Source organism: Taurulus bubalis, assembly GCF_910589615.1.
Source record: "Taurulus bubalis genome assembly, chromosome: 7".
NCBI lineage: Eukaryota > Metazoa > Chordata > Actinopteri > Perciformes > Cottidae > Taurulus > Taurulus bubalis.
Genome location: NC_136595.1, coordinates 17,926,141 through 18,214,498, shown reverse-complemented (window position 1 = coordinate 18,214,498; position 288,358 = coordinate 17,926,141). Strand labels below are relative to the sequence as shown.

At 39.8% G+C, this 288,358-nt stretch overlaps 5 protein-coding genes across 6 annotated transcripts; all 5 read left to right on the top strand.

The window, feature by feature from the left end:
- Positions 1–3,044: 3,044 nt before the first annotated feature.
- Positions 3,045–17,146, top strand: adgrl4 (adhesion G protein-coupled receptor L4; the record flags this gene model as incomplete). Its single annotated transcript, XM_079221206.1, has 16 exons — positions 3,045–3,090; positions 3,498–3,647; positions 6,712–6,861; positions 7,545–7,694; positions 8,109–8,179; positions 9,344–9,523; positions 9,952–10,135; positions 10,297–10,410; positions 10,958–11,157; positions 12,651–12,830; positions 13,720–13,923; positions 14,431–14,651; positions 15,202–15,268; positions 15,404–15,495; positions 15,699–15,867; positions 16,384–17,146. The coding sequence occupies 16 exons, from the start codon at positions 3,045–3,047 to the stop codon at positions 16,444–16,446; spliced, it is 2,241 nt and encodes a 746-aa protein (XP_079077332.1). The 3' UTR covers positions 16,447–17,146.
- Positions 17,147–19,794: 2,648 nt separating this feature from the next.
- vtg3 (vitellogenin 3, phosvitinless) lies at positions 19,795–30,055 on the top strand (the record flags this gene model as incomplete). Its single annotated transcript, XM_079220772.1, has 27 exons — positions 19,795–19,834; positions 20,323–20,343; positions 20,446–20,597; positions 21,135–21,386; positions 21,474–21,635; positions 21,727–21,875; positions 21,969–22,119; positions 22,407–22,564; positions 23,397–23,562; positions 23,795–23,920; positions 24,035–24,253; positions 24,700–24,917; positions 25,020–25,117; positions 25,211–25,335; positions 25,412–25,513; positions 25,602–25,721; positions 25,815–26,004; positions 26,126–26,213; positions 26,339–26,524; positions 27,397–27,535; positions 27,630–27,798; positions 28,161–28,270; positions 28,362–28,448; positions 28,736–28,942; positions 29,382–29,527; positions 29,731–29,869; positions 29,969–30,055. 27 exons carry the CDS (start codon positions 19,795–19,797, stop codon positions 30,053–30,055), a joined length of 3,807 nt encoding a protein of 1,268 aa, XP_079076898.1.
- Positions 30,056–67,278: 37,223 nt separating this feature from the next.
- Positions 67,279–197,052, top strand: negr1 (neuronal growth regulator 1; the record flags this gene model as incomplete). Its single annotated transcript, XM_079221033.1, has 8 exons — positions 67,279–67,448; positions 108,534–108,772; positions 131,056–131,181; positions 147,519–147,650; positions 160,001–160,121; positions 163,248–163,396; positions 171,698–171,739; positions 196,952–197,052. 8 exons carry the CDS (start codon positions 67,279–67,281, stop codon positions 197,050–197,052), a joined length of 1,080 nt encoding a protein of 359 aa, XP_079077159.1.
- A 63,681-nt stretch (positions 197,053–260,733) lies between these two features.
- On the top strand, positions 260,734–264,581 carry zranb2 (zinc finger, RAN-binding domain containing 2). 2 transcript variants are annotated; one of them, XM_079221020.1, is made up of 10 exons: positions 260,734–260,853; positions 261,526–261,572; positions 261,673–261,781; positions 261,969–262,051; positions 262,143–262,219; positions 262,396–262,530; positions 262,617–262,780; positions 263,296–263,355; positions 263,887–264,168; positions 264,390–264,581. In XM_079221020.1, exons 1-10 carry the CDS (start codon positions 260,798–260,800, stop codon positions 264,445–264,447), a joined length of 1,071 nt encoding a protein of 356 aa, XP_079077146.1. In that variant the 5' UTR covers positions 260,734–260,797; the 3' UTR covers positions 264,448–264,581. The 2 variants fall into 2 exon arrangements, with proteins under 2 accessions (XP_079077146.1, XP_079077145.1); XM_079221019.1 differs by having other exon boundaries at positions 261,526–261,578.
- A 2,171-nt stretch (positions 264,582–266,752) lies between these two features.
- ptger3 (prostaglandin E receptor 3 (subtype EP3)) lies at positions 266,753–268,685 on the top strand (the record flags this gene model as incomplete). Its single annotated transcript, XM_079221027.1, has 2 exons — positions 266,753–267,607; positions 268,359–268,685. The coding sequence occupies 2 exons, from the start codon at positions 266,753–266,755 to the stop codon at positions 268,683–268,685; spliced, it is 1,182 nt and encodes a 393-aa protein (XP_079077153.1).
- Positions 268,686–288,358: the final 19,673 nt, after the last annotated feature.

The following is a 288,358-nucleotide window of genomic DNA, read 5'->3' as shown; positions in this document are numbered from 1 at the left end:
GCGTTTGCTATTGGCCAACGCCGCAAATTTGGAGTCAAAGTTCACTAAATTGAAGAAAAGAAAAATTATTCCTGCTGCAAGTTCTTATATAATAATTTTGTTTAAAGCTATCGTCATGTTTCAAAGGAATTTATTAAACAACTGAAGTCTTTTTATTCAGCCAAATTGTTTCTTTTTGAAGAAGTGCATTCTATGACATCTCTTATGTCCTAACCGCGTAAACGCTGTTCTTTCAATACCAACACTTATATGTTAGTTTTTGTACGAGATCACAGAGTACAGCTTTGCTTGACACAATAACTTTGGTATTACCATTCACACATTTTGGTCAATTGTATTGTATTGTATATCACTTGTATGATTTATAATGCAGCAGGACTATATGGTATTGTCCTGTTGTATAAAATCAGCCTTTATATGTAAGAGAGAGTTTTTGGTCTCTAAAAGTACAGTTTAAAACATATAAGCTGACTAAAATGCCTGTAAAGTTTCTCTTTTACTGGTCAGCCAAATAGCTTGTAAAACACTCCTGAATGTTTGGTTGATTTGTTGACTTTATAAGAGGATATGCTTGATCCTCGTATCTTCCCCTGACCAAATGCTGACAAAACCGAAGTTACTGCCTTTCACTCTTGTAACACTCGTCAGGTATTATTTGGATGGATATTCCCTCTGAATGAACTGTAGACTGTTTTGTTAAACCAGCGCCATCTATACTTAAGTGTAACGTAAATATTGTAGAGTTCTCCTCTCGCACAGCAGCTGTCATCTCTGAACCCTAACAGAGAGCGTACTTTGTGTCTTCAACCTTGTGTACTGAAATATTCAAGAGCTCCAAGTTTATGAGACAGTTGCTGCCATCTGTGCCCCATCGTTCAGTTCTCCCATCATGGCTGAACATAAAGCCAACATCAGAAAAGATATGTGTGAGAATACTCAATACTCTGTATTGCAAATCTCAATATCGCCTGAATACCATAAACAACACTCTTCAATTGCTCACATACACAGTAACCCACGCAAAACTCTGCTACCGCAGAGTCAAAATTTCCATATCCATGAGAGAGGAAAAGGAAAAGAGGAAACATTTACACAAGACTGCCTCCACATAGTTGAAGAGATCTTTTCTCTTAGGTGTCTTTTTTACAATGTCATTGTGGAGCAAGCAAGCTCCTATGAGCTTTACAAATGTATCATTAAATGAAAGATTTTCTGAGACAAAAACGCAAAGGAAGAAGGGTGCAATCAGTCCAGGTTTGTTCTAGTCAACATCAGTTCCTTCCTTAGCATTAAGAGAGTGTCAGAGCGAGACATTCAGATGTGGTTTTCATCCAGCACTTTCCCAGGACAGTAATGCTGTGCCATTCTAAGGGTGTCATTCAAAGCAGCTGCCTTTCTCAGCAATAAACTGAACGCCTTGCCTAAGCAATTCAAACCGCCTCCACAGATTGCAATACAGTCAACAAAGAACTTATCTTCCAAGTGAAACTATTCATCAATGAATGTGTTTGTGTGCCAAAAGTAGAAGGCAGTGTGAAAAGACCCCAGTTACACCTGAATGGATACTTCGCTTTTTGGACTATTGTCACTGTTTCACATGTGAATTCACCTGTTTCCTAACTGACACTGACAGTTAAATTATACTTTAAAAAGAAAAAGAAGACATTTATGGGTGTGGTGGATTAGCTAAATGCTCCTGTAATTATATGCACTTGCGATGGCTTTGATGCTTTGAAGAAAGATGACAAACTTAAAACTGACATCTGCCATTCGGTAACCCAACACAACTTTGTTGAGTGTGGGTCTGTAACCCACCAGCAAAAAACTAAAAAACCCAGCCCTGCCGGTTTCCTGTACAAAGAATGGGCTCGTTAGTCCATGACAAGTGTCAAAGAAACACAAATTGAATATGTTGTTTATCGTTTATCTTCAAAGGCACACACAGCTCATAACTGCAGTACAAAGGGCCTTAAAATGCTGTTTGTATAACCATATTTTTACAACACCACTGTTACTTCAAACATGCTGATAGAAATATACTTGTCTTTTTAAGACAATGTGCATAGCAATGTGAACAATAGCAAACCGCACAATGTGTCATTAACTTTAAATGGAGCATGATTTCTTCAGTATATCACTGTTGTAGAAGACATGTGTGTATAAAAGAAAGGGTAAAAAATACCGAATCTTTGGATCTAAATATGAGTTTGGCCATTGCTAAGACCAGACATGAAATATTTTCTTTCACTTTTTTTTTCTTCATTTAAACAAAGAGTGACTCATATATCCTGTATATGACCCAATGAGGCAATAATGTAGTTGTTGATAATATTTTAAAAAGCATGCGTAACCCTACACATCAAACGCTATACTAAAGAATCTGCATTACATTATTCAGTATATAAACTGAGATGTGAAGGCCTGTATACCCAGTTTGTTTGACCGGAAGAAATACGGATATATCAACGTCTGTCTGAAGAACACTGATATGGTCCCTGGAAGATAGACAGCACTGGAATGTGTGTGTGTGTGTGTGTGTGTGTGTGTGTGTGTGTGTGTGTGTGTGTGTGTGTGTGTGTGTGTGTGTGTGTGTGTGTGTGTGTGTGTGTGTGTGTGTTTGAATTTGTGTACAGTCCTTTGCGGAAGGGAGGGGGTCGTCCTTCCATAAAGTTAGTCAGTGTTGTTTTGGCCTGTGTTTACACAGCCTGCTGTACGTGTTCAAGTGAGAACAATGGGGAGGAGGCTTCCAAAATGGCGACAAAAGTCACAGTGTCAACCACGCAACGAAAAAGGGACTGAATGTTGCTCAGACTTCTTTTAAATCGCGTGTATAGTGGCACACAACCAGAAAGTGTGTTGGGTTCTGTGTGTTGGAGCACTTTGTTGAAGGGGCCAGGCTGGGTGTTTTTGAAAACAGATTAAAGATCAAGACAGGAAGGGCCAGGTTTAGGGAAACAGGAAAACTGATGCAAGGAAGTGGACTACGTCAGCAGCCAGCCCACCACAGCCTGAGCTAAAAGTAGAAGCGAGAAGGCAGAGCAAGTATGGAGTCCTTGCTCAAGTCACCAATGAAACTTGTACTTTTGACAGGTACGTGAACTTATCTCTCCTCCGGCACGGCAGGCGTCTAACAGTGAGACAGTGTCTGTATTTATGGGGGCTTTGTGTTAGCTATGATGGGGTTGGGCGATGTGATGGGGCAACAATTCAGCTTGATATACGATTGGTTTGTTTGTTTTATGATTGCTGTTGGGATTTTCTCTGCATTAACAAGATTGTTTTGCTTCATAAACTAAACTAAATAAATGTAAAACCTGGATGTACTGTGGTTTAATTGATTATTTCAGAGGATACCATGTGGTTAACTAGATATAAGAATGACATGTTTTACTAGAACCACGCCAGCAGCGTTTGCATCACTAAAGGATTTGGAAAATGTCTTTCATGGTATAAGTAAAACGTACACACTCCTGTGTGTGGTGTTTGTGTGTACGCAGCATGGCTCTCCAGTCTGATGGACCCATGCAGACTCTCTGATATTTGCGATTCTTGTCACCAACTTGCAACGTGCAAGGCCGTGAACGGATCAAAAGATGCCTGCCTCTGCAACAATGGATATACTGGAGATGGACTTACATTTTGCAATGGTGAATATAAACACACAAAGCCACCCATGTGTGAATACGTATTTTTCTATGATGCAATAGTACAACCTTGTGTGTAGCTGTCATGGAAGCCTTGACTATTTTAGGAAGGATTTAACATTTTTAGAACATGGGGGTTGACTGTGCAGTGCAAAATAAATTGAACGTATGCAATTAAAAATAAATCAGGCACTAGTTGTGCTTCTTAAGATGCCTGCTTATGACACAATAACATGTTCTATCACATTGAAAAGGTGATGCACATAAACACCTATAAATTGATAACTGTGGTCATTTGATCAACGCAAATCCGGATGTTTTGTGTTGTGTTGCTCTTCTGCAACTGTTTGTCTAGTATCGAAGCCTCCCAAAAACACACATTGTATTTAACAATGGTAAAGCCAACATGTTGCATCTCTCAGTCCACAGACCTAAAGGGAATTAATCTACTTTTTAACATCAAACTTAATTATTTTTATCGCAAAATGCAGATTATCCATTTCAATACATGAAGGCACCATGTGGATTTCTTTGTCCACCATTCCCTTTTTGAGAGGCTTTTGTAAACTTCCCCAACAGCTAGTTGGTAGCTCACCTCTTTGAGAGTTTATTACCGACAAAACATTGCAATGTGAAAAGACATCCCCACGATAGAGCTCTATTAGTAACATGTTTAAAGGCTAGCGTTGTCTCAGTCAGCATTGTTACTCCTGTTTTGTTTCTGGGCTGTTTAGAATTCCTGGAGCCCTTTTTGTTTCCTGACCCAACCTGATCACAATCACAGTCCAGCTTACATATTTCAAGGGCCAAAAGTAAATCTAACTGTGAGTGACACAAACACTGTGGCAAATGATTTTCAAACAAAATGTACACGGAGGTTCAAGGTTAATGGAGTCCTTGTGCAATAGCAGATTTAAATACAATTTGGTGTGTAAGTTTATTTTATGCAAAACAATCAGGAAATATTGTACCAGTAGTTAGATTGTTAGTAACAGTTTGTGCCATGAATTAGTACATGACTATTGCTATTCAAAGGGATAAATAATGCAAAAAAGGAATTTCTAGATTTGTTAATCTTATGTTTTAAACAAAGTGACAAAAGCACTCTCTACTTTGTACAGATAACACAAAGACATGAAAGAGAATCATAAAATATGTGGCTACAGTGTTTACGCAGCAGTGACAGCTCAAGGGTCCTGTGTGTTATGGAGGTATTTCCCTTTTGAATAGAGTCACCTCTCTCATCAGAGCAGAGGATTTCCTTTTCCCGGACAGCTTTTGTGCAAAAAGTACAGAGGAGAGGAAGAGCCCAGCGTCCATCATAGACAAGTGAAAGCATCAGTGGAATGTCTTCCCAAGTCATTTCCAATAAAGTGAGCGAGCAGAGGCGAAACTTTCTATAATGTGTGGGCCAAAACCGTATCATCAGCAAACTGCTCTGTATCTGGTGCTGTCTGAATCTGGGCAACAATTTGACTTTATCAAAATCAAACATAGGCACATAACTGCTCAGCAATCACAAATGTCAACAATACAAATTGCATAGAAGTCAGCCAAGGCTTTAATCAAGACTAGACCAAGTTAGTGGAGCCTGAGACGAGACCACAACGGAGCCTCTTCAAGTTCAAACCCCTCCAACACATTTGATCAGGATCAAATCAAAGTGTTTTCAATAGTAATCAAATTGAATGAAGGTTGAATGAAGACAATATTTTGTGAACATGCACTCAAAGACCCGGCCGAAAAAAAGATGAAATATGCTGCTATGGTGATTACACAGGGTTAGTTTTCACTCAAATCATAATTTCTTAGTTGATGGCGAAAGGCATCAGAAGTTTCAGTAGTCCCTTCTGTTTTTGGAAAACAGATCTTCATATAAAAAATGCTGTTCCACGCTTGTCATGCAAATTCTGCCGTTTGTAGTGTTATCCTTTTCCTCAAGCAGAGATAATTTACTGCACAATTTTAAGTTAAACATAAAGGATTAACATCAGGTTTTTGCCAGAGCTCTGTGATGGTCCAGCCATTTTGCATAATGTTCCGCAGTCAAAGATGAAAATGAATTGTTGAAGAAGCAGAGCAGAGATTTCTATATTGTTCTGCAATAAGCAAAATGTGAATCTGCCACAAAACGTATAGCTTTTTGTGTAAGGATCGATATAAGAAGAAGAAAAAGAAGAAGAAGAGGAAGAGGAATAAGAAGAAGAGGAAGAAGAAGAAGAAGAAGAAGAAGAAGAAGAAGAAGAAGGAGAAGAAGAAGAAGAAGAGCAAGAGGAAGAAGAAGAAGAAGAGGAAGAGAAAGAAGAAGAAAAAGAAGAAGAAGAAGAAGAAGAAGAAGAAGAAGAAGAAGAAGAAGAAGAAGAAGAAGAAGAAGAAGAAGAAGAAGACGAAGAAGAAGAAGAAGAGCAAGAAGAAGAAGAATATACTCTGTACCTGGTACCGGTTATCCTCCAGCTCCCGAGCCAAGTCCCTACGGACTGAGCTACCGTATTGCTGCCCCCAAGCCACTTTTAATAAACTTGCACTGATGCTTTGTCATTACTCAACTACAATTATCACCAGATATCTCCATCCAAAACTTACAAATGAGTCGATTGCAATGCGTCAGGGCATTTCTCTAGAGTATGTTGAAAAGCCTTCTGGGAAATGTAGCAGAAGGAGGGCCGAGACATGGCAGACTGAACAAAAGCAACACAAAAAACATTACAGTACAATTAATTTAAGAGCAGCCTGTCAATAATGCATTAAACATAAATAAATCCATAATATAGTGTCCAAGGTTGAAAAAATATCGTCCAAATAAGGGTTGGATAAACAGAAGTTTTAACTTCCTGAATTAGTGGATTTTTGTAGATCTAAATAGTATCATACATTTGTATTTGAGCCCAGACTGAGAACATGGCCTGTGGGCATCCGCCTGCTGGCCAGTTACATTTCCTGGTCAAATCGCTGCAACATGAAAGCATTTTATTTTTCTTTGCTCATCCAATTTATTTCTTCAGCCTTTATTTTCATTTTCTCTTGCCACTAACCCAGTTTACCTCCTACCTTGATCTTTTCACCACAGATGACAATGAGTGCAAGAATGTGACTAATATCTGCGGGGACAGGGGGAGCTGCAGCAACACCGTGGGCAGCTACTACTGTACATGTGTCTCTGGATACACTTCCACAGGACTGGCTGAGTTCCAGCCCAACAATGGCACTGAATGCATCGGTAATGTACGATTCACTGTCTCGCTGCTTTAAATGCACGGTATCATATAAAATGCATAGCGAGGTATCATATATACAGTATGTTGGAAAGCAGTTACCACACAGCTGTGAGGGCGTCAGGATTGTGTGAACTGTTTTCTCTCTCGCGCGGTGCTGAGGAGGATGAACGTGTTGGAGGTGCTTTTCCCCTTCGGCCTTTCACTTCCTTCCCATCTGCTATTCTGAGCAACCACCCAAAAGCTTTTGCTCCATTTGCAGAAGAAGAACAACACCTTTATCCTGTGTTGGAGTGCAAAGTATTTATGCAGATATCCAACTGGGTGACGCTCATCATTTAATGCCGTGCAGAAGCATGTCCGATTTTAGAAGCTGATTTATGAATATTCAGATGTGTAATATGCAGGCAAGAATTGCAGTTTATCTTTCCAAGTAAATTATATAGTGTAATAAGTGTAATGCATTGAACTATTTATGCCACAATATTTATTTGTGTGAAGATAGAACATTAACTTGACTTCAATTCCAGCGTCACTTTTACTAATTAAGGTGGACACATATAGACATATATACATGTGTCTGTTGAAGTCTGTATTTATTAGTAGTTTGCATTATGTTATACTATGTTGAGACTTTATATGTGTTTATCTTGTAAGTGGAGCTGAACTCTTTATTTGCACCTTTCAGATGTTGATGAATGCATGGCAGAACAGGCGTGTGGACCAAACTCACACTGCCATAATACGAATGGATCTTTCTATTGCAACTGTCAGCGTGATTACATCCCAACTTCAGGCACTAAGCACTTTCATCCAGAGAGAGGTGTAAGATGTAAAGGTCGGTATGAGGATGGAAGAGCTCACCTGCGCACACACACATACACACACACACACACACACACACACACACACACACACACACACACACACACACTGGTACTTTCATCCAAGGACATACATCTTTCTTCATCTTTTTTTCTTCTTCCCTTACTCCGTCACACATGCACACACAACACACAGTTGAATTACATTTGTGTTGAAGAATCTAGTATGCAATACATCAAGTTAACGGTGCAATCTTAAATTTACTGATGTTTTAGGCTATGTTGAACACAAAGAGAGACATCTGATGTTATTTCTGTGCAGGTTTTATGCAATTCAGACTTTGGTATAACGTGCTTTATCCTGGTGAAACATTGGGAATAAATTCAGCAATCAAAGAGATGCCTAAGGTAACTGTTGTTTTTTTCAGAGCATCCCCAAAAATACTGCCATGACAACACCGGGTGCATCACACAGACTGTCAACAAAACACTTGAATATGTAAGTACCCCTCCTCGGGATTTCAGCCAAATATGGTAAAATAGATATGATGACACTGCCCTCTGTTGGAGAGAAACACGATGAACGCAAAATTAAACAATATTTTAAAGTTACAAGGGTGCAATCCCAATGTCCGCCCTGAGGTCTCAAGCCCCGAGCCCTCAGACTAACTGGTGTCACCTGGTAAAGGGTTGAGTGTGAGAGACTGTACTGACGTACAATTGTGGGTATTTATTTTATACTTTTTACTCCATGATTTGAACGTCTTCCAGTCTCTTTCCTCATGAGGTGAGAGGTAATTTTAAATAATATATTTACTCGTTTTTGACAAAACAGCTTCAATGACAAAATTAAATGTTTGATGAATACATCTGTGTTATAAAATCTCTGCTTGCATTCCTCTGATTTCCTGTGTTTTCATTTTCCAGCTTTAATCATTAATGTTTCTGTGTAAATGTAATATCGGGGTCGGAACACCATCTGCCTTCCTCTTTGTTTATCTTCTTTTTTTTTTACGTCGCCATTTAGGTTTTATATAGAGTATATGATGTTTTCTGAAGAATATGTTTGTGTGTCATCATGCATCCTCTTTTCTCCAGGACGAGCCTCCTGCTTACTGGAGAAGGGAAGAGTTTAAAATAGTAAACTCCCGCTTTAGTGACAACTAACAAACTGAACCAACTGACTATTCACCTCCGTTCATAGATGGTTAGAATGGAAAACAAATATTTAAAAAGTATGATCGCATGTATAAAAAGCACTTTCTAGCTGAATATATTGTGTGAAACTGCTCTGCCACTTTTATGTTATTTAACAGAAACAAACATACACATACAAGAGCAGCAAAAAAAAAAATTGAAAAACTGCACCTTTGATCTATTTGTGGAGAAAATGTGTTCTGAGAATGACCAAACAGCTCCTCCCTGTGGGGAACATTCAACTTGCTCAATATGGATATGCTCTTTATTGAGTTTGAGTGAGCTCGATACCAGTTCCATCTAAAAAAGAAGAAAGCTGTGATCAATGATGGCCATTTCAAAGTCTGTATCCAACAAAAAAAGGCATCAATATGTTTTAATAAACCATGAAGGACTGCGTGTAATATGTTGCAGGAATGTAATATCATGAAATACTCTTACTCATCCACTTTTCCACCTATCCCAGATGAGCAACCTCACGGAGCCCCAGAGTCTACTGAAGGAAATTGCCAAGCAGACGTCCGGCGAGCTCACCTCAGTGGAAGTGATCGCATATGTTGAGGCCTTGTGTCGATCCGCATCAACGCTGGCCGCCGAAGGAAGGGATTACACTGTCAAACCATCCGTCATCAACTCCACTCTTACAGTAATCTTTGTTTGCCATTCTTGCTTCTCAATCAACATTTGGAGTTTTGCTTTGAACTGGTTTCGGGGACAAAGAGGCGCTACAATCCACATCCTTCTTATTGTGCTGTGCAAGTTCTGAGAAAGACAAATTATACACTTCAGTACTTTTGTTTTGAAGGTGCAGGCTGATGTTATTGTGTGCCAATACATAGGATATCTTTAGAATTGTATCTTACTTATTTATTGTCCTCATTAAAAGTTGACCTAACATTCAATAGTGGGGAAATGTCTAATAATAAAAGCCACGCCATATGGAGTAATTATTGAGTCGTCAACAGAGACAAACATAATGTTCTAACCATGATGACAAACACATCGCAGTACAAGCATATGTTACATGCTAAACTACCACACACATGTCACACTAATAAATCTGCTTTTCATCAGAAATTAGTGAAAGCAGTGAACAACTTGGTGGAGAAGGATGAACTGGTGGCTTGGAGCCGAATGAAAGAAGAGCGACGGGAACGCACCATCACCAAGCTTCTGCACAGTGTTGAAGAAAGTGCTCTGACTCTGGCGAGCAACTACAAAACTCCAGCTGAGCTGCAAATCAAAGCCACAGAAATGGGTGAGATAATTATTAACACAGAGCGCTCTCATAGACACTCCAATTATATTAAATTGTCCTGCCATTCATTACCACCTGTGTGCAGTAAAGTGAGGTTTTGGATAATTGTCATTTTCATACTTTTAATTCTTTAATGTCTTTTCTTTTCTCCTCACCCACAGAACTGAAACTCTTTACCTTTGATGCTCGTCACATAAAAGCCAAACTGTCTGCGTCAATGGGCAGCGATCAAATCGATCTAACTCCTAAAGTGAGACCAGAGGAGGACAGGAATGGTAAAGTAGCTTAGTTTACATGTTTAAAGGATGATAAAATGCATGACCATCTGCATGCTCGGGTATACAGGGAGGACTGTTTGGTCGTCACATTATCTTTGTTATGTTTTGCTGATGCCTTCAGGTGCATATGTTTGAATTCGCTCCAATAACATCTGAGCAAATATAATCACCCATCTCAAAATGGTAAACAGGCAACAGTTACACATGCAGCATAACAGAAGCAACGCTTCTTTATCAACTCCAGTTTATATTGAAATCAAATCCAAGATTAATTCCTGTCTCGGTAGCCTGTTACATGCAGAAACAGATCAAACAAGCAAAGACAATTGAACATGTTAAATGATTTTATTGGTTGAATATACACATTGAACTCGACACAGTTGGTCAGATCATAAAACTGATTGCGTATGATTACTGCTCCGCGTGATCTAAAACAACGTTTTAATCGACTGACAAAGTTTGATATTAAAATACAGTAAGTCAGTCTAAGAAGTGTAGTAAGTCTACTCCCTGCTGTCTTTGTTCAACTTTTTGTGTCCATCAGGAAGTGTGTCAGTGGTGTTTGTGCGATACGACAGCATCTGTGACATCCTGAAGCCGAGCAGCGACCCGGGTGTCACCGACTACTCTCGCCATGCAGAGACGGGGGAAATCACTGTCAACTCCCAAGTCATCGCTGCAGCCGTCAAACCCGCTGACGTTTACCAACTTGACCACGTCACCTTCACTCTGAGGCACAGAGAGGTAAAGACTCTAGAGCGCTGAGGCTGCTACACTGCACTCTGAAAGTATACCTTCAAAATGAGTTTCTGTTAAGACTTTTAGGTTATACAGTTGCTGCAAAGTGGATCTTTGTTCTTTCCTATACAGTATATTATTGATTTGATTTATAAAAACAGCATTTTAAAATTGATCAGGAGACCAAAGTAGCATCTTTCTTATAAAAAAGTATGTCTTTCTATTGTTTGACAAATCTGAACACAATCTTTTATGTCATGTATGTTTTATTCATTAACATTACGTGGTAGCTTCCAATTGGATCTTGTTCATTTTGAAACATCCACATCCCATCCTATATATCATTGTCAAACTGGAGCACTTATTGCGTTCTCTTTTGCTGTGAAGAACAGCTACATTATTCCCACACTGACTCTCGCAGGTACTTGATAACTGCCAGAGTTTCCATTAAAGTCAAATTCAAACAAACTCACACGGGAGGAATAGTTAGAGCTTTGTGTTGGGTTTCTATGAAATGTTAATATATTTCTTCCAATGACCTCTCAGTTAAGGGGAAATTGAAGAGGAAAGGTGAATAGATGACAGAGGAAAGCGGAGTAATGAGGGAAATAACCCTAAAAGTTAATGTACTGGTATTTTTTTCTTTTAAGATAATTAAAATGTATGAGAAAGTGAAATCATTATTTTTGTTGGACCCTTGAGGCTTAAGCCTAACAAAGGAGGTGATGATTTATGTGGAGCAATGAAAATCTTCTGTAAATTGCCTTTAAAGAGCAACAATCAATAATTTGGGCTCAATTTTCATACAGATTCTTTCTGCTTGTAAAAAAAAATCTTGCTTCCACCTGTTCTTGTGTGTATTCATTTGATAGAAAAATGTAGTGATTTAAGTACATTACTAATTTCTAAAGAAAAAATATGAATGCTACACAAACTGGTCTAAATACAAATACAATGTAATGTCAACATATTAAAGTGAAAAGTGAAAATAAAACTTAAATGTACAGGTTGTATGGATCATTGTAATTCAATTTACATTGAACATAGCAATTTATGGAAATATGTTGACCTCTGTTTTTAATATTTTCATGTGAATTTAAATTCATTAATTTGGTTTTGATTTGTACTATTGTACATCCCAATGTTGTTTTCCCATAAAAACACAGTGAGCTGCAGCACACATGACTGCACTTAACTACCTGCCCCTGTGTCGTTTTGAGCCAAAGTCATGCATGATAATTATATGAGATTATATTGTTCGAATAATAAGTCGTAAAATTGTGAGACAATAAGAATAGTATAAAAAGCCAATACAAACAAAGCGTTCATTTTTATTTATTTTTTAAACATGAAACATTACACTAAAGTAACCATTTTAAATATCAAGTCTGATGCATTTGAACTTTGGGGTAATTTATTTTAAGGATGAGATCTGTCAACGAAAAGGAATACAAAACAGAACACTTATCAGCGTCTTTGTTGCTCTCTGTCTCCTGAAGCCCGTAGACACTAAAGCGGATGTGACCACGTGTGCTTTCTGGGAGTACGAGCCGGACAGCCTGCGGGGCCACTGGGCCACTCACGGCTGCAAGACCGTCCATGTCAACAGCAACGCAACCTCCTGCTCCTGCAATCACCTCACACACTTTGCCATCCTCATGTCCTCTGGCCGAGCCAATGTGAGTAATCATACATTACAAATACAACTGTGCATGTATGTGTTTTCTTTTTGTTTTATTTATCAAAATGGATCAAGCAGAGGATGATAATGTTCTCAGTTCATAATCTTCAAACTAAACATCTTTGTTGTTTTAGCAAACACTAGATCTCTGTGTGCGCTTATTCTCCACCACTGTCAGCTATTTCTGTTTCATTATAGTTTGTTTTAACTACGTTTTAACTATGTTATTTATTTTACTATGGCTCTGTGTCACTCTGAGATTCTTTTGAATGAAAAGTGCGTCATAAATAATATTATTATTTGTATTATTATTTATTTACCAATACAAGTTTCCGATGGTGCTGATTTTCAACAAAAATGTACCAGCTTTTAATAAAATATAACACCTTATTTCTATTAAGTATTAGGATAACATACTCAGGATAACATTCTTGATAAGTTGCAAGACAGCGTTATATGCACAAAATGTCCAAACCCCAAAAAAATCAAGCTCATAAAGGCAATGTGACTCACTACATTTTGAAAAGTGTAAAAAGAAATGTCAGAGATATCCACCCACACCCTTTATAGATACACTCCCTGTTGTTTTATAGCACTCAATAGTGCCCTCACATTATTACATGTTCTGTAGGGATGTAGTAGCACTGCTTTAACAAAACCAGGGAGTGTAGTTATTAAATTATTTTGTCAAAAAACTAATAAAAAAATTAAGTAAATTAAAATGAACTTTTTTATTACCCTTTTTCTAATGTCTACAACCCAACACATTGGTGTAACCCCAGTCTATATACCACCCATGTTGTATCGAATGACTCGAATGAAAAAATTACAACTTCACATACCATGAAACCGTGAATGAAACGCCTCCTTTTCCATTTGCTTCTCAGCTGGTGGCCCACTACACCATACTGACCAGGATCACCCAGCTGGGGATGATCATCTCCCTCATCTGTCTGTCCATGTGCATCTTCACCTTCTGGTTCTTCAGTGAGATCCAGAGCACCAGAACCACCATCCACAAGAACCTGTGCTGCAGCCTCTTCATGGCCGAGTTTGTTTTCCTGGTGGGGATCAACATGAACACACACAAGGTGAGCTTCTGGATCAATGCGGTGTTAGAGTGTGTGCGAGACACTATTCTGCCATTTCATAGATTAAAATCAGAATCAGAACCATTTATTTGCCAGGTATGTTACACATACGAGGGATTTGTCTTGGCGGGTGGTGCATGCATAAACAAACAACAACAATCAACACAGTGCAGAAATAGAAACATATTAAATGTACAATAGAATATAAAATAAAATGCACAGACAAACTGATAACAGTAATATAAAGAAGTGTACTGTCGGTACAAAAAAAACCCTTCTGAGAAAAATAAGAAAAACCCTTCTCTCATTTGACTTTTACCACTTTCACTGGCTTTTTTTGGTGAACAGAACAACACCAGCATTCTTTTTGGTTCACCTCTTTGATATGAAAATGCTTACATTTTAGCAATACATCTCATGAGGTAAAAAATAACTGTGCTTTTACACATCATCCAAAATAATTAAATCTCTGTCTCTATCTCTCCTCTTTCGTCTGTCTCTCTGCAGCTGTTCTGCTCTGTTATTGCAGGGTTGCTTCACTATTTCTTCCTCGCGGCTTTTGCCTGGATGTGCATCGAGGGCATACATCTGTACTTAATCGTGGTTGGCGTCATCTACAACAAAGGCTTCCTGCACCGCAACTTTTATATCTTCGGCTACGGGAGCCCTGCGGTGGTGGTGGCCATCTCGGCAACACTCGGCTCCAAGTATTACGGCACTGATAAAGTGTACGTGCAAAGAGAGTTGGGAAGAGAACAGTTTTTATACAAACACCTCTTTTTCAATCTCATTCAGCATTTTTCATGGAAGATAAATAAATGACATTAATTATAAATAATGGGGACAGAGATAAAATGTGGCCTGCGGGGACATAAAGGAAGTAGAAGATGCTTGGACTGCCCTGTGAGGTAATAGTTTAAAATAAATTCGGAGAGGTTTTGGGTACCATGGAGAGATTAAATATGAAACCATGAATAGAAGTAAATCTTTTGTTTATTAATGTAAAACATAATTAAAAGATTGAGGTTATGCAAAAAAGAAAGTGCTGATTGTTCATTCCCGTGAGCAGAGGTAGCTTTTTCTAACCAATTGTTTTTGTGCTTGTAAGATAAGAGGGCTATGTATTAGCCCATACAATATTGTCATAATTAAGATTAGGCTAGATTGGACTGAAGTAAAGTGATGCAGGGCATTGCTGCTGCAGGAGGAGAGATTATTTCATCTAACACACACACAGTCAATAAAAGTGTTTGTTGAATTCCACGTTTTGTGTTACAGGTGTTGGCTGAGCACAGAAAACCACTTCATATGGAGCTTCATTGGGCCGGCGTGTTTGATCATCCTGGTAAGATCTAATAATGACTGTTAAAGTATTCATTACAATCATCAAATAGGGATTGTTTCAAAGATTGATATCCATTTGATCCTGCTGGTTTCTCAAGCTTCTTGTCATGTTTGTTTTGGCCGGTCTCCACCAAAGGTTAATCTCTTGGCTTTTGGAGTAATCATCTACAAAGTGTACCGGCACACTGCTGTGAAAAAGCCAGAAATCAGCCACTTTGAAAATATCAGGTAGGATTATCTGTTCTCATGTTGAGAAGGTCAAAAGAATATTGAAAATCAAGTAGTAATTTCAAAATCATGTGGATTAGAATAGTTTCATGTTGTGTCCTCGTAGTATCTTATTCCAAGTACTCGTTTGTTGTCTTAAAACAAATACAAATGAAGATGTATTTTGTGCAATCTCTCAGCTGAAGTCAGTGTAATCCCCTCAGGTCCTGTGCCCGCGGTGGCTTGGCTCTGCTGTTTGTGCTGGGAGCCACCTGGACTTTAGGAGTTCTGCACATCCTCAATGAGACCACCCTCACGGCCTATCTGTTCACCATCGCCAACACCTTCCAGGGCATGTTCATCTTCATCTTCCTCTGCGTCTTGTCTCGAAAGGTAACACTTTGGTCCCTTGAATTTTGTTTTCTAAGATGTATCTATTCAACATGTATTGTGTGGCTATAGTTGGACAGAAAGCAGTTCACATCAACACAATGGAAGGTAAATGAGTTGCTAATGAGCATCATAAACAATATTTTTGTCATTTCAAAAATGAAATTTGAATATTTTATATTAAAGTAGGTGAAAGACAAAGCAAGAAGTTAGAGTATGGTTTGTAAAGTATCAATATCACAAAGAAAAAATACTCCAATACAAGTAAAATTCCTGCCTTAGTATTAGTAAATTACTGATTTTTTTTTAAAGCATTCTTAATGAAAAATTGCCCCATTCAGATTTTTTTTTTTCTGGGCTTTCAGTATTGTTAAATTTTGAGCAGAATAAAGCACAATTCCACAACTAAAATCAAGGTAAAGGAATAAAGACTGATAACATGTCAATACTCAAGTAACTCATGGTATTTAAATTCTAAGTTTTTATCCAGTTCTGACCCTCTTGAATGTATCATTCCAGATTCAGGAGGAGTACTACAGACTTTTCAAAAACGTGCCATGCTGTTTTGAATGCCTGAGATGAAGAACCGCGACCGAAGCCTGATCACTTGCACTGTACAATAATAGTCCACGCTGCAGCTTAGCAATATCTTCTGACTCGTGCTTTCAGTTTTGAAAAACACTATGGGAGGAATTCAGAACAGACGTCTCACAAATGAGCACTTATAATTGTGTAAACATCTTTTACGTTTGTTTTACATACAATGGAAATAGATTTCTGTCTCAACATTTTCACATTATACATACTTCTGTGTGTAAAGCAAAAAGGTGTTCCTGTTTAATTTAACTCATTTGTAGTTTTTGGCATTACACTTCAAATAACAAATAATGAAATTGATTTGTAAATTATAAAAAAAATAATGTGGCAAACTAACGCACCTCTGCTGCTCACTTTTATGTGCAAAATCAATAGTCTTGTTTAATGCATTCTCCACCTCCCCTTTATGAAGACCACACAGTGTACAGTCTATTTGAGTTGAATTGTCAGGATCGTGTCACACAACGGTGTTACAGAAGGTCAACAGCCCCATCTACTGGACACAATGAGGAACCACATATGACACACAAAGCTGGCAACTCTTTGATCATTATATCCACCTGCATCATCTGCACTAGCTCCTCATTGTGTATTTGTTCATGTTTGTAGCATGTTGGTCCATATGAGCCATGGTGTAGCCATTTAAGGCCTTTTAAAACTGGCCTGAACAGAAATAAATATTGTGGTTGAACCTTTATTTTCCTGCAGTGTGTTTGCCTTATTGCTGCAATCACCCAGCAGTTTTCTGGGCTAAATGGTATTGACTTTAGTGTTGAACAGCAAACTAAGTTATAACTCTTGCCATATACAGTAAATGTGTTTGTTACATTGTATTCATAAATTGTCTGAATGCCAAATAATTCAAACCAAACAAAACTACAGCAATCAATTATTATTTTTATGAGAATTTAAGTGATCTCAGTCTGGTTCAAAGATCTTTACCTGGTCATAGTATAATTAAATAGTCTAGTTTTCCTGTGGACCAATTTCTCACATGTCTGTACACAGACAATAGGAGTAAATGATGTGCAAAAATGTTGTCCTTGCAAATACTATAGGCCTATTTTTATTTATGTATTAAACACACACAAGACATATATAGCTTCTTCAATGTGTTCTGTTGAGTATAGAGTTTAGTGTCGTAGTAGCTTTGAATGTCACAAACACAACACAGGAATACAGAGTTCACGAGTGTAGCCTGTGGTATGGCGACAACACATGACAGTGAAACAGTAAATGCAGTTACATCTAGTTCTGAATAAACAGCAGTCAAAATAACCAGTTCAAGCGCTGTGACAAGAAGTTTTATTCAAATTGACAAAAACTATCTGCTGGTCCTCCTCAAGCAGAGCCTGAAGGGAGAGAGGACAGTTATGCAGCACAAGGTGGCACCAAAGATATACAAACAAAAAAAAGCATTATCACTACAACCAAAATACACCCACCTAACAGAAGGCGACCACACACAAACAACCAGCATGCACCACTCCACTGTGAATGCAGGTGCCACGTCACATGAAACAATCCCCAGTGCACACACCAAGAAACACTACGGAGGGCCCTGCGTTAGTTCCATCTTCCTTTTTTGTTTTTTTTTGTTAAACAGGCATCATTCCAGTTTCACATGGTCTGATTAAAAGACATCAATAAATACCAAGGGGTGTAATATTTAACCTCTGTGGTAAATACAACATATGTGCCTGGCCTTTTCTTACCTCCCACTAACAAGTTTCTCGATTCAATTGAGGGATAACAATGTAGTGTTGGAGACCTCTACTGGCTATTGTTGAAATAAAAAACAGGTGAAGTGAAGCCTGGGGATGCAAGAGGTAGGATGGCTTATGTGAGATTACACCAGGGACTCCTCCTGTGTTGTGCAATCCCAAAAATAGACCCTTTTGGCTGATTGCTGCTCGGTGTCATCACCCTCAAACTGCGCATATAAACAGGGTCGTTTGTGGAGACCTATAGGCTGCGGTGATTGTGTAATTGGCACGAAGAGTAGCGATTCGGCACACTTTGAACTTTGTTGTATCCAGGAGGAAAGTTTTGTGATGCCAGGGAACAGTCTGTATATTTTAATACTGGGAGTTTCTTCAGATATTCAAGGAGTAAAAGAGTAAACCGGCCTGCATCTGCTCTGCCTTCCCTCCACGTGGCTGGGTTTCACTGAGGGAATAGATGCAGAACCCGCTCGGTTTATCCCGTCATTCAGCTGTGAACAACTTGTTTACTTAATTTCCTGACTGATTACAAACTGAGGTCTCAGCTTTGTTATTTCTTTTTATTCAAAACAAGCCAAGTTTTGAGTTCTGTGCAGTGGTGGAATGTGCCAATGCTCATTTACTGAAGTACACACTCAAGGTACTTGTACTTTACTTGAGTATTTCTGTTTTATACAACTTTGTATTTGTACTCCATGTCTTAGTGGCAAATATTTGTCTGACAGCTTTAGTTACTTTTCAGATGACAATGTATCCTCTCCTTACTGTTCAGTGAAAACCCTGTATCTCCAAATGTAGTGGTTTTGAGTTTTCCTGATAAATTGAAGGATGAAGTGTTCCTCTATGTGTTGAGACAATTATCCTGCTGATAAATAAAGTATCTTCTTGGATCAGCTGGAAAATGAAAACAGGGGTGTTTATACATGATAATCTTATAGAATATGATGCATTTCTGTAAAACATAAAGTAGATACAATGACACAACCCTTAAACGTCTACAGCACCAAAATGCAACATACACATTAATATAGTAGTAACATTAATCACCTCATAAAATGCCAAACACTGTCACTGAGCATTTTACTGCACAGTAAGTACATTTACTTTTGATACTTTAAGCTGATTTTACTGATAATACTTGCATACTTTGACTTAAGTAAGGTGTGTTGTAGTTGAGTGTTTTCACATGATATTAGTACTTTTAAAGGATCTGAATACTTCTCCCACCACTGGTTCTGTGTCTATGAAAGGCTGAAGCACGACATACATTTCTCCATTTCAAATCTTTTAAAGCACAATCAAAAAGTTTGAAATTCTGCAGAACTATCACAATAGCTGGTTTATTCTTAGCTTTGGCGATGATGGTGTGTAACACTGATTAATGCAACATAGTCGTCCTTCTACAAATACACTCACCGTTATGTAACACATATTACTCTTAGTGTCACTGTGACAATGTCGCAGGTCAACACGGCTCGATTCCAGCTTCAAACCAAACTCCGGCCTAATCACAAGTTCTCACTGCAACCAGTTCCCTCAACCAAAACCCTCGCTGGTATATATATGCAAGACAACGTGGAAATATTGTCTTCACCTCCTCAGTTTCAACATGAAGGGGCTCCTCCTCTGCTGCCTTGTGGCTCTGGCCAGTAAGTTTGCATTGATTCATTCATCTTAATTTACTTATAGAAGGATTTCACGGTCCAGCCTCGTAATTATGTTACTTCAGATTTTTTTAAATACATTTTTACAATTGTGATTTATTCCACCATTAAATGACAAATACGCTTTTAAAAATGGATATCAGGAAAGGAATTATATGAATTTACTTGCAGTTGGTCAATCATGAATAACTTTTAGAGGTGAGTTATGATCATTTATAGAGTAAGGGGAAGTTTACTTTTGCCGTTTTTGTCATATTTAGATATAATATATATATATATATATATTTTTTTTTTTACAATTATACTGTTGATTTTTTTCTTTCCTGTCTTGCGCCTGTTTTTTTATATCTTCAAATATAGATGTGTAACATGCTGTCTACTGGTTTAGAGTGTTTTGAAAATCATAAATAACAAAAATGTGCTGATATATTCACAAAGTTGGTGATGCCATGTTTTGACTTTTATTCCTTTAGCGAGTCAAAGTCTTCATTATGGTGAGTGTTTTATTAATCAACATAATAGTACAAATAATATTTTCCCAAAACATTCCGTGAGGAAGGAGTGAAGTGACATTTCATGTTGGAAACTTATTCCAGAGCTTGGCCTGAACCCGAAGAAAACATACGAATACAAATATGTGGGAACCGTGAATTTTGGACTCGGCATTGCAAACCTGGCTGAGTCTGGTACGAGAATCTCATGCGGGATCAAGATCATAGGTGTGTCTCAGCAAACGTTCCTCCTCCAGGTGAGAGTGAAACAGAGAGTAATGCAACCTGTTACCGAGTAGCAAAAGCAATGCAAGGCTAATTAGCTTGATTCATGTCTAATTCAAGTTAAATAAATGCATCAATCATTAATTGAGGTCTCATTAATTCTTTGGAGGCCAATTTAATAAACGTCTGTTGGAAGATACCTTTTCATTGTGTAAATAATGTAGAGTTCTTTGTAAACCACTTAATAAGGTTGAACCTTTGTGATTCTTAATGAAAGTGCTGAAAATCAGGTCAGCTACATATTCGACTGTTTGTCATCTTGCGGTACATTTTTGTCAGCTTTCAGTCATAAACAGATACTGCAAACGTTGTTGTAATTTTAGTAAAGTTGGCTTTAACAATTCAGTAGAGCAATTTAGACATATACTAATTAATGTCCTTTTCCAGTGGGTTACAAATGTCGCCTGTGTTTTATCTGACATACAGAATTAGAGAGATTTCCTGTTGCCTCGCTACAAATGTGCTGCATATGAGCAATAAAACTGCCTATTTCCTTTTCTGGTTCAAAGGTTTCGGATTTTTCCTTTGAAGAGTTCAACGGCGTCCAGGGGCAAGACCAATTTAAGGCGTCCCCAAAGCTCACCGAGCGTATTGCTTCCCAGCTCGTCAAACCCTTCATGTTCGACTTTGTCGCTGGACACGTTGACAACATCCGCTCCTCTGCTGAGATTTCTAACACTATTGTCAACCTCGTGAGAGGGATACTGAGTTCGTTCCAAGTGACTGTGAAGACCACACAGACGTTCTATGAGCTTGAAGAGGTCAGTCACTTCTGACAAGTAAGCTTATTTCTGCAGTGAAAATTTAAAAAATGAATAAAATGCAACAATGTTTGATTTTGTTTGTAGGCTGGCATCCATGGCAAGTGTCAGAGTAGTTATGTTACTGAAATCAACGGGGAAACCAAGGTGATGAGCATCACTCAGGTGGTGGATGTCAATAACTGCAGGGACAAAGCAGCCGTGTACAAAGGGCTGGCTACCGCTGTGCTCGACCGATTCTCCAAACAGGTCTGTTTAGCTTCTCTGCATCTGCTCCGACAATTGTAATTGAACCAGACCAAAGTTGGTGCAACTTGCGTTTGTGTGTCCCCCGATCTAGAGAGGGGAATCTGTGGTTTCAACAGTGAGAAGTGTTTACACAGTCAAGCCAACAGCAGAGGGAGGTCTCATCACCAGGGCTCACGGCCTGGAGCAACAGAACTTCAGTCCCTTCAACGTGAAGGGAGGCAACTTCAAGATGGAAGCGACGTAAGACAAGGGAATATCTGCACGTTACGTCTGCTTATCCCCAATGCTTTGTCTGCCATACAAATCATCTGCTTTGCATAATCTCGCCTGCAGGACCGAAATGGTGCTGCTCAGCGTGAATGACACAGCGAAAGCCGCCCCGTATGGCTCAATGGAAAGCAAGGGAAACCTTGTTTTTAAGTTTGTCGATGCCGAGGCCAATGTCCCCATTATAATGCAGAACCTGGACAACCCAATACCAAAGGTAATAAGGATACGCTGCTGCTACATATTTGATCAAATGTATCAAGAAAGCAGCAGGAAGCGCTGTAAAAAACACACAAAGTTAATTCAAAATAAGTATTGGCATAACAGGAAACAATTCAACGAGAGCATTTGTTATGAAAAAAATCCTGATCTGAAATCAACTCAAATAAAAAGCATTAACTATTTTTTAAGATGTTAAGTAAATCAAAAGAAATTTAATAATTTGTGCACAGATAATCTAATTTGAGTGACAAACAAAATCATCATGTCTGTTCCTCTTTCCAGGCTGCTGAGTTGATCAAGCAACTGGCTGAGGCCAATCGTTACCAGGTTGACAGCACAACATCTGAGGACACGATAAAGCTGTATCAACTCCTCCGACTGATACCTTATGAAGGATTTGACGTTTTGTGGAAGCAATTTGCAGGAAATGCAGAGCAAAGGTGAGTACTTAGATAGGGGTTTGCCAATGATGAATAACAAAGACGTAAACAGGGATTAAATAAGCACTTTAAAAATATGGAGAATATAACATAAATTTCAAATGTCGAATGGAAAATCAAAACATATATGAAAAGGCCAATTTCTAGCCATATCATATCCATGTTTTGTCATTGAGTGAGAAATTAAAATATTGAGTTCAGTAAGTGATGTGAAGGTCATACACTACAGCACAAGGTCATGCTGTGGAGGTTGGGCGGTGCATGGAGCTTATAAGTGTCGCCTCAGACGTGTAATTCTTCACTAACCTTGACTAAATTATTACTCAAACGTGGCTTTTCCCAGAAAGGCATTAATTCAAACATGATTTCATTCAGCGTGTCTTTGTACCCAGTGAGAACACTGCAGCGAGGTTTGAAAGGGAAATTCCTTTGTAGATAACCTTTAACCAAACTTCTCATTATAGTATTATAGGAACAAAATAGTCCATGGCCATCTCTCAAATCTGATATTAATCTACTCAACTGAATAGCTAATTGAAGAGCCTCCTCCCACTTAGTTCAGAAGGGATTTAGTCTGGCACATTACCATCGATGAATGATTTATTATCATGTGAGCACGGTGACAGAAAGGTGATGACTGACAGACCGCTTTCCTCACTCGTTAAGATTAGGGTCGTAATCGACACCTTGTATTTCATCCTGTACAAGTGCAATTGAACGTGACGTCTGAACTTGTCCTTCACACTTTTCTTTTTTCTCTCTTTATTCTGGATTTTTTTTAACTTTAGTATTGTCTGACTTATCCATTTTCTCCCTTTCTACTAATAATTAGACGTTGGTTTTTGGACATGATTGTTGAAGTCAACGATGCCAGAATCCTGAAGTTCCTGCAAACGAGGTTCCATGCTGGAGATTTGTCTGCAAATGAAGCTCTGCAAACCCTGATGGTGGCATTTGACCATCTCCAGTCTATTCCTGATCTGATTGAGATGGCTAAAGTGAGTTAATGCTAAAGACAGAGAAATTGCTTGCGTGAGAGACGACGACAAAGAGACACTCAACATAAAAAAAGCTAAACATCTATATAGTCTTTGTGTCTTGCTCCTGTAGGAGAGGTGGTGGGGCCTTTTGTATGTCTGTAACATGGTGCCCATTGTCTCATTGTCTGCGAAAGACAATACCACACAATGATACCAAATCATCTCAAAATATTTGCCTCTTTTTTTATAGATGTTCCTGCACATGCCCTTCAGTAAATCCAATGTCTATTTGTGGCAAACTGTGGTGCTTTCCTATGGCTCTCTGGTTTACAAGCACTGTGCCTATAATACACCTTGTCCTGTGTCTGCTGTTCAGGTAATCAAATCACTTGTCTTTGTCACATAAATGAATTTGGTACGTGATGAAAACAAGAAGGCTGTCTGGTAGCATCAACAAATTATCTGTGTGGAAAATCCTAATCTGTTCTAGCCACTGCTGGACATGGCCGTGGAAAGTCTGAGGTCTGGCAACCACACCGACATGGTCCTCGCTCTGAAAGCTCTGGGGAACACGGGTCATCCAGGCAGCATTAAAACCATCATGCGCTTCCTCCCCGGAGTTGCTGCCACGCCAGTGGATCTGCCACCTCGTGTGCTGAGTGCCGCTGTGCAGTCTATGAGACTCATCGCTGCCAGAGAGCCCCAGAAAGTAACTATATACAACATGCAGCAATAAGACTTGTTTTTACCAGCTATGTACTAGGTTTTTATATAAATTGTGTTTATGGGAATTACATAACGCTGTGCTCCATAGTCAAGTTTAAAATTTAATTTTCTGATAAAATCAGATTCTGATTAATTATCCATTTAGACAAAACATCAGACTATTCTAATCTTGGAAAGCATATAACATTTTCCTTATTGTGGCAGGTAAGATTAGCTTCAACCATCATGTGAAAATGGCAAGTGAGTCATGCTATTGTCACATTATATTTCTCCATATTTTTATCTACAACAATTACAGTCATCAGCCTTTTTAAAGTTCATCGTCGGTTCAGAAAATAATGTGACGAGAATGTGTTGGAACAGAACAGAGATTGGCAGTTGAATGTTAAATGTGAAAAGTCCTAATTATTATAACACGTGTGTTTTCAGGTCCAAGAAATCACCATGAGTCTGTTCCTGCAGAAGAACCTTGCCACTGAGATTCGCATGCTGGCATTCATGATCCTGTTTGACACTAAACCCTCAATGGCTCTGGTGAACGTAGTTACTGTACATCTACAGGACGAAAAAGACCTCCATGTCATTAGTTTTGCATACTCCTACTTGAAAAGCTTTTCCAGATCCAGTACTCCAAACAACCACTTCCTGTGAGTGAAACAATGTAATACACTGGGGTGTGATTGTTTGAGTCACATTATTTCCAATGTTCTCCAGCTTCCAACATTAATTGTTTGTGTTCTCTAAAATAGCTCAACTGCTTGCAATGTAGCCGTGAAAATCCTGGCCCCTCGATTTGGTCGACTCAGCTATCACTACAGCAAAGCAATGCGCATGGACTGGTTCAATGGTATGCTCCAAATATAGACTCTTGGATTTCCCTGAAACCATTACATGTTGTCATATAATAGTCTCCATGGTTTGTTTTTTTCCCACGATACAGATGATTTCCTAATTGGTACAGCCGCAGAAGTCTTCATGCTGAGGACTGCAACGAACATCTTTCCTACGGAAATGATGATGAAAGGGAAATTTTATTTTATTGGTAGAATTCTGCAGCTACTGGAGGTACAGTGTTTTCCATCAAAGATTTCATTGAAGATTAAGTTTCGAACAGAAATCACCTCTTCTTTCTGTGCCGCAGCTGGGTGTCCGTGCTGATGGACTCATAGAGCTGCTTGGTAACGGCATCCCTGGTTTTAAAGGAGATCTCAGCTTCAGTGACTTCCAGGCTGTTCTCAATGTGGTGAGTATAACGGCAGTATCATAACTGTACTTTAATGTGTCAGCTTTATTTGTTTGGGTGACCATTGTGCTATGTGTATTATTTTCAGGTAAAAAACTGGGAAATTCTGCCCTATGATAAGCCCATCCTGACCGCCTATTCACGGGCCTCTGGACAAGAGTGGTTCTTGGCTAATCTCAACAAAGAGACCATCGAGAACATCGTCAGGGTGAGAGAATCAGTCAAAACAGTTCAGTCAACAAAACGGACCATGTGTGTACAAAGCCGGTTACACGCTGTTCTCCTGTGATCCTACTTGTAGATTATAGGTCTTTCTAGGGGGAAAGACAGTGATCTGTGGGCCATGATTGAGAATTTACAGAAAGGAGTGTCATGGCATTGGACAAAGCCTTTCCTAATCATTGAGGTTCGCTACTTCCAAGCTACCATCCTGGGTCTCCCACTGGAGATAAGCAAATATTATCACACTATCAATGGAATCACTGTAAATGGTGAGGAGTCAAATCCTACTGCGTATGACACCTTACAAATCATATTAGTATTGATTAATGACTAAAACAATGTGTGTTTTTTTTATCTTAACCATTATTAAAATCAGTTTTTCTAACATAGCCAAAGTCGGAGCAAATCCACCACTGACTGGACAACTTGGACAACTACTTACTACTGAAATTTCCCTGGAGACTGATGGCTTCATTGGGTAAAATATTGAATGTTCATTTAATTTAAAGAACACACACTTCTACAATGATCATAGGAAGCAAACCAAACTACTTTATTCATTCTGTGCCTTTACAACTACTGAATTAACCTCTTCCTTTTTAGTTTTACAAAGGATTTATGGGTTTACTATGGAATCAACACAGAGCTGTTCCAATGCGGTTCCGAGTTCAAAGCCAAAACACCTCTTGCAATCCCTTGGAAGTTTGATGCCAAGATCAACATCGCAGAAAAGAAGTTTGAACTTGACTTCCCTGCATGCAAAAAAGAGTTTGCTATCTATTCAGTCAGGTATGTCTAATTGCTCCCGGTCTGTCTGAACTTGAATCCAACGTCGGGTCCAAACTCACGCTCAACTCCTTCACTTATCCACTAGTCACTAGTCAAACTGCTGCTATACGATACTACCAAGATGGGATGTGGGACCACATTGCTTCACATTAGATTCATGATTCTGAATTAGTTCACAAATTCCTCAACTCGACTTTCGTACGTCCATAATAATATCATGACTCCTCCGCCCGAACAAAACGGCGGGACAGTTCTGCGTTAGCAAAGAAGAGCACCACATCATCACTAATTGCTTCTACTTCTGAAAACATGAATGAATGATCTGTCTTGCACTGCGCAGGAGTAAAAAATAGTTCTCCTTACCTATGTATTGACTCACAAACCAATGTCGAAATTAAGTTAAACTGAATCCAGTCGTCACACTAAGAATCCAAATCAACAGCACGTAGTACGCATAGTGATTATGTTCTACAATTTAGCTATTAAAGGAGCAGTGTTAAGACTTAGTGGCATCTAGTGATGACTACCCCTCCTCTCACCGCTCCCTTCCAAGCATGTCAAAGGACTATGGTGGCCTTGAGGTAATGTAACAGTGTGGCAGGTCCTTGTGTTTGGTTTGTCCATTCTGGGCTACTGTAGAAACATGCTGGTGTAACACAGTGTACTCCAAATGTAAATATAAATGGCTCATTTAAAGGTAACAAAAACACAATCATTCTTATTTGCAGGTAACTATAGACCAATGAAAACAAAGTTATGAAAATATATTCCATTTCTGCCAATTAATCCCTCTTAATCCTACACACTGCTCCTCTAACTATGCAGCCAGAGTGCCAATTCCAGAAGTTCTTATTTGCCTTTCCAATCAACAGCTCCAATGTGTACGCAGTCACCAGGAACATTGAAGAGCCAGATTTGGCTAAAATGACTCCAATAATAGCAAACCCTATTAACTCCAATGATGAAGTCGTCCACGTGAGCCCCACAGTTGTGAGACCTGATTCAGATCAGGTACAGTCTAAAAACATTTGGCAGATTGAACTAATTAACATTTACAGAACTCAAAGCAGATTGATGTCTTTGTGATTTTCCACCAATCCAACAGACCCCGACAACAAACACCTGGCATCGTATAGCCAAAATGTGTGCTGGGAGTGACATTTACGGAGTTGGTCTGTGTATGGAGTCCGAGTTCAGAAGAGAATTTTATCATGATGAATACCCCTTGTACTATTTCCTGGGATATACCCACATGGCATTGAAAGTAGTACCAGGTATGCACAACAGGTCCAGCATGTTGCATCATACAGTACTCTGATATCCAAAATAACATATTTATTATGGCCACGAGAACATAAAAAATATTTAGCAGTTCAGGCAAACAACTTGTGTACTGTGTACTGACACACCCTGGAGTACATATGTACATCACTTCAGCAAGTTAAACCACTGGAGGTCAGCAAAAACAAGATTTTGAGCGGGTTTTAAGTTGTACTTTAATTGCTGTGATTTATCAATTACTTTGGGGGTTTTGCATTATTATCAAAGTAAAATAATATTTCGCTATGCTATTGTGTCAGCCTGTAAAACCATTTTGCATTACTCTTTGCTATTGTAACCTGTGCACTTTTTTCAGTCCAGACAAAGAAACCTGTTGACAAAATCCACTTTGAGTTTAATGCTAGCCAACGCGGACAGGAAGTCAGCACGCGCCAACTGCTTGAGACTCTGAGGAGGCTTTCCATGGTATTTGGCTACCCTTGCAATGTTATTATCTGTGCACCTGCTTCGATGTTTTATCACTTTAAATTCTCCTCTTACTTCATTTTGTTTACAGGAAGCCACCCAGCGAGTACGTCAGTCCTCTGATTCAGCCTCAAGCGTTGGAGGATCTCATCAAAGCCATTATGACAACTTAATGGAAGTAAGCTAAACCTGCTCCACAGAGAGTGACCCAGAATGTGTTACACTGCAAAACAATATGCATAGTGTGCACTGAGCAGTGTCATCATGCCAAATCTTTCAGCTGTGCTAATGATTCGGGATTTCATCACCCCAAAAATACCGTCCATAAAAATGGTGTTCACCCAAAATATACAGCAGATACAGCTTCTTTAGGCCCACACATGAAATCAATTCTCTGCACATTTTGGACATGCTGCACACAAACCCATAACAGCCAACTGGATTGCTTTCTATCTCATTCAATAGGCCAGGAATGCAACACCCGAAGCCGTGTTCAATGTCAATGCCCTTGCCGTAAGTGGCGACCAGAAGCCCGAGGGTTACAACGCAGTCTTCTACTACACACGAGAGCCAATAATTCAAAACAGCCAGCTGATTGTGTCCCAGGTTGGAGAAAACATCAACTGGAAGATGTGCATCGACGCTACTGTGAAGCCCCGTGTTGAGTCAACGGTAAAGAAAATGAACGAATAACACTATTATCATTATTATACTATTATCAGCAATTGCCCTGAGAAGACTAAAACCAGCCTTATCCATTAAAAAAACATTTAAAAACATGAACATGCCATCTTACATATGTAATGTCTCTTCTCTTTCTGTTTGTTCGGGTTCCTCTTAACTTCCTGTCATGTGGGTACATTTATGCTGACAAACATATTACTAGTGCTTTAAATTATTGCTTTACACAATGTCCTTCTCATGGCAGCATTGTGGGACAGTGTAGCATCTGCATACTGCATATTTAGCCCAGTAAATCAGTTCAGATACACTGTTATAGATACATTAAAAGTCATACTTCTTCTTTTTTGTATATTGCATAGCGAGGCCAAAAACAAGTCTTTTGTTTGTAGAGACTCCCTTCATGATTGATCTCTTGTCTTTGGTCTAGGCAAACATTAGATGGGGAGCTGAATGTCAGTCCTATGAAATGTCAATAAAATCTGAAACTGCACGTTTGCCTGGCGCCAAGCCAAAAATCAAGGCAAGAATTCACTGGACCAGGATCCCAGAGAATTTGGCAGAGGTTTGCACAAGGTGAGCTCAGAGGAATCAAGGTGAAGTGTGTATCAAGGAATATTAAATGTAAAGAGGAAGAGGAGATTAAGCTGAAGAATGACTTTGATTCACTTACTTTGCTTTACAGAGCATGGTGGGAACATTTTCTCTGTTTACAATTATGTCACATACTGTCTGGCATGTGTTGTTTAAGGTGCTTTTTTATTTTGTATCTCTCCCAGATTTGAAAGCTACATCCCAGGTATGGCTCTCCTTCTCAACTTCTACCAGAAACATGAGATCAATGCCAAGCAGGAGATTTCTGCATCTTTTGTTGTCACCTCAGCAGACAGCATTGATGTGATGATTAAATTCCCAGAGGTATTGGAGAAAACATCCACCACCTACATTTATGTTGACAACTTGTATTAACTGCAGTATTTACATGGATGTGTCATTCTTCTTCTGTCTTTTCATTAGTATACAGTCTACCGCCAGGCTATTCCATTTCCACTGCCACCTGCCACTTACCAGAGTTACAACGTGACATCAGAAGCACAACAATAGACGGCTTTGGACGTGCATGAAAACATGTGAGCTACATGAAACCAGTTTGATTAAGCTTAATTGGATGTTCATACTATATGTATGTGTCTTTTTGAATATTCTGGTTGTTGGTGTTTGTGGATTGTTTTGACAGATTTCTATGCAAAGCAGATGCGTAAAAAAAAAAAAGCAAAGAGCTGTGCAATTTTTGATTGCTTTTTTAAAATATGTTTTGTGCAGCAGAAAGACAACTAAGCCCAGATGGGAGCCAGATGCCTCTTTTCACAGTGATAACGCTGCAACCAAAATCCCACCACCGTGATGAAAGTGGGGATCATAAAAGATGCATAAGTAATCCGTCAGATGTCACCGGTTTGGAAATAACCTATAACAGTCCTGATTTATTCATTATGAAGCTTTTTAATATTTGAACACCCTGTTTTGATAGAATATTGTGTAAATTCATGCTTGTGTCCCACAATATTGTATCATCCTAATTGATTCACTAAAATTTGTTTCAGCAAGTTTTGTTGTTTTGCACTGATTCTGTCGCTATAAATCAAAATGTTGTGTTAAATCCCAACGATTACAATGCAGAGCAGCCATAACAACATTTAATGAGTCTCCTCCAAATTCAGTTTCTGCTTATGAATGCATTTCAAAAGATTCTAAAGATCTTTTCATGATATATCCTTTAGAACCAAATGATTGATATACGGTATGATACTAACTGAGGTGTAATCTAATCAATAAATATCACAAAATATTGTTAGACAATGATGAGCAGTACTGATGAAATCCCTGGAAAATCCAGACCAAGGCATACAAAAAATATCTTGTTTTTTTCATTAATTATCAACTGTCTGATGCTGCATAAAATGCTGTACAAAAAAAAGAATAAAAGAAGATGAAAATATTTGCACATTACATTTGCCAATTCAAATGATCCTTACAATATGTAAGAGATGGAGTAGAAACTGCACAAAACACTATCTGAACGGCTGGCGGGTCTTTCTACTCCACCAGCCAATTTGGCAATCAAACGTTCTTTGTTAACTGGTCCTGTTATTCTCTAAATATCCCATTTGATTGTCAAAATGCTGAATGCTGTGGCCGCGCTTTGGATTGGATAAATGACCTTTTTGGAGTGTTGCTCCTGAAAGAGACAGATGTTTACAAGGTCTGTGTGACCTGCTCTGTTTGTTTGGTCAACTCACCCAACAGAACTGTTTGCAGATATCAGCACACAATGTCACAATGCATGCCCTTAAAGTTCACACAAAGCACTGTGTCCTTCGGTGAAACATGTCAGATGCTTATTGGACAGTTGAACTACATTATTTAATATTCAGAGAGTTGAAAGAAGAGGTATTCGTTCAAACACAGATGACCAATTTGATGACCAATAGTAATTCGCGCTCCTGAACCAAAAAAAATAAACTTTGAGTCGCAACAAATAGGATGTGTCGCCAGCCAAAGATAATGATTGCATCCTAACCGGTCGTCCTAACTACTCCTGGCTCCACTTCTCCCGCCTACGCTGATTTAGCCAGATGGTGTTGAATCACAGAGAAAAGACATCGCCATCAAAAGCTGAACAGGATGAGCACAATTATAATGGCACCATTATGTTCCATTTACATCTCTAATATCCTGCGGGTTTTCAAGTGCCGGTTGACAGGCTGATTGTGAATCTGTTTTGCCTACGTCAAGATTCGCATCACCTCCTGTCATCTCGAGGACCAGGACACCCTAACCTTGTGTTGACGGTTGAAATCAGCTGCTTGGAAAGCATTAGTGAATGATTGATCAGGTCATTTTGGAGGAGGAGTGACAGGCCATCCCTTCCTTTTTACTGCTGCTCACTATGTGATTGTGACTTGCCTCATTAGGCAGACTTATACCAGCCCTGCTAAAAAGCCATCGGACGGTAGCTGATAATAAAACCATGGTTACAGACATTTTAATGTAATTGGAGCTATTACTCCATGTTGGAGGCACAAAGAGTTTTATTTATTTTTAAAACACCAATTCAACAAGTAACACTTCCATATAGAAAATGATTGGTGGTAGTTTTTGAACAGAAAGTGTACTTTAATAAAACTTAACATCAGTAATGTTTTCAAAATCTAACTATAACTAAAAAAGTCCTGTTTTTTGGCGTTGACAACAAGTGAGCATAATCCTGTGCCGTGCATGTGTGTTTGTGTGTGTGTGTGTGTGTGTGTGTGTGTGTGTGTGTGTGTGTGTGTGTGTGTGTCTGTGTGTGTGTGTGTGTCTGTGCGTGCGTGCGTGTGTGCGTGCGTGTGTGTGTGTGTGTGTGTGTGTGTGTGTGTGAAGTGTATGTGAGCACTAGAGGACAGTGTTTACCAGACATTCAAAATATGCCTGGCACAGTGCTAAAAGCCTGGCGCCAGTATTGGTTCAGTTCACAGCGAGCTATGCAGTGGATGTTGACACTTTGAGGATAAATAAACATATGTCTTGGCATGGTCAAAGTGCTCCTGGAACCTTTTGGCTTGCAAATAAAGGACACATTTTATATTCAAATAGAAAATAAAATAGGTTCTGACTGTTAATAGTATGTGTATGCTAATGAAGGCAACAGCAAACTTTGTGAACCACATTATTTTAATTATGCTCTTTTGGTTTTAAACAGAGACTTATGGTTGATGTTCAGGGGATTTGCTCTTACAGTTGCATGGGCACTTTCATATAACAGTTTAAACAGATTGGTTATGACCAAGGGGAGCTGATTTGGTGTCAGCTGAAGATGAGCATTAGCGAATGATCAATCGGGTAATTGGGAAGAGCCATAAACTGGATTGCTTTTCCACCAGCACACATAATCTGACATTAAACGGCCCCCCTTCTAATTGAAGGTACACTGAAACAAGGCGTGCAGGGTGAAATGTGAGTGGGCGAGACCCATCACACCACTGACATTATCAAGTGGACACACCTAGTCACGGACACTTCATGAGGCCTCCAGAGGGCTAAGAATTGGAAATCACGCCTGCTGTTTCGACTTCCACTGAGCTCACATCATTTCACCATCACTCTTGCTAAATGAGGTTGTTGCCATGTTCCCTGATGTTATTAAGAAAACGTGTTGCTCTGCAAGTAAGTAGTTGCGCCATGGTTTCAGGGGAGAGCACATTTATTTGTAGTCCTCACTCTTGAGAAGCTTAGTATAGCACAACCCCACATTTGAAAACATTACTGCAATTTTAAGAATATGTTTACGATCAGGATGGTGACTAGACTGTTGTGTAAATATTGTAATAATATGTGAATGCCATGCTGTGTTGTTGCTATCATTTTGGAACAGCAGCAGTAGTTGCAGCCTCTTTGAACAGAATTGCTAACTGAGGTCAGATGGCTGACCTCAGTGTTTTTTTTCCTGCCACGGGCTGTAAGAGCTGCTGTCTGCAACACACAGTTTCTACTGTGGAGCGCAGACACTGATCATTTTAGGAGCTGTAAGCTAACACATGATATATTACCAGCCCCAAGGTTACATACATATTATTCCACTGTAATACTATTCAATTCAAGATATCACATCATTCAGGTTGGTTTTGTTTTCACTCTTCAACTTTACATTTTTTGCAAAACGCACATGGAGCCATTTCTCAAAGTTCTGCAAAAATGAAAAGGCGTTTTCATGTATTCTACTTGACAGATAAAATATATAATTGCTTATTCATAAAAATGTACTAACTGAGTTTATTTATCTGTTTCTAGATAGCATGTGCAAGAAATTACATGGTGAAGTTTTGTTAATTGAGAAAAGAGCCTTTTTGTTACCAGTTAATTAAACTCTGCTTTTTATTGTTAAGTAAAAACTGTGTGGGATTAGTGGTTTGCCCCAAGCTGCCGGAGTTGCAACAACTGCGAGGTTTCTGAAGTGTTTTAATTGCATGCTGAAATGGACTCCGGCCTTGTCCGACCCTGGATAGGACAAGTGGTATAGAAAGTCGATAGATAGAGGATTCATGGTTTATATATTGACATTGGAGCATATTTCTAACCGTGTTCTGTGGAGCCATCAGATAATACTCAAACCGTGGGTCCCGAAAAAGTAATTAGAAATGTTTGAGGCCTCCAGAATTCCACAAGAACTGTTTTTCTGCAGGCTGTGATTCTAAATTTAGGTAATGTAATGTAACCATTATTATAGTCGAGAGGGCTTAATTAGCTAAAGGTTTGGACTGCAGGGAAGACGCACGTGATTTAGAAGAGAAGTAATTTTTATAGTCACTATTCTGCCCCAGAGAGGTTCCTACATTGATGAGCGATCTACTCTTTTGAGTAATTGGTAAAACAGACCACAACAGAAACTAGATCACAGTTTTGTTGGAACAATGTTTCTCAAAAACATAAGTATTTTCAGCGGTTAGTGATAAGCTAAATTCTGAAAGCCTAGTGCATTTATAAGATTTAAGATAAGATCAACCTCTATCTTAATACATTGTGATGTGATTTGTATTGCAGTGTAGTGATGTTATCAGTGTGTACAGGTTGCATAATATGCAGTATAGACAGCAGACAATAGGATGATTTAATGAGGATGATGATTTCGAAACCTAACAGTTCAACAAAGGTATTTCTATGACTGTAAGTGTTTTTAGCTCTGTAGTCAAATCAAATATTCTGTATGTCTTAATGTGTGAATGTCGACTGAATCCTATCTATACACACCAAACCAAGGTAGTTTTACTGTGGCAGCTTTTGCTTCTGTAATATTTTTTTGATTATTCTCAACTATCTAAAAAAGTACATTAAAAATCCATAAACCCTGCCCGTGGCCTATAGCTGCAGTGAAGCTCCTCGCCACCAACCTGAATAAAGCCAGCCGGACCTAAACCCCAACAATAACGGTCTCTAAAGATAATGTGGGAGAGGTGGGCTGCTGTGGGCCCTCAGGTGGGCCCTCAGGACTACACTCTGTCTCTCTCACACACACACACACACACACACACTCACACACACACACACACACACACACACACACACACACACACACACACACACACACACACACACACACACAATGTAGCTGCTGAGCATAGTGGAGTATTTAGTAGCAGATGCATTTGCATTTACTTTCAGGAGTAAGTAGAGAAAAAATCAAAGCTAAAGGGTAATAGTATGTCAGTGTTGTGTTTGCAGTTTATTATTGCAAGTTTAATTGATAAATAAGGATATGGTTTCCAAAAAGACGCTAAAGGCTGAAGTCCATGTGTCAAGAGTCTCATAAACATATCTGAAACATTAATTTGGTTTGGAAGATTGCTGCAGCTGGTCAGGCGATCTCGAGCTCAGATCCTGCATTGACTGAGTCCAAACCTTCAGCTAATTAAGCCCTCTAGACTCAAGAAGTAGGAAGGCCCTGCACACATCACCGACCATAGCATCCTTAAGGCTTAACATTTAATGCACAAACGGGCTCCTGTAATGCAGTTTGAATCACTATCATTAAGTAAATAAAATGTTTGCACACATCTGCTACACAGTATATAACATATTTAGGGTATTCATTATTTTATTTTTGTGTCTTTCTTCCGACTAGTGGTGGGCTGAAAGTCTGCCCCTGCCACTGTAAATGTTAGGAGTTCGGAGGTTTCCGGAATCTGCTTGCCTTGTTTTGGGTCCCATGCTGCGTAACATATTTTCATGAGAGTAACAGGAGCAATTTTCTTCACATTCAGCGCTGATTGGATACACATTAACTTGGTAGGCAAAACATAATCTTTTGATCCTCCAACACCGCAATTCTGTCTGAGAGCACAGCAGGCAAAACACGTCAAAGCTTTAAATGTCCAGAACTCTTGTTGGCATCAGCGTTGTCTGTTTTATGCATTTTAACTGATCAGACACAATCACTATTTTTACAGATGAACACAATGTAACCATTAACCCCCAGTAACCATTTACTGGGGTTAATGGTTACATTGTGTTCATCAGTTGCAGTAGCAGTTTTTAACTGAGGAGACAACATATACAGTGGAACAACCAGAAGGGGGCACTATGGATCCTAACAGTGACCTAAGGAGCTTTTACTTTTGGAGCCTTCCTTTCTATTTTTACTTCTTCTGAAAATGTAATGTCTTCCTGTTCAGATCAGTGATATTCTCCTTTTCCTGTATCATTTGACCTAGAAATTCAGATGCACACAACAAAATGAGTGTCATGTCAAAGCATGATGAAAAATTTAAATCATACTTTACGGTGCACAGCATGCGTGTACGATGGGAAATCTTATGGAACCATCCCTCACATCCCAATATCCGTCTTTTGCACATAGAGCATTCAGAGAACCTGCCAACACAGCTCTTGCATTATTAAGACTTATTTCCCCCCATAGACTTTATAAAAAGGATAAAGAAAGCAATGTCAAAATCTTCTCCACTTTCAAAGTAAGTAACTGAGTTCCCTCCTATTCTGAATCAAAGTGACGATACGAGATGATCACACTGTGAAGGTAACTGTTCAGCAGCCACGGATACACTAATTCTTCATGTGCAGTCTTATAGGCTCTGAATTTATCGCGAAAGAAGGCCACTGATCCTCCCGCCTGTGAAGGGTGGTCGCCATGGCAACCTCACAGTTGATCAAGGTTTTGGGCAATAAAGACAAAGAGAGTCTATACTGCTGTTGCACACACACATGTGGTTTTGAATAATATGCACAGGGACATGTGAGAAAAAATACCCTTATCGGGTGAAATGAGTCCTGGCTCTCAAGTTTTGATCTTTGAACAGCATCACATGTGAAGAGAAAACATGGACATGTGCTCATGCAGTATAAATAATTCTACAGTTTATATATATGGCAGCTTATATTGTAGTTAGTAAACATATGCATACTGAGGTGAGCATATGGCAGGGCAATGCGGTGATTAGAGATTAGCTGCATGACTGGAGGCTTGCAGGTTTGATCAGGTTTGATCCCTGCAAAGACCAGAATTTACACTGTGTAATACACTGATGCTGCGGCTCATTCAACCACACCGTAGCAAGATGCAATTAAGAGTTGCTACAACAGGAATGGTTAACCCATCAGAACTAAATCCTCTTTGGAGCTTATGGAATTAGAGATGGAGCCAAGGATATTTGGTCGAACTTTATAGGCTATCTGGTCTCAGTATAGTGAATATAGTTGGTGGAGCAAAAATATCAAAACAATATTAAAAATGTATGGCTGTGATGCGATTAGGCTCATACTATGAATATGCATACTGGCTTTCTTTGCAGCGAGTTAGACTAGAAGATGCTTCCACTCGAATGTGAGTGTGTGTTATGAATGGAGCTGCAGCCAGCAGCGATGGGGAGGCTGGAAGCAGTGGGAACCTGGACTGCTCAAAGTAAAGAAATAACAAAAAACACCAACCAACACCTGTAATGCTCCCTTATTAAGTAATGTAATCATGTTTGCTCATCCGTGTTCAAACAAAGATGTACTAAAATAAGGAGTCATGGGCTGTAACTATTTCTTGGAGAACAACAGCAACCAGAGAAGACACTGCACAGAGGAAATAGTTACATGTTGTGTCCGGATTAAACAAAGAAGAAACAAAGTGTTAATTAGTGAGCTTTAGTGGTGTTTGTAAGCTTCATTCTTTTTTTACTTTGAACAGAGCCAGGCTCCAGTAACCTGCTTCCAGTCTTTTTGCTATAGCTTAGCTAATCTACTCCTGGCTCAGGCAACATAATTAAAGTCAACTTAAAAATGTAATTGTCTTGTTTTTATATAAATGTAACAGCATCTAATCTTCAGGTTCAGGCTGATGGGTTGGTATTGCCACAAACTAGGGAATGTTTTAGCCCCATGTAGCCTGTGAACATTCATACAAGACATTCCCCCTTTTTTCTGGAACAGTGTTTGGAGCAATTTTAGACGATTGTCTCCTGATGTTTAGGAGGACCCACTGCTAAGCAACTGTGGGTCAGTGGAAGAGCAGGGTTTGATCCTCCATGTAAGACACTTAACTTAACCGCAGGCTGTTCCTGCGGCATGTGAATGGGTATGTATGTTAGCTAGTCCTGGGCAGCTGGTACCTTGCATGGTAGCCCCATCAGTGTATGAATGGGTGTGAATGGGTGAATGATGACTAGTGTTAAACTGAGAATCTCGCCTCCAATGACTGAGGGGTGCTATCAGAGGTGGAAACATGGCATTAAGAAAAGGACCTGGCACCAAAAGAGAGCCCCCAGTCAAGTTGAGTTGAGAAAGGCCGTACTATGCAGTGGAAACACGCCATCATGGTGCAGGAATGTGTTTTAAAACCAGTGTGATAGTAGTTACCTTCTTTCCTGAACGGTTTCCAGACCAAATCACATTTTCCTTTTCTTGGTACTCAGTCTTGCATCAATTACCTATAACATACAATTGAGCTAAACTGGGCTTTGTTGAAGGACTGCAATCTTGCTTTTGATATTGTCATAAGGATAATAGCCGGAAATTACAGCGCATGAGAACATAAGTGCTTCAAATTATTTTTGTTGCTTTCTCTTCGCTAATATGAGCTATTATATTCTTTGTGGAGAGAGTCATTGATGGTGCATGCACCATGTTACTGCATAGGTGGCTAATATCGCCTGGCTTCAGATTGTATATCACCATAATAGTTTCTATGAATATCTCAAATGAAAATTGAAAGAGCAGGCATGATACAATGTGCTTGTCATTTATAAAATGTGAGACTCAATATTGTGATGTGATGAAGCTACAAATGTGTTCTACCAGTCAACTTCATTTGACACACTGTTAATAAGAAGTAGCATAATAAATTATGGTGTCACCACGTAAAATAAATGAGAATTTCAATTTTGCAACTACCAAACATTTCGAGACACCCTGCTAAAATATGTGCCTAATCTGCACCGTGCTTGGCATTTTACTGCACTTCTGCTGCCATGTCTGCTCTCAGTGAAGCAGAATGATTAAAGTAACATTTAACGCAGCACTTTGACAAGTTGACTGTGGCTGCAGAGCCTTAGACATAAATAGGTGTAATCTGAAAAACCCACACCACAGAGGTGTGGGTATATCTGTTGAAAGACAAGACACACAAATGAGCACAGACATGAATATCATAATCTGCCATGATTACCTTGACACAGGTAAAAATGGACCAGCATCGGGTGCCAGAGACCATTTTTCACGGTACAGAGAGCACTTGTTTACCGGTTTTAGCCGACAGGCTGCTTTACTCACCTTACACATTTCACAGCCAGGTTCTCCATCCCTGGAGTGATAAAGCCGAGTAGCAGACTGCATCAATGTGTCGAATAACTGTGTTATATGAGTGTCATGGATTCAGAGAGCTCATATCATCTATCAGCAACTCCTTTTATTGAAATGACTGGAGAATATTCTGTATATGTGTAACCCTGCATTATTTATTGTAGTCCGTAAAATCTAACCGGTTGTTAGCCACGCTAGTTGATCCGCCATTTTGGTCCAGACTGAAATATAAGATATAACATTTTGTGCAGATCTTCATGGTGCCCAGAGGATGAACCCTGACTTTTCCTCTCGCACCACCATCAAAGTTGTCACTTATCTATAGTGAACTATCTCAACATGTACTCAGTCTTTTTAATAAGCATGTATGGTTCCCAGACAATATTAATATAACAATTGATTGCCTTTATGTTGAAAGATGACAGTGTAGACAGAGAGAGGGAGGGGTATGACATGCAAGAAAAGGTCTCAAGGCCAGACACGAATCCCGGACTTAAACAGCATGAGATGTAACCACTCGGCTACCATGATGCTCTGCAGACAATGCTCCCTCATGACTTTGGTGATCACCCGGCTTTTTCTCTAGCGCCACCGTGAAGTTCACATTTGTGGGTTTGAGTGAAATGTTTCAGCAACTATCAGTTGTATTACAAGAAAATGTTGTGTTCCTCACAAAGTTAACAGTATTAACGATGGTGATTCCCAGATACCAAGCCACAACAAAGATTGGATCAAAACGTCAAAGTACTTTGTACAATACTTTGGGTTGACGACCTAATACCTACACAACTAATGACGTTACCATCAGCCTCACTTGTTTGGTGCTAATTAGCTAAACCAACATGATAATCAGGGTAAACAGTAAACCTGCATAACATCAGCATTTTTTTCTATCAGTATTTTGAGCATGTCAGCATTATCGCACTCCCATTAAGCCCAAGTTCAGCCTCAGAGAGCCACGAGTTAAAACAGACCACTTCAGATCTTTTTTTTTCACAGATTGTTTTTTTCAAACGTTGCAACAATAGCAAAGACATTGGCTGCTAAAAGTAACATTGAACATTTCAAGTCACAAACAAGTAAACATACAAACAAAGACGTTTTGTTGGATTACAATGGATTCATTTGTTGGCACAGGACAAAGACATTTATACCAACAAACCAAACATTCGTGATGAGACTAATTTGCTGAACCCCCTCACCTGACTGGTCTTAAGCCTCCAGTTACCAAAGACAGTTGAAGCCTACAGAAATGCACATCAACAGTGCACAAGAAAAAAGGGAAGATATAAAAGTAACTAAATGGCGATAATGATGTTGTGCATTCATGTTCAGGATTAATGGGCCTGCTACTAATAGTATTGGCAATAAAGCTTCTTCTCTGCTTGCCTCCATGTATAGCACCCTAAGGCAAACATAATATGCATGCAATGAATCCTGTAAAATCTTACAGCTAACGTGTGTATGCAAGCCTTTACTGAATAATTGAATGATTACCTTCTAAACCAAGTGCTTCGTGAACTGCATCTATGGTGTGCATAGTTTCAAGCTTTTAGCGCTTGGGTTGCTATCATCAGAATATAAGGCACCTGCTCTTGGGGTGGCATGTAGATGGATCCGTTGTGTTTGCAGATTCTTCTGTACAGTTAAATTGCGAGATGATAAAACAGCCATGAGAAAACAGAGCACTATGAAATCATCACACTTCCAGTCACTTTGCTTTAGTGTTTACATCAGGACACACACTTGAACTTTGGTTCAATTGCAAATTAGTCGAAAGTATGCATATTCTGTGTCTAACTAGTTAACAATTAGGTAGCATCAGATTGTTTTAAATCAAAATCACAGATTTGGCCCCAAAAGGAAAGGGAAATTAAATATGCAATTTGAGAGAAAATGTTATTAGATGCACGTGAAAGATCAACCTCTATATCTTGTAAAACTTTAATGCTGCACGAAATGCCACTGCTGCAAGTAAAGCGCGTCACAAAGCCTGCCGGTTAGGAGGCAGGTAGACTGACATTCACTGAATTCACAGGTAATTATTGTTGCTTATTTATAGATCTTTCCAGGATTTGTCATACAGTTGATCTGACTATTCTCTGACAGAGATTACTTGGCATTGAGTCATCAGCCCAAGCTGTGTTTTGTAACTGATGACAGACTTAGTTTGATGTTATTGCTTCAAAGATTTCTATCTTGCCTCAAAGGAGCTCTCAGGCTGTGTCCTTGGATCTCTTCTTTCCACCGTGTGTATTGTTGATCTATGTCAAAATGTGTCAAATGTTAATCTTTGGTATTAAACTGATGATACAGTTATTTGGTCTTTTTAATGACGCTGATGTCTTTAGAACTCTCTCAGCAGCTTTAAAGACTATTAGTCTCGCATAGACCTTTCTTTAGCTCTGACACAGCACTGCAGAAATAGCTATGGCGACACAATATTCTGATATAAGGTTAAAAAAATGCTCTTGCTTGTTTGTATGTCTTTAAACCAATCACAATTGTCTTTTGCCATGCTAAGCAGGATGCAGTGATGATGCAATTGCAAAACAGAAGAGGAGTGCCGCATGAGACCTATACCCACAGTGTACATCTCGTGAGTCAGACTAATGCTCTATAAAATGGTCGTGTTCAATTCAAACTTATTCTTTGATTTGTCGAATAAAGGTGCTCAATACGGAATTAAGAGCATATCTGTTGCCTCCACATGGCTCTCAAGATGAAGACGGCTGGGCAGGCGGCTTGCAGCTAACAGTGATAACATAGCTGACAAATACGTCAACAGCGCTGACAGAGCTATCGGTGTTTAACTGGGGAAGATCCAAAGGATGGGCGCTACGCTTACGCAACGTGGTCGTTATCAGCGGTAACTGCCGTATGGAATCAAAAGCACAGAGAAGCGCTGATAATAACGGCCACAGGGAGAGAGGCTTCCTTCTCTGCTCATGTTGACATCCACTACATCTTTACATTGCAAATAATTGTTTGTTGCTATATTCATGCTCTGAATTTAGAATTTAGCACCTTTAACCATGGAAGGTAATTGGGAATTTTAACCAGGGGTTGGTTTTCCTTTAAAGCTACTTATTGTACGGTAACTGATACCGGGCTTTTTAAAGGTTATTTCAGGGGGGAAGGTGCAGAATAAAACGTGATTTATTTGGCAAGTAAGTTATTTGTTTTTGGCAGTTAATTTTCTTATGTTACCCCACTCCTTCATAAAACACATTCCTCAGTCCATAGCTACTTTACATAAATACCCTTAAAGATCAAATGTGTTTTTCACAAGCGCTAACCTCCAATAATCTCAGAAGAATATGAAAAGGTGCATCCTTGATAAAGAGAGACTCAAATATGTTTTCATATTTTGAATAACTTTATAAAGCAATAGAAAGATCAATCTTAGGTGAAAGGATTTGTTTATATAAATCTTCTCAGTCCACCCTCAGGGCATTTCTTGTTTACTGCCTTAACCTTTGCTCCTGTTGACCAGAGGTCAGTTGCCTTCAAGGGATGATAACACTGATGCAGGTCAAGCACTGAATCACATTTGTTCCTTAATGCTGCTGAAAATTGATATAATTAAGATGAATTTTCCCTGTGAATGTGCCTGAGTTACTTAGCTGTGCACCTGGCCTTCTACACACTTAATTATGTGTCTTGTACACTCTTGTACAGCACACAACCCCTTTGTTCTCTGTAAATTAATACTTGCTGTTACACTGCTTATCTATGGAGACAGATTTTAAAGAGTTCCTTCCTTTGATCTAATGTTTTCATTATGATGCAACATGGAAATTTTTGTGCAACCTCTGAGATCTGAACAGATTTCATAAGGGGAATCGCCAGAAGGCGGAGAAAAATTTGATTATTTCGACCAATTTCTGGTTTCTCTGTGATGGTATCCAGAACCGCTTGTGGATACAAAAAAAGAGGAAGTTATATTCCAAAAAACTAGATTTGCACATTTTACACATCACAATGAACGAAAAGGTTGAAGCTTAGTTGAAGACTGATGCATAAGGCTAAATCCATCAAACACATCCAATGTTCAAATACTTTGTCTAAGAAGATTATCCTTTCTAGTCTCTTGTAATCTTTTATGCATTTCAGTGTAACTTGATTGATTCATGAGGAAGATTTACATTAAACTGAGCCATGCATAAAAATGTTTGGATGTTTCTCAGTGCATCCCACTGGAACGTTGCAGTTACTGCACATTACCTTTCAGCTCTATCACAACCTCACTCCCTCCTTCCCTCACCACTTGAAGAGAGCAAATAAAAAAGAATAAAATGTGATATACTTGTGTCCTTCAGTGAAAACTCGTCCCTTGAGGCTCAATATTTGGAAGATACAAAAGTAGTGAAAATGTATGAATTCCTGCAGTCACTTTCTCCTTGCCCCCAGGGGGACTCGCCTACGGACAGAAAGATTTGCCTCGTCTCCCACCGCTCCTCCCATCTGCCATGTCACACCTACGGGTCACAGCCAGTGCTACCTGGTTTGGCACAGGATGATTGGAAACTCTGGGGGGAAAAAACAAAGGTGAGGGTTAAGGGTGGAGAGGGTGAGGTTAAAGTGGCTTGACAAGAGCTTTGAAGCCCACCAGTGTGAGTGTGTTAGCTGCTCCCTGTGAAAACACCACAGGGTTTGCTATATATTTGGCAGTAAGCTCCCTACTAGAGAGTGAATGTCAGCGTGGCAATGCAATGTCCTCCTGCCTCTCCGAGGCTTGTCATTCACACAGTGTGCTTCTTCTCTCTGCGATAACACACTACATCCCCCGTTTTTCTCTGGTTCGACAGGAGTTTTTCAACACGTCTCTGTAGTGAGTCAAGCATATTGATGGACATTGAAGCGTTCTCGCACCAATGCCTCCCCGGCGTCCCACATTGGCACTGACCTGAATTGAGAGAACAGAACCTGGCAATGTGACCAATACTGTCACAATTCAGCACATCATCGCCTTGTCATGCTCGACAGCCTCAAAGGGACCCAGTCACTACTTTGTAAAGGATTCCATTTTACAGTAGAGCCTTTAAAAGGGACATTATGTAACTTGTGACGAGACCAACTCTGTATCATATACAGTATGATACCTGATGATTTTGCCTCATGTGTTTTCGGTAATTGATGCATTATGTCACTGTAAGGCCATGTTAGTGTTCTTGTCCTACATCCCACAGGTGAATGGTTGGATATACAAAAAGAAAGGAATCAAACTGCGATGCCCCTTTTAACTAGCATTGCTCCACTTTCTGTGCAATGTGTACTGCCTTTCTATACTGACAGACGAGATAGCTCCAGGTTTGCTTTGTGTTGATTTGATCAGTTACACATTATTGTAGGAATACAGAATGCAACATGTCAGCACACATCTAATGATGGTGTTAAAACTACATGTTTTTGACACAAGGACATCTTCAAGATAGGATTACAGGATCAGAAAATAAAGAAGGACCCACTTAGATAAATAAACAGTTCACACACAGTAAACTATGGTGCCCCTGAAGTTATGTGGCCCTGAAGCTCCAGCACAGTTGGAAATATATATTTTCATTTGCGGCTACGTTTAGGATTTTTACTATGTTTAGGATAGTGAACGCTCAATTGTTAATTTAGAAAAAGTACAGACCATGTTTTGTGTCCACTTTGAATATTTCAACTTTTCACCAAGATGCTAATCAATGCGCTATGAGCTGCCACAAAAAAATGTGACGTTAAACATGCCTTGTATATTAACAAGGAAAAGAAAACGAAATACACTTTGCTGATATAATCAGAATGAACTTGCTGTGACTTTCCAGATATGTAGAAAACATTACAATTATTATATTGATGAAAAAAAAACGAATCCAAGAGTCATGACATGTGCAACAAAACCATATTTTCTGTTGCAAAATTAGCAATAAATAAACATAATGTCGAGGAGACAAAGGCTAAACTTGACTGCAAAAAATTGCAGCATTAAAAACAGGTCTCGGGAAAATACAATCAATAAACGGAAATGAGTTGGCTGTTGAGCAATTAAAATAAATAATGCAATATATTACAAGTGAAAATATTTAAATAATAATAGCATTTGTCTTGCTATGGAAATGACCTGTTCATTGTCGGACTGCCAACTTTCATCCATCAAAAAGAGCAAAAGGTCACGATGTAATTTTTGAAAAGAAGACTGCTTCGTGCCTGAGATGAATCACAACACTATTAATCCCCTACAGATATACTGCTTATAATGGTCATTCTCTCTTGTGGGATGCTAAAAACCTGACTTAATGTACTTTTAACAGCTACAAATACATACAAGCCTGTGTGGGTGGGGGAAATGGAGGAAAGGAATTCTTTGTTTCTTGTTCCAAGGGCAGAAAAGAATGACTTGTAGCAGATCGATATAAACTCTGGCGTAAGTTTCATAGTCTATTACCCATTGCAACGGTAAAAAAAAAAAATTGTATCCTCACTCTGCGTTAAAGTACTCCCTATTTGAGGAAGTCTCAAAATGGAGCCTCCAGGCAGACTTTGTCAATCGAGCGGTTTGAGTATTGCCCTCACCGCAGGCAAAAATCAACTCTCACACACTCTTTGCTTCACACAAATGTTTGTGGCAGATCACTGGGCCATCTCTATCGAGGAAGATACTGCAGTATGGTCTGTAGAAACAAGCTAATGGGATTACTGTACAAAAAACTAAAAAAAGTCCGATGCCTACGACTACACTAGCTATGGAATTATTGATATTTATTTGAAATATATATAATGATCATTCAAATGATTGTTTTGCTCATGAACAAAGCCTCCTGCATGCTGATCTGACGAGATAAATTAAAGATACTCAATGTGAAATTCAGAGCCTATTTGTTTATATACTTATTCATATCTAATCTAATCTAATCTAATATTGATTTTACTCCACACAGCTCTCAACATGATACTGGCTGAGCCTGTGGCTCGCCGCTAACGGTGCTAACAGCTCTATCAGTGCAAATGACGGCCAAAGTGCTGACAGAGCTAACAGTGTTGACCAAATGGGGAACCGGAGGGTGGGCGCTACACTTCTGTGACAACGTAGTCGGTCGGGACGGAGGTAATACCTGTTACCGCCGTAAGAGCACAGTTCCGAGCAGCGGCTGTCAGCTAGCTAGTACGGCACGCCAGTGAGGCCCGGTGGCGTAAACAGAGCTCGGAGAAGCTCAGACGACACACAGAGGAAGAGCAGCTTCTTTCTCTGCTCACAATGAAGCTACATCTTTGCATAGGAAATTGTTGTTTACTGCCATATTAATGCTCTGAATATTGTGTAGAGAACTTTTAGAGGAAAGAAAATACCAAAGCCATAAATGGACTTAAAGCATTTAGCTTCTTTAAACGTGAAGTTAATGTTGATTTACAGTTCATGATTGTTTTAATAGTAGCACAGCCTGCCGGTTTTTGCATGCATTTTGCTCCAACATAGACTCTTAAAAGTTATACCATCGTTACGGTTATTACAACTTCTATTTAGATGATGACCACCATTTTACAATGTCTTAAATATATACATCCAAAGTTTTTAAATGAGGTAACCGCAACATTTAGTCTCTGAGCGAGTCACTACATCTTAAAATGCAAACATATTTTCCCTGCATGAAAGGATTACCTGTTTACATGACAAACTGGTTGGAAACAGTTTGTCATGTAAATACAGGGAAGAGGAAAATTAGATAATTGTGATGCAGGTGGAGGGTAAAATGTTGTGTCATTGTTTCAAAGCTTTAGGAGACTAAACAGAGCTCTGTAAGGTCAACTGATGTTGTTGTGCTATGATGTGATGGAAATTGCACAAATCTATGATTAATAAATAGTTTATTATAATACTGTAATTATTCACATTCATTACAGAAAATATCAACCATGCTTTTTAATGTATTGAAAACAAATAATGTAAGTATGTTTAAATGAACAAAACTAACACATAAACCAGTCGCACAGTCTAATTCCTGCCTCACTGATAATAATCCTAAAGCAGGGAAAATGTGGTAAACGATCTCAAGAGGACACTTGTTTTTGTGGAAGGATTTTGTGAATGCTCTTTTGGGAGAGTAAACATTAACACGTCAATGTCCTTGAGAAAAAAGATACTGATATGTTAATGTGGAGATGTACCTTCCCGGCTTTGAAATGTTGTTCAGCCTCTGAAGACTTGAAAATAGTTTGAGTAATCATGTGGTGATTCAGATAATGCTGGCTCAGCTATCATAAAAATGTGTTGGCCTTGTTGTGGAGTGCACCACAGCATTCATATCAGAGCTCTATTCTCCTAGCACAATAACTCAAATATTATGCAGGCCATATGTTCTCCACCATTATCGTTTACCAACTTCTTCACATTGAATTCCCAGATTCATTCATATCATACTCGACAAGTTAATAATCTTCACCTTCCTTTTTACAAAATGAAACATGAAAGGTACTCCCTAAGATCGTAGTGTACAGATATAGACGTCAAAATACACTTTTCTAAAAAGTTTTAAAAGGACATAGTCATTCCAATTAGTTCATGATGTCCCTTCTTTTTCTTAACTTATTGATGTGTGTGTGTGTGTGTGTGTGTGTGTGTGTGTGTGTGTGTGTGTGTGTGTGTGTGTGTGATATATAATATATATATATATATCTTATATATATATATAAGAATGTTCTATTCCATATATAGTCATTCATGCATTTCTTTATTTATACATAATATATATAATTCTTATATATATATATATTATATATATAAGAATTTTCTATTCCCTATATTGTCTTTCATGCATTCCTTTATTTTGATTGGTTCGCTTTGTTTTCTTCCTCCCCTTTTTTTGTTATTCTTTGTTTGTTCTTTTTCCTTAAGTGGAGGGGAGGTATGCTGTGTAAACCTTTGGCTTCTTTACCTCTCCTGTCACATTTCTTTTTTTTCATTATCTGAATTTCATAAAGTCTTATATGTGAGCCAATAAGACAATAAAAAAAATGCAGCTGAATACAAGTAAAAAGATGTCTCTACATACAGAATATTCATTGCAGTGAAGCATGAAACCATTTCGCTGAGGAGCACTGCGCACTATATTAAATTACAGTTTATACTTCCCATCTCATGCCGCAAATATTGCTTACATCTAAGTGGTTCCACTATAGCCTGCCGGGATGACATGTCGGGGGGGGATCCTGACAGTGAATGCAAACACTTGAGTTAAAAATATCACAAACACTAAATGTGTCTTGTGGAGAAAAGAAAGGGATATATGAGAAAGGGCGAGAGAGAGACACGGAGATAAAAATCCTGTCTGTGGTATAATAACGGTACATACACTGTTAACATCCATATCATCCTTACAGTGAATCCAAAGAGATAAAATGCCATTACAGTAGAAATTTGTTCTGCATACAGAAACGGATGTCAGAATATGCTGCTGTAGCTGTTCTCAGCAGAAACAGTGGGTTGAGCAGTTACAGTCTTCTCAAACGCCTCTGTGTCTGTTGATTTCAGGGAGCAGTGACTTCTTTACGCTGCAGCTGCAAGAAGAAACTGAACCTGCACTTTCCCCATCTCTTCCCTATGGCAGTGTTAAATTCAATGTTTCCGCACTCATACCCTGCCTGGCAGGAGCAGGGTTGCTTTTGAAAGACGGGGTCACGACAGCAGCCGCTTAAGATCTCCTCTGCTTAAACAAGGGGCAGACGCGTTCTTCAGACAGACCCCCGAACCCTGGGTAAATGATCTGTTCCAGCAGTGCTGTGCTGTCTGCATAAACATGGGCCCCTTGTCAGCCATTTTTACAGTTCCAATCTTGCACTTGTCAAGCTCGACACAGTTTGATTAAACTTGTCAACACTCCTCTTCTCCTCAGCTTCCGACGGTCGGTGAAGGCAATCACCCCAGGATGCACCCGTGGCTGCCGATCCCTGCCACTCACCTCGGGTCACTCTCATTGCTCCGTGCTTTGTTCCTCCCCTGCCATACAGCTAACCTCAGCAGAACTGGAAATATAGCATTATCATATTATTTATGAGGGCTGGCCTTCTGGGATGCAGCTGAAGCAGGAATACCAATTGAGCTCTCCTGCCGTCCTGCTCCCAGGCCTGCCTCCTGGGCTAAGCACTTGCACTTCTGCTCCCTGGGTAGTGTTATCTCCAAGTTGAGACTCAGTGGGTGCTATGTATTCTCCATTTAAGCAGCCACTGTGCAAACACTGTAGGTGCCTATAAGAGCCCCACATGTGCAACTCAAAGGGGAACAAGTCGTAAAGCCAATTTGTGTTTTGGGGATTGTCGTGCGCCTGATGATTCTCTGTTAGTTTGCGTTAATATGAGGATTTGATTAATATGCCCACTCAACTGTAGCTCCCCGGTGCTAACACGAGGATATGATCTACTGTCTGTCTTGGCTACAGACATTCTGCCAATCTGTTCACTGGGATGTGAAACACGGAGCTTCTCCCAGTGTTTGGACTGACAGATTAGATTGTTAGCAGGAAGTCATTATTTCCAGAAAGCACACTAATCTGCAGTAGCTGTCCGAAAGCAAGACCTTTACTTACCCTCCAGCCACAGGATATAGTTTCACAATTCACATTATAAATGGAACCAACAAATGTGATTGCAATGCTATCTGAATCTGAATCACATCTATGACTCAGGTATCTCTATTAGTCATCAATGCCTCCTGGCTTTTCGTAGGAGAGGACTGAGAACCACTTTAGATGTGTTTATGCTTTAACAACTGATCAGACCAGATCACAATTTCTCCTCTCCAAAATACTTTAATTTTGAGTTTAATAGGATCTAACACTGCTAATTAATAGTAGAGCTATTGTTTTTATCTTGGATGTGAAAACATTAGAAATGCTTTCACTATAAAATGTCCTCTGTTTCAACTAGATAAGCCGACCGAAATGCACAACAACCTACAGTATTATACAGCAAATCAGAAAAACATCCAGTTTTAAAATACCCAGTGTTTCTTCTGTTTCTTTTGTAAGAAGTCATTTTGGCTCAGACTGTTTCCTTGAATAACTCGTCTGAATTAAATTTCACCTAATAAATCTGCTTGGCACACTCTGTCGGTATCTCTCAGAGTGATTGCACATGCACAGGAAAAAGGCTTTGAGTGTGTTCCTTTGCATGACAAAGAATTGGCCAAATCTGAAACATTTACATGGCTGAATAGTCAAAGTGAAAGGGACTTTTTAGTTTCTCTGTATTATTTGCCAAGTTCTTTGTATGAACTTTTACTGAGTTTAGTCAGGTGAACAATCATTTTTCTGGGAGAACTGAAAAGCACAAACGCTTGCCTTTTGCAGCGATTCAACTCAAACTGGCTTAACTACCACAATGAGGGAAGTATTGGATTGAGGTAAAGATTTTACAATCTCCACTCCCCAATGATCCTCACTCCTGTTGCACAGTGCAATTTTAACAACCGCAAATCATATGGAGGCTGCATGCATGTCACCCAGGACTGATAGTTGCAGTCACATTGCAGAAATTGCCTCATCCTCCTGAGAGCTTTTTCTCCTACTGTCCTCAACTGCAAAATACAGAGAAGCAAAAGGTTGCGGCGTGAGGAGTGGCATCTTGGGAACATGTTGGCCTCAGCAGCATGTCTCCTTTCATGCCTCATTCATTCACTTTATCACCTCATTAGACGAATGTGAAGGTGTAGAGGAGAAGCCTTGTCACCCTGAGACAGAAAGGGAGGATCCGTACTCCATCTTCTCCTCCCTTGGCCCAGCTCTCCCCTCCGCTTGCTAGTTGAATGCGTGGCTAACATTGCTCGGGGGAGGATGCAAGCTGCCATATGAGCCCACTTCATCAGGTGACAAACAGCACACGGGCAGATTCAGGGATGAAGGGGAAAGGAGGAAACAATGAGAAAAGGCAGATTGTTAGCGGATGACACCAAATTTTAATTTTACTACTTTTAATTTCTGTCTAACATGACATATATTGCATGTCTGTCCATCTTGAAAGAGCTTCTCTGTTGCTAATCTAGGCAAATTTGTCAGTTGTGATCTTCGGCTGCATAAAAAACCTGTAATTCCTGCACCATCTAAAGCCTGCAAATCCGGTTTTACTTCCTTTGTATGATTCATTTGTCAAATTGTAATTAGTCCAATACAATGTTGCCTCGTTTTATTTCCTTACCACATTATATTTATTGATTTTATTAAACGGATTCATCCATTTAATTAAAAAGGTACTGTATAGTGTATCCTATAAATTCCCTTATCACCAAGCACCGTCATAAAGGCTTTGTCTCTATCGTATCTGTGTAACACTTCTGTCTGTTTTGAACTGAGAATCAAATGTCAGACACAGGAAAAGCTAAACCATAAAAACAACTCTCCATGCAAACATATACGACATGTCATAAAAGATCGTCTTGAACAAATCTGCTGGGTCCATCTTACAGCTGGTTTGTACTGGTAACAAAAGTGTCTGCTGAGTCAGCTTTGGCCACATTGTGCTGTCACATTTCTGGGTTGAACAAAGAGCAGAAACAAAGTTAAAAAAAGGGCTAGGGCATCAAAAAGTAGGTGGTCATACATCAGTCAGAGAGAAGCAAACAAAATCCAGACAGGTAGTAGACAAAATAATACAAAATAAAAAACAGGGGGCATAGAAACATAGAAAACTAGAATTGTGGAAAGCACTGAGCAAACTGGGTGGAATAAAGACAGACTGGCAGGGGAACAGGGTATCAAAGTGTTAATTCTGCTGTTTGTGCTGACGCTGGTTGGCACAAAACCACTTTGTGTAAACAAAGTAGACTAACGGCAAAATGAGGGGCAGGTGAGTAATTGCGGGCAGGTGTGATAATCAACGAGGCGGGAAACACGCAAAGGTATTTAGTAAAAAACAAAACATGACAGATGAGTAGGGAACCTACAAAATAAAACAGGAAATGGACTAAACATAAATTAATCATATGAGACAAGGAAAAACACAACTAGAAACCCCAAACAAAACCTCTAGATAAATGATAACATACAAACACAGATAGATAACCACTAGAGATTGCAATGCCACGTTACGATCTGCGATATTTTGGTATAAAAATGGTCAAATTGAAAGAGTATTACTCCCAAAGCGATAGCTATAAGCTACTTTAATCAAAAACCATTAAACCCATATTGGTCAAAACTCAGGAAGTACTTGAATATAAGTGGGCATGTAAATATGTGTGTGTCTATTCTGGTTCCACATTGGAAAAGTCCCCCCTGCTGCCAAATCACCTCTGAGCGGAAACCTTAGCAGTTGTGAGGATTCTACCGAGGGGATGAATTGCACCTACATCCTGGTTTACAAGAGAACATCGGTCACACCTGCCCTGGATACATAACCCAGATGAAATCATGAATACACACAAACCCGAAACAGAAAAACCTGCAATTTATCATTATTTTGGGCGAGAACTAAAATAAGTATGTCGCGACCAGATATGACATTAATCACGAGTACCATCCACACTGATTTGGAAAAGGTGAGCGGACAAACCATTGTCCTCACTGTATCAAAGGATCCCTGTGCAGAATACAAATTGAGCTTTTCATTTTGTGTCAGGGAATCACAGTCAGGCGAGACAGCGGTGTAATGTACGAGTTTTTAGGAGCTCCATCATTATGCTCTGACTTTTTATTGATTTCCTCTGGCCTCACGTTGTCTTGAATCCCTCCAGTACAAATTGCTTTCATATTATTGGGATATAGCCACAGCACAGGCCACTCCACAATTGTTTATCAGATTGCTTTTTGCAGAGAATAAACAATAAGTAGCTGTGATGAGAGAAAATCCCCTCTGCTGTTTGAGCTGTAGCCCTTATGTACCTTGAGGTTAATATACAAATAGATACACTAAAATCAAATCCTCCCAGGTAAGGTATAATCCTGTATGACTACATTATGTTTCTTAGTCTTCTCCTGAACAAAAAGTATAAATTATTACTTTGTATGTACAAATATATTAAGATCCAAAGCCAATTTCTTTTTAAGGTTGTTTTTTTTGAAAATTCTAATGCCTTTAATATCGTATTTTCTTAGATGTTCTGTCATAGCTAAGCTAGTGCTTCATAGGGGTATGTTGTTGGAAATCTAAATATTGGAATTGTTGCAACCTATAGTGGCTCCTTTAAGTATCAGAAGACATAACCTTTGACCTCCTGCCCAGCCAGGAAGTAGGGGCACATGCCATGGAAGGTAGCTCTTTTCTGTGTTTCAGGTCATCTGAGTAAAGCAGCAACATCAGCACACAGCTGACGCCTTTGGTTGCATCATCATAATGGGGGTTGGCCTGTGGTACGATTATGTGTTTGGAAGTGTGTGTGTCAAATACTGCTGAACCCATCAGCCTCATATTCTTTTGTGCTCATTTATGACTGTATGCTCAAGGAACTCTGATGATTGTGGTGATTCACCAATTGTGAAAAACCTATTCTGTCATTGACTGCTGACGCCTCTTAAGGGGTTGCAAGTGATCAATTTTCTTTTCAACTACTTCACTAGCAAAAAGGCAATCGGCTAGGCTAAAAACAAGCCTTACTCAGTCTGTTGCAGGCCATATTTTGGCCTTCATTGTGGCTCAAAAGGTTTGGTCTCATTTTGGACCGGAACATCTGCAGATTAATTCCAAACCTGATCAAGTGTGACATCATACAAGCATAATAAATCCTTGGTTTTGTTGTCTTTGCCGCCATCTTGAATGCAATGGAGCTGAGAGCAATTGAGTGAGATTCAACTCTTTTTGGTAAGGACATGACAGATATAGTTTTGTGTTTATTCCATGCTATTTTTCTATCCCATTGATTGTTCATTGTTTCATTCGAGGTGAGAGGGGATTACAACTCATTTCCAAGCTAGTTTGTGAATCTGGCAAATTTAATTTGGTTTCATTCTTACTTAAGTATATCAATTCTTTAAAGCATTTAAATAAAAGGCATGTATATTGCTGCTTTGGCACACAAATATGTATTTACATAAGTTATGAAGGTTGAAGCAATTAATGTTACACCTTTTTATTTAACTATTTTATTACAATTAATTGAATTACTCTTTTTTTGATTACATTGTTGTTTTCTTTATAGTTTCACTCTTTCTTCTTGTCCATAAACCTGTTGGTAATAACATTAGGGTCTCACAGTACGAGTCGTGGTGAGGAAAAGGCGTCTAGCTGCTACAATGGATCACAATTCCTTTTCTCCAAATACCTTAATGCTGACTTTATTAGAATCTAAAATCTCAGCAAGCACATTGAAATTTCCTCTGTCACAGCTAGATAAATCGTCTGGATATGAATATGTTTGCTTTGGGGTTTTGCAGGGTGTACTTTAAAGCAAGAATCTATCCGTCAATGTGTACAGTATAGATTTATGGTGTGTAAAACGCAACCTTATGAACTGCCAAATAGCAATAGAGATGTAGAAATTTGATGATAGGCTTCTTTGAATAAATAAACTGTCAAGGCCAACACATGGCTGTCACAATCTAATGAGTACAATACAACTCTTTCAGTTACTTGATTCAGTGGAATTAGAAGACAGAATCAAGAGTATCAAATGCATACTTAAAAATCATTAACGGTGTTGTACCGTGACAGCTTTTCCTTTAATAGCAATTACACACTGAAGCATAGCTTGACAAAGAAATCATTGAATAATAAGTATACATTTCTAGTTTTGAAAGGTTGACCAGAATGAGAAACTGACATGTATGCGTACTGTTAAGTTCATCTTTCTGCTGCAGTGTACAATCATTGGTGGCTTTAGCGATCTATTTCATTTATTATTTCTTTCGTTATTCTTTTTATGTCTATTTAATCTCTGTAATGAAATGTTGTTCGGTCATTGGTTTTTACTGCCAATCAAATTAAGCTTTTATTTTCCTTGAAGCAAAGCTGCCACTGCTTCGTTTTGCTTTGCTATCATTGAAGTAAATTAACTAAACATTAAAGTGGGGAACAACATCATTGTAGCTAATGAAAGTATTATTATTTACTTGTGTGCGCCCACACTTCCCAGCCGGTGTTTGCGCAATAAAAATGAAAATCTTTTAATTTTTTTATTTTACTTTTTAAAAAAAAACACAAAAGAATGTAGCAGAGAGATGAGATAAAGAGAAGGTCAAAGTTGGATTTCTACTTGCAATTCCTGTTGTAAATTGTCTCTGGGCACCAAGTTGTTGTGGTAAGTGAGGCGAGAAAAGCTCAAGGTTGTTGAGTCCTTACCACCTCTATAGGAGCTATTCTTTATTCTTTAGCTGACCTTTTTGTGAAAAGAACATTATTGTAGAGAGAATCAATAATCTCTACAATGTTTGCTGGACCAGGTTGTTTCATATGATTATTGCACATTTAACGCCACTGACTGATTCTGAATGGACTCTTCAAAACTTTCTTTAAGTGGGTTTTTTTAGCGACAAAAACTAGTTCCAATTGATGGACAAGAAATGTCATAGCCTTATAATTTGTACTCATTAAAATGTGCAGCAACAGATACTTCCATTGAAGCTATTTTTTGTTTCATTATTTAAAAAAATATTTGAGAAAGGTTTGATTATGCCGCTGCCACATTTCCAGGCAGGTGGTCTTTATGTGCCTGAAAGAGTTCAAAAATATTTATTAAAGTGCGAATAATATTATATGATGAGGAAAAGGTGTCCAATTAAACACTGAACAGGTTCAATTAAAGATATAATTGCCTGAGGCAACAAAAAGGCTGACGGTAAGGAGAGAAAGACTTGAAGGAATGGTACCAGAAGCAGCCTGACTGAGCAGTTAGATAAGAACGCTCCTCAATTCTGCAGAAATGTGTGTGGTCAGACTGCAAAACTGTAGCTCTGTAACTGTCCAGTTGAGTAAGGAAATTGGGGCTCTTGACTGAGTAATTGCAATGGGAGAGCTTTAACACACGTTTCTATAAAGCACTATAAAGCAGGGAATGTTAGTCCGTCTGCGTGTTCTTCGCATATCTCAAGAACCGAGAGCTTATTCGATCTACTGCACACTTAGTGGGTGTATTGATGGAGACTTAAGGACCCAACATTATTAAACTAACTAATAAACAAGCTTTAGTGCTCTGTGCAGCAGTGGGGCAGGGGCCTCAAGGCTCTGTAGGGCACTGGTAGTTGGAGTTTTAGCCTCAGTCTTTTTTTTATCGTGATATCATGGATGTAGCCATCTGGTACACACGTAATACCTCTTTTGTCAAGACTCAGAAAATACAGGATTGGACCTAAACACAGAAAACTGAGGCAGATCGGAGCAACTCAAAGATGTCATGCCAAAGTGAGTCTTACTTAGAGGTTCAGGTAAAAGCAGAGTAGATGAGGGATGTAGGAACCGGTGTAGATGGGTCGGGTTGTCACGGTTCAGCGCCACACTTTTCTTTAAGTTATTTTCATCCTGTCTGCCTGTCTGTTTACTAACTGTCCTGTCATTTCAGATCCTGCTGCACGCCCCCTTCATCAGTCACTCCCTCCTCGTCAGTCCTCATTCCTTGCACCTGGCCCATCCCTGTCTCACCTGTAGCACATCCCCTCATTAGTCTTCACTACTTAGGTCCCCTCACTTGCACTTGTCCCCTGCCAGATTGTCTTGTGTTTTTGAACCTAGCTCTCCCTGTGTTTTACCTGTTCAGTAAAATACTTATATTCTTTATCTCTGTCTTCCGGAGTCGTGCTTTTGGGTCCTTGCGTAATCGGACTGTTACACGGGTAGTCAAAAACAATAGGAGCAAAACAGACTTTCCCTTTCAAATCAACGCAGGGCAGTCAGAGCAGCGGCCGTATTTATGAGAGCCGACTTCTGTATACACTCAACAGACTTACGACAAGCTGTGGACTCACTGAAGTGAGGTGTTGCAGTAAAGCCTAAAACGAGCAGTGGACTGTGGTCATGTCACAAAGCAGGAAGCCAGAGTAAGTGAGAAACATTTTACGGCTTCATTCACACACTCTTTTCACCAGCCCAGTGTTGCAGTGTTTTCTGTAACCCCTGAAGGATTAAATCATGGTGGAGCAAGCAATCTGGACAATTAGCAGCCAGGAGGTTAGTTAGCTAGGTTGCTAATTCTGCCATGCTTTAATGCTACATTGGTTACAGAAAATGAGCTGAACATTGGGCTGGTGGCCAGTGGCAGCAAATAACAGTTCTACTGGCAATGAAGGCCCCTGGCGTAGAGAGACAGACTGACATATTTAGAGTACTCATTTCTTTAAAATCAAGTCATCTGGGGTTACGGTCCTATAGCTTTAGTTTAATTAGCTGGTTTACTACAGCGGATAATACAGTATCTGTCAGTGAAATCTGCAGGCAAAATTGATCGTCTTTGGCTAGAAATGTGAAGCCCGCTTTTGTTTGCTGTCGTCTCAAATCAAGGACCCATTGTAAAAAAAAAAAAATCTGCATTTTGATTGGTGAATTTGCCACCATGATCATTATAATGTTAAGTGGTGCTGAGTGGCAAGTTTGACGGGCATAGCAGCAGCAGTAATAGCAACCCTACTGTGTTAGTGCCATGTTACACAGGACCACATTACAGGTCAGATTTTGCAGCACCTGTGACTTAGTGAATACAAATATCTTGAGTCTCTGAACATGAATATTCCAAGTATCAGGTGGGAAAGCTTCGGTTTATCTGATGAGAAAAGAACCCTATTAAAGTGTTTATCACCAGGAGCGATAATTTCAATCATCTGATTACCACATTAAATCACATCGTCTCCCCTCGTGGAGCTTGACATTCATTTTCGGAGCCTGCCAAGCATTGTATGTAGCAAATATGTTCAGGCAGAATGTCTCAGTCACATTCTTCATGGATTAGGCCTCATCTACTATCAGTGATCATGGATTAGCAATCTAATCTGGTGTTCAATCACACAGAAAGACAGATGGAACGATTAGTTAACTACACTTGAGCAGATTTCCCCCCGATCTTTTTCCAGCGCACTGACACAGTTCCACTTCACAGTCAAATGTCCATGTTTTCACACAGGTTTGCCTCACAAATCCGTGTACAGCGCAATGTTATTTCTCCTTGAGTGGTGGGCCACACAGAGCAGGGACCTCCCTCAGGAGATAGAGAGCATTTCATTTCACATTGACACGTTCACCTCTATCCTCACCATCCTGCTGAGGCTTGCTGGGGTTGTCAGCCGTGGGGAAATGAAAAAGAAGAAGTCAAGCTTTTGCCAGAGTCAAAACAACGTGAAAACTACATTTGTGACCAGAGAGCAAAGATGGGAACAAAATCGCTTCGATCTCTCCAGTTGGGAAATTTATTCATGTTGTGTTAGTTTAATGTCCCTGTTCTGTCTCTCTCTCAGTTGTGCTGCAAAATAGCTTGTGAAATTATATCACCATCAAGTAAAGGGTAAACACATGTGGTATAAAGACATGTTTTGCTATACACAGAAGGAATGTAACAGTTGTATTCCCCTTTGTGTTTTGATGCTAGAGGTGAAAAGTGTTTGTCTTTGGTCAAGTCAGGGTCAGCCTTCCAATAAAGCACACATGATGGCTGGTAGCAGTCAAATAAATTGGATTTTATATGCTTGCCGTGAATATAAGGCTCATCCAATCTACGAACTACTAATCTATGCACTTTTCCGAGCATGCATGATACCCTCAGGCTTTTCATCTCCGGCAAAGCTATGGCATATCACTTCTCATTATTTCTTGCTGAATCTTTCAATCTCGCCAATTCGAGGTAAAATACGACCCATCCGTGGTTCTCCTGAGGTTGAATTTGTGACACTGGCCAGGAGGAAACAAATCCAGTCAAAGCATTAGCTGTTTCTTAAGCTATTTATTCACACCATTTGCTACTTCCCTCCCTATTCCCCTCAACATGCATTCCTCTGTTATAAGCAGGAAGCTGATAGTCCTTTGTCATTCACAAGGTGATAGTTTTTTTGCGCAATTATCAACTTTTGTTGATAAGTAAAGTAAACATCTCTGTGCTATATGCGGAGTCTAGTCATACTCATTTTTTTCCTGTTTCCTGTGCTAATTTCCAAATGATTAGCAATTGTTCAGATGCAGACAAGTTCATCCAGTAACCGAATGGACTTGTCTTTAAAGAACACAGATGGACTTCATTGTTTCTCATATTGATAAAAAAAAACAAAATGCCTCTAATGATGTACACAAAGCCACTAATGAGCAACCAGTGTGATGTCCTTTTTGGTATGCATAAGACAACGCAGGTAGTTAGAGTGGAAGCTCTGGAGGTGTGGTAGGTAATCTATTTCTCTCTGCCAGAAGGTCAGACAGATTAAACTCTGCTATGAAGATCCCAGTTTTCCATGACAGCTGTCTGCAGGGGAGCCACACAGCTCTAAAACTGAACTCTCAATGAGATGTAAAATTAACTACCCATCTTCTAGTGTGAAGGTCACGCTATTGGCCCAAAAAGAGCAGTCGCTTAACACACTCTAATTGTAACCAATGCATATTTCGAGGGCCACGTTCAAAGGCTGATGCCACACGGCTTGAAGTGAATTGTGAGACCAATCGTTGGTCACTTCTCTTCATAAACCGTACATTTGCATGTTACAATCATAAAGGATCAGATCGAAATCAAGCCCCTGCTAAACTTAGAGTTTTGGTAATCAACTTGAGCTCTATTATGCAAGAGCTATATTTTGCTGTCTGGTATTGAATGATAATAATCCCCTGTGGTAATATGTTTTCTCTCATTTCACTCAATGCATATGCTGTATTCAAACATAGTCCCTCTTATCACATACATTTTTCTTTGGAATGGTCACAGAAAAAACTCATTACTCAACGCATTATTACCACTATTAATATTATTTTGTTCTGATGGTTTTGAAGGTATAGATTTGGTCCTTTGTATCGTAATAACATTATCTATATATAATGAAGACATTCAAAAGCTTAAGACAAACGTTTTGACTTCAGCTGGTCTCGGCTTGATTTCACCTTAAACGTGATGCCCCCCTAAAAGATGCCAATGTTCAGTGATTATCTTTAATTACCTTGCTTGTTGTTTGGAATACCTTAAAAGGTCACTCTCACTGTTAGGATTAATAGCAAATTCAATTTGCTGGTGACATTTAAGCTATTTTATTTTACGAGACGTTATTTACAACACATACACTCAAATTGTGTTTTTGTAATGTTTAAAGTGAAGAACAAAACTATTTTTTTCCTATTTTTGGGGCATTTGCAGGTTAACGTGCATGCTTGTTTACAAGTTTCTGCCAAGTGGCAACCTCCATTGCTGAGAAATGCTGAGAAAAACAACTGCAGTTCCTCAAATGGCCACTTGGCCTTTCTCAATAGACCCCCTCAGTAAAATGCTTGATACAAAACACGGTTTTGGTCTCTATAGCTAATAAACCCGTAATTAGGCTTGTTGCCTCTTTGAGTCACAGGTGGGTGCCATCTCAGGCCACAAACTGCTATCTTTCTGCTCTGCTGTGTCACCTGTGATGCTTCAGCTCCACCGACAAGAAACCTCTTTGCCCATTTTAGAGGTAGGCTATGTCCTCACTGCCAAGATGGCGACGGCCGGAGCCACCCACTTTGAGCTTCACGACCTCACTTGGAAAACGTATGGGTGACGTCATGGAGACTACGTCTCTATTTCATACACTCTATGGTTCCTTTACAGTACATGTATATGGTTATTTGATGATGTCTACATTGATTTTCAAAACCTCAGAGGACATTTTTTATTTTACTAATGTACAATGGGAACATTTATTATTTCAAAATAAATTGACTATGAAAGACACACTCCCTCTTGTTACAATATTCAAACAAGCCTAGTTGTGAGTGTGTTTAGTGGCATATTAAAAATGTGATATTCTCATTTAACTGAAGGCTCAAAATGTTCACCGCTGCACCAGGAACTTTGAGCTAAGTCAAAACGAAGAAAGCAGAACTAAGGTAGCAACAAAGAGAGGAAAACTGTTTTGATAAAAACTTTTTCCCATAAAAGAATCAACTGCTGCTAGGTTTGCTATTTGCAATATAAACACTGCCTCCAGGCTCAACAGGCTCTATAGTCAAAAAAACCTCTGCTGGAGCCGAAAGCCTCAATGAAGGCGATTGTTATGGTGCACGTTGTGCCCACAGACCGGTGCAGGAATGGGTTCAAAATTGAGATGATAATAAAGAATGAAGATTAAAGCCTGATGAGTGGCAATCAAATCAACTCAGGTGCATAGCCAGTGCCAAAAATCACCCTTGCGTGTTTTCCCTTTCTGAGATGCAACTTAAATAAATAATGCAAACAAATTATGCATAAAAAAGATACAGTTTGATTTAAAAAAAAATGTTTTCAAAATATTTTCATGATCAGAGATGGAATTACGCCAGTCATCACCACATATCTGAAAAGTGCTCTTCAAAGTCTATTGAGATCCATTCAGAGATACTGAGGAACATTTAAAGCACAACTAACTGAGGAGTACTTGTCTGGTGATTACTCAGATATGACTTCCTTCTGCATTAGAGCCTTTTATATTCTGCTCAAACAGATTCTTAAATGACAGATTTATTTGCACAAAATAATCACAGAACCGTTATTTTATTCAACAATGTAGACACTTGAGTCTCAAGACTCTGTATCAAAATATTGTAAATGATTATATTGTGACTTGCACTTAAGATGATTTCTTCAAATAAATGCATAGGAAGCTGTTTAAAGTGTTTAATCTTGGCAAAGACATGAAACACTTACGCTGTGCAACACACTTTTTGGTACATACAGAGGGGGGCTTTGCCATGCAAGCTCACACAACCAAAGAAAACAAACGGGAGCTGCTGCTTTGCCTGTGGCTGGTGTTTGAGCAGAACAGAAGAAAAAAGGAAACATAGGGAGCAGGAAGGCAGCGTTACACTTTTTTCCCTACACAGTGAGGTTCTTAGATGCTTTACACTGCTATGCAAACAAATAACTTGTTCATTACAATATTTCAGTGTGACGACTTGAATAAACATTCTGAGGAGTAAAAGGTGACAATTATATGGAATTTATTTCTAATTGTAATTCATTATTTAGGATGCCTCGCATCATGTCATGGACAATTTTTAAGCTCCACAAATCAATATTTTCAACAACAACATTTTAACACTTTTATTTCACTGCCCATTAATATGAAAATATTTCATCCATCAATCGCATCAGGTCGTTGGATTTTTGTCTGCCTTCCAGTTGAATATCATTATGTATTTCTTGCTTATTTATTACTAATGACATTTACAAGTGTAAGTAAAAATGTACCCTTTGCCCCACCCTTCAACTACAGGCTGCATGGCCAGCTCCAACCCGGGTCCCAAACTATAACGCACAAGAAGTTTGCCTTCAGGGCTTTCTGAAAGGGTTTATTTGAACCAAAACCATGTTTTTTTTCCTCAACCTAAGCAGGAAGGTTTTGTTGTCTAAACTTAAGGAGATTTCTAGAAGGGCAAACCTGTGGAACTAACATTAGCAGAGTACGTCAGCACATCAGTAACCATCATTGGCACTTCTACAAAAGCTACTGAAGGTATAATGATGCTTTGGCTTTTTAATGATCGTACCAGTGAACAAAGACCTACCCGGCTTTACTGGAAAAGTGTTGCTCCTTAATTTAATTGTCTTCTATCTTGATCGCTAGGGGATGTGGTTCATGTTTGAACTGTGATCTGTCGGCTTTAGATCTATCTTTATCTTTTTAACCTGTATTCCCTGCTGAATCAGTTTGACATCTTGGATGTGTCCTTCAAAAGCATATTATACCCTGCCGTCTGCTTCTCTCTTGAATCATTTTTCAAAAAATAACATAATATGTATGAGGTGAGTACAGTTAGTGACAGTGTGGGCTCCATAATAGCTCTGACAGCATGACGGAGTGGCAGTGGGGGGCGGGACTTATCAATAATCAATTGTTAAACAGTATTTATAGAAAAAACTCTGCTTAGGCTCAGTAAATTATCACTTTAGTTTTGTGATGGTTTCACGTGTGGCTTCATCCATTGTATAGTTCCCAGAGTCTCATTATTATGTAGCCTAAAGCATATTAATACACCACGGACCACTGTGCATCCAGCCAACTGGACACTCAACTGTTGCAGACAGCTGTTCCACATTTAAGCATTGAGAATGAACAAGAAACTGTACTATATCCTATAAAGATGTCTGCAATGTCTCAGTGTTGCCTCTCAATATGGTATGTGATGCCTGAACATACAAATCAGGTATGACTCATGAGTGTACAGGTTTTTTCCCACATGGGCAGTGCAAGAAATGCAAAGAAAGGAACGGGTCAAAAATAAATCACCGCTGGAGGGCTACATGTTTCAAACTCCAGAGTTCATTCAAAATGGGTTTTGTTCACAATATCTATGTTGTGCACTTTGACAGTAAGATAAAGTTTGAGAAATGTATTACATTACTTTCTAGTCAGACAAGTGCAGTCGTTGAACTATACCATAATGGATTTCTGTATGTGAAGAACTCAAGGCAAAAGCAAAGGCATCAAAGTTTGCTTATTTTGTATTTCTTAGAAAGTGAGGTCAGCCTCTTTTCAAAGCTGAATGTCATAGCTGAGAAGGTGTCAATTCAATGTTGATATTAATCGTTACATGTTTGGTTGAAGTCTATAGAAAAGTAGAAGTTATCCACCTATAATTGCTCAATACTAGCCAGTAATACAAAATAAAACATAAAACTAATTGTATTTCAAAGCTGGAGATGGAAGGGCTGTTCAACATCAAGCTTTGTAAGCGTTTCACTGAGTGAAATACATCGTTTGTATTTTTTCAGCTAAAATGTGAGAACGGTTATCCCTACATTTTCCCCTCATGGATCTTTCTTATGTCCCGTAAAGCCAGGCTGCAGGAGTGCATTTAATAGAACTGCTCAGCATTCAAATGTTGGTGTTTGCTGTGATCGATTGGCACATTTCCCTGCAGGATGTCATCCATTATCATAATAGCCAACCAAATCACTATTACAGAAAAAATGACCATGCACTTACCAACTTTAGGAAACAATAGCTTTCATCATACTGCATCACTCAGGTTAATACATTAGCCCCATAAACTGAGGTTGGTATTGTGTATAAAGCACCATAGTGTGACAACATGCAATAAGACAGGGAAACAAGCAATAAAGGATTTATGCAAATGATTTAGGTCCAAGCTCATCATTCACTCAGAATAGTCAAAATAGGGTAACATATATTCAATGGTTTTTGCCACATCGTTAGCATACAATTAATAGAATAACTGCAGTTTTAATGCGGCAGACCATCTTAATAACCACAGTCAGACACACAAACAGGGGCATTCTTCTGCTTCACATTTAAAGATGCCGATAACCCTGTGAAGTATATATACTGGGGAAACTTGTAATCTTGAGAAAAATAGGCAAGTTTTTTCTGTGTCACTTCATTCACTCCCTATTAAAGCAAATTGCATGCATTGATTTCATTCTGGCTTTGAAAAGACTGGTTATGAAAACTGTGAGGAAATGTCTGAGGTATCCATTACTCAAAACAGCTCAGACGTTGTGATAGTCCAGTGCCTGATCTCTTTCATCTTGTTCATAATTCCTGAGGTGATTATGAGTTGAATATTAGAGGCTGCCAGTCTCCTCTGCACAGTGCACTAACTCAAAATGGAGTCATTGTAATTATAGCTTTCATGCATGGGAAGGTTCATTTTCTGAGGTAACTTGAAAGGCTCAGCAAAAATACAGAAAAATAATAAAAAGTCTATGTTGTGACTGACAAGAGAAAGATGCAAATATCTTACACTCTCAGCCCAAACTACCTCTGTCACAAAAGCAAAGGTAACGTATTGGTATTGATGGCATTATCACAGTTATTAACAGTAGCGGGAGCTACAGTTATGCAAATTGGATTTTTTTTTGTGACAAGATGAACTTTTCACTCCCCCTCTTTTAATGCTGCTTGTCATGGAGGATTGGTTGTTGACTCATTTCCAACACAGTGAAACGTCCCTTGTAACCTCTGGAAACCAGCTCCTTGGCTCTCTGTCACAACCAGGCCTGCAAATAGAAATGTGTCCCAACTCCTACCCTCTCATATCACTGCGTTAAACAATTTATCTCCTCAGATACATAATAACCAAAGATGGAAAGAGTACACTCACGGAACCCAAAATGAATTTCAGGGGGATCAAGATTCCTTTTGCTGGTATTAAACTAAAGGCGAGGCAGTATTCTAAAGCTAGTTTCGGTGTAAAAACTGAAGCGAAGCGTTCAGTAGTCCACTCACCCCATTTCATTCCAATGGAGCAGCTCCAGACAGTGCATCTTGATAACATCACAAACTGCAATCCTGGGTCTGTGTTATGTGAGATAAGAATTTAAGATAAGATATCATGAAACTACATTGATCCTCCTGGATAAATTCATAAAACAAAATATATATATATATATATATATATATATATATATATATATATATATATATAAGAATGTGGAGTGTATATAGAATGCAGAGGAAAAGAATAGGACATATTTTATATCGGATATAAACTCAAAACTGGAAAATGAAAAAAACGACAAATAAAAAAATTGAAACAACACCACATCTGTAACATAGGATGAGATGTTACTTGTTACAGTACCAATTTATACATCTTAAACTGAGTCAATTTGAAGCACATGCTCTGACTGACAGACACTTCGGTTTCGTCTGTTGTGAAAAATCCACAGGGAAGTTTTGTTAATGGTATGTTCATAACAATAAACCAGTCTGCAAGAACTCAGAGGAGCCAGCCAACATGTCACCTCAGAGAAATGTATGTCATTTCCATGGTTACGGCTGTACAGTCTGTTAAGTATTATGTAGGCTAAGTCAAAAGGCTTAGAGCGGCATAAAGCAGAGGGCGACGGCTATAAAACTAACGTTGTATGTCTCATGTGTCTCTCTCTCTCTCTTTGTGATTACTGTGTGTGTGTGTGTGTGTGTGTGTGTGTGTGTGTGTGTGTGAGTGAATTGATTGTTGCTTTTTTTGCATAGTAAAATATCACTCTAATTATTACATACTTCATATGTTACATTATTACACAATTTAATTATTACATATTTCAGATTTGAATTATTACACAATTGAATTATTACACCATTTTTACTACATTAAAAATGAATGTTTTAATTATTACACATTTCAGAATATCAGTTTTCTGTCATGTTGTTATAGTACATTTTCCAAGAGTTTTCCTATAGGACACACCTGTGTCAGCGGGCTACGACTGTAAAACTAACGTTGTATGTCTCATGTGTCTCTCTCTCTTTGTGATCGTTTTTTTTAGCATAATAAAATATCACTCCAATATTTCCCAAGTCTTAATTGTATTTTCGTATTTCATAGTAAAGTTTACATTTCCCATAAAGTACACATTTTAGTCGTAGGATAAATGATTACACATTTCAGAATATCAGTTTTCTGTCATGTTGTTATAGTCCATTTTCAAGAGTTTTCCCATGGGACACACCTGCGTCAGCATCAGAAAGCTCCATTACCTCCAAATGCTGAGATTGTTCATTTCCTTGTGGTGGAATACAGGAGCTGGCTCTCCAGTCCATATCTTTAATTGTTCTTGTGTATCAATACCTTCCGGTTTTACTGCTCCATCACGAGCCACTGGGAACGGGTTGCCCGGGAAACGGCCGCATGGCAACAGGATCAGAGCCTGGGGGTTGTCTGCTTCTAGGTCTGCTCCCATTTTACATCGCGTTTCCTCACTAGATGGTGTGCGAGCCACTGGAGAGCACACTTCCCCGCACAGTGGGCTCTACATCCAGCGAAACCCAAACCTGGGAAACTAACACGGCGGACCGTTTCTTTACGGGGCTCCGAGGAAGGAAAAGTGTGGAAATAAAGCGTCGTTCTTTTTTTTAAAGCTGATTCTTCGCCTGTTTTTTTTGTTTTTTGTTTTGCAACACGAAGACTTGGGGAAAAGCGGCTTCAAAAATACAGCCGTGATGGACATAATGGTTGCGGTGCAGGATGCTTGTGTCTCTGGTCAGTGGCTTACTGCGATAATTCTCAGCCTGTGCTGCGTGCTTCCGTCATGTTTGCCCGCCGGACAAACTGTGGACTATTCCTCGGTGGAAAGTGTGGTCAGCAGACAAGGCGACACGGCTCTCCTGAGGTAAAAAAACAAGCTAACGCAACTTCACTTTCTCCCGCTCACACTTGCTTGTCTGTCGGGACTCGGTCTCACACGCCCGGTTCGTTTCTTAAAGGTGTCTGTTAACTTACTTTTAAACAGTGGCTATCGCACAGCGCTTGCTATAAACGCACAATAGGCCATTTTCCCTCCATCCCGTCCTTGTTTTCTGCCTGACAAGGGGGACTGCCAGAGCCGCGGCGGCTACGCAGGACGCCGCTGTTGCGGCAAGTGTAACGGGCTCGTTACGGCAAAGTTTTCCAACACACTTTGCCCTTCGTGTACACCCGTGAACTGAGACAATGTGCTTATATGTGGTGTGTTTGTTTTTTATAGCAGCTCGCAGGTGGGACGACATCGTTTGAATGAACGAAAACTAGCCCGCCACTGCCTATCGTGTGTGTTATATACATATAGGGGTTTCATTGTGGTGCTGTCTGTGTCCCTCAGTTTTAAACGCTATGAGTGCTAGAAGAGGAACCGGAGATGCACAACAGAGCGTACAATGCTTGTTTTCTTCTTCTCAGTGCTGTCCTGTCACTTTGGCTGCATGTGTTGTGTGATGTCGCAGTTTAAAAAACGAGGCTGAAGAGTGCATTTGTGGTCGGTCGCTGTTTATCAGAATCGAGTTATGGCAGTGACGCGACTCTCCCCCATCTTCCCCCGTCTTCCCTCCATCACGTACGGTACGATGCCAGCTGCAAAGATAGCTGCTCATTAAGGACTGAATCAACTGGGCATGGGCGTGGTTTGGACCAGTGCGCTGAGGAGTTTTCCTTTTTTACATTATTTATTTCATAACCATATATATATATTATTTCATTGGCATATCATCAAAAACATTGGCAATAGTGTACATTAAGTACTAATAGTACTTTTAATGCAAAACGTCCAATATACCACTTTTGCAGTTTTCTTTCCAGGCTACATTGCAAACAAATCTGTCTATTTCATTTCTTCTAAACTATGCAAAACACAGAAAAATGATGCAAATCTTTGGATGGCTGTGATAATATCTTGTTCTACCAATATCAAATATCCGTTGTGATGGCTCTGAGGCTGAGGGGGCAGGCCTGCCCCATTTCAATATGAATTCTGTGATGTTGACTCTGAGAGATGCTCGGCATGGACCTGAATACAGAGCAGCTAACTGTCTGAAGTTCCACTCAGCTTGGCTTTTAGTCATTGTTGTCTCATACTTGAATGCTGAAGAGCTGACTTGTTTCTGTAGCATAAGGTCGTCCTAAGTAGCTGTATGGAGGTGAGTGCCTTTCAATGAGTGTGGTTTAAGTGTGTAGGTGTTCATCGCAGAAATACCTTGGCAACAGCTAAGGGGTACTCATTAATTTTCCCCCTATTTCCTCCATGTCCTAAAGGGACGTCCCTGAAAAGAGACTTACACCCCTGACTGTCTCTTTAGAGAGGGCGTCTAATTCCCTTGTGTCAATCTGGGTTGGCTGTGATCAGTGGCAGAAGCTTTGCCTGAATCCTGATGGTTTATTGGACCACAGATTATCCGTGTGCGATGAGTCAGCTCAATAAACAAGTTTCCTCCCACCCCTAAATAAGGCAACACTCTCCATAAGTGGGTCATCCCCACAGTAAATGCCATCTAGGAAATGGATCGGGAAAACATTTTCAAGATGCTGTCATTGCCAGGTTTTCTTACAGTTAATTAATGGGTTAATCAGCACTAGGGCCAAAAATTAATATCATGGTATTTTGTAAGATTCTGGCGGTTTCACTGTATATCACAGTACTTTTTTGAGTAACACATTCATTCATTGACGCCAAAAAGATTCATTGACGCCAACTCGCTCGCAACTGGCCAGCAGCTGTTTGTACTTTGGTACATAGAGGGTGTTAGGACGCTAAACGTGGAGGGACCACACACCGTTGTGGCGTGGTGTTTTGCGCTGTTAAAGAGCGTTAGTTATGGGTTATTAATTGTTGTTATAAAGTTATTACCATCCCTAAAATTATAACCATGACTAAAGTTATAACCATGACGCGTAAGTAGCTCCGACTGCTGCGTCCTCAGCGGTGAGCTGTGAACATTACATTTTGCTGCCTGCCAAAGTGCGACAACAGTTGTCACGGCTATGCACCACCAGTATGACGGTATATGAAAAATTCATACCATATGGAAATTTGAAAGCGGTATACCAAACAGCCCCAATTAGCACTCACTGTAATCATTCATTGGCTTTTTTTCACCGACGTGAATGCCGCCACTGTGAAGTTATCACATTGCTGAACTCACACCTGTTGACCTAAGAGAGATTGTAAACCTCTTAAACAGCTCTGCTCGCCCCTCTGGATCACATCTAGTTGCAAACACACCAAAGTGATGATAAAGGCCTACTCTGTCTTGGTATAGTAATTTCCTCAAACCACAAGGAATCATGGCTCTGTCTTTTGTCCCTCTTTCTTCCCACTCCCCCCCTGGTCTTAGGAGTTGGGCATCACCACATGAACCATTTCTTTTAGGAACTCGGTGCAGAAAACAGTGCCTATTTGTTGACTTTCCTCATTGTCAAGACCCCGGACTATTAGAGGGCAATTTTGCTGTGCCCCTAAGCTGATTGCTGGCTAAAAAATGTGAGCATTCTCAAATACTGACAAACCCAGAAGCACGCAATTAGTCACTGCCTCTGGATTATGGAGTAGCTCCCGAGAGGTGCGTCTGCTGTCGTATGTTCATTTCCCGCACCTCTTTAATTCTCAGCACTACATTACTGCTGCCCTGATTCAAGTTGGACAGTGGGTCCACATCAATTAAATGATTTGAGCTTCTTGAAGATGAAGAATGGTCCACATGTGTATCATCACCCTTTTAATCTTTTTTTAATTACTTAAAAGCTCAGCCATTTCCAGCCTCTAACAAAGGCCCTTTTATTCTGAAATGAGTCGTCCTGCAGCTTCTACAGTGTCTTACACGAGTGCATTCAAGTTATGCATGCATGCTGCATTTTTTACATACTGACAATCTATGAGCTTCCCCAGGGAGCACATTGTTTGAGAGAAGCTACACATCCCTTTCTACCCTATCATATAGCAGGTTTCATGTCATTTGGATTCTATTAAATAAACCTTGACTCTTCCCAGTAAATGAATGCTATAAATTTGAGGAGGCCACCCAGATGAAAAGACAGTTCCCCATGCTGTCAGGAAACGCACGGTATCAGTGGCAGCCTCTTCCACATGAATAAGCAGTTGTAATCAACAGCGAAGAGGTAGTGTCTGTAAATTTAGTCCAGGCAGACTGCAAATCTTAAGCATAGTTTGCTACAATATTTCAATTTGCAGTACGGTTTTTAAAGTATGTCCGTCTTTTTATCGTAATTTCTATCTTGCCAATTAAATATGTGTGATAGGATGACAGCCACACAAAAGGTACACTGATCTTGCTTTAAAAGCTACATTTTACATTATTGAAAGGCAGACAATGGGAAGCAGGGAAATACATTGGAGGGAGGCTGTACATATCAAGAATAAGACAATTATCCAATCTTATTTCTGTTTAGTTTAGTTTGACAGTTGGCCCTCAGCCACAAAGAAAGGCCTGCACCAAGGGTCCCTAGTCTCTGTAATGGTGCAAAATTAACCTGTCAGTAGTTTGAAAGTCTGGTATTCGTGTAAATCTAAAATAATTGCCTCATGTCAACCGACCAGTTGATGAAAATCTTTTCTGGCTCTACTTGATTGTACTGGAGCTTTTTCTCGCCTTATCCAAGACAAAAATGGTGCCATATCATTTTCCTCAACTGTGTCATTATTATGGCTCTGAAAGGTCTTGACATTTACTATAAGCACTTGTGGCAGAGACAACATCTAGTTTAAAGGGCTTGGTGTCCCCATCCCAACGTAGATGCTGGTAAAACGGACTAGTTGGAATATTAAGTGACACTCCACAGGACATCCTTTAAAGAAGGAATTGTTGACTATCTTCTGAACACAGTGCATAACCATGGCTGAGAAGCGCCCTCTCTACTTTCTGCATTTCATCATTTTTTTTAATTAGCCAGTTCTATTAAAAAGTATAAGAAATGCTGCTCCCTCTCCAACAGCTTGGTTGGAGATATAGCAGATATACTGTGCACATCAGTTAGCTGTCAAATATCTGTAGTTTCATGCACTCATTTGGGGGAAAATGTGGTTTACTTCTTCTGACACATCTGTGGGCACACCTGAGTCTGTCACTGTTAATTACGCCCAAATCCCCTCGCCTGTTTTCTGCACCACATGTTTAATGCGATCATGTTGCTGTCAGCACAATGTTGCTCTGTTTCACAGTGCTTATGCTCATCGTGGTGCCCACATCTAGAGGATCAAGTGTATGGCAAGTAATCTGACCTCTTTTTTTTTTTTTGTCGAGTGAATAGACAGACACTTTCATATTGATGCAAAACAATGGGCGTGGGGGAGGGGCTGTTGTTATGGAGGGATCCCAGACGGAGCCTGGCACAGATACAGCTAATGGCAAGAAACTCATATCTCATGTCAAAAAATCTGACCTTTCCTTTTAAACAGTAGAGTCTAAATCCTGTTGCCCAAGCGAAGGCATCCATTTGCAATAGATGTGTTTTTAGTACAGATGGAAATCAGCCAATAAGATGACATGCTAGCTAGAGTAGTGGTAAAGAACATTTTCATAGCAGCTGCCTCGTTCGAAACCTCCAGTTAACCTCTTCCACAGCATCCTTTTGAAACTCAGAGCCTGTCATGGCTTGTTTTAAACCGTTTCATTCAGCTCATTGCCGAAAGCAGCATATTCTCTCAAATGAGATTAGAAATGATCCCAAATGTGTGTTCCTTTTTAGTCTTTTGTCAAATATATCACAGTATATTCAATCAATAAAGTAATGTGATACTCATGAGACAAATCAAATATTTTGTATAGATAAACAGATAAGCCTAGGGAAACATTAATATGCATATGTTAAGGTGCACTGCATTCATCCCTTAACCATAAACATAAAACCCAATCGAGTGTGGGAAGATTATTATTTTTCTTGCCTTCCAAATCGAACATTTTAGGATGTTTTTTGGTTATGCCATGATTTATGTCCTCATGTTGTAACTATGTGTGGCTAACATACATCGAAAGCAAAATAAAAGCGTATTATGAACCATTTCCAAATGGATTACATTCGTAGTCATCATTTATGAGGCAAGTCAATGCATTGTACTTTCTAAAAACAAAGTATTTCTATTTCTAATATATTTCAATAAGCACTAAAGTGATTGAGTGCCCCGGCGAATTAAAGACTAAATGGAAATGCTTTCCCAAGGTAAATCCTTCGAGGGAAATAGATGCTATGCTAGGTTTTAAAGCATCTTTCTAATATTCTTATAATGACTACAATTATAGGGGATGGGGAAAATGATTTGGGGTGGAAATTGGAGCTTTTGCCCGTACCCAGCTGTGAGCATCCACGTAATTGCAATAATTCTACAGAAAAATCACAGGGACTTGTGTTGGGAGAAAACAATACACCTCAGAATTAGGCTTGACAGAGAGTGACTGGACAGGCAATAACAGGTTATCTCTTGGGAGATTTAAAAGTTTAGTTACTTGAAACTGAATTATTCAGAAGAACATGTCTGCGGTAGGAGACGTCTCCTTTAAAAAAAAATAACATCAATGAAAGAGTGTGTCTCGGAAACAGTTTAGTATTTAAATGCAGCACTGTGATTTGCCCACTTATTATTTACAAGTGGGATCATTACACGAGTGTGGATTCTTTCAGTCAAGTGTTGTGAGTTTTTACCAGACTGCTTAAGCAGATAGTTGACGTGTGCATTGATTTTCAATGGGCTGTATTAGAAATAACTTTGTTTCTGTGCATGTTCTTGTGTGACATATATTGTCTTTTGGTTTAGTAGATTAAGCTTCTCTCGCTGACAGTTTTTCCAGAGTAACATTCTTTTTTACCAGATCTTTTGTTGAAGAGTGTGTACAGCCTTTTCTGCTCCAAATCATACAGTATGCCAACACTTTCAGTCTTTCATCACAGAGAGCTGAAACGATTCCTCAGAGCCCCTTCAATTAAAATCCTTAATCAATCAGTTAGCATCTCCTTGTGTTTCATGATAATTAGTTGTGCTACTCTGACAACATTGCATAATCTCATCTGGGCCTCCTCTGTTGAGCCTAGTTATATACCAGCAAGTCTTGGTATGCCTCTCATGTCGGCAGATTATAAACAAAACTTGCTGACATCAGAGTTTGAAGCCTGTGTGATGGTGAAGCTTTGAAACAAAGATCGCAGGTATATGGGTCGTGCAATTTACACCTGGTATGCCGAGCATGAGAAAAATCTCAACCTTTAGAGCATCTGTGATACGTGAAATCTCCTACTCGTAAATCTCTGCAGGAGGCATAATCATATATCGGAATTTTGCTCTGTTTAGTGCAAGTCATAAAGTAAACCTTTCATGCAATTTTTTGACTGACCACAATCTCCATGTACTTGAGACAGGCGTTGATTTCTAGTGAGCGTTATTTGCAGATGAGAGACTGAATCATCGTCAGGGGAGATATTCCCTTCGGATAGACTGGTTGATGTCATTATCTTCAATGTACGCTCTTTATGTGTGAGCATGGTTGGAGGCTGGAGGGACTTCAGGTAAACATTAGTTTGATCCCAGAGGTATAATGAATCAGAAGTGTTGACACTTGGTTGTTTTAGCGATGCCCTTCAGTGAGTTAAAACAATCCAGAGGGATTTCAGCTCTTGCAGAGGGTATTTTCTTGTCCTTTAATGAAATTCAACATTAGTCTTGTATCTTGGGTTTACACTAGAATAATTTATCTCGGAGACTAGAACCACAATTTCAGAGTAAGGAACAGTATAGCTGGCATGCCGTCCTCTAAATGTTGAACATGACATGTGCAACCTCACATCTGATGATATGATGAATGTATCATACAATGATAAAGATATTGTATTTATAACTGCTTTCATAGCAGCAAACTAATGATATGATGTAATACGTTGAATTCTTGAAGACTAGCGTAATTTTATTATTTTTCTGGTTGCCATGTTCCTTCGACTCAAATATCAGCCCCTTATGTGTAGGGATGGGTATCGTTTGGTTTTTTTTCCAATACCGGTGCCTGAACCGATGCTTTTTTATTGCCAAGGCAATTTTTTTTCTTCAAATTGAACAATATTATTAACTGTTTAAAGTATACTATAGATATAAATAAAAAAGTACATACAAAACACACTTCAAACTACAGCTTCAAACCTTTTAACTTCAAACTATAAAAATATATATTTAAAAAAAGAACAGACACCAGTCCAATCAGGTGGCCTGATGGGACCGTGTGCAACAGAACTCAGACACTGTTGGATCCTAAAACTGCTGCTTTACTAGACTCCGGTTCTCGGTACTAGGGCTGCAACAACGAATCGATAAAATCGATAAAAATCGATTATCAAAAGTGTTGGCAACGAATTTCATTATCGATTCGTTGTGTCGCGCGATTATTACACCGGGCAATAAGTCGCGGAGAAGAAAAAAAGAGCGGAGCAGAGCAACTGGCCGGCCAGCGTTTCTGAGATTGGAGTGAGACACGAGAAAAGCTGAGGTTGTGATGTTCTCAAAAATAGAAGATCTTTGACAAGTCGAATCTTGGCCAATCAACGTCTTCATGTTCCTCAAACGTGTTTTTAATGGAAGCTAGTCAGCTTGCTATCGCGTTAGCTAACGTGTTTGGGTTGTGTATTGTCGTTAAAGTTACGTTATGTTCCGTTACAGTTCAGTCTTGCTTGTAAAAAACCGTAACGTGATGAAACATGCCGTCACCCCCCGGTCTGGTTCAGTTCACGCTGTCACTCGTTAACGTTAAACCGGCACACCGGCGGATCTGGCTGCAGGTTTGTTTTTTTTTTACTCAAAGTAGAATGAAGCAAATCACGTAGTTAGGCTTAGCCAACAACATGACGTCGTGGTCATAAGAGACCCAGAATGAAAGAGTTTAAGGAAGAGGACGCTCTATATGGAGCAGTACAGCTTCCCTCTGTCCCAGTATTTCATACATATTGATAAAGCAGGGTATGTAAATGCAGCCTCTGGAGGGATCAATTACAGTAAAAAGGGCTCACATTTGGCAGATGTAAAGCATAGATGTGTATGTTTTTAGTGTTAGTCCATTTTGTTGTTTTAATTAACAGCTCAGGGATGTTCAAGGAGCAACCTGTTTGTGCACTTTCTGAAGATGTTTTGCACTGTCACTTTTGTTTTTGAATAAAGGGTTGGAAATGAACGCTTTTTTGATAAAAACATTTTTTTATCCGATTCATCGATTAATCGAAAAAATAATCAACCGATTAATCGATTATTAAAATAATCGTTAGTTGCAGCCCTACTCGGTACCCAACCCTACTTATGTGTCACACATTTCACTACCAAGAAATCTATATATAATTGCATTGTCAGTGTTTTCATAGTCAATCAAGAAAATTCTCCAAATTAAGAAGGAAGTATTGACTGTAATCTCCTTTTCAAGCCCTTTAGCTCACTCATGTTCACGATGGCTGTCCCTCACAATTGGTTAGAAACTGCAACGGTTAAAGGAGATACGTATTGTCATAATTCATTTGGCTCTATGTTGGCATGGCTAAAGAATTTTAATTGGAGTCGCTCTGTGCAGGTTTTTGAGTTTTCTTTTATTTCTCTCTCTCTCTCTGTCATCTGCCTAATGAGTATGTGGATTTCAGACTGCTGTAAATGTTTGTTGGATCCCAGTAATTGGAGAGTCTGCATTGGTTAATTATTAGTAAATGGAGAAAGAAGCATCGGAGCAAATCAATATCGCTGAGAAGGGTGCTACCTATTGTTTTCAGTGGAGTCAGGAGTTAAGGTAACAAAAGTGTCAGGCTGCACAGAGATGAATAAAAGCCTCATTTGTGAGAATGATTCATTTATGTTGTGCCGACATTATGAACAGTAAGTGTAGGGCTATTATTCTATAGTACTGCAGTGCTGTTGAAATAGTGAAGCATATTTTCCTGAAAAGCTTTTCTTTACCAGCTGAGACAGCGATGCTCATACTGTTGTTACCTGGTGAGTCATCAGAACAAACCTGTGGTCCTGGAGACACCTACAGCATCGAGAACTACCTCAGCAGCGTTTTTGAATACTTTGCCAGTTGTTTATATGTCTGTCTCTCTGTCTGTGGACTTTACGGTCCTGACCAGATTTGGCATTGGGGCTTGTTTGATGATGATGGTCTCCAGTTTAATTTTGTGGTAGATTAAAGCCAGCCATAACAATTGCCCTGGTTGGATACTTACTGCTTAATTGTAGATTCATGACAGTGTATTAACTCTTTGCACAGGTGGCACAATGAGTATTTTTTCCTGTAGAGCAATCTAGTTAAACAGAACAAAAATATGGTGTTGCTCAAGTGTACTTTAAACAGTCCACCAGCACTTAACTGATGTGAACACAGAAGACCATCATCCATCGGCTGTGTTATTGAAAAGAACTCAACCCCCATTGTTTTATGAAATGTTAAGCAATATATTCTCAGATTCTCCTGATTTTTTTATTTAATATAATTAAGATTTAATCCAACAACTTTGACATTATTAGTCTGTCAGGCGTGGTCCCAGTCACACTATGGCAGGGAGAAGGACTCAATCTGGGCTAATGTTAAACAGTGAATTCATCAACTGATCTGTGAGACTGCCACTCATTAGGGTTCTAATTTTAGACTCTGGGAGGCTCTTTGCTGTTCATAATAGGACGTTTTCTGATTCCTCCACACTTCTCTATCTCTGACTCTCACTTTTACCTTTATCTTTACCCCTCTCTCTCTCTTTCTCTCTGATCATTAATTGCATATACGGGTAAGAGCCAAGGCAAATGTAGTCGTGATCAGTTACTACCCGGTGTTGGATAAGCTCTCTGGTATTCTCTGTAAACTCTCCAGAGTTCGTTCTATCTTTAGTATTTGGTCTGTTTCAGAATGTTAGCTTAGCAGTCCTCGTTTCTATGTGATATTCAGCAGTCAACTCATTGTGTTTAAGGGATCGCAGTTAATCAGGGATTGGAAAATAAGAAGCATAAACTGCAGCCAAGGCCCGTATCAGTCAATGATGATCAATTACCCCATTTGAGACAGAGGCTGGAGGCTTTCAGAAAGCCTAATCGCATATCACCATTTATAATAAAGATGCACAAATAAAGCCACCATCTTTGCTACTTGTCACAACACATGTATGTTTTCACTAAACCATTAGTTAACTAGGTAGAGCAGCAATGTTGACCAGTGGTGCTGTAGGTCTTTGTCATGATCTCTTCCAGTCCACAGTCAGCAGTATTGACTGCAAACATCTATCTATGTTTAGAGTCCATAATTTGGGCATGGCGTGAAATGCATGGTAAAAGGTGTTGCCGTCATGTAGGAGGTTTGATGTTTGCCCAAACTGACGAAAGCGCCCCATGTACACAGCTCTCCTCTCCCTATTGTGACAATCCTCTCTGCCACTGGCCGTTGTCCCTGCAAGTGGGCGTGGCAGAGGTTCGTTAGGAGAGTGGGAACACCTGTGCTCATTAGTGGCACTCACTTAAAAGACCCTCTGGTCTGAGCTCTCTCTCTCTCTCTCTTCCTCTGCCCACAGGCACCAGTTGGGTTGGTGGTCGAAGATCACGATTTGTCTCTGATTTGTGCAAGTTCAATAAACCCTTTTTCTGTTAACCCACTCATTTTATGTGTATCCCCCTTCTTCTGGCCGTGCGGCCCATTTCGTGACACTATTATGAGCTCATTGAGCTCTTTTATCAAAGCTTAAAACTTTGAGTTAGAGCAGTCGAGCATACTAGTGAGTAAGACTCTTGGAATCTTTAGTCTCTTCACAACAAAACCCTTACAATGTTTGGAAAGTGCAAAGCTTCATTGTGAAGCGCTAACCAAAAGTGTCCGGTTTAAATTAACAAAAAATCAGCTGATTTTAACTGCTAGAATTGGTGCCAGATTCGAGTAGTGGGTGCTTGGTTAAGAGAAATACACAATGGTGATTTCTTAATAAGAAATGTAAAGGATAAAACAAAAGAACTAAATACATACTGCATTTTGTGTTGTGAATTTTCCACGTCTGTATGTTACGGGTTCTTCCTTTACAATCTCAATCTCACAATTTGTGTGTTTCCACTGAACCTCATGGTAATACAGTATTTATTTACTCCGATACGAGTATATGCCTACATCATCATTTATGGTCTGATTTATGTTTGATTAATTTTTTGTTCGACACATTGTTTTGTTCGCTGAAATGTCTAAAGATGAAACAATTAGTCAATTAATACATAAGTGGATCAACAGCAATTTAATATAGTAAATAAATAATCTGCAATTCTTTTTTTATAATCGATTAATCTTTTCAATGAAAAATTCACTTGCACGCTTCTATGGTGAGGATCTCTGCTTTTCACAGTGATATGATTGTAAACATCATCTATCATCTTTGTCAAATTGGATTGATGTGATCTTGAGAAAATGTTATGCATGTTTTCACATTTGTTTTGACATTTTGTACATTTAACGATTCATAAAAAATATAATCTTCAGATTAATCCATAATGAAAACGATTGTTGCTTGCATCCCTAAAATATAACTTAATGTGCATAGACACCCGACCAGCAATCCAAGTCTGTAGCCTAGTTCCTTAGCAGCAGATTTAACAACATTGCTCTTCTAACGGTGTCTCAAACCCACAGAGTATGAGCTTGGCAGCATTAAAAGCTATGCTACTAATTCAGAAGCTTTTGGACCAAGAAAAAGGATTGTATTTCTCTCAGGAGATATTTTAACTATCCTCTTTAACTCCATCAAACTTACATGCAAGCTTTACAGAACAACATGGAATTAACCTCTGCTAGGTTCTCTGTAGTCATGTCAGGCTCTGTTTCTCCTCCTTGTTATACCCAGTTAGCATTATGAAAAGGGGGATTGCAGCTCTGAGCTAATTAGCATCCAGCCCTAGGAGCTACAACATGAAATGTATTTGTAGATAATACTGTGTATGTAGTTAGTTACCATACCTCTGTCGTGTTAAAATGTGCATGCAGTGCACATTGTCATATTTAACACACACTGTTTCATCTAACTGTATTTTGAGAGACACAGCCCGTTACCACAATATAACTTCACTCAGGCACGCAATCAGTTTCCAGCTCCTATATAGTACATTCTGCAATCTCTAAAACAGACAGTTGTCTTCCGTGGAAGTGTGTGGGCCATGTCTTTCTTCTGCAAACTTCAATCCAGGCACTGTCTTTGATTCCAAAACAATGCCCCTGCTGCCTTCCTCTCTGCACTGTGTGAGTGTCACTTTCATTTCAGAAAATTCACCCTTGTTTTTGCCAGTGCCGTCGCTAATGGGTAGTCTTTTCAAAGCCTAAAGGATAGTCCTGTTATCTTTGTTTTTTCATGGCCACCTCAAGGCCATTCAATAAGTTCAAAGGAAAACCTCTGCAGAGTAGTGTTTGTGAGATTCGTTCCATATGTGTTCCATATCTGCCATTCCAGGCAGGGCTACATGTGGAAAACAGGTGTTGTGCTGAATAACTTCAGTTGCATGTACTTACTCACTTGAGGGAATCTCTGAGCCAAATGCTTTATTTTTGTTGTGTTAATGCCGATGCCAGTGTGATACAACACAAAAGGGCAAGGGTAGGAGGGGGTTGTTGAAACAGTTGAACTAGCTTTCACGATCAATTTATGCTTGTTTTCCAATTCTTTGGTCAGATGGGTTGACATGTGAAACAACAACCTGATAAACAGCTATATTCTCCCTGACAGGCCAATGTGGCCATTCAAAGATGATTAAGTTTACAGTCTCTGTGGATGCCACAGAATCTCTCTGATTTTCACCCTACAATATAGGCTGGTTATTTCTTTCTTGGGAACAAAATGATTCACATTGAGGTAGCGGCAATGTTGGATTTGATTGCTGGAGAAGAGCATATTGCGCATGTAATGAATACAAATTTCCAGGTAGTGTAGTACAGATCATCATAAGAAGTAAACTCTAGAATCCGATGTGTTTACGGCAAAGCTAAACAGAGGCTTCCTCACTTGTGTCGTTGACTGAAAGAAATCTGAAGGTCTCACACAAGGCGATATCAAGGCTATGAGGTATTTTCATGACACACAAAGAGTGAGAGTGCATGCATCCGTATTACAGTGTTGAGTAAACAATTATTAGTGAGCCAGTTTTTTTGCCTAGACATAATATATTACATCTATCAAGAAAACAGAATCTGTAATGCACACATGAAATTCAAGGGCAAAATAAAGTAGACGATGATACAATGCAACATTCAGAGACACTGCACAAGAGCTGTAAACCAAATGTTTGTGAAAATAATGCATCATAACATGTAGTAGTTGTAGTAAAAACAAGTAACATAAACAATTTCTCATGTCTATTAAACAGAAAACAGTGTTCACTGAGCAGTGAAGGACCCAATGATATTCAGTCCGGCATTAGTTCAGGGCAGTATTGTTGAGGTGTGGGGAAACAATCTGTTCACCTATGTATCACATTTTTGGTTTTCCGACTTCATAGTCGATTTTGTAATGCCCTAATCGATATAGTTGCTTCATTTGTGCCTATGCGAAGGTAGAAGGAAGTTACTGCTTTGTTGTTGTAGTCTAGTAAACGGGACATCATTCAATTTATCAGAAATAACATGCCAAGCGCAATCTGCCGCAGTACTATATATACTGTACCTGGCAGGTATAGAACAGGTATTCCCCCTGAAACCCGGTTCTGAACAGGAACCAATAAGACAGTAGTGAATACCTGAAGTATCAATAACGTCCGGCGTTAACGGTTCTGCTATCGTTACTTTAGAAGTGTGAGTGAGATCTCCACGGAAAAAAAGCAGTGTTGCAAACTGTTTCGGTGTCTGTCTTTGACAATGTACAGTGTGAGGAACACATCCTGGCAGGGAGAAGAAAAAGATCCAAAGTGTGGCTACATTTCACTCGAGTTGATGCTGAGAACTCTCGTATCAAATGCAATAAAACTCTCAAAAGTAAGGGAGGAAACACTAGCAATCTATCAAAAACATTTGTCCAACAAGCCGAATATGAATATAGAAATGCACAGTTTACGACTGTTTGGCGAGCAGCTGTCCATCCTCGTCCACTGCAGGTAACAATAGCAGCCATACAGAGTTCGATAACCAGAATAGGTGAATCAATGAAAGCTAATGACGCAGCTAATTGTTTAGCTGCGACTGTATTTGAAGGATTTGGGGATTTTGTATACATAGTCGGGCTGAGGCTGCTGCCCTGTCCCAGATTGTCCCCCCTCCCTCTACCACCACCGGTCCCAGCCCAAGTCTCTGGTACAGGGAAGATGACACAGCACAGGGTGGACAAGTGTCAGAGGGCTGTTACCCAGTTTATTGTTAGAGACCTGTACCCCTTCTCAACAGTGGAGTCTAAGATATTTAGGTCACTAATAAGTCTGTCAGTGTATATTGAGTTGTTTGATACATAGTTATTAATAAAGGGAGCAGCTGGGTCATTATAAGTTAGTGTTATAAATTATTTTGAAGCTGCTAGTCCCACTCCAGCCAACACACCATAACAATAATTGTTTCTTTACTGTAGGGAGATGACCAAGGCTCTCAACTCCAAATATACCCCTCCCTGTAGGGCTGTTCTCAAATTTACATTTGTTGTTGGCATTCAAATAGTATCATCAACAATAGTGATATTTAAACATGTCTGCGGTTTCCGTTCAAGAAAGACTATTTTTTTTATAGGAATAATGAAGCAATGTTGATTTCTTTTAAATTAATTGTCTTAATAAGAGTATCGTTATTAGCAATAGTATCAATAAAAGTCAGCCCACCTGTGTCTTGTTGTCTGATTAGGTTCTTGTGTATTTACTGTCCTGTCTTTTGTCTGCTGGTTGTTGATTCGTCTGCTATGTTCCAGTTATTATCCATTGTCCACATGTCCAATTTACCTGGTTCTGTTTCGTGTCATTTTCCCTCTCTCATTTTTAATTACTACTTTTGTACTCACCTGGCAAGTAAGTTTTGTTTTGGATATTTGTTCATTAAAATCCCTGTGTATCATCCATCTGCTCCCCGTGTCTCTGCATTTGGGCCCATCCCCAGTTGTCTTTTTGCCGAACCATGACAACTAGTCATCGAGGGATTGAATTATTTATTTGGTGTTTACATAATAGGTCATTATTTTAAAAGAAACTCCAATTGAATGATCCTGAAACTCAGTGCACCATTTGTCTAAAGTGGGGTAGTAAAATTGGGCAACAGAAGGATTTAAAAAACAGAACTGACATCATTATGTCCACTCAACTCAAAACGACGCAGCTTTCCACAAAGAATAATTGTGTGTTGACATGTGCATTCAAATTATACATTGTTTCAGCCCAGGAATTGTGTAGTCTTGCAAAAGTTTAACGATGTAAGTTTAATAATATCTGAGAATTTGATTGTGTAGTAATGACCTGAGATTTAGATGAAAGATAACACAGCCAGTCAGTGTGACACCAATTCCTCTTACTCAGGGAATTAGGTTTGATTTTTTTCTAAGCAATATGTATCAAGGGAAACCTTGTTTTGTGTAGGAGTCCAGGAGTTGGTTTCAAACTCTTTACAAAAGAAGAATCGCAATCTGTTTCATGTAACAAAGAATTGTAACTGCTGTATTTCAACAGTTCTTACAGTTCTTACTTATCGATGGAGTGAGTGGTTTGCAGCACTGATACAAGTCTCTTACAGTTCAGAAGGTTAAGTTTGCCCTCAGCTCTGACATCGGGTTCACAGTATGTGTTTGTTGGCTGCACAAGCTATTTATTACATGCCGTATATGATTGTGTTTTTCAGTTGCCATGGCAATGAACAATTATATTGAAAGCTTTTACAAAATTGTCAAAAGTATTGGGAAACGGTACGACCAATATGGCCTGTCAGGGATTATAAGTGTGTGTGTGAGCCAAAAACCAACAGTGTGACTGACTTACTTTTACTGGTCAGGAAGTCACTTTGTACTTGTGTGTGCATTTGTTTACCGTATAGTAGTATTTTCCACAGTGCATTGATAAAGTGGCATGCTGCTGGCATAGCTGAAGCAGACATTGCACTGTACTACACCTGTCAGCAAGGAAACCTTCACTGTGAGCGAACGTCAGAGCACTTCATATGGACACTTTTCAGTTCCTCTAAATTGATTTTTATTTTCTGCGATCAGCTCGAATGTGCACTTCTTGTGTGTCAGCTCGGCTGCTGCTTTGCCGACTAAATTATTCCACAGATAGATATATTTTTCATCTCACAGTTAATAATAGGGGGGTACTGTATACAGCTGCATGAATAATTCATGCAGGCATTCCTTTGTAGAGATTAAAAACAGAATAAGAATAATTCATGCTGTAAGCTTACATAAATGGTTTTTAGAAACGGCTAATCAACTAGCGAGCCTGTCTGAGGCAAGTCAGCTACCTTAAGTTGCAAGTTCGTCCTCAGAAGTGCCTGCTTAAGCCCAGCTAAAAGCCAACCAGAGAATATATTCAAAGGCTTCTGTCCATATCATCTCCACCTCCTCCCCGATATGAATTCTTATGATTTTCTCTTGGATGTGACACCGTGAAACCTTTCCTAGTTTACTCTGCCGCTGAGGAAGTGACAGGCCCTAATTATACAGTCTAGGGGCCGAGAGGCACTTACACATGAACAATTACGTTGTGATAAAAGCAGCAGATAAAAGAAGGGGAATAACAAGAAGAGAAAAAAGGCAAGAGAGAAAATGATACAGAAAAAAATAAAATAAAAAACAACATTTGGCTGATAAAGGAAGCAAGGGGTTGAGTTGGTGGAGAGCAACGTGACAGTAATGGTTCTCTCGACTTGTTTCAATATCATAATCAGATTTAGCGGCACATCATGTATATTTATTCAGGAAGGTTTTTTACATAATACCCATTGTGTTGTGCTCACCAATTGCACAGATCAGTCACGCCTCAGTGCGCACCAACAATTTCTCAACCCATAAGCTGAACCTTTGTCCTTCATTGAAAACCCGTCGCTGCAGCAGACTGTTATTAGATCTCTTCTCAACCATATGGTTTGCAAGTTTAATAATTGCCTGGGCCTGCATTAGAGAACATTTTGGGTGAATTCATGATCTAAACGTGCTGTGCGTTTTCAGAAAACAGTTCTAAAGGCCTTCTGTTAGCTCTGCTGTAACCCTCCAAGCTCTAACTGGATTAATGAATGGTTGTCAGTTTAAACGCAGGCGCAGAGGATACTGCTGATGTGTCCTTGAGCGAGGCACTTAATCTAAGTTGTGTCAGTTAATATCCATCTTCATAAACGCATTACACACACATCGTAGGTTATGTAAGTCACCCTCGATGAAGTCAGGAGAAACAAACAATGTGAGGCCTAGATAACACCTTGGCCCACAACACTGTCCAGGGGAATATCAAGTGGATGTTGTCTGGATTTCATTGCCTTGTCATTGTTTGGAGCCACTATCATAATATATTCTGGAGCGGCATAGAAGCCCTTTTTTGCTGGTAGATATAAGTAGTTGCACTGATCCAAAAGCATACTCTTATGTTCTTATCTTCTGTCAATATATTATGCCTCATGGTGCCTGCCTTAGTGTATGGCAAATGTGCAGTTTGCAGTAAACCGGATCACGGTGGGTTGCTTACATGCTAGGGGGCTTGTGTGCAGTGCTTCATCAGAACAGTGTAGCTCAGACACTCCTCTGAGTGGGCGCTTTGCTTAGACCCAGACCCCACATACTAGGGTTGCCCAATTAGCGCTGAAAAGTGTGGCAGTGCGTCAGCAGGGAAGTGTGCACCGGAGGAGGCGCTTCATCAATCATCAGTCTGGCTTCAGGCTTGTTCCAGCCCTGTTCCCTATCAAGCACAAGGAGAAAGTAGGAGAGGAGAGAATGACAGTGGTCAGCCAATTCCAGGAATGACAACCGACTGCATGAAAGCAAATAGCTCTGGGCATTAATAAAGGGAAATTATTTATTTTGATCAGTGACTATATTAACATGCAAACAAATATTCAGCTGTTATTCAGAATATGACAATATTTAGTTTTTAGTATGAGCCATTTGAACAGCATAGTTATTTATTTATTAGGCTTTATTCCAAATGGAGCATTTTCTGAAGAAGACATGTGGGTCATACTGATAATATTCAGGTTTTAGGGCCATTCTTTTTACAACAGCGTATTGGGAATATGGTCTCAAGGGGGGTTTTACACACAAGTGCCTCGTTTGTGAGACACAAGCTTCTTGCTTGATTACGGCCAGCTCTCTTGTGGTACAGTAGTTATGCACAAACCAACTATCAACAGTTTCCAAAGATGCATGCACAAAAGAAAAGCCCACATTTCTGGTCGAAAGAAGATACACACACACTTTTAAACATTATGAAAGACTATCAGCAGGTTTTTGATATGCACACATATCGCAACGCCGACCTTTTCAAGAAGGTGGTTGAAGGAATGAAAGAGAGCGGCTGTGTTCACACGGTCGCTTAGTCCGCCACTGGTTCCGTTAATCAAAGTATGCACAGCTGCATGTAAATGGGAATTTTAGTGAAATATTAATTTTCATAAACGGCTTTTTCGGCATAAGGACAAAAAAACGGAATATTAGTGTTCATATTCCCCATTGTATATCATCATAAGTAGATACAGAGAGGATATTTATATAATATGCATGTAGTTAAACAATAAATTATGTTATGTTCTGTGTTTTTCTTATTCTCAACTAATGCCATGAAAGAGCAAAACCAACAACTCACTAACTAACTAACTTATATAGCCTGCATTGTCCAAGCCTGATATAACTTATTAGTCTGTGCCATAAACCTCCGTTGAGAAACATATCAGTGAGTTACATTATTGCACTGGGTGATACTGTATGTTCAATCCCACACACACCATCATACAGTTGGAGATACTCACCAGCTCACCCAAATTCGGTGCTGAAAACCGACGACAACAAATGCAGTATTTACTTCTGTTTGAATATTGTTTTCTCAAAACTACAGTGCCCACTTCCCAGCTATTATAGGAAGTTATTTAGCTATTATGGGAGCATGTGTGGACCAGCAGAGGCAGGCGTCCCCTAAACCTTCAGTTGGGGGTTTGATCCCCAGCTCCTGCTGTCAATGTCTTAAGTGTGCTTTACCAAGACTCCAAATTGCTCTCATAGTATAACATCAATAGTGTAACATATAATAAATCCATCCAAAGCTGTTTAACTGAAAATGTAATAAATATGGCAGATCATGGAGCCTCATTAATTGTTTATTGTGAGTGTGTGTATGTGGTTATTGATTGCCGATCACCAAACACTGCCAGTATGCAACATCATGCATCATGACCTCGCAAATGCATTCAATTTGTCTGATGTTTACACCACTTCCCTTCCCTCTTGTGTCAACCATGTAGACCAACTGTTCCTACTTGGCTTTAACACGGACACATAGTGTGACACTGGCTCAGAGATTTGCAACGTTTCCAAAAATTGGTACTTAACTCTGTACGGAGGGTATAATGATAATGACAGTTAATCATCATATACAATGCCTCTCATTTAGTGAGGCTGCTCACAGTCTTGACAGTGTCGGCACCAGCTAATGAAAGGTAAAAAAAATCTGAATATTATCTGTGAGGTATTTTATCATGTATGAAACTTCTAAAAGCTCCATACTTTTCAATTGAAATCATGGTTATATTTCCTGGCATGAGTCCTTTTGTTCATTTTATGCCCTCCGCTCTAAATGCTTTAAGATAATCTCTCCTTAGGGAGGTGTACAGTGATATCATACAGGATACAACAGAGGCTACCCTCACATGGAGCAGTGAGACAAGGGTTGTGATGGAGAGAATTTAGCCAGATGATAATGCATTTGCAGTTATGGCTTAGTTCAACCTTTCAAAATACCTGCATGCTTAAATGGGTCATTCTAGGTTGTAATATCAGGACCAGGTTTGCAAACATGATATGGCCTATGGCTTACTGTCCAACTGTCTGGCATCCAATCTTCATAAAACAGTCATCAACATTAGCATTGAATAGAGTAATAAGCATAGAATTGTGTAATTAAGTTTTGGTCCCTCAATTAGAGCAATATTTCATCACTGGCAAATTATCCCCAACAACATTATCTTAATGTTAATGTCCATATGGCATCCATGATGACTGTACCACTCTCACTGGCTGGGGTATAAAATGTTATTGTAATGTAGAGGGCGAGCCAGCTTTTTTTGATATTCTTTTATGTATTTAAGGTCAGAGTGCAATGTCTTTGGCTGTGTTCAGAAAGCATGGCTCTATAAATGATCATACTCAGGTCAGAGAAGCATGCTGTCTGTGGGAGAGGAGGATCTACTGGTAATAACCTCTTCTTTAAACCAACAGCCACAAAAGGCAGGGCTGACCTACATGCTCTAGAGGAGGATTCTGACTCTCTAGTTAGTGTGTAGTACTGGTGGGGAATTGTTGTCTTTTCTGTCAGGAGGTGATACGTTGAAGCTGCAGACTCTCAGCTAAGCCTAAGGAGAAGAAAAAAAAGAGAGACGGGGGCCAAACACTATCCAGCTCATGTGTGTGCCTGTGCACATGTATGATTGTGTGCACATGGACAAGCGTTTGTCTGTGTGTATGTGGCTTTCATTGCTTGTGCTCGTGTGAAAAAGACAGTAGGAAGGGTTGACTGACAGCCTTATCTCCCACAACACTGTGGAGCTCCATACATCATTAATCGCCGACAAAAATGAACATTCTGCTGTATCCTTTGAGGGCTAAAGACCATACTGCCGGCTTTTCCTATTGTAAGCCTGACACACACACACACACACACACACACACACACACACACACACTAGGTGAGAATTCACTACCAACCTGAGGTTTCTGACCTATCTGTTTGGTTCAGTGCCACTATGATGGATGACATAGTTATCAGAATCTCGCCTTCAGTAGGCTGTCTTATCTTGCTGTCAAGGTCAGTGGTCACTAGCTTTATAACAGAGTGGCAACCTAGTGATCTTACTGAAATGCACCCTATATTCCTTCGAACATCTATCATATCAAACGTCAGATTCAGGAAGGCCGCTGTTTTACAACAGACCTAAGAGGAAGCCACTAATTGGACAAATCTAGTAGCGAAATCTTTTTTTCTAGTATTTCAACAATATAGGATTACAAGTATGGGATTATTTATGGCCAACATTAGCCGAATGTGATGATGATTATTAGATTTGTTTATTTATTCAGAAATAACGCAGCCCTGTGTGTGCGGGTGCATCCCAAAAGACAGGCGTGTGAGTGTGCCAGTTACATTGCAGCTTGGTTTTGGCTTGATTGGGACTAATGTTGAGCCAGGGAATTAGCCTCTCCCATTAGTCCGCGGGGAGTTGATAACAGATTGCAGGCTTTAGTACTAAAATAGATTCACCAGAAATGAGCATATACCATAGCTTCCATTGCAAAATCCACTTAAAAATCCCTCAGTTGTGAGATCACCCTGCATTTAGTTGAACAACTATTAAATTGTGCTTGTTTTCTCTGACCTTGCTCAGGTTTTATGATACACAATCTGTCAAAACAACCATTAGAAGTTAGCAAAAGGGTCCGGACTTGTAAAAAGTAAAGTAGATAAAAACATAATCAGGAGGTATTTTTGCTTTACTCTGCTTTTTTAATACCTCTGTGGGGGCTTGTTCTCACAGACCATGCTCATGCTTTTTTCTTTTTTTTTAACACAATTCTGCAAAGTTAGAATTTTCTCAGCTAACCTGCTGATCGCAATTTTGGTTGATTGCCTTCCGGAGGCGCTGCTACAGCTACTTTGAATCTCATGGGCCAGTAAGATTACTGTCCATAATTCAGCAGTTTCTATTTTTTTAACTTTCATGCTACATGTGACGGCCCTGCTGTAGTACGCCAGAGCAAGTGGGCCCGCAGCAATCTGACTCAGGTACTTTGTCTTGTACCTGGGCTTCTGTTGCATTGCCAGAAATTAAAAGATTGTATGAAATACACCTTTTTTACACCTGTGTGTGTGTCCACCTTCCACTTCAATACCTTCACTTTTGTGCGGCAATATAGACAACATTACAACAGGGAGCAATTAAAATGGTCCTAGATTTGCAATAGTAATGTGCAATGAAGGGTGTGGCCGTATTGTTATTCTTCTTCCTGTGGTGGTCGGGTACACTGATCAAGATGGTGCCCATTAATTTGAATGACAATTGCTCACTGAGCACATAAGCTCATAAAGTGTTCTCACTTCTTGGTTTACATCTGTGTGGTGCGACCCACTGCACATGTGCATTAGTATTTCTCTCCCTAGCTACTCTTGCTCTCCATAAACGCACTGGGAGGATCACACACACACACACACACACACACACACACACACACACACACACACACACACACACACACACACACCAAAAAGAATGTTTTTCTAGGCTTAAGAAAGTTTAGTAAATGTGAAACCTTCATGGTTTAAAAATGTGTAATACAATGGTAATAATAATCACCCTTATTTGCAGTTTGAGCTGTCAACAGCTTTTGTCTCTATTAAAATGGCGTCTATGAGGATTTTTTGCTTCAGTACCACAGTTGGCCTTATTGCATTTATGATTACACCCGAGTGGTTATGCAGTTAACCAGCACTCCAAGTGTTTTTCTCTCATTATGCAAGCTTTAAAATGTACCCTGTGACAACAACAAAATAAGTCAGTAACACAACAAATCATAGGTCACGACAAGGATGTGTAATGTTTGCATTACTGGAACTGCAGCTCGTGATGGAGCAGATAAAACGTGTTCAACCATTAAAGGTGCAATGCGTAAGATCTGGCCAACATTTATCAACCACATGTGAAGAAGTTACACTGTTGCCGTTATTTGAAACACATCTTTGTATTGTGTTGCAGATATGTCTGTTGAACTGCACATACTTAACAGCAAGTCCTCTTACTCTCAGAGTGTCAGCAGTTTGAAATGCTGACCCCTATTTTTTTGGATGAAGTGGCCATATCTTACATTGCATCTTCAATGTTTCCTGATTGTAAACAATATTGTCGGCACTTGCTTGATCTCAACCTCAGAGTACAGGTGTATCATGTGTATTATGTGCTGTAAACCCATGTATTCATCGGCGTGAGCTGGGGCATACATCTGAGGTTTATTCAGAGCTATAATATAATCAATTAGTGTATCTTTGAAGATGAACAGGCTATTTTTGGAATACAAGAATACATGAATGGGGGTGGCCTTGTTAAACTGAGAAATCCCTCGTAGAGGCTACACGTCATTCAGAGTTGTTATCATGCATGTTCAACAGTGTCAACGGTCACAGCACTTTTTTTAAATGGTCAGGGGAAAGACATCTGTGCTGTGAAGGACTTGGCTAGTTCACAACGTAACCAAATTCCCGAATGATAGAAGCAAGACGCATCCAGAGCTCTGTTCAGCCAGGCTTTGGTAAGCTGTGTGTAAAAATAGATTTCATTAAGCCATGATTTTCACAGTGTTGATATAATTTGCTTCCCAATGTATAGGGCGAGTGCTTGCAATAACTCTTAGTACGGTACATATTTTCTCCAATCATACCCTAAAAAGGAGGCTAGCAAGATTGGCTCCAGGCTCTTAGGACACACTTACTGCCAGATGTTTATAGTTAAATGAATATGGCGCAATATCTGGATTGTGTTTTAGCGTTTACGTTGTGAGTATATATATTCATAAATTATGGAAGAAATACCTCCCATACATCTCAAGGTGTCTAAGGCTTGAATTGAGAGCAATTCTCTCCTATCAAATAAAAAGCATGTCAATGGAAAAACCCATTACCTTTGCCTTAAGGCATTTTCCTATTTAACACTGTTCTCCTTAATGGGGTTATTCAGTAAACCTTGCGGGCATCTTCAACTAATTGCATGTTTCATAAACTGATAAGAAAATATCACGCTGGTCCAGACTGCAGCCCATACATCTTATTTTGTTCCTTGCTCTTTTGTCACCATCCAATTTGAGAGCTTAGTTGACTTTACTTCTTATCATCTATTTTACCTTCAGCCGAAATGAGGTAGTCTTTATACAGCGTTTGTGTGGGGTAGATTTGGTGTGTACAGGACATCCCAGTCATATGCATGATAAATCGAAATACGTTTAAATCACATAATCAGTTATGCGTTGTGTTTCTTTTCAGTGTTTGATAAGGCAAGCTTGTTGTATCTTGTGCAGAATCATCAGCTCGTCCCCTCAAACCCGGCAGAGTACAGTATTGTGTGCGTGGTCATTTGCCATTGGCTCATTTGAATGTGTGTGATGTCGGTAATGAGGAGCCAGAGCTGGTGAAGCATAATAATGCCCACGGAAGGGATGAGATGGATTCTCCGCCGGGTGTTTCTCCTTCACCATTATTATCCTTGTTGCCAAGATACTAAACTCCTGGATCCAGCAGCAATTTACATGGGCTTAATGTACCTTTTAGCTTAGACATGCATTCGCCTGCTATTCCCCTTCACCACTGGCACATGGTTAGAGAATCGGGCCCAAATCCATCATTTAATAAGCTTCAGAAAGCAACATGATGACGGTTTATATGTTTTTGTGCCAATTTGGCACTGCTTTGGGAGCTGTGCTGCTTGTTACAATGACTTTATTCAATTGATTGGATGTGCAAAGCAAGAGGGGCAATTTTCTGCTGCATTTTTGATTAGTTTTGTCATTAAGAAAATTAAGGGGAAGAATAACAATTGATCAGGATTCTTGTATGTTATTGAATTAAACCAAATTGTGATGTGTGTGCTGCTGCACTTGGATGATTTTTTTGTATTTTAATAAATTGGACGATTATTGCCACTAATGCTAAACTTATTGTATAATTTGGTTTCCTACTCATTGCCAATGATTTCTTTCCCCCTCACTTGTCTGGAGAACATTTTCAGACAATAAGAGCAATTTCTTGTTCAACACAACAGTACCCTCATTTAGCTCCAACTAATTATGCTTAACAAGGTCATTTGGTAACCGGCAACTGTGACACAAATGACAATGGAGGTTTTGGGTAAAGCCTATGCCCACATGCACAATTAAATTATGTCTTTTAGATTGTAATTGTATGACTGCTTTTCTTTCGATATTCTTTTTTTTGTCTGTCGATCATTTCTTGACATTACCAAGATGTCTCAAAGTAAATTTAATTTCTGCTTCACACAGTTGCTTCAAACACCAGACTCAAGCCCTTTAGCTGTTAGATGCGAAATTCAGTTTTTTCCCACATGGTTTTAGCATTTATTTATTTAGGTAAAAAAAAAGGTAACAACACACAAGTATGCATCTTATTTTGTGTTATTGTGGTTATATAAAAGTAGTTTATGTTGGTGCTGTAAGTGCATTCAGGAGATTAAACCGTTTTAACAGTGACAAATAAATATAGTTATTGAAAGGCTAAACAAAAAAAATGGTGCGAAGCAGAAGATTTTGTGAGATGAATACATTGTTGTACATTTTGGAAATCATTTTTTTTTATTCATTTTTACTTTTGGACTAAGGACCAAGATAATTAGAGATGACAAGCAGCCCGTGCTGTGGGGGTGTGTGAGAGATGGAAGCTCTTGGAATGTTTCTGTTTGTTATTAATGATACTAATAATAATAATTTTAATGTCAATGTTATGAATAAGCTTTGAACTATTTGGTACAGCCCTAGTAATTACCATGTAGCCCTTATTCTAACAAGCAAGATCTCGTTAGCAAAAACAATGCAAATGCGCTTATTTGGCGGAAAAATAAGGAGAGCCAAGTACTGAATAAAGTGTTTTGTAAGCTGTGCGATAAGTGAGTCAGCACTAAAGATGAAAGCATCACAAATCTGCGCTCCCATCTTAAAACCAACATCCAACAGATTAAACAAGTCTGCCACCAACTTTATCCACAAAGAGCAACCGAACCAAAACTCCTATCACAGTGATCCATCACAACTTAATCATCTGGGTTTTTGCAAAGGCAACGAAATATAAACATGGCAGTCAATGGGTGACAAAAATGTAAAAGGGTAGCTACCTATCAGTTTGATTGATTGATCTGATTTATTTATCTTGCATTAGTGTGAAATGGTATATTCCGTATATATCCGTAAGTGACCACAATGTATTTATACATTGTGGTCACTTACGGATAATTCAACATACGTCTTCAATCTACAGATATTTATATCTCTTGGACGCCTCTATTTTCTGATTTTTTTTTTTCCTGGATGATAATTGTTATAAATTGGTATTTTTCTTAATTAAATAATTAGTTAAATAAAGCAATATTGTAAGGACATTTAAATATTGCCAACCTTAGTTTCTATGGACATTTTGTCTACCCCTTATGGATGTATTAACTTAAGTCCGGTAATGTAACCCAGATAAAATCTTGCACAAAAAATACTATTTATATAATCAGGTATTTCATGAGTTTACATGTTGAGACACATTTCAACACAATAGTAGACAAATAACAACAAATATAGGATAATAATTGTTATTCCTGGCTTTTACACTGGGCAACATCATTGGTCCAGTATCTTGACATCTCAGAAGACATCAATACTATGACTTTGTAAATGGCCACCCAAATACAAACATACTATGGTACACTTTGTACAACGAGGTCACAACATAAATGTGGATTTGATGAAGAACAACCAAATAGAACATACAGGAAAGCCAAAGTTAAGCTTGATAGCCCTCCAGACTTACTTGTTCAGAGGTCACAGGTTCTCCGAAAAAACCCTGCAAATTCATGGAATTGGATTGTTTTTCACCCTGCTGACCACCACTTCAGCGAGTTAAGTGCAACAGGCTTCGAGTCTAGGTGGAGTGAGGTAAATAAGTGCCTCTTCAACCCATGTTGTGCCACCTGTTGGCTGTCATCAGGACATACGGTTTAAACTTTAGACTCTTGCTGGCGTTTTCTGACTCATGCTTTTCACCGTGTCCTTAAGTCAACCCAGATAGATCCCACATACACATACATCTTTAATTGCAGTAATGGTATTTTACTCCTACTGCTGTATTTCTTTGGAGACCTTACAGTGATTAAGGCAATGTCAGAATGGAGTATTTGCTCTATCAATATAAATTACTTACTCAAATCCCTGTTATGAATCAGAGACCTTGTTCGTGGGACGAACCCTAAACTGAGCGTAATCCTTGCCAAATGGACTGGTGATTAGTTGAACCAAGGACTTGTTGGTCCCTGCCAATATACAGGCTCTGCATTCCAAGCAGAGGAGTATGCATCGAATGTCTGTATTCATCCAACCTTCTGCTGCCTCCGCCCAGACAAACAGTCTAACATGCGTATACACAAAGAAAAATATTTCTTAATAGTTTTCAGTATTCACAACACTGCTTTTAAATAATATATTTATATATATATATATATATATATATATATATATATATATATATATATATATATATATATATATATATATATATAAGTAAGTAAGGTTTGACACAATGCAGTCTTGCCTGGCATTATGAAATTCTGCCAACGTAATTGAAAATTCTGTCATGATAATTGACAAACTACAGATTTACACCACGGGCTACAGGCATTCCCTCAAACACCTCACATGTATGCTCCATAACTCTGATATCAGAAGGTCTATTGCTGAAAGTGTTTCCTAATGTTCCATGGTGAAAGCAGAATGCTGAAATTATTCTTGCTGTACAACCCAGTTCTTTCACCTACTCTCTAAACTAGGAGAGGGAACTGTGCGTGTGCTGCATGCATGTGTGTAAGACACATAGAAAAAGGACTGTCCCTAAATCAAGCAAGTAAGCACAAATAGGGCATGTAAAATATGACTATGCCTAGCGGGGCCTCATCTCTGTGCAATGTATTTATTCCAATATTTGCAGATGACTGAAAGCAGTTAAGTGCTGTGGCAATTGCTTATTTCCCTTTGTCAGGATGATGAATGTGGTCGCACCTATCGGACTGCGCAGGGGTTTCAATGCCCTCTGACAATGAAGGATTGTCCATTTGTGCCATGGACAGAGCACATCAAAAAGGGTGGATAAAGCGCTGCAGGAAAGCAATAACAAACACTCTCTTGTTACTGTCATTGTTTTTGACAGCAGGTTTTTAAAGCAATTCATTGTTCATGTCATTTGCAAGTATTGAAGAGCTGACATCACCTGACATTTCCCTTGATAGGAAGACAAATATCATTTTTGTATCAGTGTTCAGTAAATAACTGATGTCATTGATGTCAATGTAAACGCCATCCGTGGCCTGTGAGGCGTCATAAAATACACTCCATTCAAAGTCATCGTATAAGATATTTCATTCATCTGGCCAAAATCTAAATTTGCTTGAATCTCCTGGTAGAGATAATATGATTTTTGATATATTTTTGGGTGTTAATGGGATGGTCTTTCAAAAATAACATTTCCACAGCGTCCAAATCAGTTTGCTCTCCTGCTTATCACAAACAAAGGCAGGTACGCACTGATGATTAAAAAAAAAAGTTGATTGAAATAAAAAAGACTAAAGCGTCAAAGAGATGGCGACAGCCATTCAAATCTTCATTTAAAACCCTCTATAAGTTATGAACAACCACATTTGGTAAAGCCCTGAAGTATGTTCATGGTTTTATGTTCTTTGTATACAGAGTGGATACTTTATACTTTATAACACTGTTTGTATGGGCTATAAATCATAACCAGAGATGACACCTAAAAGTGATGGCAGTTGTTGAATGAAAGTAACCATAGTACAAAATAATAGTTTTAGTTTTGCACAGGACACGAACAGCGGCCTCCTGGAAGATTATCCAGTGTTTGTTTAACCCTTCCACCTCGTCTCCTGTGGACCATCTCGCTCTTTATACTGCGCTAGTACCGTCTAATAATGACGCAGCTGGGTTTACACTGCCGTTAGTTGAAAGTCTGGTTGAAAGCCCCGTCCATTGGCATTCATACTGTGGCAAATGTTGCTGTTTGCCTGTTTGTTAAGAAGGCTTAGACACTGTTTCACCTCAGCTGTTGCTGCCTGTAAAGATGCCAGTGCTGGCTCGGTGACCAGTGACTGTATGCAGCGCCATCATGATCTGCTTTCTAGAAAAGTGCTCCTTCTCCTCCATGCAATGCCAGACTCACTGTATCTAACTGTACAATGTAACCACAAAATGAGAAAACATATGGGATATCATATTGTCTTAATATTTAAAATAATACAGCAAGTAGTATTTTTGGCTCTATTTTTTACATTTTCGTAAAAATAGTATTGCATAAGAGTATTGCAATATGTATCGTATTATATCGTGATACGATATATTAGGAACAGTGGGTAGCTACTATACAAATATCATGTCATGACTGAATGGCAAGTTTCTTCCATTGGGATTGGTACAGTTCAGGAAAAAGGAATTTCAGAAATGTTGAGAGAATAATTTGTGGAGCACTTCAAGCCCTGCCCATTTCCCCACTTTTGTACTCCGACCCATTCAATTTTGAAACAGAAAGTTAAAAAAACAATCCTATGTCCCAGGCAAACAGGCATGAGGGAGCGCATCCCACACCCAGTCTTGACCGACCCCTCTGACTTCACTTCCCTCGCTCTCCCGGGTGCACTGCCAAGCCCGACCTGCCACCGAGGCGCCGAGTGTTGTGGGTAAACTGTTTGGCAGCAGAATGCCAAACCAGGCACATGCAGCACTGATGAAAAGAATGACCACACACACACACACACACACACACACACACACACACACACACACACACACACACACACCCACACACACACACACACACACACACTTCAAAGCACAAACAAATGAGGTAGAGGAGTGGACTAGAATAATGATCAGTCCATTTCGAGAAAAAAAACAACAACATTAAAGTGGGGCATCAATCAGATATATTCAAAAATGTCTTCATTTATAAAATCTTTCTTGATATTTTTATCACTTTAAAGTCTCCATGGGCACCTTTCTCACAGTTAACCTTTTGCACATGTTGTTCTCACCTCAATAAAACATCATACTCTTATGAAGCCACAGCATGTTGACCCACTTTTTACATTTCATGTCATTTATTCATCCGTCATTGATAACTGATGGGGAAACTCTTCAGCTGTCATCATAGATTGAGGACTAGAAGAAGTATTTTCACTGTGTGTGTGTGTGTGTGTGTGTGTGTGTGTGTGTGTGTGTGTGTGTGTGTGTGTGCGCGCGCTATGCATGCATGTGTGAAGTTTTGGATGCAGAAACCAGAGAGAGAAGACTGAGAAAGGAGAGAGGAAGGTTGACAGAGAGCGAGAGAGGGATTAGGAGGACCTGAGCACAGATGGCTCTGGGAGGCAGATGTCCCCGCTGAGCTGTTCAGGGTAGTCCCTGCCAGCTCAGAAACGGTAACAGAAGTACGCAGAGCAAATAGGCTACCTCAGAACGTGTGGCTAGATTTGGGAAAGCAGATGCTAAAAAATGCGTTCCATGCTCGGAAATGTCACTAGTGCCACTACATCGCAGGAAAACAGTAACCCTCTGAAGAATTGTGTGAAATCCTCTAAAACATGCACAAAAAAGAGGGAAAACATATTTGGGATGCAATTGTCTTGATTAAGGTCTTTTGTGTGTCTTTTAAACAATTCAGCATTTCCGTAAAACACCCAGCACTCAAGTCTTTAAAAAAAAGAAGAAGAAACTTCAGCAGCACTCCGCGAAGGACATTTTGGCATTATGGGTTCTTACGGGACTTCAAACAAATTAAGTAGAGCATTAAGGATGTCCCAGTGGTCTGGGTTTATAAGCCCTGCACGTAATACTGGTTGTAATGACACAGTAATAATGAAATATTTCTTCAGTTGTGGCAGAGCACTGGAGTCCTGCATGAGGCCAGCTGGTCTTTCTAATCTGACAAGCTTTCACTCTCACATCTGATTGACATGCTACTGTGACGTGTCTACTCCTTCCGGCTATATACAGGTTGTTGTGATTGATTATTTTTCTTCAATTCCAGATGTTCTAGTTTCTTACCATACTTGGTGTTAGCATCTCTTGCCTTGCACTTTCTGTTGGCTTTCTGTTGGCTTTCTATTGGCTTTCTGTTCTTCTGTCCAGACGGTGATCCTATCTAGAAGATGACCTATATGCCATCTCGGGCTTTAGGCAATTGGCTAATTTAATGTGTTTTTTTCCCAGCTTTTTTTAAAAACATGTTACAGACCAAAGGATTAATTGGTTTATCAAGAAAATAATCAACGGATTAAAATAATACTCGTTGGAGTCCTTTGATGAATGGCCCCAGACATGCAGGAAAGAAAAATCTAGAATGAGTTATTTGGTGTTCTGTTTTCTGTCCACACATTATACCATATTTGAAATGAAATGACGCATAATTAAAAGGCTCCCAAGGCTTCGGCAATATTATAGCACCCCAAGCTCCATGTGTGATTGTCTGGGGTTTGTCAACCGCCCACTGCTTGCCTCAGTTTGATCTCTGGGTCTTTAATACAAAGCAGACATGCAGTTATATGCCATATTTATATTATCCTCTCCTATCCCGTCATTGCCTATAATCTCCCTCCACTTTTTCCATAGTGGAGGAATTAGACAGAGACGTATTCATGATGAATGTTAAATGCCAGTCCGTCATCGCAGGCTCACAATCAGTGCATTAATAAGAAATGGCAAAAACGTGCGTCTGTGAATGCCCATGTTTTTTTGGTGGAGATCAGTCGAGTTTCAAGCATGATCCAAATGTGACTCTTTGTGAGAGACGTTTTATTACTTTCCTAAAATGATTTGCTAAATTGTCAGTCCCTCTTCAAGGTGGCAGTGTACAGTGTCAAACCATCAGTTATGAAGGACAAATGAATTTGATTTGGTAGATGCATTGTTGGTAGTCTCTGCATCCACACATAGTCACTTGACAAATAGCTTAAGGGACAAGGCTGTTCTATAGTCTTTTTCAATATTAGTGATCCATGCAGGCAACACCCAGCCAGAGCTCTCCACCAGGAGTCCTCCAGGCTGTGTGACAAGTAAAGGTTAACGTCCTGTTAATCGCAGGTGTAAAGGCCTTGCTCTATTTTCAATAACAGATCTAGGCTAACACTTCATGGTAGTGTTAGCCTCAAGAAATGATGAAGTGTAGAATTATTATTGCAAGAGGGATGATCTGAAAATAAATAGTAAATGGCCATTGATCCTCCTTCCTCGCTCTACTGGGACATTAGGGGTGCAACGGATCGGGAAAAACTCACGGTATCACGCTTTTGAGTCATGGATCAGATCAACAGAAAAAAAATGCAAATATAATTTTTGTCACAGATACTGATTGCCGATTGTCAATGAGCCATATCGGCCGATACAGATCGTTTTTGTTGTTGTTTAATTAAAGCAGCTGGTATACAAGGATCCAGACCAATTATATTTCACCACCTTTCCAAAAATACATTTCAACGACCGCAAAGTGCCTAAACGGTCAAATTCTAAATGTTATACTTGTCATATATTGGTTGTTTGTATACAACTCATGACTCAAATGATTATGAAATAGAATATGATGATTTTCTTGATAAAACTAAAACTTAGCATGAGTTTTAGTCATGTATTATAAGCTGCTTAGAGCTAGTGTTAGGAAGTTAAACAGGTCAACATGTCCTCTAATATATATACTTATTACAGTCTTGCTGTGAAAACAACTGTATGCCCTTACAGATCACGGATTAACGGCAGTCTTTTACACCACTATTGGACATTGAGTGTATCGGGTATCACTGAGCTCACTCTCACGCTGGAGCAGAGGAACTGAGGGCCAGATTACAGTAAAAACATTTTTAGGGTGCGTTTCTGAAATGAAAAGAGCTTGCTACAATCAAGTGGATTGTGTTCCAACTGTTCCACCACAGGATGCTCGGAGCAATCTAAAATAACTGCAGTGATTTAAAATGGGGTTTTAGCCTGCAGCATATTTCAGTTTCATGAAGGGAATACAGACTCATTCATCTCCTAAGTGTTTATCACTGTGAGTCATTGCTACAGAGAGTTCAAAAGAAAATTGTTTACCAGTAAATCTGTTCAGGAGGTATTTTCCGTTCCTTTGTTTGGATCCTTTTTAAAATGTCTGGTAAGGTAAGAAAAATAAATGCTGTTCAAGGAAAGGTGCTGGAGAACACTGTGTAGTACTCCTAATAGTTCCCCTAATGTAGTGGTTGTGATTCAATCTGAGTTTGTGGTCCAATAGTTTGTTCACAGAAGTGCAATCCAACAGTGATATTTAATTATTTTAGAGTTTGCCTTGGGAAATATGTTTGTTTTAACAGGTAATGGTGCAGTAGACTGCCTAAATGTTTGATCCGTGCTTTGTCGAGCTGGATTTTGAATGTGACATTTAGCAGTAGCTGGGTGTGCGCAGTGGACTCAGTTTGATGTAAATGCATAACACAGAGCTCATTCACATATTTATAAGGGGGGATTGTCTGGGGTGGAAAAAAATGCTCGCCTATTATGCCCCAACAAAGGCTGCTGTTCATCCTCTCTGAAATTCCTGCTCTCAACTTTGTATTCAACCCCTAATTTGTGAGCCCCATTCATGTCCATTCACTGGAAGTTGAATTAATTCCATCAATACCAATTAAAAAAATAAATAAAATGAATCAATAATATGAATTAATCCAGAGATTACTTGTGTAGAGCTTTGCCTGATTTTATCAACACTAATTAGAACAACTGCTGTTGTCTTATGATCACATTTGAAATATGTGAGAGGAGGAAACAAGGGAAAGGCATCTCACTTTAGGTCACACATTAGACGACTTTTTCCTCGTTACATATCGTGGATGGCTTTGACTCAGCTGCTTGCACGCATGTGAAACAAGGCAAAGCCATTTAACCAAAGCCATTCAAGTGCATCCATTCTTTTGGATGCACTGGCAGAAGAGACGGGCAGGTTCACCTTAAGGGCACCCAAAGCTGTTTGGGGCAAGGTGATGCTGTACAGGGTTTGTTGTAATAACAGCGGTGGTTCAACGTGGGGGCATTGGTTTTATATGTGGTCAGAGGTCTGGCAATGTCTTGCTGCTCCCTCAGTCAAAGGCTCAACCTCGGTGTCATTTCAGACAAAAATGTGACTGAAATGAAAAAGAAAACATTCAGAATAGATCAACTTCTCAGTCTCCACACTCGAGGTGAGATTTTGGAGTTTCTATCAGCTTTGAGACAGTTTGTATGCTGTTCTCTGTGTCTGTGATGTTAGGTGTTGGTTTCAGCATTGGTTCTGTGTGGATTATAGCTGGAAGGCTTCAGATGTGTCCCTCCGGCCACAGTAGACAGGATTATTTTAGGGATTAAGAGCCGGGTGCTCTGTACCTTGGTTGCACAGCACTACAGTATGTCCTCATTCTCCCTCATTCCCTGAACACCCCATCTCTAAAACACCCAACCTCCAGTAACGAAACACAAAGCTGCACCTATGGTGAGGGAAAAGGTAGCGCCACCGCTACGCCCCAAAATAACTCTTTGAATTAACCCCCAAAACATCAAATCCTCACAATTAAAGAAGATAGTTGCCAGTTCATTTTCTGTCAATCCCTTCGTTTAAAACGTCCATATTTGAGTCATGCAAGCGCAACAACATCAGCAAAGTTGTAGGTCTTGGACTGTGAAGGCGTCTCCCAGTGCACCTTCTATTTTGGTTCATGTAGAGTAGTGCAAAGTGCAACCGGGCTGGGTGATGGTGAATACAACTAAATCTGTCTATCTCCCTTTTCATCACTCATGGAACACCTGAGCCAATGAATGAACGCATGATCACAGGAGCTCAACACATGAGGAATCGGCTACTCTTGGAAATCAGGCCATTGTGCGTGTTGTTGGCATCGTGCGTGATGGCACTGCGCTTTGGAGTGGCATTTCTCAAATCAGAAGCTTATCTACATATCTGTTCTGTCGCTTACAGTTTTAGTCTTGACAGCAAATTGATTTTCACTGTTTTTTGGACTGTTGGTCAAAACAAGCAGTTTGAATGTTGAGTTTGGGTAAATTGGGATGGGATAATGACAACTAAATGTATCAAGAAAGTCATTGAAAGATTAATTCATAGTGAAAAAAATATGGATGCAGCCAAACATATTACCGTTTGAAGATATAACACATATTCTATTATATTTCCATCATTCCGGGAATTCTTTAATGTTACTAATAAAGGAAAAGTACCATAGCAATCTAAAAAAAACAAGCTCTGACTTCACAGCTGAAGAGACCGGGGATTTTCACACACTGATCACACCTTGCCACCTTTCACTAGTGCTTCATCATCCAGCCAGTCAGTGTGAAATGCATTTTCTCATTTGAGGATTCGTTGGACAGTTGGGCTCTGTTGAGGGCACTGAGTCGTTGTAAAGGTTGTGGAGCTTACAGTGCAGGTACAGTCATTACAACACCTCTCTCTTTATGTGTGAAACTGCCAAAATGGAAGGAAACAGCCGTCCCCACGCTGAAAGGCTTTTCCTTTTCCATCTTTATGGCTGTGTCAAATCCTCTCATTATCCTCTTCAATACCCTTATTTCATTCATGCCAGTTAAGTGGGTGCCGCTATTAACAGAAACACAAAAACATTGTCTTGAAGCAGATGTTCCACTACAATACAATGATGCTGCGCACCGCTCATTTTCTGACGCACTTCAACACCGACTGGAAAATGAAATATTCCAGGTGGTCTTCTCAGGAGCTGCAGCTTGATTCGTACTTCAGTGATTAAGTGTCATTCAACATGCCGCAGGACAGGAATGACACAGGGCTGACTGTTTTGATAGAGTTTAGTGTCGAGTGTTGCTCTTTCTGAACGATCACAGATGTGATCATCTGTGTCAGATGCAGTGATGGGAAGTTACCTCCATATAATGTATGAGCAAGCCATTTTATGCTGTCCTCCTCTGCCTTCTTAATAACATTAAACTATTTCCTTCCTCCTGTGCCGCTTTTTTTCTTTTGCAAAAACGTCAGCAGGGCTTGGCCTTTGGTTGCTATAGTAACAATGAACTCTGTCTCACCCTGTCATTTGTCAACTGACACTTTGTACTGCAGAATAAATTGTCCTGTGGTATTCTTAATATGCTAATTAAATGTAGCTGTAATCTACTTTTTCATGCAGAGTGACCAATGATATGCCCAGTTAAAGCTGCACAGATCAATAATGATATTAATAATAGATTAAGAAGTCATGTAGTGTGAAATTGGTCGCTTATAGTGACGAACTCAGAATATTATCAACCAACTGTGCACTCGGCTCTCTGGAACGTTTTAGCTTTCCAGCCTGTTGTTTTTCTGCCACGTTATTGGTTTGGTTCAGTGTCACTGTTCTATCAGCCCTTTGGCTCTTAGGGGGATAATTCTGATCCATGTCTTCTTTATGAAAAAAAGAGAAGAAATCGGAGCAGTTATGGCTGCTTTATTTTAAATGAAGTGTGGTCGCAAGTTTTGTTTAAATACATTTGCAAAAATGCCAACAATAGAAAGGGAAAAATTGAAAAATAAAATAAAAACAATGAATAAATCTCTTCTAATGTATTTATTAAAGTTACCGCTTTAGAGCTACGCTTACTTGGGGTCTGCTGTTTAAACATCCTGTGTGAATATTATATAACTATTACATAACAAAGCTCAGACTACAGAGGGACTCATCCAGAAATGATATAGACACAAACTGCTGAATATGACCTACTACACTGTGAAACATTGTTATATGTTTGGAAGACGAGATCTGGGGAGTTATTACCAGAAATAATATTTACAGGAAAGAAATCTAGTAAACAATTTTATAAAGCAAATAATGATCAGGGTCATAATGTTGCTCCAGTGTTTGACTAAACAGATTACAATCTCCTTTAGTCCTCTTACCAGCTGCAGTACTGTAATTAATAGTTTGCCATCATTCTCTATTCATCTCAGGTGCTCACACACCAGTTCATCACTTTAATTTTTGCACATTGTGCCTAATCACTGGGGTTTGAATTGAACTGTAATTTGTGAGCCAAAATCTATTAAAAAAAAAAAGAAGCTTGTAAAAAGCCTGGTTCCTCTGCAGTCAATCGTCAGAAGCTGGGATAAATAAAAGTATCAATTAGTGCATGTTTGAGTGAAAGCTGCTTCAGAGTAGATGGTCTGAGGTCTGTAGAATAATTACCTCAGCTTTGTATAAACCATGGGAAGTCTGTGTCCTGGTGGGCTCCTACTGAAAAGGGACTTGATGAAAGCAAAGCCCATCTTAGGTGCTAGTGTTGTGCTGCTCGGCCTGATTGAGGGGAGGAACAAGGGAAATGTGGCAGAAGAAAGACCGAGCTGATAACATGACTTTGCTGGGGTTTCAAGCGTATACTCAAGGTTTTAGCACATGATTAGCATGTTTGTATTGCTTGTGTTTTTCATAATATATTCAAAAAATGACATTGGAATGGAATGGTTTTCCCCTCAACAAAATTGGATATACAAGACAAACATACTACAACCTATCTTAAAAAACAAAGAAATGTAATTACTAAAATCCTTGCTTTACTATGGTATCAAGCAGGATCTCTTCCGGCTTACGTATCTGTAAATATGACAAGAAGGTAAACAGTCCAAGCGACATTTTCCTGGTGATGACAAACCCCTCCATTCAGTTAAATCAAGCAAGATGAGGATTTATTTTGATGGTAACAAAGGTTTCTTTGTGATAATCTGCAGGGAACATACTCAAGTAAACCAGAATTAAATCCCCAGTGTTTGGTGATTTTAGGCATATCGAGTTGACAGAACTGATATCAATTTAATTTAATTTTTAGTTCTTTTTTTTGTTAAGCCTAATATCACAATTCACAAATTTGCCTCAGAGAGATTTACCATCTGAAGGCTGTACCATATTAACGGGATATCTCAGGAACGCCTGAAGGGAATTTCTTCAGATTTGACACAAATGGCCACCTGGACTCCAGGGTGAACCGATTCAATTGGGGAGGTCAAAGGTAACATTTGTCTTATTCTAGTGAATGTGATTTCTTAGAAATAATAATTCCTTGAGCGAATCTCTTCAAATTTGGCACAAACGTCCACTTGATTGAATTTTTGGATTGAATTTAGTGGTTAGAGGTCAATGTGAAAGATAAGACATGTTTTGGCCAATTATTTATTTTGTGAAAATTATAACAAATGTCAAAGAGGCTAAAATTATGAAGTGATGACATCTTGATTTGAGGCATACGACCGCAAGGCGTTCTAGTTTATCACTGCTTTGCACTAGCAGCAGCCCATATTTTCCACACAGGGTTGTCAAACTCATGCCAGACTTGTGAAGAGTTCCAATATAGTTCCTGTTCCTATAAGATTGCAGCAACAAAAGAATCAGCCACAGTAAACAACAACGCCTCAGACAATGTGCTAATGTGAAAATGTCCTGTTTTGACACAGCTTTTTGAGGTGGTGTATAGATACAGGCATCTGTACCACTCCTTGGTGTGAGATTACAAAACAGTGAGATAACAATAATAGTTTTGGGAAGGAGAGTGCACAGACACAAACAGAGATTAGCAAACAAACATAAAAGGGGAAAGGGAAAGAACATCAAGGATGGATTCATCCGGATGAAAGAAAATGCCAGAAGCCCAATGTTGTCCGGGCAAAGTGTCCTTCCATGTCTATACAATGCTGGGACAGCATTGGGCTGTGGTCGGCAGGATATGAAACTCATTTTTGGTTTTCTAAAGGATTGTTTATAAAACTATTTTTGAGGGTTACAAGTGTGAATGACACATATTGTATTATAATGATTGACTGAATAAAACACATACTATTACTTCTACATATATTTTGATATTTTTACAAGCTGTTGAAACTCGTCACCAATGAAGTACACTCTAACTGACAGCAGACTACAGCCTCTGATCTCTTTTGAAACCGTTAACTTGTTTTTAACAGCCACCTTTTAAGCCGGCATGGAGTGAATATTTGATTCCCGAAAACTCAATTATAGGGTGAGCAAACAAAGAAATCAATAGCAGCTACAAGAGATTTTTTTTGGTCATGGTTACCCTGGTATACAGGGATATAATGATGAAAGCCCAGCCAGTTGTTGACAAGTTGTTGACATCAGTGGCTGAGCGGAGGTGCATAGTGTATTAATGTTCAAGCCTTAACTCGGCACTCTCGGCGGTCCCACAAAAGGGTCTTAAATTATCAGTCACTGAAGGCATTCGCTGCGGTTGGTAGCAAGCCTCGATGCTCTTTGAAGCCGTTTCTCTCAAAGGCAGAAAAGGCTTTTCAAATTAGCTTTATTTATGTCATTTTTTCTTTTACAAAGGTCAAGTTTCAACAATCACGAGAGCTACATTTGTACTTGACTTTTTGTTGTCAAAAACAAAACAATAAAGATATGAAGATATGAAGCTTGCCTTGAGGCTTCTTCAGTGGATCTTGCCTCAGGGACAGGAGCTCAGGTAGCCAACGGGCTAACTCACTGACTTCCAGAGGACCTTTTTCTCTTGTGTTTTTATAAATACCCATACTCCATTGTTTGCCATTGATCTGATACAATACCTGTATTGCAGTGCCTTCTTTTAGGGGAAACCAGCCTGGACTAGACCATTGTCCTATACCCACTCTCCTGTCAGCTATTTACTTGGCATAGTGGTTAAAGAGCTTTGTGGTTCATGCCAAACTGATTTCCTTGGTGGCTTTAGTACTGGTGCTGGAAGTCTGCATGGCATGTTGACAACAATTAAAGGGACAGACTTGATTGCCTCTTTTCCTATTACTACAGTATTTGCCACAGAATAGGGTGTGCTTTCAGTGCTGCAATGATGGCAATTAAAACAAGTGCCTTCTGACTGGTGACTCCAGCATCATCATGTCTAATTTACTGACTTTGTCTGTGCAATAAGCTTTCAAAAGTAAATTGTATTGAGGATTGTATTGGTCACACAGGAATCAGAGATTGATCCTAGTATGCAGCCTTTTTAGAGCCGGGGATGTTTGATTTGTGGCTGGACTGAAGGCCTTTACCTTTCTTTTGAAGATCACATTAAAAAGCTTTGTGCAGATACAGCCATGAGTTGTAATTGTGAAGTTATACAAAAACTGCTACTATTCATACCATGTATTTGCAGTGATTCTACAGGATCATATACTGCATTTCATTTCTTTGCACCTTTGGTTTGACTTCTGCTCTCTTTTTCTCCACCCGAGACACTGCATGAGTAGTCTTTAGTGGCCACTCTACTCACGGTGCAAGACACCTTTTAACAGAATGTATTCTAAGTCGCAGGTCAACGATGTTTTTACTCAGTTAAATAACTTCAAGCTTTTCACAGCTCTGAAAGGCGAACATCCCCATTATTATGACATGACAGAGTGAAAGTGTTCATATTCACCGGTTTAGGATGCAAGAGACTCTGTTAATATTGAAGACTGAAACACTTTGTCAATATGAATCACCAGTGTTGTGAAGCCATTATTGTTGTTCGACTCACTCAAAAACTAAGTGCTTCAATATAGATCTATGTTTGCTCAACCAGACCTTTGACTTTTCAATGAAGAGAATGTAGCACCTTTACTAAGCAGCCATTCCTCACGGCTCTGGCTATTTTAGTTTTGCGTCAAAGCCATTCTTCCAAGCTTTAACAGGCTGAGTCACATTCAGGCGCTGAGATTTCTGTCTTTTACGACTCACTTTCTGGCACATTTCACATTTGGGCCTATAACTGAAATGTGTTACTTCATTTGGTCCATATGCTCTCTGGGCTTGCATTGAAAGATCTATATAATTTACGAATACACAACCCTGTGCTAAGAGCAATAATTGCCTGCCAGAGACGAAGAGATTATTTATTATAATATCTTGAATGGATGAAAGAGTATTCATTCATCAAACCAGACACATTTTAAAAACAAAGACCTTACTCATTTCTTTTTTTCAGAGTCTGACAACAAGTGATTCTCCTGATCTGACTGAAGGGTCTCTTGTCATTGTAGGTGCTACCTATTGGATGGGATCTCGAAAGGAGCATGGCTGAACCGCTCAAGCATCATTTTCGCAGGGAACGACAAGTGGTCTGTGGACCCACGTGTCTCCATTGTGTCCAGCGTTGGAGATAAACACGAGTACAGCCTTCAGATACAGAAAGTGGACGTATCCGACGACGGCCAGTACACGTGCTCCATTCAGAGTGAGCGCAACCCACGGCCAAAGCTCCTCAACCTAATTGTAAAAGGTGCGTATTCAGTAGGTAATCCTTGTTGTTCTGTACATACACTTGTCTGTATGAGTAGTACATCGAAATTACTGATGGATTCCAGTTGTTTGCACCTGCATATACAGTATATGTGGCATACTGTGCCATTTCGACAAATATTTGTTTTCTTCAGATTTCTGTCCTCTGCCTTACTATAATCTAACTTTGTAACATTGTTACTCACTACACAGATCATTTAGGTAACAGACATTCCATAGTGACTCTAACAATGTCTGGTGGGTCCATGTTGCTAAAGGCCACATGTGTCTCTGGCACCAGTCAATCTCTTATAGTTGGAGTAAGAACAAGAGCACAAGCTATTTTTGTATGAAATAATACAATCAAATCTTTTCAGCAGAGAACTTTCTTCTCTGGAGGCAAACTGACATTGCAGGGTACATTTTGTGCCTGTGGGCAGTGTAACACAAAGAAGAAGCTCGTTGGTTTAAATGACTGCAGGCAGACTGTGTAGTTTTAATCAAGCTTACCTGGATTTTATCACAGCAGGTAGCAAATACGATGTGAATCTTAAGAATTTGGGAGAGTTCTTGATGTGCTGTGTGTGGCATTACTTTAGTGTTAAAGCTTTGAATTTCAGCCTTCAACATAATCAAAGTTACATTGAGCACTTAAGTGGCTGTTCAAATTGGGCTTCATCTTGTGAATCTCTGTGTTTAACAAGGTCAATAGGTGTATTTGTGTTTTACGGGACATTAAGAAGACTGTTGTGTACACAGGGAGCTAATTGACGGCAGCATCCTAATTGTTGGTGTAATAGGGTGGCAGCTGAGTCTGTATGCTGATACCTCAGACTGTCCATTAGCAGCGAAAAACAGCCTCACTGAAAATCCATCTCACGAGCGCCATGTTCTATTTCTTTAATAGGCCGATGCAAAGGTTTAAAGCGTTCATGGTCCACTTGGCTCTGCACATGTTTGTGCTGGGATATTAATTATGTTAAAAGACAAAATGTTGAATGCAAAACAGACCTTTTTTTGTTCTGTTTTAAATGTCTGTATTTATTTCACAACATGGTGCGATGACCTGCTTTCACTGCCCACTGTTCACGCCCTTGTTGTATCCCTGATCACTTACCAGATGTATTACAAGTGCAAACCAAAGGATTCTCATTCTGTTCAAGCTGTGGTTAGGATTTCAAAGGAACATACGGTTGGTATTTGCATACTTTCACACAGACAGCATAGTTTTAATAGAAGAGTTAAGGGTCAGACTAACTGCTTGTAGACGTGTGAGCTGTGTGATATGTGAAATGTGCAAATCGAAACCACTCTCCAGCTGGTATTGCAGTTACAACATATGGAGTGGGTTTACGGAAATTATTTTAGGAGTGTGATTATGCAGTTTGTTTTGTTTGGTCTAAAACATGATTTTGATCGTGTTTGTTTTGTCTTTATTTGCGCTGCCCTGCAACAAAAACACTCGAGAGAAGAAATGAACAACGTGGACAGCGTTTTGGTAAACTGACATCCTGCGAGGTGGCAGATTTCACCGGGGATGAACACAATAGTCAAAACAAATCATCATTTACCTTCTCAGGTGTTCACACATGTTAGGAACACGCCAACAAATAGGACACTATGAGCAATAACCCTGAAAGCAGCGGGCCCTCAGCTCATTTTGTTATTCCATACTGTCTAAGCTGCTGGCTATCATGTGTCAACATCCAACTTCTTCTGCACTGAGTGTGTGTTAGGTGGTGCTGTGGTGTAGTGTGAACATGCCCAATTACCTTTCAAATCATTGTGTTTGTTTATGTTGTTGTTGATTAAACTGGTCAGGAACATGGTTGATGATAAGAGAGCGTCCCGCCTCTCTCCCCTTGGTGGGGTGAGGTTAACGAGCCTGTTACATTACCAGAGGGTCACCGGATTAATCTGTAATTTGGAAGTATCCTTCATGAAGACGCTGAAAGTTTAACTCGCTCCCTAACTGTTTGTTGATAGATGCACATTAGCTCAATGCCTAAAACAGCACATGTCAACTTGTCAGAGCTCCACGGCCTTTTTAGTTACAGTGGCTATCTCATTGCTGGAAGGTCGCAGGGGGCAATCTCTTCAACTGCCAATGTGTCCATCAAAAGCCTGATGTCTTGTTAAAGGTCCCTCAAGCAGGCAACCCTTCCTCTTCCGCAGCATCTGTTTTCTTTCTATAGTTTTTCTGCACTTTTTGCAGGGCAGTCATTTGAAACATTGAATGGACAAAGTAACATAAGATTGTATCACGTTTAACAAAGAACAGAGCACTGGTATCATATCAGCACTTGGCAACAACTGATAGCCACCTATAATGGTGTATCCCCAGATGTTAGGCGTATCCCCAGATGTTAGTGTTTACCATGAAACTAAGATGGTTGAAAAAGGTCTAGCTGCAAGTCCAGTTATGACAGGAGGCTGTAAACTCACTATCGATGCGTCCAGGGATTGCACCATATTATTTCCTTGATAACCAGAGGTGCTGCATCCCAAAAGTGTGTGTGTGTGTGTGTGTGTGTGTGTGTGTGTGTGTGTGTGTGTGTGAGACACTGTACATTTAACGAGGTGCTGCACACTAAATAAAGCATGTTGTAAACTAAATGACATGACTGTACTGAGATGAAAGAGTGCGTTACTATTGACATTTCCTACATAGTTCAAATAAACTCTTTTAGATCAGTCTTAATCGTATTTATCTGATTAAACAATCACCAACTCTGGCACCTTTCTACAACGGCTTAGCATTAGTAGTTTAAATGAGATGAGATGTATAATAAGCTGCTTAGAGAGAGTTTTAGGAAGTTAAACAGGTCATAATTCACTCTCTTTAATACATTTTTATTGCTGTGAAAATATCTCTTTCATTTATTTAACTTTCCCCAAAATGTTTTATTTTAGATTACATTTTAACATAATGTACCTTTGCCAAATACAAATTTTACTCAATGCAATCTCTGTTGAACCTAGCTGTTAGTTACGTTATTAAACTGCCCAAACACAGAGTTTAATCAGCCTATCCACACTCCACTCATTCTCAGGACTGTACATTAGGAAAGAGGTCCACTCTTTTAACAGACGGACAATGAAGCAATGATGACAGCTGGAGCACAATAAGTTACAGGAAACAAGCAAGTGGACATGGATGGGGCATTATATAGCCAATGTTGATGGGGTTTCAATGTAGAGAGTCTCCGGGATAAGATCAAAGCTTTGCAAAAGCACATTTATTTGTGGGGCAGTCAAATAGCCACCTTTGGGTCCCGGGGACTCTCTACATTGAAACCCCATCAACATTGGCTATATAATGCCCCATCCATGTCCACTTGCTTGTTTCCTGTAACTTATTGTGCTCCAGCTGTCATTATTGCCTCATTGTCCATCTGTTAAAACAGGGGACCTCTTTCCTAATGTACAGTCCTGAGAGTGAGTAGAGTGTGGATAGGCTCAGTTACAATTAATGACTTTTCCACTGACAGTGAGCAGAGGTAATGCCACTCTCCCTCTGCTTCAGCGTCATTTTCGGGGTGCGGCGTGCCTCTCAATATACGTGTAATATACTGCAGTCAGCTGCTTGGCAGGCAGTAATGGTCACTACAGGACCATCGTGTTTGTGTAGATGTTGCCTTTCTGAAGTACATTCCGTAATGGGAATCTTACCAGGGGTGTTTCGGGTCATGGCAGCGCCTCACCACCGGCCATATGGCCACAATCAAACTGAAGCTAATGTGCCAGCTGCCCGCTTTATAATACGTTTTGCGATGCCCAGAATTCCTGATGGATTTGACCTCGTGGTTGAAATTTGGCAACGGTTTGACCTACAAATACCAATTGTTGCACTGCGGTTCACACATGTGACACGTTGCCTATACTGTGAAGCAGGTGTTTGTATTCCAAAGAGACACGCTTTATTTGGTTAAATAAAGCTTAGAAATAACACTTTGTTTGGTAACACCTAACCGGCAGCATACTTAAAGCTTCATAACACAAATACAACCACGAGTCTGGAAGGCAGAATAATAATTGGACAGTGATACAGGAAGACCAAAATATCATAAATGGACAACAACAAAAAGAGATGAAGTCACTGAGACGAGGATTAAGGAATATAACCGTATGAAAAGAAAGTTGAACATAGTTTCATATGCTTCGTTACTTTTATTGTTGACGTGTTATGCTTGCGTTATCTAAATCCACTGCGGAGTCATCAGGCAAATGGGTCGCCAGCCATTGAGACAGAGCTGTGAATCAGAGTGTGAGCTGCAGGCAGGAAGTATGTCGAAATACAGATGACTCACGCCAGCTGATGAATGCCTGCGGTTACATCTGTGATAGGGTTCTCAAGGTAGTTAAAAATGTGCTTCGTTATATTGCCAGCCACTCTCGTTTCTTTATTCATGTATGGAGCCACATATCTGCGCCGTTGTGGCACCTTCGTAACGGCAAACCATATTGTACTTTTGTTTATTTGCTCTGTGTGTTGTGAATCATTACCTGTCACTGTACGATACTTGTGTACACATGCTTAAGCCCACTCATGGAGAACAGAGGGATTTCTTTACAGATGAGAGATGCAGCGAGGGAGCAGCTCTGTCATGTTGCAGAGGCTTCTGGGAGCACACTGTTTTTTCATGTGCTGAAAGGAAAGGGAAGAAAAAAGCAGGACACTTTAATCTAGGCTTTTCAGTCCAAGCATACAACATTTATTAATGCTGTAACACGAATGTTACAGTTGAAGTAAAAGGATTTCATGCCATTGGATTTTTGGCACTTTTGCTTTGCTAGACAGTGCACCATGAGAAGGAACACAGAAAAATGGGAGCAAGAAAGGATTACTGTATATGTATGTATGTGTGTATATATATATATATATATATATATATATATATATATATATATATATATATATATATATATGTATGTGTGTGTATATATATATATATATATATATATATATATGTATGTATGGAAATATGCAATGGTCTCAACCTATTTCCAGAGCACTTGACCAGCTCATCCTCCGAGCAATTATGCTGAAATGTACATCTACAATATGTCAGCGGTGCTGGAGGGCTTTTTTTCTGTTCTGTCATGTCATCAAAGTTCTGCCAATACATATATTTTATCCAACAATTTATTTAACTGATGATGGAGATGGAAATATACTGAGCACATTGCTTCATAATTCCCTAAATACATTTTTGATCAGGGGTGAGAATGTTCTTAAACCAAGAAAAAAAATTTTTTTGGTATTAATCTTGCTAAGACACACAGAGAAGTCACTTTTTACGCTTGTTTTCTCTTCTTTGTTTTGTCCACACTGTATAAGCAAAAACCTCTTAACTATTAATGACAATGGGAAATAGACATTCATTTGGCCACCGGAACCACAAATATTTCTTTCTAATCACATCCCATGAGGTTTCTCTTCACCTGAGCATTACAAGAGTCTTACAGCAGCAGGAATTTCTAGTTATCGTCACACTTCTTAACACATGAGTTGCATGCTGCTGCATTAAAGGCAGGAGGTTAGATATGACTTCCTGCACACTCATCTCTCCGAATCATTTAATCTCCGCGTGACATTTATCCCCCTCAGAGACCTTGTGTCACTTCAACAAATTAGACGTTTGCATTTGTGCCTCCCCCGCATAGCTTCATTGCAAACAGCGCCCATGAGGAGTGAGAAAATGGTGGAATTCAAAATGATACACTATGTTTTTGCTCTTCATTCTTGTTGTAAATGGAAAAAAATGTGCTAGTGTTGGGAAAAATGTAATACATTTAATACATTAAGTGAGAGTAAGTATGATACACCAGCAGATAAAAAAAAAAATTAAGGGAATTTAAATGTTCTCTCCAGTGATGTAAAGATATGTTCAACTCAATATTTCACGCAATCCATAAATATAGCAACAACTGTAGAATCATTTGGGGAGTGGAAATGTTTATCACGCGGCACAGCTTGAGATCTCCCAGTGCCTGAATGGGTCTCTCAGGTAATCTCAGCTAAAAGCAATAATCATCAGGGCCATCGGTGTCTGCTGAATTACTAAAGGGGTCCATGTTTTCCACCAGGTACATTTGGCACAGGTACCTGCTGAGCAGTTAAACCTTTCCTTTAAATACTTGACTTTACAAGATTACACTAAGTGGGTTCTACCTCGTGGCCATGCACTGATTACTGAGTACAACTGTGATATCAATGACATCACAGACGACTCTATAAACTGTGACCATGACTGACTCCTGGTCCACATCAGTCCAGCTCTTTTCCTCTGGTTTTACTACTCTATATATTCATCTTCACCATGCATACACTGACCTATTTACAGTGTATAGTCCTGACCATTATCTGATGTAGGACACAGAGGAATGAGAGATCGCTATCGTCGTCTACACATCACATGACTACCCTCCTCCTTTGCAGCCGTTCTTTTTCCTCCCTCTCTGTTAATTAAGATTGTAGATGTGATAATGTATTAAATATGCACAGCACCTCTCATCTAAGAATATCTTGTCACAGGGAGGAGGGGGAAAGAGGCATTTTCCCTTCTGCAGTGACTGCCTACATGGGCAGTGGTAATGTGTTTCAAGCTTTCATCACTGGAAACTGTAGCTTAAAAATTCACTCAGAGAAATCATGCTGACATTTTGTAGTCCGAATCGGATTTTATGAATACAAAGTTCATGTTACCAGCATGCCTTACCACTAGACTATTGGAATGAAAGCAGTATATCTGTTAAGGATTTTATGTAAGACTTTATAGATGCCTCTAGGGGGGTGTAGTACTTCATAGAGTTAACATAAAAAAAGAAAAAAAAGTGAGACATAATCCTGTTTCTGATGAAAATGCTTTGGACATTACTATGGATCGGAGCGCCCACGCCCATGGAGTGAGGCAGTGTGGGAAGAGTGTTTCTCAGCAAGAAGTGAAATGGAGGGTTAAACCTCCAGGTTGTCGCTCCTCTCTTTGATGTCAGCACAGAGATAGAGTATACAGTAATTACAGAGTACGGCATAATAAGGCCCAGCAAATTATCAGTTTATTCTAAATATGCTATGAGTATGTCTCTCTCATTAACTGCTGGGTGCATTAAAACAATATTAAAATGTTCTCATGATCTCACAATGCTGTCAACTGTTAAGGTACTCAGCTGTTGAGTACCTTAAACAGTTTAGTGTTACATACGTCTACTATATTTCACTTAAATGCAGAGGGACATTTTGTCAATAATCTCTGTCACTCACCCAAAGATGAAACTGGATGCTGCTATTAGACCTGCAATTTACTATAATAGCCTATAAGTGTTATAATAAATGCACAACTGAAGAAGTCAATCTTCACATTGAGAAGCCACTTCAGGGACAAGGATCCTTCGACAGGTGTGCAGACTTTATTTCTTAACAGATATGTAAAGTGTTATTGTAGTTCACTCAGAGAGTTTTGGGCTTAATCCCCTTTGTTAATCCCCGTCCGCAATAGATTTACATGTACAGTATAATAGGTCTCATAGAGTCATGTGTAAAGCAGTGTGGACAGGATGACATGAATGGTATAGTCCTTAAACAGTTAGACTTCCTCAATATGTAAGATCAATTATATACTAAAAACTCAAAATGTGTCATCAATCCGTTCTATCCTCATAGGGCTGCACAATTAAATACATTTAATTTAAATTGCAATATGGCCTAATGCAATTTTCAAATCATAGGAGTTGCCATATTTGTGAAATTTGAATATATATATATGTACATACAACATGTGTCAAACTAATATTATATATGAAATATTGTCGTGCTCTTAACCTGACCAGTCAGGTGGACTACCTGAGAAGCCGTCATTGGAAACTGTTTGGAAAAGGACAGACAAAACATTCTTGGCAGGTGATTGGATGAACCTCTCAATCACACTCTTGCCAAACGAAAAGCACACATTGTTGTTCTCTGTGGCGTCCCGCTCGCAGCTCCTCACAGGACGATGACTGGTCCGTGTGCTCTGGCTCACACGCGCAGAACTTGAAGCTTGAGAGGATGGATTCTCGTCACGACATCATGAGAAAGATGTCCTGGCCTTCACATCGTATTCTACACCCTTAAGAAACATCTTTGTTTAGTACGGATCTTCATAATAATGACACAATTCTTTAACATTTTGATTTGTTTTCCAATGAAAATTATAATAATAATATAAACATGTATTCCCTCTAATTTCACAAATCCCAAATTTCACAGATCACACAATTGCAAGATCAGTCAAAAATTATTGTACGCCACATTATTCCAATTATTTGCTCATACATATGCCTAAACTGGCATTACAGCTCCACTTCATATCTTTAAGTGGTACGTTTTCACGTTTTAGTGAGTAGTCTAGAGATAATGATGTTATGTAGCTTCCCCTAGTTTTGACCGATATAATGTAGTATTTTTAAAAATGAACACTTGGTTGGTATCAAAGTGAAGAAACACGATAACGCTGGAGTAAGAGTAGCTAATGGCTGTATGTGTTGTAAGTGCTGTGAGAAGAGGCCAGTGAATCGCTGTTACTGTCCCCAGCTGGAATAACTGTGGTTCAAGAGTCCCAGAGGAATAATAATGCATTAAAACAACGCGGCCTGCCATGAATATTGCAGGGAAAGTGTAGAGAGAGTATGAGTGTGTCTAAAGGAACAGATTTGCCTTTACGACCCCTGACATTTAGTTAGCCACTAATCATTGTTGTGTTTGTGTGTGTGTGTGTGTGTGTGTGTGTGTGTGTGTGTGTGTGTGTGTGTGTGTGTGAATCCCTATCTCAGCAGCTGTAAATCTCTTTTCTCTATGATGTGTTTGCGTGTGCTTCTTCATGCACTTGTGTGTAGGTGATTGTGTGTTTGTGCGCTTGCACTAATGTGAGTCCTCATCATGGAAATGGCTTATATTAGCCATGGTTAATTAAAATGAGTAAGGACAAAGGTCAACCACTCGGTTTTCACGTCTCTCTTCTCTAGAGAGGGAATAGATACAGCATGAGTGGAGAGTAACTCAGGCATTTTTATTTGGGCACTTGGAATAGTCTTTCCAGGTGACAACGCTTTACATAAAGCTAGACGGCTACACGGTGACTGCTGCACACCATATTTCCTTTAACCAGCGTAACTCAACATGTCAGAGTTGTCTTCATCTCAGATTCAGAAGGGTCCACTATGGAAAGCTTGATTGCTCTCTGTATGATGATTTTGGACCTACTTCATTCACAGTGAATTGCAGAGTGATGTTTTTGTACTCTTTGTACTTTGAGATGCATGTTTACAATTGTACATCAAAATGAGCTTCAGATTACAGTAATGGGGTTTGTGCAAAGACTCACACCCAGGGAAATGTCCTGGAAACTGTCCCAGTTTAATTATGCTTCCTTTTCCAACTTATTCTGCACACGCCTGTGCTTATGGATAACACGAGATTAATGGGCAGGACATGTTCATCTCTGTTGTCACTCACTGCAGTATATCTTAAGTGAAACACAGCAAGTTGTCATGGTGCAGTTTTAGAATTGTGAGGATAAGCCAAGTAAATACACCAATAAAACCTTACCAGAGGCATACAAGTCAGTCTTCAAGTCAGCAATTTAATTTCCACAGCTTCTTTTCCATCATTACAACAACATAGTCATATTATACTATCCTGATAATCACACTTGATTGCCATTGTATTGTTATTTCATTATTCAGCCTGACATTGTTTATGTTGTTCTAATTTCCACCTACCAAGTGCTCATTGGTCTTTTTGGGGGTTTTGCAAGTGAGTACAAAGCCAGGTCGGTTTGACACGCTCAAATACAGTAATAGTAGTAATATTAGATGTTGGCAGACATTTGGAACCAGGCATATGCTTGCTTCCATGCAACTATTGATAACCAAATGTTCTTATGTTTGACCTTAAATGCTTAAAAAAACACTTTGTTTTAATTTCCAAATGTGGGAAACTTAAGTTACACTGTTTTCTGGCATGTTCCTTTTTTGTCCAACTGATTAACCAATGAATCAATAATTAAAATAATGACTAGTTGTAGTTGTAGCCCTGATTGCTTGCTTTCATCAGCATCTGATTCAGTGATATGACTGTTTTAAAAAGATGTCTATCTGTACTCTATCTCCAAGCATTAATTGCCGGCACCATTGTCTTAATCTTCCTTTTCGCAGTCTTGTTTTACAGGTAGGCCGATGTTAATTAAAGTGAGTTTAGGTGTTTGTTTTGATAATGCTCATTTCAGTCAGGTAGCTGAAATCTGAATTGAAAAGCGTGAAGTATGAAGGAGAAGGCAATCGGACATGAGCGAAAGCTTTCTTTAGCCCCTCTTCTTTTGTAAATGGTGGTGTGTTATGCAGAGAAAATTTAATATACTGGATTTACTTTCTGAGAGTTTTTTTTATTGAATTCTGGACATGCAGGTCACTCTGGGAAACGGCAAGGAAGATGAAACAATCAAACTGAGTGTGTGAAAACAATCAAAATTGTCATCAACCGGTGGTGTTAGGCCATGGCTTTTCTGGTGCTTAACAGTTGGTTCTCAGAGGTGTAAATCACAGCAAAGAAATAGGTTCTCTCACTTCTGTTTGGATCCAAGCACGACCCTCTCTGCAATGTTTATCATACAATACCACCGTCGTCAACAGGATAGCTGTGAAACAGACTTGCTGGGGGTGACACATTGGCAGGCATCTCAGGGATACACTGGCCTTAATTGGGCAGATAAATATCACAGGCTGCGCTCCCTGGCCCAACAGCACTGTTGCATATATCACCCTGAATGCGGACTGACCACCAGCAGTGGGGTGCTGCCCGCCCGTCTCATCCCTGAAATTCATCTGGTGCCCAAAGTGCAATTAAAGAGCAGTGAGAGATATCCTCCATCAGTTGGCTTCTTTGACTTGTAGCTGTATTAGGGGGAAGTAGCAGAAGCCCTCCCGCTTTGTTCGAGAATCCAATGATCAGCTTTATTTATAGAGTGGCATAGGGCGTATTATCAAAGAGACAAAAACCAGACAAAGCAGATAAGGGCCCTTTTTTATTTATAATGATCACTGACGTTCTGTATACACATCATGATTAGGACAATCAGGGTTCTAGTCTAAAGTAACACCGTAAACAAACAGCAAGGACGAACATCTGTATCCTGCAAAGTACAAACTCAGGGTTTTTAATAATGAGCAATTTAATGACCACTCATGACTTTGGCCTTTCCAAAGCTCTCAGTGTGTATGCATTTCCCCATATCAGCTACATGTTGTTTGGTCCAAATCTTCTCCCAGCCTAAGGGGCAGATCGTGAAAAAAAGCAGTCAATAATTGTCGGTGTGCACAGGTACACATACTTGCACACACCATCTGAGAGTCACTAATCCTCTTCAGCACTTGAACCTTGAATTCACTGAAGGAAATAAATCACGACAGAGAGAGATATAGGAAGAGAGAGTTTGACAAACAATCAGAGCTATACAATACTATTTCAAGGTAATAGCTTTGTTATTACAATCGGATGAAAAAAGACTTGCACATTACTGTGATGATAACGGGTCCTCGAGAAAGCCCAAACTCTAATATTTCAAAAGACACTCTTAACTATCAAGAACACTATCAAGGACACAAAAGTATGTGACAGTAGTTGACAGTTTTTGTGCCGCAAAAAGGTTTTCAATAAAACGCCACGTCTGAAAATGCAAATGCAGGTTAGCGTTATATGCGGATGATCATTGTATACACCAAGTGTTGAATTAGGTTATACTGTAGATTCAAATGTCCTTCATCTGGTGTGGTTGGACCATTGAAATTTATCTAGAATTTTGACCCTGAATTTTGATAGATAATGACGACACTAATGGCGCCAAAAGCCATTTGTCTGGCCAACTGGTGAGCAAAGAGCCAGTAAACAGCCAGTCTAAAGCGTCGCTGAGCCACGCTCCTTCCCTATGACCTATGACCTATGTCTCTTAGCTGCCAACTGCTCTCTCCCCGTTAATCACAACCCGGGTTCTAAAGTTTGAACTTTGACCTTTAGCGCTGTATCTAGGCTCAATGGCAGATGGAGACAGAGCTTTGTGTCCTCACATCAGATCATCCGTTTTCGCACACACACACACACACACACACACACACACACACACACACACACACACACACACACACACACACACACACACACACACACAGAAACACGCTGAGAGCTGAGATGCACGGAGGATCACCCATAGCAACAGTCGTTTGGTCACCGGCTGATATTTAATTGTTGGAAAGCAGCTTGCCCTCTGACAGTCTGTGTTTTACAATAAACTATTTGAAATGAGCCTTGTGCATGGCAGCACCAATCAAAGACTTTGCTGCCACGCAGCTAATTGAAAAACCACTGATCATCCTTGAAAGCAAAAGCCAAGTGGCCCATGCTGGGGAACTTTGTTTATCATAAGCAAGATGCTGAGGCTGAAAGACACTGATTAGCATGAATAAATTAGAAACTATTTCAATGAGTGGGTGATAGCTTATCTTTGAATTACATGCCCAGTGCAGCTCTCCCATTGAAGATTAATTGCCTCTCACAAGGTATTTCGAAAAGTTCATTCTCATCAATTGATTTCCTTTAATTCATGAATCCCCAAGAAGTGCATGAAATTGGTAACAAGCTCTCCATAATCACGCTTTCTGCATCGTTAACTTCATTGGCAATTACTCATCATATGTATTGGTTGTGACATTTGCGGAAGCATGTTATTTTTGCACCATTAGGTCATGACAGGAATATTATCATAAACTAATGGTTAATTACAAGTTAAACAGAAATGGTGTTCATAGTTTCCCTGGATTTCTGCAAGGAGCTTGTTTCCAGCATGTTTAATAGTGAAACATTCTATTTTGTTCTATTGTTCAGCCTGATCAACTCACTAACTGCAAACGAAATGGCTGATGACCAGTACAAACACATACAACATGTGAAAACTGTTTCACTACGGACCCTTTTTTGTTACTAAACATGGTGATGTATTTCTTTGTGGTCAGAGCATAGTTGGAGGCAACTTAATTCAGTTTTCTTGTCTTGTTTTTTATAATGATTGAAAAAGTTTTTCACAATACGTACAGCAAATCACTCTCTCAGGGCTGCGAGTGTTACTTGAGAAAGGTAACATTAACCAGCCGGACCATATTTGCCAACCCCAATGCTGTTGGCAGAAAACGTACGGCAGGCTGGTTAGCTAGCTAGCTTGTCCACCTCTTTTGATGGCTTCATACCGCGCTAGTCTCCAGATCTTCCATCTGCTCTCCTCCTGTTGAAGTAGTGTCCTAGCCCGAAGAGTAAGGCTGGTCACCGGCCTGCAGTTGGGTTTATTTTCTGTAACTAGTGTAACATGAACATGAAAGCATGGTGGAATCAGAAAGGTAGCTAGCTAACAAGCCAATGAGTCAAATGAGTACATTTTAACAACCTTCTGCTTCATCCACAACTTTGTATGGATCATTATCTGTAACCGGTGTTGCACGAAAGCATGGTTAAATTAGCAAGCAAGCTAGGTAGCTAGCCATCCGTTAGTTAGCTTGCAAATTCCGTTATGCTTTAATGCTTCACTGATTGCAAAAATACAGCAGACCATCTCTTCATTTTATCAACATTTATCTTAATCTCTCAAATAATTTAGCTTTCTGTGATATAGCAGCCATGACCATGGCTGAGGAGGTTAGCAGAAGGCTAAGCTAAACAATTAGCAACATTTTCTCAGTATCTCTGAAATGCTTTGCAGATATTGTAGCTTGTTAGAGCCTCATATCACAGTTCATCATCTCAAATGTATGAGGTATCAATTCTAGCACCCTTTGTGTGTAACAATAGCAGCTACTGTGAGGTGATTTGAGTATGCCTCCAGTCTTTCCTTTGTTTGGCCTCTTTCTAACATTGTGACATAATCATGACGTTTGTTGAAAAGGGGTCTATATTACTCTGACAACGTCTGTACTTTGCAGGGGCCTTTTTGAAGCCTCGATGTTGAATTGTAAAAAAATTTCTTTTTTTTTCTTTCTCCAAGATATCATCACCTCACCAGTACATTGTTGTTACCACAGCAATGGGGTCATTTCTGTTTTTCAGAGACAGGAATGCTGCCTTGAAGCAAAAAAAAGAGAAAAAAGCCAAAGACCGAGAGTAGACTACAACTTCAGGGTTACAACTAAAGTAATGGCATAGATTTTACTGCCATGTGTATTTACACTGATACCGTGAGATGAGCTTATGAAGATGCAGCAACAAAAATACCAACTAAGTCAGACCGTTATAAAAAAAAACGTCTACAAAGGAATCCTATGTTAAACACAACACTTTGCAATTGCACTATATAACACAAATTGTTAATTAAAAAACAACAACCCCTGATCGGTTGAAGTTGGAACTCATATACTGTTATCATCATACATTCCCACGCTATCACACACTATCATTGGACCCTCTGGTGAATTCCTGCAGTACATTAATAGGGTAAATCACTGGATTCATCATAGATAATGATACCATTATGGAATAATGTTCATCAGCTAATGTGCACTTGCTGGGAATCTATTTGTGTCTTTTGCCATTTGCTGTCTGCTGCTACTTCTCACATCTCAATTCTTTATTAACCTACCCAACATCTTAGACACAAGGAGATCTTAGAATATGAAGAGATGCCAAAACCAGACAAGCAATAAAGGCTGATGAGGTTTTATGTCTCGGCCCGGCCATTCCCGCACTTAGTCCACCTCCTCTATTGCTGCTGGGCTCAAATAAATGGAAAGAAAAAGAAAACATCAATTTTTTCTGAACATTCTTATTGCTTTTTATTATTGGAGTATGGTTGTGTGTGTTGTTCTTTTTGAAATGATTGAGATTGATATGTTTAATAATGGTATGAGAGAGCAGCAGGTGATATTGGAGGTAAAGCTAGAGTGACTTTCAAGGTTCATGGGCTGGGAGTCGACTGCCGGATGTTCTTAATTTGAAAAAAATCGACCCTTTCCTTTATAATCAGGCCGACATATATTTTTTCTTAACACAGACATAACAATACTAACAATGACTTTGAATTTACAACATGATGCTGTTGTTGACATTTTAACATTCAACTCTAAGGGGGGTCAGCCAACCTTAAGTGAGCCTGGGCAAACTTTGGGGCGGACCCCCTTTACTTGAATCAGCAGGTGGCAAGCAAGACATTGCAGCTTGGCTTGGGGTCTTGAGGATTGTTCCATTTATTTATTCAACAAATAAACTGTACACACACATTGAACTAATACATTTACAGATACAACATTACTGCTTACTACACACACACACACACACACACAGACACACACACACACTCTCACGACCACACACGTGCTAATGTTATTTATGTCGGGCTTGCACTGCACTGGTAGAAACCCTGAAAGCTGACAACCTCACAACTGGCTGCATGTGTACACAACAATGCAAAAAGTGGTATCGGGTGTGATTGTATTGGAGTAGTTTTATGATTACAAGTATGAGTATATGAGCACAGTATTGGACAGAAATCCATATCGGTATCTGTGCCTTCCTATTGAAAATGTTTGTACGATACGTGTAAGTCATCTGGCTACGCCTCAGGGCTTTGATTGAAAGACAAAGTCAGCCATCTTTACAGTACAAATGGTTTCGGGCCTGAAGTTCTGTATTTTTGTCAAACCTTGCAAACATTGACAGAATTTTCTTTCTACTTGGATGAACTTTTTCAAAAGTTAAGTACTACAAATTATCTGTGCCTGCTTTATGACACTGCAAAGGTAGGTAATCCCTGTGAGTAATACAATCTGTCACTGTTTATGTTTAGTCTCCTTGTCTGACAACTAATTAACAGGCTGGAAGTTGGTTCTATCTCGCTGCCTGCAGTGAGGAAAGGGAATTGAAAACCTTTAGGAATAGCTGCGTAGGAACTGTCTCATTACTGAGGTTTATATTACGCCCCGCAAACACATGTATATTTTACAGGTTTATATTATGATCCATCAATATCAATGTCACATCAAACAACCTGCGGTTTATGAAAGCTTTGGAGTTGGTTAGTTTAGAATTGCAAGGAGCTATTCAGAGATCGCCTCAGGATTTGTTCACTGTATCAAACAAAGCTGAAAATTAAAACTGAAATATATCCCTAATCCAATTTCAAAGTGCTTCATGTTGTTGATTAAGCATGATCAGTCCTCAGATCAGTTTGCATCGGATTTTAATAAGACCATTACATTGTATTGCATTTGGACAGGAGATCCTCAGGGCAGTAACAGCACCTTCGTGCATTTCTGTGTGTAGGACGATAACAGACAAATTAAGTATTTGCATTACAGAAAATGAAGCAGGCATTTCTCTCCTTTTTTCTCTCTCCCTCCCTTTCAGCTCTCTCTGAATCCTCTACCTCATCACCACCCATACTGCCATCCATTACAACAAGTGCCCGGGCTCCCCCTCTGTGCTCTAATTGGAATGCTGGATGGCAGTAGGTTTAGCCAGTAATGGGGTCCTGCAATTTGGTAGCAGAAGTCATTCTGGAGAGACTTGTCAGAATTCATAGAAGGGCCCAGTTGTGTGCATCCCACTTTGCAGCCTCAGAAGAAAAAACCTGCATTTTAATAGTGCAGCTGTAAGCATTTCGGTAATTCAAGGTGGCGTCATTAGAGGCTTATTTATTCACCCGAGGTGTCTGCCACGAGCAAGATGACGGCGCCCAGATCAGCTGTGGCAGCTCACTCTCAGCACCTCCCGCAGGGCTTGAGAAGGGAAAATTAGAGAGGAATGGGCAAACACGACAATCATAGCGTCGTTACTGAATTAGTGCCTACATAAAACGGCGAGCTGTTTGTAGGTATTGAGAGATGGGTTATAATGATCTGCTGTTCAAGGGGCAGCACAGTTACGTCCGTTTCTGAGGTTTCAAGAGGCGGAGGAGTTGTAAAAAGGATCAAATGTGCCACTCAGAGAGATGCTCCCTGGAAAAGAATTATGGTAATGGTCTTTGTAGGCTTTCATGGTAATGTAGTAACCAAGAAATAGGCAAGTGAGATTGCCTGCAACGATGTCTAAAAGGCATTTCACTGCAGGGACTTACAACCCACGTGAATAATTTTCTCCTCAGACATGACCACAGTCTCCTCATATTATATTAAGATGTTGCTTGTAGTCACAAACAGTAACCGAGGAGGGAACCAGTTTGGCAAAACACTCAACCCGATTTGAAGAAAATTCTGGACGAAGGACATTTATTTAAGAAAAGTTTCACATTTTGGAAAGCACACTTATTTACTTCCTGGCAGAGAATTAGATGAGAAAATTAATGACTCCCATATATGTCTATGAATATATGAAGCGACATCCAGTAGCCATTAGCCTAGCTTACCACAACGATTGGAAACAGGAGGAAACAGCTAGCCTGGCTCTGTCTCACAGTAACAAATCTGACTACCAGAACCTTTTAAAATCACTTAGCATGTTACATTTTATTTATTTAATCGGTACAAAAAGTATAAAAACCTGTTAGTTCTTCAGGGGGTTATGTGCCAGAATATTTCTTGCCGAGCGGGCAGATACTTACTGGAATCTTTGCTGGTTGCCTGGCAACTGTTCAGAGCCAAGTAATAGTCCGGTTATAACCTCTTGCAAAAGGGTGATTCGTCACTTTCACTCTTGGGTCTTGTATGTTGAGCTACAACACGCGGATTTAGGTGCTGGTAGGCAGATTGTGTAACCGGTGGTCGAAACAGCTCTTTCCACCAGAAAGTGAATAATCAGATCTCTCTCAATGTGGAACTATTTTTAAGAACTTTTTTTTTTTTATTATAAAAGAATACTTATTGATACTTGATACTTGACCATCTCTGGGTTTGCGTCCTTAAATATATGTCAGGTTAGCATTACAGCATTGCAGGGTTTTTACTGCAAATACCTTCGAAGCTGGGGTACAAGCTGATTACCTTTAACAGTTCAACTGCTTATATGCCAATAATTAAAATAAATAAAAAATATGCACTTAAAGCACACTGTCAAAGATTGATTGGGTTTAAGTATTTGCTGTGCTGCTTTCTGAGGAACTGCCAGATATACAGTATGCCAAAGAATCCAAAGAGGAACTTTGTCATTGCTGACGCTACCTGTCGTCTCGTTTTCCAACTAAAAAAAGTAGTAACGAGGGAGCCAATGCTATTCACGCCATGACGCGCACACACACACACACACACACACACACACACACACACACACACACACACACACACACACACACACACACACACACAGTAAAAATAAGTGTGCGACATCAACAATTATAATTAATTTAATATATATAATAATTCATAAAACACCTAAAGGTATAAATAAACTGAACACTTCTGCAGCCACTTGGTAACTTGATTCCCTAGTAAATATCATTTTTTTATTTGTATTTGTGCCAAATAGAAAACCCCCTCAGCCCTCAATATCAAGTGTCCATACTATGGCCCTTCAACATCAATGCTGGCAATGTCTCAGCACTGTAACCTAGCAACAAGACTTTCACTTACACAATGTATTGTTTAGGATGTTTGTTTTTTGTTAATGAGAGACAACAAATGGCAGAATCATATTTTGCTCATGCATTAGCTATGTCCGAAGCCCCTCTGCCACTCATTTACCATCCCACACATAACAATACATGCTTCATATGCAACAGTAAGCATTACGTTTAGATCTAGGACACATGTCCAGTCATCAACGTGTTGTGACCTGCCTGATCGGATCGTGATTGGATACATTTACGTGGTCAAAGCAACTTACTCTTCCTCCATGCAGTATTACTAAACTTGTTGTATTGAAAGATAGCCGCTTACAAAGCTCTGCTAATTTGGTGATAAACACGTTTTCCGATACATTCTTCATAATAAAAGTCACCCTTTTATTTTGTTGGTGAAAAGCTTTTATTTTAAAGCAGACGGTTTTTCATCAGTAGTAACCAACTCAGACACCAGGTCTCGGCTGTGTTGCAGCCCCAGTTTTCCTCCTCTCTTCCCAATGTTTGAGAGAATACTCGATGATACCTACGTTTGAATTTTTCCGGATCTTGCACACATGCCGTCCACACCTCACGGAGAGCCGAACTCAATGCGAGCGAGGTCCAATCTGGGAGCCTACAGACTTGACAGTTAACGTGTCCTGGCATGATCGGATGATTAAAGTGGCATTAAAAAGGCGAGCGTAACCACGGCCTCACTTCTTGAAGCAGTTTTGGTTGCCATAGGTTTGAACTGTTTGATGGTCTCAAACTACAATAGTTTTTAAAGACATGAAACAAAATCATGCGTTGTTGTCAGGTGAATAAATTACTGTGCTGTTCTTCACAGACATGCCGGTGTGTCTAAAGTTGGACTGATTACTATTGATCTTTTAGTCTGTTTCCATTACTTTTTGTTATTCTGTGTTGGAACAAACCGTGTTATCCAGGAAAGCAACTTAGCTACAGTAGGTTTGAGCTGAAAAACTGAGGGCTCTCCATCCAAACCTTTGAAAACCTCTCAGTCCCTAGCCAGGGACAGATAGGATCAGTCGACAACCCCAACATTTTCAATTTTGTGCTATCAGACACCGAGGAGATGTGTCAACAGTGGGGTCCTACAGCAAGTAAACACAGGACTCTGACAAGCAATAACCTAGATTCAACATCGCCTCCGGTCCTCTCCCACTGAAGGTCCGCCACTTTCATCTCATTTAGATCCAGATCTGTTGATCAAAGATGACGCCTATTCCCCCTCAAAACAGAACGCCAGTGATTGTCTCTCATGTCATTGAGGGCTGTGCCTGTGTGGCTGGTTCAGAACAGGCTGGGGTGGTACCATTTGCCCAAAAGGTTCCAGTTATGAGTGTAGATGCTTTTAATGATGCACCATCCTTTATTTAAGTGCTCTTCATATACAATTAGTGCTCATAAAGTCATTGCATTCAGGATATAGGACAGTGTTAATGGGCATTTTTAATGAGTAGTGGTGCAGTAGTGGGTCCAGACCACAAATAAGTATTTTTAGTTTAGTTTATTTATTTGATTTAACACCATTGTTCAATATTTTAGTGGGGAAGACAAGAACAGTAGAGTAAATCTAAATCAATGAAAAGCACATTGTGGATATTGTCATTATTCATGCTGTATGTTCTTAGCCCAATATCCTCTGTATTGTTGCTCATAATAGAGTGAAGAGGTGGGTGTCTGCATGGAAACAGTACAGGGCTCAATGACAAAAGAGAACACGTGACTCGAAAAAAAGTGTTGGTGGGTCTTAAGAGGAACTTTGAAAATTATTGAATCAACTTTTCCTTTGTTAGTTTTGTAGCAGGCAGCAGGAGGGATCAGAGGGTAGAATAGTCGGAAGCCCCAGACGACTGAGAAGCCATTACTGTATGGCACAGTCCACTGCAGAAACGCTCCCTCTGAGATTCAAATCTTGCAGATTAAAATAGTGTCTGATAAGCCCGTATGCGTGTGCACGTACACCCATGTGCCTGTATGTGCGCTCAGTTAAATGTGTTTAAATGCCTTTGTGGGTGGCTGCTTGTGTGTCTGTGTGCGTTTGGAACAGCCTAAATATCGAAGCTTTTAACACCAAAGCTTCAAGAGGATTTAAGTGCTCAGAAACTTGTCAATTATGATTGTAAGTGATGTCCAGCAGGGACCGATGATGAGCCTGCCCTCAGTAGAAAAGGACTTCACTTTTCTTTCTCGGAAATATGCTCTTAAAGGACTTTATGGATTTATGATGCAAAGCTTCCACACCGCCTAAAGTGAAGCCTGGTACCAGACCTATGAATCACTGCCCACGTTTTTTTGTTGAGTGATTCAAACCGGTCTGGTTTTGTTCTTGTGAATAGCGGTTTGAGAAATGACTGACCCAATCGAAGCCTTTGTGGGTGATACTAACTGACTGCCAAGCTCTGTCACGAAATACCAAACAAAGTTACGGACAACAGCTTAATCACTGTTCATGATATATTTAAATGTCTATCTATAAACACCAATTAATCATGCTTATGACAAACTCATTGTTTTCAAAGAACGGCGAGTTTATCAGACACAGGCTGCTGAACACAAGCCCAGCTTTACTGCCTCGCTAACGTCTGCTATCATCTATGATAGCAGACGTGTTAGCAACCAATAGATTTCAATCAATTTCTATCTATAGCCATGGTCTCAAGCATGTCCAACTCCATTTCTGCAAGTAAAATGGTGCATAAAGTAAGGAGCGAGGAGCAAAGTGGTTGTATGTAGTCTCTTAATTAATCATAGGTGTTTATCATAGGTCTTCTATTAGGTGGCTTTATTCTATCGTTCCAGTTTTTCACGACTGTATGTTGTTCAACTTGTTAATAATAACTTCATGTCTTTTTTTAAATAATAATTTATCAAACACCCTTGCCCATCTTTTCTTTTTCTAAAATACACTTGCCGCTTTTACAAAATATACTTGTTCTAAAGTACTGTTATCGGTTTGTTGTTTCCCATATTTATCTGTTATTGTTTTTATTGTATTTGTATTGTTTTTTTGTTTTACTCTATGTCTATGTTTATTGTTATGCACCTTTCACCAAGTCAAATTCATTGTATTTGCAACGTACTTGGCCAATAAATGATTCTGATTCTGCTGGTGACCTCAGTCAACAGCACCCAATTTTAGCATTTGCAATGTTCATGGGTAAAAATGAATAGATAGAAGAGAAAAAATCCCATTGTTCCTGATCACACACTAGCAGAGGGGTCATTTTGAAGAAGACAGAGACTGATGCAGCAGACATGGATACTTCACAATACACATACAATTAATGCAACACGTTAGCTGTAACGTTTATTTCTTCAGATGGAATTACATGACATTACTTGTAATGCTTTGGGAAGAACTAAGTTAACATTTTGCTATGATGGTTGTTTCTTACAGTACTTTATTCTTTGGGTCCCCAGGGACCTCAATGAGGGTTGAAACACCCCAACGGAAAATATTTTATGTCAAACTGAATCATGAAGTCTAAATATAAGGTGCCTGGTGTGATGTTACCCAAAGTCATTGGTCATTTAAGTATATGTAATGTATGTATCTCCTTGCTCAAAACTGAAACACAGACCAGGTCTCACCGGATAAGACATCTCCCATACCTTTATATCACATGTAATATTACATACTGATGATGTTAGTGAATGAACCAGAGGTTGCAGATTTGAAATGCTGATTTTGTCTCTGTATTCTTTTCTGTTTTTCTAGTTCCTCCCAAGATATATGACATTTCCTCTGACATCACGGTTAACGAGGGCAGCAATGTGTCGCTCATCTGTACAGCCAGTGGGAAACCCGAGCCAAGCATTTCCTGGAGACACATAACCCCATTAGGTGAGTTCATGTCACCTCTCGCATACCTATGCTAATGAAGGGGTGGAGGGATGAATTGAGAGAGGAAACAAGGAGGCATGGACAGGATCAATTGGTGATAGACTGAGGACGAGAGAGGACTGGTAGTTATGTTGCAGATGAAGAGATGGAAGGGGGAAGGGATGAAGCAAGACATGGATGAGGTTGGATATATGCATGGCACAAGGAGGGAGGAGGAATGGATAGATGTATAATATATTCAAGTAGACAGACAGTAGGCTGGGATACCTGGGAATATATTGAGCTCCTGCAATGATGTTGTATTTAAGGACGGATGCAATGGACAATTCACTGTTTTTCTTTGAATCAGTTATGAAATAGATACAATGGAAATATAATACAATTGCTTGTTTACATCAGTGGGCAATTTGTTGATTTTTAACATGGGAGACAGATGTTTGATTTTGCTTCTTTTGGGATGAAGGGTGAGGCTCATAGAAATAGTCCCATTAACAACAGTTTCAATAGAGAGCACAGTGATGGTGGTGAAATCCCAAGCATTGTCTGGAGGGGAATACATTTGCAGAATTCCATGGTCTTTTATTTAACTTATATATCTGCAGTATACCTTTGAGCCACACGAAAGAGCCTGAATATCCATTTTGTTGTGATAATTGTAGCCTACTGCTAACATGGAATCTAATATGAAATGCAACTGACAGTCGGTTTGCTTAACGAGAGGGGAAAAAACGAGAGCCTGTAAACTCACTTATACAGTATTAGACATGTGAGTATGCTTTCAATAACAAATGCATAAAACAATGTTGTGATTTAGCAAATCACATTCTGCCTCAGGCTCACTCAGGGTAGGACATTTGCGTCTTTTTTAGGGGGCAATTTTTGCCCCCACTGTCTGAAATCCAGGGGCATTTAAACCTTTGTTCAAAATCATAAATCTACTTTTTTAGGCTCACAGTGTTTTAAATATGTGGCGTGAAAAGCAGAGCGTCTTTGAAACGCTCCCAGGGTGAAGACTGCAGCACTCGGTCTCCTGCGAGGAGCACCGGAGTAGCTCTCCTGCTCCGGGTTCAATAGAAACGAGCCAAAGTGCTTGTGTCTTGTACCCAAAAAATGCGCTTGCGCATGTGCGAATCGTCGAACCTTGGCTTTTTGCCAAAAGCCGAACTCCGCACACGCAACATCAGTCAAGCCGAAAATCTAAAACATTCTATGGCAACTGGACCGGGTTATATAGGCCACGATGTTTTTGACGAGTTCATTAAATTATCATAATTATAAGAGGAAATTTTGAGGGCATTTTTTTGCCCCTCTCCTAGTGATATCAGGGGCAATATCTTAGGGGCAGTTTTGCCCTTTGCCCTCGTGTATTTCCGACGCTGGGCTCACTGATGATATAGACTAACTTGTGTGCAGTAAACTTAAATTGATTTTATTATGTTCTGTAAGTCATTTCATGTGTTTCTTGAATCATTGCACCACCACCATGTGCATTTACATTTTTAAAAGTTATCAAATTAAAAAGGATAAACCTAGGGAGCTCTGTAGACTACTCGGGTGTCTGGCATAATGGGACATGGTCAGAAGATCATTTAACATAAAATGAATATTAATACATCTATGAGCTAGCTGAATGGCTTAGTTTCTGCCTGCCAGTATGACCGTATCTAAAGAACCCCCATAGAGTTTTACCCTAAGTAATGAAATCATCAAATCATCAAATGAAAAAGATATCCCCTTTTAAGACACTATATATATATATATATATATATATATATATATATATATATATATATATATATATATATATATATATATATCCCATTATCTCCTGGGATAATGTGTCCAGGACACACATAATGTGTCCATATTGCTATATAAGTATTAATATTAAAAAATTTAAAATATCTCCTTGAATGTTCCTTCTTCTCACTTCTATATTTGTACACTTTTGAAATTGCACTATTCAAATACTGAACAAATAAAAAGCCATGGATTGTATTACTCGCTCAAGGAAGTATGTGTTCCCAGAGCACATTCTGCTACAAAATCAAACATGCTGATGTGTATTGAGTACGTCTAGTATAAAACAAATGCAGCTCTCATCACTGCAGGCGAACCTCATACTTACTTTGGCATTTAAGGTGCATTAACAAAGACTTTTTATTATCTTTATAATTCATTTAGGTGGCTCCTAGTCAGAGCACACATACACCATTAAGTGCCTTGAATACTGAATCTTCCCTTTTGAAAACTCATTCCAAAGCATTTAACTGTTGCTGCAAAGCCCCCACCCAGCCACTTCGAGTCCTCCCTCATTTTCATATTAATGGATTAGAGCATGCTGTGCTTATCTGATAGCTGTGAGGATGACTGCATTTATCTTATGGCTGTCAAATCCTCCTCTCTGGTGTGCTTACCCTGATTGCGTTAGGGGAGTTTTCAGAAGATGATCAAAAGAGCCATCCTCAGAGTCCGAGTGGCAGTCACTCATTCTTTCTCACTTTGAAGTGTCCACTCTTTGAAGTATGCTGGGGAAGAAATGATATGCTGGTCAAATGAAAGGGCCCGGGACGAAATGTAATCACAGACTGTCTCCCAGCACATCAGAAAGGAAGCCATTTGCCATGGGATCTTTGAGTCGGTTATTATAGTAAGGGCCATTTGTCCAAAGGACGCGGTACAACTGAAAGGTTGTAATAGGCTAATTACCTATCGATGGAATTCAATTAAATCTGTTGGATATGCAGAGCAGTCTGCTCCAGCCAGGCGCGGGGCAACCTGAGTGTGCAGTCAAAGCATATGGATATTTGTATGTCAGTTATGAATGTCCCATTCAATAAAAGCAGACATGCAACCACCAACTGAATGACTTAAACTACCATTAACACAAACAAAGAAATGCAAGCTGCTTTTGTAGGATTGGTAAAATGCCGACAGGCAGTAAATAGTCACAACACCAGTCTTCCCAAAAACCTAACTGAACTTGACATTTTTACAAATGGAGTTTTGGGGGGAAACGTATGTAATAAATACTGTCACCACGATGACTTGATGCAAAAACAGTCATGACCACATTTGCTTTGGAAATTGAAGTTTGTGTCCCACTAAAGTTTGGAGACGGTTGGTCCACTGTTTTCTTCAGTAAATGGAGATGAACTTAAGCTGAAACATCATAAAAAATGTGCTGCTAATGCAGAAAATACAAGCACATACACAAAAACATAAACTTGAACACCATGAAAATTCCCAGGGATCATATTATAGACCCTTTGTGTTTTATATCAATTTGCAGGGTTTTTTATTGAACCAAATATGGCCTATGTATCGTCAAAGGGGTGAAGATGTTGTCTTTTTTTCATTTGCTTGTGTTGTGCGATTTGACTGTGCTCTATTTCTGTGTGTTTAGCTTTCTCAGTAGATCTATTAAAGGATCTACTTGTAAAAGGGTGATTTAGTAATTCATTTGCAATAGTATAGATGCTTTTACAACACAATCTATGAGACAAACTTCCGTATCAAGAATAGGACAACACATTTCCAATTTTCATAGTGTATCTTTAGTCAAACTTTTTGTATTGTGAGTTTATATCGAAACCATGATTTTGTTTCATGAATCATATTAGCACCTGATGGTATCATAACACCACCAGCACATGATTTGAGCTATTTATATTGGGTGGGAGCAATTGCTTCCATTGACATGAGGCCAAGCAGGTGAAATGGCTGTAAAATGACAAATACGTCCACATGCCAGCCTTACTCTCTTCAACAGTCAGCCTTTTTGGGGTGGAGGTGGGATTTTTTTGCTCCGTGGATAGCTCTGCTGCAGCAGTCAGTGAAGTTTGACAGGATGATAAATTGCCCTGACTGACTGTCAAGTTCCTATTCCCACACCGACTGTTGTGTGTTTGCATTTTTTCCTTCTCTCCTCTTCCTGCCAACCAGCAAACTGCCAACTAAGAATACACTTTGTGCATCCAGTGAAGTGTGGCCATAAACTGTTTATTGAGACAATAATTTGACTCAGTATGTGTGCATAAAAAGCCAATGAAATAGTCTTTACTCACAGAGATGCAAACTAAAGCAAGTACTTTTAACACACAGATCATCTTTGTTGACATGCTACTAGGAGAAGAAACGGTATCAGCATATGTCTGGTGCTCAGTTGGCTTAAAGAAGCATCGCTGTTTTGTGGAACAGTTTAATTACCCATGTAAAAATTGTGCTTGGCAGTGAAGTCCTCGGGAGTTTGGGGTGATTGCTGCGTGATAAGGTTGCTCATGACTGGAAAGCCCGCTAGAGTCCCCATATCAGCTGGTGAAATCTGGATGTGCAAAGTGAATGTTTCATGCTCTCACTACCCTTATTAACTGTTGTTGATGTGCCCTCGAGCAAGGATTCTACCCCCGACTGTTCCATTGCTGCAGCAATCCCCGGTTGAATAGAATTAATGGGAAGCTGACAAGTTTGTGTGTGTCAATGCGATCATTTTGGAACCTGCAGCTTATACACCAGGATTTATGAGGTTCTCAAACTACTTGTATGCTTAAATAAAAGCTTAACTTAGAGGAGAGATACCATTAGAAGGAATACAGTGGGTATACTCCCAGAAGCAACTCTGTCATCATACATTTATTTAGCTCTTCACATCACTTCTTACTTTGCGCCTAAAGCTCACAATAGCTTGTGTGACATGTCAGCCTTTCAGGGTATTGCTTCTGCACTGTGCTGTGGTTCCTCGCCAGTCTTTAGGTCATGGGGTTGGCAGACAGCCTTTAACAAAGTCTGTTTCAGGTTGGTTGGCTGGATGGCTGGGCAAAATGCTCTGATAAGCTTTTTCAATTGAGATTTAAATCCATGGGATAGAAGTGTGACCTTTGAAAAGGCTGGCTGGTATACCAGAATACGGATTTGATTGTTTCCTGTGATGGGACTCAGCTGAGACATGTTTTTCTCTCTCACTTTCTGATCTGGAAAACTTGTACTTTAGGTTAATTTTGACTGAGAAGAATTAAGAATAACTCAATGAGCCTCAGCTTTCCTTACATGAATATATAAGTGTATTACAACACAAATCTAATGTTGGAGAAGATCTTGGTACAGTTCGTATGCATGGACACAGTCATAGCACAAAACGTCAAGTAATATTCAGCATTATACAGTATGTCCCACATTCAGAATCAAGTGCAATCACGCCATGTTGGAGGAGACAAAACTATGTTTAAATCCTTAGTCCAGATTTTTCACCATAGGATTTGTAAACATCATCACCTCGAGCCTCCTCACACAGCCCAGAAACCGCTGTAATGAAAGTCACCAACGAGCTCCTCTTCTCCTCCGATGATCGTCATCTTTGATCAAACCCTCTCCTTTGACCGCCATGTCAATTACATTACAAAAACCGCCTTCTTCTATCTTGAAAACATTGCCTGTCTACGACCCCTCCCTTTCCTCCTCAGCCGCTGAAACACCTCTCGACTGGACTACTGAACAGCATCCTGTAAACATCCACCAACATCATCAAGAAACTACAATACGTCCGAAACTCAGCTGGTCAAAACACAGATAGTTGATTATGCATTCACCTTGAACATACTGGTGACTATCTATGATCTTTGAAGATCAATTTCTGGCAACTTAATGTAGACAATGGATTCTGGATACCCCAAATCAATCAAGAAATAGAAACATAGAAAACAAATCTATCTGGCTATTTAATGTAAATATATGAGAAAATGTAATTGCCAAGAAAGTAAAAAAAGTATAGTATATAAATACTTTCTAGAAAAAGATGTCCCCTTCTGCTCCCAATCACTAAACAGAAACATCTAGAGATTGTCTCGAGATTTAACTGGTTTAAGTGAAATGTAATCTCATCTACTCTCGAATGATAAACACCTCAATTAGGCTCTAAACCGAATCAGCATCCAAACAATTGTCTATTACAGGAGGAAACGTAGATGGAGTTTTATTCCAATCATGGGAAAGTTAAACGTTTCTTGAGGTTTGTTTAACCATAGTATTAGTAGCTATCTCCAAACCTACTTTAATAGAAGCTGATACACTGGCTCATAACATCAGCAGTTTTTCTCAATCTCTGAGCACAAAGCTTCCTCTTGCTTTTGACAGTGTGGAGAGAATACATCATCAAGGTCCTCATCTTATCTTTGACTTCTCACATAAGACATGCTATGTGTGAAGGACCCCAAGGCCTCTAGATACTGTATGTTTTCTCTTTTTTTTTGCCTTTTCATTTAAGTGCATGAGGCACATTTTCCCCAAAACATCCCCCCCAGGAAACCGGTAGCAGCATCCTTTCAACTGACATGTAACTGCAGTATGTGTAGCGTTCAGTAGCCCACTCAAAGCCGCATCCAACAGAACTTGCTTTGTCCGGAACTAAGCGGCATCAGCAAGTGCATAAGTACGGCAGCTCAGTCGGTTTCAATGTGAACGATACAATGAATTATTCAAACTTGACTTTATATCACTACTACATACCTTGGGTTGTGTCTGCAATGTTGCACTGGAATTTGGCAGCTCTTTATGAGATGCTAAGCAAGTTTCTGCCGATCTGTTCACCAGGAATCTCTCATTCAGCACTGGATTCCTTTTCTCATAGTTTTCAATGAACTGATGCGCAGTTCAAGCGCTGACACTTGAGCGTGCTTTAAACACAATGGGAGGTGAAAGATAAAGAGTTAGGCGCTGAATTTTAAATTTCAGATATCAACAGCAGGAGCCCGGTGGAACACTTCCCCATTCAGCTGTTGAGCTAAAGAGGTGCTCAATGGGCGAATGCTTTAATGGAGTGTTAGTAACATGATAAAAAGTAAATTAAAAATATATATAAAATGTGATATTAAGTTACTGGCACTTTGCAAATATTTAATAGCAGCTGGTAGCCATAACTTCCAGGCAGCGACTTACAAAACAAACAAGACAAAAAAACAACTCTTTTACACCGAACCCCCTTATGAAGGAAACTCCGTGAAATTAAAGTTCTAATTTGATATTGAGAGTATTAATATAGCAGCGAATAAACATTTGCTATGTAAAGATATGGCGGATTAATGTCTACCTAAGCAAAGAATGAAATCCCCTCTGTGTATGAGGTAATGCAAGCTTCTCTTTTCTTTATTTTCATAGCAAAGCCGGCCATGTGTGCTTTTAGCGTGTGTTCGTGCACAGCGTGTGCCCCACTGGCTAGCTCACAGCCGCCACTCTCCACAGCGCTCATACAACGCTCATAAAACACTCATAAAACGCTCACAGCCATATGAACAACGCTGTCTTTCTATGAGTGTACCACCCCCCTCCGGTTCCCCCTGAGGTCAACACTGCAATAGATATTCTCCTCATCTCGTATCTAGCACTTTTGGATACATTAACTAACTTTGATTGTAAGACCCTTCGACGCCACAGGACCATAAAGCTACAACTGATTATTTTCATATTTTCGAAATGAATCTGGTCGACAGTGGCTCAGCAGGTAAAACAGGTTGTCCATTTACCACAGGGTCATTCAAAATGAACTAGTCAAGGATAAAACACCATATTTGTTTTAAGTTTTAGTTGTTTACTTTGCTCTGCATTGTTCCTGGATTATCTTTTAAAAAATGACCACAAACCAGTGAAAACATGAGTCGTATATATTCATGAATAACATGTTTGTATTTAACTTATAGTATTAGTATTATTCGTATAGTATTAACAGTCTGCCTGAGTTATCTACAAAGTGCTTTCTTCCCTCTGATAGGAAAGTGCGTTGTTAGAGGTGAGTGATTGTGTTTATTTTGACTCTGAATGCATAGAAGGTTAAATATAGTTTCAGATTCCTATTGCAGTGTGTTAAGTATTCATGCATCGGCTAAGCTCCAAAGATTCAATTCCACACACTGTGGCAGCCAAGGCAGTTAATTAAATAATAACCACGGTTGAGCTGTGCTGTGGAGTTAACTTTTAGTTACTTACTACAGTATGTTCCAATTTAGTAGTAAAGTAAAGTAAAGTGTTTCATATTTGTAACTCATACCCTCTGAGGGATTCAGCGACCAGTATGTATATATTGTGTTTCGTTATTATTAACTACATCTTTCCTGATCAACCACTTATTTAGGAAATATACCATAGTTTTTAAATGAACTAAGTAACTCTATGCTGTATTTTTACTGCAATCAACATATTCATTTATGCATACATTTTAATGCACTAAAATAATCAAACATATTCATATTTTCCTCAGTCACACAAATTAAGAGTTACTGTGTTTATTTGCTGTATGACGAATGCTGCCCTCTGCCTCGTCGAAGCTATTTTTCTAAATACACAGTCACCTAGATCTCTCAACCTCAATCTCAAAGTCCACTACCTGAAATAGTGTTTCCCCGCCTACAGTGCATTTGGCTAAATATGTCAGCAAAGAAAGTAACTGGGAGGAAATGGTACGGTCACTGAGGTGAATGAACACATGCAATCAGACATGACTCAGGACTACTTTGGCCCATTTGCACCCTCTGGGTTTGAGTGGCCTCAGATTGACAGCCAGGGAGCAGAGTAAGGGTTACAGTATGTATCAAGGCCGACTAACAGCATGTTTTCCAGCACATCATGCGATTCTACCCCTAGTTCTTGCCCACACCTTGAGTTGGGGCCAGAAGGCAGCAGCGCACAATGTAGCCGTGTGGGTTGTTCTCCATTTTCAGGAGTTAAAAGGATAAATTGATGTAGAAAATGCTGCTCTATGCTATAATGGATTCTTCAGCGATGCCTGCCCTATCTGCGTATTGCAGCCCTGAAGGAAGTGTACTCACAGCTCCCCTACACAATGTAGGAAATTGCTTACTGCAACGGGACTTAGCGAACATTGGCGCTGAATGTGAAATTAACCTCGCTATGATTTCTTTAATTTGCTTGGAGTGACATCTCCCTCAGGTGAGTAGGGCCTCTGTAAGTCTCTCAAATATCTCAGCATGCACAACTCATGTTAAGTCAGTTCGTGGTTTAACGTTACTTACATCAACTGTGGATTTTCTTCCATTTGTTATTATTCATATTTTTCAACGCTGCATAATGCTATGTCTGTTTGTTTTCTTCTAGTAATGTCAAGGTTGAGCACTCAACATATAATGCTATTCAAAGTATCGGCCTCTATCAAGGATGCGATTCTTGTTTAATGGCTTATGTGACCTTTGCAAAGCCCCCTTTGGGCGGTGATCGATAGGAATACCATTTGCAGCCTGGGCAGGATGATTCGACTAAATATATTAGCTTTCATTTATCAAGAAAGACTGCAGCCTAATTAGACTTTTGTCCATTTGTTTTGGAATTATATGTATTTTTGTATTTGTTAGACTATATCTGCTGAAGAAATAAGTCAATCATGAGTTGCATGTTGCAATATAATACATCTTGCATTAATTATCATAAGCCAATTTGATATCCTAAGTTTAGATGTGGTGATATTTGTACAACATAATATAATCTAGTTTCCCTGCACTTTTGCAATGGTTCACAATATTTTAACTGTCATGAATCAAATAAGTTAACAAAATAAATTAATGTTTTTAATATAAGAATTGTAACACTGATATACATCAGTAAACAAAAAGCCCATATATGTTGTGATCAATACAACAATCTTTCTAGTACCACATTGGTACAAATTTAAACTCACATTCAGTCCAATACATCTTTTTACTTACCAGCAAACCCTTTTCCCCCTGAGTTTCCAATGCCTAAACACTGCAATCTTGTCAATATTTGGCTTCCATACTGGGTTTTTATCAAAACTTTGTTCTTCTTATCCCACAAAATGTAACTTGCGCAACAGCGACCATCTTTTGGATGTCTTTACCACAGCTTAGCAACAGAATTTGTCGGTGGTACGAAAATTAATTTTGCAGCAAAGACATAGAAACAGGCAGTAAGCCATATCTCCAGTATTTCTCCAGTCATAATACATTGTTCTTAGTGGGATGACAAATTGTGGTAATGGTTATAATAGTTAATCACTTACCTCTTCAACCTTATTGCACTCACCAGAGGGACTATAGGCTGTTGGAACTCTCATTAGAGAAGACATTTATGGTATGATTTCAACGGTACACTATAAAGGTGCAAACGCCACCCGATGTGTCTTCAGCATCCTCTGCTGTATTGCGTGATTAATGAATACAACCAACTTCATTCAAACTCAAAAGCAAGCAGCAATGTAACGTTGTACAAGCATTGAGCTCAAAGTGGTCATTTCATTCACCTTCTACAATTGTGTCAAAACACTGAGGTGAACTCTTCAAACTGTGAGTGGTGGCGAGGTACAACAGTGTGTGCACTGGTCGTTCTGTCAGCTGTGAGCGTAGAGCCAACACACACCGTCCAAAAAGCACAATAAAAGTCTGTCTTAGAACAGCGGCCGAGAGGTACTCAGCAGGTGCACACTATCTCGGTCACGGATGCACACTATCTCGGTCACACACACACACACACACACACACACACACACACACACACACACACACACACCCTCTCCCAGGGATACGACTGGCAGACATAACTAGCCGTTCTGGAGGGCTTTTTTTTCTGTTAAACAGATCCATTTTACTTGCACAAACACAATACATTAAAGTAGTGTACCAGCAAACCTGTTGTTAGATTATTAGTTGTATTTGAAGCTTTCATTCATTAGCGTTGGAGTAAAAAAACACGCTTCTGGAGAGTGCATCAACGTTAGATAAACAACAGTTATGGGCTGTTAGAGCACCATGGAATGTTTATCTCTGTGGCCTTTTGCAAAATATATACAATCATGGTGATGTTATATCTCCCAGAAAACTTCATATGTTCATATGTTTTAACTCATCGTGGAGGCTGGACTAATCTTTGACCATCTCAAAGATGTCTTTGGAAGGTATTTTCACACTGAATCATCAGCTCAGCTCTCCACAATTCTCCTCATGTTCGTGAGCACTCGCAAGCTGTAATATTGAGCTCCATCAGTTTAATTGGAAGCCTACATGCCTCCTGTGGATATCACCAAAGGGGACTGTTGAATGTGGGAGTCATTATTACTCACACCTGTTCCACATGGCAGTGCCAGTTACATTGAGAGTTGCATTTTAAGCCTATAAATTGTGCAAGCAGACATTTTGATAACATTTATAATGTCTGCATGACAATTCTAAGGCAGTGGTATTGTGTATGCAGGCTTACCGGGACACCTTCAAAAGAATGGAGCCATCATTGATTCAATTAGTTATCTCTGTGCTTCACCTGCTTATGACGAGTGAAAATGTGAAAAGGGTATTTTCCATGTTAAAAAAGGATGGGGTATCTTGACATTTGTAGGGTTTGAATCCGTGTTGTCAATTACCACGATTTAAAGGTGCAGTCAGCGATTCTAATCCAATACAATTCTTCTTCCAGAATCATTGACTCCAGCTTTAAGGCAAAGACAGTTAAATGGTCCTGCTGTTTCCACTGGATATAGACTTCCTTCCTGCTGTGATTCATCCTCATTCTCTTTGCCCACGTCTTCAGTTTATCTTTTACAGATTCTGCATCCTCAAATGTCCAGTGATGCACTTTGTCAGAAGTATTTATATTAAATCAAATGCTGGATTTTCAATTTGATGTGAGTTAGCTGAAGGCACCAAATAGTCAGCCGTATCTGCTGTTTTACATCATTGGGTCAACCACGCCTCGGCGACCCATTTAGTACCCATCTCCTTTTATGAAAGCTACACTTGTTGGAGAACTCTCTTTAATGTTCCTCAATAGAGTCCTGCAGGAATGACGTATTTGTCGAGGCCATTTGATTTTGAACTATCATTGAAAATATGCTCTGTAGCAAACACAAGTTTATGATACTTACACGTTTTCTTTAGCAAGATAATCTTTACAAATGAACACCACTCTTATGATTGTTTGTGGTTAAATGATATTTGTAGAAGTAAAACTGTAATGTTACTAAAAAGCTTCAAAATTACAGAGAGGGGTATCTACTGACGAATTTGATATCTAACATCTAACAAAAACCCAATAAAAAAAAACATTGACTTTGAGACAAATGCAGAAATGCTCACTCGTTGCCGGTTTGTAGGACTTTTTCCTGCGCACTTTATTGGTACTTGGCCTGAGTTGACATTCTTATCTTGATGTATCAATTTTAATTAAATTAATAATTTTAGTAATATTGTCTCAGACTTCATTTAAAATGGCATGATTCATTGGACAAAAAGTCTTGAAGCCACAAGGGGAGAAAGGATTGTGTGCTCTCTGGTGCAGTACAACTGGAGCGGGCCGGCATCAGACCGACTGCCTTGAACAAACAGCTTCAGACCAAATTGAATCAGGTGAAACAGATATGTCCTGCAGAGTGAAATTGTGTTCTGCTGGCAAGAGTAGCATTTCCGGTGTGGTAGCCATTTAAAATAAAAGTTCATATTTCAGAAGCTATATCAGAAGATTTAACTACAAATGTGATTATTTCATCAACTTATCCACGCTCCCTTACACGAGAAACGTTGTCTGATGTCTTGAGATATTTGATGAACTGAAAGGAGAGGACCATAGGAATCCTACATTCTGGTGTGGATGACGTTATTGGTAAGAATGAACCAGTGCAGACACTCTCTTAATTGTATAATTTGTAATCAAATGTTTATATATGTTAACTATATATAACATTTATGCTAGAGTTAAAATCCAACATGAGAGGAGTTTGGGATTTTGCACAGGTCTTCTGTCAACTAAAGCCGAGGAAATTGCACTTCCATTTCTCCTGAGCAGGTGGAATCACCTCCCCGATTCCAGGTCAAACTGAGTGCAAAATAGAGAGCTAAGAAAATATATTGTTGCCTTTCAAAATGGTTGTCAATTGACTCCGAGCTCCTTTTTCCAATGAAAATATTTGTAGACTCAGGGGCTGTGCAACACTGTTAGGCAGACGGGAAAAAAGCCTGTCTCTGTTTTCATCCTGCTGATGGTACCATGCTTTAACTCACCACATGACTCGTGTATTTCATCCATAAGAATCATTTATATTCAACGTTTATTGTTTTTGGACATTGATTGCTCTAATGTGCCCTTATACAAACACCGCCCCCCACCCCTCTTGGGCAAATTAGTGATTAATTGTGTTTCCCATGCACTGACGGAAAGGTTTCTGTGCTGTCCTGTTGGAACCACTGCATTTGTTTCAGCCATAAATTCCATTGGAAGCATCCGGCATACTTGGCCTCATGGGTCTCTGCTTTTGATTTCATTGCCCTAGTAAAAGACAAAAGTGCACACAGTGGATTTCCAGATCCTTCATATCATATTTCCCCCATTACAGTAGAATACACTGGAGCTGTGCTGTAATGGCAGCACATATGGGTCAGCCATGTTAACTATTTGTTGTGAGGGGGGGTTATACACACACGTCACCGAGACATGAAGTCTACTTCTTTTATAATCCCAAATGAAGTGCATTTATATAGCAGACGTCTAGTGGGGACGTCACAAAGTTCTTCACAATAAAAGCAACAGACGTAACCGTGCTGTGTAGGTTCTGTGATTTGTAGCATTGATTATTGTATGCAGTAAACAAGCTAGACAGAGTGAAACCACTAATGGTTCACAAAAATCCATAAAACCTGTGTTTGCAATATTTAGACATTCATTAAAATTCATTCAAATCAATTTTTTAGCTTTGTCATGTACAGTGATTGTGTGTTTCCCTCCGACACACTTACATATACTTTACATCTGTACATCCTGCTGTATCTATAAATCAGAGGTGCATAATCAAACATACAGTAACATGGTGAATACATTGCGGTCATGTTGTGGCTTCAGGTGTAAAGACAGCTTTGAAACCATTGTATATGTGAGGGAATCATTAGGGTTTGAGTAGTAGGCTCGGTATCAGTCATGACTAAATGATGCTTGATTTGCCCCAAAATAATTGGCCTCATCCAGATGCATTCTGAACTTTACTCCCATCTGCCTGCATCATAATGTGTAAGTATGTTGGTAATGATGATGTTAGTACAGATATCTACTGTCGCGGCCAATTTATATCTCACTGAAAACTGCATTATTTATCAATACCATATGGAGAGCGAACCGATGCTATTCTCAAGGCTTTTTAATGCAGTCGGTCATAATGTGGACAGCGCACTGTGCTGAAATTCGGTCTATTCGACAGTTAAATAATAGATGATGAATAAAACCATTTAATTTGAATTAAACATTGCAGTATCTCTTCAATTCAAAACAAATATTTAATTCCACTGTATAACTTAACCAAAAGATATTTCCTTTTCACAAACTCAAATTAAAATGAGATTATGTTGTGTTTTAACAGTATTTTTCACTAAGCTGCACTGTTGCAAAAAAGACAGCTGGCCGGTAAAATAAACACATGCTTTTCCGTCCATTCTAATTAAAAAACAATTCTTTTGCACAGTTTTTAGGAGGATTTTATCAAGTATAGAGGTGCTGGCTAAGGCTGTAGCCCAGCATAGCAGGAGACCTACTTATTCAGTGAAACAGATGATATCCAGTTCCTCTGCATGTGTCTTTAAAGTCTAGGTATATTACTGTCTGCAGGGCTACCGCACAGGCAATGACTTGCACTGAAGCTACAAGAAGAACAATTCACCCATTAACCAAGGTGTTTAAGCTGAATTTAATTGTGATGTATTAATTCATTTTGGATTAGATGTAGTGCCCTTTAAGTACAGTCAAGTATAAGACTTGATAGTGGATGCCTGTTCTGTAGAGATTCCAGACATGCAGCTGATTTTGACAGAAACCTGCTATCTCATATCTATAGTCAGTGCTCTCGTACTTACATCCCAATCCAATAGACCCCTCCAATCAGTGGGATTAAGTTTTAAAAATCTTTAAAAAAAAGAAGAAGAAAAAAGCATCTTTACTGGTAGAAAGCCCAGCTATGAGCTGTTCACCGCCACAGAAATAGAGCTCTTTGTGCTATTTCTCCATCCCTGTGCTCTCTTGGCATATTAACGTTTCTGTTTTTCAGAGACATCCGGTGCTTGTTTATGGATCAACATTTTTCTTTTTGCTGCTGTTTGTGTAGCCACCAATATCTTTGCCAAGACTCTTGGACTCCATTGTTGTGTGACAAGAGACAGGAAAGCTCATTATCAACAATGCCTTCAGTTTCAAGTTTTATGACATAGTAGCGAGCAGATAAAAAAAGCTACCATGGTGACAGAATAAGAAAGCGGCAATGTATAAGAATTCAGCTCACTTTCAGAGGAGATCGGCAGCACAGAATAGCAGCATTTCCACTCCTGAAGCATGGATTGTCTTGAGTCTGGCTACTCTTTTGTGAGATATTGCTGAGTCTGTGTCAGGTCTCAGCTGCTTTCTGAACAGTATGCTGAGCTCAGCTTTGCTTGATGGTGAACTCAGTTTGATCCCTATGCCTCCACACATCTTCCATCCCAAGTCACCGTGACCAACATGAAAAGTAGTATATAAAAAGATGTTCACACTGAGCATCACTCGTGTTAGAAATTAATTATAGTCTCTTTAATGATGGGATCCTATAACTTTATTTGTATCATAAACTTCATCTATATATATATATGTCTGTCTGTCTGTCCCTCTATCCATACGTACATCTGTCTGTCTGTCTGTCTTGTTATCCATCAATTATTGTCTATCATTGCAAAGCCTTTACTTAAAATTACTTCACTTATATATTTCGGCCTGATTATCCTCTGAACCATGGACACCATACTGTATCTCATTATTGCTTCTCTTCTTTCCAATTATCATATTTTCAGTTTCAATATTTGTGTGCAGTATTTTGTACTGTCGTATTTTAATGTTTCTTACTGATTGGAGTGGACATGGTTGTGTGGACTTGCACTCCCTCCAGCTAATACGCCAGTCATGGTGCTTTTCTGCTCCTGCCTTTGGCACTGCTGGCTAACTATAAAGCACTGACATGTGCATCCAGTCTGTCTGTCGTCAGGAAGTAGCTCCAACTGCATTGTGTGGAGTTGAGCAAATGATGAGTGGATGACTGGGAATACACCATTATTTCATTTCCTGCCACCATATCAATATGACTGGATCAATGCACTGCGAATCCTCTGCTATTTTAATCAGGAGTTCAGTATAATACATAATCACATTGCATCTTCCTCTCAGGCTTAAACTTGAAAGCTATTTATTCCAAATGAAGGCTTTCCACACACTACCCATACATATATTACAGAACGCGTGGAGCTGTATGTGTGTGTCGGTGTGTGTTTGTGTTTATATATTCTTTGTAGACACAGTGTAAATACTTTGCCTCCATTTTTCTATTCCAGCCAGGAAGTATGACAGTGGCGAATCTCTTAACATCACCAGCATCACAAGGGACCAGGCTGGAGACTACGAATGCAGCGCTTTAAATGACATCGCCTCTCCTGACACCAAAACAGTAAAAGTCACAGTCAACTGTAAGTATATGTCTTTCTTCTTCCATGCTTCCCATTTTTCCCCGACCCCTTGCAGACACATGACAGACACCGGGGCAGTCTTCAATTATACCAGTGTCATGCCCCTGACGGTGCACTTCAATAAAGTACACCTTTTAGAAGTTTGGAAAAGTAAAAAGCGAGAGCGAGAAGAAGTTTCCTTAATATTTAATGTGAGAATTCCCTTTTTGTCTGTGCATGTAGGTGATTAATTCACACTAAGGAAAGGTCTGACTGTTCTAAGCACTATTCCATTATGCAGGTAATGAGTCTTTCAAAAGAGTGAGGAGACAGTAATGAGGAGCCAGGGCATTAATGAATGATACTGGGCTTGATCTGTCGTGGTCACATGGAAATCACCACTCGCAAGTATGAGCAGGAATGGGTGCTTCACAATCATTGCCATTCCCTCTCCTTTTAAAAGTGCTCCTTTACTTTGCTGTTATTCATGGAGATTTTTCGCATAGATGCCCTGTGCTAAATCTCACTTTTGGCAAAGCTTATCATGCATTTGGCCTCAAAGACGGAAAGAGAGGAAGAGTGAAAGAAAAAGCACTCCTGGCCCAGTTACTGAGTCATATCCTGAAAGCTAATCATGCAAGTTTCAGGAAATAGTTATTTTTTTATACACCATATTCAACATCTTTTTTAAGCAACTTTAAATCCAAAAATTCTTCAACTGTATTTCCACCTCTCAGAGTTCATACACTTTCATTCTAGCTGTGTTATAAAACCAAGTATTATGGCCATTATTTGTGTGTAATGCCTGGCTCTAATGAGCTGGGTCTGAGAGGAGTTATAGATGCCAGTTATTTATAGCTCAACTGAGACGTGGGTTCAAGGATGAAAGTGCTTTGAGTGCCTTTCTGCTGCAGAACAAAAGAGATATTCACAGTGATTGATAAGGCATGTCATAGTCAAACGCCGTATTTTAAAGTGAGGCGGCGGGGTTATGTGGGTTTTGTATCCAAACTGAGTGAATTGATTAGGAAGACTTTCCTTTGCTGTCAGGAAAAGTCACCACAGCTTGAGCATCGAAGCGATACTTTGGGTGGGAGTATGCTGTAGTCCGTCAAGTGTTAAGGCAGTATGTGCCCGCTGCCCAGAGTTATCTAAAGCTTACAGAGCTACAGAGCTGTTCCCGTCATTGACCAGTTACTCATTCTTTATTATTGGCGTGTATCGCAGAGGAAGAATTGTCCAGATATCTTTTGTGGACTCTTTTAATAATTTTAAATGGTGGGTTGGCTTATGAAAACTGTTTATGATGCCTGTTTAATAGGATGTTTTACATAATCCTTTCGGTATTGGAGAGATTCACTTGCTGAAAAAATGGATACAAAGGAGGTAACTGTACATGCTATAAACTCTCGCATTCCTTCTGCCTCTGGGACTGAACAATCGAGGTACGGTCTAATTGTATCACAGGCCTTTGTTGGAAATGCCTGGATTGATTATAATTTATAAAATATAGACAAGTTAGAATATTTTCATCAAAAACAGCAGCAAGGAACCTGAGTGAACACACTCAAGAGTTGCACTTTACATGAATAGTAAATGTCTATTGAAAAGCATTATCTGCAATATCCATATGCTTCTTTTCAGAAACTAAGCAAAACAGCATGCTGCAATATCAATGACAATGTATCTTTTAAGAATCCAATGGGTTTTGAAATGATTTCATGAGCCTGAGGGCTAGGAGAATATCGTATCCCATGACGTAGCATGTAAATCATTATCCACTAAAGATGGAGATTATGTGCATGTTTAATCAGACTGTCTTGAAAGGTAGCTTGAGTGGAAAGTTATCACATATACTTTACCATGTCTTTCTGACAAGTCTTATTCAAAATATGTCTGCAGTAATAGTTTAGCAGCCTGTATCTCCACTAAGTGTAGAAGCTCCCTCCCACTTAATTCATGAATGTTTCATAATTCTTGACGTCCTGTTTCAGCTATGGATAACGTGTCGTTCCATAGTCAGACTGTTCTGTCCTCACGAGCCCCTCACACATAAAGGGTCCTGTGTTGTATTGTGGCTATTTAGCATTCGAAGACTACGAGACCTGCATAAATAAATCATGTCACTGACATGAAAGCAGCACATGGCAACTTGAAATAGTCAGTGTTTTAGCTCTCAAAACATTTTGTAAATATGTTTTGTATTTTTCATGAAAGGTGCCTCGTCCTCCCTACATGGAGACTTGTGACATGTGCTCATTTACAGAGATAAGGAGCAGTATAAATGAATTAAAGATGTCCATTGGAGCGGCTGATATGGCCACAGCAGGCAGAGTTTGAGCCAGCTGGTGGCCACTCTTCACTGCCTCCTCTCCACCCCGGTGCAGTTCTCCCTTAGTGAAAGAAAAGAGAAGCATTTGGACCATATCCCAATCCACTGTATCATGCATGCTTTACTGTCACACATCAAGCTATATTCACCGAGCACCCAGGAGCGTGCGGTAGTATCGATGAGAGTCTGGTATGCCAAATACTAACTTAAAATAAAGACGTTAGTTGACACAGAAACTCAAACAAGAGATAATTACATAGCAAGAAGCATGAAATGAACGTTATTAAAAAAATATTACTTTGTATGGGCACATGTTCAGACAGCTGTTTTAATCTGCTGACAGAATCAGCCAGTGAACTTCATAAAGGTTCTCCTGGGAGATTCTGCACATCCCACTTGTCAGTCATCAACATGCAATCTGAAAGATTGTCAGGCAAATAACCCTTTTTAAGTTAGCACACAGAATGATGGCAGGAGATCGGGCTATTGGTCTCATCGACATACGAATATTCAGGTTTCATTGGATGGTGTTGTATAGGGATGTAAGAGGCTGTGATGATGTACATTGACCATGTCAGAGTATCGGCATTGATCCTCTCAGAGAATCCTTCTTTTACAGTCTTTCTCAATTGTGTTGGCTCATTTGTTGTTCTCAAAGCTCTAGGAATGCCGAAACAGTCAGAACAGCACCGTAGTTCGCCTGCAAAAGCTCAACCAAAACATTTAGGCCAACACATGCTTCAAAACATTGTATAATAAAATAATGTTACACACTAAAGCTGGCATGCTAAACACAAGTCTACTGTCGCTCTTGTCTGCCGACACACATTTTCCTATGATCTGCAATGTGAGGAAAGTAAAAACATTCTTGCATGCAGCAACTATCTCCTGCAATGTTCCTCTGTGATGTCATCACAAGCAGCATCCATTGCAGCAAGCAAAGACATCTAAGCTGCTTTCCAAATCACATACTTTCTAATTTTACTTGTAGTATATAGTGCAGCTACCCTTAAAAAATAACACGGTTGCATGCAACATCTTCATAATAACATCCTCCGTTGGATTCGGGAATGGATAACATGGTGGAAGAAACACCATCCGCATCCTTTGGCGGACAGCGAATCATTCCCTGATGACATTTGTGGAAGTTTACACAATACCACGCTATTACAAAAGTTGGCAAGTCATGCCTTACCAAACCTCTGTCAGGGATAAGATCTCTGTAGATGGTGTCCAAAACGTCAGCTCAGATTTCTGGGCTGCTACTGGGAATATGAGTACTCGCTCCAATCTCAGGTACGGGTCCATTTACCATTTACTGCGCCCGCGTTGGCCTGGCACATCTGTGCTGCTCTGGTGGCCTAAAACACTTCGTCCACGTCTTCTGCCTTTTGGCCAGATGGACACCAGCCTCATCCACAAACACAAGGGCGTGATAGAGTTCACCACCTTCTGGCTCCGTTAACAATTAACAACATGTCAAATCACTTCTAGTGGAGAATCATACATTTACAGCAAAGTAAAATGTTGTGTGTTCTTCTCTGCAACTTCAAAAAGTATACACAGGCCTATACTGTAAAAATATATATCGGTCATAATGAAGGAAAATCCATAACACAGTACAATAAACTAGGTGTAGCGCACACCATGGCTTTATCTGCACATGCTGGTACCGCAGCCTCATCACAGCTTCTATCAAACGGTACCTTGCAGAGTTGTTTTATGGTCATCTGATGTTTTTTTTAACACTATCTATTGTGGAGATGCTGGCAGAGTCGATAAGCTTGCTATTGTCCTCAATGGTTGCATTCTGGATACTCTGAGTGTAAGATAATGATTTGCTCCCAACATGTTGTCAAGCTATTGTTGAGGTGTAAACACTGCTCCACTGCCTCCAGCACAAGGTAGTTGCTGTAGTCTTTCACATTGGAATTCACACATATATATTATTACTATGTGTGCATTGTGCTGCAATGTATGTCAACATTATAACATGAGTGTCAGACATGCATTGACTTTTGTTCGAACGTTTATTGACTGTATTTTCTTTTACTCTAATTCTACTGTGTTTGGATAAATGAAGACTCTGTAGCATGGTTTACATTCGGGCCAGCCTCTGTCATTGTAAGGTCATGGTTAATTACATGGTCCACAATTATGGCCCATATTTGGACACCACAGCTCTATGTTTTTATACTCCTCTCTGCCTCTTCTACTATTCTGCTGATCCTAACTACTCTCCCTTGAGCAGGAATATGCCCCTGTTCATTGTTTACCTTACAATGTTTGGCAAAATCCATAATCATGAATAGCACCTGTCAACTAAATTGACAGAAGGCAAGATTGGTTGATGTAAGATTTGAGACACCCATTCATTAGAAAAGTTCAAGTTTCACCTTACAGGCAATTTACCAATTTAGCAGCATTACAAAATAAATAATCCATATTTCTGTAATCATATTCCTGGTATATGCCTGACAGATGTTGTCCATTGAATGGGCTATTGTGGACTATGTGATGACTCATACATGATTTGGAGAGTACAACTATTCGACTGAGACAGATCAGTTTTGATCAGCAAGATTTATTTAATTGGTGAGTTGGTTATTGCAAAATACAGACAATTGTATACTTCCTCATTTGTTTAAGGTGCAAATACACAACATTCAGAACATCAGCAAAGAACTATTTGCTATGTAAAGCTATTGAGGAGTAATGAATGGCCTCACAGATTATTCTTGCTTCATTGACATAGCCTGGCTGTCTGTGCATGCTTATAGTGCATGTTCATGCATGTGAGAGCGTGTCCCACTGGCTAGCTCACGACTAGCGCTGTGCACTGTCTCGTACGCTGATAATGCCGTCGTCAGAGCACCCAGCCTCTGACTCTCCGAAACACTGTCAGTGTGGTCAGCACTTTTGCCGTATAGTTTTCACTGTTAGTAAGTAAGTAAGATGTGAGCCGGCTGCTCAGCCGGCGCCCCATTGTGAGCCGCTGAGAGGCAAAATAATGCACCTTTTTAAAAGAACGAGAAATTGAAATCTGTGCCCAGTGATTTTGAGATTTGCTCATGTTGTTTTGAAAATGTTCATTATAATGAGAGAATTTTGCCAAAGCAAAAGCAGTCAGTCATGTCTGCAATGTCTCTTGTATCATTCTAATTAGACAGCATAGGACTGAGTATCACTGACATGTCATGGGTTAACAACAGTCTAATTAAATACATATCCTACCAATTTCTCTTTGTTTTCAAAACGATTCCTTTTTTTTAAGCTAGGAGTATAGGTGACATTTGGGCTAATTGCAGATTAAGGCTACTAATTAAAATAAGCAAACCAGAGTAATGAAAACAAATTTAAGCTTGAGCATGTTTGGAGTTTTAATAACACCAGACAGGCCATAACACTAAGCCTGCCATTTGGCCTTCTGTGATATGAGGAGTTAGAGGCAGAAGGTTTAAGGCATTGTCACTGTGCAGCTACTTCCAAGTGTTAAGTCCAGTTCATGTAACCTCTGTTGGAATTTCACAAAGGCTCAAAAGACTAAATTTATCAGACAGCATTAATTAAATGACTGGCCTGCCCTTGCGTCTAGTCTTTGTACATCAGGGGATGAGTGAATGACAACTGAATACCTTCGTGAGCTAAACCTGAAACATGGCAGTTATCCAGAGGGCGATGCTGGAATCAGATCAATGTAAAAAGCCCTGCTTGGCGAAAAGATATTTCAGCAGTGATTTTACCTGATGAAATCTGATCTCTGACCTACTTTTCATATTTACATATTCATCTTCACTGCAGGTGGGTGCCGTTATTGGCTGGAATTCTCACTGCACAGTGTGGCTCAAAGGCATAAATATCACATCTAGGTGGCTGAGTCGGAGGGATGAATGAGAAGGAAACAACCGTGAAAAACCTCCGCCTGGGATAAAAAGCCGGTGTTTGATTAATTAATGAAGCCAACTTGTTGTAGAATGAAGGAATTCATTACTAACTGCATACAGATAAACACAAAGAGAAAAACTGAGAAATCCAAGGTACCTGACCTTCCTCTGTAGTTTAGACAGGTAGAGCTGGCTCACTTCTTATTGAATGAGTGACACTGCAGAGTTTCAGCATCATGCTGCAAGATGGGATTTGACAGTTTGCACAAACTTTAGTCACACATGGAGAGTACACAGACAACCAACTGTCTCCTTGTGTTCCATCTATTTTGCTCGTCACTGTTTCAGATGCTTCAACCAAAGCTGTTTGTAACCACGCCAGATGTTCGTTGATCGCCCATGTAATAATCACAAAGCTGCCACGAGTCAATTTGAAGGAAATAAATGTGGAAAGAAGGTAGAACAGTTCATGCCATGTTATCATCAAAGAATTGAATTATTAATGCAGAATAGGAAGATGCTGGCATTTTTGGGATATCTGCCTCTTTTTAATTTATGTTGATGCAAAATGTTGTGTGAAGCCACTGTAACAGCCACATTTCTGAGAAAGTTTGAATATAATTTAAAAGCGTTGTCTTGACACATATTTGGACATTTTAAAGGGGCATGGTGACAGATTGGCAGCCATTTGATTGCCTGCTCTCAACGTGTCGATGCCGAACCTATTTATTTTCACACAAATAGTTGTTTGCTGCTACAATAATGCTCAGAACAATAAATACAGCTCCTTTAATTCAGTACCTCTGACAAGCGAGACTTACCTCATACTTTTTGCTTTGTCGATGCAGGGTTCAGGTTTAAACCAGCACAGGCAGCTCTGCCTCTTCAACATCACTTGTTTTCCTTCATGGCAAGGTTTCACTTGCTTTGCAGAGTGAAGCTGTGCCCTGTAGATGCTTCTGGGTCTGCCAGCCATTTGTACGCCTCCTTCTTCATCCAGCACCCCACGGCTGTGAATCCTGCTCACCTATTCACCATGGCCATTTATAAAAAGAAGAGCACTTCACTGTCTTCTCCTGCTTACAGTAATTTAAGTAATTTACCAACAAAACTGTGATCATTGATTCATTAATTACTTGCTATTATGAGCATGTGCACAAGAAGTGCTTTAAGCAATTACAGCCATAGTCTTGATAGACTTTTTGGCTTAATTGAAATGCAGGGGCTTACTGTGAATACTTCAGATTCTTTGCATCACCTTGTCTTTTGTTTGTTCCAAGCCCACCGGAGCCTCCAAAGCTCCCGTCATCTGTGCCTGTTTGGCATTCAAGCCCTGCCCCGTTAGATACACCCACACCGTGGCCCGCTCACTCCCCTGACAGAGGTGTTCAGGGGAGTCATGATCATCTCCGATAAATAAGAGGCTAAACCTCTTTACTTGTGATCAGGAGACACATCTTCATGACCCTCCCAGTATTGCAATGTCAAGTCATAACAAGAAAGTAAACATCTATTAGTGTAGTGTGAACGTGTTTGCACAGTATTAACATGTCTTATAACTGGAGGAATCTCTGTGCAATGTCACATTTACACAGCTGTACACAACATTAACATAATTGTGTGTGTGTGTGTGTGTGTGTGTGTGTGTGTGTGTGTGTGTGTGTGTGTGTGTGTGTGTGTGTGTGTCCAGACATGCCTCAGTGTAGAGATTGATCTCACTGGTGGATCAAAGGTAGAATAAATGTTTCATTCAACTGTTGAACAAAATCTCATACTCAATTGAGCATTTGTCGACAGTTTGCACTATCCATTGAAATAATGTGGCTTACAACTCGAAAGAGAAGGCTTCCTAGAATTGGATTCTGATCCAGTCCTAAGTAGAGTTAAAGCCAGTACCCTAGAGCTGTTTGGATGTAAATCCATCTCTCTACATCTCTCCAAAGCTCTTGTCTTGATTGCTATTTGGATTCCTTGCTGCATGCGAGGCATGAATAAGTGAGCGTAATCTTGATCTTCTGGAGAATAAATGTTCTTGTTTCTAGTTTCAAAACAGATAGATACGCTAACAGAAGTCCTCTGTTAGCGTAGTCTGCAATTATTTTCATGTGACTGATCAAAATAACTTGAATGATGTTGACGAAAGACAAACGTCTTAAACATTGCAGGCTTGCATCAAACTCTCTGTCGCGTGAATGTTTTGTGTGTTTACACAGCTAGAGATGACTTAGGGAACTCTCCTGTGCAATTATATTTCTGTGTGTTCTGGTTGTGGTGTGGTCCTCATTAGAGCAAACTCTACATCTTACACGTACATTTAGCAAGATAGGTGGGCATTGTTGTACCTTGAACCATTTAGTGTTTCACAAAGACAATAGATTGAATCCCCGGTGCTGTCGACCCACGCAGTCCTGCACACTAAGCCGGTTATTTATATGCCTTGCATTGTATAAAAAGAAGGGACACAATGTTCCCTCGCTCTTCTGAATAGAAATCTTAATTAATTAATAAATCTTGGCAGCAGAACCATTCCTCATCGACAAAAAACAGGACAATGAAGCCCACAGATGGCAGTGGGGAACAGTGTCTCTGTGTGTAAGCTGATAAGTCATGCACTGATGAGTCCATCTCTTAATTGCAATGAAAACTCATTTTCAAATCTGGCTGAAGAGGTAGGGTTATTAATTGATCTTTTAATTAAAAAGCTTGCGTTCTCTTAGTTCTCTTGGCAAACAATAGTTTGTAGCTAAATAAATCATATTCGGTCCTGAAGCGCACCAATTAATCATTAATAGTCACTGAGGATTGCTTAAGGCAAATGACTCGGGGAAGCCTTGTGCATTTAGGTGCAGTGCTCTCGGAACAAACCCTGTCCATTAATATTGGATGGCATGCAGGTTAACCATTTTATTTATCATTAACGTGCCTGCATTCATACACATTGTAGAGAAGTACAATTGGAGACATTGTCTTTGTTTTGATGACAAGCTCTGCATAACACAGATGTAATGGAAGTCGGTTTGTAATCGACCCACAACTGGCCATTTGTCACCCAGCGGGGCCTTACAGCACCCATCTTTCTGCCATGCCTGTGCTATTCCTAGACTGAACTCCTTACTCCCATCTGGTGGAATCACCAAGACGCGAGGCATGATTTACTGCACCACCACAGCATGTTCGAGGCACTAAATTACCTGGATTATTGGGCCTTCATGATTTTTAGTGCACTACTTTGCATTACTCTCCAAATCCTGATGGTGTATTGCGCAATATATGATGATATAGGACGTGCCAGCATGTTGAAATTGGAATTATTGGATTGGACTGGATTTTATGGCTGTGATCTGTCTTAACAGATCCCATTGCCAGGATCTAAATTGGAAAGACTTGATATTATTGATATGCATATAAAAGCAGACTGTTTTGGATCACCCACAAAATTATATTGGGCGTTTTCTCTCCAACATGTTGCAATAGTTTAATGACTTGAGTAGTGAGAAGGACAATTACTTGTGCCCAAACTATATATTAATTCTGCACATTTGCAGCATAAAACCATCGTCTGTTGAAGTTGTATGAGAGGTGCCCTGGATAAGAAGGATGATGATAAATGATCCATATGCCTGTGCATGAAGCCAAATCTGTCAAATAAGGGTTTATTTTAAAAGTTACCACTCCACAGTTACACCACTAGTAAGGATGACCTTTAGTGCCCACACTGTATGTTGATCTTAATAAACACAAATATATGTATTTACAGTTAGTTATTGATAGCTTTGTTCGTTTAATGTAATTTTGCTTGCCATAATTTTAACCAACTTTTAATATAGGACAATAATCCAAGTTTATTTTATTTTTTTTATTTTTTTCTCCAACTTTAAAAAAGGAAACCCAGCTACATGAAAGGAGCACATTCAGACGGACAGTTTGCCAGTGGTTTTGTGTTCTCAGTCCAAACATAAAAGCCAGTGGCTCTATGAGTGAGGTATTGACACACCTGCCTGGGTCACCGTGTCCAGTGTCCTAGTGACTGTACAGCGCGACAGCCGGGTCACCCTGGCGCTTTCAGAGGCTTCAGATAATCAATGGGCCCCGCACAATGACACCAATAGCGGATTACAAGGATTCTCTAAGCTTCTGTCGGTCCGCGGACTGCATTGATTTTGTCATACTTGCTATTGGCTTAAATGTCTGTCCTGTAGCACTGTTACAATTGTCTCTCCTGGTCCCCTTCCTTTTCCTAAAGTATTCTACGGCTCTTCTCTGGGGCACATTGTCAAATACTAAACACTGATGTTACGTTATCACTATATATATATATATATATATATATATATATATGTGTGTGTGTGTGTATATATATATATATATATATATATATATATATATATATATATATATGTATATGTATATATATATATATATATATATATATATATATATATATATATATATATATATATATATAAAAGAGGAAAACATATTTTTATTTTTGGTGGGTGTCCTCACCCACAGCTAGCACATACATCCAGTCAAGGTCTACTAAAGCCTGCCAGCATGGAATCCAGAGTTTCATACAGTGATATATGAACAGGAAAGGACCGAGCATCTCTTGATTCACTGTCTCAAATCCTTCGGATTATTCCGTATTTCTGTATAATTGGCACACGTGCATTGACATTGGCATTGGCAATATGTCTTATCTCAAACACATCAATATGTATGCTATAATAAAACATGTTGACAAGTACATGTATCTGAATATATATATATACATACATATATATATATGTATGTATATATATATATATATATATATACATACATATATATATATATATATATATATATATATATATATTAAAACTATCTTATTAAATAGGACTATTCAGACCTATTCATTGGATTTATTTGGCATTGTTTACAGTTTCGGAAGTTAGATTCCAGTTAGTACCAAGGGGTTGTTGTCCAAAGCTGAATCAGTCCACTCTGAGGTCATCCGTTAGGAACTTCTCCAAATGCAATTGGAAGTAAAGGTTTGCAGGCGTTTAGCCAAGCTGGATACAGGCTGCAGCACCGACTGACAGGTCTAGCTTTCATACATGGATGGGCAGTTCCTAAGAGTATGAACTTGTTCCATTACTCGTAGGCTTTTAATCAGGATCTGTATGACTGGCACAAAGTAATTTAGCTCGTATTGTATGTCAGATGACTGTGCATCTGATTGTGTGTAACGAGCTGTTTTGTTATTTGACAGGCCGTGGGGAGTCAAGCCAAGTCAACACAATACACAATGTCAGATTGAGCCCTGTACCTTATTATGATTGTTTCTCCTTTGTCCTGGCCTCTGGTGATTACTGCAATCGAGAAACGGGAAACCAGTCATGATAATACCAGTGGGCATAAACCCCTGTTTGCATTCACTTCTTTGAAGAACAGTCAGCAGGACTTACAGCAAGCACCACTTGTCCTCAGTCTTTAGAAGAGGGTCATTCTATTTTATTTGTCTACAGTGCAGCACTACCCTGACAATGGAACAGTTTACAATTATAACAAGTGAAACATTTTATTCTGCAATTATGTGTCTAAGGGAATGGCAAGAGTGCTGGACTTGTTTGTCCAACCACATGCCCTATTCCACAAAATGCCATTGTTGTAAGTCTATTTAACTTCAATTCATCAATTTAATTTCTCTCAAGGATGTTACTAGGAGCAGGGTAAACATTTGATGTACAAAGGACTGGGTTGCTTTAGAAACCGTCCATATGTAAAGCTGCCTTCATGACACTGGAAAGAGATTTGCAGCACATTGCAGCACATAAAAGGAGCCTCATTTTGCATTCACAGAACCTGCGTCTGCCATTGAGTCTTTGAACTTCCATTAAGCCATTTATTATCACAATGCAGTGCAATTCTTTTCTTTTTCTAGCATCGGGGATGGATGCCCTCTTCCCTTCAGCTCCGCCTCTGTAGACTCTGGGTGTCGAGTTTACACTATGTAACGTGTGCAATGACCAAGATGTCGGAGGTTCAACAACCCTCCTTCACCTGTGATTCATTTCTTCTTACGACTTTCACCTTTTTGTCAGATTGCCTTACGGTGATAATAACACGTTTGTTTCTTTTGACTGACCTTCCGACATCTCTGTTTTCTCCAGTTGCCCCATCCATCCATGAGATGAAAAGCCATGGAGTTGGTCTGGGACGCACAGCTCTGCTCAGGTGCGAGGCAGCTGCTGTACCTTCTCCAACATTCGAGTGGTACAAGGGTGAGAAAAGGTGAGCCCAGTGTCATTCTATGCGTTGTCCTGATAAAAACGACATTGCAACTTTGCATTTTTATTGTTAATAGTTATTCACAGAATTTTTGTTTCATTTTTTTTTTTTTTTTTACAACATATTGAAAACATTAATTCGGTAACAGATACTTGTGTGGCTCCACTTCATTTGCCTTTATTACTCTTACCTGTGTTTTACAATGTAGAATTCCTTCTCCTGCTGTACAAGAAGTGAAACGAAGTGACAAGCAAAAAAGAGAGTTTTGCTGTTTGTAAATGTCAATTTAAATGCATTGACAAATTGTATTATCAAGTCAATTGTTTCATAGCTCATCAGGTCATACTTGTTTGTGGACAAGTAACCGTGAGGTGTGGTCTTCATTTGTTTGCTTTTTCCCAGAGTCAATGCATTTGTTTGTTCTGCGTTCGTCTTCTGGAGAGGTCCCACGTAAATGTTCCTGCAAGAGTCATTTGTGCCTTGTCCTCACCTCGAATCCTTATAAAATGTTTGCTGGCAACCAGCTTAAATCATTCGCGACACATACATCAATCAGTCTAGATTCAAGTGTCAGTTCTTGAATTTACAAACCAAATTACCCCCATTACTCATCATTTACCCACTCCTTGTGAGCACAATTTCAATCATCAGCTCACACTGTGCTAATTGTAATTATGGGGTAGATTCAATTTATTCAATTGCTAAGGAGGCAAGTTGGCATGATTCTAGTCTTTACTTAATTCAAGGACTTGTTCTTTTTGTGACTTCTTACATGGCTAAATGGGGATTTCTTCATTTACTCCTCATTATGAAAAATACATTAGTAGAAAAACTTGGACACAGAACACGTGTAGCGTAGCATGGCATTAGCTCTGCGACTGCTCCGTAGCCCATTCACTGTGTATGGAGCGGCTCTGAGTTGATGCAGATATACCATCAGTGCAGCGCTGCTGCCAGCTCGTCTCTATCGGAAGTCGTGTGACAGTTTTGACAACCACATATTTCTGTTGACGTGTCAGTGCTTTCATTTTTCAATGGAAGTGGGTGAATGTTTACGTGTGCGTATGCAAGGGTGCGGGGTGTCTTTCACGATGACGGAAGGGAGCCTTGACTAGTTTGATGTTGAACTAGCAAAGCGGCGAGACTCTTGCAGAAGATTATCAGTGAAATGTGAAACATTTGAGGAGGTCGCAGTGGGAGAGGGAACAACAGATTGTTGGATATTTGCTGGACATAAGGTCACACATAGTGTTTAAACTCAGAGAGCCAAGCTCAAGATCCTGGGGAGCCACAGCAAGGCCAAGATAGAAACATATCCTCCCTCTGGAGAGTTTTAGGATTTACAATCCCAAATGTGAAAATGTTATTACACAAACCACACTGATAAAAACAAACGTATCTTTACTATCTACAATAATCTCACAATTGGGATGCACAATAGTAGTCGTTATAGAGGGAATTGTAATCTTTACAGGTTGTTAAAGAGCATCATGACTGTAGTGTTACTGCTGGTATAACAGTTTTAATAAATAACAATGAATTGATATAACATGATGCCACAAATATGAATTATGAATCATAAACCCATACATTAGTATAAAAATAATGATGGTACTCTGCTTCTGCAAAAATACACCATTAGTTTAACTAACAGAATGTAACGTACAATTAAGTTCAGGACGCCACCAAATCTTGGAAAAATAGGGAAAACTTCAAAATTGTATATTCATTAATTTTAGGGTTGCTATGGAGTTATTCTTATGGTGTACACGGACCTATTACTTCATATACACACAAATCAGGTGATTAAGTTATTATTTCATATTTATAAACAGAAAATAAATTGTAAAATTAATGGAATGAATAAAGAACAGAATGAAGAATACAATGAATAACAATGAACCACAAATAAATGAAGATAATTCTATGTGACCAGGTGATCACTGACTCATATCATTGATGTCGAACAATTAAATCAAACTTAGTTCAAATGATTTATGCACCGTTAATAGTTTATGAAGCACCAGGGGAAATTGTGAAGCTCCTTGATATTAGTTTAAATTTGAATTGAATTTAGATATTTAGGTCTAAGATATTTCTATCTAAGATTATTTTATTACCTTTCTTACATTTATTTCCCAGAAACATCAAACTCATCTCCATCTGGAAATGTTTTCACCTGATGGCTCTGCTGGGCAGATGGGAGGCTCAGCTGGATGCAGCTGTTCCTCTGTGGCATCTCTGCATCTAGAAAGTTGATTGTAGTTCGTTGAATCGCATTCTTCCATCTCTCACTCTGTTGCAGTCGGTTCGGCTTTCTCTGATATCTTCGGAAGCTGGTCGTCTTTTTCGTTGAGGTTCGACTTGAACCGTTCTTACTCGGCTCCCTCAGCGGGATACCGAGTCATCTTATACCCCCCCCCCCCCCCCCCCTTCATAACAGCAGGGGTCATTAAGGCATCTATGCCAGTTTCAAATTGTTGTTCTCAATAGTTGCTGGAATAAATCTTCAGCAAGTTGGTGCATTGCAGGTCGGAGCTGCTCGGCACATTAGACGGCACCGGATGGCCATAGACACGAGAGAGAGAGAGATCTGGCGTGCAGGATTCAAAGTTATCAATCATATTTGTGGTATTTTAGACACCAGGTGGAGGAAGGCCCTGCTGAGTCTACCAGAAGTCCTGTCTTGAGTTTGTCCAGGTGCTGGCATCGAAAATCTAACACTTAGGGCCCTCTGGGTCGTGAGAGCAGTTCCTGAAATAAGTTTATCAGTCATTATTTTGTAGTAAACAATTAAACATTTGTCACCTTCACAGCACACATGCTAGGCACAACTGCAACAGGATGTATTATAATCCCCCAGCACCTGCAAACACAACCATGCTCAACGTGTCAAGTGGCATCAAGCTGATTCATCTCTGGGTCATTTCTCTTCCCTCGCAGTCCTTCAGAGCGTCTCTCCAAGGCAGACGTGACACACCAAGGGATAAATAGATCTGTTGAAGAGAGGGATGGAGTACTGTACAATCTGAAGAACCACAAGGACAACAAACATTTGTGCTCTTCTTGAAACTGTGTGTGTGGGTGAGAAATAGAATCTTTATTTTATGACTGTGCTCTTGTTTTCAGGATTATCAAGGGTCAAGGCATCGACATCAAGAGCCTCAGCTCCAGATCAGTCCTCACAGTGAACAACATGACGGAGGATCGTTACGGGAACTACACGTGTGTCGCCGCCAACAAGCTAGGGACGGTTAATGCCAGTGTGCCTCTCATCCGTAAGTTGTCGTTCTTTCTGCTTGTGGCTATCTGGAGTGGTGGAGAGTGAGAGAGCTGGAAGAGTGTTGTGGATGTCAGCTTGAAGTGTTTTCAGTTTTGCTGCAATATTCTTGATTTAGGATAAAAGCTAAAGCTAAACCCAGTGCTGCAACTGGGTATAAATGGTTTCTTATTTTGTGAATGTCGATTGTCTATTACAGTTGCAAAGTCTGTATGTGTGGCTGGGTGTGTGTTGTTGTTTCAAAGTCTACATCTGCATGTGTACTGGACTAAAACACCACCTGGAAAATACATTTAGCTTATGGGTAACAGCAATTAATTCAGAAACTGAAAAATACTGATCATTTGCTCAACACCCCAAAACTTAGACAGATACATCTTCCATAAAACATCATACAAAGCCACATGCCTTTTTTATGAGGAGATCTTGTTTAACCCACTGGGACAGGTTGTGTGCTGTTGTGAAATTATCTTTAAATCTTTTCAGATTTTGGTTTAAAAAGCCTCCAAACAATAGTACATGTTTCCAACTGCCTGAAACTCTTTAGTATTAGACTTATACTATATAATATTGACATTCATATCATAGTCATAAGGTCCACTGACCGGTATACACCAGCAAGAATAAGTCATCTGTTAGAGGACTAACTGGGGATTTTAATGGCCGATTGAAGTTCTTGAATTCTTGAAGCAGTAATAATCCAACTATACTAGGTATGCTCAAAACACAAAAATTATGAAAAAAAAGTTAAAGGCTTATTCCCATTGACATTGTATATCTTAACAGCTAAGTTATGTCAACAGGTCAATCAACAGACAAGGAATACAAAGCTTTTTGGCTCCTGGTGCACACACACACTCATTATTGAAAACATTCCTAGTCTGTAGTCCATAGTCGCTCCACTCATTGCATGTACTCTCCTTTGAATCTCAATGGAAAGTGGATCTCAACCACTTTCATTGTTGAAAGAACAAAACACTTTTCTTTCTCGAAGAATGTTACAATATCCGTCGACACACATTCACAAACTTTTTCAAAAGAACTCTACATTTTCTAAGACTGTTAGGCATTTCAGTTATTTTGTCCACCTGCTACCTGCCATCCAGCAAAAACATCAATGGCAGCAAGGGGTTAGAAAACATATTTTCTTCAACGTTTTAGAACGGAGTGTTTGTGAGAAAAAAAAATCTATTTAATGTATTCAGTATGAAATGAAATATGAACAGGTGAATTAAATTATTCACCAGTTCGCGCTGCTCCCTGTGATGATAACATTGTCCCTAGCAGGCCAGAGACTCGGAATACAAAAAGATATTCCTGTAAAGTTGGCAACTGTCAAAGGAGCACTCCACTCTCCTGTTTGTGTATGCACAAAAACATCAAAGGCTTATCTCAGATCCTCAAATGGATGATCTTAATGTGACACTAGCAAGGCCTCAAAGGCAGAGCGGCAAAGAAACCCTCGGAATAGTCAGAGGCGGCAGCTTCCTGTGTTGCCACCCCCAACTTCTCTCTCCTCCATTCCTTTTCTTTATCTCTTTGTCTGTGTTTCTATCGGGGCTTTGTCTCCCCGATTCTCTTATCTTTCCCTCTCATTCTTTTGTTTTCTCTTCTCCCCTTGTCTCTCTTTCTTCCTCTTTAGCATCCTCTTTCATGCACAGACACACACTGCGTCTCTTCTCACTCCATTTCTCTCTCATGATCCCCACTCATGGAAGAGAGGCCAATACTGCTGTCGCTCTTAATGAGAAATGGCGAGCAATCGTCGCAGCGCACTCTCACCGGTACATCGATGCAAATAACAAAACCCAGAGGTTAGATTTCACCACGGGTGACTTTGGGTTGCTATTTTAGAACCAGTCGATAGCTATTCATGAGCAAGACGTAGAGGGGGGAAGGGGCATGCATATTTGATAGAGCATCATACGTTGAGGTGAATTTAAGTGGAAACACAATGTGGGCGGTTCAGTTTTTTGTTTTGTTTTTTGAGTTGATGAGGTCAAGTGCTTCACTAGTCTCTTGTCGAGATTCAGAAGTTATAGTTCCTTATCCTGAAGCAGTGTGTATCCTGTTTGTGTTAATTTAACAGAGCCACTTTAAATGATTCCAGGAAAAGCATGACATTATTGCTTAAGAGATGAACTGTGACTCTGGAAAGCCTTCTCCCACGGAAAGTAAACACATATGCCTTCCAACCAAAGCAGTCACTGGAAGACAGCTGTTTGGTTTCTGTTTCAAATACAACGAGGACGAGAAGCATCCTGGCTTTGTGCACATGTTGACATGGTTGGTTTTGACTAATGTCTGCAGTTTTTTAATGAGTTGGATGGCCGTGTCTTCCATAAATGTGTGGTTGGATAGGCTTGGATTCAATTCTGGCAGTTGTGTTAGACCATGTGGGTTTCTGTGCTGTCAAACCATTAGTCAGGGATTGTGATCTCTTTCAGCTAAGTACCACTTTAAGGTGTGTGTTTAAAGCTGAGGTAAAACACAAACCCAGTCCTTTGGAGCAGAAAGAAAGCACAAAACCTCTTTGTCACTACCTGTCGGAGTGTGTGTGTGTGTGTGTGTGTGTGTGTGTGTGTGTGTGTGTGTGTGTGTGTGTGTGTGTGCGTGTGTGTGCGTGCATGTGTTCATAAACACTGAATTCATCATTTATTATTATTTACAGCATTATCCCAACATGAACACTCATTAGTAACTCATTAGTATGCAATTCATAAACACAGTTATAAATGTTCTTGTCTTCACTTTAGATGAGGTTTTTTTCATTTACTAACATTTTTAAAATGATAATATTAATCATCTATAAGTTCTTAATACTTCATTTACAAATGGGGAATGCATAATTTATAAAGTATGAAAACCCAAGCTTATTAATCAAGAATAAAACATTTATAACTGTTTATGAATTGCATATTAATGAGTTACTAACGAGTGTTCATGTTGGATTAATGCTTTATAAATGATGAATGCAGTGTTTATTCATGCTTTACTAATGCTAAATAGTGTGTACTTATCATAAGTGTTTTCCGAAACCAAACAAATATTTGTTATGCTCAATTTGTACAAGGTTCTATGAAGGCTTTTATAGGAAAGAAATGCATGCATTATCAGTTATCGATTTATATTGATGTTTCCAATCTTTCATACAAAGTAAAGCAAGAACATTTTGTGTTTTTACAACAAGAGCAAGGGCATTTCCTTGAACAGTTAATGTTTTCCAAAGCACCAGGTTGTGTTTTTCTCCTTGTGCGCACAGATATATACTATGTATACACCGCACACTCACACAAACCTCATGATTATAGCTGAGGTATAACAATCACCAAGCTGGCAATCCCTATTTCAACTTCCCATTTCATCTGCGAGATGGAAACGAACTTCGATGAAAAGACTGAGGCTGTTCACTCCTATTTTCTGAGGAGTCCTCCAGCTTAATTGGTCAAGCTCTTATCCCCCAGCCCACCTCGGCTTAGCCCTCGAGGAGATTTTCTCTGCCTATACCTCTGCCTTCATTTCCTCTTCCTCCCTCCCTTCCATGAGCAGTAATCGGAAGAGACTGATGGGGGAGAAAAAGAGTTTCTCTCTCTCTCTCAGTCACTGCTCAGCCTCCCTCAGGCAGGAGAGACACTGCTGGCTAGTTGGTTAATGAACGTCGTGTTCGTTTGTCACGCGTATCAATCACCGCATGTGTAGGTGTCATTTCAACATGTCTCCTCATCTGCCATTGTTGTTGATGATGTTGTTTGTTCCCACACTGTGTGATTGTATCTGAGTCATGGAGCAGAGATGCAGGAAAATGGGAGTTAAAGGTGCAACCGAAAATGTGTAATGTGCAGTGTGCGTGTGCGTGTGTGTGTGTGATTGCAGCTCAAAATGCAGGGAAATAATACTGAAGCCATTGGAAGGCACATTTTAGCAACTACCTTTTGTGTCTACATTGGTCATAAAACCAGTTGGATCTTGACAATATTCCTTTTTTTTATTGTTTTTCATCATTCAGTTTCTTAAGAAGACCACAATGCTTTATTCAATCAAAGTCCCATCACATATCATATTATGTGGAATGAATTTAACATGGTGAGGTTGCAGTGTCCTTTATTTCCCCCAAAAGCACCCTTACAGTGTTGCACAATTTTTCTATCATTTGAATTTCCATATATAAGCAATCATAAAAGCCATTAACATTTTCCCGTCTCACTGCGGTGAGGAAATGTTTGGTGCTGTAGCAGAGTGTTCCTCCTACAGCCCAGCGGGCAATGGAGTCTCCACCCACTCTCACCCGCTCCTGGAGGAGGCCAGATGCACTGCTAGGACCGCTCATCCCTGTGAATGACTGAGCCCAGTGGATGATGCATTCTCTGGACAGCATTAAAACAAGACACAGGATGAATTAGTAATTTGCTGGCTCACAAATTAACACAGGCTTTAACACTGACTGTTCCAACATCATGGAGAGGAAAATCAAAAATGTAATAGCTAAAGAGTTGACACAAGGAATGTGTCCCTGCATGAAGAATGACTTGATAATGCACTCAAATGGAGCAGTAAGATGAATTTGAAGAATAGGTAGTAATATAATGCTCATAAGAAACTACAAAGGCTTACTAGCCCTTGTGTTGTCTTGGGGTCAAAATGACCCATCAACACACATACATATACACTTGTATTTTGACCCCAAGACAACACAAGGGTTAAGTAAGATTCTCACTACACTATAGCACATAAATGTCCGTATTCTGTCTGTTGGGGGTTTGCTAGGATTAGGATCAATGTTATTGGCTCAGCATGTAAATCATGAGGTGCTGGGTTTTGGCACAAATACTTTTTCCTCTTTGCTGCTTTTGGATCTTTGGGTTTATTAGCTTGCTACCACGCCTTTACTATTTTGAACTCCGAACACACCTAATGTTAAGAAATACCCCCTTGCATACTTTAGTACTTTACTATAGCTGATTGAGTCGTCATATTGCAGCTTTAGCATTAACTCCTCATTATGCTTGTGATGAGTTGAAGTTAGCGAGGCCCCACATGAACACTGACTTCTACAAATCATGTCCCATAAATCTCCAGCATTATCCCGTCTATAGAGAGAACAAAGAGAATATGAATCCATGAAATGAAATAGCTGTGAAAACTAATGTGTTTTATCTTGCAAGTGAGCAGGATGTGCAAGGTCGACCGCCATACAGAGTGCGTGAAATGATGCATTGCTGTGCTGAATGGGAGGAAGAGCCCAAGTCAGTGTGGAACTATGAGGGAGAGATTGCATGTCAAAAGATATGTTCCGCAGTAACCGACGAGTGTTTGAGAGCTCATGAAATGATTCACTGGTGAATTCATGCTCCAGTATTAATCAGATAGCACCCGCCTGCCTGTTTGAAGAAAGAACTAAAAAGAAACTGTCTTCACATATGGACTCCCTCAGAAGCACTTAAAGTGGAAACATTTGTGGAAGAAAAGATGAATTCGACCATTTCCTCACCAATATACCGAGGGAAAAGGCATATCATTTTCAAGTATGAGTACTGATTCCTACACAATTTCCCCATCAAAAGGAATGATGAAATCAAATGAAAGCAAATGTTTTATTGTTGTGGGCATAACAGTAGCCTTTTAAACAGTGATGCGGTCATTAGGCCGTTGTTAGAGTGCCTCCGGATAGAGACCATGAATTAAAAGTGGGGTCCTGTGCACCCTTTTGCCCCACAATTGAGATGGCCATATTGAGTTCCCGTGTAAATGAATTAAAATGGAGAGTCAAAGTAGACCTCTGCACTATTGCATGGCCTAGATACAGCAGCTCACTGTAACAACATAAAGCAGTATTCTCGTTTTGTGTGTGAATATGTGTGACGTGCAATCATGGCTGCCATGTGTTTCCTTGTGACAGACAGGCTCCTCCTCTTCCATGAAGCCTTCTGGAAGATGGTGGTTTTTACTTTTTGTGAGGAGTATGAATAGTTTTTTAGCTGCGGAAGTGTAAATTGCACTGCTTGTGTGCCAAAAAAAAAAAAAACGCCAACCAGTACATCACTTTGAGTTGAGCTCTCGTGAACAGCTTTGCTTGGCCTCACATCCCAGATTCTGGTCCCCGGTTGAGTCACTGCAGAAATCTGGTCAGAGCTTATCTCGAATTAAGTGCTTGTTTACCAAACAGAAAGCCATGCTATTTATTTATTTGTCTCACACTTCAGCTTAAATGGGCAGTCATGTTGATATTGCAGTGATATCTGTAGACCAAAGTAACATTCAATAATTAATGCTGCAGAGCAGGGTGTGGATTTAGCTTTGAGCTTTGGAAGTCAGAAATCAAAGGAATTGGGCACAGTTTCTTCTGAGTCCTTGTTAACAAGAACACCGTCAACACCATTACAATGTGTTGCAATTATTTTTGGGCTCAGAAAAATCATACCTATTGCTTTTATTCAGCTCTTTGAATCTCTCATCAGTCTATTGGTTATTACAGAATCCATCTCTCATCAGTCTATTGATTATTACAAAATCCATTCTGAACTAAACATGTGTGGCTCCTTTTGCAAAATCATCTCAACCACAAATATGAAGAAGCATAGGATCTACTTGGTGTGACATTTTACTCATGCACTTCAAAAGTAAAGAAGATGTGTTTGCTGCCGTCCTCCCTTGGACACGTTCGGCTCTAGTAGTTTAACACACTGGACAGAACATTTGAGGATGTGACATTATTCTATCTCCCAAATGCCACCAGTGCCTCAGCCTGAAATGAGTTCATAAGGTAATCAGATTGGTACTCTTGAGTTCCGTCCACAGAGAGATCAAAGGCAGACTAATGTCGCAGTTCCACTTCATGTAACGGCTCTACTCAACGTGACTCGCTGAGAACCGTTCTTTTTTTTGGTTTTCAATCAGCAAAGGTTGTGGATGGTAGCTGGTACTTTATTTGGTACCACCTCGGTTGAGGTTCCAAGCGAGCTGAGCCAATACTGGAAGGTGTTGTGAAGTTAAATCACTTCAGACCACTGATTGGTCGGAGAGAACCAGGCTGCCATCAACAGGGACCGCCATTTATGTTTACTCCCTTTACAGGGATTTTCAAAAATTGCAGCCCACAAAACTACTCTGTAGAACATTACGCTACACTGTACAGTTGTGCACACCTTCCTCTGTTTGAGTGCAGATGAAAGGATCCAGTGGGTAGGATTGAGGATTTTCACGGCAGTTTTATGTGGCGTCGCTATGGAAATAAGCTAAGGATCTTGCCGACATTAAAGGGGTTCTATCCACAGTGGAAAACCAACGAGAGAAAAGGACCTGCAACCAGAAGTGAGTTGGGTTGAGTCAAGCTGAACCGAACAATGAAGTGGAAATGAGTCATAAAAGTTCCTGTTTTAATTAAAAAAAATTAGCTTTTTCTGCAGGTTCATGCAACTTGAATAGGAGGACATAAAATGGAGAAACTTACAGTTATTTAGCAGACCAAAAGTGTGGTTTGGGTTTTTCACCCAATCACAAAACCCCTTTGGCAGTAGAGTAAGATAATTACGACGGGCCCTAGTGCACTCCATTATGACGGAGCCCAAGGTCCTTACTACTGCTTCTACGTTTCAAAAGCATGAATTAAAATTGCTCGCTCGGCTTTCTCATGGGCTCAGCGTGTCAGTCTGAGCCCATGACAGACTAAACTAGTTACTGTAAATCACATCATCCCCTCACATGATCAAATACAGACTTGACATTGGACAACCTCAACATATATTTTGACAATTTATATGACAAAATGACCGAAGAAAATAACAAATTAATTGTTGTTTCTAGTTTTGCATAGTTTATGCAGAATGAGTGGCTACAAATGTCAGTGGCTACTGACTATTTAACCCCAAAAATGACATCCAGGAGAGAGATGTGTTTGCCTTTTTTTAGGGAATATATAGCAAATGGCAAGGGCATGCTCTCTGCCCAACACATAGTTGTAGTGCCTGCTCTCTCTACGGTCCCCCCCACCCCACAGGCCCCAGTGTAACCGAACCGCCCGCACCGCCCCAGGCCCCCAGGTTCCCCTCGTTGTTTGTCATAGCAGTGACCCATGCAAATCAGAGGCAACTGGGTGGATAAAGGGTCTTGTTCATGAGCATGTGGCGGTTGCATCTTGCCACAGAGATACCGGTCCTTAATGCATGGCTCGGATTTGTCTCCATTCCCTGTCCTTTTGACCTTGCATGCATTTTTATTTTTATTTTACGTCTCCATTCTGTTAATAATACATGAATGTCCTCTTTCCCTCCCCCTCCCCCTTACCCCCTCTCCTCCCCTGTAGCAAGTATTGAACCCACCACCACTAGTGCTGTCTCAAGCCCAGGTCAGTATATGTCACCATGCTGTACACCAAAATCAGCAAAGAGGTCCGCTGCCTCATACTAGCCTGAGCTGAAATTCTCTCCTCCATCTTGATTTATTTAAATTGGCTGGCTGGAATGCCTGCTGGGTGTACAGCTTCGTTGTATGTCCTTTTTTGGTTTGATTTGCATTCCTTGTTTTTTTTCTGTTAATTTTGGGTTGGCTTCTACAGCCTGGCTACATATACTTCCTGCAGCCTGTGTCATCACAACACGCTGCCCCCCTTCCTTCCATTACAACGCCACCTCCGCCCCCACCTGCTCCCACGTGGGGCACAGAGTAGCGTCATCAAAGTGGCTGTTCCATAGGCCTCTGGGTCTGATGCTTTTCATAATGGCTTCTTCTTCTCCTTCTCTTTCTGGCTTTGTCACCACAAACACCACCACTCTCTTTTGCTCATCAGTGCTACCTAAATGCAGTATACATCAAAGGCAGGAAGCTGTTGGTGGCGAAGGCCCTTGGTTTGTTGTTTGCAAGATGGGATCTCTGCTGTCTTTGTACTTTTATCACTCCCCTTCTGTCTTAATCTTCCTATATCCTCTCTCTTCTTTCAGTCTCTGTTCTTTCCTCTTTCTAAAACAATCAGTTGGCGCTCTGCCACCCTCTTTAACCTGATCTCCTGCTAGTGCTGTTGTCGGTGCTACACTGTCAATGTCACCCGTGTGTGTCCCCTCCTCCCTCACATTGCAGCCCAGAGTAATCCCCTCTGCCTGGTCGTCTTTTCTCCCTCTCTAATGGTTTTAAGCAAGTCACAGAATGTAATCCCTCATACTGGTTACATTATTTGTTTTGCTTAATGCCGTTCCCATGCACAGAAACATGTAGACATGCATTCACACTGAAAAGCTTTCACTTGCACGAACACACACACACAATAGGCACTGAAATATTGGAAATATTGGAAATATTCAAACATGCTCGGATGCACTTGCAGTAACTCCTGATCAAACGTGAGGATTCATACCGCATGATGAATCCGCTCAGGGTTTTTTGTGCCTTTTCATCCCACTCTGTGGATGCCGGGCTCTATCGGGTTCCACTTGCGTTCTATGGAGACACAGCTCTGGATTAGCACACGTTCGCCTGCATTCTCTACCTGTCTGTCTGAGCCAAATATAATTATCCATGGAGATTTTGTCAGATAACAAGTTAAAATAAGCTCAGCAGCAACGAGCAGTCCTGGCATGGCCCTGAACTCTCATTTGATGTAACGCTTGCAGAACAAATGACAATTTCATGGTCTAAAGGAACACCACTGGTTTCAATCGTGGAGATAAACTCACTCAGCGACCCACTGATCTCGTGTTGTTCCAAGTTGTATTTGAAGTTAATTTTTGGATGTTCCCCTCACTCAGTGGCTTGGTAAAGGGAATTATATCAGATCCCTGCAAAGGGTTCTTTGTCCCAAATGTTTAATCAAGTTTAATAATTAATTTTAACAGTAAATGATCTGCTTTTATTTCTCCTGTGAATGAGTTTGGGAAGATGTGCTTCCAAAATAAGGAATGAAATTCCCGTCATTAAGGTAAGAATCAGATCTGTGAAGTGGAAAAATTGTTCATCCCCCACTGCACTTGGAGTGCATGTTTCAGCCCATTGATCGATGACAAATAACAAAACAAAACAAAAATTCAAATTACATAGAGAAAACAACATTAATAGGCAACATCAGTCACTGTGCTTTTATATGTAACCTTGTTGTTCTGCCAGTAAGAAGAAGTTCAGCCGGTGCCAACATGTTAATTTGTAGGTTAATTAGATTCTACTTGCATGCTCGATATTGGCTTGTGTACTTTGATCTTTCAAAGACAGCCGTGGACAGTTTTGTGCCACAAGGATAGTTTTCACAATCATTGCTGCTTGCAATGGTTTTACCACCCAGCAGTAACACTTGAATAGTACAAGTTTGATGGAGTATATATTCTAAGCAAGTGCTAAGACTCAGGAAGCTCCATACTTAAATAAATGATCATTTAAAGATGCATAATACATGATTGGGAGCATTTAGATTCCTTCTCAACAGGCTCCGACAGCCTGAGCTGATGGCTCGGAGCTAACGGTGCCAACAGCGCTAACAGTACAAACACCGGCTAACGTGCAGACAAAGCTCAAAACAGAGTTTTCCTGAGGGGAAACTGGACGGCGGGTGCTACGCTTCCACGAAAACACTATCGGTCGGGACGGCATTATCAGCTGTATGAGAGCAGTGCACAACGACGACCGTCAGCTAGCCAGTGGGAGATGCTCACATGCACTGAAAGCCTGCGCAGCCGACCCAAGAAACTCGGATAACAACACATACAGAGGAGGGAGACTGGCTTCCTTCTCCTCTCGGGGAGACTTTACTCCGTTATCTTTCCATCGCAAATAGTTATTTGCTGCTGTATCAATGCTCTGAATGTCATATATTGCTCCTTTACAGTTGATTTTTCTAAATCATGCAAAACATGGCACTTATTATAGAATATATATGTAAACTAATCAGAAGAGTAGCTAACTACTAAAGCTGTACATGAGATTTGATTGACTGAAACTAGATACAGTATGGATTTCTTGGATATTTCTTGGATAGTCAAAACATGAATTGTGTATGTAATGGTTATTTTCTTCAAGCCCTGACAAAGCTGTATGAAGCTGAATTTGTCACAAAAAAAACAGACCACTGACTACTCAATACTGACCATAATGCAATAATTTGTTTTTCTTGAGTTGTTGCTAACATCAACCAGAATATCAACAAAGTAAAATAGTTTTTCTGAAAGTCAGCTGTGGTCAGTGTACTGTTCTTGGCTATATTTGTTGGGGGCATGATGGCTGGTAATGCCAGTAAACCGGTAAGGAAGTCCAGCTCTGTGGCCGAGCTGGAACTGCACAGTCTGGAGGCAGTGGCAGAGAGGAGGATGATGGACGTGATGAACGCCGTCCTGAATAACCCCTCCCACTCTCTTGATGATGAACCGTAGCAGATGGATACCACATTCAGCCACCGGCTCATCCTACCAAAGAGCAAGATGCTGCGCTTCAGGCGTTCGCTTGTGGCCACCGCCATCGCAGCAACTGTGACCACAGCCTAAGCCAGCTGTGACCCCCACACCGAACCCACTCCTACTCAGACCTGTCACACTCACTGCTCACATCTCGTACTGCTCCAACATCCGGACTATCACAAATGCCCTTTTTCTACGTCTGTTGACAATGATACTTAAACTTCATAATGAATATGGTTCTACATGTTTTTTTTCATTCATATTTTAATGTTAATGCTGATACCGTAGTATAATTGGTTTTAAATGAATAGTTTTACATTTTAGATGAGAAGATCTACATCACTCTTGTATCTGTACATTTAATATGAATCTACAGCCTGGAAGGAAATAAATTAATCTAGTAGCACCTAAAGCTCACTAACATGTTAATCTGAACAAAACAGAAATCCTGCCAGTCAACCTAGTCATGCATTTTATAATGTAAATATTTTTTAATGATAATTCACCTTTGTATAGAGTCTGTATTTTTGACCCCTGACACTTGAATTGGCATCAATAAAATCCTATCCTATCCGTATTGTAATGTCTTATCTTATCTCATAAACGTCGTACAAATATGTTCACACTTGTCAGGGAACCAAAGACAGAAATAGAAACCATCTGTTGTCGCTGCATGACCGAATCTTCTGTGCCACAAAAGTTTACACTGCCCATGTTTGATATGGTCTATACCACATTGTGTTGACAATAAAGGTCGTAAGCTTGTTTTAGCTTTAGCATATGGATTTGTATACATTTACCTACATATAAAGCACTGATCCAACACTCCAAAGCAGCTGGCTCGGTGCCACCCTGCCATCCCAATGAAATGCAGATCTGTGATAATAGCATATGCTCTCACAGGCTTTCACTTCTGTTTATTCCCGCAAATCACTTGACAGTAGAAAAACAATGTTCTTAACTCTGTACCGAGCCCAATTTCATGTCTTCTGCGAGGCAAAGTGTACAGTGCTACTGGTTCAAGGAATATGACATGCATTATACATAATGTGTGTGACTCTGATTCCCATGTGTCATGTCAACTCCCAAATAAACAAATTCAGGCAGCCTGAGTGTAGCCAAGTGAGGATGATCCACACACTGTTTCGCTCCCCTATTAATCCTGTTCTTAGCCCTCATTTCTCAGAGGACAATATTGTTTTTTGCCATTATCTGGTATAAACAGAACTAATTTCAGAGAAGGCGGTAACACAACCCAGCATGAAGCACTAGGAGATAAGGAAGAGAGATTAATGGCGGTCTATGTGTCTTAATAATATTATGGAGAAGGTCATAAAACAACTTGTGTTGAGAGAATCTATGATGGAGCAACCTTTAAGATTTCCAGAAATCCAGAATGCATTTTTCTTCTGAATTTGAGTCAAATCAATTTCCTATAGATGTTTTGAAAATGACATAGAAATCACAAGCTTAATAAAGACACTTTTCTGATTGATTTAGAATGAGAGTAGGTCATATCGCTGTCTTTGTTCAAGGTCCAGAGCAGAACATCAAAGAGTTAATCTACCTTATTAAGTATTCTTCCAAAGTCCTCCAAAATTCAAAAGTCACTCACTCAGCTCCCCAGGGCTCAGGGAGCTGGGTTAATGAAATTATTTTAGTGAGCATGGGAAGCTTCTTCTAATCAAAGGATAGCTAGCTAATTTATATCTTAAAATTGGGGTAATGTTTTCTTTGGAAGATGACTTTAAACCAGGTTATGTTTCCTCTTTCAATTCTTTATTTTGCTATGTTGTTGGTACAACTTGGACTCGGAGGCACATGTTGGTGCCTTAGACTGTGAAAGGGCTTCTCAATAAATAAACAACTTGGTATTTTTCTCTTAAGTTCTAAATGAATATTCTCTCTTGGCCATCACTTTGTAAATATTAGACTAACTATTACTGGAAAGAGCTCATATGCACATTTGATCTGTCTTTGGTGATTAAATCTGCAGCCGACTGTTTTTCAAAATACTGTAGCAACATGTTCTAACTTTGCCCCTAATACATAATGCACATTTAGCTGTGTGCATTAAAATTGCAGTACTTTACATACTCTTTATCACATTTCCCCCCCTGATTGGCCTCAGTGGGAATGAATAGTGATAAAGGAGGAACAGTTGGAAGTAACATTTGAAATGAAAGTTTTCAGATGTTTGCCAAGTTCAACTGAGTCGCTCCCCACATTGTGGATGAGAAACAGCCAAGTCTGAATATTGGTTGCTATCAGCTATTGGTCTGTAATGAAGGCAGAGTGACTGTTATGTTCACTGTAGTTCTATTTGTTTTAAACAGCGTCTTTACTTTGTGGGGCTGTCAATGTGGTGTAACATCAAACAAAAGTTATCTTCATTTTTCAACATGAAAGCTTCAACATCAGAGCCGGTGAAATGAAGAAACTGACTCCCATTTTCACTAATTCACTGCAATTTGTTTAACATATTGAACTCGGAGCTCATTCCTCTAAAACACTGACGATTAACAAAGTGTGAGAGTGTTCCTGCTACAATGTATTCATATATAACATATGCTACATGTCCACATGAACTAGTAATTACTGACTTTAATTGATTACCTGAATGGTAGCTCCTCTTGAATTAATCGGCGACCTGGAAAAAGTAAAATATTCCCAAAAAATCATGGAAGGAAAAACTAAAAGAAGCTTAAAGGTATATTTGATACAGTAATATGTGTTTGCTGCCACAGTACGTCCTTCATTTACCTCAGGATTATTTCTGACATTGTGCAAGAAAACACTGATTCTCGGAGATTCATATTGGATTCCTTGGATGTGATTGAAAGAGCTGAATAGATCTGTCAGTCTTTTGTTTCACCCCAGGTGAAGCCAATCGCTGTCAATCAGTACACATCACCTATTTCATAAGCCTATCTTCATCTGCTCATCAGTTCTTTTCAAACCAAACTTGGTTCACATCCCATTTGTTTTGTAGCCGATGAAGAGTCTGGTCAAATAAAAAAGTCAAATAGAAGCGGGTACTAGATTGTAAAATAGTATTTTAAGAACGGGAACTGCACGAGCCAGAAGTGCTGAAGTTGAGTTTCGTCCAGAGGCAATTACAATACAGTCACCAACGTGACTGTTGATGCATACTGAGTCCTCCCCAGCTAATGACATTATAAATACACTACACTATATAAATAATATAAATAAATATAAATATAAATATTCAAGAGGATGGAACATCTCCCACTGATTAGCTTACGTCGGGTTCTTTGTCCTTTGTCTGGGAAGCCTGCTAGTGTAAATCCTGGAGGTCTGGACAGCAGTATTTAACTGCTCGAGGAGCCTCTACAGTAAACAGCTCTGCCTCTCTTTACCCAGCATGCCTGGTGTCAGACACACTGAGCTACCCACAGATAATCCTTTTTGGCAGTGCATTCTACCAGCCTTATCAGTTATACGGTGGCAAGATCAAGAGCCGTGCAAACCTTCTGCAGCCACCTCTCGCCACCCCGACTCCGGTCCCGTACGGTTTGTTTTGAGGTGATATGCTGACCTTCATTTTTTTTCCCCTCGTGCTAACTGCAACGTTCATCTCTGGGAGGGCCTGATAAGCAGATGGCATGTCATCTATCATCCTTGACCCCTAGATCCCTGGACAATGTAAATATACGAGGGGTTTGAAACTGTGTGTACAAAGCCGTGAGCTTCTCCAGTCGAAACCTGTTGTTACAGTACACAGCTTCAAAGTCATGTGCTCTGGAAGTAAAAACTGGCATTTCCGCCTTTGCTTCTAGATTATATTTCCAATGAAAGTAAATAGGAAAACACAATTCTCCTTTGACTACATGTACACAACTCCTAATAATGCACCACATTATACATCCAGCAATAAGTATAACCACTAATTATTATTTTATAGTGGTCCAGAATGTGCCATAATGTTTCCAGAATTCATGTATTTGATCAACACTTCCCGTGCTTTTTTACAACATGTGCTTCATTGTAACGGCATATGTTTTCAGGAATTGAACGCTATTATTTTTTATATTCTAATAGCACACAATATGATTGCCATACGATATTCTGTTTTCTCTCAGTAATTCATTTTAATGAGTGAGAATCAAGGGAAGTGTTATTTTTGCTATTTGGCTGATTGGTACTCAGTTGTTGGTGTGATATTAGTTGTTACGGGTTTGGTTTTTCTTTAGCTGTGGCTGCCTGAGCTTTTTATCACAGTGCTCTAAAATGCATCCTGAGTGCTAATACTGATTAGTCAAATGTGGAAGACACCGACAATGAAATTGATTATGTATTTTACTGTGCTAGGAAGGGTGCTTTAAAACAAAGTGATGTCTCTTCCACCTTTTTGCTTTAGTTAATTATTTTTGAAAAAATTAACATATGCTTTTAAAAAAAAGCTTTTCATGAAAGCCTCTGAAACACAGGAATTAGTATTGATTGTGCAATTGTTACAATACACAAAACAGAGGATGACCAGTATTTCTAGACATTCTCTCTCTCTCTCTCTCTCTCTCTCTCTCTCTCTCCACTGAACATCGATTAGATTCAATATATGATGATAAATTATGCAAAGAATAGATCATAAAACATACAGTAAAATCTACCCACAGGCGATGCTCAAATGAGAGAATGCTTTGGATCGTACTCTCACTTCAAAGGCAGGTATTTTGGTTACAGTGCTGTGACCGGTCTCCTTACTCATCTCACGTTGAAAATGTTGCTATTGAACATATGTAGGGGTTTTGCAGAGTCATCAAATATTTATACTTTTATTAGGTGATAGTTTGAGGGCGCATTTTATAGCATAAACTGAAGTTTTTAAATATGATCTTCTGAGGACTATTGCTGGATTAGCAGAAATGAAATACATCACAACATTTCTCTGATTCCAGAGTCTTATCGACCATTCCCGACACATTGTGGTCTCCCACAACGCCCACTTCCCTCTCTTCCCTCTAATATTTACAGTATGAACATGTTGTTATCCATATTAGCTGTTTGTCTGCACAAAGACCTTTTTTCGGCGTTGCTTTTTACCTGTTTGTCAGTTTCGGGTAAAAATGGTCGTGCTGCCCCCTCCCTTCAGCAGATAATTCTACTTACCAAACATCTCGCTCAGTCAGTCCCTCTGCCTCTCTGTTTCCAGCTCTATCATTCCCTTGCTCCCACATGTACCGCTCTCGTCTTTGCCTCTGATTATCTCTCTCACTTCGCATCTCCTCAGGAGCGTCGGCCATTAAATGCAAACCTGGTCATGCTGTCAGTCGCACGCACACACAGAAGAAACACAGCGGTGCACACAGAAAATGGAATAACTGTCTTCAGAGGAACAAGATAACTATTTCACAGACTTCCCTTTTCTTTTGCTCATCTTTCATGGATATTTCTCAGTATTTGTGAGGATAATATTGATGGTGGGTATTAAAACTGAGAGCTGTCATAGCCTTTCCAGTTGTTAAATTGTGCCAAAGAATCTTCTTTCTTTTATGTGTTTATTCCTGCCTCTTTTTTGAGCTCTCGTTGCAGGCGGTGCTTTTATCCCTGTCGCTGTCACTTATATTCTTTTTCTCAAGCATAACTTTTCAGAGTTTGCAGATCACCAAATCTCACACATCTACTGTGCTCAGAAGATCAAAGCACATTATGCATTGTGTTAGTGCTTGCAGGCCTGTGACACCCTTCTCCAGTTTTGATGTTGTTTTTACAGCTGTTTTTTTAAAACCTGCAATCTTACTCTTGAGTTGAAAGTTTGGCAAATAAGACGGAAAGCCCACAAAAGGGAAGTCACCGTTAAATTGACAAGAGGTTTTTTTTTGTCAATTCAAATCTTTTCCAACTTTAATTGGCCCTCTCTCCACAGCAGTCGGGGCGATTAATAAGACGATTCAGCTGGAAAGATGAGTTTCAGTGCTCCCAACAACAGACTGGACTCCGTTGCTGTGTAAGGGCTAGAGCAGAAAATGGATAGTCATTTCCTTTTATGGCCACGAATGGCTGCTGTAGAGATTCGGTCTTGGTCTATAATTGAGACACCAGGGTATATTCTCTTTCTGGACATACTCTAATGGTTACTGCACTAAGGAGGATGATTGAAGAAAGCAACACACTTACAGTAGAGGCTGCGGTAAATCAGAAAAGATGGCTTTATGGCCAACTTGTAGATTGCAGAGGGTTCACACTATGCTGTGCTCCAGGTCCTCCCTCTCTCTCATCTCTGGTGAGAGCACTCTTCAGCAGAGTTAAATGGGTGTAATTTTGAGGCAGTAGAGAGAACTATTTTAGCGGTAATGGAGAGGAAGCTATGGACATGTTGTCGTTGCCCTTGGAAACACAGTAAATGCACTCGTCAAGCCTTGCTCAGTTGTTCGGATGCTCTTTACTGCATCACTCTCAGGTTTTGTATTCCGCTCATGAGCGGCAAGGAGCTGAGGCAGGAGCTTTCATTAAGACATCAGCTGGACTGCATATTTGCAGACCTGCAGGTAGAAATGGGCAAAGTCCTACAATTTCTAAGTCACAAAATAAAATTCTGTTTTATTCAGTTTTGAATGCAGTCTTTCAACAAGAATTCACATTTGAGTCATTTGACTATTATTAGTTGTAGTTTCCATCAGTGAAATTTGAGTCGCATTTTCATGGTGTATTTTTTACTTTAATGTCATTCTAAAGCAGTAAAGGTACTGATTACCTGTTTTTCACAGAACATAAGCACACAGTGCACAAGTCAACTGGCAGTAGACAATAGAGTCAGTGTTCTTAGTCAATGCAGTGGTCATTCCCAAACTGTAGCCGGTTGAACTCTTTCCTATAGTCGACGCTGACCCTGAATCTGACAGGTCACAGATTTTGATGTCACACGTACGACTCGCTGTCCTTCCTGCTCACCTTGTGCTGCCACCTGAGCTCTCTACTGCATAGGTTTCACTGTGTAATTCTGAAATACGACTCTCAGTCTGGGTTTAGCTGAAGACGAGCATGAAAACATCCACATCAATTCAATGATATTCCTTGAGCACAATAATCTAATCTATACATTTCCTTCCGCTAACTTTTTTGTGGTTTGTCCCAGTTGTTTTAGCACTATTTTGTGAAATTTGCAGGGGGATTATATTAGGGCTGCAACTAACGATTATTTTAATAATCGATTAATCGGTTGATTATTTTTTCGATGAATCGATGAATCGATGAATCGGATAAAAAAACAAAAAAGCATTAATTTCCACATTAGGTTTTTGTTTTCTGTCAAAATTGGAACAAAAATTGAGTCACTGTTTCCGTTAACACTGCCTCACAATACTGTGATGCTACTTTTTACACTGAGCATTTATTACAGAGCTTCTGTCAGACAAATTGTGTTTCCAAACATTTGCTGCGAGCTTCACTTGTGACTTGGGGTGTCAGGCCTGGGCAGCTCATTGTGTGGTTTTATATATATATTCATATATGACAGCTGGCTGCCAACAGATTACTTGTCTTTCATGTGATTGTGCCAGAGGGGTTGAGTCTTCGTTGCCAACCATCCTGATAATACTTGAACTACAGGAATCCTACCCACCCATGACATGTCTTCTTCCCATGTAGTTGAATCTCAGAGGGAGAGGGTGCCTATATGTCACTCCATGATAAGTGTTGGGAATTACACAGTAATTAGTTTGCCCATTCTAAACTAACCCTGACTGACACTGACAGTGGGAGATGCCTGAGGAGTGAAGATGCTGTGCCCAGACTCCAAAAAAAACAATCTTTAACTAACCCCTTGCTTTTCCAAAAATGCACAGAAATTATTCAAGGGTTTGTTTCACTTCACAAACATACAGACATAACAATATAGAGATGCATTTAAGATGCTGTTCTTACTGTTGCTGAATCATTTTCCGCTCTAATTTACTAAATTAGCCTAAATACATCTGGTTACTTATCCAAAAATAGCTTCTCGATGGAATTTCACAATAAATATTGATATTACAATATTTTAAATATATATATATATATATATATATATATATATATATATATATATTATTGCAATACATATTATTATACAAACCATACAACTGCAACAGTTTCCTTTAAGTCCCCTTATTTAGCACCTGTAAGCCATATATAACACCCAAAATGGTTTATTACAGTGTAACGTAATGTAAGCAGAAGTGTTTATTATCGTATGTGTCGACTACTATAACTAAGGGCACCAATAACACAAACGTATTACAATGATATATGTTTTCATAGGAGAGGAAATAATTGTTGATAAATAAAGTGCATGTAAACACTTAAGGATGCACATGTGTTATAAACTGATTTAATGCTCACAAAATGCTCAATAGTAGGACTGAAAGTAAAGCATCCATACAGCCAAATACAATTGGGATCAGTTATAATAAGCATATAAGAAATGCATTAAGGTGCATTAAATATCAGAATGTGTTAAACCGCGCCCAGTCGCCTGAGCTTGTGCCATCGTTTGAACTTTAACTCCCACTTATAGCTCTTGCTTGGGACCGCCTGTCAGTCATCAGAGATGTGACTGCATTGACTCCTGATTTGCATTTCATCCAGCTTTGGCTGAAACAGAATTCGAGCTCCTCTCAATCCCAACAGCCCAGACGCAAACAGCACAACAAAGTCTCCACTTTGTATGCAAGATCATACTGGAGAAGAAATGTGATAGCAGGACTCACTCGTGGTATTCTTCAGGCGCGTCAGTCCACCGAGATTTATAAATTAATCTTGTTGACTTCTTGCACCTTTAAAACAGTGTTATATTGATTAAGTGGTTCCATATGGGCTGTCCTTATAGCACAGCCACGAGTGTTGTCTACAGTCTTCTCAAATCCAACCCCAGACACCTTCACCTCGTCTTTTCTTTAAATCGTTTCCATACTTCTTTTGTCAAGTTTGATGTCTTCAAAGCTCTCAGAATGAGTTCTTTGCTCGATGCAGCAGTGCTGCAGCACAGTGTTGTTTTACTCTGCCAGACAATTATCTCTGAGACCACACGACAGAGATAGCTGCTCTTCACAACAATTTCCCCCTAACTTTAAATCAGTCCACATTGCCCATCACCCACTAAATGGAACAAACACGCACACTAAATCATGCTGACACACACAGGCACCCCGAAAGCATTTTCTCTCTTTTAATTTCTCTTGTATTTATGCTATTAAAGCTGTGTGGTCTTGCACTTAAGTTCATCTAGCACCTACACACACACACTGCTTCAATCACTGTCACGAGTCTCAAGAAAAACCTCTCAATCAGCCCAACGACAGATGACAGTGTCTGCAATAATCCACCTATTAAAATAAAAGATGAGCATATGCATCGCATTTCTCTCTGTTTACGGCTCCTCGCGAGTCTTCAAAATCTTTTTATTGACAAACCACACCTTTAAGACCTTGGACGTTTTTAAACGCGGTTAGAAAAGGTCATGACATTCAGAAATGACATTCTCTTTGGTGAAATGGCTTAGATGTCTAGCCGTTAAATAAGGTTAGTTCTATCTGTTCGATTTCCGAGCCGTTTGGCGTCCTTGGCATTGCATATAAGTATGGCCAGCGCTCTGCTAAGACTCAAGGCTCTCAGTGCAAGTTGGAGCGGTTTTGCCATGTGTGATACACTCCCCTAGAGGCTCATACAATGTGCAGTAAATGCTCACACACACACACACATACTGTATAAGCACTTACATGCTTATGAGCATTGGTGGTGGTGGTGGTGTGTGTGTGTGTGTGTGTGTGTGTGTGTGTGTGTGTGTGTGTGTGTGTGTGTGTGTGTGTGTGTGTGTGTGTGTGTGCGTGTGCATTAGTGGTGGATGGCTGGAGGCTTGTTGCTGACAGTTAATGATACACTTCTTCACGCACACACTCATGCACACGCACAAACACTGTTATGCATCCTGCATAGCTCACTGCTATCTCAGTTCCCCGCTCCTCGTACGCAACGGAGCAATTGAAATGCAAGTGCTTAAGGATAAAGCCACGAAGGCCCCGAAAAGAAACCATTAACCCTTTAGTATTCCCCCGGCCGCGCAGCTGATGAGTTATTCAAGGCTTTTGACAAGGATCCTCCCTCTTTACATTCACTAATGATGAAGAAAGGTCAATGAACACGCTGAGAGATGCCTTCGGCAAAATAATCTCGGGGACACAATACACCAAGGCATTATAGCTCTCTGAAGTGATAAACGGCCATTTTTTTTATTCAAGCCCCCACCACCACACCCCCTTCCTGCTGAATTACTGTAACGTGTTTATAACAATCAATGGGATGAGCTCCTCGCAAGCCAGAGTCCTGTCACCATTGACACTGTTTATTAGTACTGAAGAATCCCAGCCGCTTTTGTGTGAGCGCATTTAAAAGGAGACGAGCAGAAAAGACTATTTTGCTCGCAATTGTTATTCCTAATACCATCTAGCATGGGGAGATTTTGGGGATGGTGGGTGGCTCCCGGTGGGCCTCCAGCCACAGATCCCAACATGAAACGGCTTAAAGAGACTGGAAAGGGGCCCACGTGCCTTTCACTTGAACAGTAAGTAATCCTTGGACAGAGGAGAATCTGAGAGATATTCACGACTTCCATGTTTGTTCATTTGCTTTGCTTTTATATATCTGCCCCTAAATTTGATTCTTGTGCATTTTGGGGTTTTGAGATGACTAACAACCCCTTTCTTTGTCACAAGTTAGATCAAACCAAACCAAACCACCCCAAGATATTCTTGGGTTGTTTATTAACCATCTAATTTATAAGTATTCCAACCAGCTCTCACCAATTTATAAATTTAAATCTCGTCATTTATAAATGACGCAACAATTTGTAAGTTATTTAGAATGCAATAAGAACTAATGTATTGCTTTTGACACTCAAAAACTTTGGAAATGTGCTAACATGCATACATAAAGTGTTGCAAAATATCCAGTTTCTCAGAAAAGTCCAGTGAATTCATTTTACAACAAATTACAAGACCAAAACCAGCAATAATTGATTACTAAAAAGTATTGTCTGACACATTGTGTATCTAAAAACCTGATATATCTTATTCCTCTGTTCTTTAGAGCTCCATTGTTGTCCAAAAACACATTAATGAGCCAAATTGTTGCACTGTGTAACGTGTGCACTGGAGTTTATTTTGAGTCAATCACCACGACCGCTACTGGAGCCGTAAATACTCACTAGAGAACCAAATGTTCTTTTTTGAGGAAAGTTTGCTAAAAAAGTCTATTGAGGAAATGATTGAACCTTTTTAAGATTATATTTGTGAGCCACCTTTATGGATTTACATCTTCAGTAGGAACCAGTAGAACCATTGGAGTTAGTGCTGCATGCCACAGAAAGGATTGCGAGACACAAATACATGGTAGGATGTGGTCTTTTTGTGCGATTTGTCACTAGCCATATTATCGTCACCGTGGTGAACTGACACCTGCAGACTTCTGGAGATGTTGGAAGTCTCCAGATTGACTAATGCTGATTCCAGTCTGAAATATTATTCAATTATTATAAATTATTATTATAATAATTATTGTAAATGTAGATGACATCTGTTGGACAAAAGTGAGACAGTTGTCATGAATCATACAAGGAAAGTGTGTTGAAAAGAATTGGTATTCGTTACCTTCCACAATCTGTGGTCAAACTCACTGTCAGTTAAGCAAGTATGCAATTAAAACCTAGAAGTGATGTGTTATTGTTTTGACATCATATTTCTAGCTTGTGTAGAAATGATTTGTTTCAGTATACTGTATGTGTTGCTTGTAGACTATAACATCCTGACTTGGAAATAGTCTTTTGACAATAGAAGTAATCATGATGATAAAGTGCAGATTCACTTTAATCTTGCTCCACTTGTTTCCTCACACATTATGCAGGACAAATGAACAAGGATAGAATAGCACTGTGATTGGATTCTGGGTCTTAGTTACCATTAAAACATTTTGCTTTAATTCCTGGTGAAACTTTGATCATTACTACTAGACAGATAGCATTAGCTCCCTTATATGGCTACTCTCTGACCCTTTGCATTATGCCTTAATTGCCTTTATTGGAATGAATGCAATATAATTGAACTGACATTTCCAGTACTCACGCTCAATGTCACGAGAGCAGCGAGTCAACTTGATGATTAATACTGTATGTAAATGTGAATCCATCTGCCCTGTTATCAGCTACAACGGGAGAATAGTGCACTACATGAGTGGGAATTTCATCAGTAAGCAGCACTGCAAATTGCAGAGAAATTGCAGGTTAACGATTGTTCACAGGAATTTGTAGGCAGCCCAGAAAACTACAAGCAACTTCCAGGATTTGATTTTGGGTTTCAATTTCCGGTAGTTTTACAAGCCTGCATGCAATCAATTTTGTTGGTTTTTGAATTTGTGTAATAGTGATACTGGTTACAAGTAGATAGTATATGTTTCTACAATGTTGTTTCTACATAGGAACCTGTGACGCTAACATTAGCAGAGTATTTTAGCACATCGTTATTTAGCATTAGCACTTCTGTGCTAACATTAGCGGAGTATTTTAGCACATCATTATTTAGCATTAGCACTTTTGTGCTGCACAAGCTACTGAAGATATAATTAATATATACACATACTGCTTTTTGTTTCACTAGAAAACGCAGCTATATGTGTCATACAAAAACACTTAATTCAGACTCGATTGAAACTAAGTAAAACTCACCAAAACTTCCTTGATTCTTCTTTACACTTTTTCCACAATAACCCTGAGTCAGTTTGAAATCCTGGAGATATCATTCAAATGCACATTTTAGACCCTTCTGAAATTGTTTGTTGCTTGTTTTTCCAATAATTAACTAATAGTTATTCAGGGAGTGCAGTTAGTGACAGTGTGTGCTCCATGGTAGTTTAGACAGATTGATGGAGTAGCAATGGGGGACAGGGCTTAGCGAAGGGTCAATTGATGAAAAACACAATATTACGTTGGTTAGGTACAGATAGTAATCTTTTTTTTTTTTTTAAGAAACAGTAATATAAAATAATTTAGTTTATTTTGATGTTGTTTTCTACCACTCTCCTGCACCACACTCCGCCATTAAAAGTCAAAGAAGAAGACCCCATTAGATTGCTGCTGAAGTGAAACAACAACCAAACGCAGTGAACAGCAATCGGCTAGGACGGTAGTTTTGGAAACCAAAGTAAACTGCAACCCACTGCCGATTAGAAGGAAAAGGGCGCTTTACCAGACATATTGATATTTGCTGCTCCTGGTACCCAGGTGAGTTGAACCAGCAGTCAATCCACCGGTCCAATTTGTCAGTAAACGCAGACTTATTCCCCTCAGTAACTCCAGTCAATAATGTTTGACCTCATGTGAAAAACAGGAACATAAAGGCGGAGAGAGTGGTACTTACAGACTTGGGAGCTGCAGTCACCAAGTGCAGTCCTACATCAAAGGGAAAAAGCATGTGTCACCAGAATCAGTTCTGGTATTTATGCAACCATGAATGTTGCATGTTGATAGTGTCAGTATGGCAGAGAGGGGGAGGGGAGGGGGGGAAGGGGGTTATGTGAAGGGGAAGATAAGAGTTATTGGCCTTCTTTTAGGATCTGACACATTTCAGTGTGAGGTGATATTGTCTGCCTTTTATTCATAGAACCCAAACATCCAGTCATTGTACAGAGTGCACACACACTTCCAAATAGTGGTCTAAAGCCTGGAACACACTCAAATTGGATGTACGTCACACTTAACTTTCAAATGCACCCATTGTTCTTATTTGGCAGCATTTTGTGCTCCATCAAACCACCTTGATTTGTCTACTCTTATACTGTTTTGATTTTTTTAAAGCATTTAGCCAAAAGCAGCCAGACCTGGGCAGCTGAGCTCAGTCACAATGCAGTCAGTTACATACAATTCTGAGGTTTTCCCATTTTTTGTGACTCTATGCCATCTTACTCAACTACATTTTTCTGACAGCTATAGTTCCTTGTTAGTTTTATTTAAAAAAGGGCTTCACCCTTTTCAAAAAAGCAGTCTGGTCTAGATTAAACTACCCAACAGAGTTTCTGGAGATTGTATGTCAGGGACTTTTCTGTTGTGTTGGAAATGTAAAAAGTAGATAAATAAATAAAGATAACTGTAGGTTAAATTGTTTAAACTTCATTCATTTACAACATTAAAATACGGATATATGCATGTTGAAATCACTGTTAACTCAATTTACACCTGATGCCTCTATATGACCTACGTAAGTGAAAGACACCATCAGCGAGAAAGACATTTCTATATAGTTATTCTTTATGATCGTCATCGGTGCCTCCGGGTCGGATTCTGCGCAAAATCCGATGAAGTCATGCAGGTTCACTAGAAAGTCCTTCAGCTCAGACTCTAGCTGGGCCTCCGTCAGCGACCAGCCCGCCGCGGACAGACCCAGATCCGGCCGAGATGACGCCTTGGACCTGCAGACGAGCTCTGGTGGGAGTTAGAGAGCTCTGTGCCTGGCAGCAGCGGCTCCTCCTGCCGCCATGAGCAGAGCAGAGCCTCCCTGATCTGCTGGTCTCCGCTGGGAGCCGGCACAGACCTCGCTGGGCTGGAGACCCAGGCCATAATGCTGGGCCCGCTGGAGGGAAGGGAGGCACGGAGAACCAGGTCTGTGCGTGGGTAGACTGTCAGACCATTAGATTTTCTAAAGAAACTCTGGTGCTCGGAAACACTTTCACTTTCGTCAACAGCAACAAACAAACAAAAACACACACAATTAAAGTCCCTGAGAATCACTGAGAATAATCCAATAATATACACTAGATAGTAATATGTCACTTGTAATTTGTTTGCATGATAAGTACCTTTTACTTTTAATACTTTAAGCACATTTTTACAAAAATATATACAATAAACTTAATCTTCCACCACTGAACATGCACTACTTTTCTTGTGTTGTATAACTGCAAAAGGAAGACCTACCCATCGTGGATTCAATCGTTCCTTCAGTAAGCTGGATCCTTCATGTTTTATTCCTCTCGTCTGCAGTGATCCAAAGACAAAGACGTCAGACGAAAAATGTCAACGGGGCACATCAAATTCACTCTTAATTTCTGCCTTAGATACGTTATCCAGATTAAATGCTTCAGACATAAGTCACTTATTTTTTAGCCGCTTTATTGCAGCCCATCTCCAGGACTGCAGACAGAGAATATTAGGAATTAATTAACAGCAGGACAATTAGTCTGGTTTAGTCTGGTTTAGGAAAAGGGATTCATTCTCATTCCAGAATGCAATCTCCCAAAGCTGCATGCTTCAACAGGGTCACTGTTTTGTTTTGTTATATATTGTCCGTGAAGCTGCGGCATATATTGTGACAGGAAATGCTGGAAGGTTGTGAATGCTTACATCCAGTTCTTATACCTTGAAATGTTAAATACTTAACAGATTTACGGTGTGTATTAGAAAAGAGTGTGTGTGTGACTGTGTGACTGACTGACTGACTGACTGAGAGAGTGAGAGAGAGAGTGTGAGAGAGAGAGAGTGTGAGAGAGAGAGTGAGAGAGAGAGTGTGAGAGAGAGAGAGAGAGTGAGAGGGAGGGAAGGAGGGAGGCAGGGCCTTGCCTGACCCTGAGTCTCAAACTGCTGTATAAAATGCTCTGCTGGATCAATGGTGCTCACTTCAGGACTCTATAGCTTTTATCACAACCTCCCACAGGCAGTCAGCAACAAGGTGGGGAGTAGCGACTGGAGTGCATTCATCGCCTCGGGTTTTGTCTTGGCGTAATAAAGGAATATTTCATGTGTCACAGTCACACAGCCTATGGGCATACACTATCTAAAGCAGACTTTGAGCTAGCAATAATTAACGTAAACATATGGTGTGTGCCTCCATTGAATTATGCCTCTTTTATCCTCGCAGCCTCCAGTCTTATGCAGCACCTTGGCTAGAAATAATACACTGCACATGCTAATCACTCGCCAATTGATTTGGCCCTTTTTGGTCGAACAAATTCTGTAAACCACTGAATTGATCTGAGAGAAATCTATTAACAGCTCAGGGTAGGTAAATATGTAACAAGAAATATGGATTGCTTTGTATACAGTTTGACCATCTGAGCAAATTGTGGCTTGTATAGAGACGCTCAGCGTGAGCAAATTCCAGTCACATTGGACTAGCCCCAGGTGAACCGTGATAACTAGGCAGTCTGCCGTGATAAAGTTATCTTATATCCATCAAGAAGAAAATGCACTTAACCCTCAACATTCGGGCATGCTGTGTTATCAGCACCATAATGGAAATTGATAAAAGGGAGCTGTCTTATCATAATCCTACATACATAGCAGTGAATTGCTATTTTAGGACGCTACAGGCGAAGTAGAGGGGCGGAACGGAAAGGGCAGGAAGAGAGGGCAGCCTCCTGGTTGGAGATCAGATGCTATCAGGCCGTATTGATGGAGCAGCTCATGGAGATGCGAGTAGCGTCGGTTTGCCGTAAGACGTGTCTCATAACCGGCCAGACTGTCGCTGTCATCACAGGGCTGCAGAAGCTAAGCAGCGGCTGACTCAGCGAAATCTTTGGGCCTGCAGCAGGACCCGCACAGAAATAAAACCCTGATAAGCATTAAAAAGTGAGAGAGAGAGACGGGGGCATTGGGAGTTATTAGAGATAGTGGGAGTGAGAGACCCAAATATGAAAGGGATATTATTATAGAGACAGAGAGGAAGAGAGAGAGAGGGAGAGAAAGGAGAAGTGGGGCTGCGTGAATTTGCTACATGCTGACTCCATTTGTTTGCGTCCCTGTGCATTTTATTAAGCCTCTAACATTAAACAGATTTAGCAGGAGCAGCCAAAGTCATGGAGTAATTATGCTTTTGGAAATGCTGTAATTAAAAACGCTCGCTTAAAGTATCAATCCACGCTGTACAGCCTTTCTTTGTTTATTCCCAGAATGTGCTGATGTGGATTTACCCTCTAAATTTAGAAAAGAGCAGAAGATTAAAAAAAAGGGAAAATTCATAAAACATTTGAAAAATAGAGATTCATCCATCAGGCGTGCATATAAAGTACATCATTTGCAAGCTCATTGATTCTCAGCATAAAGTATGTCCTTGAATGGAAAGGTGCAATAAACATACATGTAGGTCACTCTGAATTTTGGATGCCGGACTCATAACATCACTATTCAGTTCAAATAAAAGGCAGACACACAGCACACGTTCTGCTTCAGGAGGAGGGAAAGAGAGACTGTTCAAGTGAGAAGTCGATCAATAATAAAAAGGAACAGTATCTGTGTGGAGAATGTCGGAAATGTCTCCTCTTTTGGGATTCCTTCCACCAGCTCACACTGCGCTGAGGGCTCTCTTATGTGTCCAGATATCCCACAGAGGCGTTGATTAAGTCAAGCTGAAGGCCAAAGCCTGCCTGCAATCGAGAGCCCCCAGCTCACTCAGCAAGCTATCAGGTGACCCGTCTCTCTCACGCATTCACTCTCCAGTTAGATACGGATGCTGAGAGGAGCTATTAGAGGCCGGGCTCCAGCCCTAAAAAGCATTCTGCTGGGTGTTGATAACCGGCAGGTACCAGGATATGGAGCAAAGAAGGTTAGAAGGGAGGGGGTGGGGTGAGGATATGGCAGCACTGGGAGGCGGAGGACGGTAAATGATCTCTGAAGGCCATCTTATTAATGGAGGCTTTTCATTACCCGCACTAATGCAAATGATTGGTCGGGCTAATGAGCTCGAAGGTCCGTGTGAATGAGGACTCTGTGGGGCAGCAGTATGTGATGATCATAGCGAGAGGCAAAGGTGATGAGTTTCTAACATCATATCTGGCCATGACGAACATTTTTGCTTGTACAAGAGCAGAAGGAATAGAATAGAGAAACGGATGAACGAGCTGATGGGTTGGCAAGTCAATTGTGCAGCAACTCAATATGGCGGGCTGCTACAGGCAAGAGGGTACGAGATGAGTGGCGGCGGGTATGAGCGCATTTCACTGTCAGTGGATTGAAGTGAGGTAAAGCATGGAAAATGTCTTGATCGCCTTCTATAAAGTGCGTGCACACTCTCGGTGTGCAGGCGTTTTAAAAGGCGGTGGAGCGCAGCACATTCTTTGAAGGTGCGGCATCCCCTCATCAAATGTCATGAGCGTTGTATGATATTCCATTTATGCTCTTCACCGAACACCAGCGCCGTTCACCTGTTTTCAGTTTGTGCTGTACTGTGTTAAAGACACCCTCGGTGAACCTTGCATGTAGAGGGATTTAGCCCGATTTGCAGCATGGTGTGTACAAGATCAGTTCTGGCTCAGGAGTGTCTCATGTGGGCTCTCCCAAGGGGAGCTGGGGGGGAGGACCTAAGGCCACTGATTGATGGTCAAGGACACTGAACCACTCCCCTACTCCCCCTGCTTCAGAGCCCATCTCTGAAGCCTCGTCCCCGGGGGGATTGGGATGCTGCCTAGCTGGCTGCCACCTGCATTGTGACAGGATACAAGCAACTCAAGGGATGTATCATCAGCTAAAACAACACATGGATGTCTTAATCCAACTCCAAAACATGGCAGATTCTGTTCTACTTTTCTCTTCTTCTTTTTTCTTCACATTTGCAGGTGTTCACGTTGCGGTACATGTATCAAACACACGACTGAGGTTTTCTGAATGGAGCTCAGACCTTAAAAACCCAGCGTGTGTCACAGTTAAAGGATTGACAAGAGGCTGGGAAAGGAGCGCCCGCTATTACCGGGTGAATGATGATGTTCCAGTGAATTTACGGTGCAGTGCATAACACTCGAGATGGCACTCAAAACAAACCCAGCATTGAGTGTCACTGTTGCATATTTCAGTATGATTCATTATCTGTGTCAACAGTGACCGAGGTTCAGGGCCTTAGCGTTTGTTGTGCATATGATATGTGGGTGACAAAACTGCTGTCGATGGAGATTTGGGTGAGAAGGGGGAGGGAAGAAGGACAAGAGAGAGAGAGAGAGAGAGAGAGAGAGAGAGAGAGAGAGAGGGTGGCTCATACTTTCGGCATGCTATTTAAAGCTGGTGGCTTCAGGCCAGAATCAGAGGAGAGAACCAGGGATTGTTATTTTCATATGACTCTGGCTAGAGCTGGGGAGGCTTTAGTTTTTCATTTCAATTCAGTTGCAAAACAGTAATTGAAGTGTATCGCTTTCATCTCCACTTATCTCCTCCACTCCTCTCTCCCTTTGGAGCGCCGCTTGTCTTCCTGGCGTCTGCGCATCTTGACACTGTTGGTTTCTCTATGATATATTGTCTGGGATTCTGGTACTTCATTGCAGCTCCGTGCTGATGTACATGGCAATTAAATTCAAACCCAAAAGAGGTAGAGCTCAGTCAGAGCCCCCTCTTCCTCTTCCTCTCTCTCTCTCTCTCTCCTGTCCGCCGCTGCTGCCGCTTCGCTCGCGCACCCCTTTCAATCATTGTCTTCTTCCTCCAGCTCGCTCTTCCTTTTGATTCCCTCTTCTTCTCCCCCCCCCCCCGTATCTGTCTTTAATTTGCGCTCGCTTTTCTCTCAGTCTCTTTCCTCTTTCTATTCTCTTCATGTTAATAAGCAGAGTAATGGTGTTGCAGGCAGCCTGGTTGGGGAGTTAATTAAAATGGCAAGTTACAGCCCACACAGTCAAAACAATGGATGCCGCTGCTTGTTTTTTGTTGCAGTGACACAGGAAGATATTAAACAAGCCCAAAATCAAACACTGTGATGAGGCAGGAACCCAGTGACACGGACGATCCCCCAACCTCACTTAACACTTGCCCTGCTGAAGCACCGAGGGCTTTATTGTGACGCTCTCCAGCACAGTCAAAAATTCATAGCAGATTCAATAATTACCTCCTGAGCTCCCTGAACGGCTGCATGAAAAGCAGTTGTGTTGAAGATATTAATGCGATTACTGATCCAGAAACAACACTGACACGATGAGAAACTGAAGGAGAGGAAATAGTGACATCTGCCTATTCCCCACAGACACACACACACACACACACACACACACACACACACACACACAACCTAAATGCATTGTGCTAGCGTGGCTAGCACAATGCAGCGCACTAAGGCTCCGGCATCAGTGGGCCGGCTGAGCAGGACAGGAGTTGTTGCTATGGTTACCATTTCTCTGCTCGCTTTCACAGCCCAGGAAAACTGTGTCATTATCCTGTACTTTGGATAGGACGAGAGAGAGAGAGAGAGAGAGAGAGAAAGCGAGAGAGAGAGAGAGAGAGAGAGAGAGGGGATACAAAGAGAGTGAGTGAGGTAGAAACTGGAGACAAAGATAGAAAGGCCAGCCATGCATCCAACACACACATCATCAACATTTGCACCCATTTGTGCTCCTCTATTCACCGTTTTTTGTGGTTGTTTTTTCCGTCTGTCAGCGGAGCTGTAGTTTTCACTCTAATAGGTAAACAACTTCAACACCAACGTAATGCTTGAACACGTCGGGTAAAAGCTGCCGTGTCAGGTGATTACAGCGTCTGTGTCTTTTTTGTCACCCCCTCCCTGGCATCTCCATGCGGAAATGGTCTCCCACGAGCTGTTATGTCGGGATCAATCTGCATCATTGTATTTATTTTGTTCATGCCAACAGCCATACGTACGCCACTCTAATGACGACCGCCCTATTGAATTGCACCCGAGACACAACAACAACACAGTGGGATAGCAATCCTCCGCCTGTAACTCTGAGTACAAAATACTGTATACTGTATGTTCATGATTGCATCTGTGCGTGTGCACAGTATGCGTTTGTGGTTATTTTTGTTGTCTGCTTTGCTGTGTGTGTTCGTGCAATGTGAGGTCCACATCAGAGGAGTTACATTGTGAACTAATTATATGGCTGTGTAAAGAGAGGCACCCTGCTGATATGGGCCATGCACCACATGATTTCCCCTGGTAGAGCAGAGCCTGTTTGCACCGCCATCCTGTGTGTGTGTGTGTGTGTGTGTGTGTGTGTGTGTGTGTGCGTGTGCGTGTGCGTGTGCGTGTGTTTGTGTGCTGAGGTAGAACATGTTTTGTGACCGGTGAGGTGTGAGTTTGTAGCTCAATAAAGATTGAGCTACAAACTAAAAGAGTGTGTCTGTCCAGGAGGCTGAGCGGCCCTCACACTCTCGGTCCGCCTGACGCAGCTCTCCAGAGATACCCGTTCATATTACTGAGGCTATCTCCTGGTCAGAGAAACACAAACAGGCCAAAACAAATCTGCCTCGGACAGAAATGAGAAGAAAAAGACCCTTTTTCATCCTCATTTATTCTCCACTCTCAACTGATGGCTTTTCTTGTACCACTAATATGAAAGAGGGAAACTGTTTTGACAGCAACTAGAAAAAGATGAGATGAGCAAAACAGTGTTTTAGAATATTAGAATCTGAGTTTACAAAGCTCTGGGGTTAATTAACCGTTTAACCGTGAACCAACAACAAGTGGAGCATACAACATGACTCAGTGGAGCATCTTGTCAGGAGAACAAGGAGCTGGTCCACCTTAAAAGTCAGTCCACCTTAAGTGAGTGCTAGCTTTGTGGTAACCCCCTTGACTTCAGATAGCAGGTGGCAAGCAACTAAGACACACAAGCTTGGGTTGGGAGTTGTAGCATTTATTTGCCGTCAAATAAAGTGTACACACACACAATGCACTGCTGCCTTCATCCTCATCATCCTCACAGTAACATAAGCGCTTTCTTTCTTGCCCAAACACTCGCTAACGTTTTGCCAGGGCTGTGTGTCACCAAGCAGACAAGAAGCTGGCAAGCTCAAAGGGAAAGTGGCTTCATGTCCACAGCAACGCACGCAGCATCCATGGCTGCTAACTCTTCCAATCGGGTTTACTGGGGACTCGGTTGCCTTTTTTTGTGTGTGTACACTGCAGCTGGTGGTAAATGATGGATTTAACATGTTATCAGGCAGTTTGTAAGGCACTTCAGCCACAGCACCTCTGCATGCAAGACACTAATCGTGTCGGTTTGCAGTTAATGGCCAGGTAGTGAGGGTCTGCTATCGGTCAGAATTGTTATTTTTGTACTAGCATCAAGCACTGGACTTTGCTTTCGTTCATTTAATGCTGCTGCTGACCTCCACTCCACTCCGTTTTAGAGAGATGATAGTATCCTTTCTACTTCAAAAGGTATTTCAAATGGTGAAAATGCAATCACATCTAATCAGAGCTTCTCTTGTTTCCCGCCCACAGCGCCCAACACTGCACCCTATGGGAGCACAGGAAGCGCGCGCGTCCCGCTGGCCTGCCAGTACATGGTCCTGGCGCTCTCCTCCTTCATCAGCGTGTACTAGCAGAGGGTCCGGACACAATGACTGTCGAGAGCATTTATGAATCCTTTTTGACATTGCTGAAGGCTGGAATCCAATCTGGTACAGTTTGTTGAAACGCCGTGACGGGGGAAATAATCAGCGTTACTTTGTGTGGGGAAATGTTCTTCTTTTTATTTTATTTGCTTTTTTTTGGTGGAATTTCTGTCATGTAAATACTATGATGTTTTTTATTATCATTATTATTATTTCCTCTCTTTTCTGATTGATATCGACCACCTTGTGAATCAGTGCCCCCCCCCCCCTCCTCTACCTTCAATCATATCACCAACTCCCTAAATGAGTTACTTTCATGCTTCTCTCTTTGGGAGGTAATGGCGCAAAATTGACATTTCCATCCGTTTTTGTACATGGCAAAAAAAGAAAAAAAGCAATTGTGCCAAGTCTCAGTACACAGAATTAACATACCAATGTTGTATTGAATGTATTATGGGTTGTTGAACAAAGGAAAGACATTTAGATTCCTAACAATACAAATTCAGATTATGGAGTGTGCTTATAAAATAGAGAAAAATAAAAAAAAACGAAAAAAAATCAAAAGAATATAATGGCGGAGTTTTTTCGGGACCTGTATTGTCATGATTACTCAATAGATGGATGAACAGTGTTGAAGGTGTGCTTTGTCGTATTCTGAAATGGGTCCTTCAGTTACTATGCCTGCTGAACAGATTTGATCAGGCAGCTGTCAAAGTAGCAAAGTATACTGTATTGTATCTTTATATTTTAATATAGTGTAGGCTTTTGTTTTAAAGTGGGACCAGCTTTTCTCATTTGACCAAGAACATTAACACAGTTCATGACTTTGTACAGTAAGAAGGGAGAAACATCGCTGCCCTATGTTTACATTTTTCTTGAAAATATAAATACTACAGTATATATACTCCACAGTTTTTCTTCCGGAGAGTCCACATACGTGAATGTCACAACAAACTGAGAAGAAAAAGCAGAGCCCAAGTTCAAATGTTGTAAGCTTTTCTCCTGAAGAGGCAGTTCTTTTCACCACACCGCCTCCAGTGGGCGTCTGAGCGGAGCGCTTTGCTTCTGAATTTGTTGTGAACCTCCCGATCATCAACCGGCTGAGAACCCACAGCGGCACACTGTAGGTCGCTTCAAGTTTTTGGGTTCAACTTTTGGCACGAAACTTAAATGATGGACTCTGGGAAAGCAGCATTCTGCAGCACGGTACTATATTCTATTCCTCCGCTTTTAAAATAATTCAATACTTAAATATATTACAGTCACTTTTACGGTACATATATTTACTTCATTGCACCAGTTAACAAATAAATGACATCCAGAGAGCCGAAGTTCATTGACTTCTGGCGACTACAACGGATGTAGAAAAAGTACAAATAATGAAACCTGCTTTGCCTCCAATCTGAGTCCTACTCATGTAAATTATGAACAACAGAATACAAAATGAAGCTTATGAACATCTTTACAAACATGGCCCACGGTGCTAACAGCTCCTCCAAGATGAAAGTTATTTTTATTCAATACAGCTGATCAGTATCCACAAGGTCAGTGAATGTCCAGCAGAGAATAAATTAAACCATGAGGTCGTTTAATAGGAGAAAATGTGGCTTTTTATTCACCGAAATCAACCATATCAAGGCTTAAAAAAAAGAAAAAAATGATCGCAAAGGTTTGCTTTATGACATGGCATATTCATCCTCCAGTATCTTCAATTCATGGTGTAAACAGAGATACTGTACTGTAATGCCTTAATAGTACCATAGACATGAAATGAACCTCCTTTTAGAAGGACACTTCCAGAAGCTCTCAATGAGATACGACTCATTTGTTTGACATATTACTGCTTATTGAATGTGTATAAACCAGTCGCTGACTAATCTTTCTAATTTGGAATCATACTCAGTAAAAAAAAATAAAAAATTCTCCACTCATGGCTCCTGCAGGTATTTTCAAATAAGCCAGTTGCATCTGATAAAAATGCAGTATTTGTCGTCCAGGTTGACATGTTTGCAGGGCTTGTTTGGATTTGGATCGTGTTTTATTTTGCCCCCACGATCGAGGGACTAACCGTTAGTTCACGCAGTATTTTCACTTGAACTTGTAACTGCAAACCTGTAGAGAAATAGCCATCGCAGTTAAAAGACTTAAAGCACAAACACTGTTATTACCTTTTACGTTTTGTGGTGATTTGTTTTAAGGTCTGCTAAACATTTTTTTTATTTTATTATTTGTACTGAAATTGTTATCAGCTTGTTTTACAAATTATGAAAATACTGCACCATATGATCTTGTTTAAATGTTAAGGTATAATGAAAATGGGTCAGAAGTATATTTATTCTCTTCCTTTATGAAAACAATGTATAAAAAATTACATTTGAAACATGTAACACTGGATATGTGACATTTATTTGAATGAGGTACAGTATGGCATAGTTTATAATGTTGTCGGGTTCATTTAGATGCCATTACTGTTGTTGATTTTTTGTCAGACGAGTACATTAAAAAGAACAATGTTTGCAATCAAATTACCTACTTTTTGAAACAGAGAGTAACAGTATTATAGAACAGAATCAATGTGTGTATATTTGGAGAACATAGGATATCTTTTGATCTTTAGAGCCAGTGTGTAGTCATAGTTTTCACACACTTGCGTGTTTGACGATGTGCAGAAAGTATGGTTGTGCTGCATGTCAAAGTTAACCTGTGGTTTTAAGGTGGCCATTTTACAGATATTCATACTTTTTATGAACGGAAGCAGTTTTTTCCAAAACATTTGGTTTCCTAAACCTGGTCTAAAAATACATACCTCTTACAGACGAGCCGGCTATGTTTGTTTGTGATTTATTTGAATCAACTTTTGTTGAAAAATCAACTGCTATTCAGAGTCATATTGATTATTGTGGCACATGGTGGAGCTATGTCGGTTGCTTTAAGCAGTCAAGACCATGCTAATATTCATACATATGAAATGTACTGGATGTTGATTATTTTTTTGAATAATGGTATTTACAAGTTCTTTTTATCGATTCACTATTATTTGCAATAAAAGTCTTCATGTTACAATATAAACCCACATCTGAGTTAATGAGCACTCAAAAGGGGTTGTCGTCATCACCAAAATGTCCTTAAATTAGAATGTAAACCATCTCGTCACCCCCTAAAATCAAGATGTTCTCAAGAGCAATGCTGTTAGCAGGCTTATCATGTTCAGATCCTATCAGTTTTCATGTTTATTCATCTGCAAAATGAAATATAGGCTGTTAAACGTTCGTCGCATCAGAAGAAACACCACTCTGTACCATTTATCTTTTTAAAAACGTCTCGAGCATTACGTCGTATTGCTTGACGGCAGTACAGCTCAAGCTAGCAGAATAATACTCACCTGCTAATATTTGTGATAACTTTAAATCAGGATCACCGCTAAATACAATTCTACTTTTTATATAAGGGTTAGAATAATGAGACGGATATGCCAGGTGTCACAGTAATGTAGCTACATATCATAACTGAATGTGAGCTTCAGTAAATTGATCGAGTTTTGCAGAGATGAATTATCAATTTTTTTAAAGTCGACTTTAAGCAAAATACTGATTAGCCAGTGGCGTAGTGACACTGAAACACACCAGGCACATGTGGGACGTTGCTGAAAATCATTTTTCTGTGGCTGAAGGTGTGTCTCAGGCGTGTTGTTCTTTCTAACACATGTCAACACATCGCATGAGGCGAGTCGCACCACACAGCTAAAAGTCAAACTATCCTAAACTTGGTGTGTTTTTCCTGGTAAACCCTGGTGAAACCCTGCGGGGACTTCTCTCTCTCTCCATGCTTGAGCGGCATGAGGGAAATATCAGTCTGTTTGTACAGTGTAGCCAGAATAATTGAGTCATCTTAATTTTGCTGTATCATGCATATTTGATCCTCTCCCTTCTGCCATTAAACACTGCGTAAATCCTCCTGAGCCCAGATGGCCAGAAGCCACAGGATTAACCACCATTTGCACTGCATCCTCATCCCTGACTGGAGTGAGTTGCCCTGTATGTATAATCTGGAGTTATTTACAAACATAAATCACTGCACATTCAGTCCCATAACACATCGGGGGGCGATTTTACTCTTTTTTTTCACATCAGCACAAGGCTATCAAGTATCCTCTGACCTGAATACACTCACGAGTAAAGAACCCACTGGTTGTGTGACCGACCTCATAAAAAGTTCCGTTGAAAAAGTCATGCTGATAAAGCTAAAAAAGAGGCCACGCCACCCACCTGCGGAGATCACTGCCTCACCTTGCGCTTCCAGCTGACAGCGGAGGATGAAAAATCTCTCCGTTTTTAAATTTAAGATAAGAGGATTTAAAAAATTCATGCTAGTGCGTATTATTACTGCCCCACGTTTCCCCACCCTGAATTCTCAAATTCATTTCAAAGCCTCCTCTAATCCCAGCGCATCAGAATCATCATGTTCTGTTGCGTTTAATACAAGTTTGGATTTATGAAACAACAGCTGAGTTTGAGGGGATCAGTGCTCTACTGAATGTGCCTTTAAAGTATTTCATCAATCATAACCAACTCATTTACAGTATTAATGCTCCAGTCTTTTAGCTGATTGCTCGCTAAACACTTTTCAGTTGACTATTTATAACATGAACTAAACATTCACTGTGTTAACATAGAAGCAAACTACAGCACTCATTAAGTTTCACAGTCATTCTGACCCCTTGACTCCAAAGTAACAAGCAACAAATTAATTATGAATATTTAAACGTCATCATCATTAAAATGTTTAGGATCAATGTGTCGCTAAAGTGTAGTCACGTGTATTTATCTTCTGGGAAACAGAAACAGGGTTCAGATTGTCTTCGTCCTGCTTTTAATCAGGTTTAAATTGTTTGTTTTATGTATTTATTATTTAAAAAGTCAAGTTTATTCATCTTCTCTTTGATTGACAAACTTTACCTGACACTATCTCAAAATGTTCCTGCTGCAGTAAAAACACACACAGCTTGAGTTTAAAGAATTATGTTGCAGATGTTGAGCCACTCTGGTGTCACGAGGCGGCATGACAAACTGTGTTGTGACACCAGAGTGTTGATGCGCCAATAGGAGCACAGACACGGTGTTGCCAATACAAAGCTCATGTGAGGAGGTGATTAAATATATTGAATAGATAAAGACAATGAGTCATTTTGTATTGCAACTTTATACAAATACAACATCAGTGTGTTTTCTCAACACAGTTTGACAGTGTTTTGTGATTTGACCATCAATGCTGGATGTTTGCAGTTTTTCTGCAAATTAATATATGTAAAGCAGCATCATTCCGCAGCGAAACTAAGGCGGCGTTTACCGTATAGGTCATGGAAATGATTAGCATGGTGTCAAAGTGCTGTTTGGCTCTTCACAAAGGCGTCTGTAGCCGGCATGAGCAGAGAGCAGCGCGGAGGAGTTGTGAAGGAGGGATTCCTCCTGACCCTGCGGTTAATGAAACCCTTCCAGTGCCTTTGTGAGTTGTAACTGGGAGATTGTGTCATACACTGGAGCCGCCGCCCGGCTCCTGCAGTCGCCATCCCACCTCCCTGATCAGCATAGTGAGTTGTCAGTATCCCCCCCCCCCAAAAAAAAAAAATCTGTTTCTTGAGTGCCGGCATTCAGTTTGGAAGATGTGTTTGTTGCACAGCAGGAGCAATGATATCCCTCCTGTCAAATGTAGGCAGGTAGAGAAAGAAGAAGAAAAATGAATTTACTTCTCTATAACCAGTTTCTGAGCCAGTTTAATTCAGCTCTAAATGGGGAAAAAATGTTCTGTTTCTTTTCTCTCAAACATTTCAACTGGTAGAAAAATATTGAGCAATTTCTGACTGGTGTGTCTCTCCATTTTCTTTGAAATCCAAGTGCAGAGGGGGAGACATGCTATTTTAAAAAGAAGTTGCATCAAGTATTTGTCAACCTGTCCCTCATTATTTCCACTGAACTGGAAAATAAGTTGCCAGCCAATGATGCAGAGCCTGAGATAATGCCCGGGTTTTAAAGCGAGCTATGGAAGCCAGGTCTCCTTTCTATGGCGCCAAAGTGTTTTCACGTAAAGCTCCGGGGCAATTGTCAGTTTTCATGAGGGATTGAATGGGTTTGCCAATGAGAGCATGTCATCATTTGACTGACAGTAAATGTAATCCAATTTCATTTGTTTTCATGCCCCAAAAGGCAGATTACACATTGTGTTATTTACACTGAAAGACGCAGCAAATCAGTTCTTTGTAGCACCAGTTCATTGTGTTGTTTTTGTTTCAATGGAGTGACCTTGAGGTCAAGGTACGAGGAGCAGCATTTATTCTTGTTGAGTTCTGCAAATTGAATATCTGTATTTGTGCCGATTTTTTCCCCCTCTTTTTACAAAAAATGAAGGGAATGGATATCATAAGGTTGACGGGAACATCCTAAAATGTTCTTATATGAACATTTATTTCTCTTTCTTTTTTAATTTGTTTGTTTTATTTAAATCACCATGCTGAAAAACAGTCTGGAATTGAAATGTTTACTCTAATGTGTATGAAGGTCTGTTAGCCACAGGGATGTAGTTGTACATTTATAGGCTCTAGATCACTGGAATGATATATATGGCTTTAAGTGGCATTGATATATCTATATATAATATATATAAATATATATTGATTCATGTACTTTAATTACTTTAAAGCTTACATTGTGTATAGCACGTATGCAAGTCCATTTTCATCATGTTTGATGTGATTTTGTAGCAGTGGTTTGATACTAATAAATGGCAGTTGATGATGGAATTGTAGATTGTGTGTTTGTGTTGCACTGATGCGACCTTTACAACAAAAACACTTTCATATGTGTTCAAGAGACAGTATTTGATTGAACATACTCACTCTGGAGCCTCTCTGGAATATAATAATGTATTCATAACAATATGTTACCGACATAATATCCAAGTCATCCATTTAATGAACAGAAACTTTGTGATTTGAGTTTCTGGTGTAAAAAAAACCCCATTAAATATTATTAGTTTGATAACTTGTATCTTTTATATAAATAATAAAATCCCTGACATTCAATACCAATTATAAAACATTATTCCATTCCCTCCGTCATTTGCAGCAGGACAGGAATAAGAGAAATGCAGAGAGTCCTCACAAGAAAAAACAGACAGAAATCATTGTTTATCCAAATGCCGAAAACAATCTATGTTTACTTTACCTGGCAGGTGAATTATATAAAATTGCACTAACAATCTTTAATATACATTTTTCCCAAAAGCAGCAAAGTCAGAAATCATCAGGCTTAAAAGAAAACAGATTTTTAAAGTACAGACGTACAGGAAAAGGAAAAGGAATTATTTTTCAAAGGAAATAAATGACAGTTCACAGGAAATTAAAACTTGAGTAAAATCAGAGAAGGGCTAAAAGTATGTTTTAAGAATGGACTCAAAGGACATGACTGACTCAGCCAACCTGATTTCCTCATGCCTCACGGCTTCCGACATTATGATCACTGTTAAGAGACCGCTGTTTCCTTCCAACACGTTATGACCACCATCTTTCCCGAAACTCAACCAAGAAGTTTGACCAAACAAACCCAACTCCCGTAGTCTGAGCCCGGCTTTATATGGCGTTAACATGCTGATGCTCAGCAGGTGTGATGTTCACCATCAGCATGCCATCAGTTGCTAATTACCGCTATAGCTGAACCCAAAGTCGGCTACAGCGGAGGCTGATGGGGATGTCATTTGTTTCTCAGCCATGACTCCGGGTTTCCCTGTTCCCCTCTCTTGTTCAGTCTGTGTGGCGCTCCTCTCCTGGCTCCCTGCTGCCTCCAGTTACCTCTGATTACTCACACCTGCCTCACATCGAGCTCATCACTCTGCAGTAGTTCAACCACGGCTCTTCACTCAGTCCCACACGAGAAGTTGTTGCAACTACAGTTGCAGGTTGTTTTGGGCTGTCATGTGAGTTATCTCTTTGTCCTCTTGGTGTCTCCATGATATCTACTTTATTACTACTATCCTCTGACTCCTCTGTCTGCCGGTCTCACCGGTTTACCACAATCCTGACCATGGAGGCTCTCACTCTCCTCAGCCTGCCCAGCTCGGCTCCACCTCCCACCATCCTCATCACCCTTGGCTCCAACAATAAATCCGGACTCCACCTTGTGTCTGTGTTTGGGTCCACCCATTGCTGATCATAATGGATCAATAAAGTTAGAATAATTCTGAGCAGTAAACTGATTGCAGGAAGAAATTCTACTAAATCACAGATTGACTAATCTCTTAAAACAGCTCCTGCATTCATGAGCTGAATCTGTAAGCAACGGGTCAAGAGGAGGAGTGACTACTCACGTTTGCAGGTAAACAGTTTGTGTGGCCTGCAATTTTGTAACCCAGCGGCGAGGATTTGGCTTTTGATTGGTTTAAACTGAGTTTGTAAATTGGCCACTCGTGACATAATCACACGTCGTTTCTCAACTACATATCCAGTAAAATGAAGTCTTGTCCCGGAGATCTGCTGGCTGCACCAGAACCCCGTCAACAAGCACAAAGTGGCTCCAACACAAGTGACAAGTGAGTAGACAAAAGATAGTTGGTCACAGGTCTGACGAAATGGTGGATGCGAAAATGTCAGTTAAACTTTAACTAGAACTGTGCTATAAGTAGCAGTTGCAACGAGCAACAGAAGCACTTCTGGGACCTTTTTATTCATGTTGGATTAAAACTTAAACATCAAAGTCATGCATCAATCCTAACGCCCTGAATCAGGACTTTGTTGTGTAACTACTATTTCCAAAGTCAAGGATTCATTCATGATCCTTAAATTAATCAAGTCATCTTTTTTTAACCCTGAACATAACCAGTAGTGTGTGTGTGCCTAAACCTAATCAAACTAATTCCAATGTACGTCCATCCACGCCCGTATTAGACAATCAGAGCAACTGATGTAGCAGAAAGAGCAAGAAACCAGGTGAACAGTGACTTTTGTTACGTATTTACTTATGCACTTAAATCACAGTGCAGACAGAAAATCAACCATGAAAATTAGCCTCTCTGGCTAACTCTGCCTCACTTACAGTTGTACTGTTGATTAGTGTGCATTGTCCCTGCAAAATAAACAAATACAAATAATAAGTTACGTAACCAGTACTTATTTTACAAAACAAACTCTCATTTGAACCCAAACCAATCTGTTCATGAGCCTAACCGAATACTGTAACCATAATAACTTTACGTGGGCTGAGAGGAAACTCCTGATGTCCCTGACACTTCCAAAACTGACGCGAGAGAAGGGAACCAAGAGTGTCGTAGTTTGACGCTAGCGTCCACTGACCAAATGTCGGTCTTTGACAAGCGGGAAGTGAGATCAGCTTCAATATTCTCACTTTATCAAACCAGTTGAAGGCTCTACACACTTCTCTCCATGAAAGTTATGGGCTGTCCCGACTGCACTGTTCCACCCTGACAGCTCTCTCTTCCAGCTCCTGTAAAGGCCAGTCACAGCGCCAATGGGGAGTTTGATATGATGACAAATGGTTAAACTGAGTGGCTGAATTATTGACTGGAACCAAAATGTGAGGACACAATTCCTCTGGGACGAGAGTTGAGGGGAAGCTGCTCTACTCTCTAATTGCCCCCCCCTCCGCCCACCTACTCGTCTCTTTCTTGGCAGCCCTGTGGTGTGTGGTACAGAGCACTGGTGAAGTCTACAACACACTTTCACTGTTCCAATAATTAAAGCCCACTGAGATTGTCAAGATAATGCGTTCGCACAACAATAGGCCGCGTAAATTCCAGAGACTTGAACAACAGGTCTGGTCACACTGCTTAATTGCAGTGTTTTTTGTGTGTTTTTTTTACAGTTGGCATAGCCTGTCTGCCCTCTCACCTGAGAAGACGACTGAGGCTCTGGAGGAAATATGCAAATGTGAGGAGATGGAGTTTATGATCCAGAACTACTCTGCTCTGAGACGGAACAATAAGTGACGGCAGCTGAAGTCAGGAAGGAAGAATGTGCCAAGTATTTGTGAAATAAAAGTGAAAATAATGAGACCTGCATCTTAAGCAGGGCCCTGCTCTAACATGGCAATTAGGATGACCGGGACAAGCTGGATGATCTTTGGATGTTAAGCCCTCAGATTTTGATGAAGCAGCTTGTATGAACAAAAAGGTGTTGTTTTGCATTTATTTTATCTATAGGTTCTTTAACAACCCTGTCGCCTAGAAATTGCGGTTAGATACTAATTTGCAACAGCAAATAGGTTTTGATAGAAACGTAATGCTGCTTGGATTAGATTTGTTAAACTAGCATAGTGCTTGAAAGGTGAGATCACAACAGTTTATTTATTATTATTTTATTTATATTATTTATTTCTCTGTACCAGCTGCTGTTTCTTGTGGAAACAAAGAATATATTGTAAGATATGTATTGCTAATTGGGAGTAGAATTAGTTATCTTTGCTGGTTACAAAACCAACCAGCTAACTATAAGACAAAAAATAATATTATATATGTAATCAAAAACACAATAGCATGACAACTTTTCTTATCCACAGACAGACTTCAGTTAACACAACTCTAAACAGCAACGGGTCACTAAGAGTTCTCTTTAGATTAAAAGAAAATCAAAACGACAAATTTTCCTAAGTAAAGGACAACTGCAGATTATTACTTTATCTTAATGTGTTTAACCAGCAAATCCACTGATTGTAAATGGTAAATGAACTGTACTTGTACAGTGCATTTCCACCCCGAATGTTAACATTCACACTCATTCCCACTCTGGTGACATGGGCCACCATGCAAGGCGCCACTTGCCCATCAGGACTAACTAACATTCACACACCGTAGGCACAGCAACGGGAGCAATTTGGGGTTACGGGTCTTGCCCAAGGACACATCGACGTGGGCTAGCGGAGCCGGGGATCAAACCGCCGATCCTCTGATTAAAGGACAACCGTGCTCCACCATTTAACCACAGTCGCCCATTGTCAATTTTGATTATCCAGTATGTGTGTGCATGTACATGTAAGTACAATATGTTTGCACATCTTATCATCTTCATAAATATTCTTTTCACAGCAATATCTTAAAAAGTCAAATCTTAACCCACCCTGTTCTTTGTCACCTCCCAGGTTCCTATTTCAAAACTCCAGCATGTGTACATGAGAACATGTTGCACTCTTCTACATTTCAATACATCTTGATAAGATGACATGAGTGCCTCATTGTATCTTGTATTATGTGGCCACCAGAGCTATTCTGCCTCCATTTTCACGCAAAGTAAACATATAAAAGTGTCGACATATTGCGCTGTTCTAACCCTGCGATAAACACGCCATCAGCACACACTATGCAGTTCATGAAGATGTAGTAACATTCAAACACACAGAGCCAGGGTTGCCTTACATAACCATAAAAGTAAGCCTGGCGGGTGATGTCATCAAAAATGTGCCTGCAGCCACCTCCGCGAGATGAAAAACAAATGAAACACTTTGAGGCTGAGCTGATTCGCCTCCCGTTCTGAAACTCCATCTGTCACTCTCAGCGACTTATTCTGAGCAAGAGTGCTTTCCTGCATGACCTCCATCACAGCGTGCAAGATGAACGAGGTGGGTCTGGTCTCTGTCCTCTGTCTTCTCTGTGCCAAGGCAGCGGGGGCACCGAAGCATCGAGAACACCTGCAAACTGAGAGTAATGAGGCAGCAGGACGGCGGCCGCCCATCCTCTCTGCACTAATCAATCCAGCTCGCCATTAAGGGAAGCGAGGAGGACTGCAGTGAGTAAGAGAAAGCTTCATACCGCCATAAACCGGTGTGTGGTCATCTGTAGTCACTATAAGATCTACATCTGTAGCTTTTGGATTATTCTGTTGAATTTTAATTCCAGCAACAATTTCTAAAGCAAATTTAAACCACCTTCTTTTTCATTTTTGTCCAGATAAACCATTGTTGCCAAAAAACACAACACACAGAACTCCTCATGAGCAGAGGAAGGGGTTTACATGTGTTTCGGGAACAAGGTCCCTGAAAGCTGCAGGTCTGCTGACCCTCAGTTGCTTTAAATCCATATTGAAGACTTTTCTGTTTGCTGTTGCCTTTAATTAAACCAGATTCAAGGATTTTAATCCATTTCTGCATCTCAATGCTGCATATTGTTTCTTAAACTGCACTGCAACTTTTATTCTATTCTATTGCTTTTTTACTGTTTTTAATGTTTTAATGAATGTTCTTAATTGTTTAGATGTTTTCTTCTGCATTATGTTTTGATGCTTTTAATGGTTTTATGTGAAGCACTTTGAATCGCCTTGTTGTTGAAATGTGCTATACAAATAAAATTCATGACTTTGGGCTAAATAAGTTAATTTCATGTCATTGAATCACTTTTGAATCAACAGTATGTATGTAAAAAGTATTAAACTGAGACTTTTCAGGTGTATTTATTCTTCATGATTAACTGCAGATGCAGGGTTTACAGTACTCACTTCCTGAGAGATTATTTTTTCCCGAAACAACCTCCAGCAGTGGCTCTCATCATAATACATGAATGGAGTAAGCAAAAAGATGTTTCCCATTCGATTGAAATGTCCGTCTCCTCTCGATTCCACCCCTTCAATCTTTTAGAGTCTCCTTATTTGCTTTTTCATTCTCCTCCTGCCAACCTCCAAGACAGAAGCCAGAAATGCAGTGGAAAAAAGACACGCTGTCACACGGTGCATATCCCCAAAGAAATAATCATGCCACCGTGTCATTACCCAACCTCGACTCTCGGAGCAATCACATTCAAAAAGGATTTTTCAGGAGCTCCCTCCCCAGCACAACTAGTAAGCATGGCTAATGGAAATTTAATCAGCAGCAAGAGAGGACAGCAGGCATAATGCAACAGATGATAAATAGAAGAAAGATGCAAATGGTATTTATTTTAGACAAGCCGCGCTGACAAGCCTGATAATGCCTCCTCACGCAGTTTCTCCCTAAAGCTTCCTTTTGATGGCTCCGAAGTGGTATGCACCATATTTCACAGCCTATCATTTATGGAATAAATTGTGTTATTCATAGAAACGTTTTCATTTTTTCCAAATGCCTCTTGTTGGTGGTGTTTGAATGCTCTATAACTTGTGCCACCAACAAAAATGGATTTACTCTAGTTTCTTTCTATGAAAATGATTGTCGAGTGACATTTCTTGCAATGAATCATGCATATAAATCATGTGCATTCAGCCTACACATGACACACATTTGGTATTTAATCTTAACATGATTCCACTCTGGGTTTCAACTAAAGTACAAACGTGTCCGATGAATCTATCCAGGGACTAAATTTAGTCCCAATTATCCATTCAAAGTTGGCTTTGCACCACGACCTTGGTTTGGTGACATTTCCAGTTTAATTACATTCATTTGCAGGTGATATTTAGGTGCCAAACGTATTACAACTGCAGCAGCTAAACCTTACATTTGATGGGAGAATTGTGAGGAGCAGAATCTTTATTGAGCCTTGAGTTTACACGTTCCTGACATTGGAAACAACAGTTGGCAAATTAATCTCGCCACAAGATCAAGGCGAGTGACCCGGAAGTCTAAATATGCTAATTCATTTCCAGGGTTTAGGACTCTGTGAATCCTGTGTGCATGCTGAAGATAGGCACAAATAATGGAAACTAGTGTCAACTATTTTACAGTTGTCAACATATGTTTAATGTATTATTATTATTTATTTTTTCAGAAGCCTTTTTTCAAAGTGATAACACAGATCTGATGGGTCATAGCGGCCATGTCGCCCTATTCACTTTAATTTAACTGCCACCAAAATCTGGCACGATGGCATAAGGACCCTTACTTCTTGCATAGATTGCAGTGTATGGAAATGACATCAGCTAAACATTGGCCCAAGCAGTTGCCAAGCAATGGAATTCATTTGAAACGGTCTATTTGGAGAGGTGATTACACAATGTAAATACATTGAATGGTTATTGATGAAACATTTTAGACAACAAATGGTATCATGAACAAGGATTCATTTCGTGAAGATTTTGAGGATTATAACTCGAAGGATTTCTTGCTCAACTTGTTTAGCCCCCCAGGCATTTTTCTCAAAAATCCGGATGGTTTGCATACCCATACTAAATACAGAATATCTCCTCAACCACAAGGGCTATTTGAATAATTTCAAAAGGTGTATATATACAGAAAACACTTGTGAGACCAGTTAAGAGGTTCATATAGCAGTGTATGTGTTACTGGTTAATTTGTTTGATGATAGAACACAGGAAAGAAAAAAAAAAGATTAAAACACTTCCCTGGATGTATTTCCCCTTTTTAATTATGCATATCATCTACTATAAAATAGCACTATGTATTAACAGTATCTCTACAAGGTTTGACTTTGATTAAGTGAAGTTAAATCGTTTTAGTAATTAAGTGCAGATTTCGTGAACCATAGGTTAAGGTCAGCGGAAAGCAAAAATGCCCTAGCTTTCTTCCTGGACCTTGGATGGTGGTGCCACAACAGAGGGGCTCTGCTCAAGCAGATGCACCAATACATCAATACATACCAAGCAAGTATCGTTTAATCCATAAGTAAGTTATATTTCTATATATATATATAGTTATTTGGCTGTAAACAAAATGCAATGTGATTGATATCTTGCTGAGGCTTTGTCTGACAGTGGTTTTGGTGCAATTAACATATTCTGTAGGTCGTAAGCTTTTCAGAAAGGTGCACCAATCATCAAGCATGTGGCATCAAGCTAGGGGTATGAACATTTATTTTTTCATAACTTGGGGACTTTCAATTCATATTCATGGTTGAATTGTGTTATAAACATGTAACATGGACTTATATGCTCTTGTAAGGCTTTGCACTTTTTTTTGCTATGTCACATCAGTGGCTTTGGTATCGATTCATGGGAGTACGAGTACATGGAGAGTGAGGAAGAGCTCCTGATGAAGAATTCTGACCCCATTTTTGAGGACACTTGGAGTTTATAATATTTACTTGCAGTGTGAACCATGTGAGCTCCAGAACAACTAACTTGATTGGACCTTGAGATGAGAGGCCTATTGGATGCACAGTTACCCTGAACTTTACCTCTGAAAGGGCTTCATTGTGCCCACTGAATCGACATGCGATTACTCCGATCAAGCAGCCATTCTGTGCTGCAGGCCAGGTGCCCAAGAGCCACACAGCATGTCATTAGCACTAATACAGTTGTCACTGGAGCTGCAGAACTGTTGCCTCAACACGAGTGCAGCTGAGGTAGATGCTTGTTATGCATATCCCCTTTCTTAAGTTTCTTGTTTTTCCTCGACGGCATGAATCTGGTTGATACCTTAGCTTTCGGTACGACTGCAGCGCTGTACAGAGCAGCATCCCTTGCAGAGGCAGCGCTAATCAAGTCTTGCTTTGGTCCTCAAAAAGCGAGCAGTTGGACTTCGCTGAATAGCTTCGGATCTGTCGACACTGTCACACATCTCCTTGAACAGGAGATGAAGTAATTCGATGAATCCTGGCCCTGCATGCACGCTGCCTCCATGCTTCATATAGTATGATCCTACATTTTAAAAGCACCTTCATATAATCTCAAAAGTGTTGGATATATAATAATGTTTAGTCAGTCATGCACCATCACATAGAGTACATCAAGAAAAGGGAGGCATTTATTTAGCAACAGCTTCCAGCTATATTCGCTGCTGCAGATTTCTGGTTTGACATTGATGTATAATCTCACATGAACACCTATGAATTAAAAATATTAAAACGACCACCCTCCCTGGCTCGGAGACATACTGCGTCCTTAGCAAGCATCCATATTTCTAAATGAAGATGAACTAAGTGGAATCTACTGAGCATATTGGTCTGAGAACAAATGCGACAGCGAGGAGGCTCGCTGCTCGACGTCCTGCTGAGATAACACAAGTCTCGCTGTCGTGATTTCTTTTTTTCTCCTTTCATAACAGCATTGTGGCAAAAACAAAACAACCACAGGACTGTATTTCAGACAAGTGAAAGTAAACATACGAGACAACCCTATCATTGATCAAACTAAGCCGCTCCACATCTTGAACGCTTTTTGTTTAGACTTATCTTTTCAGTGTCCTAGTTTAAATGAATCCATGAAAGTTTGTAAAGACGTGACTGCAGATGTCAAACAACGCAGACCGAGCTTGGACCCCAGGGAAACGATGCTGATGATTGTGTTGGTTGGATGAATAACATGGTTTCAGAGAACAACGTGTGCCTCTGTGCATTGGTGGCTTTTTGTTGATTAGAAAGCTTTCTGTCTTTGCACCACTCTGTCCAAAGGAATGGCAACCAAACAAATGGCATGCTATTAAAGGGTAATACATGCTCAAAGTAGCAAAACAAAGAAGACATATAAAGGACTTTTTTTTTTTTAGCATGCTGCTCACAGTCCGTATAATTTTCTAAACTAGTATGTGTGGCATATATGCAAATGGTTAAAAATGAGTTTTCTACACTTCTCAGGAAGTGAGTACTGTAAACCCTCCGGTCATGTATTTTAATAGTTATTAGTTAGAAATTGTTTCAAAGCAGACAGAAATGTATTAGTTCAATCTGTGGGAAGACTGGCCTTCAAAACTTTGTGCTCACTTCGGTGACACTTTGGATGGACCAGCACTTTCTGAACAAACCCATTACCTGCTTTTATCAGATAAAGAGCACAAATGGCTTTTCTCAACGCAAGAGCTGTCCTTGTGACATCCTAGACATTCAGCAAAAGATACAAAAGGATTTATGAGGTGCCCCAATGAAGTGTTTGATCCGAGTGATTCAAAACCAGGTTCTATTTTTCTTAAAGTATAACCTAAGTCAGCATGTCTAAGAAAAATAAAAATGTGATATTTTGCAGGTTAAATACCATTTTAGAATTCAACTGTAACTTAATTTGCTGTCCTGAGTGTAAGTGTAATACTTTCGAAGCATAAATGGCAATGAAAGGAAATAATGTGATCACATTCTCAAGAAATGGTTGAATTGGTTGGTTCAACACATCATCAGCTTACCTGCAACTTTAAAACTCATTAATTACCGCTTGTATTAACCCGGTGAGTTTGTCAGGCAATTAGCTGAGACTCCAGGAAGTCATACAAAAACCCTGCATAAAAACAGAAATGTTGAACTATTGCTTTCACTGGTCAGTTTTTGTACATATTAAACAAACAAGGTATAATATGTCAGTAGGTGCTATAAGCAGGGTTTGTTACAGTTGGAGAAACCTAGATTAGCTATCTCCCCCCTATATTTATGCTAAGCTAAGATAACTGGGTGCTGACTGTAGCCTTTATTTACTGTACAAACATGAGAGTGTTATCCATCTTCTTACATAACTCTTCACTGGACAGACAGACATTGAGGGTTGGTACAGCCTGTCTGGTGAACAGTCTGTTTTTTTTAACCATGACGACAATGTTTTCCGAGCATTAACTAGTAGTTTTAGTTCCTTAATCTTAATCCGACTTTAACCATAGAGATGGCAGATAAGAAGTGATTCCCAGTAAAGGTCATTTGGGACATTGATGACACTGAACACTTTTGTGAGAGTGGTTTGAGAACTTGTTGCACAAATAATGCAGTGTAGACGTTTGAGAGAAATCTGCACATTTAACAGCGGTTTTGGTTCAAGGTTCCTGCAAGTGTTGCCTTAAAAGTCTCTTTTCATTGGGAAGCATTTCAGTGTTTCTCAAAAACAAAGACTCCACATGACCTCTGTTGTGTTTCAAACAGACTACTTTTCTCAGAATGCTAACTGGCATTTTGCAGGCAGCATTTGATCATGTGGAAACTTGCGGAGCTGGTGGGCTGAAAGGTTCCCGGCTACCGTTACAGAGACAGAACAATGCCACGTGGGAATAGTGTGTCCTCCCTCTCTGCTGTTTCCATCTGAGAACTTGGCCAAGTCTCCCTCTACAGAAGCTTCAACAGAAAAACGGGCCTATCAGAGAGGCAACCCGCAATACAGAATGACTCACCATGCAGTTCAGCTCCAGACAGAGCTTTGAATACCAGCTGCAACTCTCCGCTGTCTCCAGCACATGCGCTCGCTTTGTTGCAGAACTTCACACTCCCGAGTAATTACAGGTGTTTCTCTTTATTGGCTGAGTTGAGGCTATTTTCTGTTGACATTGCCATATCTTAAAAGGTAATACATCATTTAATTAATTTGTGACTTCCATGTGAGGCCTGCGTGAATATGCTCATGTTTTAACTTTCCACTTGGACATATGATTGACTGTGCTGCAGGTGTGTTGTGTAAACAGTCATGCCTCGCGACACCAAGAGCTGTTTGCAACAAACGCATCTCGCCTGGTGCAGATTAGGCATGGGGAATTACAATTCACCCTATCCTAACTCTGATCTCTGCTCAGGCAACATACTGCCACTGTTTTCATGTTTTGATCTATCTTCTTAAGATACACCGATAACAGCCTGAAATGGAAGACGAGCGTGGGTTCTCCGGGTGCAAAACTCCCCCAGAACGCCACCCCCCAAAAAAAAGGTTTGCATCTCCAGCATCAACACATCAAGTGTGTTAGCTAAAATGTCACAGATATGACAGGTGATAATTTACGATGGCAGCTGCAGGGCGGAGGACGGAGTGCTGGCACAATCTCCATCGATTACATCTGTGTGTGTGTGCATCCCTTTGTGGCACAGATAAGCAATAGGAGGTTGGTTTTTAGCACTGTCTTGGTACACGGCGTACATCTCATCTCTGCTTGACAGCCTGTTATGAGCTCTCTCCAAACACGTCATTGACAAGTGTCTTAAGCTTCCTGTGTCTCCTTGAACTGAGGATGAATGACTCTGTCCTCTTGAAAGCTAAAGAATACAAATGATTTATACCACCCATGGCTTGTTGCATGTATAGCTGTAGCTAGCATTAAATGCATAAACAGCTGAGCCAATGTGGTGAGGCTGGGGTACGACTCAGTGTGAGACCATGCGTGTATGCACCTGCTTGCTTCAGAAGAAGAGCCCTCTCTGGCATTAAGGGGAGGGACGTTTCTGCAGCCAGTGGTGATAAACCAACTTCTCAAGCCGGCCGAGCATTCGTAAATCTGCTGTCAACTTCTATAACACACACACTACTTGAAATCTGTGTTGTACAAATCTACATTTGCATAGAGAAATGGTTCAGGTTGATATTTTCCAGTGTTAGAGCAGTGCTGTAAGACACAAATAAAAACTGTCAGAGGAACAAATATTATGTCAGTTGTATTCTACTCATGTGGTTTATTTGGCACGAAATGCAAAAAAAAAAAATGTTCATGCTAAGACCTGATTGCAGAAGTGAAGTATTATTGCATATTTAACAAATGTAACTATTTAAGAAAACAGTCACTGCTCCACATTCTGGTGTTAAGTTTGAATAGAAGACAATTTTAAGGTCAACTCAATTAGCCTACATCCTTTTTCCAAATTGGAAACCATTTGCATTTGCTTTTCACTATTCTGAAATCAGTCAGCTGTGGAGAATTTGTAACGTGGTCGTAAGAGCCAAAGCTTAGATATTTCTTAATTACAGCATAATTGATGGCTAATGTTTCGTAACAGGCAGGAGAGTTGTTGTTAGTGGTGCAGTGGCATGAAAAGGATGAAGTAAAACTTGACTATGCTTGAGCAGCTGAAGTTATTATTTCATTAGACTTTGGGATAGACGTGTGCAGCTCTGATTTGGGCACCCAGCTATCAGCCCAGAAAATCACGCAGAGATTGTGTTTACATGGTAATCGGCATTCAAAGTGCACGGGTCATGATCAGGCGAATTAATCTAATTAACATTATCATTATTTTATTATCTGATAAATTGGCTCTCTTGACAAATGCTCCCTGAGGATAGACACGTGGAAAATGGCAAAGTGCAGAAAGTCTCGAAGTGAAAGTGGTTCTGCTGGGGTGATCAAATTATAATAACTTTGTCAGTCATGCTTAAGACGTTCACACGGGGGCAAGGACGCTGCAAAATTAAGGTTACAGTATCAATTGAGAAAATCATGAAGAAACTACTTTGTCAGGAGAGGAATTAGTAATATGACATTGCTCATTTGGCTTTAAAGTGGTCTAATGTAAATATAAATCAAATGAAATACCTTATAATGACAAGAAAACGTTAAGTGATCAGTCAAAACGCTGCTGGCCACCGTTCCATTGAGGTGTTGTTGCTAGACAACAGCTTGGGTCAGGGTTTACTTCCTATAAGCTGTTGGCACGAAATAAACCTGGCCCCATTTAGAGTGGTGTTTTAAACAGAGAAGGTATCTGTTGAGTTAATTCATTATTTAGTCGAATTACGGTACTTTGCCAGAAGAAAAAGAAAAGAAAAGGAAAAAGAGAGGAAAGACTGCAAGTCCCAAATGCACCGCCAGTAAACATTTCAGTTGAGACAGAGAGAAGGAAGGAGTCAACCGATGGTACAGCCAAAGAAGCCACTGGTACTGTAGCTATTATTTATTCATTTGTTGGCGAAAACTGTTTAAAGTTTATTTACATTCTGATTGTATAACTTTTCGCTTTTTTGTGTTCGAAGGTTTTCAACCTAGATGGACCAACCAGCCAACAATTGATAAATAAGAAAACAATAAAGATTGAGCTGTGTTGGAAACGAGTTGTCCCGTGCGTCCTTTGGGATCACATGTACCAGGTCATTGCAAGTTGGACCAAGAGTTGACCGAAAAAATACATAGGAACTTGACAGTATCTTTAGGAGCTGGGACTGGTTGTAGCCACCTAAAACAAACGCAATTACAGTGAAATAAAGTTAATTATATAGAAAAGTTAGGGGAGGTTTGGTCCAATTGATGTGGATCATTTGTGATTAGCACTCAGATACCTTCAGTCTGGGTATTCCCAAAGCTCAGAAAAAGAGGCGAGACTTTTCTTTTCCTTAATTAAGATGAGAGAAGATAACGTAAGCCTTTATCTTGTCGTATGTACAGCTAAAATAGAAGTAAAAATAGAAACTATACAGGAGCAATTAAAGAAAGAATTACAAGACAAAAGTGACAGCTGGCAGTGTCACTATTAAACCACCTCTCCCATACATTCCCTGGGAAATCCTCCTATGGACTCATGCATTATCATTTCTAAGTAGATTATAATGCATCGTGCTCCCACAGTGTCTCAACGACCCACAAAGCTTGCACCAGTACGTGTGACCAAATCTTCAAAGTGTAGGATTCAAGCAGTGTGATATCATGAAAAGCTGCCATTCTCTGGGGTTACAGTAAACTTGTGAGGTTGTAGTCTGTAATCTTTGGGCTAAAAGGATTTGACATTTTTTTGGCAGGTGTGAGCGCACATAGCAGTTTATGCTCCTTTCATTCAGATTCCTCGTTGAGTCATAACAAAGTGCATTTGTAAGGTAAAGTCTTTTCTGTCAATTATACTTTTGAGAGAAGAACCAACAGCTCTCGCACCATTTGTTTGTTGCTTCCCAGCATGATTTAATTACATCAACAATGCACCAATAACTCTTTGTGAATGACTTGTTGATGCAGAGTTTACTAATAATATGATTAATAATTAAGATTAACAATGTACCAATTTACAGATAACTTACTGCCTAACTGATCATTAAACAGGTGTTTCCATATTTACTGGAGGGATAGAACAGCTGGGCAGATAAAGCAGGGAATTGTGGGATATCATGGCTCCCAAGCAGGCTTCACATTCACAGGTCATTTCACTCTGATGGGAACATTTACAGGAAGCTTCTCACAGAATAACAAGCGTCCTATAAACTCAAAATTTACATGTGGAACCAGAACCAGTGTAGAACCAGTTTTTTTGTTGTTGTATAAAGTCATAATGAATCCTTTTGATAGATGTATAATTAAATGGACAGTTACCAGAGAGCTCACTGTTGCTCTCCCCATTTCATGCTTTGTGTTATTTTTTTGTTTGTTATTCCGCACCCTGTGGAGTCTGGGGCTCGTTAATGATTTCAGGCTGAATGCGTCGAATAAATGATGACCTCTTGGCCTCTTCCACAGCACCTTTACATAACAAGCAGTTAATCGCACTCCAGCACTCTCTTCCATTTGCTCTCTACTGTAATTTAACCCCAGGATGGGCTGACCTGAAGAACCTGGCAGAAAGCTGCTGACTGATAGCATGATTCATAGTTGCCCGTAATAATCGGTTTAGCTCTGGCCAGTGGAAAATCCAGAGGACAATGGGTATAGTTTGTGGGTGTGACTGAAAACAATAACAGTGCACACACAAATGGACTAGACAGTCTGGCATTTTGCTCTCTCGTCCTGCACTACTGTCTGGACAAGTTTCCCAGATGTTAGTCATGAGAGGCCTCAAGGTCACACTCATAGCGTGTCAAAGGGCTGCAGTGACTTAGATCTCTGTTTTTTCCCTTTTTTTTAAGCTTTCATGCCCCAGCATTCATTTGGCACGTCGTCAGCTGAGATCTCCCACATGAAATCACCTTCCTCACACTACAATAAGAGCAGGCACTGTGCTCAATCTTAATTTAGAGTGTTGCAGCATCATCCTTCTTGCATATCTGCCGCACTGCCATCAAAATATGCACAACACCTCTCAATCTTCGCTTACAGAATGCAAACTATATTTAAACTTGTTAATATGGAACACTGTAGAGTGTCTTGCTTATTCCAGGAGGTACCTGGGTGTATATTACCTATGCGTCTCATTGCTTTTCAATTAGAGAAGAAAGAACAGCTACAAATTATCTGCGGTCCCGTGCTACTTCTGAAGCTTCTGCTTCTCCGTTCGTCGAGAGGCCTCAGACAGTAAATAATCAGAATGACTTATATATAATGGTTTGCTCTGTGGCTGCTGATATCAAGTGGAAAGATGAAGCGTAATGGATGAGGCACACAGTACAATAGATGTTTGACAGAAATAGAAATGTATCAGTGCACACACTGCTGTCCATCTTACTGCTCTATGCATGAATACATAACACTATATGTTTATGTCAAGCATTGAAATGACTGCAATGATACATTGTGCACAGAGTACATTTAATATGTATCATATCAAGACAGAGACACTGCATCTCCTGGATTACCAACAATGCACTCAGTCCCTCTGTATGAGTGGAAATTAGGTCTCAAGCATATAGCCATGCTACGCAGAGGTTTAAATACTTGGTTTATGCTTATGTTGTGAGGGAAATAGATAAGAACTATGTCTGATTTTGAGCTCAACACGTCATCCAGCCACTCAGTTTCACTACATATGGAGGTCCATCAGTGAGACAGAAACACACATGACTGTAAAACATAGCGTATAATGAATAATGCAAAATCGAAAACGGTTGAATTGTAGGCACGAAACCTTAAAGTGCCTTTCTCGCCTCATGTTTTTAGAAACACGTTGAACTGTTCAGCAGTAAAATTAGAAGGTGTGTGACACTGCCGTCATTTTGGAAACAGTAAAACGTTCTAGTTTTACATTTTACAAAGCATGTGCATCACGAGTAGTGATTGACAGCTGCGTTAGAGACTCCTCTGCTCCGATTGGCTGTTTTCCTTTGGTGAAGTGAAATCTACAGTCTGAAAAAAGTGACAGTTTAAGCAATATGACAAAAAGTTATTCTTATTAATGTTACCTTACCGTAGCTTTAAGTGCAAGTCTGTAACAGGATGCTGTGGTCTCCAACATTACCTCTACACCCTCACTTTCTTCAATTTGATATAAAGCATTAAGGTAGTATGAACATAATTCATAGTGATAGTGGGCTGTGCTATAAGGGACATTTTTTGTATATTGTAGAGATTTATATATGCTCTCCTTAAATGATCCAAATTGTTGCAATAGTTGCACACTTTTTGCACAGCATGATGTCACTTCCATTCTTCTCTAACCAGCCCTACTATATGATTCAAAATGTTCAAAGAAGAAAGAAAAGCTGAGCTCAAAATGCAGTCGCACTATAATAAAAGACCCTTATGGATATGCAGTGGGAGGCAGATACCTTTGCTGGCAAGATTGGTGTAATCAGAGTATTCAGAAATTGAGCAACAATAGAGTCAGCCACGTGTAGCAGTAGATGTGAGAAGGAGTTCAGCTCCTCAATTTTAGAGGACAAAGCAGCCATTTATGCTTTGTTCTGTAGAGGGTGAGTCTGACTTAAGCAATGAGACATTACCCACATTAGAATTGTGGGTATTGTAGTTGATATTAAGTTATGCTGAGCTAAGGGTATTGCTGTGCTGGCATCCTTACTTCTCTCAGTTATGCAAGGTATATGTGTTTTGAGTTTAAAACATGAATATGAATGGCAGAAGATTTGAGAATAAATGTATTATTGTTATTGGAAGGAAGCAGTGGAAGGGAATGATTTCTCTTAGGAACCTGGGGCCATACTCCTCCTCCATAGTGGCTTCTTTTTCACAAGCCACTATGAAGAGGGGAAACAGAAATGAGAATGGGCAACGCCGATGTCTATGGAGACAGCTCAGGCTTTTGATCAGCACATCTCAGAATGGCATATTGTGGCCAGTGGATGATGTGGGACTGGAGCGACAGGAAGAAGCTTCGTCACATCTGTTACTCACAGCCCCCCTGCTGAGATGCACACTAGCTGTACACTGGTGCATGAATACATTGAAAACTTGACATCATGGCATCAGTATTTATGTATTGATTTATATATGTATTGATTTACCAAACAATAACTGTGAGCCATACATTTTGGCTCACAATAAAACAGCAGTGATGTGATGATACAACAATATGTAACGGTAATGTCACAGTAACCAAGCTGGGAGAGAATGTGTGCAAACTTTGCTGACTGTTTCCTACCTGGACGAGCTGTTAGTGCGGCTACACCACAGACAAACTTTCCTCCAAGTGTGAAAGAAACACCTTCACTGTCACAAACACATGGTCTTCACGAAAGGCCGGACACACTGTCACTTTAACAAGCAACCGCTGAGTCGATTGACAAGACAAGCCTTCACCTTCTAACCTGGCAGCCAATCAGGACAAAGAAAAATGAAGATGGCGGTGCGGTGGCAATAATGCAATCTCTCTGAAGGAAATTCTACAAGAGCAGGCAATCATCCCAAAGACTACATTCCAGTTCAGACCATTAGTGGAGCTGTGGATGTTTTGATGAGCAGGTCAGGTTGTTTGTAAGTTATGCAGGAAAATTAAAAATGCAATAGCCTCTTAACGCTGTGTGATTCTAAGCTGCCCCAGTCAACATTTGATAATTGTGAGAGAAACATGGTCAAATATATAAATGGTGGCCTGATTGCACTGTGCAGTAAGTTCAGAGGTTCCAAAGACATTCTGCTAGAAATTATAACCAAATTCTCACATTGTGACTGCTATTTCATCCCCACGTTTACAAACCAACCAAACACAAATCATCATGAAACGATGCACAGTGCACTGGAAAACTCATTTTGCAAAATCATGTTTTCCCGTGATAGGGCCATACTTCTCCTTTTTTGATGCACATAAATGCCAGCATTGTCATCAAAGCTTGTTTATTGTTTGGCTACTTTTTCAAAACATGAGAGCAGCACAGATTGATGGTAGATTAGTAGATATTATTTTTGTTTTTCTTTCTATTTAGATTATAGCGCAGCAAGATTGTGACAAAGATTGTGTCCAAGTCTGTATTAAACCAACCTCGCACAGTACATAGAAGAAGAAAATAGTGCTCGTGAGCAAACATGCATGCAAACATAATTCCATTAGTTCATTATTCTATGAGAAAGAAAATGCATTCAACATATTTGTCAGGCCTCAGTGATACGTTTTGATGAACTCTGAATGGAAACATCCACTATTCAAGTAAGAAATGTGTTGAACGTGTCAAATATATTAATTTACATTTACAATCTAATGTTTCAAATAGGGTGGATCGAACACAATAACATAATGTATGCATGTCTGAGACAGAAATGTATAAAACCTGTCAAACTATTATATAGTTTTATTCAATCTCTGACAGCCACGGGCATCTAGTTGCTGTAAATGTCAAAAGTGTTGTAATCATTTTTCTCTCCTAAAAGCATTTTGATGTCTTTGGTAATGAGAGAAGGCAATAAGGGGACACGCCAGTCGCTTGTGGCTTTTCACTTCAAATGTGTTGATGGTCAAAGACACCAGAGATAATTAAAAAACAAACAAAACACAACACTCAATGTGACAACGTTGGCGACATTTGTCAAATCCAGGCATTCTTTGGGATTATATTCCCTGAATGGGAAGTAAATCACTCCAATGAATAATGAATAACTCTCACGAGGACAAAAAAGTAGAGATGTAAACTATGAGACAGTTCCTATCTCAAATGGGTGTCTCTGTGTGCGATCAGATTGTGACACGTTTGCAAATATTTTGTCATTCAACTTTTGTGGTTTTCTGATGTTCCTTATCTGCGTGTCTTCCCATGCATCCAACAACTTGGTGACACCAAAAACAGCTGTGAGTTCAATGCACGAGAAAAACACTAAAACAGACCTGATATGATAGCATTTATTTTTCCAAAAAAAGCTGCTGTAGTTGTATGAAGCAAACGTCGACTGTGATAAGACAATAAAATGTTGTATGAAGCAAAGAAGAATACAGTGTAATGGATTTTTTTTCGCCTGATTTTGTTTCAGTTTTGCACGAATGTGTGATTGTTAGAGAGGAAAATGGACATTAAAACATGAAAAGGAAATGTTGATAAAACCTTGCATCACCATGCTCAAATATTATGTTGAAGACACACATTGCCAACACGCATACACACAGAAATACTGAATTGCTTCAGAATGTGACCATGTATTCTGGGGAAAAGAGGCTTATTATAAGTCAGCTTCTTTAAGGCTAAAACAAGATGTCAAGAAAAATACAGCAGGGAAATGCAACCGTAACATGGTGTCAGGTGAAACACTCATGAGCATACATACAGTGCATATACAAAAAAGAGGAGCGTGGGCACCCTGGATGAAAGAAACATGGTAAATACAGCATTGTTTGGTGTGACTGGATAAAAAAGCATCCTCTCCCACTGGCCTGGTTAAAAAGTGTGTGACACAGTCGAAAAGGGGAGAAAAAAAAAGATTCAAATAAATAAATAAGTGAGGAGAAGGGAAAGGGCTCTGTGCAGATCCCGGGGGAATCCATTAAAGAATGTTTTCTTGAATTGAGGTTAGGTGCATTGATCTCTGTCGAAGCTGGCACAGCTGAGAGTTAACACTCCCTGCCTGCGACTCTGACTCATTTCATACATTATTCCAATTAAATCACTGTGGCCTGCCTGGCTGCCTGCCTTTATGTTTTTCGAGGAAAGCGGGAATTGGCACCTGCCACATTAACTCCACTGTCATCAAAAATGACTAAAAGAGAGACATGAAGTTTGAAGACAGAAAAAGAAGAAAAACAGATGGATAACTAAGGTGATTTTTTTTTTCTACAGCAGCAGAAGAAGCAATTGAACGTCTACCACGTCTTCCGTGATAGATTAGACACATTAGGTACACGCTAATATGTGTGCTGTCCTATACAGTCGGCCTGTGTGTCATTTTATGATATATTGACTGGTGTGAGTACAGCCATTATTTTTGTTGTAGAGTGTGAAAGTAAAGCCCATTACTTTGAGTTACTTTGGAGACATTCTTTGTCAATTACAGGCAGTTGATTGGGACATTCACATGTGAGGCAAAGCAATCATGAAAGTATGCTAAAAACCTTGTTAAGTACTGTTTTCAAAAATTGTTTGTTTTTAACAAAACAATCTCTAGAGCTTTCGGTTGTATAACATGATCTTCCCCAGCTGATGGAGTTCGCCCAGTTTTCATCGTAGACCTTGTGGTGTGAAAGTTTTGATCACCACTGTTTCCAAGGTAAAGAATGCACTTTAAATGTTTTAATTCTGTATCTATCACAAATGCATTCTCTCTATTTACCTGCAACATGTTCTGATTTGTAAGGGAATATTGAAAAGGCCTGCATCGTTGAGTTATCTTATGGGTTTCAACCAGTGGCGGCTGGTGTTTTTTTTTTTGGTAGGGCCATCTAATCAATTTCAGTAAACATCCCAGTATGATTCAATGCAAAGAAAAGGTATCAAACAAGTATTACTACTTTGCAGTTAAATATTTAACATTTATTCCAACACTTTGACATACTAAGGACATCTTATTAATACAATTCAGTATATATATATATATATATATATATATATATATATATATATATATATATATATATATATGTGTGTATAGTAGCATACAGATAAGTGGTCCTGCAGTTGACTGATGATTTCAAAAGAATTGATAAATTCCCAAAACCAACGTAAGAGCTGTGTACAAAGGCACACAAACGACAATTACATTAGCTTACTCCTTGTTTGCATTAACAGCACACACACACACACACACAGAGCCAACACTCACGCCAATTTCCTTAAAACATACATATTTATTACTAATTGTTACTACTGATTGGCTAAATTGTATGTCACTCATTTATATCTTTAATCAGTGATTGGCTTAACTGCATATTAGACCCGTCTTTCTTGGCCCAAATCGATTCGGCCCTGGCACGGCTCAGCAGAGACGTGCACTCGAGCAGCTGAGAGGTCCACGAGCGGAGGGGACAAGCAGGAAAAGCATATGTTTTGCGCAGATATCCTATTTTACAAATATTACTGGGTATATTCCATAGCTCAAAAACACAAATATTGACAATTTGTATAATTTATTAATACAATTATGTATATATATATATATTTTTTTTTTTTTTTTTGGGGTGGCTCAAGGTGTGTGGGGCCAGGCCCCGTGGCTCTCTATTGGCCGGCCGCCACTGACTGCAACCAAAGCTTTTAGATGTATAGTGGCCTGGAAAAAGCCACAAGGATTGGTGGTAATTAAATGCTCTAATAATAATACAAATATAATCTGCCTATCTCCATGTTTTTCCTTTCCATTCATGTTTAGTGTTTTCTACTTTAATTTGGTACTCACCTCTCCTTCCAGATCACTTTGGTTCCTGCCTTTGTGTGTTTTCCCGCCGGTTTTGGACGCCAGCTCGGCCCTGATTAGTTCCACCTGTCCCTCGTTAGCCTTGCATAGCCTTGACTACTGCTCACCTGTTCTCACTTCCAATCAGCCATTCACTACATATACCAGCCTAGTTCCTTTCTTGTTTCACTGTTGGGCTCGGTCGTCTTTCATTGAGGCAATGACCGGTACCTGTCTGCAGCTTAGCTTCTCAGTTTGAGCGCACCAGTCAGCTTGTTTCTGCATTTGGTTCCTTCTCTTGCGACCTGCACTCCAAACCACCAAGTCATCCTCTGTGGACCATGAATGTCAAAGTTTCATGGTAATTCATCCAAAATTAATATTGTTAGGATATAACAGAGTGGTGGAACAGTTGACCAACACACATCCCTAGAGCCACACTGCTGGCTAAAAATACATCAATCCATTATCAATATATCAGTCTTAGAAATCTCCCAGGACCTCACCTGCATATCAATGGCGCTTATTCTTTGTTGGTGTCAACAATGCTGACTGTGAAACCTTTAAGGGTTCAAAATGTCATGCATGTTGCTTTATGGATAAAAAACACTTGGATCAGCAATATGCCACACACAAATTTCTGTGTCAAACGAGCAGAAAAATGGAGGCATTACAGCCACCGTTCAATAACACAAAAACAAATTGTTTCAGTTGTTTCCCACAGGAGCAATATGCATGAAGGTAACTGACAACAGGATCAAATTGCCTTTTTCAGCTTGTTCCTTTCACCTTACCACACCCATCCACCAGGCACAAAACACACCATAACACAACGGTGCAATCAGACCAAGCAATGTGATTACAGGCAGGAGACGTATTTTCATGTTTATTGTCAGACTGGGGGAACAATGCGAGGAGCGGCGTGTGCAGAGAGTCTGGTGCGCCGTCAGGTCACTAAACGAGGCAGATTTCAGCCTGGCAGACAGACTTTACATAAACGTTATCATCAAGCGGCTTTTACCGATGTGACTTCAGTGGCCCAGCGAGAATTGGCTGGACACGAGACACACATCAAACATCTTCTCTTCTCTGTGCGAGGGATTAAAGAAACGCTTGCCATTGTAAGTGTTTGATTTCAATAGCAAATATTTAGAAAAGGATGATCAGTCACAACTCCACTAAGAGTACTGAAATTGAGATATTCCTTTGTGGAGCTCAGATATTCTGCCACACAGTGATCTGATACATTAGAGATTTTTTTTTTTGTCCTCTTTTTCTCTGAAAGAAAGGAACATTGATTCACCTTGCTGAAATGAATACAAGACAGACGTGAAAGATGGTGAGGGAGACACAAAAACAACACTGAATCAGCTGGAAAGGGCAGCAGGGTGGAACATTTGACTAACAAGCAGTTTTTTAATGCACTTTGCTGTTGTTTCAGTAGAAAGGCGGTGCCTCCTGGTCCCATACATCTATTGATCCCGTGTGGCTGATGGAGATGTCAAGAAAAGAGCCGACAGGCCTAGAAGACAAGTCAAAGAGCTGGTAATATTCAGAACGAGAAGATGGAGGTGAGTAATGGATGGACAGGAAACAAAGAGGCACATTGCTGCGTTCTTTTAGCGCAGATCCATACACAGTAAACTATAGATTGAGGGCATAGGCTTTAGCGTATGCCCTCAATCTGTAATGAGCATGCACACACAAGGTTCACTGCAGCTTTCACTGGAGGAGAACACAGCTCAGCACATCATTGTCTCCTAATGGGAGCAAGTTGCATTGCCTCCCCAGTGCTGCTTGAGTACTTGCTTTACCCTGAGAGAGGAAATAAATAAACAACGCATATGCTGGTGGGAGGCATTCATTCATGTAAGAGGGGGACATGTTTAGTTGCTGCATGTAATTTGCGTGTTCTATTTATGACCAAGAAAGCTCAGCCAATTACTGGGTGAACAGTATTCTTCTTTGTATCATAAATATGCAAATGCGCTGTCTTTTGATTCTGCTTGTTTTTACATTTTAAACTGGCTTTCACAGCACACACAGACAACTCGCTGCTTCTGTGACATGCATTTGATAACATAATTTTTCTTTCATGGATTCTTATCCTCCATTGACTCAACAGTAATCACATTACATGCAATCTAGTGAGTCATTTGACCTTCTCTGTATTCATAATAGGGACGGAGCTGTAATCTAATGTTATGTAATCTAATGTTTGATATAATTACATATATTGCTTGCTGTAGACAACACAAAGCCTAAAACGATCATATCTCCTGGTAGAGGCCTAATACAATATTACATACTTGTGAAAAATCACACTGGGTTTTAACAGACATTTTTCACTCAGCAAAAAGTTGCACTATATACTCTGCATGGTAAACAGCTTATTTGAGCATTTACTGCTTTATTTAAACTCCCTGACAAGTGTTTTAAGTGTTTATAAAGATGAAAAAGAGAGAGGAAAAACCTGCATCTGCAGACTTCCTGCTCGTGAAAACTAATGGAAAATGCATACGGGATTTCAGTGGAGGCTCCAATCCATTTTAATCCTGAAGGCAATTACGGCGTGGGGTTTTAGGGTCAGTAGTGCTGCTGATTGATGGGAAGAAAAAGTCACTTTAACAAAGTGCCTTGAACTTTAACCACCTGGCTGCAGCACAAAGGGTGTTGCTTGATGCGCCGAGACAAAGCTGTAATGCTTTTTTAATGCATTCAATGAAAAAACACAAAATGGAGAATTAATGGTTGTGCCTCTGATAGGCCCTATATGTCAATATCCCTGATGCCTTTTGAATTATAAATTCATTCCTTAATTTCTATGGATCATTTGCTCCTCTTGCCTTAGATGAACCCAGTAATGTCTTCGCCATCAGCAGCACTGATGACACACATCTGAAAGTGGATGGTGTCATTGATCAGTAGCATATTTGCAGTGCCTGAAAAGCCAGGTTTGTTTGTGGGGAGAATCATTCGCTTCACTGTCTTCGTGCTCCCTTTTTAAGAGCCATTCTCCGTATCCTAGCAACAGGACTCACTCGCCCCCTCTGCTCTGGAGAGTCGGTGACGGGGAGCAAGGGCGAGAGCACAGGACCCCTACTGTCTGCTGCCACTGACACACATACTGGTCAGACGGCTTTATGTAACATCGAGGCCCTGACTGTGTCGCACGCAGTGGGAGAAAGTCATAGTTTTAAACGAGTGTCTGCATTTTATACCATATTATACTTCCTTACTACATCCTTTAATTTAGGAGGGAACAATTGCACTTTTTACCCCTCTCCCGTCATCTGACGACTATAGTTAATATTGCAGATACAGATTTTACATACAAAACTAATTATTAATGTATATAATATGATGCTTTGTTCCACATTGCACAACTCAAAAGTGCATAAAGTAGTTAAAAAAATTGCTTTATCTGAACCAACTCCAACATTAAAAATGCTGCTGACATGATAATTCAACAATAATCATAATTCCATAACATGGTGGTATGACATGTTGAAAAGAGCCATTCTGTATTACCAGCATCAGCGTTTTTGCATTAGGGGCCCAGGGGGCACAGCCCCACCCGAGGGCGCTGTTCTCCAGAAAAAGTTATTGGCTTTTCTCTATTTTCCGACACAATAATGGAAAACTTTTAAATAAAAATGTTAGGTTTTTTTCCCCCATCATAATCTGAATGAAATCTCTCTGTGTAAATCTCTCTTTGTGCCTGATGCTGATCGCCTGGGCACGGCAGAAGTGGCCCTACTGCAGTTGTAGCTCCAGAGAGACAATATGCACGTGCATGCCTTCAACGTGGACTTTCAGCTTGAGAGTGGGGCCTGAGGGCCAGGGCCCCTAGAAGCATCCTATTGGTTGATTTTATGGTGCAAGGGTGGTTACGTCTGGCGGGACTGATATTGTCCTTACGCTGACATTCTAACAGTAGTGATGAATAGATATGTTCTTGGCAGAATTATAACCTGTATAAAACTTTTGTGGAAAGTGTGGCATTGTCTTGCGTGGACATGGCGAGTCTCCCTGGCATTTTTAGATGGATATTTGAGACTGTGCGAGGTGGACTCCAGGCTATGAAGCCATTACGACGCTCAACCCTATTTCAAGGGCACTGGTTAACAATGCAGGGGCCGAGGTTTTGGAAATTTATTATTGTGGTTGTTAGAAGAAAAACTTATTTACACTTGAACAGTAATGTTTTTATGTTACCTTCAGATCATTAGCAAGGTACATTAGTCAGTCGTATTAGTAATAAAGCCAGTGACTTCTGATTGAACTCTCACACATTTTTGAATCTTACACATCCTTGTCGCTGTCATCTGATAGGGACAAGAGACTGAGGTATCAGTAAGTCCCTTGTTTAAGAACAGTATGGTTTTCAGCCTTGTGACTTCGGCCCTAACCAGCCACTCTATCAAGAGACAGGAAGGGGCTCATGATGGAGCCATGACGGCATCTTGGGGCCCTCTGTCTATTGATAACATATGTATTTAAGAAGGTAGTCTTCTCACTGTCGTCGAGCAGTTCAGGATACGCATTTGACATATCATGTTGTGTACTTCTGTATCTGTTTCTCTTTGCAAAGAATAAATGTCCTGATTAATGATTTTCACTCAAGGTGTCGAGTACATTTTTCTATCAGTGGTAAAGAACAAAACGCCCGCTGGCCTGTCAAATGCCATACTGGCATCTCTTTAGCCCCTGAACCTAACTAAGCAGCTCAAACACGTCAAAAGTATTGTTAAATTGTTAATACTTCAAGTATTGACTGCTGTATTGACTGAAATGAGTTGGCAGTCTGCCGTTCACTGCATGCGTTTAGCTTTGCGTTTCTATTGTCCTCATGTTGCCGTTGTTCCAGCCATGAGTCGGCTATTTAATGTTGAGATCTTTGATATTGTCCTTTAATATTGTCCTATATGTTGGTATGGTAAGATATGTCATTAGATCTTCATTGTGAGATTTTAGATAAACGCTGTATACAGCACTACAACAGCCATCCAAAGTTAGTGAGTTGCTGAACATAGTGGAGCATTTAGCATTTAAAGAAATCAGATATTTCCTTTTGGTGTTGGTGGAGACCAAAAACAGAACTAAAAGAGAGTGAATGTTGGAGTTACACTTATCTTTAATGAATGATGATGTTGCTCGATAACTGCTGGATGTGTAAATAGGCAACTGTTTAATAATACATTCATCATATACATTTTATAAGATGAATATGAAATTGTTTGCCCCTATGTGACTACAACTATAAGCTGTGCAGGTTTAAATAAATCATACTTATTCCATCACTGTAGATTTGTCACATGAACCATATTACTAAATATCTGCTTCATGTGAGAGACTATAAACTGCAAAGTATTTCTTGTTCCTCCAGCTGCAAACACAAAAGTAAATTTTACAAACAAAAAACACAACGGTACAAAGAAAACCTCCCAGTGGCATAAAAAGGTATAATTTCTCTGCCCCCAAGGGGAAGTCATAATTATCACCGTAGCTGTATTTGCATCATGCTTTACTTATTGAACCCAACAGGCAATGAGCTCAAGTTGGAAATAAAACTGGAACGATATGGAGAGCTTATCAGCAGCTGAAGAACAATGTGATACTGTTTGAGCCCTTGCTTTTCTTAATGCCCCTGTGCATTTTAAGTAAGCCATTTCAACAGTCCATTTCCTGTGATCCACCTCTAGTCCCAGTGCCCAAACATATTATCAGACTAAGTGGATCAACGGGACAGCAATCTGCCAAACTCTGGCACAAAGCCTCTGTGATTTCATATTGAATGAATCGCAACACACTCCGAGCATGTTTTCTAATCAATCTGCGGTGTCAAAGCTCTGCCCCTTCCTTTCAAGTCTGCAATCACCAACCATCACATTTGTTGCAGAGAAGACAGACAAACGTGTAAAATGAAAAGAGGGGGAAAAGAATGTTTCCCTGCTGGCATAATGTGGAGCAATCATTAGAGGGTGCACAAGGCCGCTGTGATGACCCAGTCCATACATGGTTCTTCCAAGTCGCATCAGGCCATGATGTCCCCTCCTGTTGAGTCATCAGCTGAGGTGCTGATTTGCACTTGTTTCCTGACTCCTACAGTGTGGGCATGTAGTCACCAAACTACAGAAAACAGTAAGAAAGCAGCGATAGTGCTCCCCTGGGGTATATGAGATAGAAACAGCTGATAGAATCCATACAATCAAATGCATTGTATGGAATAACATTTTGGTTTATTACTTTTGGTCAGATGATTTTGAGAGGGCACTTGAAACAAGTCTCTGCCTCTACTACAGCCTCAAGACAGTTTAGTCTTGGGTGCATTTACACCTAAAGGTCCAGTTCATGTATTGAACCAATGCAACGATGATGTATAATTTCCAATTTTCAAACTTGTTTGGTGGAGAACAATAATTTGGTTGAAATGTCATACAGTTTGCTTGAAGCATGTGATGTGCTTTTCTACGCTGTGAGAATAAAGTGTGGATGACGCAAGTTGTTAAGTTTTTAAATTTGACTAATTTAGCCACTGTCTAATCAGTTAGTTAGGTAGCCAGCTATTGAATTTCACCATGCTGTCATGCTACACTGGTTAGTGAAAATAAGCTGAACAACGGGCTCGATCTAAAAGTTAGTACTACTGGTAAACACACAAAATTGGCTACTAGTTCACTAGTCAGAAAAACAGAAAAATCCCATGTTTTTTTAAACGGTAAAATTACACATAAATGATACACTTCCTGTGATTGGTTCAAATGCTTTTCTTAGCACAAGTGAACCACTGCAGAGACCGCTCGATAGCAGTCCAAGACCATCCCTTTGAGGCGTGCGGTTGTTTGGTCTGCACCAAGTGGGTAAACAATGCTCCATGGGCCGGATCAACTGGCCTAAAGGCTGGCGTGAATGTGCCCTCAGATTTGTTTTTATAGGTTTGTTAACTACTTGCCCATTATAGGGATGAGAAAGTCCAGACCATAGCATCCAATTTTTTAAATGACTTTTCTTAAAGAAACCTAGTAAATGCACTTCTGCACATTCTATAGATTTTCTGCACTTCAATATTATATTGGATGCTCACAAACCACAGGTATATTCACAACTTATTATTTTGTCCAAGATGTCAAAGAATATAAATTAGCCATCACCATGCCACCGTCCCGATCTCCCAGCTCTCATAATGGTTGCCTGGCATAATTTAACCTTCACCTATGCGGTGATAACGGTGCTTGGTTCTGTACTTGTGGATAAATCTAAAGAGTATCTATTATATTTAGTTACATTATTCTGAATCTTTGAGTGGTGCATAAAGTGATATTATGGATGGACAGCAAAGAAGTGAACTGCATGAGTCTTATGAGTAGTTGACTTTGGTGGACTAGTGGAGCCGGGATCAAACCGACAATTCTCCAAATTAAGGACAACCTTGCTCTACCACTGGGCCACAGTCATCCCATAGGTCCTGGTAGAGATGCAGACAGGGAACAGTGAGATATAGAGAAATATGCCAAAGCATTAAAAAAAACCTGAACATTTATTATTTATGAGTCTTAATCACTCGACCACCACAACACTCCATAGTTACATTTTCTTTGCCATAAAACCTTTCACGATAAGAAAATATTTTGAGGTCCAGATGACTGAAATCGGCTGAAAGTACAAAACTATGAACATTTAACAGCCACCTGTAAAGCCTGCAGAGGGTGGGCACATTAGATCAATTTAAAGCAAGTCACAGATTTTCTCTTGAAAATTAAGTATGCAGCATCTTATATTAATGCTGTAATTTCCATGTGATGTTTTGTAAAATATTTAAATCTGAAAGGGTGTCAGTATAGGGAGCTAGTAGCCTCACTCTGTGCGCCTGTCAGACACATTTTTCAAATTATGCTATTTTCTTACAACCGTCCATCCGTGACATAAGGTGCCGATAAACTCTCCCGAGACTTATATCCTTGTGTCGTTTCTAGCTCAGGCTTTGCATTCACAAGACATTCTGCATTCTATCTTCCCTTTATTTGCCCCCTCCCCCAAACCACAGCACTACTCGCAAGCCTTATTATTTTTCTAATAGAAGATAGCTGTTATCAGTTCAATGAGAGAGGAAATAATCAACATAAACAGAGTTAGCAATAAAGCGTTCACTTAATTTGCATGCAGTATGTTGCAGCGTACATTCTGCTGGCAAACTTCAGCCACACGGTTACACAGATCAACAACCAAATTATTAAACAGGTATTTCATGTTCTAGTGTTTCATGGTTCACTAATTATATAAAGATATTACATGATTACAAACGTATCTCAAACATTGGTCCTGTTTAGAGGTATTTAGTCCTTTGCCAGATGTTTAAATCTGTTTCTCTTTTTGTGAACAGATTAAAGACACACAACTTTACAGGTTGTGTAGTCGAGATCTAAATGAAGGCTGAGTGGCCTGATTCGGTGTTGTGGTTGGTGTGATCCCGCAAGATGGTCCCAAGTTTAAGTGATTACATCTTTTCTGATACTGTACTACACTGAAAGCATTATATTAATCCCTAAAATATCAATACTAATGTATGCAATGTGAGAAATAAGTCACATTTGTCATAAATATCAAAAGATGTAATTTTAGGGGATATCAAATCAAACTTTTGGGCAATTTGAAAATGAAATGTATCACATGAATTATAATTATACAATGAGGTAGTTGTTTAAACCATTTACGTACCAATATTAAGAGCAGGTGGTCAAACAACCCTATACCACACTACTTTTAATCACATCACCAGCCAAAATATTGACTCATAAATGGCTGATCAATATTTTAATTACCAGCTTCAAATTGCATGCACAAAGCAGGACATGTAGCAGTACTAGTTTGTAATTAAAAGCTGCCCACAACATTGCTCTAAATGTTCTGCGCTGTGAAACAAGTGAACAACAACAAAGTAACAACTATTAAGAGACGAGAAGTGAAAAACGTTATACATTTTTTTACTTCAGCATAGATTTTGTTGCTTGTAGGCCCACTAATTATATTATGCGTGCATGTCCTGTACATAAACAACATATTCTGAGTACAATCATATTATAATCAATTTTATTTGTATACGTGCATTTGTGTTGACCTCATAACATATCCAGTTGCTAATGAACACAGTCATGTTGTCCCTTCAGACCAATGTGGTTGTGTTCTTTCTATTTAGTCTCACCCCAGTGGATACATACATCCTGTTTTTTTTTCAAGATCTGGGTCTGCTTTCAGAGACCTAAAATCAAACCAATTAATTGCCCCATATTTATGACAGTGACCCAGATGTTATGTTAATAATGTCATGTAACAAAATTAGCCTCATACGGTACACAATGCCCTGAAAACACCCTTGAGTTGTGTTGTTATTACACCATTTTTTATTATATTTGCTCAAATATTCAGATTCAGTGGGGTTACTCTTTTGAGTTCCTGTTCAATAAACGCTTTGCTTTCATCACGATTTATGTGTGCCTTGATGGGACACTTTATTTTAGCCCTTTTTGCCCTTGACCAATTTAAATACCTCTGTGTACAGCCCTTGATCCCTACTAAGTGCCCCACTAGTCAGTCTAGGTGCCCTGCGGATCTCTCTGGTTAGCTTTATTGCTGCTGTCATATGATCTGATGAGAAAAATGAGCCCTTAACCTAGACCTGTGGAAAAGATGTCTCTTTTTCATTTTAGGCACTGTCCCTCAGAGAGTCTGTACACACCAGTGTTCCCATTTGATAAAAAATAAATCAGGTCACTCTGGCTCCTCCCAGAGATGCATTGCAAAAGTCCAGTGTGCCAACATGCGAGGAGCTGATCACCGCTAACGGACATCTCCACTGTTTAGGGCAGGGGTCGGCAACCCGCGGCTCCGGAGCCGCATGCGACTCTTTAGCTCACTGATTCTTTAAAAAAATTAAAAAATAAATAAAAAGATGTTGAGGTTGTTGTTTTTTTGGCCAGTAGAAAATCTTCCAAAGGGAACTCCTCATATCTTGTAGTTTGAGGTGATATTTGGTCACTAAAAATAAAAAGTTTCGATATTGTTTTAACTAAAATGTGCGTCACATCCTATTATGTCGCTGTCAAGCATCTTTCCCTGCAGGTGGCTAATCGTAATTCACAGAGCCCTGCCCTCGCTAAACTATCAACGGATAAATTAATAAAATTAAAAAGTCACAGAGAAAAAGCTTTCACTGCCAACGATGCTGGCATGCTTGTTATGTGGCAAGAAATTAGCAAACAACAAAACATTTCATGTTGAAAGACACTTCAAGAACAAGCACACAGCATTTCCTGAAAAGTATCAAGCTGCAGATGAACGAAGAATAGCGATTTCTCAACTGCTGCAGCAAACTGAGCAAAGTAAATATACTTTGGATCACGTCTCCAAACTCCACTACTGCTGCTGGTTCTGTGGCAGTTCATGAGACAGTGAGGCGTCCGCTAGTAAAAACTTCTCCGTCCTTCTCCGTTTGCGATGCTGTAAAAGTCTGGCGTTGTGTGGACGCTCAGTATAAAAACAAAAGATATGCGTTTTAAAGTGGAAACCTCACGCGAGGAAGAAAGGTATCAAACCTGCTACCTTGTGATTAAAGTCTACCACATGAGCCACAAATATAGATAGGACTCTAGATCCTCATTGTTGGGTTTTCAATTGACATCAATGTAGGCCGACACATTACTTTTTTTTTTAATCTCCTCTTCATAAGAGTTTGATAGTTATAACAGGTAAAATAGCAATACAATGTCAATAATTGTCTTTATTTTTATTATATAATTTCATAAGTACAACAAACCATAGTTTTTGTATATATAATATGACTATATATTAACATTATAAGCTGTGATATCAAATAGCTTTTGCGGCTCCAGACAAAAAAAATTGGGTGGAAAAACGGGCAAAATGGCTCTTTAGATTGGAAAGGTTGCTGACCCCTGGTTTAGGGCAACCAAACACTCCACAGCTAAGAGCTTTAGTCTCGAGTTGTGTCTCATAAGACCGAATCATCGTATAATGGAAAAGATAGACGGCTAGTACAGTACAACAAAAGAAGATAAAACGGCACATAATGTTTGTTGAGTGTTCTGTTGGTATTTATTAAATCTCACAATGTTATGTAGAAGTTTAGCAGTGTTTCTTTTGGCCTTCTGCCCACTTAATGGTCCTCAATGCAATGGCTAACATAATTAGTAATGCTGCCAATTGGGTGAAACAACGTTCCCATATAACAGTCGCTGAATGGGCTTGTCTGGCCGAGGATTTGATGAAGGCTGTTTGGCTGAAGCACCATTTCTGTCATTTTGTGCATTTTTAACGGGACTCTTGACAAGTGTCCCGTTGTCCTAAGAACTACTGCCTTTATGGTCCAAGAATGCAAAAGCTCTAGTGTGGGAAGAAGCCCAAGGGAGAGCCCTTTGGTGCCCTCAAAACAGTTTTGGCAAACACTAAGATAATCGGGGAACGGCAATACTTTGGCCAGACAGTATTCAGCAAAGATTGAGCACATCTGACATTGACTGGATGTACAAAAACCTTTAGAATAACCCATGTCTCCAAGGCAGTCTCTCTCCTGCTGAATGTACGCCTCCATGTATGGCAGCATGGAGGAACAAGAAGGACAGTTTGATGCTGGTTGCAGCACTTTCGCTACATCTCTGTTAGACGCACCAAATTGCCATTTGACATGTGAAGAAAATTTAAGGCAATCAGGTCAGATATTACATTGGACATCAGCATCCAGCAGTTGAATTAGAGAAAAAACTTCCAGCTTCCAATATGTGCAAAGTAAATAATAACTTTCACTGGTGAAAACTAAAATATCAACAGTAATATGGTTTTATGTCTCACTAAAGAGTAGCTTTAACTGTGATAAATTATCAAACAGTTATTGTAATTGTAGCCTAACAAGAATCAAAAGACTAGTTGGGGAAAATCGTAGCGCTATCTGTAGCGGTTCACATTTATCATAAAATTAGTGTATGCATTCCTTTTTGTGTTTTAGCTTCCAGCCTGTGTGTGTATGTTCTTCCTTTGGTGGAGATACTTTGAAAGTAGAGCTCATAAGCTCCTCTACAACAAAGGAGTTTTAATTGTTTACATTTCTTTCCACAAATCCACTCCTACACCATGCTTCCCTACATCTACTTTACAGCACATGACATGTTGACTCCACACTCAAACTACTCCACACTCTATATTCTAGTCACTGACATACAACATATCATCTTAAAGCCAATGGACAAGCAAAACAGAATTAGTAAAACAAACATGCTGAAATCGCTACAAATAATTTGTAATAATTAGTCCTTTTAGAAGTGTTAAGAACTGGTGTGTTAATGCTGATTTTCTGTAACTTACACTATTCTTCACTTGTAGCTGTTGGGATGTGTGAATGCAGAGGGTATGAATTATTGAAGAAAAAAAATCATTTTCAATTGTTGCAGTTGTAAGTATTTGGCCTGAGGGAAGTGTCTAAAAGAAATAGTGAAGAGGATGTGATGATCCTCAGAGGACGTTGACTGCCTCCAGGAGAAGGCTGCCAGGGAGTGGAGTTGGCAGTCGTCCTGTGATTTTGGTTTCTGAATTATTTTTGACTGTAAGGTGAGTGAATGAAAAGACTGACTCAATTCAAAAGGGACTGCTCGACCTGGATTAGTGTGGTCCTAAAGCTCTTGAAGTTTCACCGGACGTTTTTTTCCCCTCCCTTTTAATGATTATTTTGCGTTTATTTGCATTTATTGGAAAGTGTACAATGACAGAGGGGGCTTCTCATGTGACACAGGTCCTTGTCTGGAATTGAACTGTGAGCTTACATGACATGCGCTGTAACATTTCGGCTACTGGGGGGGTTTCAAAATATAAGTTACATGAGACAATGAAGAGCTTTTTCTATGCTCTGTGAGTGTATCATTGGAACTATTTGGGTTAATTGTGTCCCAATACTGAGATGGCAAGAATTTTGTTGAAGTGCTTTTTACTCCTGTATTAGACCAATGCAGTAATGTTGGATAACCCTACGGTTTGAATTCCAACCCTGCTCTGTTAACACGGCAGAAATGCTTGTCCGGTGGTCGAACAGTGTCTGACAATTTCTGTAACTTTCTGAAACCCGTCCATTTTCACGTGCTCAACTGGATGCAACCACATGAATGTCTTCAGAGTACAAACCCAGTTCTTTTTTTTCTTTTTTTTGTATATGCTGACCTTTACCCTGCTCCTGAACTTTTGATGCTGCTCTACTTTGGTTCAGAGGGAGAACACAAGCGTCTATAATGATTCTATAAGAATACAATTGAATTGCTAATTATATAATTACTTTAATCATAAAGCTTGTGTTGTTGACTTTTTTCAGTCAGATTAGTGTTAATAATTGTACAGTGCAGATTTTCTTCATGCAACAAAATAAACACAACTGAGAAAATTACACCTCTTCTGCCATGTTAAGTGTAAACATGCATAAACAGTGATGGCTGGAACCACAGAATATGAACTGGATATAGTGTGACCTGTGTCAACGAGGGATAACCCTGTGAATGAGTCACTAACCACATTATACATGCATTCATATCCGAAAGCGGTGAGTGAAAACTCAGTCTTCTAATGTCTGGGTCGGGTGGCGTCAGTGTTAAAAGTTCTAACATTTAGCCTTTGGCTAAGTGCGTCAAGAGAAGTGCTTTTAGCACGCATATCAAGAGATGCTTGAGACAATGTTGCTGTTGCTGGGAAGAGCCCATTTGATGCTGAATTTAAAAATGTTTTTAAACTGAGCACAGTGAACATGCTGAGTGCTCAGAGCTGTCAGCGGTGCATCCCATTCCTCTCCTTTAGTAAACATTGAGAGAAAGAATACAGCTCTATAACAAGAGGTCCCAGCAGGCCGGCAGCCTTTCAGCGCAGTGAGTTAGCCAGGGTTGAGCTGACTCGATCTGTTTGACTTTCTCCGTGGGGCACGTGGAGCCCTGGGCAGGCAACAAGGTCCTTGGGCTTGGTCCACACTGATCTGAAAATTCGGTGTTGGACTGTTGGCCAACTCTTAAATATTTGGTTTTAATTACTGCCACAACCTTTACTCTGGCAGGTTACTGTTGAAACATAATCCCCAAGGGGGCTGCACAGCAAGGGCATCAAACTATTATTCAACCATAGAGGGGATGGCAGCCATTCTCCTACCCAGGCAATTTGTATCTGGGAAATGGGACACAGCCACAGCAGACTATATAGGCTGCCTCCGACAAAGAGCAATAGAAAATAGTGAGATGAGAGACACTCCATAACCCTTAATTATACAGCAGCTAAGTTCGACGGAGGAGCACCGCTTATCTCTCTGGTGGGGTTGGTGGATTTTTGAACTTCTCATTTGATTACTTGCCCTGTTCACCTGTCTGCCTCAACAGCCCACAGCTGCACTAATGAAGGCGCACACTGTTCCTCTTGCAGATAAAGAGACAATTTTATACATTTGCCTCTTATTGTCCACGGTAAGATGGGGGAGGAGAGAGAAATCCTGTTCTAGATCAGTCGCCTAAGGGAAACATCTGGCTGTGTGAGAGTCTCCTCCTCAGCAGGGTCCTGACTGACTGTATGGGACATTTTCCTGTTCACTCTTGCATTAATTACCCATTAGCATTGCTGAGGTAAAAAAAATAAATAAAACTAAATGCATTTTCCATTTGTGATTTATTTAGAATATTTTGCTCAAGAGACTGTTTGTTATTTTTCCCCGAGGCTGCAGCATCCCATGATGCAAACAAAATGTTTTATAGTGAGGGGCCAGGGAAATGTGCCCTCAGCGTACATTTTTTAAAACTGCCAAAGAAACTTTTTGGCACAGGTAGATACAGAATGCTGGGTGTGAACAAAACATTTCTCATCACACTTCCTAATTCAGTCTTTGGTACTCTCATGAACAACGTTGGATTCTGATCAAGCCTAAACTCCACTATCTTTATTAAATGTGCTAATATGTTGTGTTTGTTTTACTGCTTTCACAGAATTAACCATGCATAACCTCTCCTTTTTTGCTGTGAGGAAATCATGACCCCCTTGGTGTGAGAATAAGAAGGCATGAAAGTGCAAAGTGTGTTTTACATACTGGCTTTTAATCCCACCACTCCAATAATTGGACTCCATCACATGTATCCTTTGCTGTGTTTCTGTCTTGGTAACCACAAAGCTGTGTCTAAACCACAGACTGCGCAGAGACAAAAAGCTCTCAGGTGGAAACATGGCTCCTGTTTTTGTTACCGCTTTCCAAAACCAGTGTGTATCACTCTCACAACAACGATCCCACAAATCACATTCCTAGGTAAGCCTTGAGTATGGGGAGTATGTTTGCTAAGGGGGTAAATATCGTCTGTACCAGTGATCCTATCACTTTCTGATTAAAAATGTCAGCGAGGCCCTGGAGGTGACAGATTACAGGGTTGCTGGCATCCCTGGGTAGTTTTGGTACAGGGACAGGTGCAGCATGCCTCGGAGACATAGAGGGAGGAGTGTACAGAAGGGAGGGAGGGGAAAATGGAAAGCATATAAGAGGAGGGAACTGGGGACAAGAGCGGCTCATCGATGGCCTGTGGCTAGTCTTCATCATCGACTACCTGGGCCGTGCTCCAGAGCTCATCGGTGTCAGGCAGAGAGGCCTGACACCGTCAGCGTGATTGTAAAAGGCCCGTTGCAAACTGGTATGTGAGAGGTAGCAAACAACAGCAATTACTCTGACAGAACCAACACAGGTGAGACGTTTAGTACTTTGGAGAATCAGGTGGGGTTACAACCATATTGACACCCCTTTGCTTGACATTGCTTCTGTCCTTCCGGGGAGAGGGATCCTCCTCTGTTGCTCTCCCTCAGGTTTCTTCCCTTTTTTCCCTGTGAAAGGGTTTTTACTATCTTTATTTGGGGGAGTTTTTCCTGATCCGATGTGAAGTCCCGGGACAGGGATGTTATGTGTACAGATTGTAAAGTCCTCCGAGGCAAACTTGTATTGGTGATTTTGGGCTATATAAAATAAACTGAATTGAATTGAATTTGCTCCATGTGGAATCAGTGACGCACATCGAACAAACCCCATGAGGCTGCCATGACGACGCAACACTATGGGGGCTTGAGGCGCTGCCAGAGTTCATCAGGACCCCCTCTAACCACGATCCATCTGTTCCTACTGGTCACTTGACTCTGACTTGTCATTCAAGGGGCAGCACAAACAGTATACCGTCTGTTTGTACATTCCACTTCAGCTTGAAGAAGGTTTAGACCTTCTGTTTGATGTTTTAAGAAACAATTTCCCATTTTTTTATATATATATATATATATATATGTATGACTGTGTGCTCTTATTGTTTTTATTTATTTTGTATCTGTTTTATTATTCTACTTCTTTTATTGCATAGTTTTTAGGACATTGTAATGTTGTGTAAAGTGACTTTGAGCGCTATATAAATGAAATGCATTATTATTATTATTATTATTATATAGATAGACGTATCAACATGATTTGAAACCAATGGCATTTTTGGATGCTCTTAAAGTTGCCTGCTTATTATGTATTGTTATTACAGCAGTGTGTCTGTGGAGCTCCAAACAATGAAACTATTCAGATTTAAGACTTGGATTATACTGAACTCCAGAAATTGTTTCAGTGTTTGTCAACTGATGTTTTGATATAGTTTTGCTGTGGTTAAACAATTTACTTCAATTCATCAAGACTTTTCTCAATTTTGTTATCCTTTGTTCACCGTGGAGACTTCCGAGAAACACTCACAGGGTGAGTCGTTGATGTACAAATGGGAATTTTGTGGGGGAAGTATTCCTTTAACTGTTGTACTCATTGAGTCCTGCCTAGCAACAGAAGTACTGACTGACTGGCAATGTCTGTGACACATGATCAAGTGTCTGGCAGAAGTTGGAGTTGTGTTTAGTGGCATAACTCAATCCTCTGAGATCTTACTCGCATATGGACAAAGATGGCACCACAGATGATGGCCAGTGCAGTCAAAGCAGTCTGCAGCCTTGTGCTCGTCGATGTCTTGGGGAAATCCATTTCAGAGATGTGGGGGATAAGCATTGCAACGGGATAATCCAAGATTATTTCCATGGGGATTGCTTGGTATACCGCAATCAAATGCCCCAGATTTAGATGTGTCAAAGTGATCTAATCACCTCTCTGGACTAAAACCTACCTCCCTGATGACAGATTTGACATGTGAGATATTTCTGAAGCAATGAGGACCACCCAAATCAGAATAGTCAGAATGGTAAAAATGATACGTGGCAAGTTGTATGGATAATATTTGATTTTTTAGTAATGTAGGATGTGGAGGACATTTTGCAAGTTGGAGCTTTACATCATGGAAAACAACAACACGCAGAAAGACCAAACAAAGGCAAGGAATGAACAGAGATCCAAAGAGCAGGTGGCAGGGATGACGAGTTCATGTATAATTACTGTACCAGACACACGCAGCACCAAAGAGTCATCGGACCAGCTAAAACGTCGAAAGCTAAATTAATGATCAGTTTCAGATTGATTAGTTCATAACAAAGAGTGCATTCGGTGATGTTTTTCTATCGTGCAGAGCTGTCAAACCCTGACAAGGCCACTCCACATCTAAGGCATCGCTGCGGAGAGCTTGCAGGCTTTTATTGCTGTCAGCAAGCCCTGAGCAAAGCAGACACTCGCCTTTCAAACTCATTAGCCAACCCTGATGTGATGAATTCATCAAAGGCATTGTAATGAGGCGAAGATGTGGGAAACCAACGCTCTCTAACGTTCAACGCTTCCTGCTCTTCCCACGTACAACCAACATGATTTGGAGTTAGCTCATAATGGAATCAGAATGAACTGTGAGTGCGTATTTCAAAATGAAAGTGTGTCAGGATTGCCACAGAGGACAGTCGCAACAGCTGCGCATGTTTGGATGTGGTTTACTGGGCCTTGGCCAAGTTGACAGCCATGTCAGTTGCTCTGTGCTGTGCACACACACACACACACACACACACACACACACACACACACACACACACACACACAAACATCTCATACAATCACATGCGCACACAGAAACCGGACAATGCAAGGCAATATACAGTATTTGGTTCAATCTTGCAAAGAATTAGAAACTTCATATAGCTAAATGTATGTGTATGTATACTACACAATATTGACTTAAAAGCCAGTTAAAGCATAGATGTAAATCCAAAAACATTCTTTGTATCTTTTATTATGAATTTGACGCTCATCAGAAGGGTGTGTTTTCAGGGCCTTTGACGCTTTTTTGTTCATGTGTCCAAAGTCTATATTGTGCAAAATGAAAAAAAATGCAATACATCACAGTTGATAGATGTGGAAATTACAGCTGTGAAACACTGCACCTGTCAGTGAGAAATGATGGCAAATGGTAGGGTAAATGTTCAAACCGGTGCCAAATCTAGGGACACAAGTTATACCCACTCTACAAAGAATATCAATGATTCATTCTGTTTTTAACTTCAAGTGACACTGTGATAATTCCATTTTTCACATTTGGTATTAGCAGCTTCAGCTTAAAAATATCACAAATCAGCCTTCAATAAAAGAACACGCATCTAGATATATAACGCGATCTGTGCTTTGCCACCCTGACTGCCGTGTACATAGAACCACTCCTACACACACACACACACACACACACACGCACACACGTATGCGCGCGCCTCCTACATACATGGGAACCTGCCCCGTGATGATGAAAAAAGAAGCTGGGAGCAGTATTGGTGGAAAGTGGATTGGTAACGTGTAGAGTATTATACAGAGGTTAAAGAGCAACAGTGTAACACATTCCACTATTTTACCTCCGTGGAGACGAGCGATACGTATCTGGTGAATCCTGACATTCAGTATCAGGATCGGCATTATTGTGAGTGGAAGTTGATGGGAATGCAGACAGAAAGCGTGGTGTCTCCAACAGCAAGCTAGTACAATGGCTCCTCAAGGATCAGTCAGCTCATCCTTATTGTTTCCTTCATATATGAATGATTGTGTCATCCCCAAACCAAATCAGTTTGTAGTGACGCAGCGACTCAGTTTACTCACAAGCAACTCCAACAATACCAGCAATACAGCTGAAGTGTTCCTGGACTGGTGTGACAAGCAGCATTTGTACATCAATGGTTACAAAACTGAAGGAATGTCATTTATGCCATAAATGACTGACATCAGACAAGTCACTTCTTTTTAGATATTTACTGTAGGGTTCCAAATTGCTGTGCAAGAATCCATCAGCGTCTCCATTTCCTTCTGGTGTCTGCAGGAATAGTGTGCTCATTCTTTAAGCTTCCATTTTACGTTGTGACTTTCCCAGCGGTTCGGTACGATGGCATAGAAGATACTATAAACACCCTCAGCCCCCCAAGACATGTTTGAGCGGCCGACGGGAGTTTATCTAAAGGAGGTGCGGGGTCATTACAAGCATTTATTTTGCCTCTGTTAAAACCTATCAATAGTAAACTCCTGGAGGATAGACAGGGGGCACCAAATGTGTGTCTGCTTGTGAGCATTTATATTGAAGCATGTTTGTTTGCTATATTGTATGCCTTTAGGTATCTAGGCTGTGCCTTTTTAATAGAGTGAACTAATTTGCTTGGTTATTTCATCTCAGGCCAGTGTCTGCATGTGTGTCTTTATGAATATGTTTTAATTATGATGTTTGGTTTTGATGCAGCAATTCCCGTAATCCAAGACAATTTTGGGTAATTGGGCAAAGTAAGGAAAAAGAAAAGCCACTCACAGCTGCAAAAAAAAGGTAAAATAATTGCAAAAGGTGAGTTAAAGAACATCTTTGTGTGCCACAAAAATACGAACTTAGATGAACTTAGATGAAAAGATTGATAGATTGATACCGCTCTCGTATCTTTGTGTTGGATATAAGGGAACTACTAGCCTAGCTCTGCAAACCAGTGCCTCTAAAGCTCACTAATTAACACTAATTGAGTCCCGCTAATGAACACTAATTCACTAAATAATTAACATTATTTCTCATTAGTTTAATTTGTGCCAAAAGAAAACTAGTTGTGGTTTTACACTGTTTATGTGCTAGACTAGTCTATATCTCACAGGACTCCCTAGCCTTATAGTCAGCGTCTGGTTGCCGGGCAACAGGTAGGTCAGTGACCTTCCCTAGTGGGGGTGCTGGTGGACTGATGTATGATAGTGCACATATTGCATATTTTCCTGTTAGTAGAAAACAGTTAATTGCATAGATTATTGGTACACTAGTGTGGAAACAGTATGCAAAGATAATTAGTATAATAGTGTATTATGTAGACGCACACATACGTATGTATATAATTAGTGCATATGATTTCTTACGTAGACGCACACATACGTATGTATATAATTAGTGCATATGATTTCTTACATCAACAGTAAAAATCTGGAACAATGTAATATTCCGGGAGAAAGAACTGTATTTAGCTATCCAGTGATAATTCACCCTAAGCACAAATATCCAGAAAATGTCTAAATTGACATAAGTGCATGTGAGTTAATAGGACTTTTGGAAAAATACACTATATTTAAGTGCCCACATTGATAACAGTCACAGATTAAACCTTATTTTGTAGCAATATGATAGGATATTTATAGAAATGCAGGGAATAAATCATAATTTTCAGCCATCACATGCCTATAATGGCACCTATGAAATGCATTATACTGACATCTGTATCTGTTTGAGTGGAATACAGAGAGACAAGGTGTCAGCATGAATAGGAAATCTCTGTCCGTACTTTTTTCCCATTGATAATTATACACCCACATGGACATTCATGCAGCATGAATGACTATGAATATGACTGGATGTTTATGGGAATGAGAGAATAATGCACTGCTGCCTAATAGTGTTTGCTCAGTGATTAGGCATCCATATTTATAATTCACCACACCCATGGACTTCAACTAAACCTGTATCTGTATCAACATGACAGGAAGTAATTTGGGAATCAGCAGAGGATATCTATTGTGACAGGCTGTTACAGTCTGAAAAGAATAAGGTTTGACTCAATGAATAGATTTTCATATTCATAATTGGCCATGCCCTGTGTCTCTGTGTAGTTTTCTTTGCACGCTTATCACAATAACACAGAGTGATAATCGTCTGTTATCGCAATCCCCAAACCTCTCATTTCAACAGAGGTTATTAGAGAGTGAAACAGCTAGCCATATAGCCCATCACTATATTCCACACACACACACGCTCTCCGATAGAATATGAAATAAGAAGCTTTAAACTATTTAATAACCCAATTTATCGATGTTGATGAAAGCATATTCCCACTTACCTTTTCAGCTAAAGCGTGTTATGTTAAACTCAAGAAGTTAGAATTTAAAAAAAAACAGTTTGGACATCAATATTAATGCTCAAGCCTCGAGGCCGACACATCAACAGTGTCCTCTTGTGGTGGCATGGATTTAGAAGACGGACCGTCTGCTTGTTGACTGAGTCCAACTGTCCCAGATTTGTGTTGCTCTGCCAGGATGCCTTGACATCTGCCAGACACAATTGTGCCCAGCTGTCTCAAAAGGTGGAAGCAATGTGGCATGATTTGCAAGGAAGTTTGGGCCTGAGCTGTGCAAGAAGGAAATTCAGTCTCCAACAATTGGACTGTACACCATTAGGTCGTATCTATTATTATGTCCATCAAGAAAACAAGCATGCCAGCCTTATTTTGCACAACTTCTACCAGTTGAATTATACAATAAACAAATACTGTATTACCAACTGTGGCTCCTTCTTACAGTATGTTTCTATTCATCAACTAACAACAAAATCCACTCAGTTGCTCAGCAACCCCATTTATGCTTTAGGATCTAACCATTTATTTAACAGTGCTAACAGTTGCTAACCAGCCAGATCGCAATGTTCTCATATGTCAAGTATTCGTCCTGCAATTGTTACTCTGTTAAATACCAGTCATAATATATCTACATCATATATATATATATATATATATATATATATATATATATATGTATATATGTATATATGTATATATGTATGTATATGTGTGTGTATATATATATGCATATATACTGTATATATATATATATATATATATATATATATATATATATGTATATATGTATATATGTATGTATATGTGTGTGTATATATATATGCATATATACTGTATATATGTATATATATGTATGTATATATACTTTATGTATGTATATATACTGTATATATGTATGTATATATACTTTATGTATGTATATATACTGCATATATGTACGTATATGTGTATATGTATATATACAGTATATATATGTACATATGTGTGTATATATATATGTCTATATATACTGTATATATGTACATATATGTATATATATACTTTATAAATGTACGTATATGTGTGTATATATATATATATATATATATGTATATATATATATATGTATGTCTACCTTATCTCAACCTACACAACACTTGCTTTTACTGTCTTCTCCTCTAACCATTTCTCTTGATCCTCTGTGTTGATATCTCTGTGTGTGTGTGTGTGTGTGTGTGTGTGTGTGTGTGTGTGTGTGTGTGTGTGTGTGTGGGGGGGGGGGGGGGGGGGGGGGGAGCAAGTCATCCCAAATGACCTTGCATCCTCATTATTCTCTGCAGCCAGACCCTTCAAAGCAAGCTGTGGGACGGAGTGGAAATGACGAAGCTGTGTCTGATCTCACACTGATTCCGGCTCCGACTGATATATACATTTATACTGCTTGCTGGCACTAATATAGTCAACATTATTACGAGGGTCGGGAGAGGAAAACCTTTAAAGTCGTCCTCAAAAGAGGATGCTGTGTTTCCAGAGACGTAAATAATTTACAACATCTTGCAACGCATTTGCTAATATCACTCGTAAGTCAGTGAGCAAGGCCGTGTTTTTTTCACCATGACTCCAACAAGTCTTTAAAGTCAAAGCTCAAAGTATGATTCTGCTTTGCATGCTTGGTGGTCTCTTAGAAAGCATGAATTCATAGATGAGGCATGGAACTGTGGGCTGATATTAGTCGAAGAGTTAATGGCTCAGAAGGTGCTCCTGGTCCTGGTCAGTATAAAAAAATGTGTGCACGATTCTCATTTAGCGAATAGTCATTGTGGCTCTTTAATATTACCTTTGTGACATTTCCACTGGCATCCAGCAGAGATGGTTTCATGAGCTAGGTTTTTACTCAGCGCAGATATAAGCCTTGTAGCCCTCCCCCTCTCCTTCTCTTTCACACATATTGCCCTTCTCCGCTCTATCTGCCTCTCTGTTGCCTCCTCTCTCATTCTGACAGGCATGACACAGAAGTGGGTCTTACCACTAGCTGGTTGTGGGCTGTGCTGCTGAGTGGCTGGCACATCACAGCACCTCTGCCTCAGGAGATAGAGCCATTTGAATTGTATTCCTCAGCCCACAGAGCGCTACACTGGATATTATCATCAAATGGGCAGCAGTATGAAGAATTTGACACATCGGTTAAATTTGACATATAATGTAAATTGAGGAGTGAACATTTTTTTCTGTGGATGTGTATGATGATTGTGTCTTGTTTGCGTGTTGAGTGGGTATAAGGCTATGGCTATGTTGCAATGCAAGTGTGCTGTAAAAGATGTGCAAAAGGGGTCATTCTGTTCTGCTTCCCCCTCTTTTCCCAGCAGCTCTTATCAGGTAATTACCGGCTCACCCTCGAAATACCAACATGGTGGTGGTACACTAGTGATGTGGTGGAAAGGCGACATAGGTCATCTTGTAATTATGACTTCTTCCTCGTGCCTTTATTGTCTGTGCATAATCAGCTCCATCAGGGCTGAGATAATTGATTCTCCATTTATGCAAATGTTATGGATCTGGAGCGTACCGGAGCAAATACCCAGCCATGTTGTCTTTCGGGCGTGACATTTAAAACGGAATGAAGAAAGTGTTCAATACCATATCTGACGATAGCAGGATGTTTTTGCTCTGGCACCAGGTTGCACTTGTACTAACCAGACCAGACACCAAATGGGAATGAGACCTTCAGATGTATTTCACCAGTGCCTGTTAAGGGACATTTATTATTGTGTATCAACTGATGGAGGTAAATTAGATCGCACTCATGCACGCAGAGCTTTACCAATTAATCCCCCCACCAACCGAGCTGTGTGAGGCTCGGAACGCAGACCCACATCGACAAGACGGACACAAACAGACTTGCTTGCTTGCAATGTCACTGACAAAAGCTTTATATAATCGCTTCAGACCAATGCCTCACAACTACCTCTGAATCCCATAGTTCTTTAATGTCAATCACTTGTCAGTCTGTGGCTGATAGGCTGCCAGCAGCCCAGCAGGCTGCCCGTGGCAGGGAAAGGTAGCACTCACTCATGGGAATTAAAGTTTTCCAGTTACTATTCTTGACTTGAGCAAATCACTTGTACATCCAGCAATCCCTCCATGAAGAGTATGTATATATATATATATATATATATATATATATATATATATATATATATATATATATACAGTAAAAGCCTTTTCTTTTCTTTACATGAAATTGATGTAAAAATGACCTGATATGTGTATGAGGCTGTTTAAACATCTGAGTCCAATCTGCTTTAGCTGCCAGCCACTAGTTCTCACCGTGCCAAATGCAGTAGGAGCAAGCTCAAATCGTGGCACCGGCACCTCGTATAGGCACTTCCTGTGGCACCTCTAGTTGCCACTAGTTGTTGTGGCAGCTGCCACGTTTTTGTGGCAGCTGCCACGTTTTTGTGGCAGCTGCCACAACAACTACTGGCAACTAGAGGTGCCACTAGTTGTTGTGGCAGTTTTTGTGGCAGCTGCCACAACAACTAGTGGCAACTAGAGGTGCCACTAGTTGTTGTGGCAGTTTTTGTGGCAGTTTTTTGTGGCAAGCTGCCACAACAACTGCCACAAAAACTAATTTAACTCATATTTCTCCAACCAAATCTAATATTTATTATGTAGGACTATTAATTTTTTGGTTAGACTTAAGTATTGTAATGTGAATAATGTCATATAGCCTTCATAATAATTGATATTCTTTTGTCAATTTTAATCAAGCCATTAATTTTTTAACTCCTTACTAAATCAGACCAAAAAAATTAATTGACTGCGCTGTAATTGAGAAATAAAACTGGTATGCATTTACAAGTTATGTACAAAGTCTTTATCGGTCTTTAAATAATGCATTTATTAATTTAATCTCTCTTTTTAATTTAATCTCTCTGGATCAGAAGAAATAAACGTTTTAGGTAGGTTTTTATTGATTGGTTTAAACTCAACAGACAAAGACTTTCAAGCTTGTTTTTATTATTATGATTAATACAATCCATAATATCCTACTGTAACAGAACTAATAACAATTAGGAGTAGTAATATTAATGATATGTGCACTGCCACCCTGTAAATTATATGAAATCAAACATTATTAGTTCATGTTCCACATTTGAATATGCTTATTTGTCATTGTCTTTTATGACTGTATGTACTGATAATGACATTTGTTTACAACAACATTTTTTTTAAATATTTACTGTAACAACAGTAAATATTTACTTTTATTTATTATATTTCTATAAGTTATTTTTTTAATTGGTCTTTCTTTTTAATCTTCTTAAGCATTACTACCAATAGGCTTCTAATGGGCCTCAGTGTCTTCCTCCAACACTCTCAACAATACAGCGGACAGTAGGTGTGGATGGAATCACAACCTTGAGTTGCCCGGGTGAAAGAAATTTCCCGTACATAATATAACATTGCCTTGTTATGAATCATCTGATACAGTCTATGAAAGTGTATAGAGAGCTTGAATTATATGATATGTCCATGAGCTACGTTTTATGACAAACAGTATTTACATAATCAATATTTAAATTACCAGATTTGTCGTTGAACATTGATGTGTATATCTTCTGTAGCGTAGGTTTCCCTTCAAACCGGTGAAGGTAGGCGTTGGACGCCCAGTCTCCACCCAGTCTTAAATATAAATGGTCAAATTATATTTGACCATTCCTAGATTGCCTCTTTGGCGCCACCCTCTTTTCTCTGTCTGGGAGGGAAAGGGCTGTTCTGTGCTCTTAATTTTCCCTTTGTTACAAACTGTATTTATTTTCTTTTTATTTGTTCAAGAGGGACAATGTACGTGTATTGGATGCCTTGTTAAAAATAATGATAAAGAACCTTGCAAATGAATGCAAAACGACTGACATCCTTAAGCTGTGTATATGTGCATCTCACCAGAAGCCACAAATAGTGGCAGGCAGTTGCCAAAACATCTTCTGAATCTATTCTGCAGCGATGATAGCTGTGGCCAAAAATACCTGCCACAGCGGCCTTCTAGACTTGAGCTAAACGTTCAACCAGAAAACTGTTGCTGTGCCTCAATGACTGTCAATGTACCACAATATAGCCTAATTAATAGACCTGTGTTTAAGATTTGACCAAGGTAGGTTGATTGACATTTTGATTACAATGGTATTCAACTAATTCTTAACTGAAACCTAACCTATATTGTTAATACTTGTATTCTTAAGAGCACTTCATGATTTATGTTCAGCAAAAAATGACACAAAATGACAAAAATATTTTTCATTATCAAACAAAAAAGTGCAACAAATAAAGTGCTTAAACAGTAGCCTTTTAAAGCAAAACAATAGATTAACACATAAATAAAAGAACAAAAAAATAGGTATTAGAAGGAGATCAAAAGCTGGGTAGAACGCACGCCTGGAACGCGCGTCTGGAACGAAAGCGTCTGGAACGAACGCGCGTCTGGAACGAACTCGTGCTGGAAGGAACGCGCGCTGGAAGGAACGCGCCTCGGTCCAAAATCAGACATTTTTTTTGCCGTGAGAAATTGGTTGTGTGGCGTGAGCACCGCTCTCTCTAACATCACTATGCGAACTAAAAACCTGCCAACAAAAGCCTGCCATCCCTTTTTTGTATGGGTTTTGTTCTATTTCTTGTCCTATCTATCTTGCAAACCTGCATTTATAATCCTTTGTTCTGTGCAAAAAAAAATGGTGACAAGCCTGTTTATGAAAAGAACGTTAAAAATAAAGTTGTCTGACACAAATACCTTCAGAATCAGTTTGTAACCCATTTAAATGAGTTAGTGACCTAACTGATGATGCTGAGCCAGTTTTTGAGGAATACTAAAGAAGAAAAGTTGAGTCTTGAAGGAAAACAATTTCCACTCTGACAGCAGCCTTAGCGTCAGACAGATCTGTTATCTGTTAGTTCAGGAAACAGTTTGGCTCCATTTGGGACATTATTTCCTCCAAATTTCATCACAAATCATCATGACAGAAGATGCAACGCTTCAAGAATTCCTCTTATATCCTATTATTCCCATGTTCTCTGCGTTAGTTTCAGAAATCATCCCACAGATCACTACAATTAATCCTCTTCTTTCAAAGGTTTACTGTAATCTCATCAATCTATTACGTGCCAAACTCTGTTTTTACATCAACCTTCAATTCCAGTTGAAACATGTTGACTAAGCATGATCACAGTCTTCTGGAAAACCTTGTGGTTAGACGTTTGTTTAAGTTAACGATGTGGGTTTGATCTAGTTTAGATTGCTCCGTTCTTACATCTGAATTTCCACCTGACAAAAGGCAGAATAGACGGATGAACTGAATAAATAAAAGGACGAGTTGAGAAATTAATAAAAGAGGAGCACGTTGTTATGAAGTGTCAGTCTGCGAGGGACTTAGTATGGGAGCTTCCCAAATTGCTTTGTTTGGAAAATGATTAATAGACAATTAATAGGATCCTCTTGATTTTGCGTGTGCCCGCGGCAAAATGACAAAAATATTTTTCATTATCAAACAAAGAAGTGCAACAAATAAAGTGCTTAAACAGCAACCTTTTAAAGCAAAACAATAGATTAACACATAAATAAAATAACAAAAAAATAGGTATTAGAAGGAGATCAAAAGCTCGGTAGAACGCGCGCCTGGAACGCGCGTCTGGAACGAACTCGTGCTGGAAGGAACGCGCTCTGGAAGGAACGCGCCTCGGTCCAAAATCAGACTTTTTTTTTGCCGTGAGGAATTGGTTGTGTGGCGTGAGCACCGCTCTCTCTAACACAGGCAGATGCCTCAAAAACTAGTGGCAACTCGTAAGTGCCCCGCCACCTGAGACGTGCCATCAGAAATGCTGCCTCTAAAGTAGTGGCAGCTTCCGGAACAGTGGCATCTCCCTCCGGCACCGCGGCAGGTGCCTCCAGCACTGTGGCAACTGCGGCAGGTGCCTCCAGCACCGCGGCAGCTGCCTCCAGCACTGTGGCAACTGCGGCAGGTGCCTCCAGCACCGCGGCAGCTGCCTCCAGCACTGTGGCAACTGCGGCAGCTGCCTCCAGCACTGTGGCAACTGCGGCAGGTGCCTCCAGCACCGCGGCAGCTGCCTCCAGCACTGTGGCAACTGCGGCAGCTGCCTCCAGCACTGTGGCAACTGCGGCAGGTGCCTCCAGCACCGCGGCAGCTGCCTCCAGCACTGTGGCAACTGCGGCAGCTGCCTCCAGCACCGCGGCAGCTGCCTCCAGCACCGCGGCAGCTGCCTCCAGCACTGTGGCAACTGAGCGGTGCCACAGGAAGTGCCTGTACAAGATGCCGGTGCCGCAATTTGAGCTTGCCCTCTCTCGCCAAATGGGCACTTACAAATGGCCAGTTAACAAAACCTGCACACCAAGGAGCTTATGCTATATTGTTCACTGGACAGCACTCTCCCCAGAGGAAACCCCTCAAACAAAGGCAATATGGTGGAGAGGAAGGCCATGACGGCTCTATCTCATTCCTCCCCGCCACTCACACGACTCACACATCAATCACAGCCCGCCGGCCTCAGATCCGAACAGCTCCTTGGATGCAATTCGTCACAGGTCCTTAGGCTCTGACATGCTTCTTAAAAGCTCAACTAATGTGCCTAACATAACGGTCTTAGATTTCCTTGGTGAGTGTTAATCAAAATGATCTGCTCTGTGTCCAAGAAATGACCAGTGGTCACTAGGAGGATGGCGTTGCAATTAAGTACCTCGTTATGCTAATGGCAATGGATGGGCACAGACGTTGGGATGATTTTTGACACTTTGAAGAAATACTGCTTTTTTTTAAAAGAGAAAGATCACGTTGGGAAGGATTAATGAGAGCTCTACTTTTTTTCTAGCAAAGCATATATGACAATATGGCAAAGGAAAACGAGAGTGAAAAATCTCAGTCTTTTGAGGGTTTTGATTCTACTTTAATATTTTAAGTCTCTAGATTCCTTTAGCATGAACTTTTCAATCCGGCACAAAATTACTCATGAATAAGAGCCTACATTATTCAGTGACTGGTGCTTTATTTGCCAGCCTGCATGGTGGAGGAATACTCCAGCAAGGAGGACACATGCCACCCCTTCAAGAGCAATTGCCACTTTCAGTGAGCCCTCTATGGGAGCAGGCCTCTGAGAGGTGGGTCGTGATGGGTCCAATTTAATGCTCCATTATGCAAATTGCTCATCTCAATTGACCATCACTCTGGTAATAGGATGGGCTGACTGGGTGCGAGGGGCAAGTGATGGGGATGCTTTTTAATCTTTAGAAAAACATCAGACCCAAATCCCAGGTGCTAAAAATAAGCGAGGTGAGTAAAAACATGAAGAAATGCATCACAACTTCCACCAACGAGGCATATCGGAGCGGACTGACAGGAAATTAATGGCTCTCTTGGTGACCTCTTTAACATCCAGTCACGTGTAAAAGTCACCTGTCGTGGCAGTCCTCTGAGAGTTTTCGAAAAAAAATCCAGCATTTGCTTGATGAGTTTTAGCTTGAGAACATTTTCACACTGTATATTCATTTGGGGTACAGTTTACCTCTTTAATTTTTCCCTCCAAAGCCAACTCCCTCGTCCGTGCTTCCAAATAGATTAGAGGAGCAAAGCAGGGGTATTTGTTTTCATTTCAATCCAATTTGGAGTTAATATTCCACAAATCATGGTTTGTAGTTAACGCAAATGAAGTTAGATATTCTCTATTTAAGATTTTCAGCACGCTTATCCCCCTGCGACCCTGTGGAGAATCACACGACACACTTGAGTTTCCCCCAGAATGGACAGGGCACAGGAAAGTTAGACTATGGGCGAATTAATTTTGTCAGTGCCTAATTGCATTTATTGGCTATGCCTGGCACCTCCTAATCCTGGATTATGATGATGCATTAACAGCTGCGACTGGCTGTTTACAAGGCATTTATTAGCCGGTGTCAACATAACGAGACAAATTCCACCTATCACATTAATCACCCCACTGCCAGAACTGTGTCACTGGCAAGAGCAGAGCCAGATGACGCATAGGCCAAGGCTGCGCCGAAGCTGCTTCCCATTTTCCCGCATTAGCCATTGTTCTATATGGCAATCAGATTACCTCCTCAGTAACTGTCAGCCCGGCAGGGAGGTGGTGATGTGAAACTTGAAGTGAATAAAGAGCAATGAATTGGGGGAGGTTAAAGATAACGGGAGAAAAAATGTGAGATCAAATGCATGGTTGAGTGCGTCAAACCAGAAAAACAATTTCCACACATAATGCTTCTAATTGAAGTCAGGTCACTTAATTACAGTCTATCTACAGAGTATTGTTTACTGTGAACCCATCTCCTCTTTCTTTTTCTCTGTCAATCTGTCAATTTCCTCTCACTATCTAATTTTGACAGCCAAAAAACAAAACACTGTTTGTGGAGAGTGAAATAATTGCAAATGTGAAATTGAGAAGATGTTTTCATGAATTATGTTTCATAATTTATTAAAGGCTTATTCAGTATGATGCATCTTCACGGTTATATTATCATTAGATGAATATAAACAGCTTTAGTCCCAAAACAATAAGCATGTTACAATATGTCTAATTACAATCAATTGAGCTATAGTAAAAGGGTTAGAAGATGTTTTTCAATATAACTAGTATTCTTTAGACAGGGTGAGTGATGCTCACTTTATTTTGCCTGGGGTTGGAGCAGGAGAGACATTGATTTCTTTCCTTTTCAAGTGATCCCCAAAAGTGATGTGCAGCAATTAAACAAGAGTTCGAGACAGACCTGACAAAATCATTTGAGAAATGACATTGGAGAACGTCCCGCTGGCCTTGCCTAATGGAAGCAAGCGGTATAGACATTGTATTTTGTACAGAAACATGCTTGGCCCTTAAAAAAAGATATATCTGTGGGGTTCTCTGATTCTATTTGAAGAACGTCTGGTCTCAGGCCTTGTGCCAGCATCACTCCAGTTTTCGGGTCAGTCAAGATCAGCTGGACTTGACATCAATATTGTCAGTGAGGAATGCTCTAGTCTAGATCCTCTGCTATTTCGAAATATGGTTGTTGCAAAAATGTGATTATGAAAATGTTCTTTTTCATGGTGGATTTTTACCAAACTTCAAAACATAAGCACTATCTGACAAAAAAAAAAAAATTAGCTTAATTCTATCAGCACCAGTGGATGAATGATTGACAATTATACAATCAAAACTGATGATCCAGTCAAACTCGCTCCATCTTGCCATACATTACTGCTTAACAGTGGATTTATGACTATCATATTTTACACATGTAGATTGCTTTTACAACAAGTGGGGAGACTGGATTCTGAAATGTGTGCTCTCTGGCTCCCAAAATGAATGTGCCTTAGTGATAAGGACCGGATGAGAGGATGTGAGATACAGCACAATGCAGCGGCGCATTCTCCCAGCACAAGCTGTTTCACTGTGCAGTAGTCTGTGTTATATAATTCTGATGGGGTTTGCTGGCACCTTACAGCCTCCCCCTCTCACCACCGCCAAAGTGTGAACACAGGGCCAGCGCCCTGGTTTTGTTGGACTGTTGGACAAATGCGCAGAAACAAATAGACATATAGACATGCCTCGTAAGGGCTCATAATCAAATTGCATATTCCTAACAAACAGCCCCAGAGTGGACTTGTGTTTGGCACTTGGGACATACTTGTCATCCCCGTGATTAATGCTGAATCATGATACTGAGATAAGAGCGGTGGGTGGAGTGCATCAACTTCCACCGGCCTCCAACAGCCTCACAGTACCCATTTTCTCGGGGAACAGCTCCCTGCCATCTGTCAGTATTGGTAAGCCCTTGTGGCTTACTCCAGGTTTTTCCAAACCTATATACATGGCTGCCTTTCCCTGTCAGAGACTCTGCTGTGCATGAACCTTCAGCCGTAACCAGCCACTGGGCTAGAAAACGGTGTCAGCCAAGCCAAATCCCCATTGACACCAAGAAAAATCTCTCTTAGTAGTGTTATTGACCCCTGGACATAATCAGCTGGTGGGCTGTACATTGGCCAGAAAAGGAAACCGTGAAGTTAAGAAGGCATTACCCCCCGGTGAAGCCTCTTTAATGTAATTGGACGTTGTTTACCTAAGTGCTATTTAATCGCCAGACTCCTCGCTCAATCTTTTATGAAACTCTGTGCCGGGAACCAACATACCACAGCATTGGCAATGTTCTTCTTATTAGTTATTCATGGCTTCATTTGCTTCATATCTCTGCTCACTCAGTTGTGTGCAACACTGAAAGCTAGCAGAAAGGACATCCTCACTTTAAACCTGTGAGTGTCGATGGCTCCTGCATTATCAGTGAGAGGAATAGAGGCTTCCTTTTTGAAAAATGACTTCAATGACGGAAAGAAAACTCGGAATAGAACGGAGAGGATGCCTCATCTTGAACAATATGTGTGTATGGATGCTGTTGTTTTCATGCAATATCACACTTCTGCCTTCTGTGTGTGAATTACATCGATGAAGGTCCAAGAGTCATTTTCTTTAACGGAAATGCGCCTCTCTCCCCTCTGGTACCTTATTTTTGCTCGTCTCTAGTCATAATAAACCTAGCGTGGGGCTCATAAATCAAGTGCGTGTCTCCCTAACAGATACATGAGGATTAAAATGATGTATGATTAAAAAGTCTGATTAAATACACCTCGTCTTGTCCAAGGCGTACTGTAAACGACATGCATCAACACACATTTCAGCCCTGTAAAAACAGGCAAGAGGAAAAGAGGGCAAAGAGGGCAAAGAAAAGAAAGTAATAGACTCCAGTTGAAACCCTGAAATGGCTTCTTGTGTGGCCTCAGGTTCATAGACCAGCTGTGACAGTGACCTCCAAGAGTCTTTGACTTTGACCAGCAGGAGATTGGGTGGACAAGGGCGCTAGAGCAGCCTAAGCTCTGCTGTCTACCTAAATTATAGCTTTTGTTAAGTATTATCACAGTCCAACTTAAAGCATTTCCTTCTTCCTAATAATAGCAGTTACATCTCAACATATGAGGTGTTACTTCCTGTATCTTAACTACCCTGATATTAAGAGATTTCTTTTTGCAAAACAATATGTATACAATATATAATAATATGATGTGCAATATATCAATTCTCTGATATGTTGCATATGTCTAGAACATTTGATTAATCTACAAACACTACTACACTTAACAGGTTAACAGTAATCATCTCTTTAATATGTTTGTGAGTGACAGTAAAAGAAGAGCATATTCTGCCAAAAACACAAAATAAATTTTAATCCAAATGTAATAATAATTGGTCCTGCTTTGGATAGTTATTTGAAAGACTATGATACATGTATACAAGTAATGTGTATGTTGAATTCAGAAAAATACATGTAAGCACACACTCTACCAGTCTTAAAAGTGACTTTTCACATCACCTTACATTACACAGTCCTGATTTAGATGAACATGCAAAACCATTGGGAACCTGTGAGCAGAAGACACAGACCAAAACAAAACAGGAGGGTTTATGAACATGTGCATTGTTAAACGTTGGCATTAAATGCCATCTAGTGGCTAATACTGGCCTTGCAGGACCAACAAAACTAAAAAGATCAAGGTATCATACTTCTAGATTTGAATTCTGAGTTAATAATATTCATCATTATAAACAGATCTTGAATCAGTCATGAGCTAAATTACTGTCACTTGACATCCACTGTCTCAGTATCTTCTATCCTAATGTACTCAGAGTAGGTTCAACTTTGTAAATCAACAAAGTGAATGCAGACTTTCAGTTTTTTTTAAATCCTAATATTAATAATTTACTCATCTGTCTATAAATTCCCTCTTTTTAAATAAATAGCATTTGATAAACGTTGATATTGAAAACAAAATATGATGGGCTGCTATTGGCTAGCTAGAGGGATATTAAGTTTGTTTGATAGGTTTATAGCCATCAATGTAATCTGCATTGCTAAGAGCTTGCATACTCATGAAACATGAAACAACAAATATAACGTTTTACTGTTTTATTGATTGAGTAAAACTGACAGAATCATTCAAGGCTAATACCACACCACCACATTTGAAGGGGACTATTTTTTTACTCTCACAATGGTTGGTTTGTTAATGATGCATTCATGTCTTCTGTGGAGGGGGGGAAGCAGAGAACTGTGCCAATAATTTCGTTTAAAACTTATCGTAAAGAGACTTTTTTTAAATACATCCACATGTAATTGATTTGAAATAATGGAAAGCAAATAATTATCGGAGAGTGATTATTTTTGGTTAAAGTTATGTACAAAATCAAATCAAAAGAAAGGAGAGTTTATAATGCTACTGAACTGCACCTGAAGGCATCAACCGAGGGAGGAGGAGGCGCCGAGTTTAGCTAGCTGCTGCTTGAGCACTGAGAGCACACCCTGCCAACGAGAGCTAACAGCCACAGACATGTCGGGGAAGAGTTTTCGAGTTAGCGACGGGGACTGGATTTGTCCTGATAAGAAGTGAGTGCTGCTCTCATTCAGATGAGTTTTCCTCCATTTCACGTACGAGTGTATCAGCACATTTTGTGCCTAAATTGCTGGTCGTGCTGACATGCAAACGGTGGTTAGCTTCGGCCTTCTAGCATGTCACGCTAACGCCAACTAGCTTAGTTCACATTTACCTAATTTCTTACTTAAGTTACTGCATTATCCGCAGAATAAACACTGCGAATAAATTCAAGCATTTCCGGTCGAGGACCGGTTTTTGATTTTACGTGACAGCGAGTCTCCAATAGTTGTCAGTGTGCGCAGACTTGTAAGACATCAAGCTAGCTGTCGTTAGCTTCTGTAGGTTGGGTGAGAGTCCCCACTCACTATTGAGGGCGGTGTTTACAATGTTGTAGAAGCCAAGTTGTCATGAGTTTAGAGTCTAACTTAAATAGAGCAGTGTCATGTTGCACAATTGCGTTAAAAACGTCTTCCATGAACGACAAGCCAGCTGCTGCCGTCAGTGCACAGGCCTTTTGACACCGACTCTCACGACTCATGTGCCAACGATGTGCCACATGCACCATGAATACACCTACACCACTCATCTTGCTTGCAGCACACTCGACTTACGCCTGAATACTGAAGTGACCAGCTTGCGCGCTATCTCTGTCTGCAATGTATTAATTGTGTGTGCTTTTGCAGGTGTGGAAACGTGAACTTCGCTAGAAGAACAAGTTGTAACAGATGTGGTATGGGTGAGTCCTTTATGCAAATACACATATGTTTAAGACGTTTAATACATACTGTCGAAAAGCAGATGTATTAAATATCTTTTTTTTGCTTGCACAGAGAAAACCACAGAGGCAAAGATGATGAAAGCTGGAGGAACAGAGATTGGGAAAACTCTGGCTGAGAAGAGCAGAGGCCTCTTCAGTGCAAATGATTGGCAATGCAAAACGTACGTGTTTATTTTTTTGAACTATAAGGGACTACCAAAATGTTTGGTTAACCAGACGCTGGTGCAAATAGACAAAGATTCACATTTTTATGAATGAAAAACATGAGAAGTTGGAAAATGTGTTTTAAAAGGAAAATATGTTGATCTTCCTGATTTTTATTTTTCCTTTCCTCCTGTCCTTATACAGATGTGGCAATGTCAATTGGGCTAGGAGGTCAGAGTGCAACATGTGTAACACCCCAAAGTATGCCAAGCTTGAAGAGAGAACGGGTAACCAACCAGATATATAGTTTTCCAGTTTTTGGTGCGTCTTTGAAAGATGGTTATTGATTGCCATTTTTACTTCCTCTTTGCCTTTCAGGTTATGGTGGAGGTTTCAATGAAAGGGAGAATGTGGAATACATTGAACGGGAGGATTCCGATGGTGAATATGATGAAGTGAGTTCTACCTGACAATTTACTGTTTTGATCATTGAAACAATGCAGCTGACATACTGTAAGTTGCATGTAAGCATACCCATGTTTACTTTGTGTCCTGAAATTATTTAACTACATTTTTCTTTGTCAAAGGTAATTTTCACTGACAAGATTATGTTCTCTTTTTAATGTCCAAGTTTGGTAGGAAAAAGAAAAAGTTTCGTGACGAAAAAAAGAAAGAAGTACCAAAAGTAGCAAAAGTTCCAGATGAGGAGGAGGAGGAGGAGGAAGAGGAAGACGATGAGGGTGACCTTTCCAAATACAAATTGGATGTAAGTTTTGTGGCTGTAGCTGGACATTCATAAATACAAGTACTATAAAATGTGCCCACAACAATGGAATATTATACACTTCTTAGGATGATGAAGATGATGAAGAAGGAGATGGCGAGGGAGACCTGTCAAAGTACGACCTGGATGCCAGTGACGATGAGGACAAGCCTGCTAAGAAAAAGGGCAGTCAGTCGGGTTCGTCCCGCTCATCTTCGCGCTCCTCAAGCTCCAGTTCACGGTCGAGGTCCAGGTAAAGGGTACAGGTCAAGGGTAACTCCGGGCAAAATGTCAGTATCAGCTCAATCTTCCTTCTGATTTACTGATCAACATAAATTACATGTTGTATTCTGATAATTTATTGTTTTTTGTTTTATCAACCCTCCCCCGTCTGGTGTTAGAAACGTGATGTGCAAACTGAATATTCTTCTGCAAAACCCCTTTTTAATGTTTGTTTTGAAACGCCTATGACTTAAAATAGGAGAAATGCATTGATTGTTCGTATCGTAGTCTTGGAATGCACTTGTGTTCACTGTTTGCACTTGCTACCTCTACAGGTTTTAGTTGTCTTTCTATTTTCTGGGTTATTTCTCCAAACCCCCATATGCTTATTTTTTTGCTCAGAATATTTGCTCATCAGTAAGGCAAGAATAGTTTTACTCAAATTTTCTGTGTAGTTAAATCTGTCTGTGTTTTGCCGTGTGAACCATGAAGCGGCTTTTTGCTTGTTCAGGAAATATTGGAAAGGTTCTGTTTTTTGTCTTTCAGGTCCCGCTCTAGAAGCTCATCCAGTTCCAGGTCAGGATCTCGCTCGAGGTCCCACTCCAGGTGAATGAGGTGACATGCACTCTCTCCCTTGGAGAGTGTGTGTATGGGGCTGAAAGCTCCAGAACAGTCCTGTTCCCTAGCTCAAGTTTGAACAAAGACTGGATCTGACCTACTCCACTACAGTCCTCTTTCTCATTCTGCAGATAGTTATTTTGGTCTGAAATCATTTGGAAAATACTGAAATTGCCCTGACTGTTTTTAATTATTTTGATGTACATTTTTTTCAAGTTTCAATTGGGCTCGAGAGCTTAAAAAGTACAGTTTGTGTACGACCTGAACTACATTTGAATATTACCACGGCTGAAAAGTCTGAATAGACATCTGGGGTCTTCATCAAGCATCTCACAGTGGTGCTGGCTTTCATTATATCCAGCGGAAGCTAAACATTTTATTCAAAGTTTTGGTTAAAATGTTCTCAGTACCACTAATCTATAGAGACGTGCTCTCAATCTGAGAAGCTTGATAAATACCCACACTGTTGAGACGCTGTCTTAGCCTTACTGACCTCAGTGCTTGGTTTTCCTCCAAAAGATCCAGTTCCAGGTCTGGAAAGGGCTCCTCTCCCAAGAAGAGGTCCCGCTCACCTTCCTCCTCTCTCAAGAAGAAGTCTCGCTCACCTTCCTCCTCTCCCAAGAAGAGGTCCCGCTCACCTTCCTCCTCTCCCAAGAAGAGGTCCCGCTCACCTTCCTCCTCTCCCAAGAAGAGGTCCCGCTCACCTTCCTCCTCACCGGAGAGGGGAAAGAAGCGCAGTCGCTCCAGGTCCTCATCTGGAGAGGGAAAGCGGCGCCGTTCTAGATCACATTCGTCCGAAAGGTTTGGGTTTCTGTGGAATACCACAATGGCACTGTCAAATATTAGCCATCTGTCGCCTCGCTTAAGGGAATTCAGATTTGCAGAAATATGTTCACATTTTACATTGTTACGTTGTTTTTATATTTTGTGACCGTGTACTCTTTTCAACTATGCACAAGTAAGTGTTAATTGCTAAACTTGCTGACCTTGTTCTTCTTCCCATCGTGTTTGTGTGATTTCAGGCGCCGCGGACAGTCCTCTGGATCATCCGATTCTGGCTCCAGTTCAAAAAAGAAATAACTTAATTACAGTCTTTAAAGCCAGTAAAGGAACCTTAGTCAAAAAAAGTGCATGTTGTGTTTCAAGGATACAACTACATCATTTCAGTATGCTGTCCATTTTCCTTGAAAAGTCTTATTTCCCTCAAAAAAAAAAAAACAGCGGCAACATGGCTTCTCTCAGCCGTTACCCATCAATACGAGCTCCTTTTTCAAAACCACATACACAATCTGTGACAAGTGTCTGTAACTGCAGGTGTCCAATGAACATACATGTTTGGTCCCATAGAAAATCAGATATACTGTGAAGCGGCTGTATGCCATTTTAACCCATTATCTACGTGGCAGTACATTTTATTCTATTCATCTGTGGGGAAATTGAAGTAAATATTTTTTTGACTACTTTTTTTTTCACCACTTAATTTTTTTTAATGAATGCATTCTTCTTTTTTAATAAAAGGTGAAGTACTTAAGCACCAATTTACAATAACAGACATAGCAATGAATTTGGGCCCCGTTGTATTTTCTTCATAAATATATATATTTTGCTTTGTGTTTTCAAGGTAAGTATTTTACTTTATGATATTGCTTGTTTTCACTTAATGACAGTAAATACAAAATTCTTTAGTTTAGGTGTTCACTGTTTTTTTTCTTTTTTTTTTCCTTTACACAGTTGTCGCCTGTTTTACCACTTAACTATTCCTCTTAATTTGTCACTTGGAAAACTATTACATAAAAAAAAAAAACACTGATATCCGTGCTCCAGATTAGTACACCCAGAATAACCAACACCATACAGTATATCCCGATTAATGGTAGTGTGGCAACACTACTTTATTGGTGAAACAACTCCAATGTACACTTGTAAATAAACTCCTGTTGAAATGGTTTCTTGCTACTTTCTTGTATGTTTTATTTTGCCACAGTAAGGCTGGAAAGTCTAGAGAGACCTGATATGTAGAGCACTGTTTTAATAATTGTTCTAAATCTGACAGATGCAATTACTCTGCTATTAGCAGTTATCTCAGGATGGGAAGAGAGTCATGGTAACACCGTTGAGAAACCTGCAAGGTAACCAGTCCACTGAAGACGTATGATAACAAGTAGCATTAAACTAGATGTCCCATAACTATGCAATTGATTCAATAACGGTGACATAAGTCTTTTTTTTTTTTTTGTCCTTTTTAAAGGCTTTTTATGGTGAAGTACTGCTAGTTGGGCTAAATTACTCTATGGTCTAGCTCGCTAAAGATATGATGTAGGCTGGTTAATTTCGACTTCAAACTAATTGTAATGTCCCTAAATAGTTGGCTTTAGGTACTGAATATTGACTGGGCTGCACACTTTCATGTTGTCGTTCTCATTGCGGTCAACAGGTGGCACTCATTACTGTTCCTATGATGCTGAGTTTAGAGAGGGACCTCGGGATGAACATCGGTGTCCCATATAGTGGGAAATGCACCAGGACGAAAGTCACATACATAGTAGGCTATTATCCTCATTACCTCTAGTGGCTGATACAACATGGCTAAGACTACTACTAAGACTACTACTACTATGTGTAGGTTGGCCGACGTCACGAGCCTGCTGCAAGATGCTGATTGTGCTTCTGTGCGGAGAAAGGAACACGTGCTATCCGACTGTAGCCTACTGGTAGTTAAGAGGCCAGTAGGTTAAAACATAGGCCTATATAATATGGCCAGTTTTTTTGTGATATGAGTCTAATGATCTAAACTCATTAACTGTAGTGTGTATATTAGTTTGAGAAATTATGAATACAACCTACCAATATTCTCCATCACCAACCAGAGGTAGCCGTATGATTTAACCGCACTTTTAATCCTAAACTATCTGCTTTCAGATGCTCAAGGACAATGTTTCAGTGATGTGTCTGCTTAAGAACCGACGAGCAGTTTTTTTTTGTGTGTGTTATCCCCCGATCTCATTCGACGGATCTGCCCCTGTGTGCATGACTTCACCTAAATGTGATGATAATCTCAAGGAAATTGACTCGTGTGGGTCCGGAGCAGGTGCTTCTGCGATAGTGTTACACTTCAGTGTTTTAGTTTCTGCTTTTAAATATAAATGTAAAGATCTTAAAATCAAAATTTTGCAGATGTCCGACAAGGTTTCTAACAATCGTGTTAATAATTCCAAAGTGTATTCAGTACCGTGTTTGCTTCCTCTGAGCGCGTCACAGTCCCGCCTCCTGCGCGTAAAGGACCTGACGCGCTTTTACGCACTGCAAGCAGTTGAAGCAGTTTGAAGAAGAGGATGCCGGACACACACATGGGTTATCAGCTGTACATAGGCTTATCATTTTCGAAATGATGAATACCGACGGATGTGATTATCGGGAGGGCTTGCAAATCCCAAATGGAGAGATGTTGGACTTTAACGTCTCCAAGTCATTGCGCGAAGGCAATGCCACCAAGAATTCCAGTTGTGGATCCGTATCAGTTGGTTTCCCCATAACCATGATGATCACCGGCATGGTGGGCAACTCATTAGCTCTCATGCTGGTGTACATCTCTTACAAAAAGAAGGAAAATAAAAGGAAAAAGTCTTTCCTGCTCTGCATTGGATCGCTGGCGTTAACTGACTTGTTTGGACAGCTTTTGACAAGTCCAATAGTGATATCAGTCTACCGAGCTGATCTGAAATGGGACCGTATCGACTCATCGGGCAACTTGTGCGCTTTTTTCGGTGTGTGCATGACAACTTGTGGCCTGTGCTCTCTCTTCTTGGCCAGCGCCATGGCAATCGAAAGAGCTTTGGCGATAACAAACCCCCACTGGTACTCCAACCACATGAAGACAAGTGTGACAAAGCAGACGTTGGCTGGCATATGGGGTCTTGTGCTGCTCTTTGCGCTGCTGCCCACTCTGGGCGTCGGGCAATACACACGCCAGTGGCCGGGCACCTGGTGCTTTATCAGCACGGGGGACAGGAAAGTCCCCGGCAATATGTTTTTCGCCATCACTTTCGCCGGACTTGGGATTTTCTCACTGCTTGTTACACTTTTCTGCAACGTAGTGACGATCCGGGGCTTAATTAACCGGTGTAAAACAAAGTCTGGCACGTCTAAGTCTTCAAAGCAGTGGGAACGGCTGACCACGGAGACCGTCATTCAGCTGTTAGGGATTATGTGCGTCCTCCTTATATGCTGGTCTCCTCTGCTGGTATGTTTTTATGGGCGATTGCAGCCTACACAATTCTTACAACCAATAGTCCCATATGGGCAAATTAAACTGATATATTACTACTAATACTTTCTTTGTATCTTCTAATAATGCATATGTTCTCTTAAAATGTCATACTCTGACAGCCCAGATACTAACCTGATAAATTGGCTTGTGTCATAAATTTATTTATTATCAGCTGCCTGTCACAAACAGCACAACAGTCCTGGATAGCAGGAGTAGACGCTGCACACACCACACTTTCCTGCTTCCCTCTATCACTCATTCATTCAGTCACCCTCTGTTACTCTAATTCTCTTCTCTGCCCCACAAACACAAACCCGTCAGATAAATACTGTCATGTGTGATTCCTTTGCCATGTAGCTGCCATTATCCATTAAGGAGCAATCCACTTAGCCAAGTCCTGTTTGGGGGGTCTGCTCAATGTGCTATGAGGTCATGTCAGACACATATTAGTCCCACTGAGGACGTTAATAGAAACCACAGCCCTGCGGTAGCAGTGACGGCAGAGTGGGTTCCTAGAATGTGGACATTATGCTGTTCTAGTTGTTTGGTATATCTACTCAGGATTCTCTTGAGAATGCTGACATTACATGTACAAGATATTATCTCCCAGCCAACAAGTGACATTGATTTCTGAGAGGCTTCCTCAATGGTACATTTTCAAAGAAAAACAGTTGTCCTCATTATCCTATTGGTTCATACAACTTGTGCCTGCCTCTCTCCTCAGGTGCTCATGCTGAGGATGGTCTCCAACCGGGTGTCCTCACACGACTGCAATGCAACCGCAGTGTCCTCCAATCACATCTCCAGCCGGGACGTCCAGTTAGATTGTAACTTTTTTCTGACAGCGATCCGCTTGGCCTCCCTCAACCAGATCCTTGACCCGTGGGTTTATCTGCTCCTCAGGGAGATCCTCTTGCGCAAGTTCTGCATCGTGGCTAATGCAGTGTCCAACTGCTCCATAGAGGAACAGAAGGCGACCCAGACAGCATTGGATGCCCTCAACAAGCCGAAGCAAGACAGCATCAACCTTCAGAAACCACAATGTAGCTAAATCAACCTTTGACAGGGATCGCTATCTTGTGACTTTGAAGCAGGGACACATTGGATGGATTTGAAAATGGATACACTATTGTCTTGGATGTGTCAAGAAAAACATGGGACGGCATTTATCTTCATGTCCTCCAGCCAAGTCTGCTCTGGGTGCATTTGCTTCAAACAAATTCCATTTAAAGTCACCCAGTCAGTATAAGGATGCATGACTGTGTCACCTCTTGCATTCGGCTGCAGCGTGTCCAGGAATCTCCTCATTGCTAGTTTTCAGTTTTGATAACATTTCCCAGGACCAAGAACTGGTCATGTGTGCCTCTAAGTGGACTTATATGGAAGTGATGCATCTCATGCTTTCTTACTTTCTGAACTGAGTCATTGCTTTCAACAACTAGAAGCCATAAACCAGCTAAAGGAGAAGTTTTTGTTTGTGAATGTCTGTAAATTAAGAATAAACTGTAAATGTGTTTATATTAAGTTGTAAATAGCGTTGCCATACCTTACATGAAATGTAACCTCGGTGGCCATTCAAAAGAAAAGTGCAAATCCTAAACTGGAGCCAGTTGTTGATAGTAAGATTATTTATTTGTGAATAAGAAGTAGAATAAGAGGAGCTGTTTCTGAATGCTGACACATGGGCATCAGTTGTTGTAAATTATATAATATGCTGTACATGGTGTTCCACGGCCAGCTGCCAGGACCATAAAATGTGAAGCATTTCATTTGTCTCCCATTCTCCTGAATATGAGTGCACTGGTATATTTCTGTGCACATTTTTCTCAGCAATTTATAGCTTCAATTTCACTCTATTGAAGGAGTGTTTAAAGGAAAGGATTGTATTTGTGGTGTTTATAATTATGAGATTATGGCAGAGTGTCTGGATACTTACAAGGCTGTAAAAGTGTCATTGAGGAAATCCTTGCGTATTCTAACGGATTAATAGTATTCTTGTTCTGTTAATACACAGTGTGTAATGACAAGTGTATCTACTTTTCCCAGCCAAAAGTTTACGGAGAGAAACAAACACAATTTGCGCAGTCTTTTGACAAGTTACATCAATATACGTAGAGAGAGGGGAGGTCTTTGGATACGAGGCTGACGAGAAGAAAAATAATGAAATGAAGGAAGTACAAACTGTACAAATCAGAATTTAAAAAAAGATCAAAAACTTATTTGGCATGCCCGAAACAGCTTGTTCAACTGCTGCACAAAATATATGCGGTTTCACAAGCTTTCATCAGTATGTTGGCCAACAGTGTTAGGCAGTCATTAGTACACAGGGGCTGGAGCTGTGTGTTTATCTTTTTTAGCTACTGTACGAATTCACGCTTTTTATTCTGTGGTGATTGACTCAGCATTTCATATTCAAATGTTTTGTTCGTATCAGCCAAATTGTGTCTTTGTACCCTTGATGCTACCTCTAACAATAAGTTAAAAGTGCATTTCTTTTAAATGGGTACAGTGCAATTCACAAGAGTGGATTTGGTTTTAGTGCCAGAAGACTTAACATAACAGTGATGTAAATATGATCTTTCATTACTACGTTGTCATTGTAAATGTATTTGATGAAGAGATCCAGTATCTCACTCATGGACATCTCAAGGATGGGCACATTTGCTGTCATGGTAACCTTCACATTATGGGACACTTATTCACGCCAACAGCACTGCCTTCCCAGCACATCAACCAACAAGATTAGACTTGTGTGCACTCTGCTTCGCCCGGGCCTGCCTTTGCCTCTCAAATGTGAGAATACATAAAAGCTCAGTGATAATGACCCAGAAGATAACTGTTAGCTGCAAAAGCCATGTGTAAATAGAAGAAGTTATGTTGTTGTAGAATTGAGAAGCTTGTATCTAAGAGTCTTAGAAACCCACTCAAAAGATTAACCTTGGTTGCGAACAAGAACAAAAATATGGAGGAAATAGTGGTGAATTGGTTCAGGAATGTAATTTGGCATTATTTATTATTATTTTAGAGCTCATTATCAGCTATGATTATGCAGAAAACACCAGTGTATTCCTCAACAAGTGATGGGTTTCAAGTGTTCTCACACTAATATGAGGCATGTTCACTTTCCTAAATGCTTCACTTATTGTGCTTGTGCCGCTGCATTTTAAGCTTGTATCCTGTGCTGGAGTTAATATGCACTTCAACTGAAACATCTGGGCTTTAATCCATGCATTTAAAACAATGATTACATGTATTATGAAGTTGCAATTGGATACGGGAGGTTTACAATTGAGTCAATCAGCCTCCATATGAATCTGCGTCATGTAATTATTTCAGTTCCCTGTCCTGGAGAGTCTGAAGCTTCCTGTTCATCAGAATAATTACGCAAAGGAATATCCCATGAAGCTAATTGGCCCTACATTTGGTTTGTATTTTTCCAGTGTGTTATATCCCACCCAACCGCCACTGGGGGAAGGAAAATGGCAGAATTACAATTCACTCTTTGTAAATAGAAAATATGATGCATTTCCACCCTCTTTAAGGCACAGTGTTTATGAGGAGTGCTTGCTGTGGTTCTGCAGTAGAGTTGCAATATAAATGTGCATTAGAACCAGGGAGATACACATGAGATTAAACATTCTGCAAATTCCAGTTTATTGATCCATGTGGTGTAATCTTCCAAGCCGATGATAGAAGATAGCTTCATTAAGAGGTCTGTCAGAACTCCAAACATGCTATTGCATATTAATCAAGCTTGATTATACAGACTGAAGCTTTGCTCACATGCTTGAATGTTGTCCATTTGTATAAGGAACACACAAGAGTCCTGCATTTACAATAACTGTGTACAATTGCATAATGATGTTGAACAAGGCTTTATGAGGTTCGGAGAATCTGGTGTTGCCAGCTGGCACCATCTCTCTCACTCAAGTCACTAATGCATGGAAGTGATTTACTGATTAACTCACAAGCTGAGGAGTCACTTGATGTCTTGAGATTTCAAGACAAGAAGAGATTGTTTATGAAAAGAAATGTTTGTTTGTTGGATATTTAGCATTTTAGCAAAGTTTTTAAACATGCATTTTCCAAAGAGTTTCTACACACTGTAAAACAATGTTGTAGTATTTAGATAATTACTTTATGAACCCCCGAAAAAAAAAATACTGTGCCATAATAATAATTTTGACCATATCGTATAAAACAAAAACAGCAATGAATCTAACTCCTGTAAATGTCTGGTATTGGGTATGGTGACTAAAATAGAGGATGTTAACATCACGTGTCCTGCTAGAGAGAACTGTTAACAATTGTTTTTCCTTCTTGACTCTGTGGTATCATGAAATCCCAGACTGGCACAGTTAGTAAACATGTTGCATGAGCAAGCAGTTCACTGATAAGGTGCATGATGGCTCTTTGCTGCAATTTGGAGCTGCCACTGAGCGAAGTCGCCGTGCAGGGCTTGTAGATTCCCTCAAGTCTATTTAAAGAGCACGTGATGAAGTTCACATAGTACAGTGGAAACAGGTTTGGCGCACCAGCCAAGGCTCCACTGATGAATGCTAATACAAACCTATCAAATGTACATCTTCTTATCTGTTGTTCGCATTACGCCTCTGCTTTTGAATGTTTAGCATTAACTCTTCAAAGTGAAATGTCTCCGAACTCTGAGACACGATTCTCAGATGAGGGCTATCTACATGCTTTCTGTTGTTTCTTTGTCAGTGCTCTTGTTTCGCTCTGTACACTGTTGCTCAGGTCAGGAATGCTGTACATCTTGCAACTCTTTTTTTTCTCCTGCAGATATCTTTGCTATCTGTTGAAGATAGGCTTACATAACATGTTGCTGAGGTGAAAAGATAAATATCTACCTATCAAAGTGTCCTTATGGTACTTTGTGTCTTTGTCCTCTACTTGACTTGACTCAGTTCAACATAGCCTTTTGATTCATTTTGCAGCAGAGTGCTTTGCTAATGTGATGGTGTAAAGTTGTAGGATCGGGACATCTTTTTTGAATATGTGTTGGGCTTTTGTGGCTGCTGAAGCATGCTTTCTAATTCAATATTTATACATTCTCAACATCCTACTAATGAATGACGGATACTAGTGGAGTGTACAGTGTTTTACAAGTAGTGTATCTCCTGGTTGAACTGTGGTTAGAGTGAGCCAAGCAATATATACAAAAATATTATATAAAAGAGGAATGGGGACGTTCTAGTGGATTGTCAAAACACAGCATGAAACCACTTATGTCCGCTGGTTGGCTTCTTTGGCTTAATTTTTCCTTTTTGAAATCTGCTTTTGTTCAAATACTCAAACTGAAATTGCTTGTCATTTCAGTGATGATTCAACTGAGAATGACGTGAATGTATTTTCACTGGTGAATGTTTCAAACACTGTGAATCTTGTTGCTGCAGGGCATTTCAAAGCATGTATAGGCTTCTATTGTTTGTTGACCTGTAGTGCAATGTGTTTCACATGAGTCAATAAATGGAACGATGTGGCACCAAACACTGCATGGATTATTTTAATTGAGAAGTGTGATACATGAGACTAAGGTTTCTGGCTGTTTTTCTCTGGTAGTGCAATTCATATGTATATACATGCATTTAATATGCTACATATTAAATATAAGACAAACAATGTTCATTTCGCTTTATATCATTTCATTTTAAACTTAACTGGCTTTGCACTGTTAAAACAGATGGATTAGGCTAAAGATAAACAGATAAACACCTACTATGTGTTAATACAGTCTATTGTTAAAGATAGAGGCATAATGGAACACCAGCATTTAAAGTTTTGCCATTTGTAATGAAGACCCTCCATTACAAACATTGGTACACAGCTTTAAGGAACAAGACAAACTCAAAAGGGAATTAAGACCACCCCTTATCATCCCCAAACGGACGGGCTGGTTGAAAGATACAATCAGACACTGAAAAACATGCTGTGCCAATTTGTGTCCCACACAGGAACTGATTGGGACCAATGGCTGCCTTGTCTAATCTTCACCTACCTGCCACAAGCTTCAACTGGCTTCTCACCATTCAAACTGCTTTATGGACGCCATATGAGAGGGCCACTGGACCTCCTGAAGGACTACTGGGAAAGTCCTACATCAGGGGGAGAGAACGTGGTGGCATACGTGGTCACGGTGAGAGAAAGGTTGGAGGATATGTCAGCACTGGTCCAGGAGACCATGAGGATGGCACAACAGAACCAAAATAAGTCGTATGACCAAAAGGCCAGAGAGAGGGTTTTTGAACCAGGGGGAAAGGTACTGTTACTGCTTCCTACTTCTGATAGCAAGCTCTTGATCAAGTGGCATGGATCTTATGAAGTCATGAGACGGACTGGCTAGGTCACCTATGAACTATATATATGGCAGAGTGAGTAAAGAAATATCAGAAATTCCATGTAAACTTAACCCCAGACAATTTAATGGCAAAAATTGTGAATGGTTTGCATTCAACTTTACTGAATATCTCCTAAACCCCAAGGTCTATTTAAATAATTAAAAAAGCTATAATATACAGAACATAGATAATGAGTTAATATATGTGTTAGTGGTATATTAGTTTATGATAGTTCACAGAAAAGGAAAACAAAACTAAAAGTTGTTTATACATATCGTAACTAAATCAATACACGTATTCATCTATATGTTAGGAGTATATGTGCAAAATGTGGGTTTGATTGAGTGAAGTTAAGTATTTTTAATAATTACTTTAGTTCAGAATTTTCGAGCAATCGTGTCAAGTCGGCCAACACTGAAAGTTCCCACTCCCTCCCTGGTCCCTGAACGGTCTTCGCTTCACTCTGGCCATGTGCTCCAGACTGAGAGCAAGCTAATGAGTCTAAACAAGGCCTGATAAATCTTATTTCAGCCATAAGTAAGTCAATTTTGTTTTTACATAAATGGCAATGTGGTGTGTATCTTGGCAAAGGTTGGTTTGGCGTTATTGGTGGATTCAGTAGGCTCTAAGGATTCCAAAAATGTATGTAATCCTGTGTAGCTAAATGCTATCAATATGAAATGGCATATTTTCAAAACTTCACTCTTGTCACTCTCAAGTCCCTTCGAGTCATACTCATGGTTTATGTTCATATTTATTGTGGAATAGTGTCATAAACATGAAAACATGACTTATATTGACTTGTAAGGCCAGGATGTGCGTTTTTTTTTGGATTTGTCACATCTGTCCAACTCTTCTCGACCCAAAGCTCTTCAGTTCGTCGCCAGGATTCACCACCCTTGTCCTGCTTAATATTCGGCTAAATAAAGATGATCCAGGGCAGCCTAGGAACTACAGGATTCCTGATCGGTTGGTGCTTGAGTTAAGGAAAGAAATCAAGTTGATGTTGGAACTCGGTATAATTGAAGTATCCATCAGTGAATGGTGTAGCCCTATTGTGTTGGTACCCCAAAAAGATGGCACACTGAGCTTTTGCATTGATTTCCGATACCTGCATGCTGTGTCTCACTTTGATCCATATCCCATGCCCAGAATTGATGACCAGGTGGAGAGAGTTGGGAGAGCAAAATACATCACTACTCTGGACCTGAGTAAAGGCTATTGGCAGGTTGCGCTAGCGCCGGAAGCTTGTGAGTTGACCGCCTTTAAGACTCAATTTGGTATGTATCACTTTAAAGTGATGCCATTTGGCCTCCATGGGGCACCAGCACCTTTCAGAGACTAATGAACCATGTGTTGAGGGGCGTGTCTGACTTTTCAGCTGCCTACTTGGACGATGTGGTGTTTTTCAGCCAGTCTTGGGTGGAAAACACATCTGCAACAAGTGATGCAATGTATTAAAGTGGCAGGGTTGACAATCCATCAAAAGAAATGTGCAGTAGCCCAGAAAGAGGTTGAGTATTTGTATTTGTGATTGGCTTGGGCGAGATCAAACCTCAAGTGGGGAAGGTTGAAGCCATTCCCTGTTCCGCCCACCAAGAAGAAGGTGAAAAGTTTCATTGGCCTGGTAGGGTGGTACAGGAAGTTCATTCCCCACTTTGCACAGTGTTCACCTGTGTGGAACAACCTAAGAGCCTCAGCACCCAAAAAAGTACACTGGACCAAGCCGAGCTTTCATGGAGCTCAAAAGCTCCATCTGCTCCCATTCCGTGCTGCACAGTCGTTCCCCCTGCAAACAGACGCCTCAGGATTCTTGGTGCAGTCAAATACGATGCAATGTGTACTGTGTTCAAGTCACTTACCTCTGTTGTGTCTCCTCTTCAGGGTGTTCCATCTAAGAGTCCCCAGGGTGCCTGAGCACGAATTTATGGTTCCGTGAGAAACCAAGTGATAATTAGTAGAGGGGGGGATTTGTAAAGTTGATTTCCCTGTTCGGGCTTTAAATGATCTCTAGGGTGACGTGTATGAGGGTGACATGTATGATCTCTAGGGTGACGTGTGGCACAAATAGAGATCATGCAGATTATTAACATAAGAGGATAAGAATGTATGTAAATGCTTTGCTCAAAACAAAACAATAGAACGATTCAAACTTTTAGAGATGGAAGTATTGAACATTTACCACATAACAGGTTGCATTGCACTTCCACTTCCACAGGTTGCATTGCACTTCCACTTCTTTGGTGCATGGAGTTTTGTTTTTGTATCCTGTTTATTGTTTCTGACTTTTTTTGGGCTGTCTGATTTGTAAGTCAATTCTGTATGAAATTGTTTAACTGCACAAATCTGCCTGCCTTATTTGCATTTGGGTCCTTCCCCTGCTGCCGGCTATTTAGACTGCGAGAAAAGGCTCTGATGAAAGTGTAGAGATGAAATCCTTTGATCACTAAATACTTGCATTGGAGGAAGCCTTTTTTATCTTGATATATTTGACCTTTTTACACCTTAGCATTTTTTTGTGAGTACACGTAGTGATCTCAAAAGTATTCCACAACTTTTCCGAGTTTTAAAGGGAGTACTTAAATGTCAGCTAAAATGGTACCAATTTGTAAAATATATGACCATGTTCCGGTGCAGCAGCCTCCTCTTTAATGTCAAAATCACTAATTAGGATTTTTTTTTTTAAGAAGTTCTAATTGTATTTTACTTTCAGTTACCTTAACCCCCAAGCTGGGCAGTAACTACAACTACAGTCAGGTAATCCTCAAGCAAGCTATGTGAAGCCCAACGTGTTCTGATGTTTAACCTCCTCCACTTTGGTGACAACGAAGTGATCATTTAAGATACCCTCAATAAAAAAAAGGTAAAAGGCCTTTCCATTATCTTATTAATTCAATTAGTCATGAATATTGTAAATCACCAGGCGGCGTCTCCGGGCTCTGCACACCATGTAGCAATTTTACTGCTGAGTAAGGGCACTGTCGACATTTGAAACATTCTGGTGAGACCATTAAATGCTTTATCCGGCCATTATTTATCGCTGTTAAGCTCAATAGACTGAGGATGTGTGGGTATGTGGTATGTGTATATATATATATATATATATATATATGTATATATATATATATATGTATATATATATATATATATATATATATATATATATATATATATATATATATATACATATATATATGTATATATATATATATATATATATATATATATATACATATATATATGTATATATATATATATATATATATATATATATATATATATATACATGTGTATATATATGTATATATATATATATGTATATATATATATATATATACATGTATATATATATATATATATGTATATATATATATATACATGTGTATATATATGTATATATATATGTATATATATATATATATATACATATATATATATATATATATATATATATATATATATATATATATATATATATATATATATATATGTATATATATATATATAGGCAACCACTTTATATCATAGCATATGTTGGTGTGTTAATATGAATAATAGACATACAACGTACTCTAGATTGTTTGTAATGGCTGTAGAAATAGCAAGGTAGCACTGTTTAAGTGATTTATTATTATTATTGTCTCATGTCTTAAAGCAGCAAAGCACTCACGCAACAAAAACATCAGTCTTATCAAGAATCCTCACCAAGCTGGTCTTTGATTTAATGTATATATATCTCAAAGGTGTTCTATTGTCTGGATTGTGTCCTTGAAGGATGTCAGTCGACCACTGCTGCTGGTATTTATTTAATGCTCTCCTTCCACAGACCATTATGCTAAGAGAGATGAATGTCTGTTCACTCTAAATTACATAATTGCTCCTCTAGGGCCTCTCTTGGAGGAGCGGCGGCATGACTTTAACTGAATTAATCGGGTTGATGATGGATGCTTCTACTTTACCTTGCTTATGCTTTTAATGTATACTTTGAATGTATGGACCAGGTCTCTGTTTACCGAGTGTGGAATGTGGGAATAAACCGAGACAATGCTGCTGGGCTTTGGCTGAGGACGAAGTATCGTCAGGTCAGATAAGCAACCAGGGAGCATCACAAGGTCACCTGCTGGCTGCAGAGGGGATCCAGCAGCCCCTGGACACAATTACGTTGCTGCTGTGGAAAAGATTTGACTGTATGTCCTCAGGCAATTACCCATTATGGCCCCAAATACAGTTAGAAAGGTATGATGTTGGCGTATGCTCTCAATGAATGACAATAAAAATGAAATATGGAATGCTTATTTACTTAATCATCAGTGTGTGGAGACTTGATTTCCAGTGGGACCGAACATACGCAAAAATGTCAAAAGATGAAGCGTCAACAGATGCTGTAGATCAGGGGTGCCCACACTTTTTTGGCTCACAAGCTACTTTTAAAATGACCAAGTCAAAAAGATCTACCTACATTAATAATGCTTATATCTATATAAAGCATTATTAATGTATAAATATACAGAGTATACTTTATATTTACAATATTGGTGAACCTTGCATAACTGCATGAACCCTTATGACACAATACAATTTTGTACATTTTTGGTCATTACATTTTGCTCTGATGACTTCACTGCATGGAACCAGCAGGGTTGCATAGTCCGGACAGTAGCTGCTTGTAGTCAGCGTCAGGCAGACCAAATGGTCATCAGTCATGGTGGAACGGTGTTTGGACTTAATCTTTTTCATGTGGGAAAAGGCTGACTCTAGGGCTGCAACTAACGATTATTTTCATAAACGACTAATCTATCGACTATTTTTTCGATTAATCGACTAATCTAATGACTATTTCCCATAGCAAATTAAGAATAGTAACTCAAAATGTTGGAATTTGAACTTCAAATGTATTCGAGTAACAAGATCTGAACATCAGAACATCATCAGAACAAATAAATTAAATAGTAATACAAATTAAAGTGCAAATATGCTTTAAAAATAAAGAAAAAGTACAAATAAAGCTTTAAAGGTAACTCAACATAGCAATCAAGCCTCTGAAAGTGCAAAATAACTAAAGAATAACTGGGCTGCAAGTGCCATTCAAAGTCCAAAAGTTAAAAAAAATTGTCCATCCTATCCGATAATTAAAGCGCAAGGGTTTAAAAGTAAATCAAAATGACTCATTACAGTCCCACGTCTTGCTGCTCCCTCCTTCAGGGGAACACACAATTTACACACGTTTTAAATTGTAATTCAGAAACGTGAGCATATTGACATACTCTTAGTTGGTTGTATTCTGCATGTTTAACAACATGGAGAAACTCCTGTATCTCCGGACAGAGCTCTATAAGCCATCTCACATCAGTGTGCAGCAGGAAGTCAGAGTGGCTGCAGTCCTTCTCCAGATGCGCACAGAACATCCGTCTTTGAAGAGCTCTCGCTCGATTAGACGATCTTTGTTGCCACATCCGTGATCTCTTTCATGTTTAGCGTTGTAGCGCATAATGCTTGTTGGTGTATTATGCAGTGGTAATTAAGGAAGTCGGGGAAAACATCTCCCTGTACTTGGCAATACATCCATTCAAGCGGCCAACCATTGCGGGCGCAGCGTCCGTAGTGATTGACATTAATTTGCACACTGGGAGTTGGGTTTTGTCGCTAAAGTTTTTTTTAATTTTTTTAATTATTATTATTATTTTTTAAATGGCATGCGATCTACCCGCACTACCTCCGCGATCGACTGGTAGATCGCGATCGACGTATTGGGCACCCCTGCTGTAGATCATATAAGCAAATTATATAAACCTCACTCATGATTTTATATATATATATATAGACTGACTCGTTAATAGTCACTATTTTATTGCAAGAACGTTTTACTCTCAATCTCACATCTGATTTATGTGTTTTATTAGTATGGGGAGAATTGTGGTCAGCCTTTGCGAGACACCTATCAGTTTGTACGCTGCAGTCTGTCACTGTTGATCTCTGCTGTTTAATCATAAACTAATGAAGCCATAAATCCATCCGACGTCTGCACAGCACTTCTAGTCCAGCAAAGACGCTCACCAATGGTTCACAGTTGTCTCGTTCTTGCAGAGTCAAGCATGTATAGATAGATAGATAGATAGATAGATAGATAGATAGATAGATAGATAGATAGGTAGGTAGGTAGGTAGGTAGGTAGGTAGATACATATATATATATATATATATATATATATATATATATATATATATATATATATATATATATCTATATATATATATATATATATATATAGATATATATATCTATATATATATATATATATATATATATATATATATATAGATATATATATATCTATATATATATATATATATAGATATATAGATATAGATATAGATACATACAGATATTAAGTTTGAAAAATACTCAATATATACAATACAATAAAATAGCAGAGCATATTCAATTTAAGAAAGTTAAATTGTATCCTAAAAAACATGTCACGTCACGCGATCACTCTGTTAATGTAGCTTCAGAGATAGTGTGTTTATTGAGTTGTAATGTTACATTAATGAATATGCCAAATATTAGTGACACTTCTTTTCCAGAGGTAGACTGAATACATTTAGCAAATATTAGAAAGCTTTTAAAAGATTAAAAGATTTCCTTTAATATCTTGGCCAGCCAAAAAGTATATTGTGTACCTTTTTAAGTTTGTCCACATGGTTGCAATAAAAAAAAAACCTGTCCTAAAAAGATGCGCACATTAAAAGGTAATCATAGCTTCAATAAAGTAAAGTGTCAATAAAGCAAAAGAAAATATATGTATGCTGTTATCACAGTTTAATTATAATGGAAGGTCAATAAAACGGAAATGACATTTTTGATCCGATAAAAAAGTTGTCAGTGGCAGGAGGGTAAACGTTAAATGGATAACCTGTGTGTGTGTGTGTGTGTGTGTGTGTGTGTGTGTGTGTGTGTGTGTGTGTGTGTGTGTGTGTGTGTGTGTGTGTGTGTGTGTGTGTGTGTGTGTGTGTGTGTGTGTGTGTGTGTGTGTGTTAGTGTGTGTGTGTGTGTGTGTGTGTGTGTGTATGGGTTCAGCGTCATGGGAGGTCAACTTGCAAGGTTATGCTTAAAAGGAGCTCTGTTTGTCTTTTTTATTAGCATATTAATAAAGCTTTTTATGACCTTTAGTCATTTAACATGAAGATAACGGTAATGCCACACAAACCTGGAATGAAGACACGAACCAGATGGGATTTATTTCACCCTCTTAATTGTATTTGTCTGCATGGTATCTAATAGAATTAGTAAAGTAAACAGTCACACTCAGCTGCGCTCAGCACACACAACAAGTAGACATAGAATCCATGGCACTGATACAATGCCATAGTAACACTGTTACTTGTTGATGTCAGCGATTCCTATGAAAGTGAAATTGTCCATGTTGTTGAATGAAACTTACCTTATTTAGTGTGCCATTTTGAATATAGCCCACTAATGAAAGTATTGCAACATTTATGTATTCACAGTTTTACGAACTGGGTGATTGTGGTGACATTCCCGGGAAATATACACTACAGTTTTTTCCATTGTCTAGACACAACAAATGAAACTATGTACACAAACTAACTATGTACAAAAATAGCATGTTAGATTGGAATTTTGGATGCAGCCAAGACATCAGACCAAATGAAATTCCACATCAACCAGGACTAAAATCTTAAGGATTGCCTCATATATCTGGTAGAAAATGAGCTTTTTCATGGAATACGTGGAAAAGGAAAATTCCAGTCCATGGGCATGTGATTAACTGAAGGATAATGGTCCACTGTTTCCTGTGGCTGAATATACACACTATTGTATGCTAATAGTCCTGAGCCACATTTGCATAATCATGAATGAATGTATAAAACAAATGGGTGCAACATCTTCAAGGAGTTCAACTGTAAGAGGTCTGGGCCCAGTGAACACTACTGTTTACACGGGGGAAACCTTATTTAAATTCAGTAACAAAACGTGTGGAAACATCGTAAAACATTGTGGTAGTAGCTCCCAGTTGACCGTTATACAGAAATGCAGTAGAAGAAAGCAACATAATAGACTTATCATGATTGAATTTTACTGCAGCCATATTCTCCAGGGCAACACTGCAATAAAGACAGTAATACAATTGTAAGACAAATCACTCGGTGCTACATTGCAGCTTCAAATATTTTTTGGGGATGAGATTCTTTTGCCATTTTGGACCCTCCAGCTCTGCTCCTACAACAAAAGTTCTCAACATTTCCTCTCATTTCAATCCGCTGTATGTTATTGGCCTCCCCAAAGACATATGAATTTGATGTTTTTCCACGTGGCCCGGGGTATTGATGTGCAATGTGAATGGCTTTGGAAATGATGTGCCTTGCATCCTCCAATCTGCTTGGCGCTGCCTGAGCACTTATGGGACAAATCCAACCTCATACATCTTTATAAAAGCACTCTGCCCTCTTCCTCCTTGTCTGCTCTGCACTCAACCATATTGGAGGTTCAGTTTCTGTCGTTTTGACCACAGAACAGGAATGAAAATTACTAATATAGGGTTTTTAAACTGATAACTGCCACAGCAGCTGGATGTAATTATTTTTCTGATTAAGCCCATTCTGTCAAACAACAAATTATGGTGAAATTAAATAAACAAAGTATTCCTGATCTGTATTGTATACAATACTATGATGTTTTTTTTACAAGCACTATATTGACAATAATATTTTTACTGAGGTAAAATAAGCAGTACACCAGTTTAAAAGTACTCCAACACAAGTCTCAACATTAATTTGAAATCTGAAAGTTAATTGCAAAAGTATGAACAGGAAATCTACGTACTTAAAATATTAAAGTGACACTATTTGTGAAAGTTGCACTTTACTTCTGTAGTTGGTTGATATGGAGCACATATTACTTTAATAATACTACTCTGAGTTTCTTTCAAAAGAAACTCAGCAAGTTAGTATGCAAGATGCACAGTTTTCTATGAAATGAAACAGTGCCCCTCCATCGCCTGACAGCCTCAAAATGTCCCTCGGGTGTTTGGAAGAAGCAGGTTAAGTTGATTAATATCTTCATGTGAAACTGAACGGTCAAGACCTGGAAAGAAACTGTGACAACGAACTGTGGCTTCACACATGTTATTCAAAGAAACAGATAGGAGAAACAGAGAGAGTTCCCCATGTTTCCGGTGTTACAAACAACATTAGAATCCGTGCTTCTGTTACCAGTTAGTTAACGTTAGTTGTTGACTAGTTGTTGAGCGAGAATCGATGGAGCGAGGATTCCTGAACATTTATTGGAAAAATGGTGGAAGTGGATCTAACGGGGACGAAGTCGGCAAGAGTTGGACACTTGGCCATGCTGTCATTGTCCCCTGAGGCCGACGACCTACGTTCCAATGTTGAAGAGAGACATGATAATGTTACACTTGATTCCATGACAGACAATCTTCAAATGATCTTTCTATTGCCAACTATTCTTTGTTGAAAAAGTTTGAAAAGGTTTTTATCCTACTATTGCTTGTAAAGGCTTAACCTCTAAATAGGTTTGCTGAGGCTTGACCCTGCATGCTGTCCACACACACACACACACACACACACACACACACACACACACACACACACACACACACACACACACACACACACACACTCGGCACCATGGCCTGGTTTTTACTCTTGTGTTGGACAGTTGGTAACTCCTCTTAATAGGTAGTTGATGTATTGTTTTATAACATTAATTGAATATGTATAGCTAACGTATCTGATAGATTTGATGTAAACTTTTAGTATCTATTAGTGATGTAGGATTTGTACTGTGGTACTGATCTGTACTTCTGAGTAGGGTTTTATATTGAAAAGACAAATAAGCCAGATATTTCTTAGTGATACATTATATACATCACTATTCATTATTTACATATTTATTTCAATGTTGATATGTTTGCCTGATGGTGGCACTAGAGAACATTTCAGTTGGGCAAACACTGACGGGCTGACTGAGATCACCACAAGTCAATACATTACTGAGGTTGCGGTTAAATATGTTCCAAGCAAACATTAATCTCGAAGGACTTGGCACTGATGAAGTGTTAATACAGCAGAAGAATATTCTTAGATTGGGGCTAGAAATTATCGTAAACGGATCACTTAGCAGCTGATTTATGGCTGTTTGGTCATTTTTGAAATGGCCTATTAACTTTTTTTTGTTCTTTTTTTTCATAGTATATTGACCAACCTGTATCTATAATTCAGTTTATGTCTCAGGATGAAATGGGTTTTCCATTATTACTAATATGGTGTCAATAGAGGAAAACAACCTTGCTGTGACTGAGTAGCAACACTGGCACCCTTGGTTTTTCATAGAAGGTTGCAGTTAATGAATTAAGTCGTAAATTACATTTTCTCAGCAGTATTTTCTGCTCTTTTGTTTGAAGTTGGAAGGGCGACAACAAGAGGGGCATTGTTCTTGCTTAAGCTAGACAAACAATTGTTAGAAAGATAAAGCCAATAGACTCGAAACCCTGCAGATGTGTTTCGGTTGTGGCACAAGGAGGAACTAAATGAGAGGAGTTTAATCAGGTTGAAACAGAAACTATGTTGTTCCACAATGATTATGCTGCCAATTATTTTACTGCAATTATTTGCAGTTATTTGGGCGATTACACATTAACTATATGATTGTGGTTATTATAAGGCTGCTGATGTGAATGCACTCACTTGAAGAGGAGGGTGGTGGTGTCGTGACGCAGATGTCTGTGTTTGTTGGAGGACGTTTCTCGTCACCATCCACTGATGTGACTGGTCAGACCTGACTCTGGACCTGGTGTGTTCATCTGTCAGAGAGGGATCAGATTTGTGACTGTTTTGTTTGATCTGACTTGAGTCTATTAGAGTGTCATGCCATGTGCACCATAGGGTTTGACTTGTGGACTACCAAAACCATGTTTTCTTAATGTCAATATATCCCATTAAAAGACAAAAATCAACAATTAGTTGAGCCTACTTACAAGTATTGTGTCTGCAGCCTGATATAGCTTCTCTGCGCCAATGGAGCCATAGAGCTCCATTGTTTAAAAAAATAAAACTATTAAAAACACATCATTGAGCTTTTCTGATGCACTTGCAAATGTGTTTCTATTATGATGAACACAGGCACTGCAATTTACTTTGATTCAAATATAATGCAACCATACTTCTGTCTGATCATTTCCTATTCATCCGTTTGTTCCTGTGGAGCGATCAAGTATCAAGTATTGTGAGTTGGGCTAATGCATTGTTTGATTAGGTCTCTTGGTCGTGGGCGTATATATAGACGTATACCAACTTGATCATGAAGTGCTATTTTGAGATGCATGTTATCATATATGTTTGAATCTTAAAGTTTGATAGAAAACCCTCTGAAACAGCTTTTGGAATCTCATGAAACAATCACAATCACAAAAACAGGCCGAAAAACCTCCAGTTCTGAAAAGTGAAGCCACTGCAGGTGTCTTAAACTTGCATTCTTTCAAATGACCAACCGGGCTCCACTGTATTGCCTCAGTAAACATTATAAAGATTACTCTTATGGTCTCAATTGCTAGCTTCAAGTCTGAACGATGTTCATTTTCTAAGTTATGGTCCCATTTAAAGTAAAATAGACAATTCGATTTTATTTAGGTCCACCCTAGTGTGGAACTTCTGATTGAAAAACAAAAACAAAAAGCAGACATACTAAACCTTAAATGGTGGCAACTGAAATCCTGAATTAGAGGCTTCAAAGCTGTAGCCCACAAACCAACAGGTGACCAAGTCCACTTCTTGTATATCGTCTATATCTAAATACCAGTATTGCTGTTTTTTTTTCTTTTTGCCTGCATTTGAGTCACTTTGCTTTATTCATGTAATGTTCTCCACAACAACTGAAATGTTACGCATGACCACTTGGCCACTGAGACACTTGTTTAGGAGGTTGAAAATAAACAGCTTTAAATTGAAATGGTTGATGCTAATATAATTATCTTGAGTTAATGATAGCCGTCTCGCAGTAATACACAATTTGTGTCATGAGACCGAGAATATAGGCAGAGCTTTTAATTTCACTAAAGCTGTAATGGCTGGTGGTTCACAAATTAATGGCTTTGTGTATCTTTAGCCATTTAATAAAGGAGCATTTTGTTCTATAACCAAGCACAAAAATCACATTATGAAGGCATTATCTTGTTTTGTTTTTTTAAATGGCGCTTATGAGGTGAGCTGAGCCATTCTCACTGAGAAATATGAAAGTGTTTTAAACTTTTTTCTGTCTAACATAGCCATCAATTACCAACCCAAATGTGAAGATTCTCTTAGTTTAATAGAAAACTGAATATCTTTGGGTTTTGCACTGTTGGTTGGAAAAAAAGCAATTTGATATTACGTCATCTTTGGACCTAGGAAATTGTGATGGTAATTTTTATATGATGCCTACATCCATACTTGACAGTTTGCATCTGAATATATTGTAGTAACTCACCTGTCCCTGGGGAAAGGATGAGACAGTGGTTTAACTGTCCCATCTGACGTAGAAGTGAATATAATACAAAACTATATATCGATAAACATTATAATAACAGTTTGAATACTTCATTTACTTTAAGATTTTAATTAATCATCAAAGTAGTTGCAGATTATTTTTCTGTTAAAAAATCGTTTCATCACGAGCCATGACACCTAACACAATCAAGCATAACAAATGTTACACAACTCTCTAGTGCACTGTGGAATTCTGGAAAGGGTGAAAGAAAGTTTGGGAAGACAAGAAGAGTGTCTGCTCTGTCTCAATAGGAAAAACTACTTCTTGGTGCTTGTGAGTGAGAAAATAAGCAAGAGAAAATAAGCTACGCAAACTAAAAGAACAAAACTCCACACACCAGTTAACAGACACGCCTCCTGGAGCCACAGATTGACAGCACTATGGCTCTGTGTTTATCAGATGATTATGTTTCATCCATCAACAATAACGTAACCTAAAGTATTTTTCATCACCACCTCCTAATGACTACAAGTCATTTTTCATCTTCCCCACGGTGAATGTGATGGGAAACCAATGTGACTTCCTGTTGTGAGGTTCTCTTTGTTCAGATTAAATAATGCAGCTAATAAAGTCAAAGAATCGCATCCTATGAATTATATGACTCTTTTCTGGGGGAAATAGGCTTTCTTTGCTTTGACTTGAAGCATATTGACCAATTACTGAAACAGATGTATATCAATTGTTCCCTAACATGGATATCCTGCTTTTAACAGGCAGTCTGAGGTTGTTCAAGAACACACTCAAGCCTTTTCTGCATTTTTAGCTACAAGAGGATTCCAAGCGCTCAAGGTTTTTGAATTTGTGCCGCCCTACAAGGTCTCTCGTTGACTTCATGTCCACTTCCTGTGCAGTTTTGGTCAGACTACAATTATCTGTTGACATTCCCTGGCTCCAGAGTAGATTGCAAGTTTAAGGAGGATTTCCAGAGAAGTTAGGGACTTGTTTCCCTGGAGATTGAAGTTGACTGGCTGTATAAATTGTGCAATAGTCACAGTGCAAAGACTTGGCATTTTGATTTATTATATCAAAAGAAATTGTTTTTTAAAGCAACTTCTAAAGGTAATTCTCAAACTGATACATCAACAGATGTGTGTTCCTCGTGAAAGCTTCCCATTCAAGTTAAGAGCTGCTTTGACATTTTTGTCAAACTATTTACAGCACTGTGCTGCTCTGAGGACACATTGGCAGCTTGTTACTATCTTCAAACAGTTGCAGGTCCCTTAATAGGAGAACTGACACTGATAAATGTGCCATCTTTTCCCTTGCTCATTTACAAAAGCAGTACCTAGTGGTGTGAATGGCATTTGTGAATGAAACTGGTCCACAACTGGAGCAGAACAGGTAACCTTCAAAGCAATAAAGATGCAAATTAGATTTGCACATTTTCATGAACAAATCCGGTTAACCCAAGCAATTTACTGCACTTTCAGTTATGATAGATTGGGGAACATGACTAGGAACACTTGTAAGAGCAAATCTCACCGGGAAAAAAAATAAGAAAAGTTTTCCAGCATGAGGCTCATTGTCTCTAAATTACAGTCAATAAACTACAGCCAATGCATTATTGTGGTTTTGTCCTTACACAACTTTCAGCATCAGTTGTGTTAGTTACAATAAAACAAATGTATCTTTTAGTATCATAATGTCAACAGAGACTCCACCCCTGTAATGTGTCTGTCCGTCCGTCCACCCGTCTGTCTCCAGACAGTCTTTCCTGTTTTCTGCACACTCTTCTTGCTCATTGGTGTGTGATGAGAACAATTAAAATAATAAAACTCAAGGTGAAATCAAAAACTAAGGTTTG

Coding starts and splice junctions, on each gene's coding strand:
- zranb2 (XM_079221019.1), top strand. CDS start 260,798: ATGTCGGGGAAGAGTTTTCGAGTTAGCGACGGGGACTGGATTTGTCCT. Junction 261,782..261,968: donor AATGATTGGCAATGCAAAAC/GTACGTGTTTAT, acceptor GTCCTTATACAG/ATGTGGCAATGTCAATTGGG. Junction 263,356..263,886: donor CGCTCGAGGTCCCACTCCAG/GTGAATGAGGTG, acceptor TTCCTCCAAAAG/ATCCAGTTCCAGGTCTGGAA.